Genomic DNA, 271,904 nt, shown 5'->3' on the forward strand with positions numbered 1-271,904 from the left:
TGATGTGGAACTCCTTCCTCACTCCTGCTTCTGCTCAGTTTCTCACTTTCTCTAATAATTCGGAAAGACTGTCTTTCATGGGAGTGAATAACTGCATCTGACTGACTACGCACTAAAAGTAATTTTTGATCCTACCCAGGAACAACCGTGCTGGATGACTTCGCTTGATTACAAGGAAATATTTTTTCTACACCTAGTTAAGCATGTCAGCACTTGTGTGTTTGTATGCCCTACCGTATCGGGGGAGAGGAGTAGCAAAGGAAAGTGTGTGTGAATTTTTTTTTTTTTTGAAAGCTGCTATCAGGAGGCAGCTGAACACCAAGCAGAGGAATAGGTTTGCAGGAAGAGAAAAAGGATTCGATTTAAGAAGCTTTATGAGCAAAGCTAAGAAACGCTGCTCGTTTAGCAGAGAGCAGCCATGCCCAGCAACTCGGGAGCAATGGGAAAATGCCGATCGACAGGGCTTGATGCTGTGTAGAGGAATAAGGAGAAAACTTTCCAAAACTCGTTCTGCCGAAGCGTGCTGAGGAGTGATGGCTGTGAGCACCTGGAGCAGCAGTCCTCCAGCTCCTGCGGTAACAGGCTTCTGCAAGAGACTTGGCTGACCTGGGCTGTGCCCTGGCAGCCAACTCCTGAGCTCTCATGACTGAGTGTTTGCTGTCCACAGCAGGGAAAGCAACTTGAAACACGCATGATTTTTTTTTTTTTTTTTCTCTCCCCTTCCCAAAAAGCTGGAGTGGAGACGCCAACCATTGTGTAACAAACTTGCAGCCAGTACAATAGCTCGCTGCTCTTGTTTATCTTGTGTGTTGCTATCGGAAGTAATAGAGGGTTACACAGGTTGGAAACTCCAGGTCTAGGAAAAAGCCTCTTTTCTACCTCCGAGATGGTACATGTCAGTGCCTCGCGCTCAGCTGTGGCCAGTCCATGCACCAGAGGAAGGTGGAGGGAGCTCCAGGTGTGCAAAAGCAAAGTCCCGAAGGAAAAGGATCCTTTCCTGGCCCACGAAGCCACTGCCTGAAGCCCTCAAACAGGAGGTTTGACTCATTTGCTCGTTAGAAACCTGTGTGGCTGTGATGCTACCAGGGCAGTGTGACGGCTGCTGAGCACAGGAGGGCTGGAGGGACCCGCACGGTGTTCAAATGCCAGCGTTTTACAAAGCCCCTCGGAACTGCACGCTGTGTCCCAGCTGCACTGGTGCAAACTAATGGCTTACACACCAAACGGTTCTTCATGCTGCTGCTGCAGTAGCAATTGCTCAGGCTGCACTTCTGAGGCCCAAAACCTGTAGATATTCATCATTACCTCCCTGCCCAGGAGGAGACTAACTGCACCCAGGAGAGTAAAACTGGTCCCACTTTCGTTATTCCTTACTCTGAGAATTACAGGCTTGTGCTCCTTGAAAACCACAGAGCTTCTCTCTGCTCACTGCCTTTTCAAACACGAGTGTCTCTTGGCTCAAGGAGGTTTGTTTTAGCTGAAGCTCCATGTTGGAGTGCGTCTCTGCCACGCTGGGCTGCCCGGTGGCTGGAGGAGAGCTGCCATAATGAAGTCATCCTTGGCAGAGCTGGTTCTGCCCTCGCCCTCCCTTCTGAAGTCTTTTCTCCCACCTCCATGCCCCGAGGTGCTGATTTTCTTTCCCATTTGCTTGTTGAGATTTAGAGATCTGCCCTCCTTTGATGCTCTTGTGGGAAGGGATTTTGTGTGTTCGGGGTTTGCTTTTATTTTCTGTCTCGCTGGGCGCTGCCCAACCGAGAGAGCAGGTGGGGAGGGGCAGCCCTTGCCAGCCCCACCTCAAACCATAAGATGTGAGCACCTGAAGCTATGTTTTAGTTGGATTGCTACTGTACTCTCTGTTTTATGAGAGTTATTTACTGAGACTTAGAAAAATAATAATAAAAAGCCTTCCCTGCCAAGGCTCTGGCCGTGCCAAGGCTTTGCTGATGACACAGCCGGCTCTGGCAGCGTGGAGGTGATTGCTTCAGCCGGCGTCCAGCCAGCCGGCACCTGCACATGCTCCTTTCCAGCTCTTCTTTATTGTAGGGGAGAAGCAGTTGTAGCTTCCCACGAAACCCCTCAAAAAGATAGAATCATAGAATGGTTTGGGTTGGAAGGGACCTCAATGATCATCCAGTTCCAACCCCCCTGCCATGGGCAGGGACACCTTCCACTACACCAGGTTGCCCAAAGCCTCATCCAACCTGGCCTTGAACACTTCCAGGGATGGGGCAGCCACAACTTCTCTGGGCAACCTGTGCCACTGCCTCACCACCCTCAATGTAAGGAATTTCTTCCTTAGATCTAATGGGTTTTGCAACATGCCCAGAAAGTTATCAAAGGGTATGGGCTGCTTGTTCCTGTGAAGTGTGTGACCCCAGGAAAGCCCGGAGTTGTTACCTCCAGAGAAAGAGAGAGATGCTTTTCAGCAGGACTCTCTAAGACTGTCAAACGTTAAATAAATCGCCGTTGAGGTGCAAGGCCTACAGAGGGGCTGTGAGGTCCCACAAAGTCTCCTCTTCCTTCTGGGGAGCGTTTGCACCAGCTTATTCGTGCATTGCTCTTATAGAGCAGTTTTCCATGCCCAAGCCTTGCTGTGCGCTGCCGTTCCTCTGACTGTTTATATTCCACTTCCTTCCTTTTGTTCTCAGCGAGAACCACGGACACCGATGACTTCCAATATTTAGTCTTTGTTTATTTGAAACGTATCTTTGGTTGGGGCTGGGCTCGTGCTTTTGGTTGCCAGTAAACAGCAAAGCACCAGGATTTCACAAGAAAAGGTTTTGCCTTTTCACATAGAAGGCGTCTGTCTGTCTGTCCTCTACCACGTTTGTATGATCCAGCGTTAGGGAAAAAAACAAGCCTCTCTTTGGTGCGGCGATAAAAGGTGAAGCTGCTGGGACTTTTAACCTCTTTCCTCTTTGTGTAGCTTCTTGTAGTGCCTGGAGACCACGACAGGTCACAGGCCACCTTCTCTCCCGGTTTGTGTTGGCTGGCTCCTCACGAGACTCGCCCACGCTGCCTGTCATCTTGCTTGGGGTCAGCCAACGCAAACTGGGAGGAAAGGTGGTCCATCTTGCTAAATCTTTTAAACATAACATCAGTGCGTTTTCAGCCCTTTGGCAGCTGGGCGAGGTGCTAATGCAACCCTGGAAGGGCCTGTTTTCTCTGGATGGGTGTTAGGATTGTGGTAGGCTGAAGTTTTATCCTGGATCCTTTATCAGCGTTTTCCTCTTGCGTTGTTTCAGTGGCCCGTTTACCCCGTGCTGCCGGATCATCCCGAGGGCAAACGGGCATCAGTGACGTCCAACAGAGACTTTCTTTTAGGTGCGTGTTTGTGACACGGAACGTCCATCGCAAAACAACGGACACACGTAGTTAATGCTGTCTTAGGGAAAAGGCTGCGGAAGACAACATGGGAGGATTTCATCCTGTACTTTTAATTACCTGGGTAATTATATGAAGCATAATTTAGAGCAATAAATTATGTGCACGTTAATAATACATTATTAAGCATTCCTTAAATTTACACCAGATAGCACGATAGTGTCAATGCAGTGTACAGTGCAGCTATGGGATCAAGTATTTATTTTTCTTTTAGCAGCGTGTGTTTTTACAGAATTCAAAAAGGGAATGGATGTGCTTCAGCAGCAGGATCTTGGCTGTACCCGCTCAACAAAGACCTAGAAAAAGCCCCAGAGCCGTCTCCGAGCACGCTGCAGTGGCAGGACAGAGAGAAGAAAGGTTCTGTACAAGCTGGTGTGGCATTAAAAAAGAAGAAAAGAATTAACCCTAAAACCACTTGTAATTGTCAGTAATTGGCACTCGGACAGGTATTCTCAGCAGAGAGAGCAATAATTTAGTGAGAGCTATAAAAAGGACTTGTTTTCACACCTAGAGCAAAAATTTTTAAGCTGCGTTGCCACAGCAGAAATTCACTCCTTTATAAATGTGAGGTCCACCACGTTATGCAGCTGTGGGCTTTGGTGGAGCCATCTGCAGCCAAATCTGCTGTCCCTCTCTGAAGTCCCTGTTCTCAGTTATTTAAACCAGCAGAGTTGCCCAGCAAAGCCTGATCCAGCAGCCAGCGAGTGTGAGATACTGAACAATGGCAAAGCTTGAACTCACCAGGTTTCTTCTCTGGGGAAAGCATTTTGGAGCAGTTGCCTGAAAGGCAACCCATGAAACAAAAATATGTTTGGTTTGTTTTGTGTTTTTTTTAAAAAAAGACAAGGTGAAGTGAAAATCTTTTAAATTCTTATGACTCTCTACTGAGAATTTATAATTCTTCTCTGCTTTAGTGCCTTATAGTTTAGTGGTGGAATTGTTTTGAGGTCAGAAAAGTGCCTTTTGTCAGTCCTGCAAATGTCTCCTTAAATGCAGCCCAGTAACAAACTTGTAGGAAAATTCATGCTCCGTTTGCTCAGAGATCTGTAAGGGACTCGGGGGGACACTTTTTGAAGAAAGGTGGAAAATTAACATCTCGGGCTCTTCTGGCACCACTCATGAGGGGCTCCTTCTCACAGCTGGAGGTGCTGAGCAGAGCCAGTCCTGGTCCTTACTCCTCCAAAATGCTGGAACGAAGGGGAGCGAGATAGTGTCAGGCAGTCCTGGGGCTGTCAGGACATCTGTAAAGTAAGACCAGAGGAAGGACCAGCAGAGGTGAGCAGACACATTTGTGAGCACCAGCACATGTTCCCCTCCTGCCTTGGGAACAGAGGCCCAGCTTTCCTCCATCTGCAATGTCCTGCATCATCTGCTGCCTCTGTGGCTGCCCAGGCAGAGCTGGTCCCTCTGCCTTCAGCCCCTCACCAGTAACGATCTGCTCTTCGCCAGCATCCGCTGCCGCAGCTCGAGCATCAGGGCCACGTGTCCCAGCTCTGATGTTGCAGAAAAAATGTCTTCTTGTGGTTAAAAAACCCAAACAGCAAAACCCCTTAATTTTCAGAATTTTTATCCAAATATAGGAAGTTGCTTCTCCAAAAGGGCCGGGGTAACATTGAGAGTACCAAGTCAAGTGCTCAGAAACTAGGAAATACCAGACTCAAACTGCCTGGGCTGTCTTCTGCTGCACCCCTGCCTGTTTCCCGTTTGCTGCAGTTTTTAATGGCATAAGCACGTCTTCCTTTTTCCTGGGGCTTAATCCATTTACACGTATTTACTTGAGTTTCCTATTTCTTGTAGTGAAAGGAATCCTGCTCCTCACTTCCGTTTGAATCAGTGCTCGGTCACCGTGGTTTGGGAGCCCTTCGGCAGCCTCCGTGATGCTGTATTGATAATGAAGAGACCAAAATTGCTCCGCTCGTATCTTTAATCTCCAAGGCAGGCAGGAAATATGCAACTTTTTCATCTGGCTGCTGCTATTGTTTGTGGTGAAGCTGAGGGGATGCAGTTCTTCTCGTGAGGATTTACCGGGAGCTAAAACGCAGCCTCTGCCGTCGCAGCTGCTCCGGTACGTGTGTGCTCTGCACCGTGGGAGGTGCGACCAGGTCTGAGCTGTGATAAACCCCAGACTCTAAAGCAAGAGGGTGCTGAGGAACTAAAAAACCCCTTGCCTGAGCTCCAAACCCTCCTCTGCTGTTCCTCTGATCGGGTTTCGGATCCAGCCCAGCAGAAGGGCTGGATGCAGTGGTGGGAATGCTGCTCCTTGAACCATGGTAGGATACAGGTAGGAGCAGGTGTGGATGGGTCCCATTTATGGTGCTACAAGGGGTTGCATTTGACCATGAGCTGGACTTGCTGCTGATGAGGAGTGGGCTGTCATGTGGGTGCCCTGGATAAAGTGGGACGTGGATCTGTCAGGCTCGGCAGCAGGTGCTGGCTGTCGCGGCAGGAACTTACCTGGTATTTCAGACGGGAGCTACGTGGGTGCTGGGGTGACACTCCCTGCTCGTGCCCATGGGAAATGTGGAGGAGAAACCCCCAGCAAGGTGGGTCGGGGAGTCCCCTTGGCTCTGCCCTGCACAGCTGACGCTGCCCATCGCCTGCAGCCCCCTCCACGCACCCTCGGCGTTGACGGCACCTTCCCACCACCCACTCAGCCCTTTTCCTGTGGGATGGTGCTTGTGCGGAGGGAGGGAGGGTCCAGGGCGGCTGTACGGGCTGTGCCTGCCCGGCCAGGTGTGCGAGGAAGGAATGCCAACCCCTGAGTCACGGGCACCCCCTCCTCCCTCCCCAGCTGGGATAAAGCTCGTCCTCACCTGGGATCCGATCTCATTATTGCGGCTCCCACCTTTTCTCCCCACCAGCCCCCCGGGAGGGAGCTCTGGGACGACGAGGGGAGCGAGAACAAAGTCGATATTTGACTGGAGGGTACAGAAACCAGCGGGGAGGTATGTGGGAGCGCGGTTTGCCGTCCCTCCCCGACGGAATGGAAGTTGACGTTTAACCGGAAAGAGAAAAGGGGCAGAAAATAGAGAAGAGGGAGGGGAAAAAAAAAAAAAAAAAAAGAAAGAAAGAAAGAAAAGGCCAAGGCTGGAAATCAAGTGGCGGCAGCGAAGCAGCGCGTTCCCCCTCTGCCTTCGGAAGAATTTCTTGGCTTGGTGTGTGGGTGCCTGTTATTCGGGCTGCGGCAGAGGATTTGGACACTGAGTCAGCCCCAGCGCTAATGAGGTTTGTGGAATTAACGCTCTGTGCTCTTTGGCGTCCAGCTTGCTTTAATTTCGCCGTGTTGATTAACCAGGGGTGAAATAAGCTGCGGGGCTTTTTGTGCCAGCAGGTGGACGCGGGGCGAGGGGGCTCAGCTCCTTGCCTGCTCTTTCCCCCTTTTTCCTCCGGTTTTGGCTGTTGGATGCCGTCTTGTGCCTCTCGGCCAGCTGGGGAGGGCAGAGCTCGTGACTGAGCAGAGCTTTGCAGGGCAGCACGGGGCAGGTTTTGTCTCTGAAGGTATTTGGGTGGGGGTACCGCAGCGTGCAAGGCAGGGCTGAGCCCTTCGGGGACCGTTTGTTGCAGGTTTCAGGGGCTGCCCTCTCCATCCGCCCCTCTTCCAGGGGAAACGGCGGTTGTGCCTTGGAGCTGGCACCCAGGGAAAGCTCTCACGGGTGAGAGCACCGTGGCTGACCGGGCTGCGGGTGCCTCCGACGCGCTGAACTCACGGAGGGTGTTTTGCAGAATGAGTGATGGTGGGAAAACCCCCTGTAAGGGGTGAGCGAGGGGAGGAGGGGCCCAGGAGGAAAAGGCCACGGGGGGAGTGGGGGTTCAGGGTGGGATTTGCTGAACCGCCAAGTTTTTGGGGTATTTGTGAGCTGGTGGATCTGAAATGGATGGGAAATAGGGAAATAGATGGATGGAAGGATTGATGCAACAGGGGCAGGTCGGGGGGAGAAAAGGGAGATGAGGAGCCCCCATGGAGGGGAAGGAGAGGAAAGGTGTCTTGTGGGGCCAGAGGAGCAGAGAATGTGCTGGGAGCAGCACGTGGAGGGGACGGGAGGGTCCGGGGCTGCACCGGTGTTCTGCAGCACCGCAGGCAGGGTCCCGACCTTCCTGACGGTTCTGCCCCTCGGGGTTCCCCCTGCCCAAGCCTGGGGGCAGAGACGGGAGATGCCACCGCAGCCACCAGCCCTTTGCTGGCTCGGGGTGGTGTCAGGGAGGTGCTGCTCAGCAGCCCCAGCAGCTCCGTGTGTGTCCCCGGGCTGGGTCCTGCTCCCTTTTGTCCTTTGCTGGAGGATGCCAGGGACCACATGTAGGGTCTGGAGCTCGACCTGGGAGCCAAGATCCCCCTTCCCACTGGAAACAACAACTGGTGACTGGCATGGAGCCTCCCAGCTGCAGAGGCTCACCTGGGAAAGAAGGGGAATGGACAGGGAAGACAAAGTAAATCAAAGACAAATATGGTTTCGTGTTTAAGTGATGCTTTGATTGCTGGTCAAGCTTTTGATAGTTTTCTGGAGGTCTGTCTTGGTATTTTCCAAGTGCCGGAGCATGGCCCGCGGGAGCTCTGTGCTGCCGCGTGTGCTGGAGAGGGAGAGAGCATGAGCTGTGGCCCCGATCCAGGCGCCTGCAGCCCTGCCCTGGCAGAGCTGAGCCTGCACAAGCTGCCGTGGCTGTCGCTGCGCTGGGGGGAAGCAGGACCGGGGTCCCTGGAGGACGCACTGCCGTTCTGCTTTGCCTCCATCACTATCAGCTTTCCCTCAGGACCCCCAGCCCCACGCTGCGGCTGGTCACGGTGACCAGCACCATCTGCCTGCCCCAGCACGCTGCAAGCACCGTGCTCCCCGGCACACGTGGGCAGGCAGATGCTCCTCCAGAAGCCTCCTACCTACCAGGGCGTTAGTCCCCTATGCACCCCCAGGGCACCCCTTGGCAGGACGTGGGTGTTGGCAGCCACAAAAAGTTGTGACACCCATCACAGAGGGAGGAAAGGCTGCGCCGGGGACCTCGAGCAGCTCCCTCACCTTCCCGCTCCCGTGTCCCCAACCTGCTGGGTGTCCCCGCATGACAGCTGGGACCAGGCTCCCACCACGCGCTCGTGGTTCATCAGAACTTACTCCTTGATCCCTCTCCCTCATCCACCCCGGGGCGATGCCCGGTGTCAGCCTTGTCCTTCCCAGCATGGAGCTGCTGGGACGGGGAGGGGGCAGAGTGACAAAGCTCTGACCCTTGTCTCATTGCTCCAGCGGTTTCTTTGGAGCACCCCCTGGTTTTTGAGGATGAGGTACCCAGTCCGGGATTCTCCAAGCTTGGATGTTCCCAGGGTCTTTCTGGATTTGTCAGCCATGCCAAGATGCAAGCAGAGGCTGGGGAGAGGGAGGAAATCAGGAGGAAAGGCTGGAGCAGTGGTCAGGGACGGAGTAGGATGTTTGTGTGCAGCCAGGAGCTGCTTTGCTTTGTTCCCTGGTTTTCCACAACTGAACAAGTTTTTTTTTTATTGTTGTCGTCATGAAAATCCAACCAAACCCCTGCAGCTTTTTCAAAGTGAAAGTGGTGTTTTCCCTTCCAGAGGATGCTTTGGACATGGAGGGATGGCCGCTCACACATTGTTGCACAAATATTACGGGTTGCGTTCCCGCGGCTGGCAGCGGCGATGCTCGGTGCCGCCAACGCCCCGCGCGCTGGCAACGGCACAGCCAACACCTCGGAGGTTGGCGGCTCACGGGGCAACAGGACGTTAATATCGTGCTGAGTTTTATGGCTTTTTATCTCAGCACTTGGAAAGATGTGACAGCGATTTATGTGCCTAAGGCTCAGGGTGTGTCCGTCCATCCCTTGGTGACTCTTTCCTGACTTGTGATTAAAGGAAGATAAATTAGCTTTGTGCTTTGAGGCTACCTTGGGTGTGTGAGCTGAGCAACCCGCTCCCCCGTACTCAGCCCTTTCCTCGTGGCCTTTGCCATGATGGGAGACGGGATCCGCCGAGTGCTTGGGGGATGTTTTCCCTGTGTTTTCCCTTGACAGGCTCAAAGGACTTCCCTACCCTTTCATCTCACCTCGAACTGGCATCTCCCCACGTCTCCGTAGGGCTGGTTGCTGCCACTGGCGTGGCTCGCTGGGGTGGAGCAAGGGGACAAAGGGAGTTTCCTGGCTTCAAAACCCGCCCGTCTCAGTGGTGAGGGACATGACGTTAGCCAGCAAGTGGTGGCACAGGGACCGTTGCTGAAGGAGGTCATGGGCATGTCCAGGAACACGGATAACTGCCGGCCTCAGAGCCCGTGCTGGGGCTTGGCCCGGGGGGGACTGCTCGAAGTCAAACCCGCGAAGAGCCTGAGCAGGGAATGGTCGGCGCTGCAGGGAGCTGTGCCTGGGGGCTGTGGGAGGGAAGTGGAGGGATTTCCTTGCTCAGCTGGGACCTTTACCCATAAAAATAACAGTTTATTGGCTACCAGGTCCTGACAAACAGCAAAGCTTCTCTGGGTATCCCTGGCAGAGATGCTGCTCCAAGGTTTCCATATTCCTCGTGTTTCAGCTCTGGGGCATTAATTACTGTGATAAAGCTCTCTGGGCACAGCTGATGAGATAAATGAGATATGAATGTCTTGTCATGTGTTACTGGTGTACCCAGTGACTGTCATGGAGAACAAAGTGTGAATGAACATCAAGGGATGTGTCCCCTGGTGTTGATGCCAGGCTGGTTGGAGCCCTGTGCTGCAATGACTTCTGTGAGTGCTCAGCTTCACGCGTTCAGTGTATCTCCAGCGGCCAACGCAGGTTCCAGAGGCCAAGCGAGATCCAACACTGTTGAGGCTAGAGAGGGTCTTCCCAGGGTTTTCTCTGGGCCCCTGGTCAGACTGTTAGTAGCTGAGTCACCAAGTGACTGGTCTGTGCTGGATGTCCCCCTAGGAACTCAGACATCTTCACTGCACGCAACAACTATTCCCATTTTCCTTCCCTGTTTTAAGTGGTTTTCATGTTGTCTTCGCTTACTTCGCAGTCAGGGCTCACACAGCAAGCAGCTCTAAGACAATCCATTTGAGTCTTCTATTTCATACTTGCATCTTCCAGCAAGGAGATGTTTTAAGGATGTCTTTACACTAGATTTTTTCCTCGACTGCTCTCTCTTGCCCTTCTGGGTGCTGGAGTCAGAGCTGCCCTCCGGTGCCGCAGCCGCAGAGCTCGAGTTCCAGCTTTGTCGCTTTTGTTTCCCACGTCCAAATGCTGACTTCTGTCACGTGTGGGTGCAGGGAGAATGGTTCACTCTGTTTAGGATTTGGCCTCTGGATCCGCCTGAGGGGTCCTGCTGCCCTGGATAGGACAGAGGGAGCTACCGGGCTCTTGACCACGGATTCATTCAGCAGCTTCTAAGTTTCAAGTCTGTCATTTCCCAAGGCCTCACCCTCTATTTATTGTTGGTTCAACCGTCTTGGAAACTTTTAGTGTGATAGGAAATAGCCAAAGGGAGGGGTCTATTTTGCTTTTGGGGAGGGATGTAGACAGTCGCTTTGTTTTCCTCCTCTCTTTTTTTCCCCAAACTCACCAGGAAAAGCAAGGTCTTGATATGGTTGGCGCTCACATGTGTGGACGGTGCTCCAGCCACCTGCACCGACCCCACTGCCCTGGGGAACCTGTCAAGCCTGGCACCGCAACTCCAGGGTGCTGTGGCGTGGCAGCTGCCCTGCCCCGGCATTCCTGGGGACTTTGAGCCTTTCACACATGCCAGAGCTTGGTTTTGCTTTTAGCCCTGCCCTGCGGAGATCAGAGATTGCTCCCAGGTGCCAGGTTCCCCAGGCAGGCAGGGCTGTCCCACCGCCGGGGCTGGCAGAGGCTCTGCCAGAGCTGCCTCCATTGTCTCTGGGACCGTTTCCACCTTTCGGCTCTCCTCAACGTGGCCATCTGTGTGTTTCAGGAGGAAGAGGATGGATGTGCTGCCGCGAGTGCGTGCCGGGCTGCTCCTCCTGTCCCTGCTCTGTGCCACTGGCCTCTGCCAAAGAAGCAAAAGTGAGTGCAGCCCTCGTGTGTCCGTCCGCTTGGTGCTGCCCCGCAGGGACTGTGCACATCCCTCCTGGGCTCCGGAAACACCCATCCTCATGTGGATAAGTCCCTTGGAGATCTATCCTGTGCCTTTCCTCCTGATTTCCATCTCCCCAGAATTTGGGGCTCCTCTCTTGCTACGCTGCTGCCGTTTTGTAGCCAGCTGCTGTTAACCACCCAGGGGAAATCTCCACCAACTCTCTGGGAACAGGATCAGCCTTTCTCATGCCCTCCCATGGCTCACCTGGTTTTCTCCATCCCTGATGCCCTGATCTTTCCCCATAGATAACCGCTGTGTGCTGTCCCGGGCAAAGAGCTGCACCGAATGCATCCGAGTAGACAAGGACTGCTCCTTCTGCACCGATGAGGTGAGACCTTGCAGAGCCCACAGCCCCATGTCCCGCCCTGCCAGCGGAGGGATCCCACCATCCCTGGTGGAAACCAGGAGAGGAAACCAGGAGCAGGGTCAGCTTCTGGCCCCAGCTTATCTCTGCAGAGCTGGTCTGGATGAGAAGCACCGAGGCGTGGGGTTCCTTTGGTGTGGATAAATGGGGGAGGAAGGGGTGTGCAGGTCAAACCTGCAGGAATTCAGGGGTTTATTGGAAAATGTCGGTGTGCCAGATCTGAAACAGTGTGTGCGAGGGATGGAGGGAGAGTCTCACCCCAGACAACCCAGTAACCCACTGGTGGTTGCGTTTCCCTGCTGCTGGGGGACTTTGGCTCTCTGCGAGAGACTTGTCCCCATCCCTCTGCCCCACTCCCGCTCCCAAAGGCTCGCTGATGGTCTCAGCAGAGGAACCCCCTTTCCTGACAAAAGCCTTTCCCCCTCACGCGGAGGATTTGCTGCTTTCTCTGCTCGTAACGTCGTTCTCGCCCCCCTTGCCAGAGCTTTGAAGAGTCTCGCTGCGACTTGCGGGAGAACTTGCTGCGGTACGGCTGCGGGGAGGCCAGCATCGTGTACACCCGCGGCGAGATGCGGACCCAGCAGGTGGGTGCTGGGGACACAACTGGGGGGAGTCTGGCTGCTTGGAGGGGTCCCACCTCCCCAGTGTCCTTCGTGTCCTTCATCCTCCTCTGGAGTCTTCAGCAGGAAAAAGGCAAAGTCCAGAGCTCTGTTTATGTAGGGTCTACTCAAAACCAATGCTCTGTGTTAGCTAGCTAATGAACCTGTTGGCAACCAGCCCTGGTCACTTAGAGCTGGGGTGGATTTTCACTCAAAATGGATATAAGCAAAATGCCAAGGTCTGGAGGAGGTGCCCAGCTGGGCACATGTAGACACAGGGGAGCTGCCTCTGTCCCCGGTTGTGCATGAGGGAAGGAAGCATGATCATCCCTGCCTTTCCACTCCCTGCATATCTCCCTGCTCCTTGCCTCCTCCTCGTTGCATCTACACAGGAGATGGAGTCCATCCCCTTCATGTTACTCTTTTTTTGCAGAATTTCAGTATCAACACGTCCCTGCAGAGGACCCAGGTGTCCCCCCAGGGCATGTTCATGCGGCTGCGAGCTGGGGAGGAGATGAGCTTCAACATGGATGTCTTCCAGCCCTTGGAGAGCCCTGTGGATCTCTACATCCTCATGGACTTCTCCTACTCTATGTCTGATGATCTAGACAACCTCAAAAGCATGGGCCAAAACCTAGGTGAGACCCAAGCTGGGAGAAAAGGGGAGCCAGCTCCTGTGCTGCTGGAGGCAGGCAGCTCATTCCTGCCTGCGGCTCTGAGCTCTCTGCCAGCATCGGAGAAAGGGATGCAACTGGCAAAGGGCTGGGAGGCGGCTGCTTTAATTAGAGTTTCTTATCATCGCTGCTTTGTGCAGCTTTGTTGGGGGATGCCTCTCCTGGCCCCGCAGGGATCATCAAGTCTGCTCTATCCTTTCATAGTGCAAGGCTGGTGCCCTGCAGAGTCCATATGGGTGGTGGCTTTGGCATCTTGAACCTACAGGTGTGGTGTGTGCTATTGCAGAAGCTCCAGTCTTGGAAAGGGGCTACCAAAAGTGGTACAGGTTTCTATTCCAACAAAGATAAACCCAAAGAGCTTAAAGCTGATGGTTTGGGAGTCTTATCTATGACCTGACCAGCAGAGAAGATGCCCAGGAAAGGACTTCTTACCCTGGAGCAGCAACCTTGCAGACATCTCTTTATTCACATCTCCGCTCCTCCCTCCCTTCCTCTCTTCCCAGCGGAGTTCCTGCAAGCCCTGACATCCAATTACACCATCGGATTTGGCAAGTTTGTGGACAAAGTCTCATCCCCTCAGACAGACATGAGACCTGAGAAGTGAGTGAGGCCAACGGGTCCCCAGGATGGGAGCAGAGAGGGGAGGGCAGGCACCTTCTGTTTCTCCATGGCTTTCCCGATCTTCTCCATCTGTGGTGTGAGAACCTCCGTCCAACTCTCTCCTTCTGGCCTCCCCACCCTGTCCTCAAGGCTCACTGTAGCACCGTACCAATGCCAGCAGTGTCCTCCTCTACCTTCCTGTCTTCCTGGTTCTGCCACAACGAATTGCATGGCTTGTCTTGTCCAGCTCTGCCCTCATCCCTTCTACCGCTCCCACCCCTCCTCTCAGTGCTGATGGCTTCCCAACTCAACTTCATGCCTTCCCTTGAGGGATTTCTCAGCCCCTGAGTGCTCTCCTCGCCCTTCCTCCCCTCGCACCCCAGCATCCCTTTGCTCCTTCCCCCGGCAAAAACACGTCTCTCCCCTTCTCTCCCAGACTACGTGAGCCCTGGAACAACGCCGACTCCCCCTTCTCCTTCAAGAACGTCATCCGCCTGACCAGCAACATCAACTACTTCAGCCAGGAGCTCAGGAAAGAGCGCATCTCCGGCAACCTGGATGCCCCCGAGGGTGGCTTTGATGCCATCCTGCAGACAGCTGTTTGCAAGGTGAGGGTGGCCAGGGGTGCAGGAGCCGTGTGGGCAGGGCTCTGTCTTTAATGAGTGGATCTTCTTGATACTGATGAGTGACAGAGCAGCATGCTGGGCAGCTGACGAGAGCCAGGGAGCACAGGTTACACGCTCAAATACAGTCAGTTCTTGCCCTCCCAGCCGCACGCTCCCGGCGACGAGTTGTTTTGCATTCCCAATTTTTCCTAGGTCTTATAGAATGGTTAAGGTTGGAAGGGACTTCAAAGATCATCCAGTTTCAAACCCCCTGCCACAGGCAGGGACACCTTCCACTAGATCAGGTTGCTCAAAGCCTCATCCAACCTGGCCTTGAACACTTCCAGGGACGGGACAGCCACAGCTTCTCTGGGCAACCTGTGCCAGTGCCTCACCACCCTCAATGTCAAAAATTTCTTCTTGCTTCTTTGAGCATCTGTGTGTGTGTCCCTGGTGTTTGAGCCCCAGCAGAGGAGCTGCTCGTAGGGCACCCCACGTGTGCTCTTTGCTCTGTCCCCCTTCCTGCCCGTGGCGGTGAAACTCTGCTCCCTGAAGAAGATCCTGCTTGGGCTGCGTTTGGCTGAGGGATAAGCACAGCTCCAAACACATCCCAAAAAGCGTGGGCTTGCCCCCATACACGTGTGTGCCTGGCACTGAGCTGCTGGGAGATGTCCTATGCGTTGAGGGCGCAGATGGGGGAAGCAGAGACCTGCTCAGGTTCACAGGGCCACGTAGCTGGTTGAGTTTGCTGCCAAGCAGAGGTGGTGTCTTGCCCCTTGGGTTTTCCAGCTCCTGCCAGTGCTGGCCTGCCCACAGCTGCAAGTGCTGTGCAGTGGTTTGGGACGCACGGAGGTAAAGGTTCCTTCTCACCCTCCCTGTCTGTAGGATAAGATTGGCTGGAGGAAGGACAGCACTCACCTGCTCGTGTTCTCCACTGAATCTGCCTTTCACTATGAAGCCGATGGTACCAACGTCCTGGCAGGGATCCTGGCAAGAAATGATGAGCAGTGTCACCTAGACACCGATGGCACCTACGTGTACGACACCAAGCAGGACTATCCCTCCGTGCCCACCCTGGTACGCCTGTTGGGCCAACACAACATCATCCCCATCTTTGCTGTCACCAACCACTCCTACAGCTACTATGAGGTGAGGAAACCACGGCGGTGGTGCCACGTGGGCTTACCTTTCCTTCAGGACTCTTGCTTCTCTGCCTGCAGCTTGGCTGTGAGGAGAAAGTGTTCTCCCATCTCTTGTCCCCAAGTGCTAAACCAACACCTTGATGCTTTGGGAGGGTGCGACAGTGCGTTGGGGGCTGCTTTGAATTACGGGAGTACTACTGGGTGCAGGAATCTGGACTGCTAGAGGTATCCCTGTGCTGGTGTCTGTTTCTTGTAAAGCAGTGAGAACCCAGAGCTGGAGTGTAATTTGGGTTGGAAGGGACCTTTGGAGGTCTCCGGTCCAAGCCCTGCACAAAGAAGAGCCCATTTCAGTGCTAGAGGAGTTTTCTCAAGGCCTTGGCTCAGGGGGCTCCTGTCTCTCTGCAGAAGCTGCACAAGTATTTCCCCATCTCTGAGATCGGGGTGCTACAGGAGGACTCTTCCAACATTGTGGAGCTGCTCCGCACAGCCTTTGAGGTAACGATGCTCTCTGGGGCTTTGTTCTCACTCCCAGGGAAGGCAGAAGGTGGGCACCTCCTGCCCAGGAGAGTGGGCAGGGGGCACGATGCGGCACCTCTGGGGCAGGTGGTGGGGTGATCACAGGTTTACTGCTGAAGATCAATGCTGTGCTTCTCTTCTGCCACCCAGCGCATCCGCTCCAAGATGGACATTCGGGCTGACTTCGTCCCCAAAGCCATGAAGACAGAGTTCACCTCCTTGATGTATGAAAAGACGGAATCTGGCTCCTTCCACATCACCCGTGGGGAAGTGGTAAGTCCTTGGATGGCCTTGCAGGGAAGGTGTGTGCGAGGGGCTGAGCCCTCTGTTGCCTCCCTCCTTCCTTCTTCATCTGAGATCGGTGTGGTCCAGCAGAGCTGGCTCACCCCTGCGGTGCGTCCCTTCCTTCCAGGGCAAGTTCAACGTGCGCGTGAAGGCGCTCGAGTACATTGGCGGGCAGCACGTCTGCAGCCTCCCTGAGAAGGACCGGCAGGGAGTTATCCAGGTGAAACCCACGTCCCTGAGCGACAGCCTCAAAGTCACGGCCTCTGTTGTCTGCGATGTGTGCCCTTGTGAGCAGGTATGCAGGGGATGTGTGTTGCAGAGAGATGACCTCCTCCTGGCCAGCCTGGGGTGGGAACACATCCGCTGGTGCATGTGGGTGCTGCTTGACTCCTCACCATTGCTCAGTGGAGGCTCAGCCTGGCCAAGATCTTCACCACTGCCTGTACCAAGCTGGGCATGTTGTCCTATGACTGAGCTTGGCCTGGTGGACAAAACCTTGCCCTAAGATCTGCCTTTCTGATTCCTGAAATGGCCCTGGGGACAGCTGAGCCCATGTGGTGACACGTCTTCTCTCTTCTCTTACAGCAACAAGAGTTTAACTCGCCCAAGTGCAGCTTCCATGGGGACTTCGTTTGTGGACAATGCATCTGCCACCCAGGCTGGTAAGGACTTTGTCCAGCTCTGTACCCCTCCCAGGGTTTCTGCTGGGTCTCGGGACCCCCAGCAACACACGCTCGTGCCCTGGGCATTCCACCCATGTGCGGTCCCCAGGCCAGGCCCCCGCTGTCCTGCTCTCTGCTCCCACCTCTCAGCACCATCTCCTTCTCACCAGGCGAGGGGACACGTGCGACTGCTCCCCGGCATCGTCCCCCAACAACGAAGCCTGCATCCGCCCCGGGGACACAGAGCCGTGCTCGGGCCGGGGTGAGTGCCTGTGTGGGAAGTGCCAGTGCTACTCCGAGGACCTGATGCAGCGCTTCGACGGGGCGTTCTGCCAGTACGACGTCCTGCAGTGCCCACGCACCTCTGGCTTCCTCTGCAATGGTGAGGGCAGCCCCATCCCCACGTCCCCCCACCGCGGGGTGCACCGTGCCCAGTGCCGCGTTGGTGGTACAGCCGGGGTGTCTCGGGGCTGGTGGCACTGGCACAGGAGGTTCAGTGACGGGCAATGGGCTGTGGGGACTCCGCACTTGCAAACTTGCAAGGAGGATACCGTGGAGGCTGTTTGCAGCCCCTTTGCACCCCAAAAACGCAGCGGACGGGGCTGGGGGAGCCACACAGCGCCAGTCCCTGGGTAATTCCTCCTCTCGTGTCGCAGACCGCGGTCGCTGCTCCAAGGGCGCGTGCGTGTGCGAGAGCGGCTGGGAAGGTCCGGGCTGTGAATGTCCCACGAGCAACGACACCTGCATCGACAGCCGAGGGGTAGGTCCTGCCCACGAGGGACAACTGGGCCGGGCAGGGCTGCAGCAAACCGCCCCGGTGCCCAAGGCTCTGGGCTGCCAGGAGCCAGTGCTTTGCCGGCTCCCAGCGCCGCTGCACGTCTACGATGGCTCTCAGATGCCAACTGTCACCTCTTCCCTCCCAGGGCATTTGCAATAACCATGGGAAGTGCGAGTGCGGCAGGTGCATCTGCGACAAGGCTTCGCTGTACACCAGCTCCACCTGCGAAATCAGCTACTCCCTGGTGAGGCTCAGCCTGGGGCTCCTCCGGGTTTATCGCTTCTTCCCGTGTAGATCCTCTGGGGAAAGAAAGCAAAGCAGAGATGAAGGCACATCTCAGCCAGGAGCAAAACCCTGAGCAAGGGGTTAGCCTTGCCTGTCCTGCCTTTGGTGTCCAGGAATGGTCTGGCATGGGAGCTGCTTTGCAGCCACGGGCTTGCTTTGCCCTCCAGTTGACCAGCAGCAACTGCTGAATGTCCATCTGTGTTTTTCTGTGCACTGGTGAAGGGCAGAGATTTGAGGCTCAGCTCCTGGCTCGTTCTGATCAGCCTCGAGACTGGAAAAAGCCACTTCATGGCCTGGTGCCTCAGTTTCCCCATTCACAAACATGAGCTAATCCCATCGTGGGAGTAGAGGAAGCTGGCTTGGTTGTATTTTGGGAAGGCCACCTGAAACCCTTGGAGAAGATCTAATTGCTGCCCAAATGCAGGCTGTTGGTGTAAGAGATTTTGGAGCTGCCTTCGTCAACTACTTCCTCTCTGTTATTCCTCTTTTTGACCTTGCCTGGGTGCCAGGATAAGGATATGGCATTGCCTCTCCAGCTCTGCCTTCTGGAGACGACGTCCTCCCTTGCTCCCCTTGGGCTGTCTCCTGACCGTCCCCCCCATTCCCTCTCTGCCCAGGGCTTCCAGGCTGTGTGCGAGAGCATCCGGGACTGCGTTCGCTGCCAGGCCTGGGGAACGGGCAACACGAAAGGGAACTGCGGCACGTGCCACCTCCAGATCCAGATGGTGGAAGAGCTGAAGAAAGGTACCAGGAGAGTCAGAGCTGGGTGCAGACACGTGCTGTGTCTCCCGTGGGCCCTGCCCATGCGCGTGTGCTTGCGTGGCTGCTCCCCAAGCTTGTCCTGGTCCTGATGGCTTTGTAATCGTGTCCCCTCTCTGTCTGCAGAGGAGGCCAGCGAGTACTGCTCCTTCCAGGACGAGGAGGACGATTGCACGTACCATTACACCCTGGAGGGAGACCCCTCCGTCCTCCCCAACACCACCGTCCGTGTGCAGAAGAAAAAAGGTGATCAGGGACTAGGAGGGGATGTCCAGCCTGGCCAGGGTCTGGACCAGCAGTGACCAGTGACTCTGGTCCTGCTCCGTCCCTTTGCTGCGACCCTGGGCAGGGTCAGCTGCAGGCAGTACTTCCCTGTCCACCCTCCTGTGGGTGATGCCCAGGGGTGACATTGCTGTTCCTTGCAGAGTGTCCACCTGGAAGCTTCCTCTGGCTCATCCCACTGCTCATCTTCCTCATCCTGCTCCTGGGGTTGCTGCTGCTGCTCTGCTGGAAGTTCTGCGCCTGCTGCAAGGTGAGTGCCTTGGCCAGCTGCCTCAAGAGGACCAGATAAAGACCAAAAATGTGACAAATTTCCAGAATCCAGCCAACCTCCATCATGGCCAGATTGTCAGGGGCCGGTCCCTGTGGTGACCATCACCTCCGCTGTCGCTGGCACAAGTCGCTCTGGGATTTCCCCCACTGAAGGGGTGTCTGTCTAAAATCAGCTTCCAGAGCCTCATCCATCTGCTGGTGTGAATCCTTCCAAGCTGGAGACGTAGGGGGGTTTTTTGACCTTGACCTCAAAGTGACCATGTCTTTGGCCATTTGTCTTCTAGGCTTGCCTGGCCCTGCTTCCCTGCTGCTCACGAGGTACGAGCCCTTTGAACTGGGGGGGAGAGGGCTCTGTGGGGTTCACTGCCTTCCTGGGTTGGGGGGCATGCTGGGGTAAGTGTCCCTCCTCATCCTCTCTGGATTGGGGAGGTGGATGAGGGGAGAAGCTCCTAGCAGAGAGCGTGAGCCACAGATCCCTTGAGCTGCTGCCCTTCCTCCCTGCACCGCACCCTGGTGTGTCCTGCTGGGAATCCTACTGCTGGATTTCCCCCGACCAGTGTCCCTCGTAAGGCCTAGCTGCTGTGATGTGCTCTCCCCCTTCGTGGACACCCCTTACCCTCTCCACCCCACTCCATTCCTGACACCTTTGGTGTGGTGGAAGCCCTAAAAATGTTCTCAGGACAAAGTCCCCAGTGTTGGGAAGTTGATGGCTGGTGTTGTCCCAGTCTGCCCAGACTTTGACGCTGCCCCTGATCTGCAGGTCGCACTGTTGGCTTCAAGGAGGACCACTACATGCTTCGCCACAGCCTCATGTCCTCAGACCACCTGGACACCCCCATGGTCCGCAGCGGGTCCCTCAAGGGTCGGGACACTGTCCGCTGGAAGATCAACAACAATGTTCACAAGCAAGGCTTCACCTCCCTCGCTGCCACCAACCCCAAAGATCTCAGTGAGTGCCATAGCTGAGGAACAGGGTGCAGAGGAGATGCTGTGGGTGCTGCAAAGGACATGAACCCTTGGTGGTGGCCCCCAACTCCAGCAGCCACGGCGTTACCTCCAAGCGCACTACAAGGGGGCCTGTTCCTTTATCTGCTTCCATCTCGGGGGAAGCTGAGCAGCATGTTCCTGCATCCAGCCCTGTAGCAGGATCAGGGGTAGCCTTGGAGAGACCTCCTGACAGCCTGGCCTCATGGTGGATGTAACCTGCATGTGTCTTAGTTTCGTTAGCTCAGTGACCCAGCCTTGGTTTCGCTTCCTCATCAATCCAAAGCCACCATTGGACATTGTTTCCTTTGTCGTTTTCTGGCTGGATCTGGCACAGAGCTTCCCAGTGAGCCCTCCTGATCTCAGAGGGTTTTCTCTGCTGCTGCTATGGGGTTTGGGTGCTAGTGCTATGGCATCTGGACACCAAGTGTCACGCCTGTCCCCGTGCTTCCAGCTCTTGGCTGGGTTATTTGCCCAACCAAGAAGGAAGGAGTTTGACTTGGGAATTTCTCTTTCCAGTTCCCTACGGGCTGTCTCTGAGGCTGAACCGGCTTTTCACGCAGAACCTGGTGAAGCCGGACACCCGGGAGTGCGAGCAGCTACGCAAGGAAGTGGAGGAGAATGTACGAGCCCGGGCACGAGGGGGGCTTGGGGTGGGATTGGGGGACACCTCGCTGAGGGAGTGTCTGCGATGAGGGGGAGTGTCCCATTCCCTGTGAACACAGACAGCTCTTGAAAGGAAGAAGGAATTTTTCCTCTTTCTGAAAGAAAGCACAAATTTTAAGATCACAGCTGTGAGAATTATCAGAGCATCACGTTGATGAGATCTGAGGTTCACTTCGGGGCATGTGGTCTGAAGCTCCTGTTTGGCTTCAGTTCGCAGCCTATTGCCATGTCCTGGGGAAAAACCATGTGGTGGCCTCTGCCTGGTGTGGCAGGGCGAGGGGGGAGGGCCCGGTGGTGGCCAGAGGGCTCGCGTGTTTGCTGGCAGCAGCGTCTGCTCGCTGAACACCCCTCTGTTCAGCCAGGGATGTGTTGTCAAAGTCCTTCTTGCCCCTTGCAGCTGAATGACGTTTTCAAGCACATCCCCGGCTGCCACAAGCCCCAGCAGACCAAGTTCAGGTGAGTCACTGGGGAAGAGTCCTCTTGTGGGGCAGGGTTGGACCAGGGTCCTCTTGATGGTGGTCCGGAGGTCTGGGGTGTGAAATCTGGGATGCTGGGAGGGAGCACGGTCTGTGAGCCATCCCCAGCAGCAGCTTCACCCACCGGGGCTGCGGAGCAGAGCCCAGACCATCTGGCTTTGGACCTGAGACTCCTACAGACAGGGACAAATCCTGGGGGCATCTTGCTGGGAAAATTCCCATCAACTTCAGAAGTTTCAGCCCTGTGCACAAGTGCCTGGTGCAGGATGGAGGAGTCTGGGGATGCCGGTGCTGAGCCTCCCCATGGCTCCAACTGGATGTGATCTCCCCCGTGGGCATGTTCCTCATGGTATTGGGAAACCCAGGGCTGGAGGGAGCAGCCAGGCAGGAAGGAACACGCGGTGAGGCCACGGGCTCCGCAGGACAGGTTGGCAGCCGCAGGGCACCTGCCACAGCTCAGACCTGCACAGGGCTGTGATTCATGCAGAACTTTGTCTCCCCAAGTGCCTTAGTCACTCTGATTTGGGTTTTTTTTCCCCCAGGTTACAGCCCAATTCTGGGAAAAGGTAAGAGGAACTCACAGCCCTCCCCGGTGCTGCCCCTCCCTCTTTGTACACCCGTGTGTGGGGTGTCTGAATGCCCCACGTGCTCATTAGCCCCTCCAGCTGCTATGTGAGATGAGCAGATCTGGCCTCGGCTCTTACCTGGCTGTTTCTTCCCACCGACCGCAGGCAGGACCACACCATTGTGGACACAGTGCTCACTGCCCCTCGCTCAGCCAAGTCAGACATCATCAAGGTGATGGAAAAGCATGTTTCTCACGAGGCTTTCAATGACCTGAAGGTTTCACCGGGTTATTACACTGTGACCTCAGACCAAGGTAGGGAGCAGAGCCCAGTGCTGCCTCCTGGCCCGGCAGAGGGGGTATTTCCCACCTCTCACCATTGCCCCTTCCCGCAGATGCTCATGGGATGGTAGAGTTCCAAGAGGCCGTGGAGCTGGTCGATGTCCGTGTGCCACTCTTCATCAGGGAGGATGATGATGATGAGAAGCAGCTGCAGGTGGAGGCCATTGATGTCCCCACTGGCATTGCAGAGATTGGACGCAGGCTTGTCAACATAACCATCATCAAAGAACAAGGTGAAGGGCAGCGACTATGGCATGAGATGAAGGATGTTTGTGTTTGTGTGTCCCATGTCCAGATGGACTAAGGAAGTGGTTTCTAAGGAAGGCTCAGCCTGCGTATCTGAGCTCCCGCAGACCACAGGCCAGAGGCTTGCTTGGTGACTTCTAAGTCACCTGGGTCTAAACTAGAGCGTCTGATAAAGCATCCAAGGGAGGCTTGTCATCCTGGTGATAGAGACCCAAACGTTTGACCACCACAAGTTTAGATGCTACCAGTTCTGTGGAACATCCAGGGTTGACCATATGCCTCAGCTCCAGTTCATAGGTTGCTGGAGTAAAGTAAACCCTTTTCGCTGTTATGTTGTGTTTGGGGCAGGTGAATGTCCTCAGCGATTTGCCTTTGTTCCCATCTTGTTTGTTTTGAGCAGGGAGCAAGAGTCAGGAGTGGTAGAGTCTCCCACCCAAGTAGTAATATTTCATACACAGTTCACACCCATGGGTGACAGGAATTCTGTTCAGGGAGGACACCTGCAAGTTTGTAATGTCATTCTTCACGTGTTTGCTCTACACATTCCTTCTCTCCCGTCCCTTACAGCCAGCAGCCTCATCACATTCCTGCAGCCAGCCTATTCCCACAGCCGCTTTGATAAGCTGGCCAAGATCCCTGTCCTCCGGGAGATCATAGACAATGGGAAATCCCAAATCACCTACAGAACTCGGGATCTCACCGCCAAGAACGGCAGGGTAAGGATGATGCTCCTGGCCTGTGCGGGCAGGAACAGGTGGGCACAGAGTGCTGGGAAGGGTCTGACGGTGGGGCTGCAGAAGAGTAGTTCATCAGGCTCAAAGGGGATGTGGCTGGAAGAGGGGAGTCCCAAGGCTTGAGGTTACCATAAGGGCAGATGCTCCTCTCCATCCCTTGCTCCTCATGCCTCAGGGACCTGAGAGGCTGCTTGTATCTGAAACAGAGGATGCTGGCTGCCCCCTGAGCTGTGGGCACTGGGAGGCAAGTGCAGATTCACTGGGAGAAAAGGGAAAGCTTTCTGGGAGCCTTCTCATGGATGCTGTGGGCTGTGACCATGCACCACTTCCTTCTCCTCCAGGATTACATCTTCACAGAGGGTGACCTGGTCTTCCAGCCTGGGGAGACCCGAAAGGAGGTGCAAGTCCCCTTGCTGGAGCTGACCGAAATAGATGTCCTCCTACACAACTACCAGCTCAAGCAGTTTGCCATCGACCTCCTCCACCCCAAGTATGGTGCCAAGATCGGCCGATACCCCCAGACCACGGTGACCATCGCCGACCCAGGTAGAGGCTGGCAGCGGGCGGTGGGGAATGGCAGCTGGGGGTGTGGGACCCCCACACCGGAGCGGCCCACCCCGAGGTGGTGTACAGAGCTCCAGCCCGGCTCCTCACCTGAAAAGCACCGATGAGGAGGTTCCTCCAGCTCCGACTGGTAGATTTGGGCCTCCCTCTAGAGGCGTTAGTGGGAATAGGCGGTAGGTGGGAAGGAGATGGATAATCGACGTCGCGAAAGGACATAGAGTGGATTCTTCATTCCTCTTCCTTGGGAATTTGACTAAAAAACTACAAAAATAGGGGAGAGGAGGGCCTTGCCATGAGCTGTGCTTGGTGGTTCCTGTGGCTGGATGGGCAGAGGCTGAGGGTGTGCCAGAGGCACCCCCAGAGCTGTAAGAGTTGTCATCAAGCGGGTCGATAATGTGAAGGTATTTATCACGGTACTGGCCAGGAACACTGGGGGTACAAGAAAGTCTCTTGTCATTGGACCAACTAGAACCACTTCAGGGGCAGGCACTGGGGCTGGAGAGGCTCCAGAGAGCTCCCAGATGGACTTGGTGGGTTTCCAGGAGAATGAACTGGGCGACTCGAGAAGGTTCTGCCCATCTCTGTCTTCTCTCGTGGCTGCACAGGGCAATCAATCAAGATGTTAAAGCATTATTAAATACATTCAGATAGAGCTAAAGATTTTCAGAGGCAAGAAGGTGATCTCTTCATTTCTTCCTGCCTGGGCAACCTGTGAGAAGCAGCAAGAGGTGCAGGACTCCAGGGGTCTGAGCCCAACTCTGGTGCCAGCTTGCTGTGTGGCTCTGGGGGATGTCATCACCAAGTGTCTCAGTTTCCCCTCCCTACGGTGGGCATCTAGCCTTCAGAAGTGCTTTGAGAGGCTCACTTGGGATGGCCGGGCAGTACTGGGCAGTAGCATGCTTCCTTCTCCTTCCCCATGGGGGACTAGCACTGACATGACCTTCCTTCCTCGTGTCTGCAGAGGTGGTGGATGGTGTCCCCTCAATGACTGGCATGAGCCAGGTCTCCCAGACGCCCAAAGGCCGCCTGAGTGCACCGCTTAATCCCAATGCCCATGCTCTCAGCTCCAGGGAAATCCGCTTCAGCTGGTTTCCTCCACCGGGAAAACCTCTGGGGTACAAGGTAAGGGGTGAGTGGATCTGAGGGAAGGGTGTGGGTCCCATCCTGCAGCTGTTTGATAAACACAGTTGCTTGTGACGAAGGGATGGTGAGAAGATTCCCATAGAGGGTGCAAGCTCACCCCTTCTGATCCCCTCCATCCCTTAGGGATCATTGATGGGTGGATTTGGGATTTGCAGGAAAGATTCCTGGTGGGTTCATCTCCCTTTCCATTGCTTATCATGAAATTCCCAGACTGCCCTGGCCTGCCGTTTCAGAGGAATGGCACAATACCTCAGTTTTCCCAGAGCAGACCTAATAAGAGATGGGATGAGGATCTGAAGGAATCATGGCTTGCTCTTGCTTTGTCAGGTGAAATACTGGATCCAAGGGGACCCTGAGTCAGAAGCTCATCTCATTGATGTCAAAGCACCATCAACAGAGCTGAGTAACCTCTACCCCTACTGCGACTACGAGATGCAAGTCTGTGCCTACAACGCCATGGGTGAAGGAGCTTACTCCGACATCATCCACTGCCGCACCCTTGAGGACGGTGAGCGGCTCTGCACCTTGCTTCCCACCACGTGGGACCAAGCTGGTGTCTGTGCACCAGGCATGTGGTCAGGGCTCCAACCCTGACCCCCTGATGGTCTTGGGAACAAGCACTGAGCAGTTCCTAGCTGCAATCCAGGGAGCTCTGGGCATCTGCGCGCTCTGGCTTGCGGTAACCTGGACCCTTCGCTCTTGCCTTTCTAGTCCCCAGCGAGCCCGGCCGCTTGGCTTTCAACGTCGTGTCTTCCACTGTGACACAGCTGAGCTGGGCTGAGCCTGCAGAAACCAACGGGGAGATCACAGCTTATGAAGTCAGTTATGGACTCGTCAATGAGGACAACGGTAAGAGCTCGTTTTCTGACCAGGGCAGTTGTGGCAGCTCAGCCAGGCTGAGGGGCTGGAGCACGCTTTCAGCAAGCTGGGCTGGACCCAAGCAGCGGCAGAACAAGAGCTCCAAGGGCATTTCTTGTGAAAACTGGGATCTGGAGGAGTCACTTCTTGAAAGCAGAACAGAAAATCACTGTTCAGTATTTATTCCTGCAAAGCCCGGAGCGCTCTCAGTTCTCATTCACTTCCATAGCATTTCGTGTTGGTGTTCTTTTTAAAAACTTAGTTCATAGGTCTGGACCTAGGGCTAGGGGACCAGAAAGATGCTATTTGGTGACACACCAGCAAGAGGAGACCTCCACTGCAGATTGACTTCAGCATTCAGTTTGGGAATTTCCCCGAGACAATGTCATGCCTGTCGTGAGCAGCCCAAATAGCTGCTGTGCCTTGTCCGAGGTGTCCTGACACCAAACCTCAGGGAGCCTGTTGGCCAAAGGAGGGGTGCTGTGGGGTCGTCTGTGTCTTGTGACCTCATGGGTGATATTTGCACCCGTATTTGCAGTACCCATTGGCCCAATGAAGAAGGTGCTGGTTGAAGACCCGAAGAAGCGCATGGTGCTGATAGAAAACCTGCGGGAGTCCCAGCCCTACCGCTACATGGTGAAGGCCAGAAATGGTGTCGGCTGGGGACCTGAGAGAGAAGCCACCATCAACCTTGCTACGCAGCCCAAGCGCCCCATGTCCAGTGAGTTACTGCCCTGCCTGGGTGGGGAGTGAGGGGGCAGGGGCAGTGCTGGGAAGTGCTCACCATCACTCCAGCTGCTTCTCCACATCCTGCTCGCTCTGCTGCACCAGCCACCCTGGTGAAAGCTGAAGGCCACCCTGAGTGTGGGAGCCCTGTGTGGTTTTAAGCTGCATGTCTAACAGCACTTTCCACATCTTCTCCAGTCCCCATCATCCCTGACGTCCCCATCATTGATGCTGAGGGAGGTGAGGACTATGACAGCTACCTGATGTACAGTGCAGATGTGCTTCGCTCCCCAGCCGGCAGCAAGCGTCCCAGTGTCTCTGATGATTCAGGTAGGTTGCTCCAAGTTTTGCAAAGTTCATTTTTAACATTGATTTTTCTTAACAGCTTTCAGCAATGAGCTTCATTGTTCCTTTCCTCCTCATGGAGATGGGGGGATCGAAGTCACCTAGCTGGTGACCATCAGCCTTTCCAAAGCACAGTAGCTGCATCCATGGGAAAGCCTGAGTAGTCACAATGTAAATAAGACCGGTGCCTCCTTGTCTTAGCCATGAGATAAAGAGAAAGCTCAGCGTAGGGTGGGAGAGGAGCTTTCCATGGCCCTTGCTGTTCATCTTCCCTTCCTGTTGGCATTTTACTGGACCGTGAGAGTTACTGTCAGCAAACAAAGGCTGGCAAGACACTGACCTCTGAGTCCCTTGGATGCTCAGGGTCTTGGCCAAGCCAACAGGAGGGAACTCACCAAGTGTTGGGGAGGCACTGGCCGCTCTTCCTCCATCATTTCACTCTAAGCAGGGTTGGATCCCTTGTCTTTTACTGGGACAATGAGGGGAAGATGGGCCATAAGTGAAGTGATGAGGCTTGTCAGGAGGATCTGGAGGGTCTTTCCTTGGGGGGTTCCCCAGGGCCTGCGATCCAGGATCGAAGTCCCTGGTCCTTGCAGGGAGCAGAGGTAATGGGAACGCCAAGAGTCCAACCGTCCCATGTGCACATCAAGGAGTGAGGAAACCTCTCCTGAGCAGAGGACAATTGTCACAGACTCTTCATGACAGGGACAGGCGTGTGGTGGGACTTCGACTCTTGCCTTTTGTTGTGATGGACACAGGGCTGGAAAACAGCCCTGAGGTTGAGAAACCCCATGCATATCACATTCTCTCCATCTACCAGTCAATGGTTTTACCACCTGAACTCATCAGCCAACACTTGGTGAGATGGGCTATGAACAGGTGTCATTTCCACCAGTGCCTGCCCCTTCCCCGCCCCAGCAAGCAGCATGAAGGTGGTGGGTAGCCCACTCTGTCCCCTGCAGATCATGCCAACACCAGTGCTTGCGTTGTCCCAAAAGGCTCCAGGTGGAAATATGTGCAGTTGCTGGGAGAAGACTTGGATCTTCGCCGCATCACCTGGAGGCTCCCACCTGAAACCATTCCCCGCCTCTCTGGCAGCAGCCGCCTCTCCTCGGACACCGAGGGTCTCCTCCGCGAGGAGGATGGTGACATGGCTACTGACAGCCTGACGAGGAGCGGGACCCCCCGGCCTCAAGCAGGTGAAGGACAGCTTCGTTACGGCACTGAGTGTCCTGTCTCGTCCTGCTCCAAGCCGAGGGGCTGGCAGCTGGGGTCTGCCCCAGTACATGTCCCCTTCCTCCCCTCCTGTGCCCATCCTCCTGTTGGCGTGACGCACTGTTCATGTGCTGTAGTTTGCTTGAGAACCTTGTCCTGGTGTGTCTGCTCACGAGAGTGTCAAGGTAACCCCCATCTCGGCATGGACTTGGGAGCCTGCTAGCAAGTTGCTTCAACAAAAGGCTGGACCTTCAAGGCAGGAGCAATCTCAAATGATACCTGCTAAGTGCCACCTCCAAGGGCAGCTCCTCACCTTAATTAAATGTCCTGAGCTTCTGGGCGGATCTGCTGGACTGTTAAACAGAAATCACTCTCTCATGGGTAGCTGATCTCTCCTGGCCTGCTGGGAAGGGATGGGGGTTTGCCAAGGACCAGAACAACGCAGCAGAGTTTGCTTTTCAGATCCAGCTGAGACGGGATCCAGAGTGAGATTTGGAGAAACCGCCTCCATAAAGGGCTGTTTTTCTTTCACCTTCTTTTGTAACCTGAAATTGTAAACCTGTGCTTGTGCCAAAGGAGAGATGTGAGAGAACATGGCGAGAACCACAAGGCAGTGCCCCAGTGAGGCCGAGGTCTGGAGTTACCTTGGGCACACGGGTGTCTCTGGTGCTGGGTGTAGAGCAACGTCTCTGTTTACCTGTTTGTTTCCCCGTTGGGTGGTTGTGGCTTGTTCTAGATGTAGTGCTCCAGAATGACCTTCCAGAATGGCTGAGGCTGGGATGCGGCCAAGGCAGGGCACAACGTGATGCCTCCTGCTTCCTCCCCATGGAAACTGGAACAGCAGCCCTGTCCACAGCCACGTTCCTCACAGTGTGCCCTCTTTCACAGAGCACTTGCTGAATGGCCGAGTGGACTTCTCCTTCCCTGGCAGTGCCAGTGGCACACTGACAAGGACAACAAACACCAGCTACCACCAGCTGAGCTCACACATGCAGCAGGAGCACAAGGTGATGGGGAGCTCCTCGCTGACGCGAGACTACTCAACGATGCTGATGGGGCACGGTGAGTACTGTGATGATGGGACCTGTCCTTCCCTTCCACCCCCATGACTGTCTTCAGACTCATGCCCTGCAAGTCCTGTTGCAGTGAGGACTGCGTTAACAGCTAAGGGGGCCTATGAACCAGACATCTGGAAGGTCTTATGCTCACCACTGATGTGTAAGTGCTTTGCTAAGGCCACCCTGCTTCCAGACCAGTTTGGAAAGTGTTCCCATCCCTCACATGCAGAGTGCTCGGGACAGGGAGCTACATCCTCATCCTCACGCCGCAAAGCACTCTGGGAAGAGCATGTGTCACTTCTCACTCTATCTAGCAGCACGTTTGCCTTTCAGCTCCATGTGTGTACATCAGCTGGTGCTGAGAGAAGGTTGTGAAAAGGCTCCTCAAATCTGAGCCTTAAAAAGTCATCTCTGCAGGAGCCAGCACCTAGGTTGAACCTACTCTGAAGTCTCCAATGGTGTTTTTCTCTCTTTCTCTTGCACCACTTCTGTAGATTACCCGGGGAGACTCCTCCCTCCCATTCATGAAGATGCTGGGAGGACAATCCCACGGCCACGGGATGTGGGTTTCAGGAGCAGGGCAAAGGTGAAGGGTTACTACCCCAGCACTGGCTTTCGGGACTCTATAATCATGACCGATGGGTCCGCGGGGATTTGCAAGTACATAGGTACAGCTTTGTCCAGCGTCTCCTCCCAGCCACGCATCCCATAACAGCCAAGCCACCGCCCGTCCATAAACTGTTGCCATCCACTGCTCACCCGAAACCCTCTCTCCATGGCTTGCAGTGTGCCACGCTGATCTTCCTCCTGATCCGGTCTGTGCCTCCATCACACACCTCCACCTTTCCATTCGCAGGTGACTTCAGCTGTGTTTCAACCCACCTGGGCTGATTAACACTCACCACCACTGCCACCGTGCTCTCACGAGCTGATCAGCTCATTGTCCCCATCCTCTTCTTTCCTAACAAGCTTGTTGTTCTCAGTCTTTCCCCACAGGCCTTTGGAGGACTCTTGGGGAGAATGTGTGCTCCGTGTGATATGTCCCTCTGCAAGCTCCTTGGCCAAAGCCCATGTCAATGAAGAGCTTCCCGGAGTGTCACCTGCCTGGGAGGCTGCTGTGGTCACCATGATCCTTGTGTCCCAGTGGGCTGAGTTGGAGAGGAGCCAGGAGCACCCAGTCCTGGTCTCATCTGCCTCCATCCAGCTGAACAGTTCCTGGAGGTGTTGGGCTGCTTTAGCTGTAGGCTAGGATTAGTCTTAACAGAGCCTCATCTAAGATGACCATGAAACATGAGACCTCAGGGTGCTTTGGGGTGAGCAAGATGGGCCACACAGCACCCAGGCCCCTGCTCTGGTCTGTACCACAGGAGCTTGAAGCTTACCTGGCCTTGTCCCACACATGGTTGGCACTCAAGGCCATGGGACATCACTGTAGGTGTGCACAGCCAGCCAGTCCCTCCCTGTGACTTGTCAGCTTGCAGAGATGACATCTCACCATGTTCTCTTCAAACCATCGAAACCATCCCACGCTTGCACGTGCCACTCCCTCCTCTCCCTCAGCCCTTAGCCCCCAGCTTCCAGATCTTCACCCTGATGTTCTCTTTTTGCCTCAGACTCCAGGCTGCCACTGGGCATCCCTGACACCCCCACGCGCCTGGTGTTCTCTGCCCTGGGACCCACCTCCCTGAAGGTGAGCTGGCAGGAGCCGCACTGCGAGAAGGAGGTGCAGGGCTACAGCGTGCAGTACCAGCTCCTCAATGGAGGTCAGTGAACAGGTGGACAGTGCCCACCAGGTAGTTGGTGTTGAGAGTTTCTGGTGGTGGAGAGTCTGGTCTGGGTCATCTCCTGAGCAATTGGCTCTGGATGACCCTGCTTGAGCAGGGGGCTTGGACCAGCTGACCTCCAGAGGTCCCTTCCAGTCTCAACCATTCTGCCATTCAGGGACTGATCCCAACTCTGCTTTTTGTGTAGCCTTGAGGAAGTGTCTCAGCTACCCCACAGCTCTCATTTCCCATTTCTGTTGGGGGAAAAATTCCTGGGGTTGCTTGTGGAGTCACCCTCCTTCAAAAAACCTTGGACTTGTTTGCCACCAGCTCCAACATCTTAGTTGAAATTTTTTTCATCACGTTGGACTTGGAGGAAGTACTGGAATGAAAATATCTTATTTTTACATGAAACTTGGTCAGTGTTAGTGAAAGTGTAATTCTCTTTGGCTGAAAATCCTTGAGTTTCCAAGAAGCTGTTGGTTGTCCCAAGCCTTTTGGAACAACATCTCGTCCTGTGCTACCAGTTGTTGGTGGCAAAGTGTGATGGAAGTGGCTGGGGAGGGGCCCTGGATGACTTCTTCAGGCAGTTCATTTGAGACAGAGTTTAGGTAAAAGCCATGGCTCTGTCTTTGTGCTTGCAACATGATCCTGAAGTTCCCTTTCCCTGTGTGTCCCAGGAGAGGTGCACCGACTCACCATCCCCAACCCCAGCCAGAACTCGGTGGTGGTGGAGGACCTGCTGCCCAACCACTCCTACATCTTCAAGGTGAAGGCGCAGAGTGAGGAGGGCTGGGGCCCTGAGAGGGAAGGAGTCATCACCATAGAGTCCCAGGTGGACCCGCAGAGCCCACTCAGCCCCGTACCAGGTGAGGTGGATGTGGGAAAAGAGAAAGGTGGCACTGATGTCTCTGCTGCTGTCTACAGTGCTGGCCTTGCTGTTTTCTCTCCCCTTACCACATCCTGAGCTCTCCTTTCCTTCCTTTCATTTAGAAACAGGACCTTCTTCCCCATGCACTCACCTTCTACTAGCTGTCTAGATAGCTGAGACCCTCCAGCTCATTCCCTCCCAGACTCCTCCTCACTACCTCTGTGACACTGACCTCTCACTCGTGCCACTGCAGGTTCACCCTTCACGCTGAGCACACCCAGCGCTCCTGGACCACTGGTTTTCACTGCCCTCACCCCTGACTCCCTGCAGCTCAGCTGGGAAAGACCCCGCAAACCCAATGGGTCCATCTTGGGCTACATGGTCACCTGCGAGATGCTGCATGGAGGAGGTACGGTATCAGGCTAAGGAAGCCCAATTCCCTGTGTAGAGCACAAGACACCTCCAGCAAAGGCAGCAACTTGCTGCGTTACTGCTGGGACCAACAACAAATTCGTCTGCTGACATTGGTGCAGACGAAGTGGGGACATGAGGCTCATTCCAGGCCTGGGAGCTGCTGCACTCTGATGTTTTGTGTCATTGAGTGGTCTGGTGTAACAAATGTGGAGGGAAGAAGAGGGATCTGTAACTTATCACAGGCCAAACCCAGTGGAGGTTGGTTGTTGAGGATCACCACCGTACTAAAATAGGGTTATATGAGCCCTCAGTAGAACTGGGTGTGATCAGACAGTTCGTGGTGGCACAAGGCTTAGGGAAAGCCAAGACAGCAGCCAGAGTTGGGAGGAGTGTGTTTGGAAGGACTGTCCCTCTGTCTTCACTGCTGGCATGTCTGTGTGGATTAGGGGAGCCCAGAAACATCTGTGTTGAAGGAGACAATCCGGAAACTACCCTGACTGTGCCCCACCTGAGTGAGAATGTCCCATACAAGTTCAAAGTGCAAGCCAAGACCACTCAAGGCTTTGGACCAGAGAGAGAAGGCATCATCACCATCGAGTCTCAGGATGGAGGTACAGTACCATGTCTTTGTGGAGATGCAAAGATAAGAAACCTCTCGGAGCAGGGAACACAACTCCTGAAGTCACCTTCCAGCTCTGGTGGTGACTCCATTTTCCATAAAAGACATGGCGACATTATCTTCCATGCAGACAATGCTGTGCCTTGTGAGCACTGTCTCAGTCCCGATGCACTAAATGACGGCGGATCATGAGAACCTGCCAGTGTTTAATTTATCATGAAATTTCTGGATTATGCCTGGTTGTACACGTACCTGGAGGCAGCTTCTTACACTGCACAGGTGTAAGACCTTCCCAGTCCTCCCAGTTCTTCCGAAACCTGGCTCTGACGTCAGCAATAAAAAACTCCTGAGCTGTTGGTGCTCAATACACAGGGTTGAGGGGTTGGAAGCCCCATGTTGTTTCCTGGCTGACTCATCCCTTTTCCTTCTCCCCAGGCACCTTCTCCCAGTTTGGAGGACAGCAGTACATGAGAGAAGAAGTCTACACCTTCCCCACTGAATACACCACCAAAACCAGCATCAACCATTCCTCTCTGGATCCCCGCTTCACAGGTAGGGACTCGCTGTCTGCTTCGAAACCCTCAGAAAGCAAAGGAGAACTCTGCTCGTCCAAAGGTCTGAGGGCACTTTTACCTTGAGTGTCAAAGGGAGGGAGGGAGGGTCCATCAGACGGGACTGATGAAGTGGGACCAGACTCTTTTCTACACCGTGTCCCTGCTCTGCCCCAGAGGCAGTTGCGGTCATTTCCCCACATGCTGCCCAGTCACAGAGGGAACGCTGCGTTTTCTAAGTCCCCAGGACTATCACTAGGGACCAAATCACAGCTCTTCCTGCAAGGTTAGACCTCTTCAGAGCAGGGAAAAACAGAGGAGTGTGACGACCATCTTTAATTACATCAGTGTAGTTGTCCCGTGTTGCCCCACTTGTGTTTGTGGACTCATGGGTTCATGCTGCAATGTGGAGAGTTTGGGAGCTGTAAGATCTGTCTTATTGAATGACATGGCAAAGTACCAAATCACTTGATCTGGAGAGGTTTTCCATATTTAAGGAGAAACCTCTGCCAGGAATCATCAGGTAGAGCAGATCCTATTCCCTGTGACCCGTACTTAGCACGGTGTCCTGACCACGGAGCCTCTCGTTGCAGACGGCATGCTGATGACGACCCAGCGAGTGGACAGCACCAGCAGCACCCTCACCAAACAGGTCACCAAAGAGTTCGTGAGCCGGACCGTGATGTCCAGCGGGACCCTCACCAAACAGATGGAGAGGCAGTTCTATGAGGCCTAAGCCAGGGCAGGCTGCCCGCCAGCGGGAGATTTGTGTTCAGATGGCAGGACTTTGTGGAACGATCCAAGGGTGCTTCATCCGGATGCTGCCGCAGTGCCTGGGCAGCTCCTCCTGTGGGCAGAGACCCTCCATGGCACTTCAAGCTCTGAGCATCCCCTTTGGAGCCCAGTGCACTCCAAGCTCTGGCATGGTTGGGTCACCAAGTGTGTGCTCATCCCTCAGGGCTTGTTCACCCTGTCCTGCTCTGCACATACTCTGCTCTGCAGAGTCCACAGGGATGGCTTCCATGAACAGTCACCGCTCGCTCCAATACCATTCTTCAGTGCCCATCCATCCAAATACACCTCCTGAAACTGGGGTGTCTCGATGGCTCCAGCCTCCCCACATAAACGGAACATGATGATTTATTCTCAGGTCCTCGGTTTTGAGAGGATCCCAGCTGGCAACATCCTGATTGGCAGAGGGGCACCGTTTCCATCTTTGCTCCAGGCTCTCTGGCAACTTGCCTGGCCACTGGAGACAGTTATTTTGTTCTGTTTGGGGTTTTTTTTTGTACAAGAGCTGCAAGGCAGGGATTCGGGGTAACCTGCGCTTTCTTACTGCACCTGTTTGTGTCTGTCCTTCACTGCCAACCTTTGGTACCACGACAGCAAAGTACAGCCTTTCCGTCGTGTAGCGTTGCTCGTGATGGCCTCTGATGCTTTTTTCTTTTTTTTTTTTTGCATACAATATTGTACAGTTTTGGTAGTATATATATAAAAATATATATAAATGTATTTTATTATTTTATAAAAAAAAAAGAGGTGGATGAGGTCTATGCTGAATGTGGAGACTATGCTGGGACTGTGGCTGCTGAGAAACATCAATTACTGGAAGAAATTAGTTAAGGGCTCGATTCAAAGGCCACTGAACCTTGTGGAAAGCCTGTTGATGAGCTGGTGGGCTCTGCCTTGGACCTTATATCCTCTGGCACCAGAGACTCCAGCAGAAGGTTGCAAGGGGCCAGAGCTGCCCGCTGCACAGCACCCACCAGCCGAGCGCTCTCCAGCTGCAGCACACGGACGCAGAAGGTCGGGGAGCTGTCCGGAGACGAGGGATGGGGCTGAACCAGGCAGCAGTGCCTGGAGATGGGAACAGTGCCTGGGATTCCTTACACAACTGATGCGCAGAGTGTGAGATTTTGGGGCAGAAGATGTTGGGTATCTTTTAAAAGCCCTTTTGCCCAACAGCAACATCCATAAAGGGACCTGTGATCTGCTCAGTAAAAGCAAGGGAAGAGGAAACCTGGGAATGGCAGCTCTCAACATCCTGAGCCTCCTTCAGCCCTCAGCTCCAGCTGTCCTTGCACAGGGCAGGGCTGAGCTGAGACCTCGCTGGGCCTCGTTTCCCGGCTCTGGGCACGGTGCCTGGCGTCTCACTGCCAAGCAGGACAATTGGGCTCCGTGTCTCGCTGAACAGCATGTTTCCCTGGCACGCTTCGGCTGCGCGGGAGCAGGCGAGGAGCCTGCGGAAAGCAAAGATCCTGCCCGGAGCAGCAGCTGCCACCAATCTGGATTAGAGCTTCCAACCAAAACAGCAGCTGTTGGGTCTCTCTGGCACCATCGCCTGCCTGATTTGATCTGACACTGGACCTTGGCTCTTTTCTTCTTTTTTTCTTCTTTTTTGGACTCAGAAGAAGACTTTCCAGCACTGACACCACCGAGAGCTCCTTCCCCTCTCCGGCCTGTTCATTTTCGTGGGAGGCGGGTCGTACATGTTTGAGCCAAAGATGCGCATGGATGAGTAAAGTCCACAGGAGTCTCCAGCACCGCAGCTGGAGCAAGGTCAGTTCTGAACTTGGGTCAAGAGCTACTTCACCAACCCTGTGGTTTTACTATGCCCTTGAGAAGCACTTGTTTTTCCTGAGCTAGTAGCAGCGGGGCCGCCTGCCCACCTCCCCATTCCTGTCTCACTTTTGTGGCTGGGGTTTCCTCTCCAGCTAACGTGTCTCTGCCTGAGCACAGACTTTGTGACCCTTTCCCTGTGCTTTGTGGTCCAGAGTAAAACGCTGAAAACTGCCTAAAAAGGGAGTCCCGCTTCCAAGCATTTTAACCAAAGACGGATAGTCTATCCAAGAGAAGAGCCGAGGCCATCAGCTGCTGCTCCCCAGGGCGTCATGCCGTCCCCACGCGCCGAACCGATGCCTCACGCTCAAACAGCATCACTTTTTGATCTTTGTCTGGTCGTTGGGGCTGGTGGTGTCTCAGCCTTTCCAAGGTGGATCCAGCAGCCTGCTCTGACAGCAGGTCTCAGATCAGATGGCTTCCTATTGCACTCAATAAATGTTTTCTCTACAGTCTGCCTCTTCCCTTTTTTAATAAATAAATAATAATAATTTTTTAAAAAATCATCCCCCCTCCAATACCCTCCATCTGCAGCAGATGAAGGACATGTGCCAGAAGCAGACACCCAAGCAGGGGCTTCTGCCAAGCATCAGTGCCTGCTGCTCCTCCACCGCCATCCCCCCTCCTGTGCCTGCAGCTCCAGAGGCACCACCAGACCCCTCGTCCCTGGGAACAGCTCGTTGCACCAGTGCAAACTGGACCTAAACCCATCTCCTCTGAGCAGAGGTCCCCAGTGACTTTGGTGTCAGAGCTCGGTTCAGGCGGGCGTAGAACGACTGTGCAAATGTTTATTGAGCAAACGATGCAGACAAACAAACAGATTCCCCTGCGAAGCCGCTCTCAGCGGGAGGTGATCCCAGCCCGGGTGGTCACAGGGGCAGCGCCTTTGCTCCTCCAGAGGGTTTGGTGAGGTAGAAGGTGGCCATGCCGCTGTATTTCTCCTAGGAGACAAGAGGAGCAGTGAGTGCGGGTGCTGGGGGATGCCTGAGCTGGGGGAGAAAGGCTCTGCCAGTCTGACCCAGCTGCTGCTCCAACAGCGGCCACACGAGATGCTTTCTGGGGCAGCATGCTGTCCCGGCCACTGCCCGCCATCCCTTGGTCCATGCACAGCACGGGGCAGGGAGCCACCAGCACACCCCCTAGCTGACCCTCAGAGACTGGTCTCCATGACGCTTTCCAGCCTGTTTTTGACCCTCCTGATGCTGCCGACCTCCGCAGCCCTGGCGACAGCAGAAAACTCACCGCCAGCTCCGCTCAGCTGTTTTCGTCCTCACTCATCCAGTGGTCACTGGTTCTTATGTTGGAGGATCCGAGGGTCAGTTCCACACTCACCCTGTCTGCCCCCTTCACTGTTTTGTGACTCTTAGTCACATTCCCTCTTGCTCAGCTTCTCATCAGATGGCAGAGGAATGGCTCTTTCCACCTCTCCTTGTTTCAGACACCTCCCTCTGCCCCTTCTTTATCCCCCTCAACTATTTTCAGGGTGCATCGTGATCTCATACAGCAGCAAAACGAGGCTCTGCTTCCTTCACAGCCCCCGTTTCCTGACACCTGCATTTTTTTGGCATTTTCAGCTACCAGTGCACACTGAGCTGCTGATTTAGAGAACACTGATGACGGCACTGAGATCCTTCCTGGGCTGTAATTGCCAGCATTAAGCTCCGCACTAAGCTCAGCTTGGATTACTTTTCCCTAGATAGATTTAGCCTTCCTGAAGCTCACCCGGCACCTTTCTGCTCACTTGCTCGATGCAGTAAGGCCCTCGGGCAGCGCTCTGCGACCAGCACGGTGCTGAACCGCCTGCGAGAGCTCAGCAGCATCAACAGATCCGGAGCCATCCCTGCACGGCGCTGGACGAGCTACCCCAGCCTCAGGAGCGCAGCTTCAACAACAGCCCCGGGCCGTGCCCCTGAGGGCTTCTTTGGGATCTCTAAGTCAATCTCCTGGTGCTTTCCTGCTGCATACCTGGATGTGGTGCTGGGCTCGCTCTGCAGCCTCAGCCTTCAGCAGCGTCACTGTGCAGCCTCCAAAGCCTCCCCCAGTCATCCTGCTGCCGTAAACCCCATCGACCTCCAGTGCTGCCGCAACCAGCTCATCCAGCTCCGGGCAGCTCACTTCATAGTCATCCCTGGAGAGAGGAGACCTGTGGTCAGCCCTGCCCTGCACCCCGGCCATAGCCCCTGCACCATGAACAGCTTAACGTACACGACCGGCTGTCACGTCCCAGCACCTGCTGGTGCAGAAGCCTGTGGGACTTCTTAAAACTCCCCAGTGGGCAGAGCCATGAGAGACACCGGGCAGGACACAGTTCTGGCTGCCCCCAGAGCTGCACCCACTGGCAAGGGAACCCCACCAGGGCTCGACGCCAGTGTCCCTGACACAGCCCGCCCTGTCCCAGGGTTGGTACATCCTCACCTGAGGGAGTTGTGACTCTCCACCATCAGCCTCCCGAACATCCCATAGTCCTTGTCCTGCAGTGCTTGCGCTGCCCGGGCCGTCCGTGCGATCTCGCTGACGACGTGCCTGGCCCGCCGGTACACCTCCTCGCCCAGCCGGCTCCTGGCCTCTGCGGAAACATACGTGCCCGTGCAGCAAAGCTGCTCAGGTCTGCAGGATGTTGCTGGTGGTGAGCACAGCCAAATCCTGCGACCGTCCTGTGCCAGAGCCTCTCTACTTGCAGCACACTCCCATCCCGGTGTGAGCACCCACCCACCTGTCCCAAGTGCTGCCCCACAGTCTCAGCCCGTGCCATGGGCACCAAGCTCCTGCTGCCCCGAGGAGCAGCCAGAGCCAAGGGAGGGACCATCCCCACCTTCCAGCTCAGCCATGGTGGCATCTCGCAGGCTGGCCTTGCCGAGTGCTGCCGCTGCCTCCTCGCACTGCCGCCGGCGCATGGGATACTCGCTGCCCGTCAGCGTGTGCCGCACATTGGAGTTGGTGATGAGGACAGCCAAGCTGGCATCGGTCAGCGGGACCAGGACGGTCTCCAGGGATCTGCAGTGAGAGCTCAGTGCAGGCCATGTGCCCAGCCCCCCTGCCCGTTCCAGCCCTCCGCCATCCAGGTGAGGCCACATGGCAGCAGCTCCTGCCTCCACAGAGGCAAAGTCCAAGTGGTTTAGGATTTTGCCTGAGCACGTCACTCCCTATTATTAGTCCCATATCAGACCCTAACAAGTCTGCAGGAAAGACAGCCCAGGCAAGGAGCAGAAAGGATGCAAGAGGAGGAATCAAGACACAGGAATTAAAGTGCAGGGACCTCCAGCCTGGGTTCAGGGGTCAACCCCTCCTTGCACTCGCACATTTATTCCATGGCCACGGGAGCAGCTCATCCCCACTTGCCCAAGGAGGCGGGCACAGCACAGCGAGCTCGGCTCTCGGCCCTGACCTGCAGTCGATGAGCAGCGCGTGGCCTTCCTTGCCCATCACGGATATGAACTGGTCCATGATCCCGCAGGGCATGCCAGCAAACGCGTGCTCCGCTTTCTGGCACGCCAGCGCCTTGGCTGCCAAATCACCATCATCTGTGCCAGAGCAGAGAGACGCAGGTCAGTGGCTCTGGGACCTTTGTCCCTTGCCCTGGAGCAGGGGGAGCAAACACAAAGGCAATGGGCTGCTTCCCCATGGAATAGGGTTTTGCTAAATCATCAGCTGCAGGTGCTTGCTCCCGCACCAGTGCACGGCATCTGTGCCAGCACAGGTCCCCGGATCCATCTGGATGTGATAACTTGACATTGGTGGCTCAGATATCTCCATTTTAGGGGACATGAGGGTGGGGAGAAGATGCTTCCAAGGGAACAACCTCTCGTGCCCCTGGCCAGCCCCAGGGGTGGTCCATGGGCTTTAGAGGCATGGACAGATCAGGCTGGGTGAGCCAGAGGAGCCCCACAGCAACAGCAACGCCAGCCCCGGCTGCGGAGGAGGGATGTGACCCACTTTAACAGCAGGGTTTCTCCAAGGGCTGCGGGACCTCGCTAAGGGCACCCGCCTCATCCCGGCTCCCACCTGGGAACAGAGGCACCAGGGGCCAGGACCAGCTGCTGCCTTACCAGGGCAGAGCTGCTGGAGGAAGGTGTAAGTAGCCACCTCCAGAGAGGCTGAGCTGGAGAGGCCCCCGCCCAGGGGGATGTCGCTGGCTATCACGGCGCTGAACCCCGGCACGGGACCACCTGTAGGAACAGAAGGGAGGTGGGGGGCTGTGATTCCCCGCAGAGCTGGGGACTGCCCTGCCACACAGCTCACAGGGAACTGACGGACAGGAGCCCCTGTCCGATATCCCACTAAAACACAGAGTAACCCACAACAGAATGTGACCCAGACATCCCCATCCCCATACACAGGAGTCTTCAGGGCTGAAAGTGTCTCTTCTGCAGCCTGGCCCCAGCAGCAGCTATGGGATTGCACTGGCACTGGAAGAGCCCATAGGGCATGCCAAAAGCCTAGTCCATGAGGAGGGCTCCAACCCACCCAGGTCTTACCCTCATAGTGCTGGATGACACCCTTGACATAGTTGGCCCAGCGAGGCTGCCCTGGGCTCAGGACGCTGCCTTGGCAGGGGGCCGGGAACTGCACCCTGTGGGGCTCATCTGCCTCTGGCGAGGTGGTGAGGATGGAGACAGTCCTGTCCTGCGTGGCGGATCCCACCAGCACCGTCCCCAGATGCAGGGCCTGGGGTGGAGGGAAGTGGCTGAGACCCCGCAGCACCCCTTGGAGCATCCCCACGGGTGGCAGGGGACAGCTGTGCCTGCTTCAGCACCCAACACGTGTCACCCTTGACTCGGTCCGCACGGAGCTGCCAGCCCCCACCACACACCCCGACTTGTCACAGCATTAAACGTGCTGGCTATTTCATGCCACTCAGAGTCGGTCTTAGCACCGAAATGTGACCGGCCACCCCAGCTCAGCGCCGGGGTGCTGGCTGCTGGGCTCTGGGGGAGTGGAAACCCCGGAGGAGGCTGGGAGAGGCTTCGGGAAGTTTTCTTGCCCGCAGGGGAATTCAGCTGACCTGCTCCCACGCTCCTCTGCCTCAAAATAATCAGCTGTAGGTTTGATGTGGGACTGAGCGGGGGCTTCCCCACCGAAGGAGGGCAGGAAACCCCAGCTGCTTCCAATCATCTCCGCCACCAAGACATCGCTCTCCAGGAACGGAAAATTGTCTGACGAGGGTGCAGAAAAGAGGCTTCAGCCCCTCGAAGGGGAGGTCGGGGGGGAGGAATCCCCTCCCCCCCGCAGTGGGTTAGGAGCCGGTCGCGGGGTGCTGCCCGCGGTGCTCCGGGTGCTGCTCCGAGCTCCGCCGGTCCCGGGCGTGGTTAGGGGGATCCCGCAGTGTCCTGGGCGGGGGATCCCGAGGGGACATCCTGGGGCAGGCGGGGGAAGACGGTGGCCCGGGGCTGCCGGAGGCCGCAGGGAAGACCCGGAAAAGTAACACCGAGAAATCCCGGGGCCGAGGCGGCGGAGCACGGCCCTTACCATGGGCAGCACGAAGCCGCCGTTGTAGTCGGTGTGCTCGCCGATGAGGTTCACCCGGCCGGGAGCCCACGCCGCCAGCACCGCCGCCCCCCCGAAAGCGGCTCGGTACGCCCGGCGGGCGGCCGCCAGCAGCGGGACCAGCCCGCGCTCCGCCGCCGCCTCCGCCATGATCGCTCCGCTCCGCCCCGGACCGGCCCCGCCCCCGGTCCCGGCCCCGGTCCCGCACCTGCACCGCCCCTCTCCGCCGCCGGGCTCGAACTCGAGGTCCTGCGGGGCCCCGGCGGAGGCGGGGGAGCCCTTCCCGGCCCGGGGAGCCCTTCCCGGCCCCGGCAGCCCAACGGCCCCGGTCCAACGGTCCGCGCGCGCCCCCGGCCGCGGGCTCGGAAACGCCGTTCGTGCGCGTGTTCTATAGGCAGGGCGGGAGCCCCACCTATACCGCACCCGTGTGTACCTATGGCGGTGCTGGTCCCCGCGATGTTTTAGTATATATATCTATATCCGCATCCATATCCCGGTGCCTGCGTTGTCCTACTACGTAGACAAATACATATGTATATATATGCACCGGTGTGTCTGTCATATATGCACTTTGTGCCAATGCATATGCCAATGTATGTATTTCATATATATGTACCGATATACACGTATATATGTGCCAATATCTGTGTTACACCTATATATGCCAGTGGCTGCCTGTGCTTTTTATGTATGGACAGGTATATATGTGTGTACATATATGTGTACATACACTTATATGTACATCTATACGTATATCTACCTATGCACATATGTATAGATATGCCGATGTGCTAGAACCGTATATGTATGCGGAAATGTATATATATATGTTTGTGCCCATATAGCCATGCCAGCCGGTGCGTGCCCGCAGGCAGCGGCGGGTGGGTGTGAGCCGGGAGGGTTCACACCCCCTCCCCCGAGGGGCCGGGCTGCATCCGCTCCCGGGGCGGGGCCCGTTCCCGGTTCCCTCCCGGCCGCAGCTGCTGCCGCGGGACCCCCCGGGCCGGAGGGACGCGCCCATGGCCGGGAAGGAGCCGCTGCTGAGCGCCCTTAAAGGTGAGCGTGGTACCCCGGGGCCGGTACCCACTTTCTCCGGTAGCCCCCTCCGGGGGTGCCCGGCCCCTCGCTGCACTAGTTTGGCTGGACCGACGGCGCCCGGCCGGGTGCTCGCACCCGCGCTGCCGGCCCTGGCCTCGGCTTTGGGGAAGTTTACCTGAATTTCTGCCCCGGTCCAGCTGGGGCGGGTCACATCCTTCCGGGGCGTCGGGCACCTCCTGCCGCACCAGTGACCCGCCCCTGGGGCTGTGCACCTGGCTGGGGCACCCATGGGTGCTGACGTTCCCCCACCTCTCTCCCCACCACAGGTGGGGTGCTGCGGCTGCGGGAGGGTGGGGGGCCCTGCACGGACACCTCGCCTCACCTCGCCTCCCTCTGCCAGCTGCTGGAGAGCATCCTGCGCAAGGGGCTCCGACGTGAGTGGCCCTTCGTGCCCGGGAGGTGGGTGGCAGCAGCCTGGTGCCCGCGGCGAGGGGCCTCGCACTTCCTTTCTCCTGCAGAGCCAGCCTGGCGCTTCAGGAGACGGGATTACTGGCACTGGCTGGAGGAGCTTCCCATGGAGATCGGCAGCAGGTGAGCAGCCCCGAGCTGGGCTGGAGATGAAAATCTGAGCCGTGGCAGTGCCCGTCACAACACGTTTGTCCCAAAGACCCCGGACGTGGTGAAGATGCTCCCGTGTGCCACCAAAGTTTCAGCCCCAAGCTGCTTCCCCTCTCCCCAAACAGGCTGACCCCTCTCTCCATCAGCATCCGGAATGCGTGCAGCTGTGAGAAGGTGCAGACGGTGCAGGGCCGTGGACGGTACTTCCTGCGCTCAGCTCTGCAGGGGAAGGTGCTGGCAGCGGCCGTGCGGCAGCTGGCACGGACCCCCCGGCTCCTGGAGGTGCAGCACATGGCGGGGAGCCGCTACCCACGGGCAACGGGCAGCGAAATGGCGGCATAATGGGGACGTTTCTCTGTGTTTCAGTTTTACGATCCGGTGAGCTCTATCCTTGGCAATGAAGACCTCCTGGGTAAGACGGTGGCTCCTCCGAGGTGGGATGTAACCTGCCATGGGGAGGCTGTCACAGGCTGCACTGCAGGGGGAAGGGAGGAAAATACTCCACTGAGATATTTTTTTTCTAAGCCAAACTCGGTGGTAAAATCTAAAGATGCTGCTGCAGTGCTGGAAAAAGAGGTGTAAATATTTAAACATGGTTTGAATCCATCTAAGGTTGGTTTTGTGTCATGGGATAGGAAAATTGCTTCTGAGGTGCCTTCCGTGTTATTTCTTTGTACCAAGGATGCTGGTTTAAGCAGACCCAGCAGCCTGGCTTCGAGGGGAACCCTTGGTGGCTGGGCCCAGGCTGCAGACCCATGCAAGGGGTCACACGGGGGGTTCGGTGCGGTAAAGGGACAGGCTGCACCACTCCATCCACAGCCACGCTCCTTGGGGGTCCAGGCCAGGGTGAAAGCCTTTAATCTTTTGATTATGATAAATAACTCCGTGTTAAACCTGTGCTTAGATGGCTTATAAATCACCACGCTGCTGGTGCATGAGCAGATCGCAGAGCTCCGTCAGTGTAATTGCGAGGCTCGTGCAGGAGAGCCCGGGCAGCTTTGCCCTGCCTTTAGGGGGAGAAATGGAGAGAAAGTTGCCCATCAGCAGCGTTTGCTGCCAGCCTTGGTCTGAATTTGGGGAAATTGGATGTTGACCTGCAGCGCTTCTCTCCCCATGCTGACAGCGGGAGCCCGGGATGAGCCTCCAGCAGCAGCCTGGGTGCCGCGGTGCTGGGATGCTTTCAGGGCCTCGCTCCCCAGGGCTCATTAGTTACACCAAAAATGGCTTTATTCAGACCTCTGCCGTGTCCCCACGAGGCTGTGGCTGCCAGGAACCTGGCGGTGACGCTGCCTCTCCATCTCCATCCTTCTGCAGAGCCTTTCCTCTCGCTGCTGCTGGTGCTGACAGAGATGGATTTCTCCCTGAACCTGCAGGTACGGTGACGGATCGGTGGTGTGGTGGCCAGCACATGGCTGCTGGCGCAGAGCCCCGGCCCCTTCCTCACCGGGACCCATGGCGCTGACGCTCCTTTGTTTGCAGAACTGCAGCTTCTTGGACGAAAGCTGGCTGCTGCCGGTAAGAGCTCGTCTCTCCCCGGAGCCGTCCTTCCACCGCCTGGCCCTCGCTGAAAAGTCAAATGAGGAAGCTGAGGAATGGTTTGGTGGGGAGGGATTGCCACGTAACTCTCTGCCGGGCCGTGGCTGGGGGTGAATTGGCTCAGGTTCACCAGCACCCGCGGAGCCGCCTCTGCCGCCGAGGTCGGATCCTGCCGGGTGCCTGCGCTGTCACCAGGAGCAGATCCCAGCAGTCCTGGGAGTAAAACCAAGCAAGAGCAATACCCAGGCCTAAATTGCGGACATAAATGAGGCTTCCCATGTTCCCTTCCCTGATTTCTTACCAAAAAATGCCCATTTCCCTGGGCTGACAGAGATTACGCATCAGATGGTTTTGCTCTTGGTTTTGCTCAGTGAAACAGTGGTGCATTTACTGAGAACAGCAGAGATGCCTTGGTGTCTTTTAAAACCGAAGAGCATCCCTCTGCTGCCTTTTTAACCTGAAAGAATCCCCCAAAAATCTCAAAGTGGCTTTGGGGCTGGTTATGGCATGCACCGAGCCACGGTGCTGCTGCAGAGGCTGAGATCCCACTGGCTTTTGGGCATCTCCAACAGCAAACTTTGGTCCTGGCCAAAGTGACCGCGTTTCGGGTCCCTGGCTAATGCGATGTGACAGTAAGTGCTGCTGCAAATGGCAGCAGCTTTGGGAGGGGTGGCAGTGCTCCCCGGGCTGCGTGGGGATGCGTGGGGCAAGGGAGAAGGGCTCATTGCTGAGTTAAAGGTTCACCTGCTGCTTCGGCATCCTGTCCATCTAGGAGGTTTGTCCCTGCAGGGTCTGGGCATAGTAAAATCCCAGGAGAGGACAGGGATGAGCAGCTGCTGATGGTCCCAGCCCAGCTTGGGGCACTGGGGCCCAGTCTGTCCCTGGGCTCCCCACACCCTGGTTCGGCATCAGTGCCAGAAATGATTCAGGGCAAGCAGTCTCCATCCTTCTCGTCCTGCTCATGGTCCTTGGGCATCCTGTGGCCATTGCCAGGGCCACTGTCACTGGCCACTCTCTTCCAGGTGTGCATCACTTACGAGACGGTCCCATGCCGAGTGCTGGGAATGGCGCTCAGGTAGGAGCCCTTGATCCTCCTCTCCACTCTCCAGTGGGATCTGGACACCACAGCACTCAAAACCCCCCAAAAAGGGGAGATAAATGCCCCGTTGAGAGCATCGGGGCTGTCTCGAGTGCTTTTCTCCCCATCAGCTCGGCCTCGCTGGTATCTGCTGTCTGTGGGGTGGCTTTTCCCTGCCTCCATGTATTGGTGAAACACCACTGGTGGTACAAAAGGGCTGGGGGAGCCAGGATGGGTCCCTGGGGCTGAGCTGGGCCTCGGCTGCACCTCCAGGTATGTGGACGGCCGAGTCTTCATCACCGAGGTGCTCCCTGAGAGCCAGGCGGAGGTGGACGAGGTGGTGCTGGCTGGTGACGTCCTCGATGAGATCAATGGCTTCTCGCTGCGAAATGCCTACGTTGGGCAGGTGGGTGGGCACGGAGGGCTGGCGTGTTCCCCCCCGTCTCCCCCTCTTCTGCTCCCCATCCTCCCCTCTGCTTCCCCCCTTCCCTCCAGGCTGGGGCTGTGCTGCAGAAGCTGAAGGGACAACCGCTCAGCTTCTGCCTGCTGCGGTGGCGGTGGAATGATGGGGGGGTCTACGAGCCACTGCTGCCCTACCTGAAGGTCTTGAAAGAGAAGGAACCCCACTTCCAGCTCCAGCACAGCCCCCGGCGCAGGGGCGAGGGGGAGCTGCGAAGGGTACAGGGGGGCAGGTAGGTCTGGCACCATCGGGAGCCCCTGGGCTGGGCTGGGGGTCCTGGCATCGGGGCAGCCCTGTGCCCACGCTATCCCCGGTCTCCACTCATGGCTGTGGGGCCAAAGCTGCCCTCGTGGCTTGGGGACAGTGAGGGGCTGCGAGCATCTTCCCCTGCCAAGAGCAGCAGGAGGATGCACTGGAGTCCTTGCTCTGATGCCCCCGAGCCCTTTTCTCCCCAGGCTGCTCTACAACCTGCGGTACCTGGGCCAGACCGGCGTTGGGCAGGTGGGGCAACCAGGCAGAGACCTGTCTGGGAGTAAACTGCCTCTTCTGGGTTTCTTTTCACGTGCCCCTGGGTTATTCCCTCCTTCCCGCTCTGTTGCAGTACGGTGGCAAAGAGGTGCTGGGCCGAGCCATCCCCACCGTGCTGGAGAGGCCCTCGGCAGCGCGGGTGAGTGATGGGGCCGAGGGCATCCCGGGAAGGGCTTAGTGAGGAAAACTGCAGGGAAATACGGTTGCTGCCCAGGGATATTTTTTTCCTGCTGGTTCCAGGTTCGCTTGGTCTGGCTGAGTGTTTGGCACCCCTCACCTCTGTGGGTTTGTCGTTTTGTTTTTTTTTCTCTGTTTAGAAGCATCTCTGCTGCCAGGGTAGGAAAGTCTATTAAGGACCAAAAAAAAAAATATAACCACCTGCAGGAAAGCACTTGGAAAACTTGTGGGGAGGCTGAGCCAGGTTCCAGGGGTGCTTTAGGGCTCGGGTCACTGTCGCTTGAGCAAGATTCAAGTGTGAGAGCACTGAGTGGTGGAAAAAAAGAGCAGCACCGAGAAAAATGCCTTGAAAAAGCTGTGCTTGACTGTGCTTCGTCACCTCTGCTTTTGCATAATCTCTCTCTTGTAAGTGTCTTATTAAAATAGAGCTCAGACGCTGTGATGATCGAGGCTTCTTCCCCCTCCAACCCCCCTCCAGGAGGTTTTATTTGACGTGAAGGAAGCAGAAGTCCTCGTACAGGAGAAGACTTCTTCCAAGGTAAACAGCAACACCCAAGGTCCGGGTGACTCCTGAGGCCGCCGATCTCGAGGTGGGGGGAGCCCGGCTGGTCGTGGAGCCACTTTACACCAGGGACAGGGGGGACAGGGACTGACTGCAGCCCCCAACGCCGTCTCCCTCCTGTCCCCTGTGCAGCTCCTGTGCCGCTACCCCTACCCCAGCATCTCCTGCGTGGGACGCTGCGTGGACAGAAGCAATTTATTTGCCTTCTGTGTGGCGTAAGTGCTGCCTGTGGGCCCTGGGAGGGGGGCTGTAGAGGAATGGGGGTCAGAAAATAAGCAAATGACGTGCAGAGCAGCCGCGGGGTCTCTGGAGCAGTTACAAGCCAGGGCTGGGCTTTCAGAGCCGCTCTCTCTGCCGGCTAATGTACGTGTTTCCATTTTTAGCGCTTCCCCGGAGAGCCCTGACAGGAGCACGTTCGACTGCCTGGTGTTTGCATCGAGTTCTGAGCAGGAATGCGAGGAAATCATCAGGAGAATCGGTAAGGGAAGGGTTTGTGTCTTCAAATATCATCACCGTGAGACTGTGGAATACCCAGAATTGCTATTCTGGTCCACCACATGCAAGATCTAACTTAATCTCTTTTTGTTGAGCTTACTAAGATGAACAGATACTTCGATACAGTTTTCTGGTTGGTTTTGCTTTTGTGTTGTGGTTGTATTTTGTTGTTTTTTTCCTTTAAGGACTGCTAGACAATGATTTTATTTTAAGAAACAGCTTCTAGGCATACCCGGATGGTTCATTGTTTCCACTAAGAACTTGGAGGAAACATTGTTTTCGAGGGATGTTATTTTAAAACATACTTTTCCTGCAGGAGCCCAGCCTGCTACTGTATGTAGTTCAGCCCCAAATCAAGCATTCATAAATCCCATCACTCGGAATTCTGATTTTTCAACCTGCCTAAATGCAAGCTGTGTGGTGCAGCCCAAATTACATGGCTCGGGGGCCACCGAGGACCCTCAGGTTTCTTGAGGGCACATCCCTGCCAGATGTTCCCTCGACATGCTGTACCCCCTGGGACAGACCTGCCCAGGTGATCCACCTGGGATCACTGAGCATCAGCTAAAGCTGGAGGCAGCGCTTAACTTTGATCCCGGCCTTTAGAGCAATTGAGTTTACAATTTGGGTGCAAGGAAGTCTTTTTCCCTACAGGTTTAGCAGTGAGAAAATACTTGTTTAAAACCTAATCTTGGATCATTCTAGAACATGTTTTTAGCAGCTCTGTGGCAGGTATGCTGATGGTATTAACTGGGAGCTGTGTTTGTTCTAAGCACATTTGGTGTAGGAAAGGGCTTTGAGGAAGTGGTGCAAGAGCCCCTGGTAAGGAGCGCCTGTTCCTCCAGCTGCAGGATTTAAGCACACGGAGTGGTTTGTGTGATAAGGGAGAGCCCTGGCCTGCGCCGCAGCCGTCCGGCAGCACCCGCGAGCAGGAGCCAGGATGGTTTTCAAGCTGCTTTCTGGCCGCCGTGGTGGAAGGAAGTGCTGTAAAGGCATCCGGTCTCCAAAGTCACGCAGGCAGCTGCTGCTGACGTTCTGCCCACTCTCTGGTACAAACCACTGCTCCTCTTCCTCCTGGAACACCCCTTCTGCCACAGCATGTCTAATTTCATTGAAATAAATCAAGACGAGCTAGCTCAGCTACCTCCCTGTGCTGCGTTTCTGCCCCAACTCTACCCTTACTGGTGCAGCCTGTTTTTAAGAGGCTGGCAATTCCATTTACATGTTAATTACCTGTGTTTCAGAGTAGTCTGAGCAGCTTTCCTCTACCACAACCTAACAAGGTAAGGCTGCTCCCAGAGGCACTGCGAGAAAGCCAGACCTGTCTCAGCAGAGAGCCCAAGTTATTCTGAATTGGAGGTTTGAGTATAATCCTGTTTCACCAGAAAAGCTTAGATGGGAAATGAGAATCCTATTGAGCACCCATTCCAGTTTGCAAACAGGTTGTATTATTAGCTTTTCCACTTGCATGCCATCCCAGGCTGCTACCAGTCATTAACTGGGACTTAGTCACAGGGCCAGAGCCCACAGAAACTCGTGGGCTGCAGCCGCACAGGCCCCACACCTCAGCCCTGCTCAGGGGATGAGCCAGTGGTTTTGCTTCAGGCAAACCAGTCACACAACCAAAATAAGCTTCCCCTGCATCTACTGGAAAGGAGGAGGGAGAAAAAAAGCAGCTTAGTGCTAGAGTTGTGCCTGAACAGCTGACACTAAAACAAGCAATTTTTATATTAAAAAAAAAAAATCACCACCCAAAAGCACTCCCAAAAGGCAGAAGGCTGCTGCCCAGCCCAGCGAGTCAGGCTATTCCTCCTCTACCCCACAGTGACAGGCTCAAGCTCTGCTCTCACAGGCCAACAGCAGTGAGTCAAGCTACAAAAAGCCTCCAAAAAAACCTCTCAAGGGGGCCAGGGTAAGCTCTGTTCTATTGACAGACAGCAAGTTGCCACAGCAGCAGTCCCAGCTTACAGACACCTACTGCTAACCTAGTGGAGCCAGGAGGAGGAAGCGTCTTCAAGCCCATTCAAACCAAATGACAAACACTCCTCACATGTGAATGTAAAACATTTAATTTAAAAATGTTGACACTACAATATATAAAATAGCTATTATAAATGCACATAGTGTATTCTATAGCTGCCAGGTTTACGTTTTTAGGAAACTGTAAGTTACACTGTGGTTAAGACTTGTAGTTCCACCCTCTGAAAAAGTCCACATTTGATCACAGTGATGTATGGTCAGACTAACAGCCCCAATTGTTAAACACTTGGATCAAGTCATAACCAGTTTTATTGCAAAAGGACCCTGTACACATTTATATCAATTCTAGTACCTTACAAGTTTAGCTACCCAACAAGTCATTAACATACAGAAACATGCATGAGAAGCAAGAAAGATCACCCATCCCTTCTGCATATTAGCAACTTGTCACTCCTGAGCAACAAGGCTCACATCACTGAGGTTTATGTGAACAGTCACTTTTAGCATTCATCCTGAGTGAAAGATGGAATGACTTAAGTACAAATGCAACATATTATAAACAATTTCTTACAAAAAAAGTCACAAATTAAAACCAAAGTATTTTACAGAATTTACTACAAAACACCATAAAAACAGCCTTCACTTAAGCCCTCTCTCCCCGTATCCTGCGAGCCAACTGGATATCTTTGGGCATGATGGTGACTCTCTTGGCATGGATGGCGCACAGGTTTGTATCTTCAAAGAGACCCACCAGATATGCTTCGCTGGCCTCCTGTTTCAAGGGCACAAGAAGAAATGTCGTTAGAAACCCTCAGCGAAGCACGCTCAGCGCCGCGAGCGCCAAGGCCCGGCAGGCCACCAGCAATACCTGCAGCGCACCGATGGCTGCACTCTGGAACCTCAAGTCTGTTTTGAAGTCTTGGGCGATTTCCCTGACCAGCCGCTGGAAGGGCAGCTTGCGGATCAGCAGCTCCGTCGACTTCTGGTAACGACGGATCTCACGAAGGGCGACGGTGCCCGGCCTGGTTGGAGGAAGGAGGGAGCGGGTGAGCCGGGGCCGGGGCTGCGGCAGCGCCGGGCCGTGCCGGGCCTTACCTGTAGCGGTGAGGCTTCTTGACGCCGCCAGTAGAGGGGGCGCTTTTCCGGGCCGCCTTGGTGGCCAGCTGCTTGCGCGGAGCCTTCCCCCCGGTGGACTTACGGGCGGTCTGCTTTGTACGGGCCATTTTTCTTCACTTACCTAAGGAGACAGCCACGCGTGACACGGGGCCCAGCGCTGCCCATCCCCGGCGGTAGCACAACCCTCCAGGCCCGGCGACGCGGTGTGTGCCGACCCCCCCCCCCGCTCCCGCCTCCACGTCCAATCCCCTCAAGCCCCAGTAGCGGCAGATGTCGGCGAGCTGCCCCCCTCCCCCGCCGCTGAGGCGGGCAGGCGGCCAGCGGCCTCCCCCGGGAGAGGGAGGAGGAGTCACGGTTCCCCCTCCACCCCCGCTTCGCGTCGTGGCCCGGCCGCTCCCCTCCTCGGGGGAAGCGCACTGAGTCACGCCGCCTCCTTCTTCCTCCCAGGCTGCCCCGGGGAAGGGGGGGGAGGGGGGGATGGGAAGCAGCCGTGACTCGGGGCACGTAGGCAAGGCCCAGCCTGCCCGCCAGGCTCCACGGAGAACCAAGGCCGCCACCGGCCGCACAGCACCGCCGCCCGCCGCGGACCGCGCCCGCCACTCACCGCTCTGAGAAAAAGGAAGCACCGGTGACCGGTAGCGCTGCGCACCGAAGCCCGCGCTGCTCCTTCCACCAGCCGCTCAGCAACCGACCAGCCCCTCACTGCGCCCTCCCCGCCGCGGGGACGCGCTTTTTATAGAGGGGGCGGCACACGGCGCGCTGACCTCACAATACCTGGCAGCAGCGCGCCGTACCATTGGCGGGGACCTCCGCCGGCGCCGTGGCGTCACCGCACACAAAGGCCGTGCTCCGGTTCCTCGCCGCTGATTGGGCGCGTGCCCGCCCGCTGATTGGCTCTTAAAGTAAGCGCCCGATTGGGTATTGTGAACCGAGAACGGGCCAATCGGCGACGGGCGGGCGCTCTGCGCCCTGATTGGACGAAACGGGGCAGGGTTTGGATCCTACCCTTTGTTGCAAAGCTCCACAATGGGAAGTCAATAGGAGAGGGGCGAGCGGCGGCGGGGCGCGGCGGGGCGGCGGGCTCCCCCGGGCACCCCCCGCCCGGCCCCGGCGGCCCCCGCCGCCTCCCGGCCCGCCCCCCCGCCCCTGCCAGCGAGCGCCTTTCCTGCCGTGAGCTGCGGAGGCGCCTGGCGGGGGGCTGCGAGCGGCGAGGGCCGGGCCGGGCCGCGGGGCCGCCCGGCGGGGCGGTGGCCCCCCCACTCCACCCCCCCGCCTCCGCCTCCGCCTCCCCCGGGAGCCGCAGCGCGCAGCCCGCCGGGCAAGGGACGGGAGCCTCCGGTGCGATGGACCGCTGGGGGACCGCGTCCCCACACCCCGTGTACGCGAGTGTCGGTGGGGAGGAATGAAGCCCCTCGCGAGGGAACAGGCTCTGGCAGCACCTCTGGCATTTCTTGCCTGGTTTTATCGTTGCGGCGGCTTAGGAACGCTTGTCGTGGGACTTGGTTTTGGACTGGGCTGCCCTCCTGGTCTGTGACCCCCCAAAAGTGGGGAAGAGTCTGGCCCTTGGCCCTGGGAAAGGGCCACTGTGGGCCATGCACCTGCTCCTGGAGCCAGCCTGGGGCACGCAGGGGTTGAGGCTGAGCCCCTCTGCACCTCCATTCCCCAAATCCCACTGATTTTGTTGGTCGCCTTCGACGCTAAGGTGAATAGCGAAGTTTCATTGCAAGTAGAAAGCCCAACTCCATGTTCTCTGTTGGTAGCATCTAGGAAGATAAATAGCAATTAAGTGAAAAGACTGTATTTTTGGCAAGGTCGCTGCCTTAAGAGTTACACCTTGCTATATATGACTATTTCATTATATTTGTTGTGATTCTTGGGAGCAGAGGCAGGTCCCTGCCCCCATGGGAAGGGCACCTCAATCAAGAAGAACAGGTCCCAAACGCCCAGCAGTTGTAGCACGCAGAATATATAGTGAACACAGGCAGACGCCTGCTTAACCGCCGTTCCCGAAGGTATCCCTGAGCTCCGCAAACTGGAGCGCAGCTGTAATCACGCAGACTTTGCATGAGGTTTTGCATCCTCCCTGAACGCGTGGGTCTCTCGGGCTGACACCCGGCGCGACGGGCAGAGCGAGGATCGCCGCGGCGCAGGAGCTCGGCACGTAGGGAGCGTGACTCCTGCTTCTCTGCCTGCTCGGGTAAGTCAAGCAGACGCCCGCCAATATGGTGCGACAGGACCGTCACGTGTGCCCAGGCCAGGGCTGCCAGAGGGAGGGATGTCATCTCTTGCGCATCTCCTCTGCCTCTGCTCCTCATTTCCAGGTTAATTTTCTTTCTTGTAAAAGAAAATGTTAATTATTTATCAGAGATAAAAAGCTGCGTATCAATGGAGTGACTTGGGAGGTGTAGGTAAACAATCATGTGCATTGTATGTGTTTTGGAAATTCCAAAGTAAAGCATTCTCCTTTCATCAGTTGTTCATGCTTAGGGAGAAGAAATCTAGAAACCTGTTCTGATGGTACCAGCATATACTTTAAATTCGTTATTTTGAAGAGCATACTCCACTGTCGCTCATGGCAGGAGACTGTGCTTAATGTTTGTTACAGGAGTTGAGAGGCTCCTTAGATATTTCCTTTCCCATGGTTTTGTAGCGGTGGCTGCTTACGCTTCTAATTTTAGAGATACTTTTAAATTTTTGTTCTCTTTAAGACAGGAGAAAAGCTGTGCATCCTCTTGGATGAAACAGGCTGAGGGACAGGCGCACACACCAAAGCTGGAGAGAGCAAACGAGCCCGCGTTAACAAGGACCTGCACAAAGGTGGAAGTGAACGCACCCCAGGCACGCGTACCCAGTGTGTCCCAAACGTTTCTCTGCGGCTTGGCAGAGCATGCCGTGAGTTGTCCCGACTGTGAAACGAGAGAACTGGAAGAGGAAACGGTGTCAGTACCAAATTGTCAATAAACATCAGCAAACAGGGATTCGAGTCCGTGGTTTCCAAATCCCTGTGCACAAAACGCACATTGATGGTGTTTTCAGTGTGATTCGTCGATGACGGAAGGTTTTTTCCACCGGTTCATCGCTGACAGTGGTTTTATGTTGGCTATAGAGGTGTGTATATGTAGATATGAACTGAAATACTTCCACACGTAGGGACTTACGAAATAAAGTTGTCCTACTTGCCCAAGAGCTGCGTAATTATGGTGCTCCAGCCTCCGTGGAGGGTTGTTAGGTGAATAAGGAGGTATCGATATCCTATGACTTATTATTCCAATTACCCCGGTAAAATCCTGCCTGCAATAGGTGCTGAATCAGAGCAAATGAGAATTTAAAAAGTTATTTCCCTCCCCAAAACAGCTGCGCAGGCAGCATGCAGACCAGGCCCGAAAGTTTATTATTAACGTCGCTCACACCGCACGCGCTGGCAGAGTCAAAAAAAAAAGGTGTTTGCCATATAAATCCTTGCTGCCCTTCACCACACAGCTGCAGGATCCCAGCGAGGGAAGCGGTTCCGTGTGGAGCCCAAGAGATCAAAGTCCTATTAAAAGAAGCTCGGATCATTTCCTCCCCTGGGAGAGAAGCTAATTTACGGAGGAAGCTCTTTGCATGGGAATTCAGCCGCTTCTTTGGACAAGGCTTCTTGCGGGGGGTGGGGTGGGATTTTCTCCTGGGGGAGGACAGGGAGCCTGGGAGATCCTCTGATGACCCATCAGCCAGGGGCTTTTGGTGTCACCTACTCGGAGGTAGGTCCTCCACGCGGCTTGCTGGGCCTTCCTCCTCCTTCTCCTCCTCCTCCTCGTCGGGACTGCAGTGCTATTCCCGGGCACTTCCTGGACGGCGCTGTCCCGTGGGTGGGGAAGGCCGTGGAGCGATGAGAGATGCCGGCACTAAAATAACCCTTTGGCAGGGACGCCGCACTCCCGCTCCACGCTCAGTCCCTGAGGCGGGAGGAAGGGGGGGGTGGGGAGGAAGCGAGGCCGCCCGCCACAAATAACGCCCCGTCCTCTCAGCGGTCTCCCGGCCCGGCCTCCCCCGCGCCCTTCTCCGCCTGGCGGGGCCGGGCTGAGCCGGGGCCGGGGCCTCGCAGCCGCCCCCGGACTACGAGTCCCGTCGCCCCCCGCGCGGCAGGAAGCGCGGGCCGCGAGGCCGCGGGCCGCCCCCGGGAGTTGTAGTGCCGCCGGCCGGAAGCCGCCGCCCCGCCGCGTCCCGGCTTGGCGGAGCGCGCGCGCGCGGCGGGACTACAAGTCCCACCCCGCTCCGCGCACCGGGGCGGCAATGGCGGCGGCGGCGCCTGCGCGCGGCGCCCTCCGTGCGGACCGCGCAGAGTGAATAATAAAGGTCTCCTCGGCGGTAGCGGCGGCGGCGGGAGCGGAAGGCAGGAGGCATGTCCAAGGGCCCGGTGGCGAGCGGCCCCGCCGCGGCCGGGCCGGCGAGCGCCGCCAGCGCGCTGCAGGCGCAGCCCGAGAAGCCGCAGCACTACACGTACGTAGCGAGAGCTCCCCGCCGCCGCCGCCCGCCCGCCCGCGCGCCAACACGCGCCTGACGTCAGCGGGCAGCGTGCGGCACGCGCGCACGGAGACCCGCCGCCCGCCCGCGCAGCACCGGCTGGAACCGGCCCCAGCCGGCGCGGGCCGGCGGGTCCCGCCTGCGGGGGGAGGGGAGGGGAAGGGGGGGGGGGGAGAGGTGGGGTGGGGAAGGGGGGGCGGGGCGGGGGATGAGCGACTACCCCTCCCCCCCCGCGGGTCGCGCCGACCGTGATGCACCGGGGCGGTGGGGGCACCGGTGGCGGCGGCCGCCCCCCGGGGCTCCGGCCCCTGCCAGGGGGCAGCCGGGGCGGCGGTCGTGGCTGTGCCCCGCGGCCCCCTCGGCGGGGTCTCCGTGTGCGTCCTCGTGCCGCAGCGGCGGCCCCTTCTCCCCCGGCCCGCGGTTGTGTCACCTCGGACGTGGAACCGGCACCCGTGGTCGTGGCACGTTGGGGTGTCGGGCTCCTCATGTCCCGCTGCCCGCGGCTGTCACCCTGGTCCTGCACCCCCCGAGGGGTTCCGGGGGGGCTCCTCGGGCAGGTGTGGTGGGAAGCGGCATGAGGAGACAGGCAGTGCGCTGCGTGGCAGCCCCCGAGGACTGAAACCCCACTGGTCTGTGCCCCGTGTGCCACCCTGTGAGGGATGGCTGTGGGGGGTCCCTCCTCAGGGCGGGCGTCCTCAAGGAGTTGCCCACGGGTGGGCTACGGGAGTGTTTTACACATGCACGTGGGAAATGTACCCTGTAGGAAATGGTCCATGAAAACCACACAATGTCCCATTCCCACCTTTTCGTACAATGTCCCGTTCCCACCTTTTCGTACACCGCCCGGGAGCAGTTCCTCTGCGAAGGAAACACGGTCGGTGTGTGTTGCCTCTTGGTGTGTATCACCTCCATCGCTGGAGACGGTGCCTCAGCGCAGGACGTGTCTTCCCTGAGCAAAACATACCATTTCACCGCGTTGTCTCAGGGATATACGACCTCCTGGAGCTTGTGCTGTGCAAAGTTGGCCTGTGATAAGTTGTCTGGATTGGAAGTTGTGGCAATGATATTCAGTTCTCCTTTTGCAACAGGGGTAGTGGGGTGGATGGAGAGTGAGCAGTGTCGTTGTGAGGGTGGATTAGTGATGGATGTGTAATGGGTGGTAATAGGTGAGGTGTTCCCTGTCCTCCTTAAAAGAAAAAAATTTGGGACTGTTGTTTGTGAACCAAACACGTGTGCTGAACTGTCTGCCCTTATCACTTTAGGGTGTTGTCCGCATACAGAAAAAAGGTTGTACGAATTACCCGTATCTCTCACTTGTGCTGATGCCCCCACCCACAATGAGAAGGGCAGGTTCAGAGCATGGTCTGTATTCTTTACGAAAACACGAACTAAAAGTTGGTGATGGACTTCTTCCCAGTATGCGCACTGTGATACACGGGATGAAAAGAGCTGCAGGAATGCCGAGGCATGGTTCCGTACAACCTGTATGCCTGCTGCAAGGATCACAGGCTATTCCACGTCCTCTTCCTTCAGGCTGTTGAGAATACTGAGTCTGTGGCAGAATGAGGGCTTCTAGGCTTTATGTCTGTCGTGAAGATCCTGTCGTGATCTTCAGGGAGCTGGGAAGTCACAAGTTACTTTATTTCTGGTGATGTCTCCAGTTGGAGTTTGGCCGCCTTATAGGAGCAGCTGGAATGAAGGAGTCTGGTAGGACTGTGGCTGTAGTGGTGAAAGAGGGTGCAGGTGGGGTGACAGCAATGACAGGGAAGCAATTGGTTAAAAGCAAGAGGTGAGGAAAAAACCCAGGTGGCAAGGAGATGAGGTAGAGGGATTGTAAGTACGCTAGGTAGAGGAAGATGAAGGTGATAACATGGCTAAGCATGACCATCGAAACAAGGATATCAAAGACTAGGAAAGAAACAGTGGAAGAAAGAGTTCAAGAAACGTGAGGAGAAGAAGGAATGCCGGAATCCAGTAACTGAAAAGGACAGAGGAGGAAAGTAGGACAGTATGGACCAAAGGTGATGGTGCAATTAGCTTCTTTCCAGAGGGCAAAACTTGTATTTTCAGATGGATGCTAAAAATACTTAAGTGAAAATGGTTGCGGAGAAGCTGTATAACCATAAGTGAAGGATGAGTTTGGAGGCTGCAGAGTGCTGACAGCGGGATGTGAGCCATACTTTGAAAGTCTTGGATTAGTACACTAGGTCACATCATACTGTAAACCTCCTTCTGATAACATATGGGAACTTATTTGGTGGTCGTTCATGTGCACAAGTTGTATCTTGTCAAAATGTAAATATTTTCTTCCTTTTTTTTCCCTTAAATATAGTTTGTTTCCATAAAATGACATGAAGGTTACAAGTTGTAAACTCAAGAAAGCTTAATTATCTGCATGCTTTGCTGTTCCCTGGGGACAGGCAATCTGGTGCTGGGGATCTCTGTCTTGGAAAGTTTTGGTTGCATTTGTTAGGAAATGTTCCGATATCGATGTTAGTGTTGATTTTTTAAACTCTTGGTATTATTTGCATGACATTTTTGGGTACTTTGAACTGCAGTTCTAGATCCTGTCAGGAAGCCTTTATATTTGTTCTAGATGTACAGCAAAAGAAAATCTGGAAAAAAAAAAAAGAATTATCGATGTTATCTCACACCTTTGGCACTGTTTGCTAGCGGAAGAAGAGCCTCCTAAAACCCTTTGATTGTGTCCTTGAAGCAGTGGTAGCACGCAGCTGGATAGTCCTGGAGACCAAGTCGTTCTGGTATAGGCAAAACTTTAGTATTTAATTATGCATAACGTGTTGCTTATCTGGGCACCTGGTATTCCGCTTGTGGAATTCAAGGGAGTAAGGAGGTACTCAGCAACTGCTGTTGTGTTCTCTCTGGGTTGCTGGATTAGAGGTTCCTGCGCGTGGCTGTTCCTTGCGATCCCGCAGCTCCCGTGGCAGGATGAGGTCAGTGTATTCCGCAGAACAAAGGGGTGAGAGGGGCTCGTTTCCGGGGTACCTGCGGGCCGGCGTGGCTTTGATCTGCTTCGGGTGATGCGCTGTGCCGGGGTTGGTTGATCGCTCCTGGTGGGGAGTGGATTTGGTTTGGGTGCTGCTGTCAAACCTCAGCTACGTATCCACTTTGCGCCGTTTCTTACCGCAGCTGGCGCGGTTGTTTTTGTGTGTATCTGTCTGCCTTTCATGTGTTGTCTGCCAGTGTGGATGGAGGCTGAGCTCAAAGAAACCGAAAGCAAGCGATCGGTCGCTTGGAGCTGTAGATACCGATACCGAGTACTACGGTGCAGTTTTTGGTTTGGTGCAGTCTATCCATTCGGCTGTCGCTGAAGAAACCCATGTCTTCATTGGTTTTCAGTCAGACTGGACTTTTTAATTGTGAGTTGTAAAGATTGTATCCACTGCTTGGGTGTTTGTTGATCCGGCAGAATTTAGATAAGTGAAAGTGGAGCAGTTCTTTGTTCGCTGTGCATTCACCTGAAAGTCAGACAGTTTAATAACTCTGCAGGAAAGCAAACGTTCGGGTGAAGATAAATTAACCCATTTAAGAAAAAAACAAAGAGTGTATTCATTCTAGTTTATTCAAAATACACACGCCCAAAAGCAGTGTTGAAAACATTCCGATTTAGGTGATAAACTCTTTGGGGCGCAGATTTGTTGGGCATAACCCAGATCATCGCTACTCAGGATAATTCTCTTGAGTGTGCCTGGCTTAAATATGATCAGCCATCCTGTAAATAAAGTTCAGGTTTCCGTGTCCCCTTGGGCTGTACCCTCACTTGAGTTCTGGACTGAGACGCCTGGGAGCGCATCCTGTCCCCCTTTGTACTACGGCAAGATAAGCTTTGTGGTGTAAAAGACAAAAAACTTGTCTTTCCTTTAGCACGAGGGAAGGAATTGTGGGAAATTCCTGAAAGATTAGTTCCCTGTAAGTAGTGCTAGAACTATCAACCATCCACATGGTTGATTGTGCTGTCATGTTAGCGACTGCTGGCGTGCGCTTGCCCAAGCTTTATCTTGCAACCATTTTGATGCCAGCCGTTTGGAGGTAGGACGACGAGTGCACTTAAGGGAAGGACATTTTAAGTGGAGATGAAAACCAGGTTGGCGCGATGCTATTGTTATAGCTCAAAACAAAGGCATTTTTGTATCCACATGTTTTTGAGTAGTGCCTCGTCTGGTGGTTTCTCAGCCTTAAATAGGAACTCTGATTAGGAATGGAAATATGGGTGAAGAAAAAATAAAAATAGCAACATCATAGGTGGACTTGGATTTCAGTGAAGAGCTTGCACGCACAGTTTTACTTATCTCAAAATCTTATGTTTAAATTCTTACTCAAAACCAATGGCACACAAAAACGCACCTCGAAGCGTTTGCAGTAGCAGAGAGTAATTCTTATCTTCTTGTCAGTGGATAGTGTCTTATCACTGGCAGGGCGAGCACAGCGTGTCTGATCTCGCATGTGCAGACCGACTGTCTGTGGAAAGAAAACCAAAAACCAGATGTCTCGCTAACACGTTTTCAGAGTTGTTGCTTTTCTTTGTAAGCGGCTTGCTGTTCCAGGACCTTTAGGATTTGTCTGCATGGTCTGTTAGAGTATACTTTTGATGTGCTTGAACTGGGTGGTCTTCACAACCCAGCAAATACATTCAGGCTTTTGAAATTGTTTTTGAAACCTTTTCTGTTCTTTTTAAACCAGTTCATCTTTAAAGTTCATCAGAACTCTTAAAATAGTAAACTGTTGCCCTAATTCTGCTTTGGTTTTACTGATGGCAACTCTTAGATCAATAAGCTGATAGGGACTTACACAAAAATAGAAACTAACTCTGTTGTTTAAACGAAACCAAAACAAACAAAACCCCCCACAAATAACGCAGAAGACAAAAACAACAACAAAAACCCTCGTGTGTTTTTAGGTTTCAGATGTGGTAATAACCTTGGGGATAGTTAGGAGAGCACAGAATAAGTCAGTACTAAACCTGGGACTTACCAGCAGTCTACTCCATCCTTACCTGTAAATGTCAGTTTATCAGGCAAGCATAAGCTGGTTATTATTGCTATTTTTTAAGTCTGTGTGAACTGTTATTAGGAAGTGTGAATAGTTACAGGAAGTTGGGAATAAAAAGTACTGGAGTGTGAACAGGAAAGGCTGCATTCACAGTACGTACCTACTACCCCCGAACACGTGCACTGAAGCAGCCTGGGAAATAACGCTCTAGATTTTATGGTTCTTCAAAGGATGAGCGTTGAGAGCCTGCAGCGTGAGCGATGGGCTAGTGGGCTGTGTGGGTCGCTTGCCCTGGTTGGTACAGGCTCCGTGCAGGACTGTGCTGTCGTGCTGATTAATGCACACATCAAGGCCATGAAGTATTTCTCCCTTGTGTTGAAGTGAGACTGGAGCTGCGGTTTGCTCACTACGTTTACACTTAAGTGAGTATTTTGGGATATCAAAAGTGGCAGGGAGTTCGCATACAGATAACTTTTGTATAGCTGGGCGTGTAAATATTTTGCAGAGTGAAAAGCTTCATGTAACGCTTTGACGTTTTCAGAATTAGTTTTGGTCTGACTAGGCTGGATACTTCAAAAATCCCAAATTCTGTGAAAGAGAGGAGGTCAGTCATGCAGAATTGTTCCAACTTGGAAAATGGTTCTTTCAATTTTTTGATTTAAAAAATAATAATAATAAAAAGTTGATGCTTATATTCTGCTTACAGTGGCATATATGATAATTTTATGTGGCATGGGAGACAAAATTAAAATTAATAATTGTTTTAGAAAACTTCAGAGCTTAAGGGTTTCCCATTATACCAATTATTCTCATTTTGTATTGTCTAATATATTTTATATTGTGTGGCTTTATTTTAGGGAAAATTCTGTTGGAACTCAGTATTTTATTTTCTTTAGAACTATTTCTTCCACCAGAATAAAGTTTCTTCTCACCTCTATGAGCAACTGAAATGTACAGCCTTCTTGTTACGAAGGATCTGACCAATGTCCTCTGGAAACTCTTCCTGCAGTGCTTCACGGCGTTTCTGCCCCGCCGTTTGCTGGATGTTACTGCCCCTGGAACAACGTGGCAGGAGGGAATGTGTCAGTACATCAGTTAATCATGCTTGTTGTGTAGCATATTAGCACGAGCTGACTGTCACTGGTAGGCTGTATTAATATACCAGGCTGTGAACTGGGGCAGCTGGGGAGCAGGCACACGTTCCCTTCTGTTAACACTCTTGTAAGGAGCTGTAATTTCTGAGAGAGGAGCAAAATAAAGAGCTGGAGCAATAATGTCTTCAATTGCTTCGTCGAGGCTCGTGAGAACCTGCTTGTCAGGACCGTAAGAGCTGTGTTCGTGTTCAGAGAATGCCGAGGTGGCGTTTTGTTCCTTCCATTATTTTTTTGCTTTTTGCTTTTGAAAAGCTTTATAAAGCTTTTTGAAAACACAAGAGACAGGGCTGAAAGAGATGGTGAGAAGCTACCTGGTCCATCCCTTTGCCTAATGGAATCACCTATATCTAAACTGTCTCTTGAGAATTTTTTTGTCTAATTGTCGTTTCTTTTTTAATAGTGTATCAGTTAGTTTCCTCCTTAAAAACTCCTTAAACTAGATTTTGGTGAAATTGTGGGCTACAAGAGGGAGACAATCACAGAGGTTTCTATTATATACTCTGTAAACTTTTTGTAACATTCAGCACATCACTTGCAAATCAGGTACAAAGCTGTTAGTGAAAGCTGTGCCCTGGGCAGCAATTCCCCTACTGTCCTAAATTAATAAGTGGTCACGTGCCAGCACGCTGTAGAGCAAGTGCAATTTCTTAGCTACCTTTTTTCTTTACTTTATTGAGAGATAGTTTGCCTTTTGTATCAGGGCAGTCAAAAATACAAAGCCTCACCAGAAGGGTATGTAGGGAGATGCTGAAGGCTTGTGCTTTCTCAAACTCCACCTAGTGATGACAGCCAATTTAGATGCTTGTGATAATTTTCGCAGCAATCTCTGTCTTGTGTATTTTGATCAGTGCTTGATGCAGTTAATACCAGTTTGACATTTGAAATATCAGTTGGAATGAATGTTCCCTTAAAATGAAAACCAACAATTTCTTCTCTTCTTAGCTTTGCTGCAAGCTGTCTTCTGACTCATACACCCTCAGCCTGCTGTAGTGTTCATTCAGGTTTAGAAGGTTATTGTTACGGCAAGAGAAGTTCTAGGTTTTCTTTGAAAGAAATATTTCAATTTTAAGTGCTAAAGTGCAATGACGGCAATAAAAGTGCCAGCTCACTGAAATGCTTGAAACTGGCCTGATTCTTATCTCTTATTGAAAGTAAAGAGACATTTAATTGAATATAGATGTCAGAACACTGGCAAAAGAGAAACTTAGACCAAGTTTGTGGTCAGAGGAGAAACATCCTAGGCCATCCCTAGCTATCTGTTGATCAAAAATTGCAAATACATTTTAGTAGAGCGTGCTGACTTATTAAGAACGATTGCACTGTTAATTACAGTTAAGGAATTCAGGCTGGATTGTTTTTTATCATTGTATGCCTAGAATTTCTTTAGATTAACAAGCAGTCATGTGCATATGGAAAGAGAAATAGTTTCTTGAAACTATACCTGATGAATATCTGCAAAAATCTGAATTAATTAAAGTCAATATTGTTTTACTTGTTAGTCTTCATCTTCAGCATGTCACCATAGTTCAAAAAAGCTGTCAGTCCATGCCCAAGATGCTCAGAGGTGATTTTTCTCCTCTAATTTTCAACAGACTGTAAGCTTTCATTAATAGCACTTGAATGTTACCATCATAGCAGAAATAAAACCAGCAGATGCCTCAAGGCAGTTGTGCAGCTTTACAGCAACAAGAGCAACAAACATTGTTTGCACGTTTAAAAGATCTTGAGAGTGCCACCAGATTTATCCGTGTATTGATTAGTCAAAATGGAGAAGGAGAAGTCGTGGTGTAGCCTGGGATTTGACTGCTTTCTCCTTGGTGGAGAGCTGGTGTACATCTCGAGGTCAGCCTACCTGTTGGAAAAGCAGTCTGGTGTGGGGTTGTATAATGGTGCTTCTTTGGACCGGTGTGTTTAGGGCTTTTATCATGAGATGTGCCTGCCTTATGGAGTGTCAAGAGTCCACTGGGCTGTAGCAGACACGGGTGAAGTCTGATTTGAGCGCTGAACAGAAAAGAAAATTGATTGAATGGCTAACATTGATCAACCAGTAAGAGTTGGCTTTTATCTTTGTGTTGGCACGTGTTATGGGATGCAGGTTCATGCTTGTTAGATAATCACTGTGTTTTGTTTCAAATTCACAGCAGAAAATGTCTGTGCACAAATGGAAGCCTTTCCAAAGAGGCTGCTGCAAATCTGGTTGGCATTTAACCTGAGAAGAAGCAGATGCCATTTCATTTTCAAATGTAGATTGGTCTGGATGAGAGCGCTATAGATCCGTCATTTCTTAGGGAGTTTTGGTTTTCTGGTTTTGGTCCAGTGTATGTATAGACCTTCAAACAGTTTGTGTACTGTCTTAGAACTGTTGTGAGTTTGGGGTTGAAATTATCTACAAGCTGTTTGTTAAATCCTGCGGGTTCTTTGGAGGGTCAGGAGAAGGAAGGGTGCTGTGCTCTGTTTCTGAAGCATCTCTTGGTGAGACAAGATGTTGAAGGTCAGCTGCTTAAAAATGCTCATAAAAATCTCTAACTGAAGCCCTGAGCTATGTAACGGCTTGTATGGAAATGATATTTTTCTGAATTAGCCTTTACAAATTCTTGCATGTGGGATGTTTTGGTTTGGGGAACTAGCAGAGTGAGTAACACAGGTTTTAAAGCAGCCCAGCCCTGTTCCCAGCCTTCACTACTGTTTCTACAGTTGCTGGCCCTGGGTTGGCTTTGTTAGTGACTGAATGGATGGCGAGAGGAAAAGCTTTACTGGAAGCTGGAACTTTGATTTTTACAGCACAGAACATCAGTGTATCATTCAGACCTTAGTTCATTGTAGTCTGGTGCAGCAAACCTGATGTGTGTTAGCTCCGTTTGAACTCCACCTTTCTGCTGACATCCTCCGTGTGTCGGAGGCTACAAACACTGACGCTGGGATAAAGAAGCATCATCTGTCCGATTCGGTTAATAAAAGATAGAAAATTTTTCTGGATGTAAGCTGAATAAATATCCATAATAGACAAGTCTGTGGATGGATGTTTTTGTGAAGTAATTAGTAGTAAAATGTTGAACTACTCATATTTAAGCACATGTTTATATATTGTGCTGACAATTAAACCAGGTATAAACCTTGAGCAGCGTGCAGCTGTCTGGATGCTGTAAGCTCCAGTATTTTCACTGAAACAGTTAGGCTCAACCCACGTGTTACTGAAGAATAATTATTTCAATATGACCCTGTTTTCATAGACTCAGCACTTACACAGGTGCTGTAGGGAAGGATCAACGGCAGCTAAATAGTTTTTGAGCAGAAACCAACCCACAAAGTGATGAGGGTTATCTCAATTGGGGATGATCCATCTTTGGAAACAGGGAGGTGTACTTAAGACACAGCTGTGTTGTTTACATAAACTCGCAGTGTCAAATTGAAAATACGTCATTTAAACTTGGAGAATATTGGCTGTGTTTTTAAAACATTGCATGAACCATCTAAATGCTTAGTTAATTTTGAGGTCATGTCAAGTAATACATATTCATGGCCAACTATCTGGGAAAAAAGAGATCAAACTCAAGGAAATGTAAATGTAAACTCAAGGCTTTATGTGGAGTTCTGCATCTTGCTGAATGGCTTTTAAGGAAGCATCTCTGAAATGTAGTGCAGTTAAATGCATGTGCCTGCACTTGGATTGTTTTAATTAAAAAGGTGAAAGCTCTGTGTAAACAAACACTTGTGTTTCAGATGGATTTTATTGGTATGGCTTGGTCATAGACATTTCATGGTCCACTGACTCAACAAGTTTATGCTTTTTAAAGAGAGTGCACCACCAAAAAAATGACTCAAATTGGTTTATTTGTTGGGTTTGAATGACAACAACTTGATGGATGCCAAGCCAAAGGGGTGCACAGCTGGAGGGAAGTCTGAACAAGCACCTCTTTCCCCTGACAGCCGCAGACTGTAACACAATTGTGAGTGGGGCTTGTGTCCTGGCTGTTCACAAATGTGATAAATGCTCACTTTATTGAGTTAACTCCAAGTTGAAAGCCTTGATTTTCTTTCCTCATCAAGACAGAGCGTTGGTGAGCTACTTAGCTACGACATGGTATTTCTCAAAACAAAGCCATTTTTGCTACAACTGTGGAAACCAAACAATGTTCTGCCTGAAACTGGTGCAAGGCTGCCTTCCTGTGATGGGCTGGCACCACGCTGTAGTGTCTCTTTTTTGTTTTTCCTTAGTTTTCAGTGTAGACAAGACACAACTGTTCGTGTCTGACGTTTTTCTTTTCATTGAAAAATGTCCTGATCGTTTCTGATAGTTGCCAACACGTGTTATTTTTAGCATGGACTTTTGCAGTCACTCAGTTTAAGTTCTTCTCTAGAAAGTATGGGTAGTATATAGTTCTTTCCTCGCAGCTAAATCAAATTAGTTGCATTGTTGTCCACCCCGTGATCTGCTTTGAACGGAAATAGAGTTACAGAAGCGATCAGGCTACCGTTGACTATGACTGTTGTACTTGTTGGTGCGTTATCCTTAGTTTTCTGTAATTTAGGAGTTTTTGCTTTAGTTTCTGCATTACATGCTATCCTTTAGCTTGGGCTTCCAGTTCAACTTGTTAAATCAATCAGATGCCTCGAAAATGCAAAGCTTGGGAGTGCTGCCTACCTGTTTCTGTAGTGAAAAGTGGGAGAGCCGTGGGCTATGGATGTGAGGAGTTGTCTTTTTGATCACTAAGGTACACAATGGGTTACATGAACTCTTAAAATAAAAAAAACCTCCACAACCAAACAAGCCCAACTCCATGCATCTGTAATAAGTCTCTCCAACTCTCACTTTCTTTATTTGCCCTTAGACTGACATTATTGTCAAGCTCTAATGGAGAAGGGGAGATCTAACAGCTTTAAAATCACACAGTCCTGTCTGCTATGTGACCTTTTTCCAGTTGATGGTTCAATTTATTTAGGTGATAAAGAAAACACTGAGGCATGTGAAGTCTATCTTCTTGACAGATGTGAGCTTACTGAAACTTTTTCCTCATCCTTTTCTCCTTTCTCACATTCATAGTCAGCCTTTTGTTTTTATAAAGTGATCCATATATTTTTCTTTGAGGTTTAAATGTTTTCTAATCTTTTCAAGGTTTACAGAACTGCACCTGGCTGTTGAGGGTATGGAAAGGCAAACAGACTGATAGTTGTTGAGATGAAAGAAGGACGTTTGCATCTTGGGTCGTGATGTATGGTATATGCAAAAGCCGAAGTGTGAAACGTGAGGGTTTGGTCAGGTCTGTGAGGTTATTTAGGAAAAAAATACCATTAAAGATGGAAAAGAGGAAATATCCAATAGTGGTGAGCCACAGTAACTGATAAAGATTACTGGAAGAACCAGGTCAGAGCTTTTCCTGAAGTCATTATGAAAACCTTCAATGTTGCTGCTGAAAGTGTTTGTTATTGTTCGATGTTCAGCAGTGATTTGTGTGAGGCTCTGTTTCAATATTAGATTACATCTGCCAGTAAGTAAAAATCATTCTGTATTGAAACAGACTTGGTTTAACTACTGCTCTTTTTTAGAAGGATGCTAACCTTTTCCATGCAGAGATTTAGGCAGGCTGTAAACCAGGCTACTGGGAGTTTGCAGACGTCATTTGGGGGATTCAGGTGCCTTGTGCCCACCTCTGGGAACAAGGAACTACAACTGCTGTGAAGCTAGATTGTTCGTTGTACTTTTTTCACCCAAAATCCAAGAAATCTTGCGAGTCAAAGGCTATGTTCCCGGTAAGGAAGCTTGCTTTGCTTTGAAATGCCACCATTTTATAAGATGCCATGGGAATGCTGGTTACTCAGCCCTTTCTCTGAAAGGGTTTGGACCCCGTGGTGACTGGAAGCAATAAAATCCCCAGGGTAGGCAACCTGCCGAAATCCTTGCTACACTGAGGGATTCCTTAACAAGCCAAGCCTTCTAGGAGCCCTGTTGATTTGCCAGGAGATGTGTAAGGATGCTATAGGGAATTACCAATGCAGAGAAATTCAGTAGCTGTTCCAGAATATCCATTCTGGACTAATTATTTTGGAACAACACTATTCTTTAAATTGCCATTTTTTTCTCTTGCTCTGGAATATCTTCTTTGCCCTTAGAGCAAAAACTCCTGAGCAATGTCAGAGCTGCCTGTCATGGGTTTTCTCTGTCAGTAATGATATGTTAAGTGAAAGGTGCATTAGTAGGTTTTTTTATTGAGTATCCTGTTGGAATAAGTAGATTCTGTCATGCACCACTGACTCATTTCAATTGGAATACCACAGTTCAGTAAAAGAAAATAATTGAGTCATGGGTTTCTTACTTAAAATGTGTCTGATATCATCTTTTGTAATAAAATTTTATGAGGGTGAAATGAATTGAGAGCACTGATTAAATATGGACAGCTCTTTTCCTCCTGTGTTGGGGAGGCTCTTTGAGCTTAAGAAGAAAATAGCAGTTTTGGAAATATTTACAATAGATAAGCATTAATGAATTAAAAACATCTATATCTACAGTTAGATATTTTTCTCCTGGGTTTTGCAGTGCTGCCTGGTTTGCAGGCAGTCTGTTGAGTAAGCATACCCTGGTTTACTTCAGATAAAATTACCTGTGTTAGCTTCAACCACTAATTTAAACTTTAAAGCTAAGCTGGTGATTTTTATTTTTTTTATTTTATTTTTTTGCCTAAACTGAATTAGGAAGACTTTCTTCAGCCTGCTGTCTGGACAGACCGGTGCCAATAGGAGCTTCTAGCAAAGGGAAGCTGATGAGCAGCTGAGAGCAGTGATCTCTTGTCATTCAGACTGCAATATCTGGGAAGGATGCCTGTCTACAAGTGAGGTGAACTGGGACCACCTGAGACTTTCCAAAGAGGTCTATGGCCTCATGCAGTCCTGTCTGAAACAGCAGGACATGACTGATATAAAAGTGCCAGCAAAAGTCCCCTGCATTCCCATGTGCTTTTGTGCCGATGAAATTATATCTTTGCCACTGTGACCCCCTGTTGAGAGAAGGCAGACAGGACTAAAATAAATGGTAATGGCAGAAGAGCATTTTCTTCCTAACATCTGAAATCTTTTCAGGAACCCAAGCCTTGTTTTTTTTTAAAAAAAATAAAAAAGCATACAACCAAACCCTGTTTTACACTGGTCTAACACCAGATAATCAGCACTGGTACCAGTCACTTAATGTGGTCCTTTACTGAGGGTGCTGTAGCGTGGTTTCACGGGTGTGAACACACACCCACAAGCACACGATATCTAGGTGAGAGTGGTGTTGGATCTCACGATTGTCCTACATTTACAGACAGTCTCTTAGTCTGGATGAGCCAAACAATTATCTAATGGTTTTCTCCCTGATGTCGTACTGCTGCAGAAGATTCAGAGCCTGTTTATGAGCCTCCGCGCTCTCTTTGGGCCCGGAAGGAATTTTGGCAGAAAGGAGATTGACTGGGAGGAGCAAGGAGGGCTGCAAAGGAGAGGAGCTCCTCTTGGCACCTACGGAAAGATTTCAAATAGCGCAGGGGGTGTCGGAAGCAAAGGAGGGCCCGGCTCTGTGTTATGGGAGCAGCAAGGGTTTGGAAGAGTCGGTTTTAATCCGTTCATTTCCATGCTCCTCGGTACTGTTTCTCTCCCCAGTCTTCTTGATCCCTCTGTTACAAAGCAGAGACTTCTCTTTTGGCATCAGTGTGCATCTTCCAGTGATTTCGGGGAGCTTTGGGTAAGGCTTTTCATAAGGAATTTAGAGCTCAGCTGTTTTCGCACATTACCAGCTGCGTTTTCCTGAGTGGAGCTCCTGCCATCGCACGTGTGACTTATGTCAAGTCTGGCGGGAAGCTTCCGGCCCTGGAACATGGTGTGGGATGCAGGTATTCTCCCGTACTGAGCCACTGGAGTGCACTGGGTGTGGACAGAGCCAAACTGGCAAAGCTGCAGCAGAGCGAGAGATCCCCGCGGCAGCGGGCGATGAATGTGACCCGGACAAGGCTGCAGTTGTTGAGTTTAAAAATGAAGCTTCTAGGTTAGAGTTTCTTCTTGGTTTCTTTTTGTCTTTCCCTCCTTCTTTCCAGGTTTGATACCTTTTTTTTGGTGGTCATGTTTGGAAGTACAACTTTTTTTTTTTTTTCCTCATCCTGCTTGTCTGTCTGCCTGCAGCTCCCAAAGCAGGTTGCTGCTCAGTTCCTCCAGGGCAGAGGGGAAACTAGCTGCAATTACTAGCTGCAGATGTAAACACTTGCTGCCCTGCCCTAGAGAGTCGAGCTGCTGCTAGCAATTAAAGACAGTTACTAGTTCCCCCACTAGTGTAAATTCTTGCAGAGAGTAATTACTGACCCTTCCCACATCCCACCCCAGAGGAAGTGGAACCTTGGTGAAATAGCATTTTATTTTTCTAATACTTCGCAGCTCTTGTCAGTCTCTGGGAGTCCTCAGAGCTAGCCTAAGAACCTCTCCTCCTGTCTTCCTAGTGAAATAAGCTTTCATGTCCAGTAGTGCCCATCCTGCTCAGCAGCAAGTTCAATTCGTCCTGGGGACTTTGATCTGCATTGTTCTGGCCGGTCTTGTCCTATTTGTTTAGAATTGCAATTGTCTTTGTTTAGTAGGACTCAAATTATAACATTTCCTCCAGGAACGCTGGTGTTGATGTTAATGTAGAATCAGAAGATGACCATGCTATGTGCTTTCCTCTTTTTAAAAAATTATATGGATTTGAAAATATGATATATACACACATACAAAAGAAAGTGCATGTAAAGTAGACCAACACAGAACTGATTAGTTTCACATCTGTTTTTTTTTTTGTTGTTTTTTTTTTAAATAAAGAAAGAAATAACTCCTCTATAAAATAGGGGTAATAATTCTTCTGCCCCTCATGTGGGGGCTGTAGAGTTTCCTGAAATCTTTAGAGAGGAGTTGAGAAATGCAGGTTATCATTGCTGGATTTCCTCTTCCTGTACAGACACAGCGTTTGGCTGACATGCTGTGAAACGCGTACCAGTTATCAACATGTTTTCAGTTTCAAGGGTCGTTCAAAAATTCCTGTTCTCAGCTATTCTGGGAAAAATTTATAGAGACCATTGACACCAGAAGGATCTGTCATGACAGTGTTTTCTGTGTTTTCTGTTTAGAGCCTTTGCAAAAAGGCTACTGAAATATTGATAGCCTCTGCTTTGTGAGCCATCATGTTGCAGTAGTGCAGTCTGTGTGTCCTTTCTATGTTCCCAAAACACATGTGGCTTAGATGCCTTTCATATATTTTAATACAAAGTGGCTGGTTGAGTGGTCCATGTTCTCCCAGAGGAGCCAAAACTCACTTCATGGATCAAGAAAATATAGGGCTATAAGGCAATTTACCATTCAGGCTATTGAGGAGGAGGGTGATTTAAAATGTTGTAGTGGCTTGAAAAAAAAGAAAAAACCCAAAGCAGCGATTGAAAGGCTTGAAATAACTGAGTTAATGTGACAACTGTCCTTTTCCTCTCTTGGGTCTGTTGCAGAGGTGATCATGCACAGTTAATGTGTTGTGCAGAGCTCAACGGTACCTGTTTGCAGGACTTGCTTTGAAATTAAGAGTGAGAGATCATTTATTTAATAGACAGCATTAAAGAATGAGTGTCTGATGGAGCGAGTTAGGTGTTAAACACTTTTCAGGTGAACCATTTACTTATGTAATTATCTCTCATTTACATTATAATAAATGTTTCTCCAGGGAGTTTAGCCAATCATGAAATGCAATTAATTTTCAAATGCTCTTCAGCAACAATTGACACTCCAGAGACTGAACTCTCTAGTCAGTGTGTATGTTTTTAAATCCTGCTGAAGAGAGGCTTATTCAGCTCGGTTGATCATGCAGTTGTTAAATTTTGGGGTTTTTAACAGTGTTTCCTACATGGCTATCACTACAAGTCTGGGGTGCTGGGTTTGATGCCAAAATTGTGTAGGCCTGATATCTCCCCTTAGTTTCCAGAGTATTGAAGAGGTTCAGGATGCTGTTCTTCAAATTAAGCCGAGGACTCACTTCGGTGAAGATGCAGTTTGAATGCTTATGGTTTCTGTTGCCGACTGATTGCTGTATGATACTGGCCAAGGCACGTAGCCAGCTGTTTTGCAGTTTCTCCATCTGTAAAATGAGAGTAACGTAAACCTCATGTCTCTAAGGTGTACGTGGAGATGTATGGGTGGAAGGAACTGGTTGGTGACTGGGTAGTATCTCTGGAGAGCAGTCTAAGTATCATGCTGCTTAAGTTTACTTAATTCACTTTCTAAACTGAATGTTGTTACGGTCACCTTTGTTCTAAGTCTTACTAGTGCACTGATAAGATAAAATAATCTGTGCAATTCCACCTTTTACAACTGTACTTGGTCCAACAGTTTAGAAAGCTTTTCAAGAATGGATTAATTTTATTGCAACATTCAGTTTTCAGATTAATTGCTGCTGTGGTTGGAGTAAGTATCTGCATTTGAATGGTGCCAGCTTTTAAAAAGTCAGAAGGAACAAAGTGATGTTGTTGGCCCTCACCTGCTCCAAACAGACCGGTTTCTGCACGCTGGCTCTGGTTTTTCTGATGTTAAGCCTTGGGCCCCAATGCAGATACTGTTGCAGCCGCGCTGGTTTGCTCGGGACAGATGGGTTTGGGTTGAAAAGGGCTCCCAGCCGCTGCCCAGGCTCTCCAGCCCCGAGCATCTGCAGATCTGAAGCAGTGAAACCTGCAAGTCTCACATATTTGGAGGTTGAAAAGGAGGAAGAGCTTTTATCCTTTCATGCTTGCAAAATCCATGCAGGAAAGCTTTTGCCAGTGATATTCTCTCTTCACTGCAAACAAATAAAACCATTTTGGTTGAATTTGTGCGTTTTCCTGAGGCTTTCTCTTCAGCCGGGGGTAAAAAGGAGAGGAGGCTTTATTTACAGACATTGCTTTCAGGATGAATCTAGCCTGATGATGTCATCTGTAAATACATCTTTCGGCATTAGACATCTTTCCATTTATTTAGAAACACGGTAGAAAGATCGTCTTATATGGGAGTAAATACTTGACAAATTCCTATACTCCCATTTTGTTGCCCTGGAGTACATATGCAGTTTAAAATGGGTCCGTATCTTCTGTTACATCATCCTGCTGCTTCCAGCAGAATACTGGCACTTTTGACCAACAGATTTTGTTACTTGCTGTTGAAAGTGATCTCTAAACATAAGAGACCAGAATGTGACTTGTTGTGGGAGGCAGTTGCCCCACGTCTGCCTCCTCTGGGACTTCTGTGTTGTTCTACAAGGTGTCTCTGAGACCGAACCCGGTGGGATTCGGGTCTGAGCTGCTTGGAGCTGTTCATACGTTCCCTATAAATACAGGGCAGCTAGTGGGTTTCAGGCAGCGTGGATTTTGTAAGCACCTACACACAGATCACAGTCAGATCATTATGCTGATCTAAACCATTTTGTAATCCTCTACAATCTGGGTTTAGAGACTGTTATTAGTGTCACAAATAAAAGCTGGTGACTTTAGTTCTCGGGATAAAAGACGACACGTACTTTCAGAGAATTACATATTAAAAATAAAGCAACATAAACATGCAGGAGGTTGAGGATAGTTATCCCACTTTTCAAGACTGAGTCCTGAATTCACAAGATTGCGAGAGAGAAGTTGATTAATTTTAATTTCATAGTCCACCATGTACTGAAGAAGCCGAGTTAAACCAGGAGAACAAGGCATGAAAGAGTCTTTTAAAAATCTTTCTCTCTCAGTAACTGAAGCTTTAAACGTGGCTACAAGGAAGTAAGTGTATTTTAATTGTTGGGTTTTTTTAAAACTGAACATGTATCTTTTAGGAAGGAAACCCCTTTTTGCCCAGAGAGGTCTCAGATTTAGAGACAGAAATGGATAGAAAGGTACTTAAGAGTTCTATGTTTCTCTCAAACTATTTTTGAAGCTCATGAAAAGCCTCTTCACTTTCTGTTGTGCCTTTGGTATCATTTGGATTTCAGCTGTCGTTAGCACTGGTGTTTGTCTTAACTGGCCTGGTAACTCCTGTCTTCCCAGTACAGACAAGCAGCAGCTTCCAGCCTCCCTTATTGGGAGCGAAAGCAGGGGAGGGTGTGGGAGGGACAACAGGCATCTCTGTGGTGGATGCGGCTGGGTTTGGACTCTGCGTTGATGAGATATTGCCTCTGACCAGCATCCTGGTCCTGATCTCCTGCTGTTGGATTTCTGCCTGCAGTTACCTGAAGGAGTTCCGCACGGAGCAGTGCCCTCTCTTTGTGCAGCACAAGTGCACTCAGCACCGGCCCTACACTTGCTTCCACTGGCACTTTGTCAACCAGCGTCGTCGCAGATCTATCCGCCGCCGGGATGGTACATTTAACTACAGCCCTGACATTTACTGTACCAAGTATGACGAGACCACAGGAATCTGCCCAGAAGGAGATGAGTAAGTAAAGACTGCATCCTGCTTTTCAGGCATTAGGCTTTTGGGATCAGTCCAGGTGATGATTCCAGCCAGTTCTTGTAGAGATGAGACAAGTCAGCAGTAAAGCAGCTTTGTAACATACGTAACATGAGAACAGATGTAAAACTGTAACAGCAGCCCCTGTGCTCCAGGCCTGCTGCAGAGATGATACTAAGGATGACTTAGATGGGAATTCAGCTCTTGCATCGTTCACTGTCCTCATGAGCCATGGCATCTTCAGCAAAGTTGAGGTGTGAAAAACAGCTTGCTGATGAATGGACTGAGAGACTCTCTTCCTGTAAGTCCCTGACTGTCAAATAATAGCTCTTGCTCACTAGCTGGTTAGCTCAGTTTTTAATGGATTGCTGAAAGAGGAGGAGCTTTGTCCTTTAGTCTGTTCCCTGAATTACCAGTCCCCAGCTTTTGAAAACATATGGGTTGCTTGCCAGTTTATTTTGTCTTCCTGACCTTTTAAGAAGCCTGTAGGGAAATGACAGGTACCCAGAATAAGGCAACATGAGAAAGAGTTTGTTGTACTGGGGCTCTCTCTCCATGACTGTGGTAAGTTTGACTGGAGCAGAGATGCAAGTGCTTCTGCTGTGCATGTGACAGGCTTCAGCAATTAAGGAGTTAACACAGTAAGGTAACTTTAGCCATGTGAAAGATATGGAAGAATAAATATCATAGCCAAACTGTGGTCAAATATAGGGAGTGTTTTATAGAGAGATGCTATAGAAAGATGGGATTTCAGTTCCTTTATGTGGTGCCAGTATAAACACATACAAAAAAATGCTATTTATTGGGAAAACAATGTTTTTTTTACCTGTTTAAGTAAAGATCTTGTGACTACAGCAGAATAGAATAATCCCTCAGCCTGAGGCCTCAGTTTCAATAGTTTCTTCCCTGTTAGAAGAGAACTGGAAGGGACTGGGAATAAGATATTTGGGGGCTTTGGCTTCTAGATCACTGGTTCATATCTGGCTCAAACTCAGTGAATGAAAGCTTGTAATCTCAGAACTCTTTGCTGGTTTGTATTTATAGCTTGATGCTGCAATGTATAAACTTTACCTATTCCATGTTGTTGTTTGTCTTTTGTTGGGTTTTTTTTTCATTTCTCAGTATATGTTGTTGTTTTTCTGCCTAAGAGGGGAAACAAAACATCAGTTAAAATGGTAGTATTGTAATTCTCCTTTCTGTCCCACGCTTTGCATAAAGGATACATCTGGCTATAGATAGACTGTCGCAGCCCTGTAGGAGTACATCAGCAGGAAACAGTAACAGCACAAAGTCTAGATAGGCTGTTGAGGAATTGGTATGTGCCATGTGATGTCCCTTCAATCATGACTAGTGTATCAGAATGCCTCGACAGTGTCCTTGCTCTTTTCCAGATCCCTGGCAGTCACTAGGCTAGAATAATAAGCTACTGCTGGCTTAATAATCCAGTTGGTTTTCTGGGAGAGAAACTATTATATACTGTGTAGCGACAGGTGTAGGGGTTCTCTGTAGCTTTGGAAGACACAACATGAGAGAAGGGGCAGAGTTAGCAAAGGCATTGTCAACTGCAGCATCCTGTATTGGCGATATGTCTTCTGGTACTGTTGGGTCCGTCACCTGTGTGACTAAACTTGGGCTGTTCTTCCCCTCCTTCTGTACCTCAGGTGTCCCTTCTTGCATAGAACTACTGGAGACACAGAGAGGAGGTATCACTTGCGCTACTACAAAACTGGAATCTGCATTCATGAGACAGACTCCAAGGGAAACTGCACGAAGAACGGAGTCCACTGCGCGTTTGCTCACGGGCCCCATGACCTACGCTCTCCGGTGTACGACATCAGGTTGGTAGAGGTTGGGGCTCTGGGTGAAAAGCATAATTTCTGGACCCAGATGAAAAGTCAGATGATTGAAGGACAGTACCACTTTGGTGTGAAATGCTTAGTGTTGGAATGATGATGATCTATTCATTCCTAATAAGGCAAATCTACAAAATCTCCAGGGAGGATACTTAAAATGGGGGAAGAGAGCACACTTTGAGCTAGTTGTGCTGTGGTTTGGATTCTGATGGGAGCGTCAAAATAATGCATCTGGAATTTCCAGGGAATGAAGAACATGTATTGCAGTTGCTGTTTGACTAAAGATGTTCTGACAAAAAAATGCATGAATGAAATGCACCCACTTAGGAATTGTTACCATGCTCCTGTATGTCAGTTTTTATACACATTTATCTGTCTCTCCATCTGCTCAGTCTGTATATTAATTTAACTGTGTCCTCAAAGGGAGCTTCAGGCGATGGAGGCTTTGCAGAATGGTCAGACTACATCAGAAGGTGGCATAGAGGGTCAGTCTGCAGTCGCTGCTAGCCATGCTATGATAGAGAAAATACTCAGTGAGGAGCCAAGGTGGCAAGGTGAGTGTCACAAGGTCTGTGGGGGCTGGGAAAGTCTGGCGTTTGTGAAGTACATGCTTCTGTCAAAAACTTCTGTGTAGTAAACGCAGATCATGGTCATCTCCCACTAACTGGTTGCTTCTTTTGCAGATACAACATATGTGTTGGGAAACTACAAGACAGAGCAATGTAAGAAACCCCCCCGTCTCTGTCGCCAGGGTTATGCCTGTCCCTACTACCACAATAGCAAAGACAGAAGAAGAAGCCCAAGAAAACACAAATACAGGTACTACTGTGGTATTGGATATTCTGTTTCCCAGCTGAGTGGTGAGATGCAGTAGAAATCTGTAATGAAGGATCTAGAATTTTGACCATGTGGTGGGTTTACCCTGGCTGGACACCAGGTGCCCACCAAAGCCGCTCTATCAGTCCCCTCCTCAGCTGAACAGGGGAGAGAGAATAAAATGAAAGGCTCGTGGGTTGAGATGAGGACAGGGAGAGATCACTCACCAATTATCATCACAGGCAAAACACACTTGACTTGGGAAATTAGTTTAATTTATTACAATCAAATCAGAGTAGGATAATGAGAAATAAAACTAAATCTTAAAACACCTTCCCTCCACCCCTCCCCTCTTCCTGGGCTCAACTTTACTCCTGACTTTCTTTACCTCCTCCTCCTGAGCAGCACAGAGGGATGGGGAATGGGGATTGTGGTCAGTTCGTCATACTTTCTCTGCCACTCCTTCCTCAGGGGAAGGACTCCTTACTCTCCCTCTGCTCCAGCATGGAGTCTCTTCCACGGGAGACAGTCCTCCATGAACTTCTCCTATGGGCTGCAGTTCTTCACGAACTGCTCCAGTGTAGGTACCTCCCCTGGGATGCAGTCCTTCAGGAACACACTGCTCCAGCGTGGGTCCCCATGGGGTCACAAGTCCTGCCAGCAAACCTGCTCCAGCGTGGGCTCCTCTCTCTGCAGGACCACAGGTCCTGCCAGGAGCCTCCTCCAGCATGGGCTTCGCACAGGGTCACAGCCTTCTTTGGACATCCACCTGCTCCAGCGTGGGGTCCTCCAGGGGCTGCAAGTGGATCTCTTCTCCACCACTAACCTCCATGGGCTGCAGGACACAGCCTGTGTCACCATGGTCTTCACCACAGGCTGCAGGGGAATCTCTGCTCCAGCATCTGAAGCACCTTCGCCCCCTCCTTCACTGACCTTGGGGTCTGCAGGGTTGTTTCTCTCACATACTCTCTCTCTCCAGCTGCAATTGCTGTTGCACAGGATTTTTCCCACCTTCTTAAATATATTATCCCAGAGGTGCCACCACCGTTGCTGAGGGACTTGGCCTTGGCCAGGTCTGTCTTGCAGCCAGCTGACGTTAGCTCTATTGGACATAGAGGAAACTTTTAGCAGCTTCTCACAGAAGCCACCCCTGTAGCCCCCCTGCTACCAAAACCTTGCCACGCAAACCTAATACAATCCGCTAGGTAGATTTTTTAGTGCGTCTCCAAGGCCCGTAATGACAGATGTGATGGACAGTTATTTCTGCCTAGGAGACAGGATAACAAACTAAAGGAATTTTGCTGTATATAGGAACCAGTATCTCTAATACGTGACCGTTGCTAAATCACGTTACAACTCTGGTTTTATGGCAAACAGAACCTGTGTCTGGCTGCCTCTTAGCATATAAACTCCTGCTGTGGAAAGCAGTACAGGAAAAAGAAAAGAAAATCAAGTTTTAATCCCATCTAGAAACAGACTCGCAGAGCAGTGTTTTCATGGTAAAGGGTTCGGAATCATCAAGCTGCTTGTTGTGTGTGCCTGGTGGTGGGGATTGTGAGGCACAGTGTGAGCAGTGCTGTAGCTGGACATGCATCCCTACCCAGCTGCTAAAGTCTGCGCTGCTGAGGCACCCGGGTGTTCTCGTCACTCAGCTGTCACTGGATTTTTCAGCGTGCCGTGTCTCCCTGAACGCGTTTCATCCAAGTTATTGACCCTCATTTCCTCCAACACAACAGAGCTTTTGTTGTGGTCTCAGTGGGGCTTTTCCGTAGTTCCTTTTTGAAAAACGTAAGAGCAGCCCAGAAAGCCAGGAGAGAAAATACCATGGATGTTCTCACTTCCCTTCCCCAGCCCCAGCATTCACAGAAATTTTTGAATCAGCACCGAAATCCCGTATTAAAAAAAAAAAAAAAAAAAAGAAAAAGAATCAAAGGAATATTAATCCTGACACCTCCGGGAGAAACAGAAACACTAAGGCAATCTTCAGGCAGCAGCCATGTGCTTTCTGCCCCTGCCTGGGCCCTTCGGGAAGGGAAGAGGTGAAAGCTTCTCCACTGGCTTCTGCTGTTGCTTTCCCCACCCCCAGCTGCTGCGGCTGCTGCTGTCTGCTTCCCTCTGCTGTTGTTTGAGGGAATGGTGAAGAGCATAAAGAGCAGAGGAAGTAGGTCACAGCAAAAATTCAGAAGTGGAAAAAAGAACTGTTTCTGGCTGGGAGAAAGCAAATGGACTTGCCTTTTCCCCAGTGACCTGACTCTTTTCCGCATGGCCATGCTATAACCCTGGAAACACACCCCTGTAAGGGTATGATGTGTTTTTGCGTTAGCCAATTAACTCATTAGCTTTCTATGAATGTACAGTTCCAAAACAGAAACCAGACCCACCATCTCTGACACTAATCACATCGGCTGCTCATATTGTTAAGTTATGTTGGTTCAGGTAGCATTCATTTTCAGATGGAAAGCTAAGCCATGTTTCTTTTCTTTGGGAAATTGGAAGAGGGAGAAGAAGATGCAGTAGCAGCAGGATGGGGGCTGGGGAAGCAGCAGCCAGGCAAACAGATTGTACAGCTGAGGGTGGGCAGCTGAACAGTTGAGGAAAGCAAAGCTCAAAGCCTATTTGTGGGTCTGATGTGTTCTCTGGCTACCTTATTTACACAGATCTTCACCGTGTCCCAGTGTGAAACATGGAGACGAGTGGGGAGATCCCAGTAAGTGTGAAAATGGAGACTCATGCCAATACTGCCACACTCGCACAGAACAGCAGTTCCATCCAGAGGTACAGTAGCTTGCTTGATCTGTTTGGCAGCTGACTAGAGAAGCAAAAGCATTCCAGGTTTATGAAGTACACTAGTGTGCCAGCTGGGAGAGTATGAGGGCTGCTTGCGGCGTGGTCCTGGGATACAGAGAAAACTGCATGTTGGAAGTAAGCTGGAATTCAGCTGCTGGACAGGGGTGCCTGTTCATTGGGTAGACCATACGGGAGAAGGTAGGAAAAGTAGGGGAAAACTCAGTGTAAGAGCAGTCTCATGTGTGGGGGTCCTTTTGAAAGCCTGGTGTGGGTGTGCAGGTAAGCATACAGCATCTGTTTCCTTGAGGAAAAATTCTTGGTTGATGACAATCCTGCTAAACCGTAGATACCCATGACCCGGTGCTAAAAACCACCAAGTTCTTAGTTGTGAGCATGCTCAGAGCATTCCAGTGTCCTTACACCAAGTGTAATTAAGACCTTGTCCTAGTCTGCTTCATGTTACAGTGTTGAAAAGCTTTGTTGGGCCTGTATCGGCAAAGTAACCATTGTCACCGCCTGTCAAACTGGGGGGAAGGGGAATAATCCATTTCCCACAATCATTGTCAACGGTTTGTTATTTTCCTTGCAAACGTGTGGCTGTAGCTTTCTGTGCTGTCATCTGTCAACTGTTTCCTGCCTTTTACTGTTTGTAATATCCATGGAGCTCCCAGTGAGACTGAGGGACTTTGTGGAAAGTGGTGGCCTTTGGGTGAGCTGACATGTGATGGGTTGATCTTTGGGTGAGCTTAGCTGTGATGGGCATATTTTGGTGTTTCTGTTACTACAGTGGGTTTTCCTTTCTTTGAAGCAAAGCACTGAAATGGTCACCCTGAGCTCTTGCTGGCCTTTGTGCCTTTTATCTGTGTTTCTATCTTGCTGTTGAGTCTCTTCGTAGTACTTTTGTACCTGGGCTGCTGCTCACAGTTTTTTCCTATTCATGTCTGTTTTGTTTTGTTTTGTTTTCTATCCTTAGATCTACAGATCCACCAAGTGCAATGATATGCAGCAGTCTGGCAGCTGTCCCCGAGGACCCTTCTGTGCCTTTGCACATGTAGAACGTACGTGGGCTACTTCTCTATATTTCATAGATATTTGAGCTGTGGGGAGCTTCTGGCCAAAATAGTTTAAAATAAAAGGCCACTAAACTAGAACTTCAGTGAAGCATTTTCAAAAACAAAGTATTAACTTTTGATAATTCCTTGTAAAACCTTGCTAGTATGGGAGGTGTTGGCAGAGCTGAAGACAGTAGGTAGTCTGTAGGACTCAGCCCTTAGCTCTCCCTGCGTTATCTCTTGAAGTGTCTCCCTCTCACTCACTCAGTTCTCTGTGTGTCAGTTTAGGAGGACTGGAACAGAGAGAGCTGCTTCTCTTCTGTGCATGGATGAACTGTACCTAGCTAAGTTGCAAAGTGTTGTATTTTAAAAAGCTGAGGGTAAAATTGCTAATAATAGATAATGTATTGATCTGTTTTAAAAATTAAATACTATTTTACTATTTATGAAGTTTTACTTAGAGTTTAAATCTTTAAGTCAGGTTGGAGAAGAAAAACATGCAGCTTTTTCGTCCGTGTTTCCTCAAATCCTCTTTTCTCACTAACTCCCTGATTTATAGGGCATTATTTCAATCCTTGCTTTCATCATCTGTAAACTAATGATGCTGTTTTGGTTGTGGGAATTCTATATTCAGGTGGGTACTAACGTTCCTAGAGAAATGGTTAGCTCCTGGTCCTATGGCTCCTACTCAGTTTTTGCACTCCAGTCTCACTGGTGAATTTGCAGCAATTAGAGCAGGTTACTCAAAAGTCAGTAGATTGGCTCTGATACTGACTCACTACATGACCTTGAGCAAATCTCTTTGTTATTTGATTATCCTTTGTAAATGGTGGAATTAGTAATTGCTGCCTTTGTCAAGGAATGGTGGGAGTAAATTCCCTACAGGTTATGCAGTGCCTTTTATAGGAAACCTTGTCGACAAGCAGTAATTATAGCTAAAGCTTTGGGCTATAATGGCCCAAAACCCAGTAGTGCAACTACACAGTATGATCCAGCAAGCTTAAGAGAGAATGAAGTCTTGGTAAAGAATCAGTGTTTAGCAAACTCACTCGTGTATAACATAGTATTTTTGTTTGGGAGATGCCTTGTTCCTAAGGAGATGACTGCACTTGAGACTATACTACTTTAAAGCCAGAGTAACATTCTGTGGCACTGAGGTCGTTCCAACCTGGTCATTACTTGTGCTGACTTTGGAATTGTATCTTTCAGTCCGTTCTTAGCAAGGTGAACACTGAGAGCCTGATTCAATTAAAATAATAGGAATCCATTTATTATATCTGCTCTTAGCATGAGCTTTGCTGATTATTATCAATAAATGTGTTGAAACCAGTGCTTTAAAGCTATTGCAATACAGGCATAGTGTCAGTTATATAATCTTTGTAAAGATGCTGAGTTGTGTTAGATGTAAATACTAAAAGTCTACAGCATCTCTACTTTACCTTCCAAGCCAATGACACTTTCTTTTTGTGTATGCCTTTCTACATACATTACTTTTTTTTGTTAATGGTTTGTACTGAGCACAGATGGAAACTTGTCTCTCAGCTAATTGTAGCACACGCATCAGCTTTGTGTCTAGCAATGAAGGAAGCTCTGCTTAGTTCAAGACAGCTGAATGAATAACGCACAATTCATGCAGGGAAGCTAATTTTGGAGCAGTGTTAATGGACTAAAGAGCAGCACAGTGTACAAGTGATGACAGTAATAATGTAAGGAATATTAGATAAGTAGTAGCCGTTTGCCAGATGAGATTTCTCCTTGCTTCTATACTTATAAGTAGATGCTTGTGGAATGTATCTTCTCTCAAGAATATCTATGTGTTCTTGTTCCTGAACATCTTTTTGCATTTATGCAGCTTGGAGTAACATTCCATGTGCTCTTATTTCTTTCAGAGCCTGCGCTCAGTGAAGATTTACAGCAGTCCTCAGCTGTGTCTAGCCCAACACAGACAGGCCCTGTGATGTATATGCCATCAGCAGCTGGTGATTCTGTTCCAGTCAGCCCTTCCAGTCCGCATGCCCCAGACCTTAGCAATGTATGTAGCACTATGGGGAAGCCTTGTCCATGTTTTATAGATCTGGGTTTCTCTGAATCGCTGTACTTCTTTCTCCCAAGCAGAGAAATCTCAAGTATCCAAAAGCCCAAAGGTTATGACATTTTTCTTTGACATCTCAGCTCCATGCTTTTTAGAGGGATCTGTTTGTTTGGAACATATGGTTCAGTGGTTTTATTATTGTCCTTCCACCTATAAAATTTCTAAGCCTTCCTTTCTGTGCAAAGTTTGTTGATGTACTTTCAGGGAAGTGGAATACATCCGCACATGAAGTCCAACTCCTTCCTGTCTGGAGGTACATATTGGCTTAGTTTCCAAGTACTCTAATTAGAGGCTGTGAGCCAATAACGTCTAAAGTACATAACTACAATCAAGTTTGTTTACATATGTAATCTCAGAGGCTTAGCCTGTGCATATTTTGTGTTGCATTATAGGATATCCTTGATTCCCTCCCTCTCCTACTTCTAGAGATAGCTAAACTCTGGAATATGTTTAAGAAATGCCCCACATTGTTTGTAGTGCTTTATTTTAGTTGTACGTACAAGGAGGGAGATCTTTAAATGCTGAACAGATACACACAGACAGATAAGAAGCCCATGGAATGCTAGACCACTTCATTTTTACTGAGGTTTTGGTGTTGGTTTTTTTTTGTTCGTGAAGTCTTTCCTGTTTGCACTACTGTTGATAAGGTATGTAACCTTTTCAAATGGTTGGTCAAGGTTTTGAGAAGGTAAAATGACATGAGTTAACTCATTTGAAACTGGTCAGAATTAGGTGAACTCTTTTAGGACCTCTATTTTATCTTATTCCCTCTCTTTGAAAGCAGAAGCTGATAGTTTGGTTTTTATTAGTGCCAAAGCCAGCCTAACAGTTCATAGTTCTCCTGAATTTGATTGCGGCTAGAATTCCAGACAGATCTTGGAAAGTCTGGACATAATATTTTCTCTCACTAAATAACACTGGAAAGTACTAAAAAACAAAACCCCTTCATCTTTTGAATGTATCATCTAAATTCTCTGACAACTGCAATGAAATTGAAGATATCTTCCACTTAATAGACCATTTAGGTCTTTTCTGTCTCAAGCTCTTAGTCTTTTAAACAGTCTTTCCTAATCCTTGGATATATGCCAAATGGCAACACATGTCTTTCAGTGACTTCATCACTCCACAGGGCATCTGCATGTAGCTTGCAAACAAATATGGCTTTGCTGGCGATCATTTTACATGATGAATTAATCAGAGAAGAAAGTCCCTGTAGCAGCCAGCCTCACGTGGCCTGTTCTGTTTTGTATTTGTACTGTAGGTGTGGAATAAATCAGGAACTCTGCCAACTAGCCCCACCTCCACCACAGTGAGTAGTATCTTTGCAACTGTAGGGAAGCATGGACAGCAGAATGTCTGTATAAAAATAAAATCAAAACATTGTAGGATGCTCCTTCTTTCTAATATGAGCCCAGACTGTGCCACATTTGAATCTGTGGTAGCAGTGACTGTCTAAATGTTGTCTGAAGCACAGTCATGCTTGCCAGCACAGGCAAATAATTTCTTGTCCCAGAAAAATGGGATATCTGCTTTGATCCAAGTAGGCACTTTCTGTAAAACTCATCTTAATCTCCTTTGCTGCTGTCTGTGGCTTCATCTACAGTGCAAAACTAGCCTTGTTGCATGTGGTTGTGATCCCTGGTTATAGTCCAAAGAACGGAACTGTTGGAAATCCTCGGGGTTTTTTAATGCAGCTTTTGCTACTTGGCTTATGCCTGCATTAAAATGTTCAGATTTCCAACTGGAAAGCGAAAGATACAGTCTTACATGTAGCTCAGATATGCTTGGTTGTTGTGACTGCCGTAGCACCTTTCCAGGTTTCACACTACTACGCAGAGTGCAGACAGGACCCACTGTAGCCTGAGGAAAGCAAAGAGAGTTTTGGGCAGGTGTGGAAACTTGATCAGTCACATCCGAGGCCTCAAAAAGAATAAATGTCACTAGAGCTGTAGGTTGGTTTTTATAAGGCTGCACTCCAGTACAAAGTAATGACAATACAACCATAATTGTGGGACTGTATAAATCCAGTATCTACTGGAGCTTTTTCTTGGTCTTTAATTACTGTTTACGGTAAGCTTGTATGCTTGTGTTGACTGTCAGTATAATCAATGCACAAACAGTGAAGTGAATGAGCTCTTCTGTGGGATGCCTCTCCTCTTCGAGTCGTTGCTACTGGCTGGCTGTACTTTCCTGACACTTGTTCCTTCTGTTAGATTCTTTGTAGGAACAGCAGTCTCGGAAGCCCATCTAATATATGTGGGTCTCCTCCTGGTGCCATTGGAAAGCCACACAGCTTGGAGACCATTGGTTTTCCTCCAGACTCAGTAACAGCAGCCAGCAGCTACAAGAAAGCACCGGGGTTTGAGCGAGAAGATCAGGTGGGGGCCGAGTATTTGAAGAGTTTCAAATGCCAGGTTAGTAGGGAATATTGGCTGGAAGAGTTGGGGGGATGAGGAAGAATGAGAAATTGCCCAGTCTAGCTTGAATGTATTTTTATTTTTCAAGGAAGAAAAATGAGAAGGCACTAATCTCATTAGCAGTTCTCAGATCTATGCTGTTGTTTTCAGCCTCCCTTCCAGTCTCCTCCATCTTACATCTGTTCTTGTCTGCCTAGCTGCCATCACACAAGTTGAATCTGCTGCTTGTTTTCCTAATCTCTCGCAACTTCTGTCCTGCGTTGACCCTGGGTAGCTTCCCACATATCACTTCTTGCTCCTTCTTTTTTCTCATTTAGGTCTTTGCCAAGAGTTGCTCTTTCTTTTGCTGTATTGTCTCATGGAAACTCATCCTTCCTTCTCTGTTCTTACTCCGAACTCTTACCTTGATCTCTGTTACTTAGTTTGTCTTCTGTTTTCACCATTCATTTCTCCGATGTATTAAAAATGTCACGTTAGTTGTGTCTTTCTTCTCTGGCTGTATCACTCTGGTCCTTGACTCTCTCCTGTGACTTCTGTATTAAATTTGAATTCCTCATTCTCATTTGAAGAACCCTCTGCAATCTTACCCAACCCACATCTCCGACATTCCCTCTTATCCCTTTTGGACATCCCAGTCTTGCCTTGCTGCTTCCTCAGTCTTCTCCTTCTTGGTGTTGTGCCTTATTAAGATTGCTCCTTAAGCCTAGAACAGTCTCTTCCATCTCTTTTTGCCACATGTGAGCCTTTCTACAGTCAACTTCTTATTGTGAATTTCCTTTCTTGATCTTACAATTAATAGTTTCTCTGCACCATCCCATCCAAATCAGCTGAGTCAAACCCAGAGCTTAGATCTCAGTTTTTATTCCTCACTGGGTTTGTAAATGTAATAGAAAAACATCTCCATTTAGGAGAAGGACTAGCTACTTTCATGAAGAGATGCCTGCAAAAATATTTCCTACAAGGTTGTTTGTTTTTTTTTTTTTTAAATCCAAAAAGGAATAAAAATACCTGGTCTACGTTGCTTGAAAACAGATGTCAAGAAATGCTGCTTTCAACTGTCTGTAATATTAAAGAAGCTAGCCTTAATAAGCTAATACTGCTGCATTAGTATTGCACTGCTGTGAGAAAACAGTGGAAATATCCCATCCAGACAAGATCTTGCATAAAGTAGTTGGATTCAGAAGCAGACTCCGTGGGTTTTGTTTTATTTATTTTTACAACTTTGGGAAAATATGAGCAAACTTTGCAGTAGAACCAGTCTTGAACACTGTTCAGTCTAAAATGATTTAGTGACAAATACAGATTAACCTATGTGCACGTACGCTCTCTTATAAATGCTTTCATTGTCTTGCCGAACGTGGATGTGGCTTAGGAAATTGGGAATTGATGCAACACATCTTTGAGGGTAAAGAGCAGACCGTGCTGTGATCCTGGCACTTCTTGCAGGCACAGCAGCTTGTAGCAGTTGTTTAGAGACAAAAGAAAAAACATGTGCTCGTTCTCTATTGCCTCTGCTGCAAAGGAGGAGTGAACCCAAAGCCGAAGGACCGAGAGAACCCCTGTTTCCTGCCAGCAGAGGCAGGGTGCCAGGGAGGCCCTGCCTTGGAGAAAATGGGCAGCAAGCCTAAGCCAAGGAGAAAGGGGATGGAGCATGAATAGGACTTTTAAAAGGAGGGCCAGATGATGAGCATTTGTCTGAAGTCCAGGCTGTGCTACAAAGATACTGTATTCAGGTAGCATCTTACGTAATTAAGTAAAAACCTGTGTTAAATGACTGAAATCAATAGCTATTAAGATATAGACAGAAGTAATCACAGTTGCCTTGTGCTAGGCTTCTGCAGACAAAATTAGGTGTCTCGTAAGTGTCCTGATTTAACTTTCTTTTGATCTATAATTACTTACTCTTTAAAATCGTCTGTAATTCCCTTTGGCTGCAGTGGGCACCAGAGATTCTCACATACCCTATAAATTAGACCAATAATTAGGCATTTGACTTTGTTCATTCATATTTGAAAACTTAAGAGACGCTCTGGCTCAGCTCTGCCATAGGTTTGTCATTTCTACTCTGTAGAATTAGTACAAATAGTTTCTGTCTTATTAGAATGAAAAATGCACCTTCTGTGTTAATAGGTTCCACATAGTTTGTGGTAAGGCTGAGCCAGCAGTGAAAGCTAAAAATACTTTTCCTGAGTCCCAAAAGGTTTAACAAGCTGGAAAAATGCTGGCTGTACTGGAAGGACTTGAGTGCCACAACCAGGAGGTGTTCCCAAGTCCTGACACACAGACAGTAGGTTTGTTCCATGCTGGTCAGAAAACATTTGGTTTCACTCGTAATTTATGTCCCGTTTTCTTCCCTGACTGCAGCAGAGTGAGCTGGAGAATTTCAGCCTGCCCTTTGAATTTCTGTCTTGATGTATGCCCTTTTTAATGTTACTCAGAGCTAAAGGAGACTGTCTTAGTGGTGGCAATGGGTTTGCTCCATTTTTCGCTGATGTGACGTGAATCCAGGGCCATGGAAATCGAAACTAGCTTAGAAATGAGTTCATTTTTTCTCCTCCTTAAAGAAAAAAAAAAACCCTTCCAGTAAGACTTAACTGCACCAGAGCCAGCTAGCTCCATTGGCAGGAAGCCTCTGGGGGGGGGTGGGGGCGGGCATGGCTGCGTATGTGCCTTCACTTTAGCTGCTGACGTCTGTTGATGGCACATTTTGTGTTCAGATGAGTGTCACACAGGGTCGGGATGTGTTGGATAATCGAGCGGGCGTGTTATCAGACACACGCAGATGCGCTAACGTAATGCATCTGTTGCATGCAAAGGAAAACAAGCTTGTGATCGGTTCAGGGGAGTTTTGCCGTATGTAAACGCACTGCATGTTGCTCAGGGAGGCGTGAGAGAGTGGTACCCACTGCAGAAGGATCTTTGTGTCCGTATCTTAACTACCCCTGTGCCAGACTTTGACCTCCCCACCTGCCCATAGGCATGCAGCTGAGCAGAGAAAACTATTTCATTAAATAAAACCAAGAGATGAATTCTTCTGCTGCTTTTTCACCTGTCTGGTTATGTCATCCTTCTCCAGCAATCATTTATCTTTTTTCATAAGACTGTTTAAGCCAAAAAGTCAAGGCATATCACTGCAGATAGTGTGTTGTCTCATGAGCTGCTGTTGTACAGCATGCTCGAATCTCCCTTGCAGAGATGGTGACTGCCTGCATTTGGGATAAGAAGGATCGAGCGGACTTCGTGTCTGGAATATGTCTCTGATTCAGACTTGGGGGGTCAGAGAGCGAGTAAACAAGCAGCCCTGGCTCTCAGCACTTTTTTGCTCCCTCTCTGTGCCTGGAGGGTGTGATTGATCTCCCTGTGCCTTACGCAAGTAGCAGCAGGAGAGGAGCAGAGCAAGGCCTGCAGAACAGACCATCACACACTGACAAGCTCAAGAGGCCACTTCCTTCCCACCTCTGGTTATTGCAGCTCAGAATTGACTGATGTTGTGAGGCAAGAGGGTTGATATCTGTTAAGGATATAGTCCTGGAAGGTCCTTAAGCTGAATTTTTAGGCTGGATAGTGGAATTCTAAATGTATGTTGGCATTCATGCAATTTTGCAATTCCAGACAGCCTTGACCTCGCTTATGTTCTATAGCTTTGAGCCCTCGATATTAACAGATGGGGTAACAATTTTTTTGTTTAAATCAGTTTTGATGATGTTGCCTTTAAAATTGATTAGTTATCGCTTTATTTTACTTGGCAATCGTAGCTGGGAGCTGGAAAAGTTTGAGGGAGAACATAATCTACATGCTTTATTTTCCCAAAGCTGAAAAATGTTTACATAATTTAAAAATACAGTGTGCCTCCCACCGTTTCTGGCCCTTTTTTTAGATACTGGTAGGCTGATGAGTTATTTATAGCAAGGCAAAATAATTCATTTTTGGTCTTGATTCTTAAGATGTCCTTTGTGTTAGCAGAGGACTTATAGCAGCATTGAAGGCAAATGTAATTGTGACAAGTCTTTGCATAACTATAGGAGTGATGTCTCGGTATATAGAAAGCAAATTTCTTGGGGTGTTTTCGGTTTGCTATGCTTTCCTGCTCTCCAAATTCTCTAGTGCCTGGAGCAGGCTATAAGAGAGGAGGGGACTGTGTTTCCCATGGCCTCTCCAAAGCCAGCAGTCAGTCATTTTTAATTTTGCTGCTAATCCCTCTGCTTATCTTTTGTTCTGTTTCTTTACTGCAGCAAGCAAAACTGAAGTCCCATTCCCTGGAACACAGGAGCCAGGAGCAACCTTTGTTACAGCCCAAACAGGTATGGTACAGCTAGCAGGGCTCTGAACATATCTCAGTGCTCACACTACCACAGACAAGGACATGAGAAATCTCTGTAGATCCAGACAACTCTGCAGGGAGTAAATGGCAGCCCAGACACTGTTAGGGATGCTCAGCTTGAGGGATTACTTTATGAAGATGGGATGATTTGCTGGAAGGGTTATTTGTGAATGGCTAGACCTGTGTGAGTTCAGGATAGATTCATAGGCCTGGACTGTGCTGGAGAGAGTCTCCAAATTACAGAAAATTGAGCTGGAATGGATCTCTGGAGTCATCTAAGTTCAAGGATTTGGCAAAGAGAATTTAATATCAGGTCCTATGTCATGTGCTGAACTAAGGCGGAGTGAGTGATTGTGTGACCCATGCCTATGATTGCATGCAACCTGTGGGTCACAGGAGTTAATTCTGGGGCAGCCTGAGGGATGTTTGTAATACAGGAGGCAGGGAGGAGGGGGGAAGGAGAACAGTCGGCAGAAATTAAAGAAAAGCTGTTAATCTCTCCCCCACCCCCAGCCTAGTAGTAGCACCAGCCATCTGTCAGGTTGGAAGCAGGCAGGAACAGGTTTGCTGCTGATCTTTGGCTCATTCCTGCATGTTTCTGAAGGGATTCTTCTATAAAGGTGTTTTATTTCCTACCTCTTTCCCTTTTAAACCTCTTGTTTCAGGACATACTGGGTATTCTCCCAGTGGGGAGCCCACTGACATCCAGCATCTCCTCTAGTATCACCTCCAGTCTGGCTGCAACGCCACCAAGCCCTGCCGGCACCAGCAGCATACCAGGCATGAATGCCAATGCCCTTCCTTTCTACCCAACCAGTGACACCGTTGAGTCTGTCATAGGTAACTTTGCCTTTTTAACTTACACTAATAGGGCTTCTTCCCCAGACGTGGATCACCAGGTATGCGAATTGGAATAACACGGGTGTTCCAGTGAACTCCAGTTTTTCATCTCTGTCAGTGCTGGCAGACTCCCGAGGCTGTAAGCTTTTTCTGTGACTGTGACACATCTGATGTTTTCTGCAGGTCATTACGGATGAAATTCACCCACAGGACCAACAGAAGGCCTCTGAGCCACTTTATTCAGAATGTCAGATGGTGTAAAGGGCCTTAGTTTTAGGTTTGTCAAAGTGACAAAGAGGTCTTGGAGCAGGCAGGAAGTCACAGGGGTGTTTTCCACAGCTACAACTCCTTACATTTTAAATGACAATTTTATAGCAAAGGCTACCACCAGGTAGATTGGAAGGACTTGCCCTTCAGAGAGTGTAGGACAGAGGCTATAAGAAAAAGGAGAACGGGAGAGTCCAGAGGGTGGAATCACTCCTCTTAGATAGGTTCAGGTTTTTTGGTCACCTGTGGGGTTTTTTTGGTGTGTTTTTTTTTAATCTAACATTTCTGAGGTGATCTCACTAATTTATTAAAAATAATAATAGAAATGAGTAGACATGTGTGGGATGGAATTATATTGATCATGATTAGTGATGAGGCATATTCAAATAGATAATAACATTTGCACGCATTCATAAGCTTTCTTTATTTTACACTATCTTTGAACCTCAGAGATATTTTTCAAGTGTTCCCTTCCTCTGATATTCCTTTTCTGAGTGGCTCTTCAGCACAGTAGGGACAAAGCACAAGCCAGACCCAGACATGTCATAAGCCAGTGTTACTGCATATTATGAACAGACTTGAAAGAGCAGTTTGGGGAAGACTTATGGGAACTGCTGTTATTTCATCAAATTTTTATTCTTGTATAACGTTTGGGAATACTTCGAGACAAAAAGAAATTGGATCAGGCAAAAGAGCCTGAACTGAAAAGCTGCCCATGACACTTCTGCCAAACCATTTAAGAACAGCTTTGCACAGGGCGGAGAGTAGGGCTGTGCAGGCTGACAAATAGAGAGCGAAGGCTCCTCTGCATGTAGGCTCTTTGGGCCATCCTATCTCTTGAAGTTGTTGGTCCTTTATAACATAATTGGTACCTCTGTGTCTGGCAGAGTCTGCCTTGGATGACCTGGACCTGAATGAATTCGGAGTGGCTGCCCTGGAGAAGACATTTGACAGCAGCACAGTGCCCCACACGAGTGGCATCATGATAGGTACATGAAAGCAACAGAGCTTTCTTTATCTTCTGCCAAGCAGTGTTGCCCAGTCACCTCAGTGGAGCCAGCCCAACAAAGCTCTAAAACCAGTCCCCAAGTAACATTGGTTAAAACAGCAATTATAACAAACTGGCAACCGCTGAGCACCTTTGAAGTGAAAGCTTGCCCTTACTGACCAGCAGAGCTGAGTTCTTGCCATTGGGCCCAGGTGTCTTGGGGATGTTTCTTGAGACTGAATGGGACTTGTGTGATTTTTTTTTTTTTTTTTTTTTTTTTTTTAAGTATGCAAGTAGACTCTAGAAGGCATCTGATACCTTTTAAAACAGGCCAAAGTGTAACGATTTGCATCTTAGGCAGAAAACTCTCCCTAGCAGTAACAGGAAACTCACTGACCTGGTAATGCTATCCATCTGTCACAGAGTGTCATCGTGGTCTGCTGATTTGATTCCTGTAATGTCTGTCTCATTTTAATACGTGGAGGTAGGCTAAGGCTGCTTCTACCTGTCTCTAATGAGTGTTCAGGGAAAAATGAAATGTCTCATAGCTTTTTTGGAAGTGGTTGTAGTTTTTGGCTACCCTTGCTGTGTAAGACAGGTTTTGAATGAGAGTTAACTTTGGTGGTCTGAAAGTTTCCAGGGGAACTACACTGCCTGGAGCTGTATCGAGGTAGGAAGGGGCCTGTGGAAGGAACCCTAAAGAATGTCACTTCCACTTCCCTGCCAAAGATAAGAGCCTGGTCGGAGAGTTTACTGTGCACGTCTGCTGATAGCCCTGCTTCTGCCACCACCCATGTGCAGTGGCTTAGAGACCCCCACACTGCTTTTCCCTCCGTTCGCCTCAGGTCTGGGTGTTACCTGGTGATCTTCTAGGAAGGGAGATCAGGAGGGAGTGGGGAGCAGGGCTGAGATCTCCCTCAATCTGTGTGTGGCAGGCAGAATGACCACTTGGGTAAGAGGAGTGTGATGTCTTTGGAGCATGGGCTTTTGTTTATTTTGGAGGTTTTTGTTCCTGATAGATCCAGGCACTCAAGTATTTCTAAAATGATTAAAGCTAGTCACTGAGTTTTAGTGGCCAAGATCATGACCTGACCCAGCTCGATAGTCTTCTCACTACAGGTTGTTTGGAAGTATTAAAGGCAGAGGTGCATGTTTGAGAAGTGAATTTTTCAATACAAAATATTTCACCAGATACCCAATTCATCTTCTCTTGGCTGGTAGGGACCGAACTCTGCTCAGAAAACCTTTTGTTGCTTTGGCCGATGAAAGAGTAGTCCTTTGAACTCTGGAGGGTCTTCACCTACGTGGTTCATGGGACAGCAGCTTCAGTGCTCCTCTGAAAGGCTGAGAGGGGAATGAAACGTGTTGAGAAGCGGAGGGAATCCCGCGGGGCGTAGGAAGGAGAGAGGGAAGCTAACGCCTTCTGCTCTGAGCTCCTGCACTGTGCTCTGGCCCATACTTCATGGTCATACATAGCCATCTTCTCTGTGTGTTCTTTGTCCAGGTGGGAGTTTGCTGCAAAGTTCTGCTCCTGTAAATATCCCCGGGTCCCTTGGAAGCTCTGCCTCCTTTCACTCTGCCTCTCCTTCTCCACCGGTCAGCCTCTCATCGCATTTCCTCCATCAGCCCCAGGGACACTTAAGCCAATCAGAAAACACATTCCTGGGGACATCAGCTTCTCATGGATCATTAGGTAAATGCACAGTGTGTGTGTCCCATGTACATGCCTGTCTGTGCTATGTAAGTATTTTCTTTTACGTTAGCTTTGATTTTAATGTATTATTTCACTGCTGCCATTTGTATCTCTTCTTCCTATGAGAACTGCAACAGCATTAGAAGCTGCTTTACTGAAAATCAGCTAATACCTTGTGAACAAGAGAGGAATTCCCTCTACTTCCCAAGTTTCTAGGTTGAGAAAAAGGGACAGATGGGTTAAGTGACTTGCTCTGATGATACCTTTCAGGGAAAAGAGCTCTGCCTTTTCCTGCCAACGATGCTGTGCTGAGACTTCCCTTTACATAAAGCCCAGAGTTGGATCCTCAGCTTTACTTGTTTAAGATGGGGGTTGCAGTTTTCCCGTGGGACTGCTTGTAGGTCAGATTGGTTTCTGGAACCTGTAGAGCAAGCTTGGGTCATTGTACTTTTTTCTCCTGTTTGGCATTCTGCATGCAGTTTTGCAGTATGGACTTAGCAAAAAGTTACGATGTTCCAGCTTTGTCCTCTTTGTTCCGTTTTCTGTTTTGTTTTGTTTTAATTTCTTGCCTCTTGAGGGTCTGTTTCCTGTATGAGGGTCTGTGAAGGGAAGACAAATTGCTTTGGAGCTTCAGCTGTATTGAACAGAACTGGGAACTGAGGGGCTCAATCTGTTTTATTATCAAGATGCAGGGTTACCTTGAGAAATAAAACTGTTGGGGCTCAAGGCTACAGTGACACTGACTCTGCTCGTTTCTGTTAGTAACAGCAAATATTAGTTCTCTCTATTGATACTAGATGTAAATGCTTCTTCAAAGTTGAGATGCGCTTTAATCTTTAATATTCAGTTTAATTAATAAAATGATTACATGCTTTTGTAATCTATTTCTGCTTGCACTTATCTGTGTAACTGCTTCCTTTGTTTGTGAAGGCCAAACCCATGCTTTCATGCCTTGCAATTGCTATTTGTTTGGCTTTAACAGCTTTTACGAGTACTGTAATAAGAAAAGAGACATGAGAGGGCATCTCTGCTATTATTAAGTCTTGAGGCTGGCTTTTCTTCCCAGTTTCAGTAAGAAAAGGAAAACTTGTTGATAAGGCCTGCTTTTAATTTCAGAAGAAACAAGTTAAGCAGTTATATTTGTCTTGACTATGTAGCTCTACAAAGAAAAGACCAAAGAAATGCAGGAAGTTCACAAATGCATTTAAATACTTGATTTTTAAGAAGAAAAGTTGGGCATTTTCCTGTAATACAACAAAACACGTTTTTGCTGAGGTTTTGATAAGGTATTTAAATAGTAACCTAGCAGTTGAGAATCTGGAATCTGTCTGTTCCATGTGACTTGCTGAATACACAATAAGTTAGTGCATATTTATTACTTATTTGTATTGCAATTGTATTAAAAATACCTAGTGCTGGGCTAGTTCCCACTGTGCTAGATGCACAATGTGCAGAGAAGGCATTCCTGACCAAAGGGGCTTGCTACTTCAAATGTGAAATGAGAACAGCAGGTGGAAAGAGGGAGTGAAAAGAAACAAGATGATAAGCTTGGTCAGCATTATGGCAGAATTTGTGGCTTGCCAGCATCTTGCTTAGATTCCCTTTCAAGTAAACTGGAGCTTTAAAAACAAAATGTGAGCTGAGGTTCCATTAAAATTTCTTACTCTCAACTGAGCATGCTTCAGAGCAGCTGAAATGGATCTATGGTAAGTGGCCTGAGCCAGTGAAGAGCCCTTTTTACTCTGCTGAATGACTTGTTAATGCACCTAAGCCCTTAGTGAAGACAAGTTACTATTTTTCAGCTGTACATTTGTAGCTGTGTCTTGGCTGGTACTAAATGGGAAGTAAGTGGTGTTGGGTTAGCCCTTGCTCGGTGGCTGTTGAGCCCAGGGCTTGCTTGCAAATAGTCAGTTCGGCTGCAGTAAGATCAGAATTATCAACTGCAACTAGATTTAGGAATGTCCATAGTTAGTGGTGAGCACCACTAACGAAGATGACTGCTACATCGAACTGGTGCATGTTTGGGTGCACAAGAGTCCACATCACTCAGTAGCTCTGTCTTGATAGTGAACTTGATAGTTCTCCCCTGACTGCAAAGTGTGGATGCTTATTTTAAATAAAACTATTGTCATTATTAAAAGAGCACAAACCTTGGAGTTTGTGAAAAATAGCCAGTTTTGTTTACAACTGGTTTTCTACTGCTTTGTCTCCTAAGCCTTGAATTTCTTCCTGAGAAGATAAATTATTTGAACAAGCTAATATAGGGAAGTGATTAGTTAGTTTTCTCTGTTGCCTGTCACTAGCTTTACGCTAGAACTCTGCAGGGGATGAAGCTGGTGTCTATACTATCGCCTCCACTTGTTTATAAACAGGGTTCTCCAGTTAGTGCTGTTTCTTGTATATGCAAACAGAAGTGATGTTGGTGCATTTTGGTCTCACTGCTTGGGAAGTGAGACTGCTTTTCTAAGCACCAAGCTGAGGAGACAAAACCAGCAGTTTTCTTAGGGTATAGTGTGAGAGAAAGCACCACCTGAGATTCAAGCTGGTAGTCAGCTCTGCTTTAAAATCGATGCTTCTAAAACCAGCCTGGTTCAAAAGTTGCTTCCACTCAGTTTCTTGGGTCCTCCCTGTGTCATTAAAGTTGAGGCCTAATGGCGTGAAACTTGCCCTATAAAGTCCATCTATGACCAACTCCTGGGTCCTGGGGATGAACGCAGTTCTTAAGATGATCGTCGGTTTCCTATGTACACATTTTGGAATCTTAGATTTCACAGGGGTAGGGAGGAAGTGGGGAAAATGCCAGCACCTGTGACATAACCCTCTCTATTTCCCTGTGAAACAGGTTTAAATGGGATGAACAGCAGCATATGGGAACACTTTGCTTCGGGGAGTTTTTCGCCCAGTACCTCACCTGCATTTCTGTCAGGTCCAGGTGCTGCGGAGCTGGCACGGCTACGACAAGAACTGGATGAAGCCAACGGCACAATAAAGCAGTGGGAAGAGTCTTGGAAACAAGCCAAACAGGTACTCGAGCAACTCCTGGGAAGAGGGATTAGGGGGTGTAAAGGAGTAGGAGGGTGGCAGCCTTTAATGAGAAGCTTTCCAGATGTTGAGGTGATGGGAAGAGCTGTAGGTTTTACAAAGCATTCTTATTCTTTCTTCTGCCTGGGCAAGGGGGACTGGATCACTGCACCTGATGTGTTCAGATGCTGGACACACAAAGCCACGTGTCATAACAGATGCACTGAGGTGCTTTGCTTGACAGTCTTTTAGACCTGGCAGTTGACTTAGATCCATGACAATTTGCCAATTTGCAAAGTTCATCCTCTTAACAGTGTGAGCCAAACATGTAGAACCACAGCCCGACCAGATGGGGTGTGTGGAATGAGCAGCACTTTCAAGCGAAGCTCCAAGGGTGTTTAGGAAGTTGGGAACGGGGCAGATTGAGCAGAACACGCTCCTGGTGAGGAGCGTATGCGAGTGGATAGTTTTGCCGGGGACTCTGTGTTGGAGGCTGACTGAGTTTTCAGGCTGCTTCTTTTACCCTCTTTGTTGGAACCTGCAGGCTTGTGATGCTTGGAAAAAGGAGGCAGAGGAAGCAAATGATCGCGCCAACACAGCTAACATGGAATGTGAACTGGCCCGTGAGCAGAGGGAAGCCTTGGAGCTGCAAGTGAAGAAACTGCAGGAGGAGCTGGAGAGGATCCACACGGGCCAGGACCCTCAGTTTCTGCGCTCCTTCTCTGACCTGGAAACCCTCTCGCTCTCTTCGCTTTACACGCTTCAGAAACAGCTGCGGGCAAACCTGGAGAAGGTCGATAAGGTGAGTGCCTGGGATGTGCAGGGCAGAGCCTTGCTCTCCCTGCTCCCACAGATCCCTGCTTTTTTCCCTTTTCTTTAGTACTGCAGAAATCAGCAGCCTATCAAAGCAATTCCAGGTGGATGTAGCCCAAGTGAGTTTTAGCCAGCTTACAGGAAAATACTTACCTCTTTTTTGTGCCTAAAGTACAGAGTTTAAGCCAATCAAAGCTGCTCTGTTGATCCTAAAAGTCCTAAAAGACAACGTGCTGTGCTGCTTTGCTTTCGCTTCAGAAGGTGAATGGGTGGACAGCTGCAGGTCCCTCCCCTGCTGCCTCCTTGCTGCTCCCCGAACTGCACGGCACAGGATGCAGGACGGGAGCCCTTTGGCTTTGTGGCTTTGCTCATGTTTTGCCCTGTCCCCCTCTCTTGCAGGCGGTATTTCAGATGCAGTCAGTGAAATGCCTTAAGTGTCAGAAGGAGAACCGGGTGGTGTTACCGTGCCAACACGCAGTGCTGTGTGAAACGTGCGCCGAGGAGGCCGAGTGCCCCATCTGCCATCCCAACAGGCCCCACTCTCTCCAGTCGTGACCTTCCAAGGACACTTGTTCTAATCATATCGTATAGAACTTTTTAACTTTATACATACGTACATATATATGTATGTGTACATATATATATGTATGTGTATATATATATATGTATATGTGTGTGTGTATGTGCATGTCTGTGTATGTGTGTATATATATGCACACACAAGCACATACACACACAAAACAAAAATTAGTTGCAGAGCACTTTTTAATATTTTACATCCCGTATCTAAACTGCCCCTCACCCGTGCCCCACTAATTCTAACTCTTGAGGAACTTTGAGAGCTGTTTTTAATACAGATCAAAGGGCCGTTTGCAAAGAGTCTGTGTTTCTCCTCTTTTTCTATTTAGGTGATAACAAATTTTTGACTATTTCCAGAAGGATTTAGAGTGGGCAAGAGGGGCTTCCACGTGCTTTCCAGAGGAAGAGTTGAGATCACAGGGAGGATCGAGGTGGATTGAAATGACTTGTTGATGTCTTCAGCCTCCCTGCTCTTTCACTGACCCAGCTTGGTTAAAGCCGTCCTCCCTGATGGAAGCTCCGCTGGGTGCCTGCCTGGTGGGCCTCACGTTGCCGATCTCTGAATGTGCAGGAACTTTGTCTGTCATTTAATCAGCAAAGTTCGCTTTTTAAATTTTTTTTACACTCTTTGTATATTTCTATGAAAAGAAGAAAAGAGGGAAAAAAAAAAAGTATTGGACCTAGAGCAAGCCAAACCCCAAAATTCAGTGACTAGTGTTCATTGCTGATACAGCTAACGTGTTCCAGGTCTGAGCAGCCTTAGAAGTACTGCCCTTGTGTGAGCTAAAGCCCTTTATGAAAGAAATATGGATGCAGAGGTTAGTTCTCTCCAGGCCACCTTTGTCTGGTGGTTGTCTCGAGACTTTCTACTGTTTCAGACCAGATTAATTTTGTTTTAGCCACAGGGACCTGATTCATAGTCACTGCTGAAATGCACGAAACAATTCCAGGTCACCTGAGGACACTCGTGATGAACAGAGTCGATGTTTCCTGTGTCAGCAGCTCAAGGATGGGTTGTGGACTACTGGGTCCAGAAGCCCTCATGCTAGAGATCACGTATGGTGTCTGGTGACAGAGAAAGTCCAACGTGACAGAGAAATGCCACCAGCTTAGGCCTGTCCAGTAGCTGAGCTTTCCTGTGACTTTCTTGACCAGTGTGTCCATTGGGTTTTTATATCAGGTGGATTGCAGTAACCTGCTGGGATCTCAACCAAAAGGCCGCTCAGTTGACTAAACATTTTTATTTTGCACAGGGATGCTGCCTGTGCTACCCCTCCCTGACCTGGAAAAGCACTGGAACCTCCAGCAGCCCACTGTGTAGGAAAACTGAATTTTTACTGGAGCCTCTCAGAAAGCTTCATATTTAATGCAAAGACATAATTAGGTTTGCTTCCATAATTCCACCTTTCCTTTACATGGAAGGGGTTAATATGCATTCCCAGATGATCTCTTAAGTGCAGCTCTGTGTAGTTCTTTTTTTATGTTTTTCCCATTAACTTGTTTTTGGGTTTTTTGGTAAAAATGCTTTTTTTTTTTTCCATGTGTATTTTCTTGTAACTAGCATCAGTTTTTTTTAATTTTTTTTTTTTTATGGAGAGACACTGTTGAGTGATTATTGTGGCTATGTTGTTTGGTTATAGCCTTTGAATGTCTGTGCCATGGGGCAGTGCATCTGCCTTGGTCTGATCTTAAGGAAAGACCTTTTATTAAAATACATGAACGTTTCTTTTTTTAGGAAAAAAAAAATAGAAAAAAAAAAAGTGGGGGGAGGAGGAAAAAGCCCAATTAAGATAAAAATTTACTAAAAAGTTTTTGTAACTAACTTAAATCATAGGAAATAAAGTCTTGAATCAGGTCTTTAATATTTATAAGAACCAGAGCTGATCAGCCTGTTTTGGCTGTTGGTTTGTAACACTTTTTATGAGCGTGGTGGTTTATCTGCTCTCCTGCCTCCCCGTGGGACTGCTCAGGGTGGTGCTGCCTTTGGCCAACCCTCTTTTTTCCAGAACTGCCCAGCACCTGGCTGCAAGACTGCATCTGATTGCCACAGGGGCTCTTCACTTGGTCCCTTCTCTTCAGATGGCACTTGTCCCCTGATGGCAGCTTTAGCTGTCTCCGTGGGACTCAGTCGCGGTGTGACGCAGGGCTGTCAGGGCGGAAGAGAGATTTTGCCCCCCGTTTCCGTGTGGGTGCATTGCGTAGGCAGGGGGTTGCAAGGAAAATTCCAGGGCAGAGAAAGCACGTTTTTTTCCCTTTTGAGCAAAACAGTTTCTCTGTTTTAAAACTTATACTGAAGGACCAAAGAATTCAAAACTTCCCCCGTTTGTGGCCCTTAAATTTTAACTTTCCGTTGCCACACTGCACTCATGGCAGAACAGCCTGAAGGAATTAGCACTAGCCCCTTCCCTTGCCCTCCCCCCCGACGTGTCTCAGCACTCTCTTTGCACAAGCACATAGACTATGTCTCGCTTTCCTCTGGTTCTTTAAGAAACACTTCCTAAATTTAGCTTTCTGTTAATTTGTTTGCTGCTTTAAAAGAAAGTAAAATATCTGAAATGTGAATTATTTTCTTAAGCATCAGATGGAAAAAGAGAACTTCATCTTTGACTATTTTGTGAATATTTGGGGGGGCCACTTACAGGACAATTTCATAAGCGAGTGAGGTGAGAGCAGGGGAAGGGGCAGCGTTTCTGATCCACTCCAGCAGTTATTACCGCCTGCCCCAGGCAGGAAGGATGAACCGTAATCACAGCGCTGCGTTTAAGGCTTAAGAGTCTGTGGTCAGCTTCTGTATGGTGTAAAAAGAGTCTTGTTGAAATAAACCTGGTGCTAATATGTACGGCCCCTGTAATGTACTGTCACGCTTCCTTCTGGAGTGGGAACTCCCTTTTACATGACATGCAGTAACACATCAGAACTAAAGGGGCTTTTTTGGCCCAGTCACACTTCAAAACCAAGTTTTTGGTCCTTGAGGCTTCTTGCTGAGCAGCCCAGCTGGCTGCTGTGAGCACGCCTGGGTCCTGCCTCTTCACACCGACTCCTTATTGGATAATGACATTTTCCTCCCCACATTTTTGGGAGCTTTGGAAGCGTTGACCTCGGTGACTAATTGTGCAGTTTAGACGCTTCTGAGCTGAGAGCTGAGCAAAAGGAGTCTTAATTGTGTTGTGAAACCGTGGTATCTTAAAGGTCAAGAAACTTTTACATTATTATGGAAAAACAATATAGAAGCAGATGGCTCAAGACAGCACTGTCCTGGGTAGATAGATACAAAAAAGCAAGGCTAGAGCTGTAGCCGAGAGCCAGGAGCTGAAGAGTTTTGGCATCGCTTTGGGCTAACAGGACCACTTTTAGATCGCCTCCGGCCTTAGATGCCGTAGCCGCCCGCCAACTGTGGCAAAGACACGATGGCGCAGGAGGGACCGGGGGAAAGTCTCAGAGCTGGAGCACAGCATTTTCCTTAAGCAGATTCCACCCTCCGAAGGGGAGTCGCTGCAGCTGATCCCCTGCCGAAGGGTTTTATATTTTTCCGTACATCTCTGAAGCTGAACCTGAGCCACTTGCAAGGCTTGTGCAGCTGAGACAATGAAGAGAAGTTCTTACCCTGTGGGGAAGCCCGTTACACTGAACGGACTCACTAATTCATTGCTGTTCCACCAGCCTCCGAATCTCCTCTCTTTCTGCTTTTCCCCCATCTGAGAAGGAAGAATATAACCAGTGTTTTCCTCCAGAATTATAACAATCCTTGGAGTGATGGCCAACAGCAAAATAGATGTTACTGATGTAAAACCTAGTGTTTTAAAGGTGAAGTGTTCCTGCAAACTAGTGACTGCAGCGGAGAGATTTCTGGGGCTTCCCCACTCCGTAGCTTCCAATGTTAAAACAAATACCGTATACGTTTTAAAAATAATAATACACACTGCAGTATTTCTGGTGGTAATTCTTGACCAGTCTCTTCCCTGCTTTCCCCAGGAGGAAGGGCACTGGGCAGAAGTGCCCCTAGTCCGTGTAGAAGTTGGCAGAATGGTGATCAGTGGTGTGTAAACCGTGTTGTTGATTCCATGTATAGAACTGTGATTTCAGCTGTCGTTCTCTCGTACTCTGTAAATATGTGTTTTGGCTGTCGGAAACCTGGTTTAGACTCTTTTCTTGGCAGAGTGAATTTGCATGTGGGGCTGGAAAGAACTCAATCTGTGTCACAGTTTCCAAGGGCAGGATGGATTTTTTTTTTTTTTAGAGGACAATAAATTTTTATTTTTTTGCTAAGAAAAAAAAATTATAATAAAGCAGTGTGTGCGTGTGTGTGTGCGCGTGCATGCCCGGGGTGGATGTGCAGCCCCGTGCCCTGCTCTGGGGCTCAGGGAGGTGGGAGAAATCTGTGCGGTGGAGCCCTTGAACAACAGATCGAACACATCTCTGCCTTTCACACGGCCAGTAATTTATTCCTTTTTCAGGTGGTTTTGCTCTTCACTATATGATCGAGATGCAATGGAAGAGGGAGAGAGTCAATGCAGTGGGGTTAGATGGGGCTGAGATGCCTTTGGAAAGGGTAAAACCACAGAGCAAAGAGCATTTTGTCACCCACGTTATTGGTCTTGGACAAGAATTTATCTCTTGAGTGTCTTAATTAATGCTTCGAAAATGCGTCAACCACTTACCCTCAGTCCAATCACAACAATAGTCCAACTCACCCAATTTATATTCCAGATTATTAGTAATGCAATAAAATCAGTAGCTGTAAGTGCCTGCCCCCTTCCCTCTTGTTTTGCAGCAATACCTGCCTGTGTCAGGGTTCTTCACCAGGGTGATGATGATGGGGATTTCTACCTCCTCAGTCTTGGATTTGCTAGGAGCTGTTTTTTTGTGTGCTTCAAGCCATATTTTTTAATACTTTAGGCTGTTCTCCTAGTCCATGGGCTTAGTTACGCTCTGATCATTTAAGGCTTATTAGCCCTTCTCTGTTAGGGCTAGGATTTCTTTTGGAGTGGGAAAAGGCCCATGAAACTGCCTGGGGCTGAGCAAAAACTCAGCTAAAACACTTTGGATATAAGTGCAAACCGCCTCAAAACAGAGGTCAGCCTGTGCCACCTGCTCAGGGCACACGTGTCTGCTGCAGCAAGGACAGCCTGGGAGATGCTCAGCCCAGAGCACCTTAAAGCACAACAATTTTGAAACATACAGCTAAAAAAAGCTAAAACTGTTCAAACCTGTAGCCTCATGTAGCAAAGCCTTGCAATGGAGCGTGAGGCCGGTCGCTAGCAGGTGCCAGCACCAAATTGGCTGCAGTGTGCAGGCGTGGGGCTTCCTCTCTCTGGGGAAGGGACCCTTCTCCGGAATCTTATTTCTCTGCAGAGCTACGAGGGGGGACGGGAATGAAACGAGGGATTTAAGCCAGCAAATGGCTTCCTTGTGAGCCAGCAGCGCCTTAATCCCTCCTGCTGCGGGTTTGGTTGAGCCTGGCCATGTCGCACAGATACCAAGGAAGCTTTTTTTTAATTTATTTTTTCCCCCACCCCCGCATGGAGGGCTTGACCTGAATCGACCCAGCGGTTGCTCTGCCCACCGAGAAAGCAGCTGGTGCTCAGGCACCCGGGCGGGTGATGCTTTTAATTCCCTGGGACACAGCAGCTCCCAGGGACCCACTGCAGCTCAGCCACCCCCTTGCAGGGTCGGGGCAGAGGAAGCTCCAGATTTTTATGTACTAATAATCGCAGCTAAAAGGAGCTCAAAAATACCCACAAATCGTTGGCAGCCACCTGCCTGCTGGGCATTTTTGCTGGTACACCGGGGCCACCCTACATGCCACGCACCCTGCGGAGCTCCTTCTCACCGCTGTCCCTGTGTGCCATAGCAGAGGGACACGGGTCCCTGGCACAGACTGGGGGCAACACCGGGGACGTGCTGGCTGCATCCAGGCTCTCAGCAGCCCAAAGCACTGCAAGGTTTGGCTCCGGGGGCTGCGATGCTCTTTATTGCTGCCCAGGCTCCAGCAAGTTCCCAGGCTGCCTCAGCTCCGGCACGGTCCTTGAGGTCAATCCAATCGGTGGTAAAACACAAAAACACACAAGGGAACTGTGCACATTTTTTTTTTAAAAAAGAAGAAAAAAACCAAAGCAACCTGCAAATACAAACCTGACGGGCTGCACAGGGATGGCTCCTGCTCCAGGCCCTTCTTGTCCAGCACCGTGCAGTGCCGAGGGCATGCACATCTGCCTGGGGCCCTGTAATCATCGCCAAACCACCACGACCAGCCTATCCTAGAAGCCTTTTGCCGAGCCTGAGCCAGACCTGAGCTTTACATACCTCATCAGGCTCCTTCCCAGGCCAGACCCCAGCTCCGTTGGCTCCGTGGGCAGGTCGCTGGGCACTCGCTGTGCTCGTGCTCAGCCCTGCCTGCCCCCAGCACCACTGGGCAGCGGCAGCTTTCCCAGCCCTTTGATTTATACCTCTGTGTAGGTGAGATTTTCTGCAACATCCCGTAACTCCAAACAGCGTTACCCAATTCCCTGCGGAGGAAGCCATCCAGAGATTCAGCATGGCCAAGCCCTCGGCTGTTGCCCCAAAGCACCCGTCACACACAGACTAAGCCCACGCATCAGCTTTATTGCTTTTAATTTAAAATAAGAGGCTTATCCACAAGAAACAAAAGAAAAAAAAGGCAGATTGGCCAGGGGGGGGTTGTCCCCGCGCCAAATCAACGCTGCTGCGTTCACGTTGCCATGCCGCAGCGGTGCAGAGCAGAGGGTTGGGGATGGGGACGGGCGGTGCGGCACCAGCAGGGACACGCTAACGGGGACGGCTGGGACAGCCGCGCGCTTTGACACCCCCCGTGTAGTGTTGCTAGTCCGGACAGGCGAAGGAATCCCCTGAAATACCGTGTGCCCCCCTCCCCAGCCACACGGGAGCATTGCCACCTGAAGGTGGGGGTGAGACGGGCACTGGGAGGTGGTGGGGGGGCAAAGGGACCCCCTCTGTGCCCCTGGCCCCTGTGGATGGCAATGGCTCCAGCACCGGCAAAACTCCCGGGGTCCCACTGGCCAGACCCCCTCATTTCGGGACCCTGTTCCTCCACCTCCCTCATGCCGTCTCCTTGGACTGCTTGGCTCGTTGCTTGCGGAGCTTAACGAAGGCCTGAGCCTCTTTGTCCCCCTTCCTGGACTCCAGCAGCCGAAGGATCTCATCTCCTGCCAGAGAGGAGGGGAGGGATGGTGGGAAACGCTTGCTGCGACCCTCCCCCCCCCCCGACCCCACGGGACCAGCGGGGGCTCGGCAGGGCTCAGCCACGTACCGCTGGGTTTGGGGTGGCTGAGGGGGAGTCGGGTCTGGGGCACCCGTCCCGCATCAGCCTGGTCCTCGTCGGCGTCGAGGCCAGGCAGGTGGCAGAGGGGGAAGAAGGCTTCGCCCTCCAGGTCGTTGGCCCCCAGCGTGTCATAGTCGAACACGGTCAGCAGCAGGCAGGCCCCCTCCTGCCGGCATTTTTCAGGGGGGATCAAGCTGTGGGGGAGACGGGACACAGGGAACTGTCACATCCCATCCCCTCCATCCCGAAATTCAACCTTCCCTCCAGGGACCAAACAGGCTTCCCCAGGGTGACACTCCATGGGAAGCCAACCCACCCCCACCACAATGACCCCAAACCCTTCAAAGCACAAGACCCTGGCACAGCCCCTGCGGGACCCAGGTGTTCGGGGGTGCCTCTACCCCAGCTCCCCCCGTGGGACACCATGGCTGAGCCACCAGCAGGGTGCAGGGGGTGAAATCCCAGGGCAGGACCCAGTTCTCCATCGCAGAAGCTCGGTTGAAGCATGGGGGGGCTGTGGGGATTGGGGGGTGCCCAGTGGGTGTCAGCCCCTACGTACAAGTCAAAGGCTTCATCGAAGAGAGGGTGCAGCTCGTTCCTCTTGCACTGGGTGGTCCGAGCCACCACCTCGGGGAACTCGTGCCGGGGCTCCAGGGTGAGCTGGACAAAGGGGTCACTCGAGCCTGGTGGGATGCAGACATCAGCCCCCTCCCCACTCTGCCCCGGTGCAGCCGGACACACCGGGGTGACTGGTGGGGGGGGGTTGTCCAGGGGACCCTCACCACCACCACCCCCAGCCCACGCTCCTGGGAGGGTACTGGAGCATCCCCAGCCCTGCCCACGCGTGGATCAGCCACGGGTGCCTGCAATAGGAGTGACCTCTCCTGGAGACCTCCCGAAACGACAGCCAAGAGGAGACACTGCACCTTGTCATCCCCGCATATTTTTTTGTCTGATCTGTAGTTTGCACAATGGAAAACAGCCGCCAGCCGGGGCTGCTGGCTTGTGCTGCAACGTGAAGGCAGCGGGATGTGGGCAGTGTCCTGCCACAGCCCACTGGACCACCCTGGCCCAGCCCAATAACCGCCCTTCTTCCCCAAATCCCCCTCCTTGGATGCAAAAGCAAACCAAGACAGAGCCCCGTTACTGTGAGCACTACCCAGGGGTGGATCGAGGACCAAGGACGGGGGGTCCCGGGGGCAGCGGGACTCACCAGCCCACCCATGGGCTCCCAGGGAGCCCACCTCCACCCACCATTGGAGTCCAGCGGGATGAGGTTGACGGCGTTGAGCACTTCCACGCGGAGTTTCTGCTCCGAAGGGCGGTAAAGCGCTTTGATGGTCACGGCCCCGTACTTCTCCGAGCTGGTGCCCAGCTGGGCAGTGGGGTACAAAAACAAGGGCACTGCCATTTGGCACACTCATGGAGGGGATGCCCGGGGGCCGGTGGGGGCTGAGTGGCCGTTTTAGGGTACTGGGGGGGCGATGGGCGTCCTCTTGGATGCAATGGAAGCCCCTCTTGCCCACCGCTGCAGCAGAACTAGCCCCAATAGCCCCAGGACTGGGAGGGTGGTGGGGAAATCCCGCGTTCCCACAGGCTGGCTGTGCTGGGCAGCCTCACATGTGCGAGGGGTGCAGGAAGGGGCTGGGGTCACCCTCCTGACTCTCACCTGCTCTTGGATCCTGTTGCTGAAGTATTTCTGGATGAGCTTGCGGCTGGTGGCGGAGCAGAGGGCCAGGTGGGTCTCCAGCGACTGCAGGGAGAACGAGAAGTGACAGTCAAGCACACGGAGAGGTCCACAGCCCGGGGATGCTCTCCCTGCAGAGCACCCAAAGGAAACCCTGGGCCCCCCCCAGCCCCCCGTACCAGGAAGGCTGTGGAGTGGAGGGTCTCCAGCGGCAGCCCGCAGCCCTCGGCATGGAAGCACAGCTCCAGGCTCTGGGGAGGAGGACGCTGTCAGCTGGCACCCAAACGCTCATCCCTGCTGGGCACACCTCCCCGACCCCCCCAGTACCTTCAGGGCACAATGCAGCTTCTTGTAGCGCTGGGTCGTGGCAACCTGCTGCCCCGCAGCCGCCGACAGCACGGCCAAGGTGTGATGCCAGAGGAGAGCGAGGAGGCTAGTGGGGGGAGGAAGGCTGTCAGTGGGGGTCCAGGGGGCTTCAGGCCTCAGCCAAGGGGCTTTGCAAAGCCTCATGAGCCTCAAAACTGGTTCATCCCATGGGGCTGGGCAGCCAGCCCCAAAGCAGGATGTCCCCAAGCCTTGTGGGGCTGGGGGGGACGTTCCTGCCAAGGAACAGTGACACCACTTCCCCCTGCTGTGGTGCACCCCCAGGGTCCGGGGCACCTTTTGAAGTTCTCCTGGACCAGATGCTCGTTGAGATACTGCAGCTCCGACTCCAGGAACTTCATGAGCGGGATGATGGACTGCAGAGAGAGGAGAGGGGCGTTGGGGAGGGCACGGAGGGGGTCGTACCCAGCAGGGCACAGTGGGCAGAGAGTCAGAGCACAGCTGGCTGGAGCCAGCAGGGCCGGGAAGGGTCCCAAGGGGCTCCCTCCTGCAGCGAGGACACGCGCAGGCTGTGCCCGTTCTGGTCCTGCTGCTGACATGGGTGTCAAACAAAGCATAAGGAGGTCTGGGCCCCATCGCTGGTGTGTCCTGTGCCCCAGGCATGGGGCAAGGAGAGTTGGGGAAGGGTGATGGGGGCCTCCACCAAGCAGGTATGGGTTATTCACAGCTGCCCAAAAAAGATGGCCCTGGTACTTACATCTTCAGGCTCCCGAGTGTCATTGGAAGATGAGAGCTCCTGGATGTGCCTGGCAATGCCCTTTTCCAGCTGCCAGGGAGAAATGCACAGAGGCACTTGGCATTTGCCCTCTGCACCAGCGTCCTCGTGCCCAGGTCCACCTTGTCTCCATCCCAGGAGCACTGTGGGCTCCAGGACCCCTTAGGTGAAACCTCTCCGCCTTGGGCCAGGGGACAAGGCAGGTCAGTGGCAGGTGGTCACCTTGGTGGCCAGGGCTTGCACCACATCCCGGACCTCATGGTCCAGGCAGGAGACAGCACTGTCCAGCTGGTTGTGCAGCGTGTGCTGGATCTGCTGCTGGTCGATGATGGCCCCCGTGCGCTGCTCCAGCTGGGCCCAGTCCAGCTGTGATGGCAGCTTCAGGATCAGCAGTCGCAGCTGCTTGATGTTGTTCACCACGATGCAGAGCTGGGAGAGGTGGGTCTGCTTCAGCGTGTCCCACATCCCCACCAGCTCCATTCCCATCCCCATCCCCATCCTCATTCCCACCCTAGTCCCCCTACTCAGGGGTCAACTGGTCCCCATGAAAGCCAGGCTCGGGACGTCAGCTGGGTGCTCAGCAGCTCATCTCCCTCTCTTCCCCAAAACCATGGCCAAATCCTGCCTCTCCCTCAGCAGTGGACCCTGCCCTGACACCCACCCTGTTGGCTGCTTCGCCCTCGTTCTGCTCGCTCAGCGACAGAGCCTCAGCCCTCTCCTTGATGAGCCGGCAGTACATCAGGGCGATTTTGCACATGTCCTGCAGGAGAGAGGAGAAGCCAACGGGACTCAGCAGGGCAGCACGGGGGCCACTGTGGTGCCAGGTGACCCCACCACATCAGCATGAGACGCTGGCCTCATGGAGGCCATTCATGGAGATTCTCCTCATGGCCATTCTCCTTATTCATGGAGAGATGGCTCCAAGAGCAGGAGAGGAAACTCCAGCTGCTTCTCATGAACATGGCATCCGATGGCAGGGCCCGGTGTACAAACCTCCACGAGCTTCACCATGATCATAAAGGCTTCCTCAGGGTCCGGCCAGTTGAGCTGCTGCCAGGTCTTCACGATCTGGGCGTAGCAGGTGGACAGGTCGACGGTGGACGTGCTGTGCTTGTTGTGCTCCCCAAAGGGTGTCAGCTGGGAGGGTGGAGAAAGCAAATGCGACTTGGCTTGTACGGAAAGGAGCCATCCCAGACAGGAGAGCTGCTCCTTTACTTTGGTGCACTCTGACCCATCACCAGCTCCATACATCCCAATGTCATCACCCAGTCACTTTGGAGAGTGGAGATGAGGATGGATGGAGTGTCCTGAGCTCCCCACATCAGGCTGTGCCCCATCGTACCCTAACCCAGTGCTGCTCGACCATACTGAAGAAGGGGGTCAAGGAGTTCACGGCCCCGTGACTGTCTTCCCTGCCCTCTTCCTAAAGGTTATAAGTGAAGGAGATGCCCTCAGAATGGTCCAAGCATGGGCTCATCAGCTCGCTCAGGCTGCCAGAGAGCAGCAAGGGAAGGGGCAGGGGCATGTGGTGTGGGGCCAGGGTGGGATCAACTGGTTCAGGAGACCACATCCTTTGTTATGCATTTGGGAGAAGAACTAGCCTGCTCCTGGGCTGCAAGAAGCACCTACGTGGTGGTCTCAACACTGTGAGCCAGACACAGCAGCAAGGCATGGAGGGAGTCGGAGTGTCCCCAAAGGACAGAGGGAGATGTTCCCCTCCCTGGGTTACCTGGTCCATCTGGACGGCTCTCTGTGCCCTCTCCAGCGCGATGGTGTATGCCTTCTGCAGCCACTGAGGCACAGCTTCCTTGAACCACTGGTGGAAACTGCTCAGAGCCAGAGGTCCATCCCTGTGGACGAGAGCATCAGCTTCTCCAACTGCACAGCGATGGCATGGGGCCATCACCCCTCCTTGCTGTCACAGACAAGAAACTCTGCCTCAAGGCAGAGGCAGCCTGTAGCAACACGCTAAGGAGAAACCTCCACTTGTCTGGAAATTGAGGTCTCCATCAGCGCCTCTCAGAGATGAGCCTGAAACCCGCTGGTGGTGCTCACATCACCACCAGACACCAACAGCCTGCTCTGCCTGCCGTGGGTGTAATTAGTGATGGAGGTGAATGGGAAGGGTCTGGAGTTCCTCTGAATTGACCTCTCGTTCCCCTGTCTGGCATCTCCCCTCTCTCCGGGTCGGTACCTCTTTGGGAGGAAGTCCTTCATCCGGTAGAGCTCCTGCAGGTTCAGGTAGAGCTGGAAAAGGCTCTCAGCCGTGGGCTTGGACATGCTGCTGTCGACCTCGCGCAGCTGCTCCTGGACGTGCTCTGCGACCTGGCGGTGACCAAGGGAAGGAGGGACAGCTGTCAGCGAGGGTCTGGCTGGGACGGCTTGGTCTGCTGGGGGGGCTCTGCAGCCACAGGGTAAGGGTCAGCTGAGGGGATTCCTCTTCCTTTTGGGTGGCATTTCAGGAGATTCATTGGGTCAAGTCAACAGATGACAGCCACTTTATGGGCATACAGGGAAAGACAGACAGTTTCCATGGCTTGCTCACTTTCCAGGCTTGCAACAACCACTTGACACCTGAAGGGTGGCCAAAAATCTCAGCCTGGCTTCAGACATTAGTCCCACCAGTGCAGAGCAGCCCGGGCTTGCTCACCAGGCTCTCCAGCTCCAGGTAGGCGATGGAGAAGATATCCAACTTCAAGGCGCTGCAAGAGAGGAACAGGGAGTCAGGACCCTGATAGCAAGCCCTCCCAGGCCACGACCTCATCATAAGGCTGAGGACAACACAGCTCTAAGAGGCAGAGATTGGACCACAGGGGCTCTGCTGGATCCCAAGAGTTAAGGAATGAGGCACCAAAGCGCCCTGTTGCTCTAGGCCCAGGGAAGGTGAATGAGGAGAGATCAAGGTCCAAAACCTACTTCATGAAGAATTTATTCCAGATTTTCTGGCACTGCTGAAGATCTCCTATCACCTCCACAAGCAGTCTGGACAAGGCTTTACCATTCTCCTCCATGGTCTGCAAAGGAAGGAACAGCTCATTTTGGATGCTCAGTGATTTTGAGATGACCTGGGCTCCGTTTTGATCTGATTTATTTCTATGATTTGTTTTTGTGGGGCAGTAATCTATTATTAGATCCACGTTAGGAGCACCAAGAAGTTGTCAGTAACATCCATTGTCACCATGTGCTTGCGTGGCTGGGGACCACCTCCTGTTCTCCTGAGCATCGCATCAAGGCCTTAAGCTTCAATGCAACTCAGCAGCTGCAGGTAACATGGCTCATGGTGTTTTAAGCTGGAAACCCAAATGCCTTAACTGTATCAGAAAACTGGAGAAGTCTTATCTCAGCCTTGTCTTCCCACCACCTCGGGCCTCCCACCCCAAGTCCAGCAAATTGATTCCTATAACGTCAGAGTCAGAGATGGGAACTGACCTTCACCATGGGCTTGAGGTGCTGCTTCTTCATGTGAAACCACTCTGTCGTGCCTGACTGCAAGAGAGGAGTCCTGGTGTGACAGCAGGGAAGCAGGAGGAGCAAAGCCAGCTCTGTCACCCCTTCACTCTCCCTGTCCCCTGGGAGTGGTCAGGACCCGGCTCCATGTGGTGGGAATCATAGGCTGGGATCACCAGGTTGAAGAGGGGTAGGTATTTCCCCCCACACCATGGTGGTCCGTGTGGCTTTGCTGAGGTGTGGGCATTGGGCAGGGGATGGAGGGGAAGGGAGAGCCACAGGGTTGCACCTCCCTAGGGCTGGGAAGGGCAAGACCCCTCCCCAGTTCCAGTACCTTGAGCGCTGTGGAGACCATCTGGGGGAGGTCGGGGCTGAGCGTGCACAGCTCATGGAACGCTTTCATTTTGCACATCTGGACCAGGACCCTGCAAAGTGAGAACCACTGGTGAAACCCGGCACCAGCTGGGCAGAAACAGCTGCTCTTTCCCCAGAGACCCTACCCAAACAGATCTTCCCTTCACAGAATCACAGAATGTCAGGTATTGGAAGGGTCCTCAAAGGATCATCTAGTCCAATCCCCCTGCCGGAGCAGGACCACCTAGATCAGATCACACAAGAACGCGTCCAGGCGGGTTTTGAACATGTCCAGAGAAGGAGACTCCACAACCTCTCTGGGCAGCCTGTTCCAGTGTTCTGTTACCCTTACTGGGAAGAACTTCTTCCTCATGTTTAAGCGGAACCTCCTATGTTCCAGCTTATATCCATTTCCCCTTGTCCTATCATTGGATGCCACTGAGAAGAGCCTGGCTCCATCCTCATGACAGTCACCCTTTACATATTTATAAACATTAATGAGGTCCCCCCTCAGTCTCCTCCAAGCTAAAGAGACCCAGCTCCCTCAGCCTTTCCTCATAAGGGAGATGCTCCACTCCCTTCATCATCTTTGTGGCCCTGCGCTGGACTCTCTCAAGCAGTTCCTTGTCCTTCCCAACAACGTCCATCCCCCATGGGGAGCCCAGGACGAGGGACAGGACAGGACAAGTGTCACAGCAGCCTAGAAGGGGGCAGAAAGGGCTCACGCGGGTTTTTGTCAAGCGTACAGGCTTTTCCGTCATGGTGGCCAAGCCATAGGACCCCGGTGCTCGACTCACCGGAGCAGAGACTGGAGCCTCTCCGTGGACCTTGGGACAGAGAGGGGGAAAATGATGCGGTACCTCCGGACGAGGGAGATCCCATAAATCAGCAAGGACTGGAAGGACTCGGCCAGCTCTGCTTTCTGGGCACAAGGAAGGAAACACATGCGGTCGTCCTCAGCGGCAGCCAGAGCTGCCGGCAGGACCACGGCACCGTGGTGGAGGGAGCCCGTGGCCCCTGATCCTTTCCAGGGACGGGAAAAACCCCTGATGCCTCTGGTAGCATCTCCGCGGAGGGGCTGAACTGAGCTTTGTGCTTCAGCCTCATTTCTATGCGTGAAAAAATTCGGAGTCCCAGCAGGGTGCTGGAGTGCTCTGGGAAATGAGGCAGGGAAGAGCAGGAATTGGGTCATATTCAATATTTGCAGGGGGTTGTGATTGACTCGATGGCAGCGATGGAGGAGAGGGACGTCAGTGCAAAGGGTAAAGGCTTCTCTGCGGAGAGGGGGAGCAACGCTGCGGGGTGAAGGGGCTCCCTGACCCATGGGGTGTCCTGGTCCCTGTGGCTGCTTGCTCCCCAGAAACACCCTGCAGCCACCCTGGCACCCCTGTACCCCACAAGCTCCTGCCCTTCCTGGAGTACCGGGAGGGAAACGGCCCCAGGAGCCGGGAGGAGGCTCCGGGTTGGATGCATGAGATGTTTCCCCAGTCTCTGCCCACTACGTGGTGCTGGAGCCCCCTCACCTGCTCTGGCCTCAGGCGCTCCTGCACCCACTGGTACTCGATGCTGGTGATCTGGTGGAGCAGGCAGCTACTGTTGAACTCGAGGCTCTGGTAGAGCTTGCTGTACGCCAGCCACTGCCTGGAGAGGAGGGGGAGGCTGGGCTGAGCCCCTGGGGACAGGGGAGGGCACCCAGGGACCAGCGTGGGAGTGTCTCACCCATGGCCACACTTGGGATGGCAGGGGCAGGACTTGGGTGTCCTGGTGCTGAGTGGGGCAGGGGACAACACCAGCCACGCTGAGCTTGTGGGAGAGACCGGCCACGAGCTCGTGGGAGAGACCGGCCACGGTCAGACGGCCGCGGGGAAGGCACTTGACCCCCACCCCCCAATACCGTGTCGTGGTTCCCCAGGCATAGAGTACTCACGCCATGACCTGGTGGAAGTCGGAGAGGTCCTTCTGTGTGGCGTGCAGGTACAGCACGGTGCTGGCATGCCTGCTCAGCTCCCCGTCCCAGGTGATGCTGCCGGCCTGCGAGGACACGAAAGGAGGGTGATGCATCCTGGAGCAAGCTGGGCTGAGCATGGAGGGGCACAGGCACTGGGCAGGGGTGTGATTTTATGACAGCAGGGGAAATGGGTGCCCTGCAAGGGGGCCAGATGTGGGCAGTCATCACCACCACCCTCCTCCCCATCACGCCGCAGCAACATTTCAGGCGTGGTGGGCTCCAAAGGAAGCCCCCAGCCCAGCCCGGCTGCTGGAGAGCTGCTTCTGCCCCTCGGTACCTGGTGCTGAAGGATCTCGTAAAACACCAGCTGCTGCAGGAGGTGGCGATGGACGGTGTAGCTCGGCTGTGTCCGGCTGCTATTGGTGGCCCTCTGAAAAGAGGCGAAGCAGAGAAGAAACAACCGTAACTTGCCTGAACACAACCAGTGAGGAGGGACCCAGGAACCCAAAAAGCGTGGGTTCAGCCAGCCCTGTCTGAAGCCACGCCAAGGGGTGCAGGTGCAGCAGGGGTGAGGGCCCCCCATGCTGGTGTGGAGTTCAGCAGAGGGTCAAGCAGGTTTCCAGCACGTGCAAACCCTGGTGCTGGCACCTCTGGTTCTGGAGCAGGGATCTGTGAGGAGACGGGCAGCTATCCTGTCCTGCCAAGGCAATGGAAAGGGACCCCCTTGGCCACCCACTCCCACCTTCTTGTGAGTCAGCAGAAACTGCAGGTGACACTGTCCCCGGTTGGGGTACGTCTCTGTCCGTGGCTCCAGCTGGTACCACTGGTCGTCGCAGCAGTGCAGGTCCTGCATGCACAGAGACAAGGGCGAAGCCCTGGGCAGCCTTCAGGGGTGAAGGATCCCGCTCAGGGACCAGGTCCCGCTGCGTTAACGGGGCAGGAACATGCTGTATTGAGTAACCATAATATTTGATTAAAAAAAGAGATGTTTGACCACCAAGTGAGTGTGTTGGACTGCCCGGAGCACCTGCCACCGAGCTGGAGTCCGTGGCACTAATTCACAGCTCTGAGCAGGGATCCTGGGTGAGCTCGGTGCTGCCACGGGGCTGGGGTCCTGCCCGGAGCCCGTGAGATTTAACCAGTGCCTGGGGAGTCACTTGGAGGAGATGGGGGCACCGTGGCACTCACCTTCAGGCGAAGGACCACGTTCCCCAGGAAATCATCCTGCCCTTTGTCTTTGCGAGCATCTTTAAAGATCCTGAAAGCGTGAAGGCGGAGGTGAGGAAGTTTCCTCCAGCCATGACCCAGCCATGGTCGGAGTGAAGAAGGGCAACACAGACCTGCTGCCCGCTCTCCCTTCCTCCCTCCCTCCTTCCAAAGGCAATTTTTAAAATCCAGCAGGCAAATTAGCATTTTCCAGCCCCTCTTTCCTCAGCAGTCATTGGGGCCATGCCAGCACCTACCGTTTGAGGCCGTGGAGGTCCGTCAGCTCCCCCAGCTTGTGCCGCACGGACTCTACCATGTCCGAGTCCCTGCGCGCGGTGAAACCCACCGCGGGGGAGAAAGGAGGAAATTCAGGTGATGGCAAAATAGCCCAGGGAGCCGCAAGGGCAGCAGAGAAGGAGGGAAAACATGTTGGGACTGAGGCCACCCCTAAAACCATCTGTCCAGCCAAAATCCACAAGCACATGGCTCTTTTTGCCATAAATAACAGAGGCAAAGCCAGCCTGGGCTCGCTCTGCTCACACCGGTCGCATCCTGCACTGTGCACTGCTCCCGCAGAAAGCAGTGGGGAAAGGGGTCCCCAGTCAGTTTCCGGGGCTTTTTAAAGGGTGCACGTTGAAGGACCACCCCAGGGACCCTCCCAGGAGGCAGGACCCCGCTCAGGGCCGGGGGTTGGGGTCGCTGGCCAGGGGTGCTGTCGCTCACCACATGTCCAGGTGGAAGCTGGCCGTCTCCACGTCTTCAAACTCCCTGCAAGGCACCAGCGGGACGCCGTTACTGGAGCAGCGCCCGAGGGACTGGCCGCGAATGGGCAGGACAGCCGGGGCGGAAAGGTGGGTGGTCCCTCCCTGGGGACAGCCCAAACCCCCTGCACAGCGTGGGGAAGCGGTGGGGGAGCCCCGAGGGAGGGATTTTTGCCACGCTTTTGTTTTTCACCTCCCTGGACCTGCTGAATGGGTCAGAACAGAAGCATGGCAAGACCCAGGGGGCATTGCCAGAGCAGAGCCCCAGCTCTGGGTTGGGCCGAGCAGTGAACCCCCCCCATCCACCCCCGTGAGCCCTGGGCACCCCTCCAACAAGCAAAGCCAAGGGGTGGCATATTACAGGATGAACGTCTCATCCCACACCGGGTTGAGGGTCTGGCTTATGACTTGTGTGCGATGGATTTGGTCTTCAGGGATGAGGTCTTTGACCACGGCCTTCATCCGCTTCTTGTGGTCGGGGTGGGCTGGTTCCCGGCTCTTGGCCTCGATGCCCAGCAGGCAGTACGGGTCACTGAACCCTGCGAGAGCGGAGGCGTGCAAGTCCCTGTCGGGAGCAGCAGTTGTCCCCTCTCCGACCGGGATACCCACCCATCTCCACTTACCGCTGACGTCTTTCCCCAGAATCCCCTTGGCTTCCTTCACGGTTGCTTTCAGGCAAAAAATTGGTCTCTAGAAGAAAGAAAAAAAATTAATAAATGCTTAATGTGACGTCTCTGACCCCATAAGGAAGGATGGGGTTCGAGAAGTATTTCGTTGCCGGCTGCTGCTCAGGCCAACAAACAGCTCCTGAGCAACATTTCCAACACATCCCCTGTACCCCAAAGCCCAAACAGAGGGGCTGCGAGGCACCGCAGCCCCCCCGGCACCACCCCGGTGTGGGGACCCTCCTGGGCAGCAGCAGCACACCGGGGAGACGCCGCCTTGCTGCCGTACCTCCAGTTCCTTGACCCGCTGCAGGATGACGCTGTGCTCCTCCGCGTCCACGCCGAAAGCCTGTTGTAGGTACCAGGGCTTGTGAAGGGTGGCTGGAGAGCAGCAAGGGCCTCCCCTCCACTCCCCAGGAGCCAGCCGCAGCTCGAGGGGAGAGGAGAGGAGCAAAGAGCCCAGCAGAAGGGCTGAGAACCAGCTGGAAGCTCTTGAGGAGGAGCCTTCTTCCCACCAGCCCGAGCTCGAGATAACTATTTCTCCCCATTTCCACCCCAGCCTCCTTCGAGCACTCCCCACCTCCTTTAGCCGCGACGGAGGACACGTCAGGGGACGGGTTTCGGGGACCCCGTGGAGCAGGCGGGGAGCCCACCTTTTGCACGTAGGTGTAGAGCTCCTGGGCGTCGGCGACGTGGTGGTGCTCGGGCTTGCCCAGGCGGTGCAGGATGGTGTAGAGGACCTCCTCGTAGAGCAGGGCCAGCTGCCAATGCCAGCACCTCGCCAGGGGCCGGGCCAGCATGGACTTGGCTCCGTGACCCCCCCGGGGTCAGCAGGGTGTCCCTTCCCACCAGACTCCCCCCGCCCCCAGCTTCTCTCCTGTCCCTGCCACCCCCGCCCCAACATCCAGCCCTGCCAGGCCACCACCAGCTGTCCCTGGGGAGCATCTCCAGGAGCTGAGCCCCAAGCCCTGGCAGCTCTGCCACTCCCTCTGGTGCCACAAAGAGAGCCATGGAGGGGTCATGCTCGTACCTCTCGCTTGGAGAACCGGTGGGACAGATCCATCTAGAGAAAGAAGAGAGGCAAAGAGGGTTCCCGTCAGGTTGTGTGATCGAGGGTGGTTTTAGGAGGAAACCACGGCAGGGCTGGGCCGGGATGCCCCAAAGGACGCTGTGACACCCCACAGACGCCCCATGGCCGAGGGACCGCTTCCTCCATCACCCATCAGCGAGGTAGCACAGGGCCTTCACCGTCAAGCCCCGTTAATGGAGGAGGGGGTGATGGGGATGGCAACAGCAATTTGGGGTGACCCATAGGGGGGTTTAAAAGCCAACCACCCGCCTCTCGCCCCACAGAGCTGCTCGCTGGTCTGGCCAGGTCCGGGCTGCAGAGCACCAAGGGACAGGGCAAGTGGCCAAAGCGCAGAGGATCTGCAGGACAGTCGGGTCAGATGTGGGCAAGGAGACATCAAAGCCACGGGGATTCGTGACTTGAGTCTCCCCTGCCAGAAGGCAGCACGAGTGCTGCTGTGATGGTGCATCGCTCAGTGTTGAGCTGGAGGTCCGGTCCCCACTCGAAGGACAACCAGCAACAGCAGTTACTTTCCAAAACACGATTAAATTAAACCAGCGCCACGTGCTGAGGCACAGCCCGGCTCCTACAGTGCTCGGTCCCAGGGGATCCCACTGCCCATGCAGCCCCATCATCCCCTTCCTCAAAAGTCACCTCCTGCTCATCCCAGCTCCGTACAGCTGCAGCCAGGAAATCAAACCACCTCTGCTAAAAATACCCTTTTCCCTGGCAAATCCCAGGTCTCAGCCTGTCCTCACTCCCTGTTCCCCCCGCACTGTAAAGGCTGAGTCCATCCTGCATCTGCTCCCGTAACCACGGGCTGGATTCGGCCACCACCACGGCTGAGCAACATGTTCCTGCCACGGCGCCTGGGAGGGTGATGGTGACTTTGCCACCACCACATGCTGGGTGACGCAGCCAGAGGGAAGAGGACCCGTGTCCCTGCGCCATCCTGACAGCTCCCGGTGCTGGAGCCTCTTGGGAACTCAACGTGACAACGCCAAAACAATTAATAGATATTTTTTGAAATTAGTTTGGCCCTTTCTGTGCTGAGGGGCGTACGCTGAGCACGGCCCCAGCTCCCTGCTCAGCCAGGCTGGCAGGGACGGACAGACAGACCAGCCCTACCTGTGGGTCAGCCCAGGCCCTGCAATGACCTTAGGATCCTCCTAATAGGAAAAAACTCCACAACCCCGAGCTGGAACATTAACATTTGCTTATGGCAAATCTAGGGCTGCCCTAATCTCCTGGCCATCTGGACTAAACTCAACTCTTCCACCCCCGTCGAGTTTAACCCTTGAGCTGCTTCTCTCCCACCTGTCTCCATCTCCTTCCTTTTAACATCTGGTGGGTGCTGGGGGCTGGAGGGGGCCTGGGGCTGCGGTGGCTCAGCAGCCCCTGTGAACGGGGGACCCGTTGCACCCAGGAGGGTCCCTGCCTGCCCCTGCCTGCCTCTGCCAGTGGGATCCTCCACCTTCCCCCACTCCCAGCACTGTCCTGGCTGCACCGGGGCACAGCATGCAGAGCACCATCCCGAATCCTTCTGCCCACCCCCCCCACTGGCAGCCCCACGGCAGGGCCGCAAGAACAAGGGTGAGAAAAAGGACTTTTTCCTCTGATGTCACTTATCAGCAAAGCAGAATCATCTGCTCCTTGCCCTGCGGCAGGGCCGTGTGGGACAGCACGAGGAGGAATCGCTGTTGGTTTTTTTTGGAGGGGGGCGGGCTGCTCTCTGTTCCTCCCTTCTGCCATAGGGGACGGTGGCTGCCGGATCTGCCTTGTGCTCGCCCATATGCACACGGGACCGGTTAAGCTAAAGCTGAGCTGAGCCCCCAGGATGTGTTTACTGCTGTTAATCCCCACACCAAGAGCCCAGCTCAAATCCAGGTGCTTAAATCCAGGACTGGATACAGCTGCCAGCATCGCCCTCCCATTAGCTGTGGCAGCGTCACCAGCGTGGGGGGCCAGCGTGACTGCAGGGATGGTGACACTTAGGAGAGAGGACAAGTCCCTGGGGACACACACCACCAGGATGGATCATCCCGGGACTCCAGCACAGGCGATTGTGTCCCCATGCTCCCAGCAGTGCTGGGCAGAGCCATGCAGAGCTGCAGGTCCCATCTCCATGGGGACAGCCACAGGGATATCATCCGTCCGGCCATGGCTGAGGAAGTCGGTTGGGTTGGGTTGGCCAAGAGCAGGGCTTTGGGGGCTCTGCTGGCAGCGGGGAGCCCCGAGGGGCCGGGAGGCTCTAACTGAGCTATGAGGGGACCCCCTGTGCTGGTGCATTGCTGCAGCTGCCTTCACGTCCCACAGCCCTTGGGGACAGGTCTGCTTGGGTACGGTCCCCTCCTGCATCCCCACGCCCACTCCTTGCTCACCCTTACAAAGCATCCCAGTCAGGACAGGGACTCGTCCGTGTTTCTCTCATTCCCCTTTTACAGCCTCAGCACCCAGCTCTGCACCCCGTGGACCCTCAGGCACACCCGCCCCGACCCCCTCCCTGGGGCCATGGCACCCAAACCTGCTCCCCAGTCCCGTGGCGTCAAGGCCACCTACCTCGGGGCTCTCCTCCCCGGGGAGGGTCCCCACGGGGGTCCCGCCGCGGGCATCCATCTCGGGGGGAGGCTCAGCACCAGGCAGGGGAGCGGCTGCAGCTCTGGCTGCCGCTGCTGCCTCTGCCCCTTGCCCGCCTGCTTGGAGGAAACCACAGCCCTTATCTCGCCACGGCCATTTTAACAAGCGGAAACGCGCACAGGCCTCCTTCGAGAGCAGCGCAGGCGCCCCGGCCCCGCTTCCCACCACCCCATCCTGCACGGGCAGCCCCTCGGCAACGGGGACTTCATGGCACAGACGAGACGGGGCAAAGGGAAGGTGTCACATCTAGTCCCTGCTGTTATTTATGAGCGAGGAATTGGGAGCAAGTGGACAGAAACAGTCCTGAGTAGGCAAAGCCCATCAGGGAAAGGGGGTGGTGGGGAGGATGGGTGGGGGATCTAGGCGCCGGTGTGTGTTTGGGATCCATTGTGCCCTGCGATCACAGACGGGCACCCTGCAGAAAGCAGAAGTCGTCTTCAGCCCCGAGGGATGGAGAGGATTTGAAACCTGGTGCCGAAGCTGGGTGGGAAATCCCTGTGGCACTCGGGTGAGTTGGCCAAGGTTGGGCTGAGAACTGATGCAGTTAGTGCACGTGCCGGGAGTGGCACTGGGAAAGGGCACATGGGCATTGTCCTGGGCGGGCTGTCCTGGCAGAGCTGATTACTGAGAAAAAAAGCAGCAGGAAACAGAGTTAAAAACCTTGTGCTTTACTGTCAGCGTTCGTTCCTGTAAACACTTTATCTGATCGCAACTCGCAAGCGGTCGCCTGTCATGGACAGGCCGCAGCACCCTCCCCTTGGAGATCCCTATCGAAGCGGGGGGAGGCGCGGGTGGGTGCCAGGAAGGTGCAGGAGATGCCCAAAGGAGGAGCTGGTTTGCTCCTGGCTGTCTAACGACTTACACCCACAGCCCAGAGCCGGGCTCAGGGGGGCTGCTGAGCTGCTCGGGCGTTCGCAGCTCCATGGACGGACCCACCGCCCGGGGAGGGACACCCGCCTGCGCCCGGCACTCGCGCACCACTGCGGCGGTGGCTGAGTGCCATGGGCTGGTAGAGCTGGTGCTGCACTCTCCATCGAGGGGAATTTTTGGCTTTCCATCCTTCCTGTTTCTGACCCCAGGCACTCCTGGCAGCCCTAAGGAAGATGCTTCAGATGCAACGTGGGGGACAGCGGATCCACATCGGGTTCAGCGGTGCCGTGTATCCTGCCAGGAATTTCTGCTTAATCCAAACAGGAAACCATGACCATGGAAACTGCACTGGAAAGTTTGTCCCTTTAACTATTCTGAAGATATAGAGAAACATTGTGGAGATGACTCCAACAGTGTGGAGGTACCTGCTGGAGGTACACACGCTCCCTCGAACCAGGACTGCAAAGAGGTGCAGGAGGACGCTGGCAGCAGCATCGCTCCGAGAGGGTCGGGGGGAGGCAGGTAGCCAGTCCCTTTCATCCTTACAATCATCTTAATTAAGGCCCGTTGCACCATTTTAGCTACTTTAGGAGAGACATAACTTCCCTTTGCCTTGAAACCCTGTTAGCACGGGTTACATTGGTGAAAGGGGATCCCTGAAGCTGGGGGACCAGGAGATGGAAAAAGGGCTGCCAGCGGCGGTTTGGTGCTGGAGTCACCTTCTTGCCCCCGACCCGTGTCCCCTTTGCTGGCAGCGATGCTTGGAGGTCCTTACCCAGCCCTGTCTTTATCCAGCCTAGCATTTGCTTCACCTTGGGCAAACAATTAAAAGCATCTCGTCCCTCGCTGATGGAGGGGGGACATGGCGAAGGGGTTTGATTTCTACTCTGCATCCCTCTCTCTTGGCACAAATGCTGCTTATTGATCCAGGGCATCAGTGCAGTTCCACTGTAAAATGTTGTCAGTGGGAGGTAAAGTGCACTATGGCATTTGAAAATTATTGCTGTTGTCTTTGCTTTTAGCTTTGACTGCATAAGAAAAATCTGGCCTAGCAAAGACCAACCACAGAGATAAAGGTGGGATGCGGACACAGCATCTCTGAGCTGCTCACACCTTTCCCTACTTCTTGCCAACAAAAAATAGCAAAGGTCAAAGAAACGTCTCTGACCTCAACCAGCACAGAGAGAACAACCGGTGAGAATTTAGTTAAACCTCAAAACCACCTCCCTTCTCCTTGTAAGGCTGAAGAAATAAAATCCACTGCCATCATAAATATCACTTAAGCATCAGGCAAATATTCTCCAGCCAGGAGCTGGTGGCTGCGCTGCGGTTTTGCAGCTTTTAGAGAGGAAAACTTCAGTTTCAGTATGAAAGTGTCTGTTAAAAAGCACTTTCTGCAAAAGATCGCCAGCTGGTCACTGCATTGCTCAGGGCTGGTTTGCAACAGCAGCTGGAAAGGCTGGAGGCACAGCCCAGCAGAGTGGGCAGCAGCCGTGCCCCGGCAGAGGCCAGCGTGGTCCTTATGGAGGTCTCTGCGCAGGACTCGCACGGTTCTGAACCTCTGCATGTGCAAGAGGAGAGTCATTTGGTGATCCTCTTCCAAGAGCAGCAAATACCCTTTTTTTTCCCCCCTGGGGAAAAAACCCTACTGGGTTTTACCAGTAGCCACCTGCTCCACAAAATACCAGTGGCAAAAATCACTGAACTCACATATCTCATCATATTTGTACCTCAAATTAATCCTTGTCCAGGAAATAATAAGAAAAGCCCCATAAAGCAGCTTCAGAAGGAGCACAGACTCCCAGTGAGTAGACGCAATCCCAATAAACTCCATGCTCCAAACCTTGCAGGACAACTAGCCAGGACCTCACAAAACATCCCAGACACCCCGAAAGGGACTTTGTGTTCCAAAGGGAAAGCGTCAATGTTTCCAAAAACAGCCCTCCCTCCCCACAACATCAATCTGCCCCCAAAAATAACTATGAGTGAACATAATAAAGAATGAACTCTTCCATTCCTCTTAAAAACAACTTATTCGAAAGGAAAACCCTTTTCCTTACGGGCTATAGGGCCATGATCCTTGGGGAGTTACACTTATCCCCACTGGCATAAGTGAGGTCCACAGGGTTATAGGTCTTGTAGGGAAAACAGATCTCCAAAGAACAAGCATTGTTACTCTCTTTAAAGGGTATATTCCTAAGCATAAGGTATATATAATACAAAGGGTATAAAGGTATATTCCCTTTAAAGAAAAACCTGGAATGAAAGGACCCCCCACAAGCATTAACAGCAGTTTATCTCCCTACCTCTTGGCTTGCTAATCCTGAGCCGCAGCCTGCCCTCGCCCTTATCTCAGTCTCTCGGCTGGAAATGGGCAAATAGTAAAAAAATTGATTTCGACACGTCCTTCCCGCACTTCTCCTTTTAAACACGGGGCCAAATGACTCTGCAAAAGCGGTGGAGGCTGCCGGCGTTGCGCAAGGTGCGCAGGAAAAGCACAGTCGGAGGAAAGGACGGTGGTTTCGAACCGAGAGCAGGGACAGTCCTGCTCCCCCTCCTCAGGGCTGCCTGGCCAGGTCATCCCCCAGGGACCCATGGGCGATGCCTGCCCTGGGACCAGTGATTCCATACTCAGGGGCGATGTCTATCCATTCCCTTCCTTGTCTATTATGGGGCGTTTCAGTTATTTTTGCCCTAACCCCACATCTTTCCTTCCACAGACTTTGAGTGCACCCACCAAAAAGCGATGGTACCTGGGAAGAAGGAGGAGGAGGGAAACACACAGCACCCCCTCCCCAATCCATTTGGGACATCTTAGAAGGACGTAAGGCAAACCTCATCCTCCTAGGAAGAGCAAAGGGGACTTAGAACCATAGGACCATAGAATGGTTTGGGTTGGAAGGGACCTTCAAGGTCATCTCATTGCAATCCCCCTGCCATGGGCAGAGACACCTTCCCCTACACCAGGTTGCTCAAAGCCTCATCCAACCTGGCCTTGAACACTTCCAGGGATGGGGCAGCCACAGCTTCTCTGGGCAACCTGTTCCAGTGCCTCACCACTCTCATAGGGGAGAACTTCTTCCTTATCTCCAATGGAAATCTCCCCTCGTTCAGTTTAAAGCCATTGCCCCTTGTCCTGTCACTACATGTCCTTGCAAAAAGCCCCTCTTCCAGCTGCCCATGCAGGGCAGGGTGGTTGTGAAAGCTGTATTTCCTCAGGAAGTCTCAGGCAGGAGCACAGGTTTAGCATGAGACCCACCAGCTCCACAGCGGGCATGTGCGAGGATGACTCTGGCCACGCTGCTCACAAGGCCGTCAGCACCCCACTCACCCTGGGGGCTTCACCAGACCAGTTCCTCTGGAGAAAACGCCACTGTGACACCAGGCTCTGCTGGGAGCTGCTCCAGCTCCCCAGGGACCTGCCTGGACACCATCCCAGCTCAAACGCTGCGTCTGGCTCCATGCATGGCAGCACAAGGCGGGGGGGAGCACAGCCTCCCCGGGCAGCAGCCTGCCTTGTCTTTTAGGAGGTCGCAAACTTCATGTATTGACCTGGACGCCATTTGTTTGGCTCAGGGGGCCCCACGACAGCTTCAAAACATTTTCTCCATCACTGCTGTGCCACACACACATAGCACAAATATTTCATCCCCCTCCCTCTCCCAGAGAGATGGATTCAGTGTCGGCCACCGGATTGATCATCCCCTTGCCATGGGGCCAGGGCAGCGGCGGCTCTCACTGGAGGGACAGGAAAGTGGGGGGACAAATGTCAAGGTCATTGAGCTGCTGGTTTGGGGTGCTGAGTTCAGAGCAGCAGGACCTACAGAACATGCGTGAGCCCTGGAAGGACCAGGGTGGATGTCTGTGAAGGTGGAAGAACCTGACAGCCAGGTCCCAGGCATGCCCCAAGGTGTGTATTAAACACCTTCGTGCCTACCCTGAAGCAAACGCGCCAGATTATTGAGCCGCTTCAGCACCAAAACAGTCCCTCGCTGGCTTTTCCACCACCACCTCTCCCCACACTCATGTCAAACCCCCTGAGGAGCCCACCAAGCCCCACAGAGCTGTACGCTTGGATGATGGGAGGAGGCTCCAGGGTCGAACCACCCCCCGGCCCCCACATCCCAGACAGGCACACCAAAACACGGAATATTATCAGAGCCGATCTGTGCTGCAGGGAGAGTGACCATGTCCCAGCCAGAGCCCAGCCCTTACGGAGCAAAGTACATGGAGGAGGAGGGGCTGGACTTGAGCAAGGGAAAGGAAAAGTTTAGAAAGACAGGATTTGCTGAACCGACTTTGCAAACCGGGTCCAAGCTGATACCTTTTGCTCCAGTATCCAGAGATCGCGCCCAGCTGTGCTGGAAACAGCGGGCGGGCGGCGGGGAGGACGCAGCAGAGGGAGGTCTCGGTCCGTTCGCACCCCGAGGCGTGAGACGGCGGCGGGTGTGAGTCCCCGCTCCTGCTCGCCGTTACGTGGGTCTCCTCACATCCCGCTGGGGCCTCTCCTGGCAGCACAGTGACGGCCCTTGAGCAAGGCGGGTGCTGAAATACCGGTTTCCAGTTCAGTCTCATGATGGCAGCTCTTTGAGCTGATTCATGCAGAGCAGATGGGTGAGCAATACCCGGCACGGCTGCAAAGAAAACCCTTACCTAAAAGGAAAATCTCTGCCCTGCATGTCCCAGCATTTCATAGAAACCCACAAAAATACCCAAATTTGTCACTTGGCCTTACTAGTACAGCTTTAAACCTGAAACCACCTCTTGGTCAGAGCCCGTCTTAGCAAAACCCATCTTCTAATACCCACCTGGCAGCTGTTCGTGGCTGGAGGTGCCCGTGACGTGACCGCATCGGTCAACACGAGCCGCTCGCCGCCGAGGGCTGGCCCCGCTCCCGCCCGCTCCGCCAACGGCCGGGTCCAAACTGGAGGAGGGAGCCAGCACTGCGAGCCGTAGCTCTTCAATCACGGCGTCCATCACGTGGCGGAGACGCAATTCGACCGTCTACTGCTCGGAGAGTGGTGGGGAATCCTCACGGTCCCTGAAGTTTACCGTCCCTACAGCCACTCAGTGCATCTCCCCAGCTATTAATGCAAAATAATTTTTTTTTTTTTTTTTTAATAGGTTGTATGGAGCAGGAGTGCTCAAGGTAAAATCTGGGCAGGATGGTGTGAAGGAGGAGGAGGAGGAGGAGGAGGAAGACGACTCAGTCTCTTCCTTAGGCTGGAGGCATTCCTGGGCAAGCAGGTACAAGCCTCGTCCTTCCATGGTAAAGACCTTCCCCAGCCCCCAGGGACATCAGCAGGAGTTTCAGGGCTAATAGTAGGAAATCTGTAAGTGGCACCTGCAGTTCCTGCAGTAACAGGTTTTTGCACAAGATCTCAAAGCACTTTAGAAATACCCAGTTATGCCACAGTCCCGTGAAGGAGGGAAGTAGCTGCATACTGGGAGTGGGGACGCAGGCACAAGGTGCAGTGAGCGGCTTCTCAAACGAAGAGCCTAAGTCACATCAAGGAGACAGAACTGCCCACGGGGGGAGAAAATCTGTCTGCGCCAAAAGATTAACTGGATCCGACACTAACTGTTCCCTGTGCCCTCTCTTTTTCTTCAATAATATAACACCATCCAAATATTGGATTTTAATGGTACCAGTCTAGTGTTCACATGACAGCCTTTCTGCTGCAGAGCTGATTAATCATCCAAGCAGAGCCCAGCTCTGGAGATGTATTAATGCACAACACTTCCTCCTGCCCTACTCCCACCCCACTTCCAGAGCAGAAGCAGACTTTCAATTGCACTTCCCTGCTTTAATACTTAAAATCTTCTACATGGGCAGAAGGACCCGTTGACCCTTCCACTCTCTCTAAGCCCTCTCCAAAGCACAGCACAGCTCACGGTTCCCATCAGGGAGATGGCAGCAAGTGCTCACCTAAGCCAAACCTTGAGTTTTCAGGTTTTAATGAGCAAGGCAGGGATTCTCATTGGCATCTACCTGGCCAAAATATGCACCCTCCTCAATCGTGCTGCTCCACTCAACCTACTACCTGCATGAGCCTTGCTGTGTGACTTGCCTTTTGGCCCCACAGCTTCAGCAATCCCAAAACATGCCTCACTTCCCATCAGTGTGCTCCGAAGGCACCGGGAAGGCCACGATCAATCATCTGTATTTTGGCTTGCTCCTACTCACCTCCCCATAGACCATGCCAAGCTCTAGCCTGGAAGAAGAGGGACATTCACCAACAAACCCTTGTAAAAAGATCACGGCTCAAAAGCCGCTGATGTAGCTCTCTAATACCCATAGTGAGGAAAGGAATATTTCATTTATTCCAGCCTGACTCATCCTCTCAACATATTTTCCTTTTTCCAGGCAGCAAAACTCATGGTCTCTCTGCAGGTCTTACCACTCATCCACACTAGCGGAAGACACACTCAGCTTGAACCATGGAGCCGAGTTCTCATCCAAGCAGATATCTAAATGTTTCTTCTCCCAAGCACAGTTGAGGAAAGATTTTAAAAAAAAAAAAACAAAAACAAAACCAAGAAAACACAAACAAACAAACAACAACCCACCAACTGCATGGGTTTGTGCCAATTGTTGGCATGAGCTGCACAGTGAGTGGTGCTGGGCATGAGACCTAGAAACTTCGTGCAACCCATGTTTTCTAGGATTATCTGTCTGGGAGCAGAGGGTAACTGGGAGAGAGCCATTTTAAAACAGGACAGTACAGAGAGGCTTCTGCAGCATGCTACAGTTGGACTAATGTGATTTAAGACAACTTCATTTTAAGTAATTTAATTCACAGAACAGGATTTATTAAGTTTCTACTGGGCTGTCATGTTTTATCTCTCAATGCTTCCCCTTCTCCATCCACCTCTTGCTATAGAAAACACACCCAAGTGGCTCAGCCAGCCTTAAAATGCAGTTAAACAGCCAGATGGGGGGACGTGAGAGCCAGAAGTGATGCAGGAGAGCAGAATCTGGAAGGGGTCCACCTCAGTTGATCAGGGAGTTCAAGAGAATTAAGGTGGATAGTGGCAGCTGGGAAGAGGAATGAAGCCAAGCAAGGTTTGGATGTTACCTGTAGAGCAGCTTCCGAGTAACTGCTTTTTGGCACGCCAGTGCGAACTGGTGGGACTCACCTGATTTCAGTGACTGCAGGACCAGGTCCCACGTGGAACGCCTCCTCCCTGCCCTGCCAAACTACACCAACAGGCCAAATCCCGCTCATGAAAAAGGAGAAACAGGCCTTGTGCTACTGCTGGAGCACACCCAGCAGGAGCGCTTCATGCTGCCGGAGTAACAACTCCCCGCTTTTCCAGGGAGAAGAGCTACTAGGTGGACCGCACCACCTTAAGAGAGTTCAGACCTAAGTGAGCAGAACTACCCAGGCATCTCAGCACACTTACAGAAAAAAAAAAAAAGCATAAAATTACAGATTGCTTCTAAATAGAGACATATTTTAGAAGCAACAACTATGCTGCGTCTCTCACTACTACCTCTAGCAGTAGATTACAACCCTAACAAGGACATCTGGTCTGGAAAAACCACCTGGGTAACACGCCTGGGTAAAGCATTAAGCAGCTGCCACACTGGTTTACAACAGGAATTGCGAAATGGGTGTTTCTTAAAAGATTTTCACATCTTACTTTCATTTCACAAAGTCAGTCAAGAGAAATCAAGTGACTACTGTCACCAACAAGTAGCTGAGAATAAAATCCAAGTGATTTTGCTGCTGTTTAATTCTCCCTCTCCCCATCCAAAGCTGCTAAATCACCATGGAGTTTGCCCACTCACACAAATGCACAAACACCGTAAGTTTTGAGCTGATTTCTCTTTACTTCACAGTCTTGGCAAAACAAATCTGCATTCAAAAGTCATTTCACATTAATATATTAATCAAACATTTTCAAAATAAATATTTCTTTTTAAAATAACAATTTCTTTACCTCACTGCAGTAGCAATTCTAGAAAAGTCAGTGCACAGACAGTAGCAATTTGATCAATTAGCTAGACTCAAAAAGAAAACAAGAGGTGGACCTTTTTTCTCTTCAAGCAGGCTGCATGCAGCAAGTCTCAGCGGTCTCCCAACACACCATCTTTCTTCACACTTGCTGGGAAGGATTTTGTGTCTCACAGACACCATCAGAAGTCAGTGAAGTCTGATTTGTGCGAAGCTTTGTACAACACAAAGTTTTACAGCCGGGTTACTGATCAGTCCTGCAGAGGTTCTGCTATACTCGAGCCGGTGCTCATGAGATCAGTGAAGGAATACTATGGAAGGAAAATGCTTGAACCCTCAGTCCAAGGAGCCCACGTTCAAGTTACTGGGAAGTAAATTCCCAGCTGATCCAGGAACACTAATAACATCCAACAACATTCAAATGAGCAGCTCAGTTAAACATAACAGCTTATTCCAACATTTTGCATATTCTCTCAAGTGCTTCCAGGGCAGAACTAAACTATTTTCTCCCCATTAGCTATTAATTCACCAGTTAAATCACAGCAGTAAGACGCTTCACTGGCCAAAAAGGTGTAACTTGTGTTATAGCAGAGAAAAAAAAAAAAGTGCATTATAGACTATAAAGAGAATATTCAGGACTCAGTGATCTCAAGCTCACATATCTAACTGGAAAAAAAGAGACAACAGAAAGTCAGTGTTCCCATACGGTCTATAACTAGTTAGATGCTACTAATCAACCCTGTAGAGAGTAGTACGTTTTCTGAAGAAGGGAAGCGTGTCAGCAGCATCACACACAGTGCACAGCAGGGAAATTCGGAGGGCTACCAGATTATTTGCTATGATTGTCAGGAATGACTTAGCTAAAAAACTCAAGAAAGTTAATAGATATCTGAAAAATGTAATAGATACCTATTTCCTTAGAGATCTCAAAGGTTCCCTTTGAAGCCCTTTCTCAGTAGCAGAGGGAAAAGTTGGATGTGATACTCTGAGCTGAGAGGAATACCCAGAGATGCTCTTGGCTGCACACTAAGGTAAGATCAAGACACTCCCCACTCCCCCAATAGCCTTGTTTCCATGGTACGAGCATGTTAATTATCAGTTTGGAGCAGTTACTTCAGTTATACCTCTTTAGAGTAAGCATCAAAAGAAACAGACGTAAGGAAAACAATCACAGATGAAAGGAACTTCTAGTGCTAGCGATGCAGTGCACAGGGAGAAGGGAATACTGCGGTAGGACAGCAAACCCTCAGAGCTCTGCGAGGTAACCCAGGCTGCTGGACTCTCTCCCCTTGCTCTGCACATATCTACCACTAGAGTTCATGAAAGCTGCGTGCCTTGGGGGAAGGCTCCACTCTTCAGCGCTATGGGCCACGCCCCAGGATTCTGCCAAAATGGGAAGTACGAAAGCAATGAGTTGCGGAGTTCTCGGTTAGTTTATTGGTTTTTCTTGTCCTCTGGTGGGAAGTAAGGAGGAGGGGGTGGCTGGTCCTGAAATAAAGACAACAAATATCAATTCAAGGTTAAGGAAAAAAAAAAAACACAATAAAAAACCAGAATCAATTCAGACAAACTTTGTTGTGTTACTGAGAAAAAAAATCTGCTAAATACACACTTGGGCTCACATTGCAACACGGGAACGATACAGGAACTTACCGTGGGCATATAGACGTTATGTGGGTTGACTGGGCTGTAGTAAGCACTGGCAGCGGCTTCGGCAGCCTTCGCTTCAGCTGTCACAGAGGGAGAAGTTACAGATTTGGTGGCACACAGAGAACTTTTACAATCAAACAAAAACTCTGCATATTCTTGGCCATCAAGTGTTACTAACAGAGCACTATTCAAGCAATGCCTGAGTTGCGAAACAGCTACAACACAACAATTGAACATTATCTCTTCCAATTACTAAAGATTCGGTTGCCACAGTTTTCTCAAGTCACAAGTGAAACAGTCCCAAGACTCAGTTTGGAAATGTCACCTGGGACTTGCCTGTTAGCCAACAAGTAAGTGCTAACAGCTGTTTCGCCTAAATACAGACAATACTCCTTAAAAAGGCAGTCAACAAATCATCCTTCTTGGGAACGAGAACACAAGACAAAACAAAAATCAGCACAAGTTTACAGCAGCTCAGGGAATTCATAGTTTAAAGATGGTAATTTATGAAGATAATCCAGATTCTCTATTTCTGCAGAATACGAAAATCTTGTACAACCATCTGGATCAGCGTCGCTTTCCAAATAATAGTTCAAAGATGATTAGTTGTTTATTCAAACAAAAGAGAGAAGTTAGGGATGTTTGGGTAAGAATTTATCTGTGAGCGATCTACGGTTGTGTCCAACCACAAAAGCTCATTTTTTGGTTTTTGTTTGTTGGTTGTATTTTTTTGATTTGTTGTTTGTTTTTCACCCTCCTCCCCACGCAGACCTTTAAAGACTATGTTCAAAATAATTTTGATAAATCCCATATGAGTGAAAACGAGACTGATGTTTCCCCAGCTCCTTTCCATTATCTATTCCTCTGTTCCATATTCTTTAAGCAAAGGGTACTAGATCGGAGTGAAATGAGGCAAGTGGGAGCAAATATCAGCAAAGCCACATTTGCTAACTGAAATGGACAAGAAACATATTTCACCATCAATTTCTTTCTATTCATCTAACAGAGCCAGATTACCACAATAGGAGAATCACAGACTGTATTTTTTCTGCCACAAGAAGAATAAATGCAGCTGCAAAATATCGACTAATGGTTTCCACCCTGGAGAGAATCAGGCTGGCCTCCAGACGGAGCTGGATATACAAGGCTGGAGATCAGGGGAGTTCCCTAAGCTCTCTCCTAAACAATTTTAACTTCTAAGCAGAGCTTCTAAGTCGACTTCAAGTTCCCCAAGAGATAACAGAGAAGAAATGATGCCTGTTTCATGCGTAACAAAACCGTTGTGAGCTAATCCACCTGAACACGCTTCTTACCTGCGGGAGTGGCCGGCAGATCTGGTCCGCTGACGGGGGGTTCCATGGGCCCTGGGTATGGTGGGGGTGGCAGCTGCATGTAACCTGTGTTGCCATCCACCACAGGGGGGCCAGGATAAAACTCTGTCAGGAAAGGAATTAACACAAGACTTCACTCCTTTGGGCGGGTCACAGCATACAGCCAAAACAAGCCAAAGGCAAATATAATTAAGCTCAGAAAGAAAAATTGCACAAGCCACCAGATCCAATGTAAAAGATGATGTACAATTTGTGTTTCTTCCCCATTTTACCTCTTGCTAACTAGAATAATCCCCATCCTCAATTCCCACACTTACCAGGAGGAGGTGGTGGGTATGGATAGCCCCCATTAGCTGCAGCTGGTGCGAAAGCATAGGATCCATTTGGCATATAGGAATAGCCATAAGCTCCGTTGGGTATTTCACCTCTGGAGACTGGAAAAGTAAACATAAAGTTGACCTCATCCAAACACAAAGCCTGCATCAAATGCAGGTGGAAGCCCTCCACTAAAGTTAAAGAATCCTTATCTGAAAACCAAACAAGCTTCATCCCAATAAATCTGCTGTTCACTGGATGTGAAAAAAAGTATTTTTTAAAGCAAGCAAGTTCCAGATACAGCCTGAAACTCTCATGCATTTGAATCCGACCCGTTGCAACCTAAAACAGTCCTTGCTGCGAGACAAAGGCAAGGCCTCCTGAAAGCACAAAACTGCCTGGCAGACACCACCAGACTCCCATACCTTGAGATGCTACCTGCAGCATGCGCTGCCCAAACTCGATGGCTCCCCCAGCTGAAAAGGTCATCTTGAACGTGGCAGATCCCTCCCAGCCACCTGCAGGGAAGAAAGGCAGAATTCAGAAAGAAGGAGAGGATGTTTTGATGCTATTTAGCTTCCATGCTTTACCTACAGATGCCCTGTATACAATTATTTAAAGAGCTTATCCCAAATATCCAAGGAAAAAAAAAATGCAGATAACATGGCAGAATTTCCCTATTATCAGAAAAATTCACATTGGGCAGTACTTTCAGGTCTAGTGACACCTGAAGAAGAAACATCAGTGAGGGAGACATTCAAAGGCTTACTAAAGTTGTGCCTGTTTCCACACCAGCTGCTGACAGATCAAGCTATCAGGAGCGCTGGATTTGCTCTAGCTTTGTGTCAGATCAGTGCAGAAGACAGGGATTTTGTTAATCGCGTTTGCTAAAAAGCCTTTGCAACTACACCTCACTGTCAGCTATAAATTAGTTTGGGAGTTTGAGTGCCCAATGAAGCAAAGAGCTGAATGACAAACATGGTGCTCATAAACCCATTAGAGTCCATGGAAGATATTTCAAGTCAGGATAATAATAAAAAAAAAAATTAGTGACATTTCACATTACGGACTAAAAAAGCAAAACGTGCACAGCCTAGAGTCCCAACGATGCATCAAAGCAGAAGCTGTGTCAGAGCTGAAACAGGGACACGAAGATTAAAGAGTCTTTCGAGCTAAACCAGACTCACATGGCTGTTAAAACAACATCCTCATTAAAGGAGCCAGCCTCTGGGGAAAGCTCGCAAAGATTTCGCTGAAGCCGTTTGCCTTTCACACAGTTTAGAGTTTGTCATTACTGCTCCAGCTTCCTCTCACGCTGGAGAGTCCCAGTTTGCTCTCACACAGAGCTGATTTCAAGATGGCAGACTGAAGTCTCCTAAGCACCGTGCTGTCATTTCAGTGCCACAACTAATACACTAAATCAGGCTGGGGATGAAAGAGTTTACTGAACTATGTGCCTCTGGTAAAAGGGAAGCATAAAACAGTGATTAAAAAAAATTATTCTTCAAAACATCTACCACGACCTTCTTGTTGAACACAACATGAAACCGCCAGTCCTGGTTTTGGCCGGGACAGAGTTAGTTTTTAGCAGCTGGAAGAGCTCTGTGTTTTGGTTTTACTCTGAGATTCGTTATGAGAAGAATGTTGATACTGCACTGATGTTTACAGTTGATACTGAGACGTCAAGGACTTTGCAGATTCCCATGATTTTGCCAGTGTGCAGGAGCACAACAGGCTGGGGGGAGCATGGCCGGGACAAAAGGGCCACAGCTCCCCTTAGGATTTGAACTTAGATTTAGGATTGAGACTTACCTGTTTGGGACCATTTGCTGGGATGGGACAGGCGTTGACCACCGCGTGGTGAGCAATTATACTGTGCTTCACTTGTTTGTATATATTATCATTTTTTAAATAAATATTGCTATATAATTATTATTATATAATTATTACATTTAATTGATATTATTGTTATTATTAAATTGTATTTATCTCAACCCACAAGTCTCCTTCCCTTTTCCCCTTTAATTCTCTTCCCCATTCCCCAGGAGTGGGGGAGGGTGACCGAGCAGTTGTGTGGCATTTAGTTGCTGCCTGGGCTAAACCACAACACTGCCCCTTGAAGATTCCCTAATTTCAAGGCAGTCCAGTCTCTTCCAAGTGTCATTTTACTGCTACAAGGCACTACAGCAATAGCATGCCTCTCCTTGAATTGCACAAGAAACTGATGATGGAGAACAGTGCTCTGGAGATCTGCACCTGAAAATCCAAACAGATCCAGAAAGGATCACGAGTCTTTGGCACAGGAGGACCTGGATGCAGAATTAACAGGTAACCCCAACTGACCAAAGCAAGACGGCATCATCATCCTCACTGACTCTGCTCTGATGTTTACTCAGTGGGATCACTTGGCTGACTGAACTCAGTATTTTGCATAGAGGGCAGGAACAAGATCAGTTGCAGAAGAGATCTGCTCATTGTAACTGTACGGAGAGCAGAGAAGGGGAATATTTTTAGCTGCTGGTTTCAAAGAAACACACACATTTTAGCAGTACTGTAAAACCCCATTTGGCCAGTATCCAGTTTCATTACACCAAATACTTACTTTGCTATGAACTGTGCAGTGGAACTAAGAAATTGTACTACACATACCTCCTGCCTCTGCTTTCACTGTACCCTTGATGTAATTTGCTCCAAAGACAGGCTGCTTAATCTCACAATCTTTCAACAAATAAAAGGGCATCACAAACGACTGCATAGCATCCTTTCCCTTCGACACAAAGATAACCTGGAAAGAAAATCACATTACAAAGGGTATTTAAACCAAACAGGAAACACAGCCCCGATTTATTATCTGAAGAGACTTTTTGATGGACTGAAACTCCCTTCCACATAGGAAGTTTCTCATCGGTTCTGCAAGCCAAAAGCTACACAGAGCAGTCACAAGGGTAAACTGAAGCCTCAAGGCAATAAAGCCTTCCAGGAAGACTACCCTTGCTCAGTCAATACTCCTCCCAGCTTCCAGAGAACTCACTGCTCCACACAGTTATGACTTAGTATCTGTGCTGTTGCATTCAGCATTTCCAGGCCATTGCTAATTTCCAATCTTGAAGATGCCTGATGGACTAAACAGCTGTGTGTATAAGAATTAATCAGATTTATTATCTTTTGACAAATAGATAGGATATGCAATGAATTCATAATGCTCCCTGGAGGGAGAGGATGAGCCATACTTCAAGGGGTAACAGATTATCCTGACTTTCATGTTGAGGACATTTAAATACCGAAGCACAAAGAGCCCTTATCTCCTTACACAAGATAAAGCCTTTTACAACTTACTCGGTAGGGAGTCAAGAAAACGCTCCCTTTCTTGGTCCCTTTGAAGGCATCTGGCATAGGTTCTATATCACTGAAGGTAATTTCTATGTGATCATAGGTCATCAAAACGCTGCAAAGGAGACGAGAAGAGACACAGTGTTAAGGCAGACACTCTGTCAAGGCAGAAGCACAATATGCCTTTAAGTTTACTGACCTGCCAAAACTGCCTTTAACCTCGGGCCAGTGCTCAGCAGACAAAATCAGTCTGACTTGCTTTTTTTTTTTTTTTTTTTTCTCTTGCTGGCTGTGGCAACTTAAGTAGTGCTGGCTGCTTGTTCTCAGCCTTGTGTTCCTTCCTCAGTGTGCTGGCACAGCTACCGCTGGCTGCGTAGCCAGGCAGTGAGTTTAGTCAATTGAACTGATCAAGGTCTCCAGACTTTTTTTTAATTTTATTTTTTTAAATTGTATTGCATTTCTGCTGGATCATTTTGCTAATTTTGTTCACAAGCAACACAACAAAGGAAGGACTGCTGAAGCAGGAACTGCTCAGGCTGCCTTATGCAACACGGCTGTTGAAGGTCTAACAACAGCTTAACCGTCTCTGTCACAAAAACATGATCAAGAGGAAACTCCCCTTTCTTGTCATTAGGCTTTGTTAACCCGTGTTGTCTGCACTGACTCCTTAATCCTCAATTAGAAACTGACCTGATTAAAACCAGTGCAGTATCCTTGCATGGATGCAGCGGGTAACTTGTATTAACATAACAGCACCCACATTAGGGACTCTAATCCCTAAAGCTGGAGAAGCGTCTGCCACCTTTATCTTTGGCAGCTTACGTGTCACCATCCTCAGTCATTCACCTTTCTCTTCTGCCAGCAAGTACTGGTCCCTCCAGCAAAAGCTCCAGAAGGGCACGGGGGCCAGCAGCTCTGCTCCCGCTACAGCGTATCAGCTGAATCACCCACCGCCAGCAGCCCGGGCTGCAGCGTGAGAGGGAACCCCGGGAACCCCTGATCCAAGGCAGGCTGACAACTGGGAACACCTCTGGCTGCTGCAGTTGTTTGTTTCAGCAAACACAGAGTTCATCTTACTAAAAGGCAGGCGCAGAATTCCTACACCAATGCTTCACCGGCCTCATGGAAAGAAGCCCTGAACCACGACCTACTGCTCTGTCCCAGAAGCAGGCGACTGCCACGTCAGAGCCGAAGCAGGCTGGCAGACACAGAGGGCGAGGACAGCCCTCTGTGCAGACAGAGGCGGCTTTGTGGAGGCCTTCTGTTTCCATGGTTATATCCCAGCACCTTTTTCCAACACTGTCGCTGCTTCCCAAACGCACGGAGGGGGTGTGCGCGCAAGGAGCCCAGCAAAGCTCACCGGGCAGGCGGGCTGGTGCTTCCCGAGCCGGCAGCTCCGGGCCGGGAGCACACTGCGGGTGCAGCACCCGCCTCTCCAGCAGCGCCGGGCGGCCAGAAGCAGGACGAGGCCTGGGCCCGGGCCAGAACCGCCGGGCCGAGCGCTGAGCCCCCTGAGCGCTCGGGGAGAGGCGGGGGCCGGCAGTTCGCGGCGGCAGCAGGCGGGGGGCGGGCGGGCTGCGCGGGGGAGGCCGGCGGTGAGGCAGAGCTCCCGCCGAGGAGACCCAGGGGCGGTGGGAGACGTAGAGCCCCGATCCCCGCGGGGTGAAGAGGGGAGGTCGAGCGCAGCCACGCCGGCACCGAGCGGGTTAATTCACTCTCCCCTCATCCCCTTCGAGCCCCTCGGCAGCACGCGACCCCCAGCGCCCCACACGACCGCTCCCCCTGAGGGGAAAGGAAGGGAGAGGCGCAGCTCCCCGCTGTGCTCCGGCCGGAGGAGGGGAGAGGGCAACGGCGCCTCACCTCTCGCTGTTGTTAACGATGACGCCGCCGCCCTCCGAGTGGTTCCTGTTCAGCGCCATGGCCGCCACCGCCTCCCAGCGACGAGCCCGCTCTGCGCCTGCGCAGGAGAGAGGCGGGCGCGCGGCGCGAGGGGCGGGTCGCGCGGGGCATGCTGGGAGTTGTAGTTCCCGCGCCCGCCGCCATGACAGCGCCTTCCCCGCCTCCAGGGCACGTGCGGCGACACGTGCTGCGGGGACATGAAGCCAGTAGCACCTCTGGGATGAGTGGGAAGACGAGAAATTCCGAGGGGAATCCCGGGGACAGCCAGGAGGGGCCCGGGCATCCGGGGAGCATCCCCTGTGGCATGTCCCGAAGAGCTGCCCTGTGGAAATTCTGCTCCCCCGGTGGATCTTCTCCCAAAATGGGGAGGAGAGCCCCCAAATTACCCCCCACAGTGGCAAACTCCGTCCTTGCCCACCCCATTGCAGTCCCCAAGCACCTCAGTCCCCCAACAGCCACTCCCCCGAGGACAATTTCCCTGATGGGTTTGGTTTTTCCGAGGAAAAATGGGTGTTAAAACCCCACTTTGGGAGCACCCAGATGGATCCAGCAGGATCTGGCGTCCCCCAGTGCCACCTCCGGTGGGATAACTGGGAGCACTCAGAGACAACGAGCCAGCACCAGGGTAGGGGCAGCAAAGGGCCGTCCGGCAGCCCCCGGGGGTGCTGCCCCCAGCACAGGTTCTTTCACCCAGGCTGCAGAGAGAACCACACAACAGAGTCAAAATACTGGCAGAAAAACCTCGCACACCTTTGCAAGAGTACAGAGAATATTTGTACTCTTAAAGTCGTGCAATTAATGCACTATTCATACTTAGTATCCTCGATACTGATTATCCTACTAATGCCCTGCTTCCTTGGTCCCAGGTGGGCAGGGGGCTGCTTCTCCCCGGGAGGTGTGGTTTGACCATGTTAATGAGTAACAGCTCAGTGTAAATTCAACCTTGGCTAACTGATCTTTATTTACATTCTGTTTGCTGCTGACCTTCACATAAATTACATTCTTGTGATTCCTTGTCCTTCACATTCTAAGATTCAGTGTTCTTCCTTATCTACTTGGAACAGTAAAACACTCTATTTCAACATCAATTAGCACAGAAGCACTGCTTCCACATCACACCATCCCTCAGGGGATGCCACCTCCTCAGCCTGACAGACGTGAAGTATTGTAGGGTGCCTTCTTCAGGTTCTCCAGGAAGAACTGCTCATCCTCCAAGAAATCATGGTCCTGAGAAGAGAGGAAGGATGGACACCAGAGTGCCACAGAAACAGAGTAACAGTCCAGGGTGTCACTCATGAGCAAGGGAAGTATCCCAAACCCTCCTTCATGCAGGGAGCAGCAGGCAGGTACCCATCTGTGGTACCCCCTGGGGTGTACAGGCTTTCCCCCAGAGCCCATAACCTGTGAGACCCACAGAGGAAGAAGCTCCAAAGAGCATCCCTGCCTGGGGAAGGACCTAGCAGGGGGCGGACGGGAAAGGCTAGGGGACATCATGAAGCCAGAATACTGCAGAGCTGGCTTCTCCCACTCAGGGATGGGGTGAGGAGAGGGGCAGCACCACTGAGCCAAGGACAATGTCCATCTCCAGCTGGGCATCAAGCCAACCTGAGACAAGCTGTGAGGATCCTCGCCCTTGCCTTTGGTATCACTCCTCCAGGTGCCCACGGCTTCTGCAAGCCCAGCCAAGCCCAGCCCAGCCCTGTGGCTCTGTAATGATCTTAGCCATAGGACTGGGGTCAAATCAGGCCCAAATCAGGCTTCACCCAGCCCTGCTCCCACCCAGCTAGTTCTACGTCCCTTCCAGCTCCAGTCTCCCCAACACCTCACCTGCTGAGCCTGGTGTTTCAGCAGCAGCAGTTTGGCATAGAGCTCGGTGGAGTTGGCCATGGCCAGGGTCTCCCTGCTACTCTCCAGGACGTGCTGAGACAGCACCCTGACGGAAGGTGGAAACCCTGAAACAAGAGTCCAACATGTGGTGCTGCCACCATTAGAGGAACTGCAGACACAGACAACAGAGCACCCCTTTTTTTTGCTGCCTGCATGTCCCTGCAGCAGGCTCCTCCCCAACCTCAGTGCAAACTGGCTTTAACCCACCTACCTCTCTCTTCTTGCCCCCTCTACCCCCTCCTAGCACTGCCCTGGCTCAGAGAGCTCCACTGAGCTCCTTCAGAGGACAAGGAGGCCAACACCAAGTCACGCTGAGCTTTAGAAACAGGGGAACAAAAGCAGCCCCAGGACCATGCCAAGTCTCCCAAGAAGTGCCATACAAGTGCAGCTGCCACCCCAGCATGTCCCTTCCCATCAGCAGCACGCAAGGAGCCTTACACGGGGTGCTGGAGAGGCCTTCTGTAGGGGCACTGAGGTCCACATCTGTGGTCAGCAGCGTCATAGTATTGGTGTGCAGCATCTCACGTTGCTGTTGAAGCTGAGCACGGCTCATGAGAGGAGGCAGCTTGTCCTGCCCCATTCCCAGGAGATAGAGAAAGAAGCTTTTGGCAAAGGTTCAGGTCCTTGGCACCAGAAGGGGGTATGTACCTGGTGCAGACACAGTTCCTGCTGCTTCAGCTGCTCCAGGTTCTGCTGTATGACCTGCAGCCTGCTCCGGTGCTCAGAATCCATCCTGTATAGCTCCCACAGGGCTTGCTCCCCTCCCTCGTACTTCTGGGATGAGAGCTGCAAGGCAGAGCAGCTGGGGAGGCTGGGGACAGGGACGCTCACTGCCCTGGGGCAGGGCTCCTTTCTGCATTCCCTTATTTCCCTCCCAGGACAGGATCAGGACTCATGATTTCAGGAGGGGTGTGGAACCCTGGCTTTGCTGCCAGCCCATGTACAGCCATGAGCTGCAGCACAGACGCTCCACTTACCTTGGTCTTGCTTTTCATCTGCTCCTCCTGCTGCTGGATGCGCAGCGCAGCTGTGTTCACCTTCTTCTTCTCCAGCCGCAGCTCCTGACAAGCCTCGTCCAGCAGCTCCGTGACCCTCGTCAGCCGCTCCTCCTTGGCTTTCAGCTTGTGGGCCTGGATCTTCAGCTCTGCCTGCTCCTAGGATGAGCACGAGGGAAACTGATGCATTACCTGCCCTGCCCTGGACACTATCTCCTGTCTTCCCTAGCACCAGGAGAGATCTGCCCCTGTTGAGCTCCTCGTGTGTGCCAGGTTGGGGTGCAGAGCAACACCTCCAGGTCCTCAAGCAGTGCCCTCATCACCCACCCTTGGGGACCAGGGCTGGCAGAGCTGGGATTGTACAGACACAGACAGACACGCTCCTTCCCCCAGAAGTGACAGAGCCCCTCACCATGTTGCAGGTCCTCAAACATGCTCAAGGCACAGCAGTTTGCCACCAGTGGAAATATCCAGCCTGAATGGTTATTTCCCACTCCAGCAGCCCTTAAAAATGTAGCTCTGTTGCACTGTCTCTGCCACACATTCCCTCTGGACAGCCCCAGCGGGGAGCAGAACTGGCTCTGGACAAGTCCCCATGGCACAGGGGGGTTTTGCCTAAGCCACCACGGGGGTTTCCTCTCACCAGAATTACCAGCTGGGCCTGGTCTGGCTGCCCAAACTCCCGACAGGTAAAGGGCAGAGACAGGGGACAGATGCTTCAGTCAACATCTAAAACAGGCTGGTGGAGGCTGTTCCTGGAACAGCCTGATTCTCACCACCTCAAGTGATGTCTCTGTCTTAAACACCCGAAGGCAGCTCTGAACATCTTCCCTGTGGGCAGGACCCATCCATGAGCCTGCCAGGCAGTGCTGCAGGCCACAGGAAGAGGCTCCGCTGTGGTACCTTGCCCAGGCTCATAATGGTGCTCTCTCTCTGGCAGTCTATCTGCAGGGTTCGGTCCATGTCGTGGCCCATCTGCTCCTTGTTCAGCTGCTTCCAGGTGTGAAGCTCAGCCCACTCAGCCGCCAGCTTCCGTTGCTCCTCCAAGCACTTCTGCATCACTGACTTCTGCTCCTCCAGCAAAGTGCTCTGGAGAGTGTACCAAAAGAGGGAGAGAGAAAACACTAAGACCCATTTGCCGTAGGATCCTTCTCCTTTAACCCATCTCTGCCACTAATGCCCACGCAACACGTAGAGGCTGGTTCAAGCCCACGGCACCTGGTGCAAAACCCCCTGCATGGAGAGCTCTGGCCCCACACTCCTGGGGAGTGTGCATCGCACATGCACAGCAGCCTCTTGGGTCTGAGTGCCAGAGGGCTGGTCTGATGGCGATTCACCGTGCGACTGGCTGTGGGATCAAGGAGGCAGAGGAAGGATGCTGCAGCCCAGCACCCAGCTCTTTCCTCCACCATACACCGTGGTGCAGCCTCGGTCAGACTCATGGGACACGTGAAAAGCACCCGCAGATGTCCACCCCGCCTCACCTTCGCCCTATCCAGCTCTGCTTGCTCCGTAGTGAGCTGCTGGGTCATGACTCGCCGCTGCTCCTCCACCGAGTGCTGCAGTGATTCCACTTTGGATTGCTCCGCCGTCACCCTCCACCGCTTCTGGGTTCAGACACAGAGGAGAGACGCCATTCACAGGCTCCAGGCCAGGGACCTCCAGTGGGCAAGACGAATGCCCCATACCCGGACAGGATGGCTGACCCAGGCAGAGGACACAGTGTGGGCTCACCTGCTCCAGCAGCTGAGCCTGCTCATCCAGCCTGGCCTCCATTTTAGCGATCACCTCCTGGAATCGCCTCCGCTCCTCCTCCATGTTCCTCTGCTGCTGCAACAGGTTGTCCTGGAGCACTGGGAGAGACAGCAGCAGAGCCACGAGCAGCATGAGTTGGGAAGCCCCTCTCCGTCCACAGTACATTCATGGAAAAACTGCCACTGTTTGTGCACATCACCTTCTGCATGTCCTCAGGACAGTGTTTTGTAAAGGGGAGACCCTGAGATGCCCAGTGACCACAGCAGGCAACTTCTGCCTGTTTTCTGGGTGTCCCCAGCTGTGGCAGGGACCCCGCAACCGTTCCAGCACAGGGGATGGCAGACGTACCCTTGAACTGCTTGTCCCACTGCTGTGCCCCCACGGCCAGCTCCTGGGAGGTGGTGCGGCACGTGGCCTCCATTCTGTGCGAGAGCTCATGCAGGTTGCTGGAGAACTTCTCCACCTGCTCCATGATGCCGTTCAGAGACCTGCGGAGAGGAGCAAGGGGAAGGTCACCTGCGGGACGTGCTTCATCTCACAGCAATGGAGAGGGGGACATGTGGTGGGCCAAAGGCCTGGGCAGTGCTGTCCCAAACCTCTCTGGGTCACGGCAGAGAAGTAGGAAGGTATAGCTGCTGCTTAGGGCAGCACTGACGGACATTAAACAGCTCAGCATTCCTGGAGGCAGTGGGTGGGAGAGGGAATGGCTCCCGTTGCCATGGTCCGAGGCTGGTTCCCCATAGGACAGGGAATGCCATGGCCAGGGACCAATGCCGGGATACACCGCCGGCCATTGGTACCTGGTGGGCGAAACGATGCTGGTCATGGCATCGATCTCCTGGTCTTTCAGCCGCTTCAGCCGCTGGAGCTGCTCTTCGTGGTCTTTGCACATCTCCTGGACAGACACTCTGCGGGACATGGGGAAGGAGCCCACCGTGAGCTGTTACAAACCAGTGCTCCCTGTGATGGGCACCATAGAAGAGGCCTGGTCGTGGGGCTGAGAATCACGGCCCAGGAGCTGAGCTGGCACAGTGGTCCGTCATGGGGCATCCCACTGACAGGCATCCACGTTTCAGACAGATCATATTTGGTGGTTACAGGCTTCTCCACCAAAACCTGATTTCTCATTGACCCAAACAATGTGGACATCAGTGACTCACTGACCCGAATAAAAGGGATGTGGGGGAGATAAAACACCGGTTCGGCATCTTTCACAATACAACACATTCACTTTGAAATGATGCCTCCAGCCAGATCTCCCTGTGTCCACCTACAAAACAAATGACCATTCCAAAAGCCTCCCAGCTGACCCAAACCCAGTGCTTCTGGAGTCTGATTTCTCCTTTCACTGTGTCCCCGTTCCCTGGTTCCTTTGCCAAAAAAAGGGGAACTAGCCACGGGTGTGTGCCACTCATGCCGCTCTCACCTCTGCAGCTCCCGCAGCCGCTCGATCTCCAGCGTGTTCTGCTGCTCCAGTGCGGCCAGGCGCTGCTGGTGCTGTGCCAGCAGCTCTGCCCGTGCCTGCTCCGCATCCTGTCTCTGTGACAGCAGCTGAGCTGCCAGCTGCTCCTTCTCCTGCTGCAGCCTTTCCTCCTGCTGCCTGTAGGTCTCCTCCATCATGTTCATCTGGCTCCTGCCCGGAGAGGTCATGGCAATGAAGAAGTGTTGCTTTGATGGCAATACCTGGCACTCTCCACCCAAACCGCACATGGGGATTTGGGAGCAGATCGGTGTTGCAGTGTGCAGGGGGAAACTGAGGCACAGCGGTGCTTCACTCTTCGCAGTCTGAGCCCTGAACCCTCCTGCTGCTGCCCACTGTGGTGCCCTGGGTGGGAACATGCTGGCAGTGGGACTGCCCCTTCCTCCTTCTCACCTGGGGGATAATTTTGACAAGAGCAGACCCCCACCTTGGCTCACCTGTGGGGCTGCTCTCTGCCTCCACCAGGTCCACATGGACGTTGCTCTGTGCCTGCCCACTCCAGGGATGGACTTGGGAAGTGCCCCAGTACTCTCACCCCAGGGCAGATGGACAGGGCTGTGGACAAGGACTTGACAGAGGAGGGGAGCACAGGCAAGAGCCTGGTACCTGTAGGTGCTCTCGAGACGATTCAGGTCCTCCTGGTGCTGCTGCTGGAGACTCTCCAGCAACAGTTTGTGCTGCGTCCGCTCCAGCTCCAGCACCCACACCTGCCAGGCACCCAAGAAGGTCCGTGTGCCACCCCAGGGACAGAGCTCCCACAGCAGCACTTGGTGGCCATAGGCTGGACAGGGAGGTTTCTCCTCTCTCATCCATCACCCTGATGCTACTGGGAGCGGATGCAGCCCCTTCTCCTCCCCCAGGGTCACCTGTGACCCCCCACCCAGCAGGCGATGGGGCTCACCTGGCTCTCCAGCTCTGCCACACGGGCCTGGGCACTGCGCAGCGCTGCCTCACAGCTCGATGTGTCCTCATAGAGCTGGGCTGCGGGAGTCCCCAGCCTCCTCTCGTGCAGAGAGACCGGGGCTGCGGACTCTGCCTATTGGGGTGGAGAGAGAAGATGGAGACCTTTCAGGATCAGTGCCTTTGTGCTGTGGCCATCAGCCCCCAGAGGAAGCCACATGTGTCACCTGCAGCTGTGGGGCAGCCTGGAGACGGGCCCTGGGTATGGTAACCTGCAGAGACACAGGGATGCTCTCAGGAAGCTAAAGCCCTGGGGAGAACATCTCCTCCTGGCCTGGGAATGGCCATCCATCCCCAGTCACCTGCACTCCCTCCTCTACCCTTCTCCAGCCCAGCCCCATTGCTGCCCTGGGTCCTCTGTCCCCAGGTGACATCCAGCAGCCCCTACCCAGACACAAGCGTGCTGGGCTCTTCCTTCTCTAGGGAGAGACTCAAGGACAAAATTACAAGTCCTCTGGGAGACAGCGTGTGTCCTGTCACCAGGGCAGGGCGAGGAGGCGCAGCTGGATGGGAAATGGAGGCTTCCAAGACCAAGTAAGAGTTGCCCTTTGTGTCAAAGGCTCCAATTCCCCTTCAACTGTCTAGAAACAATCTGAGCATCTTCACCACCATGCTAGGGAAAAGCAGCTGAAGAATAAGTCCTTTATCAACTGGAGCCTCTGTTGTCTAATTAACATAATATCTATATGCCCGAGGAACTATGTAAACGCTGCGCAGGCAAGGCAAGGCTGTAAATGCACGTGATTTACGAAGCATCCACAGCACACACGCTTTGGCCTGAGAAATACAACTCGAGGCATCTCAGGGCTCTCCAAACTCCTCGCCTCCATGAACACGGGCTCCCAGAGACGCGCAGCGTCTACCTCCTGCCAAGGGAGCATGGACAGAGCTGGACAACAGCAAGTTGGCACGAGGGCTCATGATCACCACCCTGGTCCCGCACCTCTTGGGGCACAGGTCCAGCAGACTTACCTGGGCGAGCGGGGCAGGGTTCTGTGTCTCCTGCTCTCCCAGCAACATGGCTGTGGGGACTGAAAATTGAATAAGTCCATGACTCAGCCATGGCAACGAGAACCATCCCCACCCAGAAGGACGAGGGCCTGGGTCTCCTGGGCAGAACAACAAGGGTGCTGCTCTGCTCCAGCAGCTGGTGATGGGGATGGAGGGTCAGACAGGCTTGTCTGCACCCGCACCCCAGGTCGAAGCCTGGGCAGCATTCACATGGCCCAGGGTGATGCTGTGGCTCCTGCCTTTTTGGGGACCCTCTCTGCATACTGTTGCCCAAATTGTACAACCACACAAAACACACCCGGGGCGCTGGTGTCCCTGGAGGGATCCCCCTTCGCAGACTCCGCCGCGGGAGCTGAGGCTTCCTTCATCGTGCTGAGCCTGGGGACTGGCCACCTGCGTGAGCACAGAGACACGAGCGATGCACAGCGGTGTCACAGCTCAGGGAGAGGGGCACAGACATTATCCCACTCTGCATTTCTTTAAGCGTAAAGCTCGGCTGTCCCACTGCCATCAAACACGCGAGGGCCCGACAGCCCTTCAGAGCTGCCTTCTCGCCCGGTCACAGAGGTCCCAAAGTGGTCTCTGCCGGCTACCAGCCCTCCCCGTTCCCCCAGCTCACACACGCAGCCACTTTCTGCAGAACACCTCTCCCATGGAGGATGCCCAAAAGGCAAAGGAGGCCTTACCCAGAGCCGTCACCGCTCGCTGCCTTGTCCCGCAGGGCAGCTGCCTGCCGAGGTGCTCCTGCAGAGTTGGCTGCCTGGCTGCAAGGAATCATAGAATGGTTTGGGTTAGAAGGGACCTTCCAGACCGTCTTGCTCCAACCCCCCTGCGGGGACACCCTGCCCAACACTACACCAAGTTGCTCAAAGCCTCATCCAACCTGGCCTTGAACACTTCCACGGATGGGGCATCTACAACGTTAAAAAAAAAAAAAAAAAACAAACAAAAAGCATCCGATGCGAGAGAGCCGAGGAGACGACGAAAGATAAGACCTTTTCCCCCCAACCCCAGCTCCTGCCTCACAGGGCAAAACCTCCATCCCGCTCAGCTGTGGCAGGATTCCACCTTTTGGCTGCAGAGGGAGCAATGCCGCCCCAAATCCTCCATCGCCGTGTTGCTCCCTGCTGCGCCCACCCCATGCCCAGCTAACGAACCCTGCCCGGCACGCGGCTGCGTGTGCCATTCGCTCGTGAGCCCCGTTCCAACGGCTCGAGTCTGAACCCGTGTCCGTGCAAACTCGACTGGAGGAGGCGGTTTGCCTGGAACTAGAAGGAATGAAGGCAGGAATGAGGGGCACGGCAGGGAGCTCATGGGGGTGTGCTGCTCCAGGACAGTTCCGCGGGTCCCGGGGCAGCATGTGTGTTTGGGCGGGGGGGGCGGGGGGGGGGGGCGGGTGTTCTGGTGGCAGGAAAGGGGATTTGCTCCCTGTGACTTCCCTGGTTTTGGAACCCGGTTCTGGCCACCAGATCGGACTTCCATCCCCTCCCCCCGCCCCGAGGTTGAGCCAGTCGGTGCCTCTGAACTGCCCTATTTAAGTTGGGACAAAGGAACTGGAAAAGGTGCTTTGCCCAGGAGCGAGGAGAGGGGAGGAGGGCACTGCCCTCGCTGCCTGGCTCCTGGTCGGGGGCTGCCCGCGCCGGGCGGCGCCATCCGCTGATGATGGCCGCGGCAGAGCCAGCTGGGGAACTTGGGGAGTGCCCCGCTCCCGGGGTGCCCGCTGGGCCGAGTTCACCCAGAGAGGACTGGGATCTGAGAGAAACGGCCACACCGACACTGGGTCAGTGTCCATCAGAAGATAGAACGGGACGAGGTGCCGGAGCTGAGTTTCCTCTGCTGAGTTTCCCAGGCGAGAAAGAAGGTGGCCTCCCTGCAGCCAGGACAGACTCAGTGGAGCAGAGAGCCGCCTGCAGCCCATGGAGAAGCCCACGTTTGAGAAGAGATGCCCGAGCCTGAGGATGGTTGTGGAGCACGGGACACATGACAAGGAAGAGGCTCATCTAGAGTCCGTGTGACGACCCATGCCGGATCGAGTGGCAACAACTCCCTAAGAATCCGAGACTGTGGTAAAGTCCGCACTGGAGCAAACCGATGGGGAAGGATTGCATCCTGCGGGTAGGACTCACTCTGGAGAAGTCTGTGGATTTTTCCTTGTGAGTAGGAGATCCACTGGAGCAAGGGAAAAAGGGTGTAAGGACTCCTCCTCCTTTAAGAAAAGGAGCAGCAGTAACAACATGGATGAACTGACCTGCACTGCCCCATTCCCTGTCCCCCTGCGCCGCTGGGGGGAGGAGGTAGAGCCGGGAAGAAAAGGAAAGGGCGGGGGGAGGTGTTGTTTTTAAGATCTGGCTTTGTTTCTTTTTATCCTCTCAAGTAACTGGTTTTGTTTCCCTTTGTCCTTTTAAGTAACTCTTAATAAAACTGTTTTGCTTTAAGAAAGCTGAGTCTGTTTTGCCCAGGACCATGGTTGGTGGGTGCTCCTTCTCTGTTCTTGTCTCGACCCTCAGTCCTTTTATTATTTTTTTTCTCCTCTCCACTTCACTGGGGAAGGAGTGAGAGAGCCGCTGTGTGGAGTTTAGTTGCCGGATCAGCCTAAACCATGACACTGTGCCATCCTGGCCACAACGGGAAGCAGAGCCCAGAGGTGTGATGGGACCGTGGGCCAGATCAGGGGGAGAAAGCACCGTGTCATTACCCCAACCTGAAACAAGATAGCCTTTAAAACTAATTTCTTAAATCTGAGCCAAGGGTTTTGGAGAGGTCCTGCTGGAGCACCGGAACGCGGAGCAGACGGGAGCACCGCGGCCATCAGCCGGGTGTTTACCTGGGAGGAGAGCGGGGATCCAGCCCCTCGCCAGGGGCCTCCGAGGGCTTCACGCTTCTCTCCTGGGCCTTCGCCCGGGCTTGGGCCTTCTTGCGAGCCAAGGCAGAGCTCAGCCAGTTCTCCTCCTCCAGTGGGTCGCGTTTGGCCGCTGCCTCCTCCGTGGCCAGGAGCTGGCAGGCAGTGCCGGGCCGCCCGGCTGTGCCAGAGGGACTGGGCTTCTCCGGAGACAGCGGCTCCGAATCCATAAAGTCTTCATCTTTCAAACCCAGCCAGTTGCCTCCACCCCTGTTGCTCCGCACAGGGCTCCCGCTCGCTGGCAGAGGAGGTTTGGAGCATGGCTCTGGTTTCGGTCCACTGCTGTTCTCATTCGAAAGCCTGCTGCAAGGAGAAGCAGTTGCCTACCTGCCGGTGAGAGGACCCCGGGGACCCTGTTGGAGAGGGGACCCCGGGGACCCTGCCTGCTCCGCCGCAGGGGCGGCAGGGCCGGTGGCTGGAGTGACAGACACACGCAGAACACAATACCTCGCTGACGGCCGTCTCGACAGCCGGCTCTTGGCTGTGGAGGCCACTGTGGGCCGGTACGCTCCAAAGACAAAATCCTCCTTGTCCGAACCCTCTTCCTTCTCTGTTCAGACAAGCAGCCTTGAGTCAGCGCCCGGAGGAGCAGCCGGCTGCAGAGACACCAACCCTCCTCCTCCCCTGCAATTCCCCCTGGCATCGCTGCCTCTGCGAAAGCACAGCTGGAAAGATCTTCCCTGGAAACCCAGGAGCAACGTGCCTCCCCAGCATGGCTGAGAAAAGCGCCTTTGCTGGGCATCAGCCCATGTCCAAAGGCAACTGGGTCACGGCCGCTGTGCAAACGCTCCCAGGCTGCCGTGAGGGCAGAGTACAACATTTCGGCATCCGCCACCTTCCCCCCAAACTCAGACTAACAGCCCATTAGCAGAAAGGTGATTTCTAAAGCCCTTGCAGGGGAAATACACCTTGTGCTCCCAAGCCAATGCTGTCACCTCTGCAGACCTTCCCAGCACCCCGGCTGTGCTCACCCGGCTGCTTTTGGTACTTCTTATCCAGCTGAAACTCCTTGCGCTCTCCCATGCCTGGCTGTTCGAGGATTTTGGCCACAGAGCCTCGTCCCAGCAACTCATCCATCTTGGAACGGGCGGGCCGGAGCTCCTCTCTGTTGGGAACACAGCAGTAGGTGGGTTTCTCCAAGAGGCAGGGCTCTCCCTCCACACACAGCCTTGCCAGGGTGCTCTGGCTCTTCTCTGCCAAGCAAGGCTGCTCTTGCCCCTTTCTGGCACCCACAGGCAGAAGCCACAAAGTCCTCCACCCACCTACCACCCAGCGTGGTGGTACCATCTCACACACAAGCCACCCCCTGCTTTATTCCCACTGCCTTTTCATTGCCCAGCAAGCCTTACTCTTCTGCCTTCTTCCCCTGCTTCTCATCTCCTTTCAGGCCACTGCCAAGTCCCAGGGCATCCATCAGGTCATCATCATCACCTTCAAAGATGAGCTTCTCTTCCCTCCGGACCGGGACCACGGTGTGCTGGGGCGTCTGGGGTGAGGGGGGCTCTGTGGATGGGATCACACACAGTAGGAAGTTGGATCAGGGCTTTTATTTTTGTAAACAACAAGAGACCAAAGCAACCCTGCCTGCTCTTTTTTGTTCACTGATGGGACATTCCTGGGTGTCACTAACACTGGGGTTTCCAGCTCTGCCTAACACCAGGAGCTTTTTTAGCTTTGTAAGTTTCCAATCGGATAATTCCTGCCCTCCTTCCCCCAAAGACCCCACTCTACCACTGCACCTTACTCCTTGCCTTAACCCACCAGCTGCTACTTGTGTCCAGAGTGGATTTATCAGGGTGGAAGGTAATTTTAGGTGACTATCAGACCCACTAGCCTCCTCACTGCAGGAACAAGAGGGACGACTGCCTGTAACAGCCACAGTGCAGCTGGATCCTATCCAGAGGTGTCCCAGCTGCAGTTTGACATGGACCAGTGATGCTCTCAGCCACCCAAATCCTGACCCAGAACACCTGTTCTCATTTGGCAACATGTAAAACAGGCTGGATGAGCTCAAAGGTAAGATCGGAGCCTCCCTTCCCAGAAAGGAAAAGTCAGTTCTGTAACCTGTGGCACAGTGGAAACACTGAGCACTCGGTCACAATTAACCCCACTACCAGGTTGCTCTATCAATGACCACACTGGTTAATAAGAGATGGGACTAGGTGGCTTTCAACTTCACATTGGGACATGGCACAAACTAATCCAGGTTGCTGATTAATTTAAGACAAAGAGGATGCATCGAGCAACTCTGTTTCCCTTTCTCTTTGCTCCATTCTGGTTTTTAGTCAGAGCTGCTTTTAGTGCCTGTTGGAGCTGGCTTCTTGGGTGCATCCTGCTACTCATCAGATAAAAGCCCTGCCGAAAGATCAGCTAAATCTGGGAATTATCCCATAAGGGCAGAAAAGTAGAATAATAATAACACCAAACAAAACAACAAAACCAATGTTATTTAGAAGAACAGTTCTGTGCTAAGCCAAACACTACTCCCCACTATGTGCACACGGGAACAGGAGATGATATCTGCCCAAAGCCACCAACGCAGATTCTGCAGGGACCTGGGATGCTTTTGAGCCTCCCTGAACTCAACAGCTACATTTCTGTTCGTTTTTTCTGTGTTTTCTTTCTCCTAGAAGGAAATAACTCAAAATTTGGGTGGTTTAATGCTTGGCCACTGCTTAGGCAATAAAAAAGAGGAGAAGAAAGCCCACCTAAATCAGCTAAAGCCAATGAATGATTTTAACAGATGCTGATCTTGGTTAAAGCACAGGCTTTGACAACCAGATCTCAACTGTGCCAGGAAACCAGCCTCCCTCTTTGGAGGGGAGAAACCTCTCCCCAGTACAAGGGTCTCCAAATGCTACAGACAGTCATTAAAAACCAAAGCACAGGTGAAAAAGCAAATGCCCTCAGGAATCATCTCCCAGCTCTGTCCTGGGGAGGGCCTGAAACACTGAGCAGTCTTTTTTTTTCTCCTTTGTCATGTCTAAGGGATCAGATTTGCACTGGCACTGCAGGGGTGAAGGACTCTATCTCATCAACCAGCCAAGCCTTTGGTTAATGGAAGAGAAAGACACGGGCAAAGAGCAAGGACGATGTCCTCAGCTGCCCCCATGCATCTATTGTGCTAAAGTGACGTGAGATCCTACCTTCAGACTTAAATTTCTTGTACTGTGGGGAAGCAGCAGGAGATGAGAGGGGCTTCTCCATCACAGGTACAGACTCTCCTAGAAAGAGAGGCCACAGCTCTCAGAGACAAGGTACTGCAGAAATGTCCCTGTCCCACCCTGGCTGAAGGTCACTTTCCTGATGGCAGCCCCCTAAAAGCACATATTGTGACACAGTCCCACCCCCAGCCCTACCAGGTGGGTATCTCTCTGGAGGGGCCTCCCTGAAAGCAGAGAAGAAGAAAAGGGTTGGGGGACTGGCATATCTTAAATACCAGCCCTCTGCTGTCCCTCCACCCAGACCAGGCACATCCCACTAGAAACACTTAGCCCTGCACCAGGCAACAGCCAAATGGGGTTTGGTGGGAGGTGGCAGCGTGGCCACTGCGGCTGTTGACGTTAGTGATGTTATCACAGCACGACAAGACACCAGGCCAGGGACCTCCCAAGGAACAACACATGGCCAGAATAACACTGTCTCAAAAAGGACCAGGAAAAAGATTTTAGGAAACAAATCTGCTTTTTTTTTTTTCTCCCCATCCCAGATGAAAATACTCCTTGCTCGTTTGCTGTGAAAAGAAGAGTAAAGTCTCCTTGTCACCTTTCTCAGGAGTGAGCAGCTTCCCCATGGTTTTTACTCCTCCTCCCAAGGAGTCGTGTTTCCCAGGACCTTTCATGGTTGTCTTCCCTGTCCCAGAACTGGGATTCAATATTCCCAGCTCAGCATCCAGGTCATCCATGTCCTGGAAAGCAAGAGGAGACGGGCACAGGGTAAGCGCTGCTCATGCCCCAGTGCCACTTCCCCCTTGGGAGGCTGGTGCTGGAGGCCATGGGCTGCAGCGCACGTGGGGCTGAGATGGAAGGGATTTAGGTACCCACCTTCAGGGTCTGCAGCAGAGCTTCTGGGCCTATGTTGGAGGCACTGGACACCTGCGTGTGGCAGGGAGGGGAGAGATCAGATAGACAAGCAGATTTTGGAAACGCCTCACCCCTTGCTCCAGTCCCTGGTTTTCCTCATTTTATTGGATGGAAGAATACATGCCCAACGCCTCCTGGTGTCCCCCTCATTGGGAATGCCCTGTGCTCCAATTCCTTTGCTGAGCTCCTGCTGCCTCTGGGAGAAGCGTCAGAAACACCCAAGGCCATTGCTTTGGGTGAGGGTTCTTCCTGCAACACTTTGTCCGAAGCGCAGCCAGGAAGGCTGGGCTGCAGCAGCATGTGTCCCCTGGCTTTGCTCCATCTCATCTAGGACACATGGAAGCCCTTCTCCCACCATCCACGCACTCTCTTGGCCTCTCTTCCCCACCCCACAGCGATGCCGGACACGGGTCACCTCTTCAGGAAACTTCGCAGTTCATCCCTGACATCCCACGGTTGACTTGCGCAGGGTGACACCAAGGACAAGCCTGGCCTGGCTCAGCCCCAGCCCTCAGGACACCCCGCCTCTCTCCCAAAAGTTGGGCTCACCTCTTCATCTCCCCTGTCCTCTGCAGAGAGCTGGCTGAAGAAATCATCATCTAGGAAGGACCTGTGACACGAGGTCGGGGGTCAGCAGCACCACTCGTGAGCTTGGCAAGGGGGAAGGGAGACGCGTGGTGGGAAGAGGAGGGGACCACGCAGGGACACCGCAGCAGCCATGTCGTACAACACAGAGAACGAGGCCAAAACAGCACAGGGATAAAAGATGGTAAGGTGTGGGACTGCTACATTTGAGCAAGCAACTGTTCTAAGGGAGATTTACAGAAGATGCACAGGGCTGGAGGCACCCAGCTCTTGCTGGAAACCCTCAGGCTCTGGGTTCCCAGTTCCCGAAGGCATCGCAGATAACTCGCCTTCCCAGGCAATCGCTACCAGGGCAGGGAGCGAGGTGGAGAAGCTAAGGATGGGGCAGGTCAGAGAACTTGGGGAGCACAGAGAGATCTCAAAGCGGGAGAGGCTGCGTCTGAAGGACACTCACTTCTTGCTGGCCTGCAGGCTGGTGCCCCTCGCTCTCCCGCCACTGCTCCTGGCCATCTGGGAAGCTCTGGCAGGTTTAACGGAGGTTTCATCTGGAATCAAGACGGGAGAGATTAGGATGATGGACACAGACATATTCCTGGCCTAGGCACTCCAAAAGCAGATTTGCTGTCTTCACATGGACCACAGGCTTTTAATCGGTCAAACTCCACTCCACCTCCCCAAACTGATGTCCAACCTATTCAATGGCCTCTGACTCTGGGAAACCCTGCTCTCCCCTCTGCTCCCTCCTTCATGTCCCCTCACAACTGGAGCCCCTTGGAGATCCATGGCTGTTCCACCAGCACCTCCTGCTCCCAGGAAGGGAGTCAGAATACCAAGATGCTCCCATTTCAGCTGCAAAGAAGGTTTGTTTTACCATCGCATCCCAGGAGGTCATCAAGCAGGTCACTGAAGGAGTCTAAAACAAGACAAAGCAGAGATGTTGAGGCAGCTGAGCTCACCAAGCTGGTGTAGAAAAGCTCCCAATTTCAATATGAAATATCTCTTTTGAGATCCCCCAAGAATAAAGGTTTGCTTTCAAGCATCACCAGCATTAAGGCCTTCCTTGCCCATCTAGAGAGAGCGGCCAGGGCCAGGACTTGAGCCAATATTTTAGGGATGTAAGATTCAGCTTCACTTAGCCAGAAACAGGATTTCTTTATCAAGCGAGCCAGCTGTTTTCCATGCAGTTAGTTGCTGGCCATAAGCAGCACCTGATCTGTGAATTCTCACCCTACGCTATCTCAGAGCCCCTGGCCAATCCCAAAAACATTGCTTCAGTGTCAGGGGCTGCAAGAGGCCTCTAAACAAGCAGTTAGGGAGTAGGTGAGGGGAAGAACTGAAAGAAATACATATATTCTCCCCTGGATTTGGGAAAGCCCTCAAGAAAGTAACATAGGACCCCAATAAGAAAATGCACCTCATGTGCGAGGCACATGAATACCTCTGCTTCAGGAATGACACGACACACTCAGCTGCAGCTTTCAGACAAAGATTGTGAACGTTTCGGCAGCCAGGACTGCCACCTGATCCCAGTGTCCCCCCTCCTCCGTCCCACGCATTCCCAGCAGATCAAAGCAGCTACAGACAGTGAACGGAAAGCACACAACTGTACGTACCTCTAAAACCTTTACTGGGTTTTGTAGCCTATGGAGAAAGACAAATTCCCTCATTAGAAAAAAAACCAAGTCTGACCTAGACTTTCTCAAAACACTAAAGTCAGAGGAAGGTTTCTCCAGAGAATCCCACAGGCAACAGCGAAGCCCTTCTCCCACCCACAGCTTGGGAAATGGTACATGAAAGCAGGGGAATCACAGAGGTATTTACAACTTTAGAAACACCGGTGAGCACAGCCCCTCCGGACCGCCAGCCAGGCAGAAGCCTCCAGCCCTTGGATCACACCTGCCTCCAAACTGAGGTGCCAGAGCATCAAATTTGGATTTCCCAGGCCTGCCTTAGTACCACATCACACTCACCATCGCAGGACTCCAGTCCTCCCTTGCTCCAGTGAGTCCGTTTACAGATTCTTCCGATCTCCACCTCTACGTTGGGGGGGGATCTAACACTGTTGATCACATCCACACCAACCTCCTGCTGCGGGGAGAGGAGAATTTCCCCACTTGCCTTTAAACAGGCTTCCTTCTCCTGCTCGGGCCCCTCTGCAGCCTGCCAGGCTGGCTCTGTGCTGCTCAGACCTCCCCAAACCACTCCAGGCAAGGCTCAGTCTGAGTTTTAGAAACAACCCCCTATTCCCCAGAGGAGCCTTGAGCTCCCGCAGCAGTTTGCGTGGGGAAGGTCCCCCTGGCACCGAGGAACCGCTCCGCAAAACAACCCGAGAGGGAGCAAGCACCCCCGCGCTGCTCCCCGCACGCTGCCCAGGCAGAACGCCCCAGGGGCGGCTCCTGCCCTGCCCAGAGCCCGGTCAGCCCCCGGGGGGCCGGGAGGGAAGAGGGGAAGGAGGGAAGGACATCACCCCTTCGGGCTCGGAGCACCCAGGGGATCCCAAACAAGCGGGAAAGCCGCTGCCGTGCAGCGAACGAAGCGGTGCTGGCGGCGAGGGGCGCAGCTCCCGGGATTCGAACCCTTGACACGTCCCGTTGCCATGGCACCCGCTGCCCCGATACGCCCCGTGCCGTTCCGCTGCAGCCCCGAACGCTCCCCGCAGCGCCCGGCCCGCAGCACGCCGGGCCGGTGAGGCCGCGGGCCCCGGGCCCCGTCCGCTAAGAAAGGCCCGGCCCGGCCCTTCCGTCCGCGGGGCGATGGGAAATGTAGTCCCCGCCGGGCTCGGGGAGGGCCGGGACCTGCATCGTTCCAAGCGGGCTGTTCCGGTGCTCTTACAGGGGTCGTACCGGGCACTGAACCCGCTGGGGCTCGGGCAGAAGCAGCGCTGGGAACGGAGCCCCCTGTGCCACATCCTGAGCAGGCGGCTCCGGCCAGCAGCAGCGAAGGGCGATGGGCAGCCAAGGGCCTGGGTGGCCCGAGCAGGGCATCCGTGGGTCGGGATCTTCCCATCGTGCACAAGGAGGGCCGGCAGCATCGCTCGTTCTGCGGCCACGAGTCACCGGAGGAGCCGAAAACAGCCCCGGTCCACTCCCCTTGCAGGGTCTGTTGCTGGTCCCGTGCTGCCGCGCTCCTCCTGACACCCCCGGCCTCCGTGAGCCCTGTTTGGCCCCGATGGCCCCAGCCAGGGGGGGCCTGTGACCCCAAAGAGAGTCTGGGGGAGCCAGGCAGCACAGCAGGAGGAAGATGATGGTCAGCTGCTGCTGAAGGCGGCAGGAGATGGGCACCTCGGTGGGAAGGGCGACAGCAGGGCATGGTTTAGTGCCAGAAGCAAATCCCACCCCAAGGCCACTGCTGTGCTGTTGCTTATCCCCAGGGATACGCATCACGGAGCTGGTTTCCTTATCTCCTAATGGGAAACCGCCTTTGCCACCCCCTCTGACACTGCCATCAGTGGAAAGACGAAGGCAGTGACCCCGCTGCTGCCCAGCTTGGGGCAGCTGATGCTTCCCACCTCCAGAGCAAAGCATCAGAACCCCTTGTCTGCCCCCATCCCTGGGGGGACACACCCCCTTCTTTCCCTTCTGCCACCCCCATGGCTTGGGGCTGCTTTTCCCCAGCCCCCTTCTGCCACCCGTCCCCTCACCGTCAGCTGGGAGGAAGCCGTGCTGAGACCTGGCACAAGTTGTGTCATGAGTGGTGAGGTACCAGGCAGGGGAACCACCAGTCCTCGAGAGCAGCGAGAGGGGGATCTGGGGGTGTCATGGCTGGGGACACATGGCTACGTGCATGGGGAGCCGGGGCTGTCCCCAGCGACTTGGCTGCTGAGGAGGGGAGGAGGTGGAAGGTGGGCCAGGGTCTGCCCGGTTCGAGGGGTGCTTCCAACCCCTCTCTGCACCAAACCGGGTCCCCAACTCTCACTCACCACCTCCGTCACCACTCCGAAGCCCAGGGGCACAGGCCCACCCGCTGCTGGGAGCTGCTGTCCCCAGCCTGGCCATCCCTGAGGACACCTGCAGCCTCCAGCCCTCCACTCCTGCCACGATTTATAATCAATATTAATTTACTGAGCTCAAAACAGCTTAGGTTTTATTAAGCTTCCTCAGTTTTCTAATAAGTAAGAGTTGGGGTAAGGCAAAGAGCCAGTCTGCTTTTTGGGAGGGCTCTCTAGCATGTTGTAAACCCATTAATCATCCCATTACACATCCCACTGACCATATATAACAACAATTACTTCAGTTATTTAGAGCCCACCTGATCTTGGCAGTAGTTGTTCTGGCTTTTCTGCTCGCTTCGCAGGTGGGAGTTCATAGAACACCCCGACGGCGTTTAAATCCACATTTTGTTTTAAAACATTGTATTTCACTGCGGTTTGCACCTCATTTTTTATCCTGAAGACATTTCCTGGCTGGCTCACTAGTGGGTAAAACATTTTCCCTAGGAGCCTGTCCAGTTTTACATGCAAGGAGGGGCTGTTTGCACATCCCATGCAACCACAAGTGATTTTAACGCTGTTTGGCAGGATCTCCCCAGGAAAAGCCCAGAATTAAGTGAAATGGAGACAAAAGGGCAGAATTCAGACCTTTGGTAGAGCAGAATAAAAATCATCCAACATACCTGGTGGTGCTGCACACAAACCGAGGCTTCACCCCGAAGACGCTTGCTCCATTTCCAACCATTTTTTTTTCATGTTTGATGCACGTTTCGTGTTTCACCCACTTGCAAACGGAATTTTTGGCCTGATATTGGCTGCTTTCCACGCTGGAATCAATCACATCCTAAAAGTACCCTTTATATTGGAGAGCATGAAACTGGAAACCCTATAAACAGGTCAGGACCCTGTCTGTCTGTTGGGAGAGAATCTGGGAACAGGGAAATAGGTGCGGCGTTTGCAGAACTGCAGTAGGGTAGTTCTCCAGGTGAGCACGCAGGAGGAACTCCTAAAAGATTAACGACTGCATAATTTAATTAAAAATAGGAGCCCTGCAAAACTAATCAACTGTTTCGTAGGGCTCTTTATATCAACAACTGACAAGTCTATATCAATAATATAAACATATATTAAGAGCGTGTATTATCCTAAATTATATATATATATGTTTTACCCTGAATTATATCTTTTTATATGGATTCGAGCTTTTCCTCGCAGTGTTTGCAGCCCAGCCCTGTCTGAGTGCCTGACAACCAGATGGGGTGCGGGGGGGGGGGAAGCAGAAAAGCTACATAATGGAAAACTGATTGAAATAAAAGCAGTGACATAATCTGCACGGTTCTTGGCGAGAAGAGAGCAAGTCTGTGCTCTTCGTGTCCGCTTTTTCAATCAGCCGTAAGTTTCCCTTTTAAGAGACGGTTCTGACAAACAGTCCTGATTCCTCTCCTATTAAAGTCAGCAGCAGGCAGCCGCTCGGCCATCGCCCTGCATGAACTAAGACTTGCCCAATAATGGTTTTTTCCTAGATCCAGCTGATATTTGGTATTAAGAAACTCAGTCTTCATTTAAAAAAAACATGCTGGTGTGAGTGGGAAGCTCTAGATCTCCTCATCACGTAGAAAACCTTGGAAATTTATACTCTAAAAGCTGAAAAAATTAAGGAAAAAAGTGCCTAATCTGGTCATCTTTGTTATTTCTAAGCTGAGGACCGGGATATAAAAGAGAACTGAGACAATTCATTGTTTTGAATTGCCCAGGACCGATAATATTGTTATTGGATTTTAGGATTCTTCCGCTCCTTTGGCAGTCAAGCAGTAAAAATGTGTATTTGGCACAATTCCCTTAGACACACTTGGAAAATAAAATCTGTGTTATTTTATGCCAGATGTACAGGACGCAGAAAAATAAACATGAATGAGATAATGGGACAACTCTTAACAGTTTGGTATTTAAAGGAAAGACAACCCAGAGTGATGTCTGTCTAATATTTAATGGCAAATCAGAGTCTCTAACACAATTATATTATTGTTACAGTTTTTTCACACACTGTAAAATACTCTAACTATATTTTTAAAAATCCTAATTAAAAAGAGGAACACTGTGACAGCAGAAATAACTCAAGGGCACAGGGAGAGGCTGTTTAAATTGCCATCTGCCCATCTAAACTCATCCCACAGCGCGTTTAGCCCTTGGTTTGCAGCAAAATCAGCGATCCGGAGCTGGCATAGCACGCGTTTCCTCATCATTCCAGTTTACACCCCAAATTATCGGCAACAAACTCTGATCCAACGCCCCGGGGGGGACTGCTCCCATTTTAAATTGGTCGGAATTTGCTTTCTGCCCTAAACCATGATTATAGAGCTTCCAACCAGGATAAAAGCAGGCAGGAGGAAGGAGAGGGTTGGGGAGCATTTCCCAACGGCATCGCATCTGCAGGAGCCCTCGAAACCTGCCGTAAAGCTGCACCCCAGCTCGCGGGGCAGGAGTGAATCAAGTAAAAGCAGCGGCACCACCAGAAGCAAAGCCCAAAAATCAGACATCTCCTCCTGGGCTGGAAAGGGAAAGACGTAGGATCCCACCAAACCACCCCATACCCAGGTGGAGTTCAGAGACTCGCATCCGTGCATCGGGCAGCGCGGAGAAGGGAGGACCTGTGGCTCCAGCACGGGTTTGCCCACGGAGCAGTGGATCTGCTGGTGGCGAAACGAAATGGGGCGAAGGCCCAGATCCGCTGGGCTCACTCTGGCAAAACTCGCTGCAAATGGTGGGAGTTTTGCTGGAATAAATGAGATTTAGGGCCCAAACAGAGCCCAGCTGGAAGCCCGCATGTGAGAGCTCTTCCTGCTGGCGTGCAGCAGAGGTGAAGGCTACCTTCCTCTTCTTCTCGGGACATGACCAGGCATGGGCTGTTGCACGTCTCTCCCTTTGTTATCTGGGAAGGCATTTCTGATACCACGTCCTCCCGGCATTCGCACAACAGCGGCGACGCCTGCACTATGTCACCGCTGACATCTCGTGCAAAGGCTGAGTTCTGCAGGACAGGGACCGGCGCGAGTGAAACAAAGCGGTTTTTGAGGAAGGAGCTCAGGACATGGAGAGCGAATTCCCATCGGGACAGAAGTCTGGGCAGCATTTCCGCCAGCCGGGAAAGACCAAGATTTCACGCAAAGATTTCACTCTAGAAGCTCGATCTCCTCTTTTTCCACCACTTGCAGCGGTTTGGGAGTTGCCGCACGCGGAGGAGGAGGAAGAAGAAGGATTTGCAGGCACATCCCAGCGGTCCCCCTCCCAGATCAACCCACCAGCCCTGCCCTGGGGAGGGGGCAGCTGCAGTGGGACCCTTTGGCCCCTCCAACAAGAGCCCACAGCGGCGGCCGTTTGCTGGGGACTGGCACCTCTTCCCGCGCCAGCAGGAAGCGGCAGCGCTGGCAGACGAGTGACGGTGAAGGAGCTCTTTAAGCCTCAGTGTTTATGTAAATGTGGCTTTAACTTTAAACCTCTCGGCTTTGTGGCTGCCTTTTTATTCACATTCACTTTTTTCCCTTGGCTCCCTTTGAATATACCACTATGATTTCCAGCTTATCCTTTGGGGAATATATATATATTTTTTTTCATATATTTAGCTAAATGGGCCATTTTCCATCCCTGTTGACCATTGATGCGTCATCACTGACTCACTGATGCCAGCAAAGAACCTGACCCTATATATTTTCTCTCTAAGTATATATTACACAGCACTACGATTCCGTAAAGCAAGCTCTGGGAGGTAGGTAGCAAACTAATCCTTGAAAAAATAAACTTGTGGAAAGGCACACTGCCCGAGACAGGGGCTCCACTGTGCCGCCCTTACAGGCGGAATTTCTGTATTTTTCTTCTGGAAAAAACTCCTTTAGGACACGTGAACTGGCATTTTTGGCTCCCAGCCTCAAGTTTCCACCTTTCTCAGAGGGGACACTGGCTTGAGAGTATTTTTTGTTAATTGTTACTTATTGCCAGAGTCTAAAGTGTCATTTAATAACTGACCGATGCCGCACCTTTTATCGATGCACTCACCGCTGTCCCTAAAACAGACCATCCGCCCTGGGACATATTCACGGCACCTCTTTGTCACTTAGAAAACTCTCTAAGCTAAGGGGAACGTTCACAGCTCACGTGTGCCCAGGGTACTTGAAGAGTTGGGAGTTTAACAGTATGAAAATCCCCTAAAATAGCAGGATCATCAAAAATGTGGGGGAAATTTGGCTGTAAAGCTTCTGTAAGCAGTTCCTGAGGAGCGTGTTTACTAAAAGCAGATTTTGTGCTGCTCACTTCCCCATCTCAAAGGCAGGAACGGTGCTGCTGCTTCTCGGCAGGGAGTTTCTCCCTGCTCCCAGCTGGGATTTTTGGCTGCAGTGGGGAACAGCCGCACGGCCACGGGGCTCTGACCACAGCTTTTCCCAAACGAGCCCGGCCACAGACCGTGTTCAAAACACCCACTGGCCGCAGCGCGAGGGAGGGCACAGCTCCTTGTTTCACGTTTGCGGCACTAACGGGGGGTCAGCCCTGCGGGGCATCACCCCCGCACCCAGCTGGGCTCCTCCGCATGCCACCCGCCCCGCAGCACCCTGCTCACTCACCCACGCCACGGCGCAACGGTGACACCGGCACCGGGCAGGCGACCATGTCCACTTTGGGGCTTCGCCCGGTCCGTGCTGGGTTTGCGACTCCAAAGGCACTTTGTAAGGAGCACACGGAAGGCGTGGATGAGCCAGCGCTTCCAAAAGCAGCAGCAGCAACAGAGACGGAGACGAGGCACAAAGCAGAGCATCCGCACAGGTCGCCAGGGCGGTGCAAGCAGACAGTAAGGAGAGGGACCGGGCAGCCCGGCAGGTGGCCAAATACAGCTCCGAATCTACACGGCACTTCTCCTGAGCAACGTGCTTTACCAAGAAAGGCTGGATCATGGTCCCCGACATCCAAGGGAAGCCGAGGGGCAGGGAAGAGCACAGAGACTCACCCGAGTTCACTCAGCAGCCCAGCGGCGGAGCCAGCACTTGGATCCAGCTCCTTCCTGGCTCCCAGCCTGTGGCTCTGCCCGCCCGACGCCTTCGGCCAGCCCCGGGTCACCGACGGCCCGGAGCGAGGAAGGAGGACTGCCACAGAGAAATACAACGCTACCAAACAGAAGCCGCGACAGCAGCGATACGCCGCAGGAGAGACTTTTTTGGGGTCTTCCCGTGCTCCGGCTCTCCGGGCGGTTACCTACGCTTTAGCACCGAAACGCAATCTTTCTTCAGCGGCCCAATCTGCAGGTGGGCATCGACGCTCTCCAGGAAGAAGGCTGGTTTCAGCTTGCACAAGAAAAGAGAGGCGAATTGGTGGTTGATCTTGTTCTGGAAGGGGTCTAACTGACCCTTGGTGAAATGAGAGACCTTGAGCTGCTGCAGGCAGGTCATCTTGGAGTCCTTGACTCCGTAGAATGTCAGAGCCTTCTCCGAATACTCCAGGAAGACCCCAATTGTGTGGAAAAACGGCTGCTGGATGACAGACTCAAAGCCACCAAACCAGGCCACGTAGTTCTGTCCGTTCCACTGCAGGCAGCAGGACTTCTCGTTCCGCCCCAGGCGCCCGCGGTTGTAGGACTCCTGAGGGTCGAAGTCCTCAGCAATGACGCCGATGCTGACCCAGCCGTCGATGAGCTCCACCTCCCAGTAGTAGTTGCCCCGGTTCATGAGGTTCACACCCAGCACCTGCTCACAGTTGATGAAGCGGGTCGGGCTCTCCGGGTAGGGGATGGGGCACAGCACCCGCTTGGCCCCTTTGGTGCCAAACAGCTGGATGAACTTGTCAGCCGTGTCACTGTCCAGGTCAATGATGAAGGCAACTGTGTGGGGCAAGAAGGAGACATGAGGATGAGGAGGGAAACGGGAGGAAATCCCCCCAGCCCACCTCACACTGATCCCCTGCTCCAGCCTTTGGCGATTAGCACAATCCTTTCTGACTTCCACCATCATCACCCTGTCCCCTTGCTCTCAAATGCCACGGCCAATTTCAGCCAATGAGGATAAGGGGTTGAAAGAGGTGATAAGCAGGATGAATACAGGTAACCGGGCAGAGCAGAGAACAGAGGGGCTGCTTGATGAGCTCAACCATGATACCAGACATTGGAGAATCCACATGACAGAGTGGTAGTAGGAACATCCCCTATAAAAGCGGGTTTCAGGCAATCCCAGGCAAACACAGCAGGGAGGGACCCCAAGAAGGCAGGAGAAGGGCCAGGCACGTCACAGCTACAAACCTCAGCTGCCAGGGAAGCAGAGGCAGCCCCAGCGTGTGGGGCCACGAGAGAACCACCACTGGATCCCGAACGGAGGGGATATCCAGCAGGAACAGCCCTGGACACGTATCGCTGCCGTTTGCACTGCAGGTCTGGACCCATGGCATGTCCAAACCCTATGGCATGGGCACAGCACACTCCACTTGAGCCTGGGCTTCGCTGCGCAGCTCCCAGCGGGATGCACGGTGCTGCCGAGGCAGATCTTGTCCCCTGTGGATATCTCAGTGGGTAGCCCCACGTGCCCTGTACAGCCAGGGAGGGATGCGCGGGGTGCTGGAGCCCAAGCCCAGCCCTGCACCCTCCAGCCTCCACCCCTTCCACCACGCTGTCTCTGCTCAGCCGCTGAATTATCCCTCCACTCCACTCGCTGCTGGTGGAGCTGACCCTCGCCAGGCTGCTGCTCTGCAGCAAACAGGGCAGACACACAAACTCTGATCTAATTTAACGGAAGATCCAATTCGTCAAGGGCTGGAAGGCAGCAGAAATTGCACGGTACGCCCGCAGTCCTCCTGGCAGCTGGTCCGGCAGAGCCAGAGACAAGGGGAAAAAAAAAGTCACCTAAACAGATGAGGGCCGTTGTCAGGAAAGCCAGGAGCCTTCCTTGTTGGCTGAGCAATATTTCCTCCGGTGGCGGCAGCTCCTGCCAGCCGTCGGCGCGGGACCAGCGCTGGCCGGGCATGCGGGAAGGAGCCGGTGGGAGAGAGGAAAGGGAAGATGGACCTTAGCAACAACTGTCAAAGCAACAGTCCCTCACTTACATTTCAGGAAGTAATCACGGCTCTCCAGGCAGGCGGGATTGTTTGACTTCTCTGGAAATCGGGACTCGGCCAAGGCTGCAGAGACAGGGACAGAAGGGTTTGCCAGCAGCCAAGAAACCGAAGCTACAAAGAAGGGTGTTACTGAGCATCGCCCCCGCCCGATGCCCCGATGGTACCCAGGTGCTGCGGCCCCCAAGTGCCAGCCGGCATCCCCAGCTCCCCCTGCACATCCCTGCCAGCTCGGACACGAGAAAGGACGGATGCCACCTCTGCCATCTCAGGGAGGTGGGAAGGCGGGGCAAGGAACAGGCTGCAATTCCCATGGGCATCCAAGAACATGAGAGAGAGGAGAGAACTCAGGCTAAACGAGAGAGCGCGGGAGAAAGCTGCCACGGTGGCTTTTGAACCCTGGCAGGTTTGGGAGACCCATGAAGAGAACGGTCTATCCTGCGAAGAAAGAGTCCCCTTTCACGGGAGGCCACTTTGGCCACTTGCCCCCTCCCACAGAGCCCTGCCTAGCTCCCAGGCTGTTTGTTGCCTCTCCAGCCTCCGGTCTCCGTGGAAAAATTCATAAAACCTCAAGGACGAGGCGTAAGCCCAGACAGGGATTGTGCAACGTGCAGTGCGACCGCGCCGGCAGCTTCCAGGGCTGGTGGGACAGGGGCCAGTGCTTGCTGAAGCCATCGAGCCTCGCAGGCATCTCCCACCTACGCAGGAAGGATGGAGGGGGACGGGGTGAGCGCCGGGCAGAGGGGCTGGGTGGACACAAACCTTCCTCCGTCTTCTGGAAACACAGCCCATCCATTCCTTTCCCCTGCAAGTGGTCCCACTGGTTTTTGCAGGCAGCGGACAGCATGTCCTTCACGGCACCCACGGCTTGGGTGCAGTTGGTGAAGTTGAGGTCATTCTGGAAGCTCAGAGCCGGGGAGAAGTTTTCTTCCATGGCTACTTTTAAGGCCTGAAATTCCTGAGCCAAAAAGGCAGAGTTTCAGGAGGTTTCAAACAAGCTGAAGTTGTCTCGTGTTCCACAACCCCACCCTGCCCCAGAGGATTTGGGAACTGGCAGCGCGTAGGACTTGGCCCAAAGACAGCCCAGCGTAAGGGAGGAGCGTGCTTTCCCAGCCACGCGTTCCTGGTGCCTTCTCTTCACTCCCTTTCAAACCTGGACCCAGACCATGCCCACCTCGCATGGGGCAGCATCTCCTCCCTAAAAGGTTCCCTCTTGCTGGGCTGCTGCGGAGGTGGGGTTGCTGGATGGGGGACAGTGGGGCGCCCCAACCTCTCGCTCTCTGCCCCCCACGCCCAGGTACCCATCCTGGGCAGCACATCAGCTTCTCCTGAGTCATGGCCAGAATTGAGGTAGAGGTGATGGAGGAGAAGGTCCTGGCTGCCCGGTGTCCCCAGTAGTGGGGAGGGGAGAAGACTGTGCCAACAGAAGTGGGACTCTGCAGCCCTCATGTCCCAGGGCTCCTGGCACCCACCATGGGAAACGGGACAAAACCCCAAAAGACAACGTCATCGGCTCCTTCTCCTCGCCCCATCCCACCCGGGCACCTGGAGGAAGTAGATGGTGTCGGTGCTGGGGACGTTCTCCAGGTTTTGCTTGCACTGGGCCAGCTTGGCTCGCCTCTCCTCCTTCCAGCGGAGATCGGCCTCGGCCTCCCCCAGCATGGAGCGCTCCCCGTCCTCGATGAAAGCGGCCACCTCCTTGTGGAAGGTCGCCAGCACCTCGGAGGCTTCTGCAAAGAGCTTCTCCACTCTTTCCCTCTCCTTCGTGGCGGCACCCTGGGCGCAGGGAGAGAGGGGTTGGGGTCACCTCCTGCACACGAGGGTAGGGGCAAGCGCCCTTGTCCCCTGCCCAGCACCCAGTTCTCAGCTCTGCAGAGTCCCCCTGACACCCCGTAACCCCCTTCACCCGAGAGCTCAGAGCACGTTACAACCCAGGCGTCAAGAGACCTGGTCGGGCACAGCTGCTTACTGCTCCACCACGTCTCATGTCCCCAGGTGGTGAAGAGACGTGTTTGCACCAGGGCCAAAGGGGACCAAAACCCCTGTGAGCCTGGGCAGAGAAGGCGCAAGAGCCAGCGGACGCCCTGGTATGGTCCTTGCCCTGTTCCTCCTTCCAGGTTGCAAACAAAAGCAACCAGAGATGCCGTGAGGGTGAGCAGAGACAAGGAGCAAGAACCCTCAGGGATCCTCTCCAGGGTCACCACCATTTACGGAGCACTTGCTCCCCTGTGAGCATCACCTCTACACCCCACGTGCCCCAAAACCTCACGGCCTCTTCGCCTCTGCTCGCCAGCCCAGCAGCGCTGCGCTAATGGAGCGAAGCCTTCGCAGAGTCACCTTAATGAGCTCCACCATCTTCTTGGCCTGCGCGATGGTGACTGCCAGCTCCTCCAGCTCATTCTCCGCAGCACTGAGGAATTTGGCTTGTTGGGTCTGGGGAAGCAAAGGACAAATGCTGAGCTGTGCATCCCAATCCCGGCAGCAGGGAGGCGCAGGGGAATCCAGCCTCTCCCTAAATTCAGCCCACAGCCCCATCTCTGATGGTGACCTTGCCATCGGGGTGACCTTTGGGTGAAGGGTACAAGGGGAATCACGAGTTGTTTGCCTGTTTTCCTCCCCTGCAACATCCAACCTGCAAAAATCCCTTCTCACCCGGTTGGAAAACTAAAGGAGCAGCCGGGCTGCACAGAGCCATGCCCAGCTCCATGCTCCACACCCTGCTCCCAGCGGAAACCAAATAAAATAGGAATTTGAAAATAAAACTATCGGGCAGTGATTGCAGCAAGCACAGCTGAGCCCCGTGCTCTTAGTGTGTATCCCAAAGCTGGGGAAAATCCGCCTGGGATGGGTGCGGAAGCTGACAGGCAGACCCAGAGCACTCGGAAACGCAGCGCTGAGTCTCCTGGGCATTTGTCGTTGGGAGCAAAGCAAAGCAGCTCGGGAGCACGGCGTGCTGCGCGGCTGCAAAGGAAGCATCGTCCAATGGCGGCGTTTCCTGACACGCTATTGTTAGCGCCAGCCATTGCCCGTCACGAGGACGGGTCCCTGGGGAGCCAGGAGGGCACTGCACTCCCCAATCCAGGCAGCTCCCCGCCTGATGCTCGGCCCTGGCCCAGCTCCTGGTGCCCGGCGAGGGGACACAGGCACTCTCCCGTCCATCCTTCCCACCCACAGCGCGCGGGCGGTGGCAGAGGGCAGCGCAGAGGCCGTGCAGGCGACATCGAGCAGCGCCTGCCAGGGCCCAACAGCTCCTCGGGGCTGGGATCACACGCGCCTTCTATTTTAAGGCTCCAGATGACTAATAACGCCGGCAAAAGGGTTTTCCCGCAGTCCTAAGAACCCATGAGGGAGCGGGAGGTGGCTCAGGGTGCTGCTGTCCTCCCTGCCAGCGTGTCCACAGCCCCCAGGCCCTCCCCTGGAAAAATGAAACCCCCACAAGGTCCCCAAATGCCCTGTGCCAACACCAGGATGCCATCACACAGGGAGCCTCGCAGAGGCCCCACGCACTCGAGGCAGCAGTGCCCAGGAAGGCAGCACTGCACTGGGCTGGGAGCCCCGGCTCCTGGGGAGGCTCGTGGGTAGGAATTTGGAAGGTGACTCAACCGCATTTGGGAATCTGGGAACAGGAGTGACGGAAAAAACCCGGCTGCCAAAACGCCAGGACACAAAGGGCTGGTGGAGCGGGAGCGGCAGCCGGGCAGGTTGCCAGCGCGGGGAGAAAAACCGCCTTGATGAAGTTATGGGAACGAGACGGAGAAGACGGGTGCCCTGTGACCATGGGGGCGGCCAAGACGGGGTGTCCCAGGTGCCCTCGCCCCCAGCCCTACACCCATGGGGATTGTGAGTTCAGCCCTGCAGTGGAACCAAACCTCACGGGCTGGCTGGCAGTAGGTCTGCCCCTAATGCCTGTGCCCACCCCACAGGGTGCCCTGATCGCACAGCACCCTGTCTCCTCATGCCGGGGTGGGGTCCCATGTGGAGACAGGGCTGCAGCACCCACCTGGCACAGGGCGTCCACCAGTGCCACCCGCACACCACCCACGCAGGGATAGGTCCCCCATGGGCATGTGGGTGCCACACGAACCCCTCCCAGAGGTGCTGCACCTCACCCCACCCAGGACACCCGCTGGCACCGCGCCCCACACGGACACCCCCACACCAGGGTTAGGTCCCACGTGAGGATACGGGTGCAGCGCCCATCCCACCCAGCGCATCCCACCAGCACAGCGCCCGCCGGGGCGATCCCCACCTGGGGACCCCCACGCACCCCCAATCTCCCCCGCCCCACGCACCTCCTTGTGCTCGCGCTCCTGCTCGAGGGGCACCACGTCGTGGGCGCGATGCTCGTGGGCGCGGCAGCGGGCGCAGACGCAGGTTTGCTCGGCGCGGCAGAAGCCGTCGAGGGGCTGGAGGTGGCGGGGGCAGAGCCCCTCCTCCAGCCGCCGCAGCGGGGCTACCAGGCGGTGGGCGCGGAAGGCGGGGGCGCGGCGGTGGGGCTCCAGGTGGGCTCCGCAGAAGGAGGCCAGGCAGACCAGGCACGACCGCGCCGCCGCCGCCCGCGACCCCGCCGGGCACACGTCGCACAGCACCGCCGCTCCTTCCTCCCCCGCCGCATCCTCTTCCTCGGCTCCCGGTGCCATCGGGGACTCGGTGGCTGGGGACGGGGGGGACGAACCGGCGGAGGCGGCGGCGGCGGCCGCCAGCAGCGGCAGCACCTCGCAGAGGGCGCGGTTCTTGCGGAGCCGCAAGGCTGCGGGGACGGGCTCCTGGCAAAGCGGGCAGCGGGCGGCCCCGCCCGCCCCGCCGCTGCCGTCGGGGGGGCCCGGCCGCTGGCGGAGCGCCCCCAGGCAGCCCTGGCAGAAGTTGTGCCCGCACGGCACCGTCACCGGGTCCTTCAGGAGGTCGAGGCAGATGGGGCAGCCGAAGGGGCCGTCGGGCAGCCCCGGAGCCGCCAGCGCCAGCCGCAACGCCGCGGCGGAGGACGGCGGGGCGCTCCCGGGCGCGGTCTCCATCCCTGAGCGACCCGACCAGCCGACCCCGCTGCCCGCCCCGGCCCCGGCCCCGGCCCCGGCCCCCGCCCCGGCGGGAGGCGGGCGGCCGCCGCGCCCCGCCCGCCCGCCCGCTCCGCCTCCCCGCGCCCGGAGCTGCTGCTGCCGCCACCCTGGGGCTCCGCTTCCCCCTGTTGCTGGGGTTCTGCTGCCTCCCGGGGGTCTGACCCCCCCCAACACCCCCCGGGACCTGATCCCCGTCACCTCCCTCCCTGGGGGTGGTCTCAGTCCAGAAAGCTGCTCTCCCCGTCGGGCATCTGGTCTCTCTCCCGGGCATCTGCTGCCTTCTGGGAGACCTGCCCCCCCGGGGCAATGCCACCCTGCTGAGGATGCACTGTCTCCCACCCAGGGTCTACTGCCTCCTAAAGGATCGGCCCCACTGGGATCTGGACCCCCCCGGGGTTCTGCTGCCCCCAAATCTCCCGCCCAGGGAAGACGTTGTCAGCCTATGCCAATCCCCCTCCCAGGGGTCTGCTGACCCCCCTGAGCATTCCCTGCCCCCCCCGGGATCCACTGCCTCTAAACGTGTTGCCACCCAACTGCCCCCCAGGAGCTGCTCCCCATCCTGGGGCCACATGGAGGGTCCCTGAGCCCCCCAGTACCTCGGTGCAGGTGTTTTCCTGCCAGCCCTTGAGCCCATGAACCCATGTCAGCCATTCCCATGGGCAAAACGGGCTGTGGTGCCCAGGTCCTGGCCCAGTCCCTCTTCCCTCTTCTTCCAGGGCTCAGCCGGAGCTGGCAGGCACCAGGCAGGGATGGGGCTGGGGAGACACCAAATTGCTTTTGATATGAGGATCTGCCTGGTAACGTGGGATCTGCAGATGCCTCCTGTGCAGGGTACACAGACAATTTTTTAGCTTGGGTAAGTTTCCAGGTCCCCGCTGGCCCAAGGTCCCACCCAAGGACAGGGCTGAGGGGAGCAGGGAGGTGTGGAGGGAAGGAGGAAGCACAGCAAAACAAATCACATCTGTCCCCGAAGAAAGGAATTGATCCTTTTAAGTCTTTTTTCTCCAAAGGAAACAAGCTGATGTGATTCATTCCCTGCATGTTCGCCTGCACATCCCCAGCACCTTTGAACCCAGTGCCCAGTTTCACCCCGTTAGCTCTCACCAGCATCCCCGCGGGAGCCAGGGGAAGATGCCAGATCCGCAGTCTTGCCCTTGGAAAAGCTTCAATCAAAGCTTCGGATTTTCTTCTGTGCCGGATCAACCTTGGGGCAGAGCTGTAGGAAACCAGGTTTCCTTATTGCAGCGTTACTGTAAATAAAACACCTTCCATTTCTGCCGCTGGCTGGTCCCCGCTGCCAGCCTCGTGAGGACATGGAGGGGCAGGATGGGGCCCTGCAGGGATGGGTGCGGGAGCAGGGCCACCCAGCTCACCCACCCCCAGTGCCGCTTGGTCCCACAGCTCCCACCAGCACTGAGGTCAAACCAGTAGGAAAATAAAGCTTTATTGGGGAAAGCAGCTTCGTACAAAGAGCAACAGCAGGATGGCACCCCAAAAAGTTGCTCTGCCACATCTGAGAGTGGCAAGAGGGGACCGGGAGGGGCTGGGGGAGCAGGACCTGCCTATCTGTGGGGCTGGGGGAGCACAGGGCTCCCTCCACGTTGCTCCACAGCACCCGTGGCTGCAGCACTCCCCTCCAGGGTCCCCTTCACCCCAAATCTCCTCCAGGCTTGGGAGGTTTGGCCGGGATGGGAGGGAGAGGAAAAAAATCTACTTTTTTCCCCCCTCCCTCTCCCCTTCCCTCGCCCAGTCTGCATGGACGGGCACCCGCATGCGTCCCTGCGCTCCGCGAGGGCTCAGCCCTCAGCCCCGCACCCTTTCCCCTGCCCTAACTCGTGTCACCAGCGTGGCATTTGCGTATATAAATCAGACAAGGTAATTTGCACATCCTAGCGGAGCAGCGCGGCGGCTCCGGCTCAGTCCCTCTGGCACAGCGTCACCGCTCGCCCCTCGCACAGCCAAAAGACGGGGTAGAGGGGCTCGGTGAAGACATTGTGGAAGGAATGGATGAGCCGCGTCGTCTGCCCGAGGCCGTAGAAGGAGAGGAGCCCCTTGCCGTAATCCAGGCTGACCCCCAGGTTCTTATACAGCCGCTCCTGGATTTTCTCCGCCCGGCCCTGGTGCCAGCCCAGGTAGCAATCCTCCCGCACCTGCAGCCCCCACGAGCCCCCATCCAGCCCGATGGTGAACTTGTGGCCCTGCTGCCGCTGCCGGGGGAGGCTGCGGTAGGTCACCCCCAGGATGACGGAGTGGCTGGAGATCTTCACCTCCCAGTAGTGGCGGCCGTGGCCGTAGCCCTGCGTGCACAGCACCTGCCAGGGCTCGAAGCGGGGGCCCCCGTCCTGCTGCTCACAGACGGTGCCAGTACCGTGCTTGGCTTTCCGGTTACCTTTCAACAGCTCCAGGTACTTGTTGGCCGTCTCGGGATCGAAGGTCAGGTTGCGGTGGTCTGGGAAGAGCAATGGCATGGATGGGGTTGAAATGCTTCATCGGACCTTCATGTCCTTGGCATGAGCCCCCCCAACAGTGACGCAGTTTAAGCTGCGTAGGGCTGGCTCCCAGAACAGAAGGGAATAAGTTGGAGCACGTTTGGAGGGGAGGAGGAGCGGGTGAGGTGGGATACCTGCCCGCTCGCCTGCCAGAAGGAATGGAAACCACCCAGAAAGAGCCGTGGAAGCACCAAAACGCGATGCCTCACGCAGCCCAGCTCACAGCCCGCGTGGAGGGGCTCCTGCCTGCTGCCCATAAATCACAGTTTTCTTCCTATTAATAACCCTGAGAATGTTTTGTGCAGCCTGATGGAAGGAACCCTTACAGCTCCCATAGGCATCCATTGCCTCCCTGGCAAGAGCGACACTGCAAACATGCCCTAAACGTCACCCAACACTCTTCCCAGCAGGGAGGAGATGAGAAAAGGAGCGTTAAGGAAATCCCTAAGGAACTGGAGTGGGATGGGCCCAGGGAGAGAAGGAGACATGAAGGACTGGGAGTGCTGGGGTCAGATCCCTGGATAGAGAGTAACGACTGCAGGCAGGGGGTCTGCAGGCAGGCGGTCTGTGGGCAGGGGGTCCGCGGGCAGAGGGTCTGCACTGGTGCTGTGCCATACGAGGCAGCTGGGGCAGCCCATGGCACATCCCTGTGGGTGCTGGCTCGCTGGCTGCTGACGTTGTCTGCCCGCCTGCGGGAAAGCGCTGTGTCTAAATATGGGTCGTTGGGAACAGGCACGTCGCTCCTGCCCGGGCGAGATGCCCAAGGCGGGTGAAAAGGAGAGGATGGAGACGGAGCAAGGTCTGGGGCAGCAACCGACCCAGTGCCAAGCACTGGCAGCCCCAGTTTCCACAGAAAAGTGTTCCCCAGTGCCGCTAATGCTCCTGACGAACCCCTTTCCAGCCACGCAGTGTCCCCCAGCCCATTCACCCCGGCCCTGCAACACCATTCTCCACATTCAGGGAGAAGGGTTGGAAGAGGCAGGGAAGGAGCCCCTGTCACTGCAACCACGCCACCCTCCTCCCAGGGAAGAGCTCGGCTTGGCAAAACCTCTGCCTGCTGGGTGCCCTGGTGGGGTGCTGTCCCTCCAGACCCGCCCTGTGCTCCTCACCCTTCAGAAGCTCAGCTCGGAGCTCACACTCGGGGAGAGGGGCCACCACCTTCATCACCGTCTCCTGGGGATGCACCGGACCTGTGGAGGACGAGGACAGGCATGTTGAGTGATGCCACCCAAAAACTTGTCCCTTCCTGGCTTCGATGGGAGGAGGAGGAATTCCATCGTATCCAAGCCTGAGAGCGGGCACGTGCTACCGCAGCTTGGCATTGCCAGCAAGGAGGGGCCACAGGGAAGCCACCCAGCTCATTCCACACCATTGACGCCCATCTGCTGAATGGTAGATCCATGTCCCCATCCCAACCCCCTGCCCCTGGCAGCTGTGTCCCAAGCACAGTGACACAGGCCAGGCTGTGGTTCAGGATGACTTGGAGCCCTTTGAGCAGAAGGGTTGTTACCTTGTCCAATGGGATCAGGGGCTTTGGGAGCCACAGAGCCGGGCGGGTTCTCCAGCAGGAGCCTGGAGATGTTGGTGAGGATCTCAGTGATGGGCTTCATCACACCGGCCACATCAAACTCCCCAGGGAGCAGCACCTCTGGGCTCTCTGGAGAGGGGAGCAGGGGGAACTCCTGCAGACAGACACACAGACACCCATGCAGTGGCCTGGGGAGGATCGGCAGCTCTGAATCCCATCCATACATGTCCCATCTCCCCAGTGGGTGACGGGGCCATCCCTAAAATGTCCGCCGTGAGCTGTGGCTGGAGCACAGGACAGGGGACAGCCGCAGGGTGACCGTGAGGCTGCAGGGAGCAGAGGAGCTGCAGCACAAGATCTCATATCTTGCTTGTGGTGGAAGAGCCTTGCTGAGAGGTTTGGGGGTGGGAGATGCTTCCCATGGCCCTGTGGGCAACACCATCGGCTCCGATCCTGCATCACCTCCCAAACTTTTCAGGGATCCCCTCGAAAGCAGCTCTTCCCCGCAGCCCCAGCACACCCCGTAGCTGGGCTGAGGATGCGCCCATCCCCCCTGGGGAAGGGGTGGACCATGTCTCTGCCTTCACCAAAAGGGTGCGGGGCCGGGACGGTACCTGGAGGAAGGTCCTGTGGTCAGTGCAGGTGAGCAGGCGCTGAGCCCTCTCCCTGTGCTGGCCCAGCACATCCAGCCGGTCCTTCAGGAGGCTCCAGTCCTCCCCTACGCGCTCCAGCGCTGCCAACTGCTCTTGCTCAATCCTGGCCACCGTCCGCCACTGGAAATCCTCCAGGGCTTCCCGCAGGAGGGTGAATTTGCTCAGAATCACTGATTTGAGCCCCTCGGAGGAGTCCTGGGCAGGGAAGAGCCGTGAGAGCCAGCACGCTCCCACCCACACGCCCGGCACGGAGATGGCCGCAACGTTACCTTGATGCTGCGTGTTTGCTCCTCCAGCTCCTGTATCGCCCGCTCGATCCTCTCCGATTCCTCCTCGGCTTTTTCCAGGGACTCCTTCAGAAGTGCCTGCAAAGGGACCACCAACATCCCGCAGTACTGCACGCTGCTGCCCACCCAGCCCCGGGCGCCCGCACAGGGCCGCAGGATGAGGCTTGCAGGGAAGGAGCAGGCTTGGGAAGGGGAGAGGCTGTGTCCAGGGTCACGGAGAAGTGAAACCCTGTGCTGCCTTTCACCCCTTCATTAGCCATTTCCTCTGGATCAGGGGGTGCCATGGTTTAACCCCAACCAGCAACTAAACACCACGCAGCTGCTCACTCGCTCCTTCCCCCACAGTGGGATGGGGAAGAGAGTTGGAAAAAACTTGTTGAGTTGAGATAAAGACACTTTAATAGGACAGCAAAGGAAGAGAAAAAAATAAAACTAGAATATACAAGGCAAGTAATGCACAGTGCGGTTGCTCACCACCCACTGCCCGATGCCCAGCTCGTCCCCGAACAGCGATCCCACCCCCTGGACAACTGTCCCCCAGTTTATATACTGAGCATGACGCCATATGGTATGAAACATCCCTTTGGCCAGTTTGGAGCAGCTGTCCTGGCTCTGCTCCCTCCCAGCTTCTTGTGCACTTCCTCGCTGGCAGAGCACGGGAAGCTGAAAAGCCCCTGACTTGGCACAGGCATTACTTAGCACAACAAAACCATCAGTGTGGTGTGGCACTATTCTCACCCTAAATCCCAAACGCAGCACCGTGCCAGCTACTTGGAAGAAAATTAACTCTATCCCAGCTGAAATGAGGACAAGGGGGTCACAAACACACGTGGCACCGTTCACCTGGTGCTGCTGGATTTACCCAGCTCTGCTGCTCCCCACAGCCACCACTTTCTCAGGGAGCCACTGGGTGCTGGTGGCATCTCTCCAGCCAGAGTCCGTGCCAGCCCCCTGTTCAGCTGAGGCCGGGCACAGCTCGGCATATGGAGGCACATCACATCCCCACAGCATGGGGGCTGGAACTAGATGATCTTTGAGGTCCCTTCCAACCCAAACCATTCTACGATTCTGATTCTATGTCGTGCCGTGCCCGAGCTGCTGCATCTCCCCCTACACCCCCACCACCACCCCGGTTCTGCCACCCATCATCCCCACCTCCTTTTTAGAGCGCTCCTCCTCGAAGAGCACCCTCCGGTGCCACTGGCACTGCCGGATGGTGCAGACGCAGCAGATGCATCGCCGCTCGTCCTCGCAGTAGAGCTCCAGCAGGCGCCCGTGCTGCGGGCAAAGCTCACCACAGGCCACCTCGCCCCTCTCGCTGCCTGGGACCCGCACCTCACCCTCCCGTGCCAGCTCCACCACGCTGCACAGGGTGACGTTCTTCTCCAGCTGCGGGCGCCGCTCGAAGCCCCTGCGGCACTCGGGGCACACGTAGCCCTTCTTGGCCTCAGTGGGCACCTGCTCTTGCTTGTGCCAATGGTCGTTGATGCAACGCTTGCAGAAGTTGTGCCCACAGGGCAAGGTGACAGGCACCCTGAACAGCTCCAGGCAGATGGAACACACCAGCGTCTCCTCCAGCTTCTGCGACGCCATCCTGCCTGCGCCAAGATCAGGGCGACACGGGGAAAGGAACCGCGGAAAAAGAAACTCAGCTGTGCAGAGGAGGAAGAGATGGTGACGCTGAGCCCAGAGGCGGGTCAGGGCTCCGAGCCAGGCGTGCTTTTAAAGATACACCCAGTGGGTGCCCCCTTGGCCACATCGGCTGTGCCACACGCTGAGGAAATGACAGGGAGGGTTGGAGCTGCCCCCCCCCGGGGATGGGGAGGGCTGTGAAGCACAGCGGGAGGCTCCGGAGAGGATGGAACTCGGCAGCGACAGCACAGGGAGACGCACACCAGAGGCTGCCGAGGTTCAGCGCAACGTGTGTTTCCGTGGGGGTGTTTGCACGGGCGCGCGTACGATGCGTAATTGGATTTCACTCCTTTTGTGTCCTGAGAGAACTTCCCGGCACCCTCACCTCTGCCAGGGCTGGGTCCCCAGACAGAGCATGCCAGCCGTCCCTGGCAGAGAGACCTCAGGCTGCGCTCCTGGCATCTGCCAGCCTGGGCACCAGCAGAAGAAAGGGGTCCCCACCGCCGCTGCAGCCACGGGCCACCCCCTCCACAGTGACAAGAGCTGACATGTGCCAGCAGCCAGCCGGGGCCGCATCCCACCCTTGCACCTTTCACTTTTAAACTACAGCCCCTGCTGCTTCCACCTGTGCCCGTGCACACCCACCACTCCTTTTCCTACAAAATTCCTTGCAACACCCATGCACATCAGTACTCCAGAATGCAAGAAAGGCATCAGCCGGGCAGTCAGCCCCTGCTCCGGTGGCAGCTGGTCTTCTGCCTGGAGGTGATTGCGTGCACCACGTACCTTCACCTTGTCTTCATGCAGTTCAGTTTCAGGAGAAAAAGCTCCCAACCTCCCAGCCCAAATCTTATCTCCTGACCTTTGCAGACGTGCTATCGGTCGGGCACACGCTCCCTGTGGAGCTGGTGGGACAGCCCCGCTTGGCAGCGGTTCCACAGCCTCCCGCGCCGTACGGTTCTGCAGGGTGAGCAGGGAGGAGGTCCGTGCTGCACCCGAGGTGCTCACCGGTGGGCTGCTGTGGGGTCGGAGGAGTTTCTGCATCACAGGCAGGCTCAGAGCCACCCCCCAGACCACCCTTGGACACAGGAGGCGCCCTGGGATGTGTCATAACTCCCTGCGTGTCCCAGCACAGCTTCAGCCCTAAAAACAATACTTTGTGCTGAATCTACAAATTCTCACCCAGTATTCAAAGCTCAGAGAGGAGGATAATAAGACCTGTGTGTCTGTCTGGAACCCCAGGACACCTGCACTCCCACAGCCATCACCTCACCAGCTAAGTCAGCCCAGTTTAAACCAGACCATGGAAGCCTTCGGGGCGGGAGGAGAGTTCAGGGAGCTCAGGCATAGCTGGTAACGGCAGCGATCAGGCATTCCAGCACAATCTCATTCTTGCTGGAGAGTCTTATTTCTTGAGGAAAGTGGGAACCTCAGACAAAGTTACAGGGAACCAGAGCTGGGAAGAGGCAGTTGCAATGGCAGGAACATGTTGGTATTTGGAGGTTGCATGAAAATCTCTGCAGAGCAGAGCAGAGAGCAGTCTCTCCACAGCTGGGGACAGGAGCAGCAGCAGCAGGGTGCCAAGCCACCACCACGTCTCTACCCCAATCCCAGCAGCTCTGCAGATCTGCTTTTGCTCCACATATCCACAACGGGCATGTGCTGCCTGAGGAGTGAGGGGAAGGTGACTGAGGTCCACATGCTTGGGTAGCTGTCAACTTTGTGCAGGTTTATCATGTGCATAGCCACACTCTTCCCACCGGACAACATCCAAGAGGGAAAGGAAATCCTGGCCAGAGGAAGGGCTGCCCTTCTCCCCTGCACGCTGCTGTGGTGCACAGTAGCCCAGAACTGTGCCAGCTGGCCAGGATACCAAGTTCTTCCCAAGAAAGACAAGGCAGTGCCACCAGCATCGCTCAGTGTGTTTAATCAGACCCATCTCTTTAAGAGGACTGCAACTGAAAGCTGACGTAGTCCTGAACCGCAGCGCTGTAAGAGGAAATCCAGGCAGGCCTGGCTCTGTTTGCTCCAGAAACAGGCAAAAGGAGAACTGTGAACCTTGCAGAGAAGCAAGGCAGGGTGTCCCTGGGGGACTCTGCCCTGCAACGCTTACCGATCAGCTCTGCTTCAGACTCAGTGGAAGATTTCAGCCTGGCCACGGGCTTGTTTTCATCTGTGAATGTCCTCTTTAAGTGGCCTTTTGAGCACACGGCTGCCAGCACTGCCAACGTCTGTGGCCCTCAGCTGCGCGGTTCCCGGCGCTGCCAGCACAGGAGGACTGGGAGCCGAGGGGCTGAGGCTTTGCCGTCTCCCTCCAGAGGTGCAGGCAGCTCCCGGCTGCACAGCTGTGAGCGCAGGGAAGCCGGCGGCCCCATCTGCCCGGCTGCCATCCCGGAGCGGCTCGAGAGGAGGCCAGGCCCCTAGTAAATGCCGTAGGTGGGCTCCTCCGTGTCTCGGTATCTGTCCAGGTACCTCAGGGGCTGGTGGCGTGGGAACTTGACCTGTGGAGGGTGGTAAACGGGCGGCCGCACAAACTCAAACACGGGCTCTCGCATATCTGCAAAGGGGCGATGCAGGAGGTTAGCACGACGGCCCAGATTCAGACCCCAGGCCCTCCATGCGCACACCAGACCAGGGCTGGCCCCAGGGAAGGTTCTGTCGTGAGGATGGAGCCAGGTTCTTCTCAGTGGCATCCAATGATAGGACAAGGGGAAATGGATATAAGCTGGAACATAGGAGGTTCCTCTTAAACATGAGGAAGAAGTTCTTCCCATTAAGGGTAACAGAACACTGAACAGGCTGCCCAGAGAGGTTGTGGAGTCTCCTTCTCTGGAGATGTTCAAAACCCGCCTGGACGCGTTCTTGTGTGATCTGATCTAGGTGGTCCTGCTCCGGCAGGGGGATTGGACTCGATGATCCTTTGAGGTCCCTTCCAATCCCTGACATTCTGTGATTCTGTGTGATTCTAGAGGCTGTTTCCTCACATTGCTGTTTGTTTGGCGGAGGATGGCTCCATAAGCACCCGGTCCGTGCTGTAACGGATCCAGGCAAGTGGCAGGACCAAGCAAGAGCCTACAGCCACAGCTCCCTGACCCTGTGCCTTACCCGCAGGGCCATGCCCCAGCCCACAAACAGGCCCCCTTCAGCACCCCTGCACGGTGCATTTCTTACTGAGAAGCTGATGGAAGACCCAAGTAACGGAGCTGTCCCACTGACACTGGAAAAACGCCAGCCCTGCCGGGGTCATCGCATCCTCGTGCTTTCTGTAGAAGTCAAACGTGCTAAAGGTTCGCATCTTGAGGCTGTGGCTGGAAACAAGACATAAGCACAAGAGTTGAGGTGAACCTCTTTTCCTGCAGCACCCTGGTAGGCAACTACTCCCCCACATCATCCCAGAGGCTATAAAATAGAGGTGGAAAAGGAAGTCACTAATCTTCCCAGCTCCTCCAGCTCTCTGCATATTTCTGCCCAGGCAGGAAAGAACACTCTTAGCAGCCTGGTTTAAAGAAACAGGACTCCACAGTGCTTGCAGGGCCAGCATTGTGGCTTCAGGTGACACACAAACACAAAGCAGCCCTGAACAACCCTGCAGATTAAAGAAACTGCTCTCCTATAGCAGTAACAAACATGTCATCACAGCAAGCAGTAACAGCCTCGCCAAGCGAGGGTGAAACTGCCCAGTGAAAGCCTGAATTACCATGGCATCGGCCGAACATCCTCACTGAAATCTATGGGGCAGTCTTGCTTGAAGAGGAGGAAGATGAAGCGATGGTAGCCAGTTCCCCTGGCAGGGAACGGGGGCAAGTAATGGCAGATCTCCTTACCCGACTTGATGTCGTTGCCTGGGATGTTTGTCCTGAACACAAACAAGTTTAACTCACAATATACCCACTTATTTCCCGCAATTAGGACCAGCAAATTCACCCAGGATTATGAATCACTGTGCTACGTTTTGACATGACTTATGCCCTGCTTGACGAGTGAACAGACAGTAGAGGCTGCTTTCACTGGAAGAAAAATCACCCCCAGTGTTTTGAATGCCAACCAGCAGCAACACCCGGAACTACTGCGTCTTTGGCAGGACCCAGAACGCAGGGGTAAAGCAGCTAACAGCAGGAGCATCACAGAAAAACATGGAGCTGTCGGAGCAAATACTTGTTGCCAAGCTCTGCTGCAGGAGTTTCTGCCCACTCCGCCTGGGCGTTCCCTGAGCCAAGCAGCACGCGGCTCCGACGTGCTGTACTCACACCAGCCAGTGCAGGTACTCCGAGTCCGTGTCTCTTAAATGTCCATCTGCAAACGCACACAACAGAGAAAGGTGACTCAGTGACAACCTGGCATCTGCACCAAGCCCAAAGTGACAAAACCCAGACCCCTCTGAACGGAGGGGGCAGCTTGAGACCTCTCAGCATTCCTCTCCTAGCAGAAAAGTAACTCATCCTTATAGGACTGAGCTTAAAATGAGGAGTAAAGAACTCTATGGAAGTAATTCCAAGATTAAAAGGATTTCTTGGTCAGCTGCTTCACTTCACTGTGCCTTAGCTTCTCAGGGCAAACAGTGTCAGCTAACCTACCTCCCAGGCAGATTGCTGAGGGAGAGAAGAGCTTGAGGGCAAACAGAAGACGGGCATCAGGGAACTGCTTCTGCTACACTGCAACACACGCCCTGCTGCGTCACTGTCCCGTCTCCCAGCTGCTAAAGATTCGGGAAGGCTACAATCCTCCCTGCATATGTAATACATCCCTACACAAGAAGGACATGGAGCTGCTGGAGCGAGTCCAGAGGAGGCCACGGAGATGATCCAAGGGCTGGAGCACCTCTGCTATGAAGAGAGGCTGAGAGAGTTGGGGCTGTTCAGCCTGGAGAAGAGAAGGCTCTGGGGTGATCTTATAGCAGCCTTCCAGTACCTAAAGGGGGCCTACAGGAAAGCTGGAGAGGGACTTTTTACAAGGGCGTGTAGTGACAGGACAAGGGGCAACGGCTTTAAACTGAAAGAGGGCAGATATAGATTAGATATAAGGAAGAAATTTTTCACTCTGAGGGTGGTGAGGCACTGGCCAGGGCACAGGTTGCCCAGAGAAGTTGTGGATGCCCCAACCCTGGCAGTGTTCAAGGCCAGGTCGGATGAGGCTTTGGGCAACCTGGTGTAGTGGAGGATTTCTCTGCCCATGGCAGGGGGGTTGGAACCAGATGATCTTTGAGGTCCCTTCCAACCCTAATCATTCCATGATTCTACTTAGAAGATACTGTGCAGCCAAAAGAAACAGGAGCTAACCAAAAGCAGAGTGAAACAACCCCGTTGAAACAAGTTCTTTTAAAGAACCTGCTACTCACCTGGATTTGTGAGCAACAGAGTCCAGAGGGAGCCTTCATCTGCCTCGTATGACACTTCAGGGGGACCGGAAGCCTAAATGAGCAACATAAAGACAACGTAAATAGCTCAAACAGCAGCTGCCATTAAGACAAGGTCATAACAATGTTGAAAGCTTATGGGTAAAGAATCAGAGACCGAGGCAACAACGGGAACCTTGCCGCTGGTGTCCACTACAGGCCGCCCCACCAAGAGGAGCCTATTGACAAAGTTTCCTGCCTCCAACTACAGGAGGCATCGTGCTCGCAGGCTCTGGTCCTGCTGGGGGACTTCAACCACCCCAACAGCTTCTGGAAAAGTAGCACAGCGAGGTGTAGGCAATCCAGGAGACTCCGCGAATACACTGAGGACAACTTCTGAAGCCAGGTGATGGAGAGCCCTACCAGAGGGGGTGTCATATTGGACCTGGTGGGCACCAAGACAGGTGAGCTAATCGGTGATGTCAAGATTGGAGGCAGCCTGGGCCGCAGTGATCATGCACCAGCAGAGCTGGCAGTTCTGAGGGACGTGGGTCAGGCAAAGAGTAAACTCAGGACTCTGAATTTAGGAAGGGAAACTCCCAGCTGTTCAAGGAATTAGTCAAAAGGACCCCATGGGAAACTGCCCTCAGGGACAAGGGAGAAGAACAGAACAGGCAGATATTTAAAGACACTTTCCATAGAGCACAAGAGCTCTCGGTGCCCAGGTGTACGAAATCAGGCAAGAGACCAGCATGGCTGAGTCAAGACCTGCTGATCAAACTAAAGGGCACGAAGGAAGCGCACAGGCAGTGGAAGCACGGACAGACATCCCAGGAGTATAGGGATGGGGTCAGGAAGGCCAAGGCATGGATGGAGCTGAACTTGGCAAGGGATGCAAAGAGTAAGATTGTTGGATAACACTGTGTTCTGCTCTGGGGTCCTCAGCACAGGAAAGACATGGACCTGTTGGAGCGAGTCCAGAGGAGGGCCACAAAAATTATCAAAGGGCTGGAACTATGAAGGCAGCTCCTGTGAAGACAGGCTGAGAGAGGTGGGGTTGTGCAGCCTGCAGAAGAGAAGGCTCCAGGGAGACCTTCCAGCAGCCTCCCAGTACCTAAAGGGGACACATAAGAAAGATGGGGACGAACTTTTCAGCAGGGCCTGTTGCGACAGGCCAAGGGCAATGGTTTTACAGTAAAAGAGGGCAGGACTTAGACTAGATACAGGGAAGAAATTTTTTATGATGAGGGTGGTGAAACACTGGCCCAAGTTGCCCAGAGAGGTGGTAGATGCCCCATCCCTGTAAACGTTCAAGGTCAGGTTGGACGGGGCTCTGAGCAACCTGATCTAGCTGAAGACGTCCCTGCTCGTGGCAGGGGGTTGGACTGGGTGACCTTTAAAGGACTCTTCCAACCCAAATCATTCTAGGATTTCCATAGCAAAGCATACCAACTTGTCACAGGCAAGGCCTTGCCACTGAGTAATCCAGCTCCACCAGAAGAGCTTCCAGAGCGTTAATAAACATCAACTTGTCAATACCCAACAATCCTGTTGCAAAGCTCTGTCCTCATGACATCCAAGAAACACATTTCCTTCATCACAGAGGAAATACCCTTGTAAAAGAAATCCCTGGAACGGACAATGCCCATTACAAGCACCTGACAAAACCACACAGGCTTCCCATGGGGTCAAGGTTGTTCCCAGCTCCCCTCACGCACCTCTGAGGGAGTCACCATGTTCCCATAGTAGACCGGCACGAGGTGCTCGTCTGCTTGGTGGTACTCCACCCTCAGGGTAACCCAGGGGGTGAAGGTGGCTCCCAAGAACAAGTCACGAAATACCCCACAGCGCTCCGCCACACGCTGCTTGTGGAACGGGCCGCTGGTCTTCTCCCACTCGGCTCTGACCTCATCGAGGGGGATGAGCACTGCAAAGAGAGAGGAACACTGCAGGAGGCAGCCAGGCACCCGGAGCAGCTGGGGCAGGGAGAGGGGCGGCGGGGCACAGACCAGTCCGGAGCCGCGCTGCTCGTTCCAGCTCAGTGTTCTGGCGGTTCTCCCGCAGGATCTTTTTTCTTTCCTTGATTTCCTTTGCCCGCAGCAGCTTATCACGGGGTAGGCTGATGTCAGTCTTTGGCTCTTCAGAGAGGGGTGAAAAAGTCATGTGTGGGAAAAAATCTGAACACCGAAACACCCAAATGCAAAACCCCTGTAAAGTGATACAGTGCGTGTGAAAGGGACATGAGCTTCAGGACATTAGAGGCTCAATTCTACCACCTCTGCCTTCCCTCTGCACCTCCACACTTCTGTTCCCTCTTCCTTCCCTGCATTCATCACAACTCCAGACCCAGGGGTTTGCCAGCTGGCGAGCAGGTCTGGTGTTATTTGCTGCAGGTCTAAAGCTCTGGTTATGCTCTCCGCTCTCTGACAGTACTGGGGTTCCAAGGAATCACTTCTTTACTTTGCTCCGTGTCGTTTGGCAGGTTCTGGTCAGCCTCCCTCCTTCCAGAAAACTGCCATCCGTTTCCCTGAAGACCTCTGTACTCTGCAAACCTACATCAGAGAAGGGCCAACCTCGTGCCAAAGCACCTCATCAGCAATTTACAGGGCAGGTTTTGGAGGCAAAATCGTAGCCCCAACAACAGGTTCCCGGACCTTGAGCAGCAAAATCCCGCGGCGCGCTGCTGCTTCCACGAGCACCTACCTGGCGGGGGGGTGGTGTGCTGCCGGTACGTCCTCCACCAGCGGGGCTTCCTGCTCTCCTGCTCGGCCAGCCTGAAGTAGCGAGCGAAGCTGCGGTATTTCTCTAGCGCTTCCAAGTTGCTGACGTCAATATGCTCGTTGGGCATCGGCCCCAGCGGGGCTGCCCGCTTGCAGAGCGCAGCTGGGAGCGGAGAGAATTCCCGTTTTATGCAAAAAGCAAGAAACGAGGCCGAGGGCGCCCGGGAAGAGCGGGAGCGCGCTCCCAGGCCGCAGCCACCCCCGCCAGGCACGCCGGGAGAACCCACGCGTCCAGCAGCTTTCCTCCCCAGCCGCAAACCGGCCTCCGCTGCCCACCCGCGGGGGAACCGGGGCTCCCCAGACCCGCGTCTCACCAGCCGTGCCGAAGGCCCGCCCGCCCCGGACACCGCACAGGGCCGCACTCAGCAGGGGCGCCGCCATGGTGTGCGCCGGCCGCAGTGGAAGGCCCCCATTACCATAGCGACAGGGCCCGCGCCGCTCAGGGCCTGGCGCGGAAGGCCCCCCGCTGCCATAGCAACAGGGCTGTCTCGCGCAGGGCCTGACTAGAAACGTTCCCGCAGCCCCAGCGGGACGGGCTATTCCGTCGCCTTTGTGGAGCGACCGCCCGGCACCCACCTCCGCGCAGACATGAAACAAACCCACATCTCAGTTTTAATGGCTTTAAACTGAAAGAGGGGAGATTTAGATTAGGTGTAAGGAAGAAATTCTTCCCTCAGAGGGTAGTGAGGCACTGGAACACGTTGCCCAGAGAAGCTGTGGCTGCCCCGCCCCTGGAAGCGTTCAAGGCCAGGCTAGATGGGGCTTTGAGCAACGGGGTAGCGGAGGGTGTCCCTGCCTATGGCAGGGGAGTTGGAACTGGATGATCTTTGAGGTCCCTTCCAACCCAAACCATGCTGTGATTCTACGATTCTCTCTCGACTCCGTGTGCCCATCGGCTCTTCGCACACCGGGTGAAGAACCGCCATTTGGGACGGCACCGGGCCGCCTCGAGGCAAACAGACACTCCCTGGCTCCCGGGGATGGATTTCACACTCCGGCCCCTCCGAGGCTGTTTTCAAACAGAAGGGCGGTTTCATTCCTCGATGCTATGCTCCCATTTAAAGGGATAGTACACAAAGATTTTACCCCACACCCTCAGAGAGGGCTGGTCCCAGTTGAGCAGGGGATTTTCTCCACGAAAGTGTGGTTCGACCAAACAATTTTAAGGAAATAGCTTACATGAATTAAAGCTTCTTCTGCCAAATGCTATTGTCAAATCATAGAATCGTCTGGTTGGAAGAGACCCTCAAGATCATCGAGTCCAACCGTTCACCCTGCACTGTCAGAGTCCCTAAACCATGTTCCTCAACACCAAATCCACACGGTTTTTAAACACCTCCAAGGATGGGGACTCCACCACCTCCCTGGGCAGCACATTCCAATACTTCACAACACTCTCTGTAAAGACATTTTTCCTGATATCCAACCTAAATCTTTGCTGTTGGCAGCAATGAGCTTTTGCTGGCCTACGAGCCACAATAACATCGAGCAGTGTGCCACAGGCAGCTTTGCTCTCTGCCAGTTTTAGTGTTTCTGTGGTGGTGAGCGGCACCAGCTGCCCTGGAACACTGCAGAGCAAAGCCAGAAAAGGTCAGGCTAGAAATAAGGCAAAATCCAACTCATTTAAGGACTTTTTGAATGCTTCATTCTACTTCACCTACTGCTTTTAAATGATATCTACTGAAGGCAATGCATGAAAGAAAGACATTTTGTCTGAAAACACATCTTTGTAATTTATTAAATCTGTACATACAGCTAGTATTGTTCTCAGTAACACATTTTTAACCTGCTCCTCCATCATCCCTCCCCAGGTCAGCAGTCTGCCCTACTGAATAAATTGGTATCCTGAACAGCAGTGGTTCTATTCAACCTGAAAGACTCAGCAGCCAAAAGGCACATTTGATTATTTTATTTAAAATTAAATATTTGTCTCTCATGTGAAGCCAAACATTGTGTGTGATCATCGTCAGTGCCAGGAAAAACTCCTCCACGAAAACCAATCCAAAATCGGAGACTTTAACAGATACCAAAGCTGTCAGAGAACCAGCTTCTCAGATGATGCCTCGGAACTGCAGGATTTGGGTTTATGCTGAAGCTTTTTAGCATTTTAAGCTCAAAGTTGCTCTTATTTCTTGTGAAGAAAGGTTTTATTGTTACTGGACAGAGTTATTGGTGTTGGAAAACAGCAATGATTTTGCTTAGTTGTAGTTGCACTGATTTCACTGGGCACCAGGAGGTTCTGTTAAAAGGTAAATCTTTCATCTGTTAATCCACACAGCACCATGCAAGTCTCAAGTCAATATAAAAACAAAATTAAGTAAATCAGAGAAAGCTCCTTGGAAATGCATGTGTAGGAAAAAAAAAATCTGGACGCTTCACTTGGGATTGTCATTTTCTTGAAGAATGCCTTTAAAAAAACAGAAGAACATCGCAGAACTATTTGAAGACCCAAGGACCTCAGTCAACTGATTTCCACCCTCAAATACTTCATCATTCCAAGTCAAATTTGCAGTTTCTACCACTACTCGTGGTTTTTCACATCAAATCATCATAATTAACATTTGTAAAGTGCTTTGAGATAGTGCTATGAAAATATTAACAGTTCAAAAAAGGGCAGGTTACCTATTATCAGCATCTAGCTGATTATTACAACTTGTTTTTTTTTCCCCCCCTCAGAGCAGTATCACTATATTCTCCTTTGATTTCCTAGGAACAAAGAGTAAGGTGCCAGAGCTGGAGATGGCACACAGGCAAATGGAGTTTCTGCAGGGCAGTGAAAGAAGGATGTGGTAGAAAACACAAAAATGTCTTCTGGAAAGACGAGTGAAGCAGAGCTCCAGAGAAGGATGGGTATTTACTGCCCAGTTACATCAGGAAAGTAGTGCCACATGCAGACTCATGTGCACAAAACTATGCAGGAGGCTTTCTATCTAAACCATAAATACTTGCCAAACAAGGAGAAAGGTGGTGCTAATCTTTAAAAAAAAAATAAATTAAAAAAATCGAGACATTGATGCTTTCTAGAGGGAGGACATAACTACTCATTAGAAACTATTGCCTGAGGGCTGTTAACTACTTAGTAGTAAAATTCTGCTACCTTTCCAGTTGACAGTAGTAAAATTCTGCTACCTTTCCTCTCTCTAGTTAGCAGCTTCACAAAAGCAATCCTTGTATGAATCCATAAAGCTTTCCCAGATTTTTAAAAGGTTAATTTTACCATTATAATTGCACTTTAAAAACAGGCATCAATCCCTATGCACTCTCTCCAAACACCTCGATTTATAAAAGTGGAAAGAAAGGCTACAATTATTCACTGTCCTACAGCTACCAGGATTCAAAAGGTTTGATTTAAGTGTCTGAAGAAAGGATGCAAACACCCAATTTTCAGGTCAGGAAAAGTGTGCATTTAAAAAAAACCCAGCAGGCTTCACAGCTTGGCTTGCATGGGCTTCAGGTGTTTGTGGAAAGACTCATGAACCTGTAAAGAAGACAAGACAGTGGTTACAACAAGGTCAGGCCTGAGCTTTAAAACAGTTTTAGCTCTTTACATCTTGCAGTGTGTTTTTATACTAAGGAAATTTGAATCAGAGGTGCTCTGGAGATTCAAGAACAGCCAGCTAAGTCCTGTATTTGAGTGTCTGTATGACACAAAGGATGAGAACATGAGCCAAAACAAATAGCCTCCCCACTACCCTTCTTGTAAGAAACAAAAAGATGCAAGACATCTTCTATCCATACAGACAGTTCTTTGGCATTTAATTGAAATAAAACTGGCAGAGGTCTCCTAAGGGGACTGTAATGAAGTTCCTAAACCCCAATGACTTCAGAAGCACAAAAAATTGAGCAAGTTCTGGTGGGATTTAACTACAATCACAGTCTCTGCCAGCCCATCATAGGAGATAAGTCTGTCCAAATCAAACAAAGGCGGTAAAGGCCACCGAGACAGGATTTAGAGTTGTTTTGGCTGATGGAAGAGGGACACCGACTCCCCTCAGCTCAGTGTCTTCTATTAGCTCAGCTGTAGCTACAGCCTTAGGGCACATACGCAACACCTGACACTTAAGTGCTACATGAAAGGGATTTATTTTCTTCTCCAGTCACTACTACTGCCTGATGGCACCGCAAGATGCCAGAAAACAGGTAAGGCTTTCACAGCTACTGTCATTAAGCAGAATTAACAGCAAGTGATAATTTCTTTTAAATTCAATGAGATTATTGAATCATCTCTAGGGAGAGTATGATTTCCTCCCTCAGCTGAGAAACTTAAAAGTATCCCACAGGGATGCATGTGAGGTACACATGGGAGAGTAACTGAAGAAGGTATGCTGAAAGCAGAGGAGCAGAAGTAGGTTGCTAGTTTTGGTCCATTATCACTAGTGACTTTTTTCCTCCCCCTTCATCAATTACATGCTGAGATCACTGGATGAAAATTAAAAACCGCTGAATTGGGTTATTTCTCCGGACAAGTGTGACCTAAAGATGAAGAAATAAAGTTTCTTTACCTCTGTTTTGTTGAGTGGGGATTTCTTTGCCCACTCAAACATGTTCTCATAGATGTTGCCATCGTATCGGCCGAGCACAGATCCAAGATGAACGTCATGAAAGTCAAAGGAGTCTACCAGTGCTACTGCATTGGGACGAATTACAGCCAAGAGCTCTTTCACACACTGGTTCACTTGAGTGATTTGGGAATCGTTTAGAATACCCGCCTTGGAAAAAAAAGAAGAAAAAAAAAAAGAGATAATCAGAAGAGTATGCAAGTTGCAAGAACCTTCCCTTCCCCTATGGTCTAACATAGGTCAGCTTTCCCTCCCACAAAAATGCAGCAGTTCACAAGATGCTTTTTTGGTTTGTTTTTTTAAATGCTAAATAATCAAACTGGCAATTTGCCATAGTGAAGAAGCAAAAGGAGATGCCTAGCACAACCCACCATAGTGCCCAACTATTTAATCTTTGATGGGAGACTCATTTTTTACAGAGTGACTGTATGTTAAATTCAGTAGCAAGTTTTCTTGAAGAATGTCTATATGCGTATATGAAATTCTTCCTAGTTTCAGAAAACTTTTGGTAAGCAGCAAAGAGAAAAATGGGAAGACAAAACATACATCTGCCTGAAGACAAAATAAAACACTGCTGCACTAATACCTTTTCAAACTGAAAGAATAAAGAAAAGTAACGCCTGACAATTTAAACCCATTCACTGAAGTACGGGTTAAGATTTGGAGTAAACTATGCCTCTCTTGTGCACTAATTTACAGATGCACACAGCTCTTAGAGCATGTTTAACACACATTTCCTTTATTAACTCCTTGCGTTTTAACTTACAACACCTGGTCACCAACTGGAAAACATTTAAGCCAGCCTAGACAGATGCCATGTTCCCATTTATCATCCAACTCTGCTTCTAGCAGATCACCAGGGAAACTTGACAAGAGCCTTCCATCAGACCTACACTGCTAACGGCCTTCTGGAAGTCAGCAGTCAAGATCTTACACCTAAGCATTCATGCAACTTTGCATTTAAAGCATCTTTGCAAACAGCAACTCTGGCTATAGAGATTTGAAGTGCTGGAGAAAGACACCAACCTGCAAGAAATCCCCTGTGTTCTTACTGATTCCATACAGTGCATACAGGAGACATAGGTCAGTCAGGACAGCACGGACAGCTGCATTACCGATCTCAGAGAGCTTTGCTGTGAAAAGCTTCACTATCACATAGTGACAGTGTGCCTACAAGAAATGAAAGGAAAGTGACTCAGGTTCACGAAGAAATGAAGAGCCTTTGTAGCACATTTCTGTATCAGGCACATCACTGACCTCAGATGCTCGCACAAGATCAACAGAAGTTCTGTTCCATGCATCCTCCTTGCTGTTTCTCTGGTTTAGTTCAGCTTGCAAATTCTTTGCTGCAGCTTCTACAAGTCTATTTCATAAAAGGAAGAAAAACAGATTACACCATAGCACCACATGAAAAGGATTACGTACACTGAATTTATACGGATTTCAGTCTAACACATCAGAAGAACTCAGAGGTCATGTGTCACGACTGAATACATTGCCTGGAGTGAGAAGCTGTGGCTCTAAAATATGTATCATCACTGCTGCAGCTAGAACATAGCTACAGAGGGGTAATACAACATTTGAGAGCACATATGTGGTGCTCACCTACATCTGAGTAGGTATTCATCTCTTCTACTCTCAACACTTCCTTTACAACAGACTTTAATATCAGGATTCTTTCTCTCCAGATAGATCTCTGAGCAGTTTGAGCAATGTTGGTATTTGCATGCTCAAATGTACTTTACACGTAAATGAGAAGAAGATATTTCAAATTGGAACAGAGAGCAGAGTTAACTAGGCTATGCATAGGCTGTACGTAGCCTCTTGTAACCTCAAAGCACTTAACACTGACCCCAATCTAGTAAAGCATGTCACTTCCTGAAAGCACCACAGAGCAAAGCTTTGCAAACCACAACTTGAGAATCCGACATCAACAGGACAGCGCATTACCACCATCTCCCAACAAACACAATTTTCTTGGTGCTTGGCTCAGCCTAGCAGGTGTGAGCTCACCGGGCAGCACGTGCTTTGTAGGCCTCCACCAAGCTGGCTGGATCATTGAGCCGCACAGTCACAGATCTGGCAGCCACATGCTGTGGCTGAATGCGTTGCCTGGAGAGATCGTTAAGGTAGGACACCATGCCAGTAACCCGCTGTCCAGAGCTAACTTGGGTGTAGCTTTTGACAAGGAATCTGAAAATAGAGACAACGAATAGCAACTCTTACGAGTTATTTGAAGAGAGAGAAGTCATCTTACCTAGGGTCAGACTAGCAAAGAACCGTTGATAGGCATATATTGTCTGTCAAAAATAGGGCAAGGGACAGAAACACGAGAAATCAGTTTCATGGTAATACGGGATACTCTTCTGCTCATCACTTCAGCCACAGAGGCAGTAATGCCAAGGCAAGAATGTCTCTAGACAGAAGCTACCGTACCTAGCTGTTTGCAGCATCATGACAGTGTTTTCTCCCTCATAGGTGCAGGATGGGGTGAATGTGACATAGATGTCAGGAATGCCACTGCAGCGAGAGTAGCCATGCCCACCACATGCCATCCGACATTCCTCAATGCCAGCATTGACAGCCCAGGAAGTGAACGCCTTCAGGCCTGCTGTCAGCGCATGGAGCTGATGGACAAAAGCAAAGCCAGTTTAGATTTTTTTTATTTTCCATTCTTACTTTGCACACGTACATGCCAAGTACTGCAGCTCCCAGGAAAGAGTAGTGTCAACACCATCCTTCCAGTGTCCCACAGCATCTTGTTTTTCTTGTAAGGATGCTTTCCTACCCCATCCTTTCTGTCTCTACCTATCACGTCCAAGACTGTTTTCAATTGCCTATTATCACATTAGGTTCTCAGACAGAACCTCTAAATGAAAATTGATGTTTTACAGCGCTAACCCCTCAGTATGGTACTGATACCTTTCATCAACACACCAGTTCTATCCTAGTGACTTGGAAGAACAATCAAGAAGCTACAGCACAAGCATAAGACCAGTCTTAACTCCACTCCCAAGCAATATGCTTCATTCCCAGAAAGTCAACCACTTTTTTTTTTAAAAAAAAAGTATATTCACAGTAGCTTTCTCACTGTGCATTACTCCCTATTTCTTTGTAAAGGGCTGTTAAATGAATAGTGCAAATAAAGAAATAAAAGTCACTAGCACATACTGGGCTCGGGATCTCTGAATCTAAAGAATTACAAGATGTCTCATGGGTGAAAGCCAAAAAGGCTTGAAACCTTTTCTCCCACACTGTAAAGAAACCTTACATAAAATCAACAGAGGACACAGTACCTCTGGCAGCTCGCTCAGATCCCCTTCATTGATGTCTCCACTAATACGATGATAGGTGTCTTTTATGTAGGCTCCCACAAAGTGAAAAGCATATGCTGCTGCCAGGAGAGGAAAGAGTTTGTATTGTTGGGTCTGATAATCCAAAATCTGGGGTTCTGGTTCCCTGGAGCAAAATGCAGATGAGTTAGTATGCCAGTGGCTAGCACACTGCTGTGAAGTCCTATTCAACTCCAAGTAGCTTCTCCACTTGCACAGTGCAAGCTGCACCTGTATCAAGCCAGACTATCTAAGACCATACAGCAAAAGCCTCTGGCAGGGTGAAGGCATTTTGGCAGTTAAGAATGAAAGAATGATCACTTCCTGGGATGAAACGGTGTTTTGAAACTGTCGAGTGCCAAAGCAAACAACAGCAGCCACAGCCCCTCTTCCTTCCAGTATTTGCAAGTTTTCCTTCAGCACTTAAGGCTACTCTTTTACCTCACTGCACTTACCCTGGCTTTAGCTCGGACTGGTGTCTCACTGCGCTGTAGCGGATGGCGATGGTACAAGCCCGGGACAGGCAGCGAGCTGCATCACCTACAATGAAAGATCGGATGAACACCATGGTCCCGTAGGTTAGCTTGTCACTGAGGGGTTTCACATAGGTGCCATCTGGTTCAACCTACAAAAAAAAAAAAATTGCAGTCTGTTGATTTTTAAAAAGTTTCCTTCCTTTTACATATTCACATGTCAAGCTCTAAACTCATCAGGTAGCACTTAAAAGCAACCTACAATCCTTTTGGTACACTATTCAAACACATGAGCGCGCTTGAAGTGTCTGTTTCTAAGAGCATATGCTGAAATTCACTGCTTTACCTGGGCATGTTTCATCAGCATGTTTTCCCGAGGAATTCTGAAGTTTTCCATTTTCAGGTAGCCATTATCCATTTCATCATAACCAAATTTTGGTCCAATGTCACCCACTGTAATACCTGCCACAGACAAAACTGCTTGCATTAAGAAACGGGAACTAAACACCACATGAGAGGTTCAAGTCTTCTCCAATAAAGAGACTGTTTAGTTTTCTAGCAAGTCCTGGCATTGTTAGGAGTAACAGCCAACTAGAATCTTAATCTCTTTGATGGAAAAGTGGACATCAAAACATGGGGATCTTCATAATTTACATGCAGTCCTACTATTCAGTCACTGGGGAGCTGTCTCTAAAGATCGTCCAGCTCACTTCTAGCTAGAGAATGATGAAAGAAAGGCATTCTTTCCCTTTCAGAAAGCAAAAGGACATGCTGCCTCACAGAATGCACAGCTGGGAAACAGAGAGAATCAAATCCCAAACTAACCTTCACATTGAAAGCGTGACACAAAAGACGACTTAGTGGTAGTTCAGTCATAAGAAAGATTCCTTTAAGGCCTGGGATCTACGATCTACTCATTGAAATCAGCTAGTGAAACAAGCCATGGACATTAACAAGACACATTCAGCTCTATATAGCTGGAGAGAAACAGATCTAACATATTCCACGAGTGCTAAACCCTTAACATTGATTTTTACCTGGCAAAGGTTCATGGGTGTCCAGGTGCCGTATGGGAACAATGAAGGCATGCAGTCCTTTGCACTGGCCCTGAGTGTAGAGCTGAGCCAGAACAATGGCATGGTTCGACGTCTTTCCAACTGCAAAAGGAGTGAGGGTCAGAAGGAAAAAAAACAGTTAACATACTTATATACATAGAGTCTCCTTCCTTAAAGCAGGATCTGAGACTACCTCAACCACATCATGTGTTAGAAAACCAGATTTACAACACTGGTTATCATCCGAATTCTACAGCTAGACAAACAATGTTGCTCAAGTCAGTGAAAGTTGCACAACACGATTCTCTTGACTATGCAATACCAAGTCCTTGGCAAACCTGCAAGTGGAGCTGAAGGAAGTGTAAAGATTTTGATACAATTGACCAAAAAATTACATGAAATCCATACAGTGTGAATGATTCTGGGAAACTGAATTCAGAGCACACAGATAATCCAAAGTTTTAGTAGGCTTTGAGAAACCTGTTACTTGTTGTGCAAGAGTAACTGCCTTTCTGCTAACTCTGTGGATCAACCTTCAATCATCGTTCCATAGATATAACACGTATGACATGAGCTCCTTAAGTTTTCCCATACATCTTCCAGACTTAGACACACAGTGATGCACTTACGTCCACCTGGCCACCACTTAATGGAGGTCACAGTGGGGCTGTTGAGGATGAATTCCTGAGTAGCAGGGTCATAAGTAGCTGTAGTTTCTAGACCCCGAAGATGGGTTCCTGAAAATAAGCAAAATGCACTGTTTTGGCAGAAAGTCAGTCACAAAATTGAAACAAGGACAGAAGTGGACAATGGAAAGTTGAACTCCAGTAGTAATGTACAAATTTTAACTTTGCTTTTAGGCTGAAGTACTAAATATCAACCAATTAAGGAAGAACAAGCGAGAGTCGGATCATATTCTGGGACGTGAAGCCAATTCTCTGAAAACAAGGGGCTTTTTTTCCCAGTGGTCTAAGACTAGTTTTCCAAGCACCTCCAATCTGACACCTTTTTGCTATTACACACCAGAAGCCCCTTCTTGGTTAAAAAGGTACACAAAACCACGCTCGCTTGGATTTCACTAAAACTGAAGTCTGATTAATTGCAAAATAAAAATCATATACTCTTCAGCCAAGAGGTGGAATAAGTAGTGTCCGTCATCTCTTTATTCCCTCATCAGGCCAAATGAGGGAATGAGTTTCTCCCAAATGAGATCATCCATAGCTCCAAGACAGCAAGTAATGGCATGCATATGCCAGGGTACCAATGCAGGTAGATGAAGAGACTGCAAAAAGATCACGGTAAGAATTCCAGGAACAATCTTTGTCTTCTGCCCCCAGCTCTTTACTTCACACGCACCTGCCTCAGCAGTGGCTCCGTCCCTGCATTTGTTTAAAAAAAAAGTAATCACTGGGCCTACTTGCTTCAACTAGACAAGCTGCAAACACTCCTGATAGTCTGAACTGACAAAGCAAGATAGAGCCAGTGACTCTACACAAAAGCTTCAACATGAAAAAGGATATCACCTTGATGCATCCACATTTCCAAAGCATGGAGCTTAATGGCAGACTTCCACAGGCAGTTTAACACAGACTTACTTTGCTGGTAAAGGATCTTCAAACCTCACTAGTTGCAAGAGATTCTCCACAGACTTGCAGTTACTTTACGCTTCGTATAGTCTCTACATTTCACTTCAGCACAAAGGTGAATCCTGCTCATTTTTAGAAATTTTCATACGCAACTCTCAGATGCCAAAATTAAGGTTTCCCAAGACATAATATCCTCCCTTTGAAACTTGGATTAAAAGTCTTGCAATCACAATACTGCTGGAGTTATCAAGATCCATTTCAAAGCTTGAAAGCAAAGGAACAGTGACAAAGAACAAGGTCTACTTGAGGCAGATAATGAAAAAAACCACATTTCATGGTCCAGTAAAAAGAACACACGGGAGCAAACTAAAGAACTAGAGGAGTAAAGCTCCCCAGAAAACATGAGCATTGGAACCACGTCATCCACATGTTCTCTGATCCAAGGTCAGTATTGCTGATTCAGTTGCTTCAGTCCAATGAAGCAACTCTTACTTTTTTTGACACCTCTTTCAGTACTTTAAAGCTCTGTCCTTTTGTCTTCACACTGAACGTTAAGTAGAGCAAAGCAGAAATCCCACTGGAAAGAATGGTAAGTGTAGAAATGAACAGATGTCATCAAACTGACATCACCATAGCCACATGAAATAACCTACACTGGTTTGAATGGCACAAGAGGAGCACTCAGCATGCTCGCATGTAGAACTACAGACATCCAACTCTCCCACAGGAGAGAAAAAAGGGCGAGCAGCACATGGCGTAACGATCTATGAAAAATTTGAGAGGCATTCCGCTTTTCCCTATAGCCACAAGGGCATGCAGAAAGGCTGCGGGGTAAACACACACCATTTTTCCCAGGCAGGGGAATCCATTCTTAGAAATAGCATTTAGTGAGGGTACTGTACCATGGCCCATCTCAGTCTGGGCATAAGTGCCAATGATCTCCAGGTTCCAGGCAGGCATGAAGAAGCGATCCTGCTGCTCTGGGGTTGCCTGGGTGACAAGGGTGGGGAGGAACATGCCCAGATGAAGGTCCAGAGGCTCAGGCCGTCCACGATGAACAGAACTGTGAAGAAGTGTCATGGGATGGGAATGCGAAGGGAATGTTATGGGAGGGAAGCAAGCATGAGGATTCATGGTGGAGATTCAGGAAGAGACAAAAAGAAAAAAAATGATTCGTGTGTAAATCAGAATTCAGCAAGTGTATTTTAGAAAGCCAGAGCACTGTCCTTTTCTCAGGCCTGAATAATAAGAAAATACAGTTACTCTGAAATAAACATGCTGCAATGTATTTCTTTCTAATCATTCATAAAATGCATTTGCAACATTCCTATATTTTTGTGTGCCACAATTGATAAAAAAAGGATGAATCCAAACCAAAAGAAAGACCAGACCTTCACTATGGTTTGGAAACCGGAGCATCCCTAAGTTAAACAGGCTGAGTCAGAACGTCAGTTTGTTGAAGATGTGATCCGGCTGGCTGAAGCAAGCCTTCATCCAGAGATATGAAGTCCATTTCTTTTTTTCCCCCATGGTTTGAGGGTAGAACCTGGTAGAAGTCCCAGTTTTTCCAGCTGAATGAGCTAGGTTTTCACTGAACTTTTTTTTTTTTAAAAAAATCCTAACTGTCTGTACTATCTACTTCACTTTTTTTAAATTACAGATCAGACACAACTAGTGTATACTACATAGCAACTCAACTCCCTTCAACTTGTGCTGTTTTTAAAAGCTCTCAAAAGGACAGTGCTCTGCATGTTAAAGTCAAAGTTGTGAACATAAACAACTTGGCAAGAAAGCCAACATTTTTCAACTTGTAAATCACCAGCACAAAGTCTCTCCAACTAAAACATGTTTCATTAGAACTACTCTTTGTCCAAGTTCTATCAAACACCACTATTGGGTAATCAAGTGGTCTACTAAGTTTTTTGATATAAAGAATTACATGCTCACTAAATCTTTAAGTCTTGGTAGCTTTGAGTATTAAAATAGTGGGGACATAGATTGAGGATCAGTACCTTCTGTACAAAGGTTGTCCATCTGGCACATTTACATATGAAACAATGTAATTGGTCTTTAACAGGAATACATATATATTTCCATGAGATATGCATTATGAGAAGAGTGCTGATCTGAGCTCAGCTCAAACTCAGCTGGTATTCTTACCAAAATGTTACCTCCAAACACATTAACACGAACTGGCTCTAGCCCTAGAGCTTTCTAACAACTCTACTTCTATTCTTTGATATTCTCAGGCACCTACAAACAAATTCAGCCAGCCAATAAACCCAGCAGCAATGCTTTCTAAGCTTTTTGACTGAACAGGGACCAAACTCGACAAGGGCCTAACAGGTTACCAGGAATACTAGATTTTAAGTGGGTTCAGTACTGGTGAGAGGTACACAGCTGACAGTCAAAGACAGGAAGAAAATCCTCATTGACTAGCATTAGCTAGAAACTAGGTAGAACAGTAGAGTATTTTCATTACTCCTTCATGTTTCCTTTTCAGCCCTGTGCTATTTGTGTTTTTTTTTTTTATTTTATTTTTTTCGAGAGACTAATTCTCTATGGAATAGGTTAAAATCAACACATGCTATCAAGTAGGTACTTACTAAGATAAAACTGAGTAACAACTCATTCAAGCTAGGATTTGATTCAATAATCCAGAGACCTGTTTGCCCATCACCAGTTTCTAAACATCAGGATTCAATTAAGCAGAGCTCAGTAACAATTATTGCAGAAGCTTTACCAATGAAGTCGTTAGATTCTCAACATTCACGGCAGGAATGCCAAACAGCTGCATTTTAACTGTTCAGCACAGAACAGTTAAAAGTATATTTACTTTACCATACTATCACCATATTAGTTCTTACTAATTTTACCATCAAACAACATTAGAACTAAAAGGAAACCAGACCATCACCAGCCAAGAAAGTGCAATGATCTCATGTGAAACAGCAAGTCAAACAAATCACTTTGGTGTGGATGTGCATCTAATTTAAAGCAGCTGGTGCGAAAAAGCAAACAAGGTCAGCAGGCTCTTATTGTTGCCATCCAGTTGTCTCTCAGCTTCTGGTGTTGAGGTTTGCTCACTCCACCTCTCCCAAGCAGAACAGATGACAGGATTTCCTCCACTGCATCTTCTACAAACGTTTCAGCTGCCATGAGCAGCTGCAACTGAACAGCCAGGCAACTGGCTTTACCATTTAACTTTTGCAGTTGTCCAGACTTGTACGTATCATGCTTGCCAAGTTTAGATGCCAGCACAAGCATTGGAGTCTTTGGTTTGTTAAACTATTCTTGCCAGTACTTAACAGCCATAATTCCAGATTTCGGGCTAAAAAACTGATTTCTGATCCATTAAATGTTCTTCCATTTGAAGAAGTGACAGTCATTTTCAACAATAGTAGGAATAAGACATTTTTCTTCTTTGAAACCACGATCTTTGCATGAAGTTGTACAGCTGCAATGGAATATCATCTGGAAGAGAAGTGCTTGGGGCAAAAGCATACCTTACTTTCAAAAACAAGAAGGCACAACCTCGCCACGCTATGTTGCATCTAAAGGTATACTTCTGACCTGTTCACGCAGGCCAGCCATGTGCTAAGAACTCGTAAGTACACATGCTCCCAATTCAGGCAAAAATAAAACCTGCAGTACTGCTGACTGACATGTTCCAACCAGTTTACGTGAAATTCAGACTCCCGGGCCTTAGAACCACCTCCTCATCTTAAACCAAAGGTAAACAACTACAAAATCAGTGATCAGCTAAGAGGTGCATTCTGGAAAAGACCAAAACTAACTCTGTGATTGTTAGGATGTGAAGAAATGAAGCAGCTGACTGGCTACAGGGCAGGAAACATCAACAGTTAACCAAACTATTTCACCTCTCCCCTTGTAGAATTACCTAGGGAACATCATCAATTTACAAACTGGAGTTACAGAAAAAAGGTTACCCATTGATCCCTGAAGGGAACTAACCATGTCCCAATTCGGTTTGGGCGTAGGTGCCAATTATCTTGACTCCATGGACCAGAGGCAGCCATTTCTCCTTCTGAGCATCAGTCGTTTGGATCTCTAAGGTTTTTTGAAACATGCTGAAGTGGAGACCGAAAGGTTCAGGAAAATTGCCCAAGCATGTTCTACAGGAGAGAAATAGAGGGATCTGGATCTCAGTCTTACTGTTTCTGTGATCCTGAAAGGCTTTTCTCCAACTGTAGCATAAGATAAATAATGTCTTTACCTATTTCAACCTTTTTTTATCATACAAGCAATCTCCAAACGCGGAGGCATCACAAGCAATGCTAATGGGGAGATAAATGTTTCTTTCAGGCATTTTCTTCACCCCACAAATTGTGCTGTTGCTATGTAAACGGAAAAAAAATATTATTCTACAAAGATTCATGGGGAACTTAAAAGTGAGGACATGAAAACCAAATTATTTTCTCCCCCATCTCCCACGGTTGGTAGGAATAAATCCCACTGCTGCTGGTAGCCTAGAACTAGGTCGTTATTAGCTTGAAGCACTATGTACTGAAAAGGAAAAGGCTTCTTGATTCTTGAAAAGGTGACCAAAGGCTTTTCAGAAAAGCTCTGTATTACCTGTAGCTGCTTCTATCAGTTGTGAGATCAGGAACTCACCTTCAATTAAAATTACTGTTACAGGCTAGCGCTGGAGGGAATGGAAGGAAAAAATCAGACATTTTAGGTGTGCTTCATCAAAACATAAGTTATTTCACGAGAGAAAGCTCTGTTAATTTAGCAGCCACAATGGCGGGCAAAGTACATTCTCAATTAAAACAAGCTCCATAACGCAAACGTGCTAGAAAGTTTCATGGTGTAAAAGCTACGTAGTAAATGACAGCATCTTCCCTTCAACATGCTGCAGCCTGAACAGTTTTTTAATCTTCAATCTACTGTGCATGAATGCTTATTCCACCAAAACCCTAAGATGGAGGAAGAAAAAATGAGCGCTCTGCATGAATACCTACATGCAAGATCTCTCCCACCTGCTCAAGACACCTTCAAGGGAAATACATCCTTCCATCGAGGTATTAACACCTGCCCAGGGAGCACATTTGAGAGTTTGTTGCCAACAAAGATCCACACTGCATAGCAGATGTTATGCACGTAGTTTGTAAAATTACAGCAGCATTTGTGATTGGCATTTTACACCATGCCTGGAATGACCGCTTGGGAACAGAGGATAATTACCTCTGAAACTCAGCCTTACGGTGAGAGAAAGCAGGGCAAAGCTGCTTCAGCACCAGCAAACTGCGTGTTGAAGACACTTATTTTAAACGGAACAGTTTTTAAATGGACAAGACTGAATGATCCATGGATTTTTCCAGAAGCAAAACTATTGTAATTAAGTAATCTAATGCTGGTGATTAATGCATTAACTGTGCTTGAAGCTGGTGTAAGTGCAGGGACAGCATCTGGAGTTCTTGAGGCAGACAGTTCTTTTGCCTGACAGTATTCCATTGACTACAGTAGCACGTGTTCACAAAGCCAAAGTTATCAGGGTGACCAAGGGCTCAAAAAAACGCTACAGGGACAGCAAGACAGAATATTTTTCAGCATTCCTGTGGTTTCCTACATTTAGTCCAGGACCCATATAGCAATAGGAGCACTCACTGCCTACAGCACAATTACTGTGCATCTATTCCTTGGGCCCAAAAAGGACAAACCTACAGGGAGAAAATGAGTGCTGACTTTGAAAATACACCACTTCAGGGCAGCTTGGGAAGAGTTTCTTCTCTCATAGTTCTATGTGTATTTTCAGAAGCCATTGAAAGAACTTGTGAAAAAGGTGCAGCACTTGCTTTGCTATCAGAAAAATCAGGTCAGACACTGCTTCTTTGAAGGTAACGCTCCAGGAAAAAGAAAAAAATCTTCTTAAAGGTACATCAGTAACTTTCTCTGCCTATCACCAAGTTTAATCGCAAGTGCCAGATATTTCATGCTTAACTAGCACCTTCTCTGATAGGAGTACAAAGGATGACATTTTGTAAGCAGATACTTTAACATCCCTGTGTCAGAAGGTCATACTATTTCACTGACTAAACACGCAGCACTTCAACAGCTTCTTGCATTAACGAAGCTGAAAGCAGAACTGGAAGCTAGCTAATTTACAGCAGAAGCTTTTCTTCTTTGCGTACTCCACACTGAATGATTAGGTTTTTCTTAACACGTCTTTTTAACTTGAATGACGGCGAGAGAGAAGCCTGTTTTCCTCACAACACAGAGCATACAGGAGATGTATTAGCTGTGAAGGGAAGAACAACAAGTTTTCTTTCCTTCTTTTTCCTTCTCTGAACTCTTACTCCTTCCCCTCCCAATTTCCACGTTTCCACTATCTATACAGCTTGTTCTCTAAAGGCTGCATTGTGCAACTGTTCCAGTACTGTGCTATATTGAGACAGAATGTGGCTAGCTGCATCTAGCACTAGCCCTTTGATCAGTGACCAACAATCACCTTGTTGGTCTGAAGTCAGACTTGCTATGAGTCAGTGAGTCAAGAGGAGGGCTGCAGTTCCAAATCCACTTACAGGAGAAGGATGTGCAATAATACGCTACTTTGGCAATATAGATCTTCCCAGATTTCACAGCAACCAATGCCACTCACAGAGTAAAAGGCACTTGTATTTGACAGATGAGTTTGATGGCATATCTACCAGTGAAGAGAGTACAACAGAAGCAAAGTCTATGTTTCCAGAGACTCCAAAGCTAAACGAACAATTGCAAAGACATTCTCAGGCTGCAGAACTGGGTCACAGAACAGGGTCATTTAGTTTTAAGCAAAATCTGCAAGCAAACTTTTCTAGCTTTTTGCAGTTCTTGAGGTAACTCCCTCAAGGAAAAGCATGAAAGGTTGCTTCAGTAGAGAAGGGGCAGGAGATATGTCTGACCTGCACTTAGTGGGCTTCAGAGTTAACAAATGCCACAGTAATAAACTCCTTTTCTAGCTGTATCAAAAAAACCAAGTCAGACTCCAGCAGTGGCTAGTAGGGCCCCTACAACAGTTTTTCTGGTGTGATTTGACAAAAGCTACTCCAGGCCCTAACTTTAGTGTCAAAATGAGAAGTAAGGACAAATTCTCACAGGAAAAGCACACATTCACGCAATACTTATGAACACACGAATTATCTGTTGACTTGCAGCTCTCAGATCTTCTCTTCTTCTGTGACCCAGTTTCTCCCAACTGTTTTCCACTTCTTCATTTAATCTCATTTTCTTCAATGGAGGTTATTTAAACTTGAAGGTGAATTAAAACTGTCCAGATTGCTCTCTTCAAAGAGCCATGCAGCATTACACATCAGAACAATTTCCCATTTTTCATGCTGACTTACATTTTACTGCATCTAGACTGTAAAAGAAATCTCAAATATTGGCACTTTAAGGCTACTGGTCTTCAAAAACTGTAGTCACAGCAGCAACTGCAGTGTTGACACATGTTAAGACACTGGAAGAATTCAATAGATGAGAAGCAATTAAAATGGCTTCTAAATATACTTAATAGATCCTCTTATGTATTGGGACCCAACAAAGCCCTTGTGAGAATAGGGAAGAGGAGCTGAATGCTCAACATGTCACAGCAGCATCAACTGTTTAAGCGTATCTCCGGGGCAGCTGAAGGAAGAAGCGTTTCTGATTGCCTACTCATAAATCAAGCTATAAAGTTGGTCACTCAGGGTACAAAGGTACCTAGTGAAGTTCTCGTAGTATATAAAAGCTACAGGAAAACAACTAGGTCAAAATTCTCAAAAATTGCATATGTAAATAAATCTGTCCCTGCTGTTTGGGGATAATCACAAGGCATGGGGCATTACTGGCAAAATATCTTAAGCTTCCATATGTAGAAATCTGATGGTCAAACACAATAAATACAACTTGACATCTGAATCAAGGACTTCAATCTATTTCATAAACTTAATTCAAGGTATGTCACAACAGCATATCCATTCAATTTTCCAGTTTCTCCAGGTTAGCTTTTACAGAAATTAAGTCCCTTCTAGTTAGAACCAATTAGCACGTTTGGATACGTGACAGAAATAAACTCGATTTTGCAAGTTGGGTGGAGTTCACCAAGTTTAAAAAACATTTGACACAGCAGGTGAGAAAGCAGGGGCAGATGTTAAAATGCAAATGAAATCAAAGGATGAAATAATAATCCTTTCATTTCTTCCATTTATTAAGCAGCAGTAAGCCAACATCCTCCCTTGCAAACACCAGTAAAGAATTCAAATCAAGAATATTAATAGTATGCAGTTCTTAGAGCAAACAAGCTTCACTTGTAGGTAAGAAGTATATGTACTGCTCTTCATTCTTCTACATGTTATCACAGAAGACACTGGAAACATACAGTCAGTCTACAGTAATTGCAATTATCTTCTGAAATCCTGAATGTCTGCAATTAGAATTGACTCTGGGAAAAATGTAAGCCTTCCTCATTATTTCAGTTGATATTAGATCATGAATTCTGGCTAGTCATACCTGACTATTAGTATCACATAAGAAATGTATGTGTTATTTGGTACCTATATGAAATATTAAGCTTTCATCCATTTAAAGTCAAGATATGCTGACTCTCAAGTAAGTTTATGGAAAGACAAAACTAGAGTTTATCATTTGACTACTTCAGAAAAGTCCTATTTTCATAAAATACTGTCAGTAATGCTATGAAAAGACAGCATTTACACTGCAGATGTCATTGAAATTTGCCGGCTGGTATACTGGATAGACTTCTCTGAATTTTCTCCACAAAAATAACTGAAGAAACTTCCCTATCACCTCCGATAATCCTTGTGCAGGAAAAATTAATGATTAACTTTTGCGATGCAGTACCTGAATAATCTAATACAGTCGTTGAACTTTTTCTTGTTATCATTGTCCAATGACGATAATTTTCAAAAGAACGTTTACCTTACTCCCACAAAAACTTTCATGACACAGGTCAGCATAGACCAATTTCTACAGCAGACAAGATGACTTCAACTATCTAGTCCCAATATTCATGCCCTGAGGCCAAGGACAGCTTTTCTACAAATCCAGTCAGAGGGGGCTTCCAATTCTACTGCTGCATTACTTAACGTAAACTGTTAATTTAATGTGCCAGAGGATATATTCATGGTATTATACCTGGATTTCTAGAGCTGTACAACGTCTCTGTTATGCAGTTTCTGTTTGATTTTATCAGAGTGAGTTTAATACAACTAAGCGGAGAAATATGTTAAAGGCAGGAACTAAGTTCCCTGCAAGCTGGAAGGAATGTAAAGGCCGTTTTATTTTTATTAACTTAACCCAAGGCTAATACTCTCATATAAACAAAAGGTCAGATACAAAAAAAGGCCTCTAGGTCAAAGGGAACCACTACAGCACCAGGAGCTTGGAGGAGGGAGATAGCACAGATAGTTATATATATATATAACTAACTACATATAACCAGATATAAGTTTATATATAACTTATAAGCTATCTTGGAATGTTTTCAGAGCGCCTGTAATGCAACTTTATTAGGTCTAAGTTCGAAGTGAAGTAATCAGCTTTAAGGTATCTCATTAGAAGCTGCAACCTCATCAGATCTATTCAGATTCAAAATATTTCAGTATATTTTTTATTCCTTTTGGAAAAAAACATATCGGACCACAAGTCCCATTTTTTACTTTCTGCACCATATGTAATAAAAAGGGTGTAACTATTAATGGTGCATTTCTGGTAAAAAAAATAATCTAAGAACACACAATATTCAGGAAATCGGGTTTCATCTGAAATTCACTGAAGCTGAGACTTCGGTGATCTTTCCTTCAGGTCTTTAGTTTCCTTTCGACAGCAAACATAGGAAAAAAGCACAACTCTAATGTCCTTGGTGATGATCAAAGCATACAGAAGAAGCAAACTCTACACCTAAGTACCTTTTAAACCAGAAGATCTCCTCTGGATCTGCAATTCCATATTCTCTTAACTTCATCACCATCAGAGAGCTCTTCCTGATGGCTTGCTCATAGCGTTGGCTACGGGACAGGAAGTTCAAATCCTCATGCTGGAAGTCAGGGTCATTAATAACTAAGGCCTCTGGGGACAGAACAGAAGAGGAAAACAAACTCAATTTCTACAAACCTAAACAGACAGTGTGCAAGAAATGATTCCGCATTTCACTTGCTGTATCTCAAGGTACAGATATGAGAAAATTAAAAATAAAAGTTAATGAAATGAGAAAGAAGTCAAAGCTCTTGGAGAGAGGGACTCTAGCAACAGGGCACTCTCCCATTACACACATAAACCACATTTTAAGTTTGGAGCACTCTGGAGTTAGCAAGTGGTTAATTCACTGACCTGCAGGCCCCTCAATAACAATCTCAAAGCCTCAAATATTCATCATTACTGCTGGATCAGACTGCCTCAAGATCCCCATACAACTCCTTGCAGAAAGGCACAGATACTATTCCCACTATGCCAACTGGAATCCAAGGTACTCAGAGGCGCAGACTTTCTCTGTCCCCTTTGGCACACAAGTTACACAACACCAGCCTCTGACAGTTCCACCCCAGCGCGTGCCGGGAAAATAAAGAGAATTGAGGTATTTCATTAATCTTGCGTATCCTGGAAGTGGTGAGCGGCAATCAGGTCATATTCATGCTGTTGGGCAAGAGTGTTCTAGGAAGGAAAAAGGAGGTGAGAAGGCCCAAGAGAAACGCCCCTGGGAAGCTGCCTCTCACCCTCTGGAAGAAGAGGAAAGAAAGAGGCCAAGGGGTCATTGCCCTATCAGGGCCACTCCAAACCCTTTCTGGGAAGAGGAGAAGGAGGAGACCAGGGACGTGACACTGCCGCCGCCCCCCTCTAACCCATTAGACAAAACCCCTTCCTTCGGGCAGCCCCCGCTCCACAAAAACCTCCTCCCCACGCCCTCCCGCCTCCACCCCCCGCCTCTCTCTCCACAACTTCCTCCTTCGGGTCTTCCTACCCTCAACAGCGGCTGCCCCGCCACCGTCACCCCGGTCTCCCTCTCCTCAGAGCCCTCCTCTTGGCTCTCCCCCTCTCCCCGCAGCCTCTTCCCTCCCCACACCCCCCCCATTAAACCCTTCTCCTCCCGCACAGCCTCCCCCAGGCCGCCTCCCCTCCTCACAGCCCCCCAGCCCGGACAGGCTCCGCTCCCCTCAGCTGGGGGCAGCGGGCCGGGAGAGGCGGCGACCCGCCCGGGGCCTCCCTCACCGATCTCCTTGCGGCGGCGAGTGCGCTCGGCGCCGCCGTCCAGGAGGTGGGTGATCAGCTCGGGCTGGAAGGTGGCGGCAGCGCGCTCCCTCCGCAGGTCCGGGTTCATCTTCATCATCGCGGCGGCGGCAGCTCCGATCGCTCCCGGTGCCGGCCCCGCCACCGGCCTCCGCTCCGCCGCTGGCCACGCCCCCGCGTGACGTCACGCTCACGCGACCCCGCGCCCGGCCACGTGAGCACCGAGGCGGCGGCGAGGCGGTAAGCAGCTCGCGGGGCCGCGCCGCTGTTACGTCATGCTTTAAACGCGCGTGCAGCGGGCGCGTATGACGTCATGCTTAAACTGGGCGTGCAGCGAGCTGCGTGTGCCTTAAAGCGTGCGCTAATTGCACGCGTGACGTGCTGCAGCTGGGGCCGGGAATGCCGCGCGAGTTAGGAATGCGTACGGCGTTTGGCGTTAATCGGCGCGCGAAGCGGTGCTCTGAGCGGGCATATGACGTGCTGCAGCTGGGGCCGGGCGGGCATTACATAGCGCATGGAGGGTGCGCAGGCTGCACGTTAAGTAGCGCACCGAGGACGCACGCAGCGTGCTGCGTCTGCAGCCAGGCGTTTAGTAGTGCACTCATTAAATGTCCGTGTAGCATGCTGCGTTTGGGGCTGAGCTTGCGTCATATACTGCGTTAGTGCACTGAATGTGCAAGTAACGCGCTGTGCTTAGGGCCAAGTGTGCATGTAATATGCTGCAGTTGAGGTTGCACATGCATCGAGTAGTGCACTGAGTGGGCACGCAGCACGCCACGGTGGTGTCACATTAAACCGCGTTAAAGGCACATTTAGCATCTTGCATTCCCGGCTGAGCCCGTCCTGCTGCACAGTGCGATTCAAGAGCAAGACTGGAGCGACGCAGGACGGCCTTTTCCCAACTCGGGAGGTGCAGAGCTGGACCTGCTTTTTATCTGGGTTAGGTGAGGCAGAGATGCCGGGAGCTGCAGAGTGCACGGAGCTGGATTTCTGCCTCTGTCGTGGCTGGTTGGGACCCTGCCTGAGGGGTTTCACAGCCCGCCGTGTGTGTGCCCCTTGCATGGGGCCACGGGTCAGCCAGACATGGAGATCAGGCATGTGCGGAGCAGAGGTGAGCCAGGATTGGCCTGGTTTCACTGGCTCCCACGGCAGTCCTCCGTGGGATGGCAGGAGGGCATTTTGCAAGCTTGCAACCCCCCGAGCAATGCATGAAGCAGGCAAGGGACACCAAGCGTTGAAGCCACAGGGTTGCAGCTCAGCACGTTCCCACTGCTGTACAATCAGGATTGGGCTTCCCTGAACCCGTTGTGTTGGCTCCACGTGTCTGATTTACAGGAGTTTCTGCCCGGGCCATTGTGCAGCTCTTGGGGGGCCTCCCCTACACGGGGCAAGAAACCAGAGAGAAAAGCAGTAAACGGAGCGCCGAACACAGGCACCCTGCAAGGGAAGTTGGAGGGGAAAAGTTGCCAAAAGAAACCACTCTGGGGCAGAGCCAGCGGCCTGGCTGTGGCACTGGCTGGGTGGAATTAGAATCTTGCCAAAGCTGCTCTGCATTCCTGCCTTGCTGTGTGCTTTGCGCTGTGGCTGGCTTGCTTATGCCAGCTCTGCTCCACGGCTGGAGCTTCCACGTTGTCCCACCCGAGTCTTTTCTTGGGGTGAATCATTCTTGCTCATCACTGTCTTCTAAACCCTGCTAGACTGCTGATGAAACCAGGCTGGCTTGTGTCCAAGTAATTGTTCTCCAGCTGCAGAATCAGACACTGCCAGAATTTCTTATCCTGCAGCATGAGAACAGACTCAGGATCATACCTTAAACCTCGCAGCATGGTACCCCGTCACCCCAGCAGCTGGGTCTGTTCCTGCCTCTCAGTTGCTCAGACTCTTTGAACTTCTCAGTCACCATTTTCTCCACTTCCTTAACCTTTCTCAACCCATCCATAGCCTGGGCGAAACCTGGAGGATCTGGTGGGCTGCTTGTTGCTGTTTATGTTGGATTGCAGAGGGGGAATGTAGCCCCTCTTTATGCCAGGATATCCAGGGCTTGGCATGTGCACTGAACTGCAAACCGGACTCAGCAGGGAAGCTATGAAGCTCCTGCAGCCCCCTGGGTGGGGAGCCCTGGGCAAGGAAGGAGTTTTGGGGCAGCGTCACCTGGTACCTGGGTCAGGTACTGGGGAGGCATGAGCTCAGATATTTTGCTTCACTGCAGACCCAACGGCAGTTGTGTGAGATGCTGCCAAGTGCTGGTGTCTATTACTTCCCATGGGAGATCAACAGCTCAGTCCCAGAGGGGCAGGCACTGAGGACGTTTGGCAGGTGAGAAGGGTGCCCCGTGCTCCTTGCAGGCCTTTCCTTCACTGGCTGACCTCCCTCACATTGTTTGTAATTGTATCTCTGCACCACTGAGCTTCCCAAATCCATTGCTCCCAGGTTATGTTCTTACGACCTGGCCCGATCTGAAGCCATCCTCACCGCTCAGCACAGCTCAGCTCAGTACCAAGTCTGTGTCGACACCAAGTTTGTGGAGCCATTCCAAGTCCAGCTGGGATCTCGCTACATGGTCCTAGGAGAGGCTGAACACAGGGAAGGTAAATGCTCCAGGAACCCGTGTCCTCTGCTGCTGTTCATGGTTCATCAGCTCCTCTGTGGCTCTCTGGGTGCCTGGTGAGACCCACTGTCACTGAGGTTAGTGTTCTCCAAGGCACCCTCATCTCATGCAGCTGCCTCTGGTCACACGAGCGTGTGATTCAGGGCAGGAGCCGCCTGTCTCTCCCTGTCGACCACGAGAAGAGCAGCCTTTATCTTGGTGAAAATCTGGCACAGATTTCATTAGAAAAAAGAAGTGCCTCAGCAGCATTGCTGAGCTTGTGAAACCTGTGCTAAAGCCTTCTGGCATTGTTGCCAGCCACCACCATTGTCTTCGCTCCAAACGTGGCTGATTGCAGCACTACCTCGTCGCGAGCTGGCTGGGCTGGTCTTTGCCATCTTTGAAAGGCTCTAATTATATTCCTGCCCTCAGACACAGGGCGTGAGGAATACAGGCAGGCTCTGTCACGCAGGGCACCCTGTTGTCCTTTCTTGGGGTGCCCTGAGCATTGCTCCAGCTGCACGGTGCTCTGCGTGGGGGGCAGAGCTCTGGGCTGGGCCGTGGGGTTGTGAAGCAAATCCCAAGTGTTGTCTCGGCCACACCTGATAACAAGCATTCGTGTTTGTGCCATTGAGATCCTCGGTGGCATATGGAAAGCCACGCTGCACGTGGCATCTAGTGAGTGACCTGATAAGCCACCGCAGCAAAATTCCTTTAGAAAGACATGTTAGTCTTCATAGCTTAGGAGTGAGTTGGCCTCATTTTGCAGTGGTGGAAGGGGAGCAGGCGGAGATAGTAGCTGTGTCACCAAGGTTTGGCCCCTTTTGTACGGCTCCATGTTACCATTTGAGTGCCATCAATGAACTGTTGGCTGTAGTCAGCATTGAGCCTCTTCTAAGCCCAGCTTTGTTCTGTCCTCTTCTTGTCTGCACAGGGGCACTGAGAAATGAGCTTAGACCCATCCGTGATGCTTATTAGACAGGGAAAACCAAACTTCATCCAGCCATGAAGTAGACAGATGCTGCATGGCAGCACTGGCACTGACATGTTGTCGGCTCAGTGTTCCCCAGTGCAAGGAGAGCGCAGTGTCAGTCACCAGCATTTTGTAGCCAACAGAGCAGAGGCAGAGCGCATCACTGAATTAACCTGCTCCCGGGCCTGCTGCTCACATCAGTGGAGGCACACGGCCGGTCCGGTCTTCTGCAAGTTCTCAGGCTATGGATATTTGGCCACTGGAGCCATATGCTGCCTGAGGGAACCTCTGTGTTTGCCTCCGAGCTGCTCCGTCTGTTTTCCTTTCTACAGAAATTTCCTTTTTCTATTCCCAGGTGAGGGTCCCGTGGTAAAGGCACGAATATTGACCTGCGTGGAAGGAATGAACGTGCCCTTGCTGGAACAAGCCATACAGGAGCAGAGAAAATACTTCAAAGAGAGGCAGGAGCAGATGAGAAACTGCACGTCCTGACAGCAGTTCTGAGACCAGCCATGCACTGCTCCTTGCACTGCCATTTGCAACAAGTATGTTAAAAGTAAATTTAGGAGGTGGATTTGCAACATACTGCTTTTTGCTGCGGCAAATAGCAAAGTAAAGTCATAAGCAAGGAGACACTCAAAGACTGAGTCAGGATGTAACTGTGGGCTGTCCGTTCATGCCAGGTGTCATCACTGAAAAGAGCTCTGGGAAGCAGGTGTTTTTGTTTGTTTAAAGGGGTGGTTAAGCAAAGAGAGTGCCTGAGTTACATGGGTCCTTTTGTAAGGCAAGACTTGGAGACCTCAGAAAAAGAAGTCTCCCATCTGGAGTTCAGCAGCCTGCACCCACCTACACTGCCAAAGCACAGTGGATTGCTGCCTCTTGGCAGATGGGAGGTAAAGGGCATTAGCACAAAGTTCATTAAGCCCTGTGTGGCTGCTGGTCCATGAGTTCATGTCTTTGGTTACTGTGACTCAGCTGCCACATAGGAGCTCCTGGCAAAACATTCACATATTTGGCCTGACCTACAAAAGAACAAGAAGAAAAAAGAGTCACTATTTTCAATAGCACCTGCCTCTTTGGGTTTTCAGGAGCTGGTGTCCAAGGGGGGGATTGACTTTAGCTCTACAATAAATATTTGCAGTGCCTTGAGAACCACCACCTGACTTTCTTCCTTGACACAACTAAGTTTAGGAGACCTTAAACCACTTTTTTTTTTTTAAGCATCTAAAGGTTTTGATTGATATTTTCCTAAATAAAGATGAAAAGAGAAAGCAGCCTGTCTTTTATTGACTAAAAACCTCTTTCTTGCTTAGGCAAATCCATTAGGCCCTGCAGAAACCCCGTGGATGATGTAAGAAATTTTAGCGAAATGCAGTTCTCCTCCTCCTCAGGACTGAGTGTGTAAGGAAGGGCTTGGCTTTGAAAAAGTTGCAAGAGGAGGAGATGAAGTTACATCAGAGTCATCTGGTTTAAGAACATGGTGCCAGGCACACCTAGGAGAATCACACCATCAACAAAAAGAAACAAAATCACTAACGTGAGATGACAATAAAATGTTAGTGCAAGAGAGAGAAGATTCTCCTGTGCCATAGGAATCCCTCGCCCTGGAGCGAGCTGGGACTGTGGTTTGCAGGAGAATTCAGCCACTTGCTGCCTTTTCTGCTTTTTGCTCAGTTTCTCTGGTGAAATGTTCAGAAAATAAGGACTGAAGCCATACAATGCACAGCAGCAGATCAAAATGCAGCAGGTATTGGCAAAGTCCCCTGTTGCCAGCAGGCTTGATTCAAGGGCCTGAGATGGCTCAGTAATTACAGTGCTTGGTGTAATCTTTAATCATAGTTTAGCCATATTTTTTTCTTCATGCGGTTACAGAGATCCAAAAGCTCTGCCTCAGCACGCTCTGTTCAGCACAAGTCCAAAAACGTGATCTCAAGAGGCAAGATATTAACCTGGTTTTGTAAGAGACAATGATGAGTCTGTCATGATGTGTTTATGTTTACACCTCATCTCCTGTCTATTCTCCTACCTTTCTCCTCGTGCTTAAATTTTATGCAAATGGCCAGGTTTGCTGGAGAGCTGGGAATATCCAGGATGCCAGGGCTGGGATTATGCAAAATACCAGGTTCTTACAAGTGTTATGAAAAAAAGTCCCACAAACCCAACCAGCCAGGAAGAGGAGAGCAAATTTGGTAATGACTGGAGGGAGACATGACTGCAAACTCAACCATCACAAGCCACTGGAGAACCCACACAGGAGTTTGCCGTGACCGTGTGAATCCCTCTTCAGCCACAGAGCAACCATGCTTTGGTTCTTTCAAATCTGCAAAATGAAGATCAATTTAAAAAAAAAAAAAGATTTTGAGCTGGTGGCTCGGGAATGGGCTAAATCAGTCCTTTTTAGGTCATCTAAAAGTTGGGGTCTGTGCTGTGAACCCACACAGCCAGCGGGTTGCTGTGTCCTGCTGTGCCCACCCAGAAGCCCTCCAGAAGACAGTCCCTGTGGCTCTGCCTTCCCTGGTGCCATGATGCGTAATATTTTTTTAATCTTGCCTTCTGTCAGCTGTCAAGTCAATGATTAATCCCACCCCAAGGACACCTTCCAAAATGCTGACCGAGGGGCACAGCCCACGGTGGGAAGCTTGAAGGGACAATTGTGCAAGACAAAAAAAAACCCCACGACACCGAAACAAATAAAAAACCCCAAACGAACAAACAAAAATCCCATTTCTGCTGCGTGTTTGACCTGAGCATGCTGCAGGGAGCCCTAATTATGCGCCGCATCCCCTTCCCCATGCAAACGGAGCTGTGGAGCTTCCATCGGGCCCGCGCCGGCCCGGCTGCCTTTCCCGCAGGCCCGAAGCACCAATTTACATCCGTTCTGCTCCATTTTTCGCTTCAGCCAACACTCCCCACCACCTCGGTCTCAAGCAGCCGCTCCTGGACAGTTTGTGCCCATTTGGGTCTGCCCAGAAGACCCTCAGACACCCCCCAGGCAGACCCCCCTGTCGCTGCCGCCGCTCAAGGCAGGTCCCTGTGCTGAGGGAGCAGCAAAGGGGGACCCAGACCCCAAAAGCAGCTCGAGGGACACACAGGGAGGGCAAACACCTTCCGCACATTTGAGGGGGTTTTATCACCTTTTTTCTTTTTTTTTTTTACCTCAGAAAGTCGTGCCAGCCGCCCCCGCTGCCTTCGCAAGGCTGAGGCGGTGCCATGGACACCTTCCAGGAGGTGTTCCAGAAGGTGGATAAGATTGGGGAGGGCACCTACGGCGTGGTGTACAAGGCTCGCAACAGGCGCACGGGGCAAGTGGTGGCCCTCAAGAAGATCCGCTTGGACTCGTGAGTAGGGCGCAGCTCTGGCCCCAGGGGCTGCCATGGCGTGGCCCAGCCCGATGCCCACCCAGCTCGCCATGGCGCTAGGCCGGCTGCCTCCTCAGTGCAGCGGCAACAGGGTGCTGAATAGAGAGGGGGGTGAGGAAGACAAATGGCTCTTCTGGCACCGGCAGTGCCATCTGGGGGGAGATGGCCACGAGCTGAGCCCAGCAGTGCCCCAGCACCACCATGGGAGTGAGCAGGGGGCCCTGAGCCCAGCCTGGTGTCCAAAACAGCACGAGAGGCTCAAGAAAGCCTGACATGAGGGAAAACAGTGTCTCTGTCGGCTCAGGCAAGGAGCTGGAGCCTGACCCGGCCCCACCTGGCCCTGGCACCACGGCCCAGGACAGGAGGGAAGAGCCGCCATTTTGGGAGGTGGCCGCTCCCTCAGGGGTGCGGTGCTGGCAAGGCTCAGCCTCCCGGCTGGGCTGGCTTCAACCCCTTCAGGGTGGAGATAAACTGTTATTACTGTTCCCCTGGGTCAGCCCTGGGCTGTCTCCATGATGAGGGGTGTCAGTGTGGACCAGGGCCGCACGCCATGGCAGCCCCTCAGGACAGTGGAGGCGGCTGCCTGAGGGACAAAGAGCCTTCATCTCCCCCCACCTCTGAAAAGCAAGGCTTGGGCATTTAAACTGTTGCTGCAAATGGGTCCCCAGGTGCTGCCAAACCAGCTCTACCCCACAGCTTGCGCTGCCTAGTTCACCCCCCCCTCTTCCTCCCCTTCCCCATGGCTCCATTTTCCCCTGCCTCGCTCCAGCCTGCCCCACACACAACTGCATCCCAAACCCAGGGCACCCGGTGTGATAGACCCTCCCCTGGGCAGGCAATGGAACGCAATGGAAGGGAGAAGGGACACGGGGCTCCGATGGGCTGTGGGATCCCGCTGGGGGACGGGGTGCCATACAGCCCATCTCTGCCACAGGGAGACAGAGGGCGTTCCCAGCACCGCAATCCGAGAAATCTCACTGCTGAGGGAGCTGAAGCACCCCAACATAGTCAGGTAAGACTGGGAGGAACCCTCCCCACCAGCATATTGATGAGGTCCTGTTCATCCTCACGGGGAGCTCTGGGTACAGGCAGCAAGAGAGACCTTCCAGTCCTTCCCTGACTTGCACAGGAAGGAGCAAAATAAACAGGAAAATGCAGGAATTACTTGCACTTCCCTGGTTTGCAGCAATAGCCCACAGCACTGCCACTTTACTCCAGCAACACAGACTGGTCCAAGCTGTTGCTGCCCTATATTAGATGCTGATTTTATATCTGTCTCTCTCTGCTTCAAAGGACTCACAGAGCAGAAGCATCTGTGAGAGGAGGGATGTTGGGTATGTTTGTGCAGAGGTCTGGAGAAGATCTTCCCACACACTCTGTAATAGACTAAGACTTCTGCATAGCATGGATTCCCATACAAAGGTACTGAAGGAAGTGCTTGCTCTTTTACAGGCTCCTGGATGTCATACACAGCCGTAAGAAGCTCTATCTGGTGTTTGAGTATCTCAATCAGGACCTGAAGAAGTACATGGACTCAACTCAAACCAGAGAGCTTCCTTTAAGCTTAGCCAAGGTACAGTGTGGAAGGAGTGCTAACAGGCAGGGCATAAAGCATGTGTCCTTGCTGCCTTCCGCTGGGCAGAGCCAGCACTGAGCTGCTCTTAGCCAGACTGCATCTGAAAGAGATTCATCCTTGGATGGAGGCATTCAGTCTCCCAGATCTCAAACATTTCAGCTGCAAAAACCTCCCAGCACTATTGCTCAGCACATTTGTTTTCCAGCTGTTCCTAGGGTCTCTAGCCCATCTCAATGCAGAACAAACTGCTGTTAAGAGGACCACTGAGGGTTGCATTGCTAATTGCCGTTATACAGAGTAATGGAAAGGTGGAAGAGACTGCCACTGCTGAGACTGGAGTCTCTCTGTCCCCATGTAGGATGGGAACCGTTTGTGTACATCTCTGACTAGTGGCCCGCAAGCCTGGTGTTGCATGATAGCAAGTTCTTTTTTCCCATTCAGGTCTGTAAATCATAGAATCACAGAATGGTTAGGGTTGGAAGGGACCTCAAAGATCATCTAGTTCCAACCCCCCTGCCGTGGGCAGGGACACCAAATGATCCAAAGTGCGTTGGTTCATACGATTCTAGCCCTCAAAGTGATTTCATTGTGGCCTTGTCTGAAATCTCTTTTTTCCTTAGAGCTACCTGTTCCAGCTGCTGCAGGGTGTGAGCTTCTGCCACTCGCACAGAGTCATCCACAGGGACTTGAAGCCACAGAATTTGCTCATTAATGAAGCAGGAGCAATCAAACTGGCTGATTTTGGACTGGCAAGAGCTTTCGGAGTCCCCCTGCGCACATACACTCATGAGGTATTGCTGTGGTTCCCTACCACCCGAGAGTGGGGTATGCAATCCATAGTGGGTGAAAAACGGCAGCATCACAAGTTATTAATCCATAATGGAGGTGCAGCTGTGCTCAGGCGTGTGCTTTTAACCTAACTCACAGCTAAGGGGTTGCCTCATGTCCCCACAAAGCGTACTGACTGAATCTACCCTAGCCTGCCTGCAAGCTGCATTCCCACTTTCTCTGCATAGGGTATATTTATTCATTCCAGCGTGTCTGTTGAAGAACGATCTGTTAATCCCAATCTTGCTCTCACTAAGGTGTCTGTTAATTCAGCATGGCCTTGTCACAGTCTGGTTTGTACAGTCACTGCATTACAGCTGAGAAGAGAGGAGCCCACGCTTCTAGTTTCACCCAGGGAAACGAGACAAGGCTTGTTTGTTGGTTCCTTACCAGGTGGTGACTCTGTGGTACCGAGCCCCTGAAATACTGCTGGGATGCAAATATTATTCAACTTCTGTGGATATCTGGAGCATCGGCTGCATCTTTGCAGAAATGGTAGAATGGGTTTAACCAGTCTCTTTAAAGAGCCGGGAGGACACAACTGCAATGGGAAGTGGGGGAGGAGGGACAAGACACAGATCATCTATGATACTGTGGTCCTACCCAGGGCTGGGGTGTATATTATGGAAAGTCCACCCTCAGGTTAGCTGATCCCTAGCTGTGGGCTCAGAAGGAAATTTGCCACCCTCAGGGGCCTGGCAGGAGGCAAAGAAGCCTCTGTAGTCCGGGTGCAGTTCCAAGTATGTGGGAATGTGATGCCTGTTCTTGCAGAAGGGATAACTTCAGTGTTGCTGTTGCAGCATTTTGATCCTGGGAGAAGATGATTCTCTTGCAAATGTGTCTGCAGTGGGCTGCAGAGAAGTAGCGCTTCATAGCATGGCAGAGTGGATCTCCTAGGGGTCCATACTCCACTTTGAAGAGCTTTTGTTGTCCCTGCAGTGTAATAGCACTACCCTTAGCTCCCAAATCCCCCCAAGCTGCAGATCAGCAGAGCCTGGGTACGTAGGCGGGCAGGGAGCTAGCCTGCAAGTGTGGATGTTAGGAAACTGGAGACAAAGAGGGAAAAGGCTGAAAGAGGCTGGCTCGGGGGAGCGCAGATCCATGGAAAGGAGCTGGAAACAAGTAGTCAGACACTCATGACTTTCCCAGCCACTCCCTCGCAGAATTGCTGCATTGTAACTGCCCCAATCTGTGCAGTTGTTTGCATCTGCTGGGACAAAGGGTTGCTTGCAGCTGGAGATAGGGCACACAGCTGATGGAAAGGTGGGAACTGGCTTTTTTTTTATTTTTCTCAGGTGACTGGGAAGGCCCTGTTTCCAGGGGACTCTGAGATCGATCAGATCTTCCGGATCTTTCGCACCCTGGGCACTCCCACCGAGGGGACCTGGCCTGGGGTGATGCAGCTGCCTGACTACAAGGAAGATTTTCCCCAGTGGCCAAGGAAGGAGATGAAGGAAGTTATTCCCAACTTACATCGAGATGGTAGAGACTTACTGGTGGTGAGTGAGGGCTCAGAACAAGACCCAGAGACAGACATGACCTTTTCAAACTAGGCAGAGAATAGGGATATTTGGGACTGATCTACCAGAAGTGCATTAGCTGGTCTGGCTCTAATGCTCACCTCTGCCCTTGCAGAAATACTGAATCATCAAATAGGGCTCAATCCTGGCTCTGAAGTGGAGCTGTCAGTGCAAGTTCCTCTAGGAAACCACTGGATTACCTCTAGCGTAATCCACGCAGTAACTTCAGCGGTGGGTTACTCCTGAAGCTCAGAGAGGGGAAAAGACAGGATCAACATCTGCATCTGCACCTAGCTGTGTGCAGGTGCAATCGATGATTTATTTTTTACAAGCCTAAATCTGCTGGGTTTTTCTGTTGGCAGCAATTGCTCCTGTATGATCCCAGCAGACGCATCTCAGCCAAGGCAGCCCTCGATCACCAATACTTCTGGAGAAGCTCTCGGAGCCCTGAAGAACGACGTGCACTGCAGAAACGCTGCAAATGAGAAGACACAGCTCTCCCCCTGCACTTGCACCTCCAGGTAGCAGTGCAGATCTGCTTGGGGGCACTTAGCAGGGGGCTGGCTTCTTCTGAGAGCCTGGACAGGGATGTTCTTGCGTTTAGAGACTCATGGCCTGTTGCTGGGGAAAGTTTGTCTGCGTTACAGCTAGCAGAGCTGTTTTGAAAAGGTCGTGTGCAAAAGAGTGGGGGCTGTTTATCAGCCTAAAACACTGAAACGTAGACAGGAGAGTGTCTTTCGGAAGGTTGTCTTATCATTAGCCAGCGAACTAAGGTGACACAGAGGGATTTCTGTCTCCCCAGCACATCCTCAGGTCTGTCGATGGCAGTTTCTGACACCAGGGTGTGCTGGAGCTCCACCTCGGGTAGGGGAGAGCTTCTCTGCTCTGCCCCGTGCTGCTGTTACCAAAGGCCGGGCTTGTCAGCACTGCACGAGTCGTTTCAGCTGAGCTGTTTAACAGAGCTGACGTTCTGCTGTTTCACAAGCTGAAGAGCACTGTCGGGTGTCTTAATTTGTGCCTTAGCTGGGACCAAGAAGCCAGAAAATCCACGCGTTGCACATGACTGGAAACAGTAACAGCTTTCAGCTTTCCATCATCTCTCCAGAGGCACAACTGTTTCCTTCACTTTATTGTCTTGGAAATGTTTTTGCTGTTCAAATGTTTGGAGAATTGTCACTAACTTTTGGTGTGCTGTGGACATCTTCATTTTTTTTCTTTCAGTACAGAAAAAAATAAAGGCTTGTCATTTGTTGGGAAACCTCGGTGTTTATGGTTTGGCACGGCCCATCGGGCTAGTGACGCAGGACAGCCTGGCTGGTCCTTTTTTCCACAGAGCTCTTCTCTCTTCATCATCTCTCGCACTCTTTCTTTTATCCTTTCCAGCCCAAATCCCAGACAGGTGCAGAACGTACTCCCAATTCTGTTGTGGAACGAGGGGCTGATGGTTGTGTAGCTCAGTGCTATTTTGGTATGGTAAGGTGGGCTTGCTTTCCATCAGAGGTCGTGACAAACCAGTCCAGAGTTACGTTCTACTTATTTAAATATCCAAAAGAAAGATTTTTAACTTAATGAAGTGAAACTTCTGTACTCCTGTTTTTCGAACACATGTGCCCTCCTAAGAACTGATTTCAGCACAACCTGACAGCTCTCAAAAGCTATCACATTCCTTGAGTCTCATCACAGATAAATGATGCAGTAAAGGAGAGAGGCATCTGCAAACATGGCCGTAGTGCAAACCTCTCTCCCCACCTGCTAGGGACCAGAGAGTTTGCACAGGGAAGAGAAACCTTTAGAATTTCCCCCTGAAAAAGCCCCTCTCAGCCCAAGACCTGTCTAAAGCCATACTCTGTTGTCCTTTGGCTTCCTTCTCACCCAGCAAAAGGTGGCAGGTGGTTCTGCTGAATTCCTGTCATCAAAAAGACTTTTGTCATCCCTATTGTAACAGCTGTGCCTCCTGCCAGATCCCTGACAGCGAAACCCTGGCACCTGTTTCTCACTTCCCCCCGAGCCCTGCCACGCCGCCTGCCTGTACTTCCTCTGCAGGTTTAGAAGCCACCAGGGGACCTGGGGAGCTCACGTGCCTCTGCAATTTGCACAAATTAGGGTTTTTGGGGGGCAGGTGGGGGTTGCTTTGCTTTTAAAGCTGTTGTTAGGAGTGATGCTGGAGTGGAGGCCTGGAAAAAGCTGGCCTGCACATGTTCAAGAGGGATAGTTTTCTGGCTGAGCAGGGAGCTGGGCTCATGCAGCAGCCTGGAGAGCCATGTGGCAGGAAAACTGAAGCCCTGCTGTTCTCCTGCAGCATCTCACGGCCTCTGTATGATAACACCCAGCTCACAGGGGGACGTTTGGGAGACATGGACGAATTCTGCTGTAGGAATCATTTCCCTGCCTTTGCATACATGTTTTAAAGTCCATTCATGTTGTACAGACAATGCTCCATTGTTTCCTCTATGCAAACAAATGCTCGTGTTGTACCAGACAAGCTGTTTGCAGAAGCATTTGTTGGTTTGTTGGTTTGTGGGGTTTTTTTTAAGTCTTGCATTAAGAAATAAATACCAAGGACATTCATCCACTCCAGAAACATGAATAAAAATACTACAGCTCATCTAGCCCGACAAAGTGAAGCAACAGGCTGAACTTCAAACATTTATGACCCAACCCCATTGCCAGCAAAGGGAACCAGCACCAGCTGTGTCGAAGTAACCGCTCTGGGAAAGCCACGATGCAGCCCCATCATCCTGTACCCAGAAGGGAGGAAAACCACTGCCTGGCTCCTCCTGAGCAACTCACCACCCTGCAGGGCGGCTGGGCTCTGGGGAAGCCCCATGGCCACGTGGTGCTTCCTATGGACACATCAAGCGGACACAATAGGAGCTGCTTTCTGCAGATGAGGACCACTTGATAGCAAAGAAAAAGATGGTGGTTTTTTGTTCCAGAACCAAAAGGCAGGGCTGGCCTTCAAGGGGGACTGCTCAGCCACCTGATCGTCTCTTAACCCCTTCACCCAGCCCTGAGTAAATTCCTCCCACCACACAGTTAGGGAGCGCTTTATCCAACATGATTAATTGGCTGCCTAATTACCAGAACTCCAAGCGCCTTAGTTACACAGCATTCCTCAGAACTATTTAATCAGCACTTTAGGAAAGAGTCACCACGTGAACATCACACCACTTTAAAAACAAGCGCCGTTTTATCTTGTTTGCAAGGGGAGCAGCTGGGAGGAGGGCAGCCCAAGAGCCAGCAAACTCACCCATCACATAGATCCCAGCTGCAGGAAAGGCAGAAGCCCTGTTGCTGGTGGATCCTCCCTGATTTCAGTCAGCAAGAGGAGCAAAGCCAAAGCACAGCAAGGCTGCACCCAGCAGCTTTAAAGAGCTGGGACCTGAGGACTGCTGGGAACCACACTGATCCAGAGCTGATCCTCACCTGGCTGTGTTTCTGTGCTCCGAGGGCTGCTGGGCTTGCCCTGGCAGGAGGCCAGGCCAGAGTTTCTCTCCTGCTGTGTCCCCTGGTCCATCACAGCCCAGCTCCAGCCCTTGCTGCTGGTCCAGACCAGCCAGGAGCAGGATGCAGTGCCCCGTGTGCCAGCAGTACTCTACCAAGAGGAAACAGGCTGGGAACGGGTGTTCTGGGGTATTTGCAGCAGTTTTCCCTGTTGTAAACCAACAAATTGCCCCGTATTGATCACGGCAGCTGAGATGGCCACAGACACCAGCCACAGGCCTGACAACAAACACAGACCCTGCAGAGCACGGGACAGAGCCTGGGCAGATCTTGGACTGGAAGCTTGGTGTTTCCATAGGTGGACTCGGATTGTTAATGCTGAGCACTACGTACCAGCAGGAAAGTAACGGGACCTGTGACTGTTACGAGGGCCCTGAGCAATCTGATCTAGTTGGAGATATCCCTGTTCCTTGCAGGGGGGTTGGACTAGATGACCTTTGAATGTCCCTTCCAGCCCTAACCATTCTATGATTCTATGATTCTATGTCTGTGCTGAGCTTGCCAGCATGGGAACAATTTCTTGGAGCCCAGACTTCAAACCAGGCTATGGTGCCTCTGCTGGGGGAAGGAAGGGGAGAAAACCTCTACCCTTATGGATTATTTTGGATGTGCTGGAGTTCCCAAACAGCATCAGCTAAAAGAGCTCTCGGGAGAGGGGGGAAAAGCAGCTCATGTCAATAGAAAGTCATTTTTCTCATCCCAAAAAGCCAGGGGATGCTCCACAGAGGGGTAGATGCAGGGGAGAACATTTGGGAGATGAGACTTGCACGTTTCAGCAAGGGCTGAGCAGTGGCAGCTACACAGAGGAGTGAAAGCTCACCTAAAGAAATAGCAAATGCAGATTTTCCAGTACTGCTGGGCGGATCCTGCAGCCAAGGCCAAGGGCTGTAGAAAGCAGTTTCACATCACAGTTGACCACAAGCATCACCAGTCTGCTGTTGAAGGTCATCCCTTCCCTTGCAACACATCTGCCTCTGTTTAGGTACAGGACAAGCCCCCGAAATCATCTGCTTCAGTAGGGTTTGGATTTGCTTGGGGCTTGGCTTCCTCTGCCAGCAGCTCAGTGAAGCGTCCCAAGTCATTGTGCAGCCACCACCGTCACTGGTCTGCAGCCCAAGAGGCACCAGGGACAGGCAGCTGGAGAGGACAGGGGACTGCTCCATTCGGTAGCTGCCTGCACTTGGATCAAATGCAACATGGAACGGCATCCTTTGGTGACCAAGTCCCTCTTTCAGAGGTGTCCAATTGCCCAGGGAGCAAAGTCCCGTTGGTTGTCAGTTTTAAAGACAAATATAACAAATTCTTTAAAAATACGGACTTGCGTGCAGAAAGAAATTTAGGGGGTTCAGTGCTGTGAGATCAGAGGGAGCAAGAGTCTGCAAACCCTTTGTAGATCGGGCTGCAAGGCACAGGATTGCACGGGGGGAGGACTAGCCATGCCCTCAGCCGACAGAGACGACACAGCCACGGAGACACACTTTCTACGTTTATTGCATGCAGAAGAACGACCCAACTGGAAAACCCTCTGGCTCTCCCCCATTCTGGACATAACCACGTTTAACCTACTGCCAGCGGAGCTCTCGCAGTCAACCCCCCTTTGCTGTCACAGCAGCACCCTGGGGACTGCGGGGACCGCTGTGTGCCCGGCCCTTACACACTCATGGTCACACTTTCTTCCTCACATGGCCAAGCTGCGTTGGGAAGCAGGTAGCTAAGACAGAAGAGTATGCAGACCTAAATGCTAGACGCTCCGTCCCCGTGATCGCTGCTGCCTCCGTGGGGAGAGGTGTTTTGAAGGGATGAACTCCTGAAGGAACCACGTCTAGTACATGCCTGAATCCATTCAATGCCTGAACCGGGAGAGCTTGGGGGAACGGCTTGCCTGGTGGTACCGCTGATACCCCTCCGACGCGGCTGGGAGCAGCAGGAGGCTGCTCAGTGAATCCTTCTGGCAGAGGGCCATGGCCTCCTTGTAATTTATCTTCTCTTTAGTGACAGGGTCAATGAGATCTTTCTCATAGTTGGACTCATCCTGGAGCCTGTTGGCCAAGTCAGCTGTTATCATCCCTGTCTGGGCAGCTTCCAGCACGGGGATGCGACCAGTTTTCTTAGGATCGATGAGCCCTCCAGTTAGATGCTGGACCTCCAGGTAGGGGAAAGCACTGTCCTTGGTCATCCATCCCTTCTGAACTGCTTCCCCCACAGACAGCCTTCGCTTGGTCACTGGGTCCTCAATCCCTGTGAAAGCTTTCTGGGCATTGAGCAGCCTCTGCATGTAGGTCCTGTCGATTAGGCCCCTCTCGATTGCTTTGTGGACAGAGAACCGGTCCCTAGAAATGAGGTCTATGATGCCTCCTGTGGCAGCCTGGGCTTCCAGGAGCTTCTGAGCTGTCATGGGATCAAGCAGCTTCTTCGCAACAGCAGTCTTGATGTTGTACTTGGTGTCGGTGGTGGTATCATACACCCCAGCGATGGGGGATGTGTCATCACAAAAGCCTTTCTGCGAGGGTGGGGGGAAGAAGTTTTGGGTTTGGTGGGTGGTGGGTGATGAAAGTGGGGATTTGGAGATGATGGAGCCAATAGAGAGGGATAGAGGAGGCTTGGATTCCCCAGCCACCAGCAAGGCGAATTCAGAGATGGGAATCTTGCCATCCCGATACAGCTGGTACTCTTCCTTTGTGATCCTCCTCAGCCTTAGCGCATCATCGATGGAATACTGCTTCCCACTTTTCTTGTCAAGGAGAACAGAGACTTCTCCATTTGGGCCCAGGGTGGTGACCTCCTCCCAGTCACACTCCAGTTCTTGCAGCTGGATGTACTGTCCTCTGTCTATGATACCTCTCTTATAGGCCTCATAAGGGGACATATCCTTCCCTGTCTCAGGGTCCAAGATAGAGATCTTGGTGGAGAGGTTCGTCTCTCTCATCTGGGTCTCGTGATTGATTTCTTCCCGGTTGACCCTTGACTGGAGATCTCGAATGACCCTCTCCTTGTTATAGATCTGGTCCTTCTCCCTGAGGATGTCTGCCTCCAGCAGGGAAAACTCGTGTTCCAGCTGCTTCTTCTTCTGCCTGTCATTCTCAGTCCGTTGGTTGAGCAGTTTGGACTCCTCCCGAAGGAAGAGGACTTTCTGCTGCTTCTGCCTCTCCAGTTCCCGCAGTTCACTCTCCAAGTTGGCCCTCTCCTGGATGGCCAGATTCCTGGCTTTCTGCAGCTCTGTCTCTTCACGAGCCCATGTCCTCTTCATGCCTTCAGCTCTCTCGATCTTCTCCCTGAGCCGCCGTACCTCCTCTTCTGCCTTTTGCTTGGCTCCTCTCTCTCTGTTCAGCAGCTCCCAGATGCGTGCACGTTCACTCTCCAATGCTCTGTCCTTTTCCACTCGAATCACCTCCTTGTAGATGGTCTTCTCCTGGGATTTTGTTTTCTGTAGGACATCAACTTGCATCTGCAGGTTCTTGCATTCTCTCTGCAAGTTTAGCACCTCCATCTTCTCACGGTCCAGCTCCAAGCGCAGGTTGCTGGCAGACTGTTCGAGGACTGGATCCTTCTCCAACTTGACCACTTCTTCCATAATGATCTTTTCTTGCACTGGGGCTGGGCTTTCCTCCAGCTCCTTTATTCTCAATGTAATTTGTCTCATCTCCTTCTCCAATGCAAGCCTCTTGCTTCGATCCTCCTGGAAGTTGAGCAACTTCTCTTGCTCTTCCACCAGCGCACGAACCTGTTGCACGTCACGTTCCAGACGACGCCTGTTGCTCACCTCCTCATCCAGGCTCCGGCTCAGCCTGTTGTGCTCATCTCGGAGCTTTGGATCCTTTTGAGTCAGTATCACCTCTTGAACAACTACCTTTTCCTCTGGCTTTCGCCTCTCCAGTAGCATGTATTTATTCTGCAAGTCATAGATTGCATCCTCTGCAGCTCTCCTCTTTTGAGACATGTTACGCACCTCTTGACGGAGGCGATCAGCTTCTTTTTCCAAGAGTGGATCATTCTCATATCGGATGACTTCCTTGTTGACCAGCTTGGTTTCCACCTTGGATCTCTCCCTCTTCCATTCATCCCTTTCACCCTGAAGCCTAATGAGCTGCTCTTGGGTCCTGCCATTGGTGTTCACTAGTTCATTGAGCTGTTGTTTCAGTCTATCAATTTCTCTAAGAATCTCTGGACTCTTTTCATGTTTCACCACCTCCTCTATAACCTCCTTAAGCTCCACCACTGGTTTCTGTGACCTGAGGACATTGAGCTCTGCTAAGGCCTCTTCCACTTCACTGTCAATCTTTGTTCTTTTCAGAGTAACTTCCTGCAGCTCCCTTTTCAGGTGTGCAATTTGCCGCTCCGTTTCAGGATCCACCAGGAAAATCTCATTGACCCTCTCTTTAATCTCTACCCTTGGTTTTTGCTTCTCTGCGATACTGTACTGGCTCTGCAGCTCTCCCAGCTCACCTGTAAGCATCAAGTTCTTGCTCCTCTCTTCTTCAATCAGAGTTTTAAGCTTGGAAGACTCTCTCAATAACTCTGGGTCCTGCTCTACCTGCTTCACCTCCTTGACAATAATTTTGGGTTCTGCTGTTTCAATTAGTCTTTCCACCTCCTCAATCTTGTTCTTCACCTTCACTATTGCTTCTTCTGCAGACTTCCTCTTGAAGGATTCCTCATCAATTTGTATCTGCAGGGTCCTAACAGACTTCAGCATTTCTGGGTTTTTCTCCAGTTTGATCAACTCCTTCACCACCACTTTCTCTCGGATGTTGGGCTGCTTTCGCTCCAGCATGTGGAGCTCTCTCTTAAGCTGCTCAAGTTCAGAAGCAGCAGCCAAGCTTTCCTCCTGAAGATGTTTGATCTCCTGACGAAGACTGGTTGCTTGACTATCCAGGCTTGGATCTTTCTCAATTTTTGTGATCTCCTTGGTGAGGAGCTGGGCAGGAATGACCTTCTTCTCACTCTCCATCTGGGCAAGATTCCGGCTCATCACTTCAATGTCTTCTTGCAGGCTCTGTCTCTTTTTGCCTTCCTCTTCAATCTGCTGTGCCATCTTAGACAGGCTGCTCTCCACTTGTGGGTCTCTGTAATATTCTATCACCTCCTTTTCTTCCACTCTTTCAACGGGCTTCTGAGTCTTCAACATCAGCAGCTTGTTTCTGTGTTCCTCCAGGTCTTCTTCAGTCTTCACCACTTTCCTTCTTTCCTCCTCCAGCTGCAATTTCAACCCCTCAGATTCCCTGCTTGTTGTGCCTTTGTTTTCAGATTGCTGGGTTTGCTCACGTACAACCTCAATGTCCTCATGAACTTCCTTCTGCAAGGGAAAACAAAAAAAGAATTAAAAAACCAAACAGCAGGGAAACCAAGTTTCCCAACCAGACTCTTTGAATCTGGTGCAGAGGCCCTCTCCATCATAAGGCACAGTAGGAGACAGAACAGGTACAGAAACCCCAGGGAGCCTCCAAATAAGGCTGTTTGTAAATGGCAAACGAGGACACATTCCCACCCTCTCAAGCAACTGACTTGGTGTGTCTTCCCCTTGTTATGGAGGAGCAGCAGCAGCACACAAAGGTGCTTTGTGCTACCTTGTTGTACCTGCAGCTGAGGGAGGGTAACATGGCCAGACCCCACTGTGCAGCTGGTTATGGGACTGAGCACCTCAGTTTTATCTCTTGTCCTTCCTGAGCACACTGAAAGCTGTTCAAACCAGAGACCTTTCCTACAGGTGAAGCAAGCCGTAGGAAGGCATAGAAGTCCTATTGTCCTATTGCTTTGAAGTGGCTCCAGAAGGTTGTAAGCACTAAATGGCAAGATGGGGGTACTCTAGATTGGGGGTTGAAATATCTTTCCAAAGCTGTCAGCAATCTGCTGTGTACCTTCTCAACGATCTTCTTGGCAAACTCCAACCGGCTGAGCTGCTGTTTATTTTCTGCTGCCAGCTCCATGTAGAGCTTGGTTACATCATTTTCCTGAAAAAGAAACAGTGGTGAGAGCTTGTCCCCCCAACCCTGACACAGCCCTGTTGGATGGCACACTCTCCCACCCCTCCTTTCACCTGGATGCACTTTGTGTACTGGACTATTCCAGGGATTAGTGTCTTCATATCTGACTTGCTAGAGAGACTAGAGTCTAAGGACTCATGCAGGAGGTCCTGTCCCCTTTATTTGAATGCCTGTTAGCCTACACAGGGTCCAGACTTCCAAATTCACCTTGGGCCACACGTGGATGGCAGTCGGCAAATAGCCCACAGTGATGCAGGAGCACTGGGGTGTCATCGAGAAGAGCACATAGGAGCACTGGCTCAGTCCTGTCCCCACACACCTACGCTGTTAAGGTTTATGTTCACACACAATATGGTAAGGAGGCATCATCAGCAATCTCAACCAAAGGTACCAGACGCACCCTTAATTCTGGATCTTGTGTGCTGCTTTGCCTCACAGAGAGATCCCTGATGACACTTGTCCTTGGGATTAGGACCATGATCAGCTCTGGCTGTAAGAGTGGATTAAGGCCTTGCAGAGGACATGAGGCTTGGGTCAGGAGCTAGACAATGGTTTCCATGCCTTCATCTTAACATTTTACCTGGGCCTGGATGCTTTCTTGCAGGGGGGTCACACGCAGCCTCTTTGCAGCAAAGTCGGTCAGGGTAGGGTCCAGAGAAGAGCTGTATTTGCCTGCTTGGAGTTCATAGTCCTGTTCAGAGCAGAAATGGAAGAATCAGTTGGGATCTCTGGGGTGAGACACAAAGGGAGTGCTACATGGGAAAACCCAGCCGTACATTGAGAGTGGACTGCACGTTCCGGGATAGTCTGACCACTGCGTTCTTCTCCGGCTCCTTGCTTTTGATCTCCTCCACCAGCCTCTGCAGGAGACACACACGATGTTAAGGACAGGTTGAAATACAGCAACCCAGTAATACTCCTGCAGCCAAGAGCAGCAGCTCAGTCTAGTACTGGAGGGAATGGTGGGAACAGGAAGATATTTAAGAAGAGTCTCCAGGGCTTTAGAGGATCTCAGCAGCACTTTCACTTGCCCAGGACCTGCCACACTGATTTATCATGTATGAGATCAATAGCAGTCAATACAGAGACCTCCACATCTCGTCATCTGAGCTAGTCAGCTTAAGATCTGTTCAAGGAGAGAAAGATGCAGGACCCAGATGCACCATCTCAGCCCAAGTTGCAAACTTTCAAGATCTGGGTGTGTCCTCTCCATGGAGAAGACATCAACCTGGATGTGACTAGCACAGGTGAGGACACCAGCGCTCTAGATGAACACAGTGGGGCAAGATACGTCATCTGTGGGCTGCAATCCGTTGTCTCCTTCTAGTTCATTCACTGTGGCAGGTGGAAGGCACAACTAGGAGCTGGTTGGAACTATTTTGCATACTGCTCACAAGCAAATTCCCCATCCCTGTAACAATGCTTGCCCTGGAACACACCTTCTGTGCCTGCATCTTATAATTGATCTGGCTTGGCCCGTCGGTGGTCTTCACTTGGTGCTTGGGTAGGTTGTTCATCCAGAACATCAGGTTCTCATTGGAGTTTTGGAACTGCTGGTAAGTGAGGCTGATGTTTCTGAGGGTCTTCTCCCTGCACAGCACAAAGGTGAAGAGAAACATTAAGGGGAAGGGCTAAGATTCGCGTGCAAGTTCCTAAAAAGACACTATGGTGAAAATGTCACCACAACAAACACCAAGATAACAAAAATAAGTGGGTGACAACTGGTCTCTCAGCAGAGAGCACAACTCTGTGCACATTAGGTTTGCTACTGCAGCATGAACACAGCATGGCAGATGAGAGAAGGAAGAAGGCAGGCATCAGGCAGAAATGCCTGGGAGAAGCACCAGGGTCTCTGGGTAGGTCACCAGGTCAGGCAGAGGCCAGCAGTCAGCTACCTAAGACTGCCTTCTCATAGCTATCTGGGAGCTCAAAGCCTGTGCTGTGCACAGGAAGGTGGCAACGACACAGCAGGACAGATCTGGTCCTCACTATTGCACAATAGTCATCAGAATCAGGGTCCTGCAGTGATGAACTCTTGGGACTGACTAATGCTGGTCCATGTTAGCTAAGAGGAGCAGAGTTGATGCCATCATTCCTCACCGCTGATCCAGCTGGTCCGCAACGGCATGGTAGCGATCATTGAGGAGCTGCACCTCCCGCTTCTGCCGGGGCAGGTCAGGGCAGTACTCCTGGAAGTTGTTCTGCACGGCGCTGCAGCTGTGCTCAGCATCCTTGAGCCCCCGGTTCAGCTTCAACACACAGTCCTCTTGGGCCACCAGGTCCCGCTTCATCTTCTGCAGGTGAGCAAGATACCTCCAGGTCAGCACCAGTGGATGCATCAACCAGAAATACTCTCCTTAACACTGTTAATAACTGCTCTGCACCTGGGGGCTAGTCAGGGTCTCCAAGATAGACACGGAAGAGATGGAGCAGGGGGACTTATTCAGTAAAGAAGGTGGGAAGCAAGGTGGGTTGGATGGTGCATGGAGCAGAAGGCAGATGTTTTGTGGAAGGCAAAAAAGGGTCACTGTGAGTCAAGGGTGAGAGCTAATGATGGGGCAGGGAGAATGGGAGCAGGAAAGAATAGGGATGGGTGTGTGGCAGAGCAACAGAGGGTGGATGCTAAGAGGTTCTTTGTATATTTTAGGGACCCCAAAGGCACCCTGGGAGGGACAGAGCTTTCTGCTAGGTCGTGAGTGCAAGTCAGCCTGCAACACCAACATAAAGCCTTCAAGGAACAAGTCCTTAGAAAGGCTTCATCGCTGGTGCCTCAGAGTGCTCAAATAAGCAAAGTCCACCTGTCCCCACCATCACTACCTGAGCTCAGACATCTCCCTTCCCTAACACAGCACCTGATGTTCCCCTACCTGCAGATCGTTGGCTCGATCCTGCAGCGCATTGGGGGACGCAGGAATGATGCTATCCTGAGCCAGCTTGGCCTCAAACGTGCTGATGATCTTGTCTGCGTTCTCAATCTGAGTCTCCAAGTTCAGGGCAGCCTTAGCCCTGGGAAGGGAGAAACAACAGGACAAGGTTAGCTACAGAAGACCCCATTCTTCTCCTTTTCTCTCTGATTTTGCCTGTGTTGGGGTTTAACCCAGTCTGCAACTAAACACCACATGGCTGCTCACTCACCCTCCTCCCCCCAGCCCTTGGGGAAGGGGGAAAAGAATTAAATCTTATTGTCTAAGCTTATTTAACATCGGAGCTTCTACAGCAAGGCAGAGAACAAGCAATATGCTCTCACTACACTGTCCTGCTGCCCAGAAATCAGATGTGTTGCATTTCACTGCACACAGCTTAGCTGGGACACACACCCATCGTGGCGGACTTTTCACAGTGAGGGGATCTGACCACAGATTCCATACAGGAAGTCCTTCAGAGGTGCCTTTGATGATGGATGGAAGGTTTCCAACCTGCCCTGGGCTAGATAGACCTCAACCAATGCCCACGTAGACCAAACACATTTTCTCTCATGCTTTTGTATTGATGCCTCTGTGCAAGGACTTCTACCCCTCACCCCCATCAGGCCTTGCCATCACCACTCACTTCTCGTTGTACAGGCTGGAGAGCATATTGACATCGTTGTATTTGCTCCTGAGGGCGTTCAATGAGACAGGGAGCTGGGAAGCCGAGGTGCTGGTGGGCTTCTTAGAAAGGTAGGTCTCACACTCCTTCTGCAAGGCATCCTTGGCTGCCCCCAGGTTCTCCAGTTTCTTTGTTGTTTCCTGGCACATCAGATGGGAGCAGAGTCACCGAACACAGTCATAACAGTGCTGTTGCGAAAACGTGTCTCCCTCAGGGGCGGATTTGGCTGTGGGGCTGAGGGTGCGGTAGCCCTCTCATAAGGTGCTGGCCCTTGGGGCACGGTCCCATCCAGACTACGGCTGTCTGGCATCGGCAGGGTGTGGGAAAGAGATCAAAACAGACAAAGATGGAAGAAACCTACCTGCCTGAGTCCATCCTTCTGCCAGGGCCAGATAAATACCCACAGATGAAGATGTAACAAGCTGAACTACTACAGACCCGGACCTTATCCCAGAGAAAAGGAGGGGGGTCCAGGGTGCTGCCTCTTTTCCTGTCCCACTCACATCTACCAGTCTGTACTCCCCATCAGGTGAACCAGAGCTGATCCTTGGATTAATTCCCTCTATATTCTTATCTTTTATGCTACAGAGTTGAGAGTGAAGGGCGACAGCATCCCCACAACACGGCTGAGGATTCCTCAAAACTGGCATCTGGTCCAATGCTCCGAAACGAATGGACCATTTTGCTACAGAGCTGAGCCACGGGAAGTACCTCCATTTCTCTAGGGTTTGGCTTAACCAGCCTGAAACCCTTCCGACTGCTGCACAGGCTTCTCCTTCGAAGCACCAGCTGTCGTCTCCTGTGTAATTCCTACATCAGTTCTGTTTTGGGCCAAGGACACAGCGCTACCAAACTCATCCTGCTCCAACCCACCCACAGCAGCACCCACCTTCTGGTGTTTGATCCTCCTGGCAAGGTCATCTGTGGGGTCGCTGTAGTTCACTGGAGACCTCACTCGGTTCAAGACCTCCTTCTCTACCTGAACCAGGTCCTTGCCAACACGATCCAGGCTACTGAGAAGCTGGTCAGCTTGGGGATCATCCTGGACTGCAGGGAGGGTCTCGGACAGAGCTGCAGCAAGACACAGCTTAGGTTAATTCCCATTTCTCATCTGCCATCCCAGGCTTGGTGCACGGCCCTTTCCCCGAGCTCTCCCATACATGGTCCCTAAAGCTCCATCTCCCTCCCATGACAGCCCTGCTGCAAAGCTCTGCCCTTTGTGTTTTGCAGCTCTGAAGGACAACGGCTTCTCCTGAGCATGGGGCTTTGATGCAACCATTAATGGGTCAGTTAACATTTCTAATTCACAGAGCATCGTGTGCACGTGTGTGCCTACCCATGGCAAAAGCTTAGGAAAAGGATTTTAGCTGTGCCCCAGCCAGGCAGAGCTCAAGTCCAAAGGAAGGACAGACACATCCATGTGATGCTACACAGACACATCCTTGCTCAGCTTCTCTGGAAGCTTTTGAACTACAGCTGTGGGAGTAACACAGCTAGCCAGGGGTCGGGATTCAGCCATGGCTGCCTGCTTAATCCACAGCCTCCAGCCAGGGAAGAGAACTGCGAGGGACCCAGATCTCAAAGAAGGTTTAATTAAGGCTTAATGGAGAGGATGGAGAGGCACATCCACCTGCAACTCTAAATACTCTGCAACTGTTGATGGAGCTGGAGGTCCATCTCAGAGGCTTGAGAAGGCCAAGAAAGATTTTAAGTGAATTGCCCGAGACACGCAGTGAGTCCTTGGCAGTGCCAGGAGTCCGGTTATCCCATCGGCTGCTCTTTCCCATAGCGCAGATGACATCCTCACGCCCACCCACAGGCACCTCTGCCTGCCCGGACACCTGCTCTGCTTCTAGCCAGCTTTGGGAACTCTGCAAAGGAGGTGCAAGGGCTCGCTTTGGAGAAGGCATCACCAGCTGCCGTACCTCGCTGGCTGGGCTGAACCTGCTCCTTGTGGCTGCGTCTCAGGGTGCTCTGAACCGCTGCCTGCTTCTGCTTCACCGTGTTCAGCTCCCCTTCCAGCCTGCGGGCAGAGAGGAGCATCGTCAGCCGGCAGGATGGGAAGGTGCCCGCGCAGAGCCCAGCCCGGGACCTGCTTTGTACCTCTGCCAGGGCAGGTATTCCCACAGGCAGGGGCAGGCTGGGAGCCTGCAGCCTGCTGCAGCGCAGAGATGTCCCTTAGGGGCGGGGGACAGCAGCAAGAGCAGCCAGTTGGTGAGAACAGTTGATTTCTCCCAACGGAGGCAGTGTTTCCAACTCTCAGCAGAAGCTATCAAAGCTGGATATTTATGTCATATCGCTGCAGTGATTTGCAGCTTCACAGGAAGCGAGTACAAGTAGCTGCTTCTGTGGCTGCTGCGCTAGAACTGCCAACTCTCATTTATATGGCTGGTTCCCTTCCAATGAAACTAGAGCTGGGACCAGCAGGAGCTGGAAGGACTAAAATACCAAAACCTCTGGGTGAGAAAAGACTGATGGAAACAGGAGGAGCAGCCTTTGAAGGACCAGACTAGCTCACATCCCTGCTATGGAGTGCTCCAACTAACCACCACGCTCTAAAACCAGCAAGTCCCAGCTTGCCTGGCTGTTGCCAGACCAGGGTTGTCCCTCTGCAGCACCAGGGCATCAATACACGCAGAGGGACCGAACGGTGGAGTAGGCTGGGAAAGACAGACAAATATTTTGCTTGAAGGAAGGCAAGTAAGTACCAGGAAATGAAACAAGTTGTCAGATGTGGCCTGAAAAGAAAGAAAGTTTTCTAGGCAACACCTGCAAAGCTGTTATCCAGGAGGATGTTGCAAACTTCTCCTTTTCTGTTCTGAAACACACATGAAACCCATAAATCCAAAGGATTCACTGATGTGGGAGGTGTGAAGAGGGACACGCACTCAGGAAGAGCAACACAACGAAGCAATCGTGCCCGTGTGACTGGGGAACCAAACTCCCGTCATGGACATGCCCTAGTACCTCTGGATCTGGGCTGTGGGCCTTTCCAAGCACCCGGGGACATGATTAAAAAGGTAATGCCAAAGCCACCTGCACTCCCACCCCATCCTGCAGGAACCACAGGACCCGAATGAGCAACCAGGCAGTAGACTACACGGTTGTTCAAGAAACATTTCTCAGACTCAAGCTGGGGCTGGCTGAGAGGAGATACCACAGATAACACCATCCTGTTTGGCAAGTCCCAAGCTCCAGACTGATTCTGCAATGAATTTAGTCAAACCTATGCAAGTCACATGGCTGGGTGAAGAAATCAAGCCTGACTGCCAGAAAACTCTTTGACAGCAAGGTCCGTGCAGCACGCAGTGCTGTCGAGGAACGGCAGGAACATGGGCAAGATACTTGGGTGCAAGGAACAATCCCTCTCCAGATGGTATTTCGTACTAGACAGCCAAGTGGGCTGTTCCCAGCTGCCCTTTCTCTGCAGTGGAGGCAGGCAGGCTGGCTACTACCTAAGAGCAAGTCTGAATGGCTCTCTGGGTCAGGCTCTTCACTGCAGACTCACCCATTGACCTTGTCTATGGACTCAGGGTCTGGTGGAGGGATGGAGAAGCAAGCAGAAGGTGCCTCCTGGACCACACCAGTGCTGCTCTGCACCACCCACATCTCCGGGTTGCTGTTGTCCTTCAGAGTGTACTTGTCACCTCTCGTCAGCTGCACCTGGGACAAAGACACAAAACCCAGTGAAAGGCTTGGCTTTCAGGCACCAGGCCAGTTCCTCCCACCACAGAGCCAAGATCTGGATCAGCCAAAGAAGGATCCAGTTGCCTGACTTGTCTAAGGGTTCTGCTAGTTAAACTCTTACCTCCCCAGCATCCCAGTCACAGAGGGTGTCCAAGGTGAGGGTCTGGGAGGGACGCATCCTGCGCAGTTTCAGTGGGCTGATCTCTTTGCTCCTTCTCTTCAGGTCAGTGATACTCTTCTCCACCTGCTTCACCGCCTTCTCCTCATTCTAGACAAAACAGGGAACACAGTGGTTGTGATCAGGCTTGGAGGAGAAGGAAGGGGGGGAGGGTCACACTACAGTGGGTATGCTGGGGCCAGTTGTCCATCCTTGTGTGGTCGTTGCTGGGGCAGAGTCAGAAGTGTCTCCATTCTTGACCCCTCCATGTCCCTTTCTCCCCCTTTCATTACCAACGCTCTCCTCAGTTTCCTTCGCTCACAGCAGATCTGCCCTTGAAGGCACAGCCTGAGTTAACCTTAGGTGATCCCACACTGTCATACTAAATCCCCTGGAGAAGTTTTTCTCCTCGGAAGAGGAACAGAGACCTGCCAAGTGGTGGCCACATTCCAGTGTCAGAAGGTACCGAGATCCTGGCACTTCTTGAGAGCAAAAAGCATTGCACACATGGGAAGATACCGCGTTGAACGTGTCCCCTCCCTCTCTCCCAGGCAAACCTTCCTTTTCTATCTGCACCTCACACCCCTGAGGTCAGAATTCTTTATTCCCTCCCTTGCCCTTGGCTTGTGAGAGTGCTGAGGAAATGGGAGGACCTTTCCCCGCTGCCTGGATGCCAGCACCTCACGCTCTCTGCAGGCCCTCTAATCCAACTGTTTCATCTTTAGGACAACATGCAGCTCATCCCTGTGCTTCTCCTTTACTCTGATGGTGACCTGGGGCCTGTCTGTGTCTCACCGATGGGGACCAGCACCTTTCCAGGGGTCACTGCTGCGCAGGGTGGACTTTCTGGAGATACATGGACTCGGCATCCAGAGCACAGTATTGCCATGTCCTTCCCCCTCCGTAGCACTGAGCTGGGATGAGTTGTCCTGGTAGGGTCGTTTACCCACCTCTTCCCTTTCCCCGCTGTTGTTTATGGGGGAGGTTGTAATGTTTGCTCTGCCCCTTAGGTCTGGCAGTACCACCAGCCCTGAAGACCTCACCTCCAGCTGAAGCAGCAGATCTGACACCACCCCAGGGCTGTCTTTGTTGAACTTGCTGTATTTGGTGTCCAGGTCGGAGTTCATCTTCTTCAGGGAGCGGCTCACAGTCTCAGTGTCGTCCTGGAACTGGACGTATGGGCAGGAAAACAGTCAGGGATGGGAGGACATCACTGTTTCCAAGTCCAGCTCACAATACCCTACAGACCACCCTCAGCGTGTGTGCTTGGACAAGGACTCTTCATCGTCTGAGCCACAGGCAAATAATCCAGATCAACAGACATGTCCCGGGTAAGGACAGGCATGTCCCTGCCCCTCTTCTCCAGGCTGGCACACCCACCGATGCCTGCAACAGGGCTCATCAGACAAGCTGAGGGCCAGTCCTTCACCACAGCACTAAAGGACTGTGTTTTGAGTGGTATTTCCCCAAAATACCCTGACTAGGTGCAAGCAAAAGATCTCCCATCCTCATTCCTTTGCTAGCCCTGTTTCCAGAGCCCAGCCTGCCCACCCTGGCCTGACCCACGGCGCCTGTTCTGCTCGTTGCTTTTTACCTTCTTATAGCTCTCCACGCTTTTCAGTTGACTCTCCTGGCAAATGCAGAGATTCAGGAAATTCTGCCACTCGTTCTTCAAGGCTTCCTGGTGAGCCTGTGGTGGGACAGAGCACAACTCAGTGAGCTCCAGCCTGTCCTACCTCCCTCACCACCTTTCTCCAGAAGTCTCAGAGATCAGACGAAGGGTAAAGACCACTGTTGAGCAGAGGCAAAGCTATTCCCAGGCATTGCCTGATGCTCAGCCTGAGCAATCATACCACTCCACAAGGACCTGGCTCATGCAGAGCAGCCACCATTTCTCAAGGGGTCTCAGCTTCAGTGGTGTGGGTGGCTGTGAGCCCACCTTGGCTTGCCACTGCATCTGCAGGATTGGAAATACAACCTTGGAGGTTGGGAGCTGTTTTCATCTGGGAGAGGTCATGCTGTGTCATAGATGGAGTTTCACAGCAGCATGAACATGGCTGCATTGACCACACTGGTCCCAGCACACAGATGTTAGCCACCATCTCCTGGAGATTTCTGAAGCGGTGAAGACCCTGCTCTGCCCCCAGCCTCCCCACAGGGCTGGAGCAGCCAGAAAGATGCTGCAGTACAGTTGGCACAGTGTGACAGCAAAGAATAACACGGCAGCTCTACAGAAGAGGTGAAGAGGTCTCTTCCAGCCTGTCTCCTGGCTCTTGATCCACTAATTATGGATCTCTCATTCTCTTACAGGGTTTGGGAGGAGAGCTCCTTTCCCTACCTGGATAGTTTTGACAGCTGGGTGCTTTAGCTCAATCATCCTATCCCCATCATCCTGGAGATGGTTCACAAACTCCTCCTGGCTGAGCAGCTCACTGGACTTGAAGTCCTGAAGGAGAAGAGAAACTTCATGACAGAGGGAGCACAGAGTGGTCTCCTGGGGCACCAAACCCCATGTAGCAGAGAAAAGGCTCCCAAAGCATAGACATCCTTGTTTGTTTGTTTTTTAAAAAAGAAGGGGCTAGGCAAAGCTAAAACAAATGAGACACGCTCGGGCCTCACAGAGCATCAGAGTATTCGTTCAAAGAGCATTTTCCTAAGCAATTATCCCTCTTCTTCCTGGTCCCAGCACGTAGCAGTCACTGGGTGTTGTACTTTAGACGTTGAGGTTGACATGACGCTGAGCCCTTCCCTCCCCTCTGACCGTGGACAGCCTCACCGACAGCTCTCTAATGTATGGTCCCATGTGCCAGCTCAGGGGACAGGAGAGGACACACAGAGTGGCTCATCCTTAACTCCAGCATGGGCCCAGTGTGTCTCTTCTGCCTCTGTTTCTGTGCCCAGCACTATCGAACTGCCCTGGGAATGCACCAGGCTCAGGGCTGGTGGTGGATGTCTGGGAGCTTGGGATCCACCCTGCAAATCTTCCACGCTGGGCTTGGCCAGCCGCCAACGGCCAGGACGCACTGCCATCCCCCAAAAGCTCACCTCGTACTCCCGACGCACGCTCTGGACGTCCATCATTTGGTCGCTCCAGTCCTGTTTCAGGATCCTGGTCTGCTGGTCCGTCAGGTAGCCCAGCTCCTTGGTGCAGCCCTGGAGGTGGTGGTACAGGCTGCCCAGGCTCTGCCCTCGCCAGATGGAGGCTTTCTGCTCGTGCACACAGGAGAGAGACAGCGTTGGTGCTCAGCCTGAGGAGCCCCTTTCCCCTCCTCCTCCTCCTCCCCAGGACCCTGCTTGTGTTGCACATTCACCAGGAGATTCCCAGAGACCTTGGTGAGACATCTGCCACCGCTTGCTCTTATCTGATGGGGCTGCCGTTCCCTTTCCCTCCTTCACAGACAGGATATGTTTGTCTAACCAGAATCTCAGGTGCGGGCTGGTGCCTCGGGCAGTCTGAGAGCTGGCCCAGCTCTGCTGGGTTTCTCACTAATGCCGTTCTTCGGCATTAACCTTTATGGGCTCAGCTGGCTAAACCCAGGACCATCTTCCTGGCCACCACCTTTGGTGTGGCTGCTCCTTTCCTCTCTGGAGCCCTTATTAGGGATGGGCTCAAGCCTCAGCATTTGCAATCCTGATTTGGAACAGCCCGTGGGCCAGGACACGGTTTCCTGCTGCCACATCCGTAACCCCTGCGCTCACGGACACATAGGCAGCTCCAGATCAATGATCCATGGAGAGGAGAGACACAGATTTCACCCACAGCAGTCCCCTGAGGGTAGTGAGTGTGCTCTCAATTTACACCCGTTCCAAAGTGGAGGAGAAATGGGGGAAGAAAACGAGAGACACTACTTCACTGTGCAAGACCAGAGATAGCTCCTGCCCTGAGCTGGGCATTCCCTGTCCATCGGGGAAGGTGTTACTCTCATGTATGACCCCATCTGTCCAGAAAATCACCGAGAAGCTTACCAACAAGTCCTTGTACTGGCTCTTTAAATCTGCCACGTCCTGGGTTACAACATGGCCAAGACCAAGAGGAAAAAAAAAGAGAGAAAAAAGACATTACCAAAACACCATCGGTGGTAGATGCTGATGAGCTGATTTATGGAAGATGCTTTAGAAACCATTCAGGAACCCCTCCCTGGCCCCTGCATGGCTTGATCTGCCCAAGCTCAAGTGTCCCCATGCCCTCTGCAGAACAGGGATGGGTATCCACTGTGAGGAGGAACAGATGGGACACGCAGCCAGACTGCGAGCAGAGCCCACGGGGTCCTGACCAAAGTCAACAGGAGCACGGAGAGGACGGAGGGTGCCTTACCCCGGAGCGGAGGTTCTTGATCTGGAGGCCATAAGCTTCAATCTCCTTCTGGAGGATGTTGTGCTCAGCTATTTGCTTTTCCAGCTCTGACATGCCGGGGCCGTATTGTCCTGCGTCGACTTGTTTCTGTGTAAAAGGAGTTAGGCAGAAACTAAAGCAAAAGACTTTAATTCAGGGAGAAACCTCAGTGAGTGCTGGCAGGGCATGGAAAGATCTGGTATGTGATACCAGTCCAGGAGGAAGGGACGAAACCTTGTTTTTGTTTACCACGATTGCTGTTGGTTGCCGTTTCCCCAGCCGTACAAAGGGGCAAAGATAACCAGGTCATATAACCCTGGTGTACAAACCTAAGCTGAACCAGCCACCCTTCCCATGGCGACATGCACTGGATGCACATAGTTACCATCCAGCTTTCAAGGGAACCCAAGTTGACTCCAAACTGGGCAATCCATGTATTCAAGACCCTGCAGCGTGAAACCCTAGAATGTAGGGCTGTATAGTCCTTGAAGACATCACCATCTCCATCCTTTCACCCCAGCAGGTCACCTCTGCCAGATCCCCCTTCTCTTAATCTGAAGGGGTTAATCAAGAGGGTCCTCCAGATGGTGTAAAGAAGTGGGAAGAGAGTCCTTCTAGCCAGAGTTACTTCCACCACCCTGACGTCCCTGCAGGATGCTGAGCACACAATGACTGGCAGAGCCCTACAGGCAATAGCGGACATCATCTGGCCTTGTAGGAGTTGGGAAATACATCTAAAACCAGCTGCTGTTACCATCTTTTGGTCCAGAATCTTGGCCCAGTCAACCCGGGGCCCCACATCAGGGATGTTCAGTTGTTCGTAGAGGGCCCGGTACTCTGCACACAGCTGTGTCACGCGGTCATGGAGCTGCTGGATGCTGCCAAGGAGAAAAGGCACATGTCTCTGTGTCAGTTTGGAAAGGGAACACCAAGGTGGGGTTTGTGGAGCCCAGATTTTTACTCGTAAGAGTAAAACTTTGTTGTCCCTTTGTGACACTGGCCTCCTTCAGCAGTGGAGGCATTTGTCCTGGTGCTCTCCATCTCCAGGGTTGTCTCAGGAATTAAAACCCAGTAGGAAGCTGCAAGATCAGGGCTGTCTCTTCCCAGCTAGGAAACAACTTCTCCCTCCTGATTTCCACCTAGAAGGGCTGGAGAGTGAAGGGAAGCAAAGCGCCAGAGGCCAGCTGAAGCTCTTCTCCCATTTGAACACCCACCTCTGCTTGCCTGAACGAAAGGCGTTCATTTTAAGAAAGGCAGAGGAAAAGGGGATTTGCCCTGGGAGCAGAGCCATGTTTTAGCTCTGCATTTTTCTGGTACCTTTTACAAGGGCTCACAAACAAGACTGGGCGATCGCTCTGGCAGCCACTCGACGCACCACTATCTTTACAGGATGTTGGTGGAAGCCCTGGTTTTAAGGCTAAAGTCTACAGGAAGAAGGGTGAAACTCTGCCTCTCCTGGCAATTGCTGGAGCTCAGTGTAGGTCCTAGTGGGGTTCCCAGCTGCTTGGTGCCCCCATCACACCAGTTGTCCCTCCCCACCCCACACTCACTCTTTCTCTATCTCAGTAGCCTGAGGGTGTTTCAGCCGCTTGGCACGGTCCACATCCAGAAAGAGGTCCTTCAGTAGGGTCTCCGCTTCCTTCAGATTCCTGGCGTTCTCTAGCTGGAACTCGAAAGCCTTGTTCTTCTGGTGATTGCTGGAGTCCTGGAGACCAGGGAAGACACAAACAAAAAGCCTGGCTGGACCACACAGACCTTACAAAGCTCTCCTTGGCCAACGCAGAGGGGCCTGGATGCTCAACACACTGACCACAGAGGAACCCTGGTGCGAGGATGAAGCTGGGGAGCATCTGCCCAGCCAAGCTGCCAACTTCGGCATCTCTCCCACCCAGGGGACTGGTGTGGGTCAGGCTGGCTGCCTGCCTCTGGGGTTGCTGGGAGCACAGCGCTGTGCTGCTGTAGGTCAGACAGCCTTGGCTGCAGGAAGCATGAGGCACTGAGCAGAAAGCACAGAGGCTGGAATTTGGGAGGCCCTGGAATGCAGCCCCAGGGGCTGGGAGGCTCAGCGGGGTGCTCTGTTCCTCCCCAGCCTCGAGTCAGCCCCCAAACCTGCACCAGCAAGCTGATGCACAGTGCAGACACCTGACCTGCTATCATAGTCACTGCATTTCTAGGCAAAGCCTTTCACCTTCCCACCACAACTCACCTGCTTGAGCCTGGACTGCGTCTCCAGGATGTCCTTCTCCACCTGGTCAGCATTTGTCTGCATGCGGGAGATGAGCACAGCCAGCTCATTTGTTGAGGACCTGAGAGAGGGAGCAGCAAAGCAGATGGGTGGATGAAGGCAATTCTCACCCTCTTCATTGCTTCCCAGGACCTGACACAGGTGTAGTTCTTCAGGCCTTTCCCCCATGTCCTCCTGATCTCCAAAGAAAGAGTTTAAGCTGTGGCCAAGGGCATGGATGCTTACAAGTGGTGGATGCCTGGCTGTTGCCTTCAGCCAAGTGAAAGCAAGAGGTGGTGTGTTCAGAGTGAGCAGGAGGTGGCTTTTTGTGCACCACACAGCTCATCTGCACAACTCCTTGCCACAGGACACCACAGATGCTCAAAAGCTCATGTGGATTCAAAAAGCATTGGAAGGAAAAAAAAAAAAAGAGGGGAAAAAAAATTGCTGTAGGACTCTCAAATGCACTGACACCACGTCTAGGTTGGGAAGACTCAAAGCCACAGATGGCTGGAGGCCAGGAGAGCACCCTGCAGAGGCAGCACAACATGCTTGCCCTGTTTGGAGGCGCTTCCCTGGGTATCTGCCCTTGGCTGCTGGTAGAGGTGGGCAAGATGGCCCTTCACCCTGGCCCAGAACTCCCTTCCTGTGGTCTTGTTTCATGCAAAGTGCTCTGCGGTTCAGGTGCTGGAGAGCCCAGTGCCACACCAGGACCAGGCAGCAGTGGGCGAGGACTTGCTACGCAGAGTACAAGTCCCTCCAGGCACTGCGTGGGCTGTTGCAGTCGTGCTGCTTGCTGGGCTTGGGGACAAATTTCTCAAGGCCATAGCGCGACTACAGCCCTCCTCGCTCCAGTGAAGATCCACTGGACGTCCCCATCAGACCATATTGTCTCTCACCTCAGTGCCATCACATTAGCGACAGGTACCATCGTGGCCCATATTTTGTTACCGTTATTGTGATTGAGCACCCAAAGCCCTGCCGAAACAGCTGGACCCAGAGCCCACCACAAGGCACGGGGTGGTTCCTGCAGCTGCAGCCCCAAAGCTCCCCGTGGACAAGGAAGCACAAGCCTCAATGCCACCTTTGTCCTCATGTCCTGTGGCTTCTAATAGCATCTTCCCCTGGGGACGGTGCCGGCCCTACCCTCGAAGCAGGGCAAGTGCAGCGCTGCCAGGATGTGGGTGAGCAGAGGTGGAAGGGTGGGGACCGATAGCATTGTCCAGGGCCTGGAGCCCTTGGGTGGCTGTTGAGGGGACAAAGTTCAGCAGAGGCTCAGCTCAGTTACCTGCTCACTCTGGGGTCCGAGACCAGCAGGGAAAAGTTTGAGCAGTGACAATGGGACATTGAACAGGGTCAGTTGGTAGAACCTGCCCCGTGCCTTTGGCGGAGGAGGAAGGTAGGAGAAAGGTGCTGTCCTGCAGCAGAGCCACCCGCATCTGCCCTCCAGCCACGTGGTCTCCTTCCTAGCCCCTGAATCCAGCAAAGGACAGGGGGAAGCAGTTCCCTTAATGGCTCTGTCGTCGCTCCAGCAATTCCATGGTTCACACCAAAGTCTAGAGGTGTTCATTTATTACAGCCCCAAGTGACTGCAAAGTGCCAGGGAGTGTTACAACGGTCACTCCAAGCCAAGCACCGGAATGCCGCAGATGGAGCTCGTGTTTTGAGTCAGCCCAGCCCATGCTGACCGTTGCCGAGCCTGCGTAACTCCGGAGGAGGTGCAGCCCCAGAGCTCCTGCTCACAGCACCCTCCTGTCCCCTTGCTCCTGCTCCTCCTTTGGTTTTGATTTCCCAAGAGGGCTGCGGGGGCCTGCGACACAGCAGCTCCCAGCTGCCTCGTGGGGGCCTTTGGGTTGGCAGCATCTCCTAGCCATGCCTCAGCTTCCCTGCTTGCAAAGTGCACCTCAGAGAAGTAAACGGGGAACCACTGCATTCTGGCAGCGCCCTCTTCTACAGGGTCTAATTCCAGGGATCACAGAGCCAGAGAGCTCAAGCAGGACATTCATCTTCATCATCACGCCCTCTGGTTGCCCAGAGAAGTTGTGGCTGCCCCATCCCTGGAAGTGTTCAAGGCCAGGTTGGATGAGGCTTTGAGCAACCTGATCTAGTGGAAGGTGTCCCTGCCCATGGCAGGGGGGTTGGAACGAGATGACCTTGAAGGTCCCTTCCAACCCAAACCATTCTATGGTTCTATGATCATCATCATCAAAGCCTTGAAGTCTGCTGCAACCTGCCTTTAATATGCTGTTAAACATCCCTCCCACCCCTTCTGTGCCCCATGGATGGCTTCCCTGGGGTAAGCTGCAGCACTCAGGGAGACAAAGGGTGGTCCCTGTGAGCCTGAGCCTGCAGCAGGCTGGAAGCCCTAGGAGGTCCCCCCTCCCCAGGAGGTTACACAATCTCCCACTCATCCCCGACACGCCTGGAATGAGGTGGTGTCCCATGAGCAAATACTTGAGCACCACCCAAATTTCCTGCCCAGGCTCTCTGCACAGGGAGGAGAGGGTGAGTCAAGGGCTGGCCGCCTTCCCAGGGGATGGACGCCTCTCCCCATATGCGGGGAGAGCACCAGCCACCCGACAGCTCAGGCTGAATTCAGCTCCTGCCTGGGAAGAGCCTGAATGGGGTGCCCAGTTTGAGCCCCGTTGTGATGTGACCACAGATACCTCTGTGCAGCTCCAAGAGGGAAGCAGTGAGGATCCAGCCTTCCCAGGGAAGGCAGATTTCCAATAAAACCCTGCTTATTCCTGGTGGCACCCCCTTCCTGGCTGAAGGAAACTCTGGGACACCCCATCTCTTGGCTCACAAGGCTGGATACACGAATCAGCTTCATTTAGGCCAAGCCACAACAAAACCATGGAGTGAAAAGCCCTCAACAACCTCATGGTTGCAGAGGCTCAGCCGTGCCCACCCCCAGCCTGCGCTGCCTTGGCACTGCCTGCGGTTAGAAACCAGGACGCTGTTGGAAACACCCTGATCTTCAGGAAGACGTGATGGTTCCTGGAGAACATCGTTTCAGGAGCAGAAGGGGTCTCTCCCCTTTGTGTCCTGGAGTGCAGAGACAGGAGGTCTCCCTGCCAGCCAAGGGAGGAAGCCTGGCAGAGGAGGAGACTGAGACCCTGTAGCCAGCAGCCAGGCTGGAAGGGGCTCTCCAGCCCTGCAAGCAGCCGAATCACTTCAAGGTCTGCAAGAGTAGTCTGGATGCTTGAGGAGCCCTGAAGCCAGGTCCTGGGAGGAGAGGGGTGTCCGCATGCTGTCCTGAGGACCAGAGTAAGGCCTGATACACAAGTGGAGAAGCCAGCTGTCCTCAGCTTGAGCCTCCCACCCTTGCCGTGCTCCTCAATCAAGGTGGGAGCAATGTTGAGGAACCCACTTGGTCCATGCATGCTTAGAGAAGTGCCCAAACCACCACAGACCCTCCTATCGCAATCACGGACCATGCTGAGAGGAGTGCAACCTTCTCCTGTCCATGCCAACTCCCATCCACATGGCCTGCGGTGACATGGATGCATCACCACCCTTCCTCGGGGTTGTCTCTCCTGTCCCATCCCCACTGCCCCCAGGAGAAGCCCTCGCTGAATGGGAGCTGAACACAGCCGGGCTCCAAGTCTCAGGGTGAAGATGCTGACACTTAGGCTGCAGAGAGGCAGCCTGGCATCGGGTGGGATACAAGGAGCCACAGTCTTGCCCGTGCTGACATTGGGCATCCATCCCTCGGCCTCCCGGGGCTCGGGTCCGACTCCGCTCATGGTGCACGTGTACAGCTGCAGCCCCAAGCTGGCCACGGGCAAGGCTGGGCAGAGCTCCTCCTGCTCCAGCACCAGGGCAGAGCTCCTCCCTAGGGCTACCTCATGCCTAGAAGACGCAGAGCACTATTATTATCATTATTAATTGGTTCATTTCTCGTTCCACTTTCTGCCTCCTGGACAGTCCAACTGCACGCAAGGGCCTGTGTCTCTCAGCAGGAGCAGGACTGTCCCCTGCTCCCGGCCACTCCTGCCACAGCACGTTTGGGCAGGACCGCAGCACCCACCCCTTTCAGTCCCCGACCCGCTCCGTCCCTTCCTTCCAGGGGACTTTGCTTTCTGGCCGCAAGGGAGACCCAAAGCTGGGTCTGTTCTCCCCAACACTCCGAAGTCCAGGCACGCTCTGATCCACCAGCCTGAGCCACTCACACCATGCCACCGACAATCCCCCACCAGCACTGGGTTAGTCCCCTGAGCCCGTGCCTGTGCCCCAGGGACCACACTGCTCTAAACTGATCAGGGAGAAGCAGAGGGAGGTGGTGGCAGAAGCAGCAATCCCAGGAGACCATTAAACCTGGAGATGACTTGCCATCCACCTCCAAAACCACCCACGGCCTTTTGTCAAGATCGCACCCGGGCAGCCAGTCCAGCCAGATCTGATTCAATTCCACCTTCTCAGGAGTCTTCCCTTCCAGCCCCGCACTGTGCCTCCTCCCAGAGCAAGGCACAGCAAGGATGCTCCTTGGGGATAAACCTGCACTTCTTACCACCCGCCTGGGATGCATCCCCCAAGCGCAGACCTGGGATATGGATGCTCAACACCACGGTTCCTAGGACCACAATGAGGTACCTCTCTAGGGGTCCGTGCCAGGATGGGCACCCACTCCATGCCCTGGAGGCATGGAACCTCAACTGCTGCTGATGTTCTGGCCTCAGGGCCACCAGGAGCAGCTATGGGCCACCAACATTTTCTCAGGGCCATCTGCAGAGCGTGTGCTGGCAGCTGGTCCTGAGAGAACTCATTCGCCTTCATTTTCTCAGCTAATACGGGCGCTGACCGAGCCCCGGGCCATGGCCAAACCAATTAGTCTTTGTCTGATGGTTGGTGCCTTCTGAAACAAGCACAACTAGCTCAGTAACCGCCGTGCTTCTGGCTCCAGCCTTCATCCTGCACAGGGAAGAGATGTGAGGTCTCGCCGGGATGCCATGCGACTCCAGTTATCCCGGAGAAGCTGGCCCAAACCCTCCCGCAGCACCGCGGGGGCTGCAGCGAGCTGCCCCAGGAAGCCTCACGTGAAATCCCCAGCCTGGGTTTGGAAGGTAGCACAGGCTGGAGAGGTGCACAGGTTGCATTAGCAAGGCTAAAAACAGAGGCTGACGCAGCTCCAGGGCTTCTGGGGAGGTGTCTCCCTGCAGTCAGGACCCGACAAAGGCTTGACGTTCAGAGAGGCCCCAAATCTGCTTGAGAGGAGTTTGGGAGCGCTCAGCTCCTCTGAGGCAGAAGCTTCCCAGAGCAGGGCAGAGGGTCAGCTCCCCATGTCCACTCTGGGAAACCTTGTCCTTCACCGGAGTGCCCCTGTCCCAGGTGCCGTTGCCCAGCCCGGCAGCACCGGGCCACCACCCTCCTCGGTGGCTGTTTGCCGACAGTGGGTTTGGCCCCTGTAAACGGCGCAGCTGGGTGCCAGCACCGCGCTGTGTCCACCCAGGTGTCTGCACGCACGCCGTCCCAGGCTGCGGCTGCTGGTGGCCCAGGTGATGGACCAGCACCCCCTTCTCCCTGCAGGTCCCCTCCTCTGCTAAACAAACCCCTTTGCGATTTGCTCAGCCTCTAACGCTGGCTGGGGATGGGGATTCCAGCGGAATCAGCCCATTCACACTAGGAAACGCAAAACTGCCGAGGGAAGGTGGAAAATAACCCTGAGTTCGCAGCTGCCGCTGACGGGCAGGATGGGTGCTCCCTCTGCAGCAGCACCCCCTCCCAGAGGACATGCGGCTCCCAGGGAAGCATCCTGGCCCCATCACAAATCTCGGTCCCCAGCACTTAGGAAATGTCTTCAGAGCAGGACATGGCTGTCAGATCCCTTTGGTGCTGCCTTATGTAGGCTTGAAAGAGGCAACCTCAGCTACTTGACCTGCAGAGACCCAGCCCGTCACCAGGAGGGATTAGAGCAGCCACCAGCCAACCCACTCCTCATCCATCTTCACCACCTGAGCAGCATCAAGCTGAGCATCCTTCTCCAGGGACCCCAGGTCGCAGGGCAGCATCACGCCAATCTCACACAACCAGCAAGTCCTGAGATCTCAAATCCAGGCCGGTATCTGCTTCACCATCAAGCAGATCTTGCTCCACCCAAGCAAAGAGGCTGCGTTTATTCTCCCAAATCCTACCTGCCCAAAAGGGGCTTTGCACCACCCTGCTCCATTAACACAGGCAGGCACTGCACATCCCAGGGGCTGCACGGATACTTCCGGGCTAGAACACAAAGCCCACCAAAGACAGGACAATAGCTGGGGCAGCATGTTTTGGCATCAGCTCCCAGCAAGCCCCAACTTTCTGGCTGCTCCACAAAGAGGGATGGTTCTTAGGGTGGCTTAGGAGGCATTGAGCGCTCTTCCCTCATCTTCCCCTGGGGTCCACAGGACAGCTTAGAGAGAGGAGAAGAGTCACACTTACTTGCTAGGCTTGACAGGGGAACCTCTGTTGGGGGAACTTCTTCTTGGGGAGCCTTTGCCCACTCCCTTGAACATGTTGGTGAGGTCCCAGCTGGTATCCCAGAGTCTGCGAAGTCGTCGTGGGTGCTGGCTCCCTGCTCCGGTCTGTCGGGATGGAATGACAAGACTCAGCGAGGGAAGGTCGGCAGCGTGCTAAAGAGCAGTTTCTGGGAGGCTCCTCCCCAAACGCAGGTGAGCAGCAGCAGAGATGGAGGCACATATGAAAAAATGACTTGAAAAACCAGTTTAGGGTGGAAAGAGCAGAGCCCCAGAGGGAGAATGGGAGACCCCGCCCTGGCTTGGAGAGCGTTTTGGCACACACAGCCACAATCACGCAGCAGTTTCCCAGCGGAGGGGCAGAGAGCACAGCCTTGGCAGGGAGTACGAGTCTGGAAACGTGACTTAAAGGGAGTGCGCTGCGACTACTGAAGCATGTTTTAAAGCATCTTCTTGCATTAGCTGTTCAAAATGCAAGAAAAGCAACAGAAGCCCCACGGACGATGCCAACCAAGAGTTTTCCAAAGCAGCAGCTTTGGTTTGGGAACCACCAATTCACAGAATATGTTATTTTGCAGTTTGGTACAAGTTTGACCCAGGCTCAGCACAAGCTGGCCCCAGCTCCCAGCAGAACACCAAGGGCTCGTGGCAGAAGGAAGGTCAGCAGCTCTAGTACAGCATCACGGGAGCCCCAGCCAGCGGGATTCAGGCTGTGGGACTAACTCAGGTACCAAAGCCCCAAAGATCTGGGTCTGAGGTTCTACCTTGTCTACACAAGACCTTAGAGCAGGTTTTGTCTCTGAGCAGATCTTTTTTCCTATGGAGCAAAAGGTTCAGCATCCCAACTGGTTCCCAGTACTGCCCAACAACACCCTGGCATCTCCATGGCTCCTGGGGATGCACATCCAGGCCATGCTGCCCGGTGGGGCTGCCCAGCCCCATGACTCTCTGAAACCACAGCGAGGGCCGGCTGCTGTCTACATCCTGTTGGTTTCAGATGAAGCAAAGTTCAAAGTTCCCCACCAACCAGAAGCCCTGGTGTTTCAGGCCGCTCCAGCACAGATCCCACAGGGATATGGGATCTTTATCCAGTGCAGGACCAGGGAGGGAGGGCAGAGGATCGAGGAGGAAAGGGACAGCCCTGATGTAAGCACCAGCTACCCACGATGCTACCACAGGTTTGTGGCTGTTCTTCCCCATTTCCTGTAGCCGAAGGACAACCCAAGGCCAGAGGCAAAGTCCTGGGGTCCCTCCTCACTTCCTGCGTGACCTCTTTGTCCTCTTTAAATCAGCACAAAACAAATCACACTTGTCTCAGAAGAGAGGGAAAGACATGAGTGGGATGAGGCTCCTTTGCAAGGGGTTTGCTTTCTGCTAGGGCTTTGCCCTTCTACAGGCTGCAAAGCCCTGCCTTTCCCTGGTGGTATCATTGCCTGGGCCCTGATTCTCACACCAGGATCTCAGAAGTATGAAGACAGGAGGTCCTCCCAGCTCGAAGTGCTGGTGTGGACCTTAAGAGGAGGGGTGACATCCCCTCCAAGGAGTCTGGATTTAATGGAGACCTACATCAGGGCCTGTCATTACTGTGTAGAGCTCTACAGACAGGATGGAAAGTAGTTGCTGAGAGATCAGCCCTTTGCCATTGACATCCAGGTGACCAAAAATAATGATGCTCTTTGTCCGGAGCTGCTGGAGGGCCCCAGGGAGGAGGAACCAGCGCAGCACATAACCTGTCGCCCACAGGGACCAGACCCTGCTGCATTTGCATCCAAAGCAAGCTGAAGCCTTGCCAGGGACAAGAGCTGGGAGCATTTAAGGCCAAGCAGACCTCAGTTTGTACCCACGCAAAACAGGAGCACGCAGGAGCCCATGGCTGCACGGGATGATAACCCCTCCTCTGCAGGGCTGTTTGCAGGAGCCGGGAGGGGATCAATCCCCCACGAATTCAAAGGAAAATACATTGAACAGATCAACCGGCAGCGACCCATGGGAAGACAGCACGCTTGCACGTGGAGGAAGTTCTAAGAATTAACACTAAAAGCAAACGAGGCACATAACCCACACGCCCCTGGACAACCTGCTTCCCCCGAGCCATCCATCACCCACAGCCTGGAGCTGAGGGCTGGAGCCCGGCACCTGCACTGCTTTCCAACGGCACCTTCCACTCCGCTGTTGACCAAGGCAGAGGTGTGATCCTTCCCCTGGCCAGGATCCCTCGGAAAGACCGAGCGGTTTAAAAGCTGATCCTCTTTGATCTCAGCCCTGTGCACACACGGACACGCGCCTGGGCAGGCAGCCATGCCCGACGCAGACAGGGCAGACAAACGCTGGGCAAGCTCAGGGCCAGCGCGAGGAGCGGCATCGTGCTCGGTTGTGGAGCACCATCCGCTTGCAGAGGGGGTGAGACACAAGCTGGAAGCTGGGCTGTGTCCTGCCTGCTTTCGAGCCCCCAGTCCGGCAGGGATGCTGAGCGCCCGGCCCACCATGCCGCAGGGAGCTGTCACCTCCCCACTCAGGCAGATGCAGCGGGAGAAGTGGCAGAGCCTCTCATCCCACACGGAGCCCGGGTGAGGAGCAGCTCCCGGCCACCCGTTCACCCATCCGAGGGGCAGGGGCTCACCCAGCCCTCGGCAGGGCCCCGAGGGGTCCGTCACCACCCCAGTCTCAGGAAACAAGGACAGCTCCAGGGTGCAAGTCCTGCCAGCCCAACACAAGCTCCTGCTGCAGCCCAATGCCCACTGCAAGCCGGGGATGCTCTGCCAGCCGCCAGCCCAGCCTGCCCCATGCTGCCATGACCACCACTGGTGAACGGGATGCTGCTGCAAGGATCCTGGGGGGAAGATTTGCAACAGGCACTGCTTGTTTCAGCCCCGGTCATTTCCAGATCCGCAGTGGGTTTTGTTCAGACCAGCCCCAGCTGAGCCAGGGCAGAGTACGATGGTTAACCCAGGCCCTGCAAGAAGCAACAGGCAAGGAGACCAGTTCAACCAGTTCTCCACCATAGCCACCCACACAGCTGTGTCTGGCAGCGGGACCTGAGCCCAAAAACCCTGGGCAGGACTGCCCACCATGTACTTGCTCCTCTGCAGCTGAAAGCCCGAGGATTGTCTCCAAGACAACCATCCAAAATGGCATTATCAAGAGCCTCCCACCTCCTGACCACCCCCCACCCCAGACTGGCAGCCCCCTATCCAGCTGCATTTCCAATGGGATCATTCTGCACTGCTACAGGGACTGAGCTCCCTGCTGCCGCAGCTGGCAGAGCTGCCTTGCCCAGATGAGATCATCCATGGGGAGATGGGTCAGGAGTGAGCAGCCTTCCTCTCATTCCAGGTGGACCAGCCTTGAAACGCAGCCGTTGATCTACAAAGCCAATCCAAGAGGAGGTTGTGTCTTGCCCAGGCAGGTCCCCAGCAAGGCTACAGCTCATTTTGGGGGCTGAGACGTATCTCCTGGGGGTATAGACCTGGGGCTGGCTGCTCTGGCAGGGCTCCAGACACACCAGGAGATGGAATGGGAAGCCACATCATAATCATTTTATTTGCTTTCCAGAACAGGATCTGGGGATTCATCCCAGTAGCCTGGAGCTATGCCAGGATGCAGATGCCTGGTTTTATGGAGTAGTCATATAACCAGATGCCTCCTGCCACTCACACAGATGAGCGGGTAGCCTGCAGGGATAGATAGCAGGCACAGCTGCATAGAGGACCTTGGTGACCAGGTAACATTTCAGGGAAGGAAGATTTCAGGAACAGTGCTGAACTCATCTTTCACACAGATCTTCCCAAGAATTGGCCAGAGGAGGAGCTTAGATCAGGCAGGTCTCTCAAGTTTTTTTTGTTGATGCAGGAGGGTGGTGGGTGTTCACTCTTCAATACACCTCGGAACAGCCTTGATTTGTTCATAAAGCACCACCTACGGAAGAACAGTTAATGCATCTCCTCACCCTTGTAAAGCTCCTACTAATGATCACCCAGGTCTACACCAAGCAAAACCAAAGACTCGTTTCACCAACCGCCCTGTCCAGCAGCACCCACTACCACGTCCCCAAGGACAAATTTAGGAAGAGTTTCATGGCCACGTGGTCAGACAGGCAGCAAAACATTTCCTACTCTGTCATCTCACCTCTCATCTTCACTCCATACAAAAGCAGAGGCAAGTCGCAGCCGCTCCTGCCTGCGTTCAGCACCTGATATTTATTTCTGATGGTTTTGGAGAGATGCACAAGGCTGCAGAGGCAGGAGCCCTCTGTAAGAGTGACAGAGGCTTTGCTACGCAGAGATGCTGCTTGTTTGGCAACAGGACCAGCAGCTACAGCCAGCCCAGACCAAGACTTATTGCGAAGGATATATGGTCTTTGCAACTGCAGACAGAGGGTATAAGACTTGAGCTGTCCTCAGCAAGAGGGAAACCCTCCTAAGAGTCTCCAAAGCCATGGAGAACAGGGGAGCATGAAGAGCAGCCACGGGAGTCAGGAGCCCTGGGCCCCCAGGACATCACCATCTCGGGAGGTATCAGAGCCTGCTCCCACCATGCACAAGTCAGCCTCCTTCTTCCTCGCAGACACCAGGCACGGCATCTTTTTGTATAGTTTTTATCCCAGCCCTTTTTCCTCCTTGTGGACCAATTTTCAGACCAGCCAACGTGAAACTACAGAGCCTCAGTTTAAATTAATTTTTCAGAATTTAAATTGTAATTTTAAAAAATGGCTGCCCCACTGGGAAAACAGGACACTTGATTTTCTCAAGTCTAAAATTACTCAGTTAAATTACTCAGTCCTCAAACCTTGTTTTGCTTTGCTTTGTCTTTACCAATTGGTAAGCGGAGGGGAAGCGCAAAGGCCCCCGCAATTCTCCCTGCAGGTCTGATCAAGACCCATTAAAAAGCTTCTGGGCCGGGGCTGGGCTCAGCACCCTGCCAGGCTCGGCAGAGGTAAGCAGGCTCTGGCTTCCGAGCCGGCTCAGCACCAAGGGACCTTTCCCTAGAAGACCAGAGGAGGCTGAATCCAGCACAGCTGCCCCGGCACGAATGGGAAATCCCAGTCCTGCACCTTTGTGTCCCTCTAAATACAGAGGACATTTGCACCACGCCACCTTGTTAACAGCTCGGTCCCAGGGCTTTTATGGACTACTCATCCCTAGACCCTTCAGACATCAAAAGGACCTGCCTGCTTCCCACCTCATCACCTCTCCAGTCTCATTACAGCATCCTGCACCTTCTTCTTCTTCTGAGTTTAAGCCCTAGAGCAAACGGAGCAGGACATGACGGCAATTCCCTACAGCAGCGAATGCGTTAGCCTCATTTTCCCCTCCCCAGACGATTAGCAAGGCTGTAATAGCACCATATAAATTCACTAATGGCAGATTCTCAAGACACTTTGTCTGGAAAACTTGTTTATAACTCACAGGATGCAGCCTGTAAATTTGGCTTCATGATCCAGTGCCACTGCTGAAGGGAGCTGCTCCCCAAACAGTGATTGGATCTGAACACACTGTGTCCTAGATCATTAACCAGGCAATGAGAGGTAATTAAACACCTGCCTGGAAAGGCAACCTTCGGACATGCAGCACAGCTGGAGAGGCACCTCAGGAAATCAGGGTGGGAGATCAGAGCTTTTGGGGTAGGTTTCTTTCACAGCTCCCAAAAAAAGCTGTTTTGCTCACCCAGCAGTGCCCTGGAGAAGGGACTGTCCTGAGCAAAGGCTGGGCTGAAACACCTGCAATCAGCCCGTGTCAGGATGATGGAAAGTTAAATGCAAGGACAGGTTTGCTCTCCTCTGTGCCTCCACGCAAGTGCAACACAAAGGCCCTGTAATGTGCAAAAATACCTGTAGGATGTTGTGTTGTAGGTGGTGGCCAGCTGAAACACGTACACCTGGAACAGCTCAAAGGCGTACCCTGCTTGGGAGAGAAACTTCTGGCCCCAATACAAAGAGCTGACTGCAGGAGAAGGCGTTCGGAAGAGAGGGATCCGGGCTAGAGCTCCCCATTTGGCAAGACCTGGAGAGCATTGGGAAGGAGGATGCTTGCACACCAGCTAGGAAGGATCACACTTTCAGACTCCCTCCAAACCAAACCATGTCCGTGGGAGGGCTCTGCTTGCAGCTCAGGGCTAGCAGGGACAGGAGATAAATCCCTCCTGGGCAACCAAGGCAGGGAGCAGGAGGCAGGGAGCAGTGACAGCCCCCTGCAAACCACCTCCCAGGAGGGAGGGCAGCACTGCAGCTCACCCATCTTTGTGGGCAGAGGGTGCAGCAGCCAGGAGCATCGCTGGGCTCGGGGGGCTCACCCCCAAACCGCAGCCTGCCAGCCCAGAAGCCCCAAGTGCTTTTCAATCGGACGTGAATCTCCTGCAAAGCTCCGTTTTTGAGCTGCTACTGCCTGATTCAGTGGTGAGTCCTTCTGAGTCACAGGCAGGGACTGGAGCGCGATGAATCCACCCGCCACAACTAATTCTGCGTGACCAGACTTCGCCTTCCCCAGGTTAATTTGATGCTCTGAGAAAATTAGACCTTCTCCCGCTTCTGTGGAAAAAGGCAAGCACGGAAAGTAATTCCGAGGCTTTGATGCTGCTCTTTAGTCATTCGGGCACCACAGCCACGGCATCGCTCCCCGGACTGACCACGGGCTGGGGATGAGAGTCGCTCGTCCTCTCGCACAGCGTGTGAGCCTCAGGCAAAGCCTCGTCTGTGCATGGACACCACCGGCCCTCGGCTCAGCACGGGAGGGGCAAAAACACTAATTCCAGGGCAAAAATTTTAGCTTTAATAACTCCACCGCCGTGAGTGCCCAGCAGTGGAGGAGTTTGCCAAAGATCACAGTACGGCAGTGCCTGGAAATGCTCAGTACGCGCTAGGACTTGGGTCCGAATTTGAATTTGATGGCACTGGAGAACATGAAAGCTGCGCCCAAGGCCACGTGCGCACAAGAGACGTGCAAACTCTACCCCTTTGAGAGTGGTTTTAAATCTCCCCCCCGAGACATTACTGCTTTTTAGGCCACAGGTGGGAAGGTTTTCAGCCCAGGTTACTCACAGCAGCCCAGTAAGGGCTGGGGACACGGTGTGGGGACGGAAACAGCTGCCTCCCTCCCACACAGGAATGTGCACTTGGGCTTAGCTCTAACCCAAACACCGACATCTGGCGCTCAGCACAGAGCGAGGCACTAATCGCCCACTCCTCGGTGCACAAAGTAAAGCCTCGATGCAAACAAAAATGAACAGTCAGGACGTTCCAGGGATTTTAGGCTGGATGCTCCAGAGCAAGGACTCCCCAGCTCTGTCCCCACCCGAATCCCGCCCTGATCCACTTCCACAAGAGATGGGAATTTTGCAGCAACAGCAGCAGTTACTTGATCGGCAGTTCAGGTGACTTTGTAGCAGGATAGCAAAGGACCAACCTCTCCTCCTCGGACACAAAGCAGCTCGCTCAGGCCAGGAGACCTCACCCAAAGGGAGAGGGTCAGGGAGCGGCCGCGTTTCACAAACCTGCTCACCCTCGGCGCGGTTCGGGCGAGCCCGAGAAGCGAGAGCCCAGCACCAACCTTTGCTGTAGGTGTGTCCCTCTGGATCGCTGCGTGATCAATTCCTGGAGCACGGAGTTCTTCCACACCAAACCCTCCAAGTGCCAGGGCCAAAGGGGTGGCCGGGGCAGGTCCCAGGAAGCAGAGGGACTTGAGCAGTGCCTCAGAGCTGCCCACCTCTGCCGAGCAGCTTTCAGGATCATTGCTTCCTATTCTATTATATCCGTCCTCTTGGAGCTTCCTATTATTTACTGGGGGCACCCACCACGCATTCCTCCCACCCAGATCAGAAAGAGCTCTTCTTTGGCAGGCAAACCTACCTCCAGCTGTTCTTACGCTTGAAAACAGCAACCAGTTCTGAAGAAAAAGAGGAGCAGCCATATACAGTGCAGATCACATCAAATCACTCCTTTAAGGGTGCAAACTCCCAGTTTACATCCCCAGCTGAACTCCATGGCGTATTTGTGCGTGTAGCTCTAACGGGGCAGGTGACAAGAGCTACGTGGGAGCACACACATCTCTCAGCAGACACATCTTCTCCCAAGAACTAGCTCTACTCACTCCCACTGTAGTTGGAGGAGGACTTCCCACGCTTGAATTCCAGGGTCCATAGCCCTTTACTGCCAGGGCACGTGCCAGGCTGCCATCCCAACCTGCAACAACCCATCAAATAATGCAGCCACAAAGCCCCAGAGCTGGCTCCAGCACTCACCTGGGGGGCCATCCATCTGGAGCAGCTTGGATTAGGCAGCAATGATTTTTCTCTAATAACACAATACCTTCTGTTTAAAATATCCTAAATCCCTTCTTTTAAAGGAGGCAGACACTGTTATTTAGGAGTTCCCAGGTCAGACTATTGCTATCCCACCTCTCACCTCTCATTTTAAATGCCTGGTCTGTCTCACACTTCTCATTTCTCCTAACAATATGGCCCACTAGTCCCTCAAGACCTCCCTGTTGTCACCGGGCCCCTCGGAGCACACAACCAGAAGTCAGCATCGCCCCAGACACAGGTGTATCACCGACGGTGGGGCTGAGGGCCATCACGTACATCTCATTTCTGTTTTAATTGATGTAATTGTACCAGGCACAGCTACCTCAGCTTGTAATTAAAATTCCATTGCTAAGCCCACAGATACAGCACTCCACGGGAAAAGCTGATTGAAGAAGCTTGACCGTTCTGCTGGAGCTTCCTGTCTGAGGGCCATCATGTGGCCTACTCGCCAATTAATTCATAGAAAGAGAGCAAACACTTTAAAGCAAACAGTGCAGCCTAATGAAAGAACAGAGCAATAAGGAAGCAGGTTTCCAAGCTCTGCATCCTGCTCCGGCTGTTTCAGGCACAACCAACGCTTGGCAGTTGCAGGGGAATCGCTGTCTCTGTACGCCACGTCAGACTGCACTGTTGCCTTGTAACTGCTGCTGTCCAAGCCTCACCTTTGCCATTCCAAGCTCCACTGCAAGGCAAAGAGCCTCAATAAGCTTTGTGACTCTTGTTTTCATCATACGTGTGACTTGAGTAACAGTATTACTTCTTCCCTCCACCTTTTTTTACATTTTTACATCTTTTCCCAGTGCCTATCAGTGCCTGCCATGTTATTTAAGTCACAACACGGATTACAAACCCCACTCCACTCGCTTCCCATCAACATTACATCAAAACAAATAAGCCAAGTTACCTCTGAGGGTGGTGTGTGTTGTTATCTGAGCCTTCAGGCAGAAGATCCTCCTCCAGAACTAAGTGGCCATTCTCCAGGGGTTAAGTAGCCCCAGGTGATGGTGTGACCTTGATCCTCTGAATACTTCGGAGGCAGAGTCCTCGGTGTTCTCAATGCTCAACATAAACTACACGCCTCAGAGGTCAGGAATAAAACTTTATTGTTTTCAGATTTCTTATCTGGGTTCAACTAATCCATTATCTGTCAAAAGACGTTTGACATAAAGAGGCAAATTGCTCTCAGCTTTTTGTAACAGTAACCAATTAGAAAGTGGCCGCAGCACAAGTTTCACTGGAATCAATCCAGGCACCACATGGATTTGTGGTAGGAAAGCAGAAAGGAGTTTGGTTTGCAAACCAAACAGGAGAACACTTCTCAAAGTGTTTTGATACAAAAGCTGAAAAGGAGAGAGAAGCTCGGATTAACGTACACGGAAAGAGGCACCATGAAGCAGATCAACCAGCTGATGCCTGCGCCGGTTACTGCATGACCCTTCCTTGTCTGAAAGGAAACGGCTTTTTGAGGAAGAGAAATCTGCCACTCAAGACCACGTTTTCTAGAAATTGTCATGTGATGAACAAATAGCCTTCCACGTTTCTTTCAGCTCTACACTATCCCCTTCTCTTCTCTCCTGGCATCCAGAAGCAAATGGAGTTAGCTACAATACCAGAAACTTTCACTTTGTTCCCCTGTTGCAAAAATTAAACGCGGAAAATCTGTTTTTCCTCCTTCTCTTACCTCTTTCCGAGCACAGAGTTCTTTTGAAAGCTGCTTGGTACTTTGAGAACTCACAAATCAAAACAACTTGGAACAAAGAAGCAAACATTCATATTAAAATAATGGGAATTGGTTAATTCCCCTCATTCACCTGACACACACCTTGCATGGAAAATTCCCATGACAACAACAATCTGACCATTTTAAAAAGTTCTTTTGTTTCCACTCCCATTAACTCCAATGCCTAAAAATGGAGAAACAACGCAAAGTCCAGACAACTGGTGCAGAAGAGTTAAGGCAGCCAGAACAAACTGCTGTTTCACCTTCAGCTACAGACTGAGTGAAAACCCAAACATTGCTGGTGGAAACTTCCGAACGCTTTATTTAGGAACAGTTCTGCCCATGTGCTGTATTTTTTTCCCTATTTAAATGATCACAATTATGAAACTACCTGCATTTTGAAAGTGCCTATCACCATAGCACCTGGGCCCTTTATAAAAAAAGCTGTCTGGCATGACAGAGAAGATCTATCACTCAAGAATCTACTGGTCTCCTGTTGCTTAATCCTTATTTCAGGTGTATCTACTGACTGAGGAAGAGAAAAAAAAGCTACAGATGAACTCCAGAAAAAGATCACCTTGTTTTCAGGCAAGGTTTAAATCAGAGACAATACAAACTTCGAGAGACCCACCTTCCCATGAAGAGCAAGTAGCAAATTCTAAAGCCACCCATGAAGCTAGTTTCCCAGGAAAAGCCTTATAGGAATAGGTTCTATACTGTATTTAGGTATTTAACAAAAGGTCTATCAATAAAGAAGGATCCTGTTGGCCCAGAGTACAAATTCAGGTTATACTCCACCACAACTGGGGTAACCATTAACATTTGGAAAGGTATTTGCCATCCTTATCGATAAGGAAAGGGGCTGTATTTTGACATTCTTAAATGTTACATTTTTTTAAAAATACAAACTTCTGGGAGTTGAAAGGGAAGTTAGCCCACTTGGCTACTGTTTCATAGCCCTCCTGTAGGCAGCCTCACCTTGCTGGTTTAGTTCTGCATCTGCTTTTGCCTCTGTTTCCCCATCACATCCAGATTTCTAGACCAAAATACCAAATCATAGTGTCCAATAATGAGGTGGAAGGAGGAATCAAATTATACCTGTGCCCTGGTCCATGGTAAGTAGATGTGTACTAGCCCTGAACAGGCCACTGGTCACAAAGCAAGCTCCAACTTTTCCAAGCAGAATGGAATTTTTCTCTGTGCTCCAGATTATTTTCAGCTATTTATAGTGTACATATGTTTCTGAACATTGTTTGTCTTTAATACACTGGGAGACGAAGTGCACAGACATATACACAGAAGATAGGAAAGAAGATGGTAAAATTCCCTCTGTTGGTTTCAGGTGCAGATATTTGTGTCCTAGAACCTCCCGGAGCTTTTCCTTCAATACAGAATAAAACCTCTGTTCCTCAGGGCGTCCTGGTTAACTTTTGAATCCAAAGATGCCTTTTATATATCCTGTGAGGCCACTCTTGGCCTTCTGCTCCACCTTGTCCTCCAGAGGTGGGAAAGCAACATGATTAAGGGCCAGGTCAAAGAACAAGGGTTTGCACGGAATGGGCTGGAAGCCCGGAGGGAAGTGCACGAGGCTGACTTGCTTGCTGACAAGAGAAGGATCCAGACAGAAAGTCTCAAACCGTTCTGAGAGTGGCTGAAAGAGACCAATGCAGAAACAGAAATTAAACACATATCAAATCAAAGCTGACAAGGATCAAACGAGCAAAGAGGATCACGAAGCAACTGAGATAACAGAAGCTGGCCTTCCCTTGTGTGACACCTTGGGCCCTTGAGTGCAGGAAGAAAGCCAAATTAAAAAAAAAAACCACACCCCCACAAAAAAACACACACAAACAAAAAGACGTCACATCAGAAGCTGCAAGCAGCTGCCTAGTTCCTACCCAAGCAATCCAACTCTGTCAGCCACCTTCAGGATGTGCAGAAGGAAAACAAGACTAATAAAATCTCTTAAATACACTAGTCATGACCAAACTCCAATCAGCATGACATTTCTTGAGTTGTGAGAGACACTTAGGTAACAGGTGACAAGTAATGTTCATTAAGAACACCACTGGAATCTGCCCGAGCTCTCAGCTCTTACCTTGCCATCCTTGACCTGAGACGGAGACTCAGTCTCATGAGCATCATTTGCATCTGCAAAATTGAAGAAAGAATAACAGGTCAGATCCTGGCGTAAAGTCAGACTGTCCCAGGAGTCAGCTTAGCTATGAACCTTGCATTCTGGGATACGCAAGACTATTTTCAGTAGAAACAACTTGCTTTCCAGGCTAAGAGGATCACACATACTCCTCTGCAGCCAAAACAGCTCTCCAGTAACAGAGAGCTTCTCCTTCCCATTGTTACAAGAAGCTCCTGAAAGACACACAGATTTTGAGTTAAGCACAAAGCAGCAGATGATGAGAAGACCCCAGTGGGGTCTGCTAAAGCAACATTAAAACAACAAAAGAGAAGGCAATCCACAACTTCTCTTGGGTTTCCAGCACCTGATACAGCAAAAACAGCAGCTCAAGAAATCACAGAGTTCACTCATTCCCAAAAAGTTCCCCTAACCTGGTTGACATCAACAGAAAGCAGAACATCCCTGTCCAATCCCTCCTCAGTAGTCGTCCCCGCTAGGCAAAACTGGGACGAGTAAGGCTAACTTGTTTGCAGCAAAAAAATTAAACACTAAACAAAGCATTCTGGGCAGGTTACCAAAACAAGCGCACGTCCTCACAAAGGCATTTTGGCATCTCTGGGCAGGGAGCAAGATGCCAAACTTCAAGTCATTGGCTGCCTCGCTGCACTAGGCACAGCTAGAAGCAACTTGAACTGGGGCGGGGGGGGTAAAAAACATTTTCCAGAGCCTACATAGATCAAAGTGAAGTGGAAAAACATCTGGAACTCCAGAAATTAAATAAAAGGAATGAAATAGCTGCAGTGGCACTATTCAAGACACACAGCATAATTTTGCAACTCACCTAATATAGCTGCTGCTTGCAAGGAGTATTTCTCTGCATTGACTTGAGTGATCAGATCCTGAACATCTGGCAGCTCCTAGGTCATTAAACAAAATTATTTGACAGCCTGAAACGTGACACTTTAAGAGTGAGGGCAAAGGTAAAACCTGACAAAGAACGAACTAGGAAATTAAGTCCTAGTGCTGATAAGCCTTCCCAGAAGAGGAAAAGCTACAGTACAGTCCTTCAGGCACTACAGAAATTGTACAACACAAAACACAAATGTGAGAAAAAGTGGTAAATCGTTCTGGAGTTGTTACAGCAAGTCTCCTCCTGTCCAGAGCAAGCGGCCAGTTGAAGGGTTTCCACATCCCTAGAAAGTCTCTACTATAACAAATGAAGAAGTCACACTTGTATCATTCTTCTCCCTACTTAAAGATCAGTCTTCAATTGTAATGGCCTGGCACCTAATGGACAGTAAATACCAGGACAGAGCTTCTTCTTAAACCTCAGCTCCCTTCTACACGCAGGATGGGGTTCCTACCTTCAAACTGTTCGTATAAGCTCCAGCTCCTGACTGAACTTCACGGGCATATTTCAGCACTCTTTCATATAAAACAAGAGCTTCACTCCATTTCTTGACCAGGACATAGGACTGTGCAATGAAGAAACACCTGCAACAGTAAAGAGTCAATCCTTGACGTTTGTTATCCAGACCTTTTGCCAACTCAAATGACTGATAACAAGAGATATTACTAAGTAGCACTGGCCAGTTTCCCCTTAGCATCCAGTCTATGTTTTATAAAAGGGCAGAGCAAACCACATCAAAGTCCTGCACGGCACATAGAGCTTTGGAATAATAACCTTTGAAGATGTAACACCTGCTAAAGAAAACCTGGCCATTTCTCAGTCACCTGTAAGCCTTGTACACAAGTGTCTTTAATCCAATCTCTTTTTGGAAGTTCTTGTCCTCTTCTAGGCCAGGAAGCTGTGTCAGTTCCACAAGGTTCTGCACAAAAGAGAGTCAGAGTAACAAGTGCTGGCATTGTTTTCCTCTGGAATCTGCTCTTGTAAGAGAAACCTGCCCCTTTTAACAAGTCAACAGTAAACTCCCATGGAAATAGTTTCCAGTTTTCTAATTATCAGTATGCTAATCTTGTGAAGGACACTCACTGAAACTTGTGCAAGTTTGCCCTCAGGACAGATTTCCTGACACAAACAGAAATTAGGACAGACTCCTCAGATTTCACTGATGTAATTCTTTCATAAGGCCTTTCCCATTCACCCCTGCTTCAGCCACAGGCTCCCACAGTTAATAGAAAATTTATGTGAGAAATTGAGAAACTTCTTATGAAGAACATGTACATTTTAAGTATTTTTAGCTGCTACTTTCTCTGGCCAGCAGAAACTAAGGCATAAAATAGTCAGAAAAACTATTTTAAAACTGCATTAGAGTGTACAACCAAGGGCACCCATTCCAGCAGCATTTTGTGTTCATAACTAGAAGGCGGTTTTGTGTTTCATGGAGATGTTGAACATTTTCAACAAGGTAACTGTAGGTACTCAGTTGCTCTTCAGACTTCACAGGCAGTTCACTTGCACTGCTATACTTTTTACAATAGCTTTTTGTACCAAAGTTCTCCAGTTAGCATGAAGAATTAGATTCGTTTTCCCAGCACTACCTGCAAAATGATATCATAAAGACGGATCAGGTCCTGAGGCCGTGGCGTGCGCTTGCCATCCTCTTCTGACCGCTGCTGCTGCAGCAGTGCCTTCTGCAGAGACTTTGCCATGCTCTCATTGCGCTTGATGGCTGTTGACAGCTTGATGTAAGTCAAATAACTAAGAAGATAAAAATAAAATACCATTAGCAGAATGTCAGAACTACTCAGACATCACTCCTTGTTCTGAAAAAACTCACCCCAGTCTAAGCTGATACTAGTACGGGAAAAACACACCTGAAAGGTCAACATGAGAGTCTTAAGTAAAACGTTTTCAAAGCTACACGAACCAGATCCTTATCCGTACAGTCATCCTTTGAGATCTGAGAGGCCCAGAACAAAAATGCCATAAACCAAAACCAAACAAAAATAAAATCTTAACATAAGAGCATGACTTCAACACTAATAAAGGCAGCAATGTTTGCCTACTACCTGTGTAAGTACTGGATGTTGGACACCTTCCCAGAATCATTTTCCAGAGAGTGTTCCCGCTGCTTCTGCAGAAATTGGGGACAAAACACTGCATGATTTACTTAAAACTAGCAGCCGAGGTAAGAAAACATTAGGAACAACTCAAGGGTTTGGTAAACCAGGGTAGTTATAACAGACTTCTAGGCAAAGGAATGAGGGCTTCTACGTTGCTATGCACCCTCACAGTTCTGAAGAGAATAAAATTAAACGTTGATAGACTCTTTCGCAGCTTTTTATTAAAGAAATCTCGGCCACTTTTACTTTTAAGCAAGTTTAACAATAACAAATCAGGCCCAAAGAAAAACTATGTTGTTGAAAGTAGAAACACTGATGTTTGGTACCTACCTGGTCCGGTTTCAGATCTTCCCGAACAGCCTGAATGGCATCTCTACACTCACTGAGTAAAGACTCAAACAAACGTTCCTTTGTCTCCTCATTGTCTGCCTAAGAGCAAAGGAAAGTTAAGACAGATTTTTATTAGAAATTTTTGTATTTTTCATCCCATGATGCAAGAAGAGTCAACTGAGGAGATTAAACAAAGTTTCTCCCAAATTATGGCTTTAAAACCAATGGGTAGCTAGAACCCCAATCTGTACTTGTCGGCAGGTAGGGGGCAAACTGTTCTAGGGGCAAACCGCCAGAAATCACACGGAAAATGGTCAGCGCTGAGAATTTAGCAGCACTGAAGGCCCGGCACACACAGCTCTGACAGCCTCATCCCTGCAACAGCTGCCTTCCCAGCAACTCCCTTCCCTTCCGGGATGGCACCCACGCTGCTCTGAGAACCGCTGAGGCTGGGCTGCGCTGTGGGAAAGGCTCAGCAACAGCAGAGCTGAGCATTACTGAACTGGCAAACTACCAACCTAGACTGGTCCTGTTATGATGATTAAACTTTTCTCATGTGGTAAGAGCATGTAGATGATTATCTTTTCTACACTCCCACTCTAGTAATGCTCACAGTGGCAATAATTTGCTTGTTTGAAGCATTTTTTAAAGTAACCCTGTATTTTAGTAGCAGCAGTGACTGAGTGTTTTTCTGCTGTCACCACAAGTTTTGTCAAAAAATGAAGCAGCTTTTGGCCTTCTGCCCCAAAACTAAAATTTAAAACAACTTTTAAAAAACAAGTTGAAGCCTGATCTTTGCCTAATGGGACTGGCATGTCGTGTACCCAATTAAACAATGCACCCAAAACCAAACTCAACTTCCACTCAGGGGCTGAGAAGGTAACCAGATGGTGACTGCAAGACTCTTGCTGATTGAGCAAGAGAAAACTGCCCAGAAACAAACCCCAACCTTAGCAATCGAAGGACGGATTCAAATGTATCAGCACTGTGTCATACCACTTCCACGTCATGTAATAGCGTAAGATGAACTTTGCTGCAACAAATCTGCAATTGTCCAAATAAATAAAAAACTGTCTAAAAACATGCTCGCTTCCGTAGAGGTCTACAGTCTCTGCCTCTCATCTTCTCAGGTTTGCAAACCCATTAAGGAATGTTATTTTTACTCCCTCGCAAAGCCTCAGGTATCTTGACCTGAGATGAAGGCATTTTTTTGGGGCTGGGTTGGTTTTTTTTTTTTTTGAGATTTGCTGCAAGAATTTTTAAGGTGGGACTAGCTACTGAGAATAACCAGAGACGAGTCTGACAGCATTCTCAACCTCACCCAGAGGAGCACAGCAATTTCACTGTATGCACAAAAATGAAAACAGACATAGCTAGATCATCAGTCAAGCACAAACAGGGAAAGGGCTGGGCCGTGCAGTGAAACAAAGCATTTCCTCTCTAGGCAAAAACTCCCAAGGTTAAACTGATCCCATGCATATGTTCTGACTTGGGAGATACCGGACCGTCAAACTGAGATGTTAAGTGCTACGGCTGGTGATTCAAGTGCCCTCATAGAGCAGCACAGGCTCATCTTACAGCAATCCAGGGAACCAAACCTCTTCCGAAGGTCTAGGAGTGCTCACTTCTAATTTTCCCTTTTTTTTCTAAAATATGGTGTATCATCTCTGAAAGTTACCACCACCCATTTTTGCTGCAGTCCTAGTCACCAGAGATGAACACAGAATCCTTGAGGCAATACCAGATGGGAGTACACTTCCATTGCTCTGCTCTTTAGCCTTCTCATTTCTACCTGGTCAGAATCCATGGGCCCTTGAAGTCATGCATTCAAGTCTACAAAAGGGCTGACAGAAGTAATTCTAAACATGGATTTGTATTTCAGTTTGGCTTATTTGTTCTGTTTCTCCCATTACCAACAAGACATTGAAGGTAATGGTAAAATTGCGCTGAGAATCTCCATTTTTACACAAAACACACATTCATGTTTGCTTCTATCAAAGCCTGAAAAGCACTGCTGTTATGTTAGGGTTTCAACTTAGTGGAGACTAGCACAAAGGTGCCAAAGGTCCCAGGAACCTCAATGCACTTGGCTGGAGCTGGACTGCCCATCACAGCGGACGCAGCAACTGCAGAACTGCTTTCAAAACGCCACGTTTTAGCCCCCTGGGAATGTAAACACTGCTTGTGAGCACTCAGCTCTCACCATTACCAGTTGTGATTCGGTACCACAAAACTCCTCTGTTTAGTCAGAGCTTCCAAGGAACACAAAGTAAGATAAAACCAAATTCGGATCACTCTTCTGCCACGGCTTTACGGAACAAAGAGGGCAACTAATGTGGAAAGGTCCAACTGCTAGTCTGGCAGGATGGAAATTAAATGAGGAAACATTGAACTTTAAGCTGCACTTCCACCTGCTGGCCATACTAACGTACGGCCTATGAGAAAATAAACTCAGCAACATAAAATTCCTAACATTATGACAAGACTGGATAACACTAATATTTCCTACCCAGCCATATCCTGTTTAGTCTATTCATGCTATCTTCTTAACACTATCTCTGCTCTTGCCTGCTTGCCTTACACCTTGGCAGGGTTTCCATTTTATCATTTAAATTGCTATTTATCCTCACTATTCTTCTGGTGATAAATGGGTTTTGATGTTGCACAAAAAAAACCCCACCTTTGGCGGCAACAACTATTACTAAGATTCCTCCACTGCCTTTTGAAACAGCAAGCCACTGGGAAGCAGAATACACCATCTGCACACCATTTCCAAGGACAAAGTCCCATGTGGAAAACTTGGCTGCACTACTAAAGACATGCACAGTATGTGCAAGTGTTTCAGAACTGCTACATTTGAAATTGATTCACATCCTGACATTTAGTAACCCTCTTCCTGCTTTTGAGAATTTGCTAAACCAAGAAGAGAATGACACAAATCTCATCGTACCTGCTTCACCTGGCAAACTGCTTTTTGTTGCTGAAAAACCATTATCGATAGATATCTTTTTTCTTTTGGTTGTTCTGAAGTTGAAGCGTTTGAGTAAGATACTTAAAGAAATTAGAACTGTAATTCAAAACCAGTTACTCTTGAAATTGTAACCTTTGTTTCCAAATGACTTACAAATAATAACGGTTATCACCCTGCCACCGAAAGGTAGCGCTTCTGGGCAGCACAGAGCGTTCAAAAGAGCAGCAATACTCAGAATAGATCTCCCAGACTACCACTTAGTAGATTCTGGGAGCTATCCCCAACTGACACTTCAGCTTTGGGTTATAGCCAATATTCCCACTTTTAATTTTAACCTTCCAACCCTAAGTTTGAGAAAAAGATTATTCAAAAACTTTTAGACCAGGTATCATGTATTACCCGCACACTGAAGGAAAGAGGACAGCCAGAACACGAGCATGGGAGATGGCTTCTGGGTTACCTGAGCAATCGCTGCTTCGTTGTCAGCCAGCCCCAGCAAGAAGATCCTCACTTTGTCTATCTTCACCGGAACAGTTCTTCCTCTCCACTCCACCTCACTCATCGTGGCTGCCTGCTTTGCTCGAGTTTGGGTAATCAGTGCCTGTAGAGAACAGACTGAACTTATCAGCTTGAACTTTAAGGTATCCAAAACTGAACCTTTCAAATCCACATTAGACTTGACTCTTTTGAAACCAAAGGGCTTTTTAGTAAAGTGTGTTTCCCATAGAGCCCTGGCTTGCCTGCTCTCTTCTGATATGTTTGGGCTCTTGAATAGTGTGCTGTAGCAATATTTATGCTCAATAGAGCGATAATGAATGTTTCAACATGAAGCACGAAATTCGTTACCTCCAGTTTTTCTGCAAGAAGACCTTCAGTGCCACCAGACCTCAGTCGCATCTGCATCAACTCATTCATAGCAGACTGGTCACCTGAGAGAATTAACAAATCAAGACCACGTTTCTATCCGAGTTCAGAAATTATTTTAATATAGAAAAGCTCATCAATAGATTTTAGATTGGCAATTTGAGGACAAAGGGGATAAATTTGCAATTTCATTCTGACTTCATCAGCAAACTGGTATTTTGTCTTTTTACACAAAACCACACGCACTGTTGCAAAATGAGTGTATTTCTCAACCACTAAACTGACTCAGAACACGTGCAGAATTTACCCAAAATATTACAGACTCACTGCAATGTCACTCAGACCAGTATTTAACTATCAAGTCAATATTCCTTTCCTGTGAACAGGCATTGCTCTTTGTTGGAGACTAGGTACCCTCTCTTTCCTTACCAATATTATAGGCACAGTAGCGAATGTTGGGCGAGATCTCTTCCACACGCTGGTTATACAGCACAGCTTGTTCTTCTGTGAAAGCATTGGCCAGTTTTTCATATATGGTCCTGCAGTAGAAGAACAGATATTAACACCACAGTATGCATCGCTTTGTGAGACGCTATCTTAAGGGAGGAATTTATGTCTCTGCTCTGGAGGACACCATTTTTTCAGTAGTGCCTCCCAATTATCACAGAATGGTTTGGGTTGGAAGGGATCTCAAAGTTCCAACCCCCCTGCCACTGGCAGCAATACAATTAACTAAAAAACTCAGAGTTGCTGTACATACAGTATACAACTTACTAGACTGATCCAACACCATATACTAAACAAAGCTGGTGAAGTGGAGGAACTCACTTGCATTTGTTGAAAGCCTCCATCGCTGCCTTCCACTCCTGGTGTTCAAAGCGAAGCATTCCTGTGAGGTAAGCCATGTACGCCTGCAGACAGCACAAGGGCAAGTGAATTTCCCCCAGCTCGACAGCCTCGTTTCTACAGCCTTTAGCACGAGGGCTGCTGCGACGCCTGCAGTACGTGACTCAGCCTTGCCCTTTTCATCTGGTCCTCCCACAGACGACAACTGATTCGGATTAGGGGTTACCAGCCACCTTCCTTTTTTTCTTTTAACCGACATTACTAAGGGGGCGAAAGCAAAGATGTTTCTTGCTTGTTATGCAACCAACATGGCCCACTGATGTCACAAAACTTTTCTTTTTTTGCAGCAATAAGCTACAAAACGGCAGTTTTAATTAACTAAGTACCACTGCAGTGCCTCCAAGAGGCTGGTGTCACAACACAGTTGCTTTCTGCGTTCCAGGAACCAAAGCCACACGGCTTGTGTTCTAGGTGGCTACTTTAGGGCATTTAACGAATAGGTAACTCGACAGATAAGCACAGTTTCTTAGGTTGTGTTAGATCATCTTAGACTCTCTCAATTCTTTTTACTTTTATTAAACATACTGCTCTTCAAAGCAAGGACAGTCATTTGATAACACTTAATCCACTTCTAAACCCCATGTCCTCATCTCAGCTGGTGCCACTGGTTATTTCTGCAATTCCAGCAGCTGCGCTAGTTAACAGTGAGTCCACGCTATTCAAAGGGAGACATTACCAGTTTGAGAATCGGTCAGTTTTGATTATCTATTGCTAGATGAGAACAAATCTTTTCACCCAAACCCCAGAGGATTCTTGTTCAGATTTTTCTGTAAAACAGGATTAAAGTACCAGTGGTTACCTGAGCTTCCAGCTTTGTTTTGGCATCCACTCGGTTACTTTCACACAGTCGCTCCAGCTCCTCGGCATGTTTCACAGCTTTGCGCAGGCGGGACAGCAGGTGAAATCGTTTGCGAGGCTCCGTGTTTGCTTCCTGTTTCAGCTGCATGGCATAACTCCAGGCTCTCTCTGCATCCATCAGAATCAACAGCAGATACCTACAGGGCAGAGGAAGATGAACGAAAAAATGATGACATTCAAACAAGTATGACCACAGCACCACCAGCTCTTTGCCACGTGATCTGCAAAGTTTGCTAACAAAAATTCACCGTGGTTACTAAGAGGCAGCAGATGCTTTTATTCTTAACATTCTAAGCACACAAAGTTATATTATTCTTAACTGTTTTCTACTGTGTTTCCCACTACAGAAATGTAATTACCCAACTGAGGAAGAGAATTTGGTATCATCATTCTGTAGCACCACAGACAGTGCAAAGACAAAGGATTTATGATTTTAGGTTCAATATGGGTAAACGAGTCTGTTTTCCCACCAGCTAATACTATAATGCATCTGGCTTCTTAACAATGCAGGTGAAGACAGTATTATGTTTTCTTTTCCCCACAAGAAAAGATGAGACACTACACATTTCAAGCATTTCTAAAAGATGGGAAATGAGCCTAAGATCCTGGCTATTCTCCACATATTCTATCAGACAAGTGTTCTGCTAAATTTTGAAAATCTAAGTAAAGCTTGCAATCCAGTGTTTCTCTTCAAAGGGAAGGGATTACGTCTCCAACCACAACCTTGCTGGCTACACTGTTTACATTATCAACATTCACCTGGCTACCTTGCCACAGATCTGAATAAGCATTTCCTCTTTAACATCAAAGTAATTTACTGATTACGAAAACAACCTATTTTAGCAACTATCAGGGAAGAGAAGGACCTGGCTGTTGCTGCTTCCTCTTCTCCCACTTGTTCACACGATGAAGCAGGACCTGAGCAGTGCCTCCTCCCCCTGCACTGCAGCCTGAACTTTCACCTTTTATTAATAGCAACAACACACATCTCTGAAAAGAAACATTTCTGAGTATATTGCACAGAACAGTTTTCCACCACACTCACATGAAAATAAATTATTGAAATTAAAGGAACTACTCACTGATATACTGAATGATCAATTCCATCCAGCTACTGTACCTGTTGTCTGAAAGAATCTCTTCAGTTACTTTCTTCCCAGTGAACTTGTGCCTGTTACCCATCTTGAAGTTGAGAGTTTTTCGGAGGCGCCTTAGCCTACGGGAGCAATAACCCCTAAAGAAAAGACGACCACGGTCAGTTTGGCCAAAGAACAACTTTTTTTCTGTTTACTCTCCGGAAAAAGGACTGAAGGCCATTACAACAGGCAAGGTTTTAACAACTAAAAACTCCATATATGACACACAGTAAGAGGCAGTTCAGAAACTACCTGTAAACCCGTGGTTAATAGAATACAACAAAGGTAAGAAAACATGGAACAATTCCTGATCTGGAAAAATCAGAATTATGTTCTAATTGCTGTCTAATTGCTTTATGTATGCTTATTGAACACTCAGTTCTGGAAGAGCATAGTGATTATCAGTGTTAACAGAACAGCTCTTAAAGGGCAATGGAGAAACAGGAGCCAGTCTGTATCCTCCTAAATGGAACAGTCACAGCACATTCCCTCTAATTGTTTTACATGAAGTAACCTGCCAAGGGGTATTTACTTGGCAGATCGTTTCTGTTGCATGCCGCAGCAGGTTTACATTTTAAACGCAGTAAGCCAGGCCACCCCAGTACCTCCAAGACATCCACACTGTTTACTAACCTGTACCTCTGGAAGTCTCCGTGTCGTAAACCGTGCTGCTGCTGAGACTCCTTCACAATCTGAAGGACTGCGATTTGCGTTAAGGCAGATGGACAGGTAGAGTCTGCTACCAGTTCTTCATTCTACCCCAAAATAACAGAAAGGAGCTCTACAGGTTTGATTAAGCAAGTGCACTTTGAACAGAGGCACCCAAAAACTTCCTAAAAACACACGGCTGAGAGAACTGATAGTCCTAAAAGACCTCATGACTCCACTGCTTACTTCAGAGCTTCATGACTGTCCTCAAGGCCAGGACTAGGATGTACCATGAGCACCTCCTCTTACAGACATCCACGAGAGTCCTGCTGTTACTAGAGCTTGTTTCAGGATAATAAGCCTTAAAAAAAACCCCACAAAACCAAAACCAGACTATACAATGACCCCACCAAAAGAAATGCTATTACTGCAGCTAGAGAAAAAGGAACTACCAGACTTTTAAAGTTTAAAATGGCAGATGCCTACCAAAGTGTTTTCTTGGAATTACACCTAAAAGAAAGCCTCTGAAGTATTAAAAACCTGCCTAAGAGTTAGTACACTGAATTAGTTTGCATTTGTAGAACAAATAAGTCAAACTGCAATGTCTCAACAAAGCACTTCTCATCCTTGCTGTCCACCTAAGACTTTCTTTCAGGCAGTTACTCGCTGAATTAATATCCCCTACCTGATTTACTTTTTCATTGACTTAGATATTCCTAACATTATCCGGGCAAGTACTATGTCCGTATCTTACTCAATGGTTACCACCTTTACAACACCTGCTGTAGGCTAAGTGGAAAACTGCAACTTTATTTCACGTGGCTTTTCCTCTTACCCAGAAGATAAAACTCAGCTCTATCACAGCTGTGCAGCTGGGCTAGTCTCACATGAAAGTTTCACATACAAAAACGCCACGAGGTTTACATGCCACATCAGATTTTGGACGCACCAAATCTGGAGGAGCTGGTTTGCCACCTCAGCATATCTGCTGAGATTTATTTTACCCCCTACCGCCCGCTTCAAGCATCAATATTACCGCCAGAAGATTACTGACAACCTGCTTTCACCTAAAGCACGCAGACCTAGCGCAGAGCTCTGCTCTGAAGGCTGGCCACGACTGTCACGCGGTTCGGAGGACGAAGCTTCAAAGGCTCCGGCCCCTCCGGGGCTCCCGTCCGACTCCCGCCCGAGGCGCGGCTCGGCTCGGCGCGGCCTGCCCGGGCCCGCCGCCCTCAGCGCCGCCTCCGCCCAGCAGGCAGAGGCGGGCCGTGCCCGCGGGGCAGCAGAGCGGGCCGCGCCCGCCTGCCCGGGCCCTGCGAGCCCCCGCGCTCCCCGCGGCGGCCGCCACGTCCCCCCGCCGCGCCGCAGGATGCTCTCCAGGCCCAGGCTGTCGCCGAGGCTGCCGGCCTGCGGCCCCGCCGGTCTCTCATTCTCCTTGTTCTCCTCCGCGGCGCCGCCGCTTCCTCCTCCTCCGCCGCCGCCGCCTCCCGCGCCGCCGCGACCGCCGCCGCCACCTCCCTGCCGCTCCGCCGCCATCTTGCGCCCGGACCGCCGCCGCTATGCATCATGGGCCGGGGGAGGAGAGGCGCGCGCGGCCGCCGCGGGGGCAGCCGGGATCGGGGAGGACCCGGGGAGGTGGGGGCGGGGAGCCGCGGCGGTGGGCGAGCGCTCGGGGTTTGGCGGCTCCCGCAGCGTTTGGGTACGCTCCCCCGGCTGGATCGGGCCCTCCTGCACTTGCCCCAACCCCCAAATCCATCCCGGGGCTGACTTCACCCCAGCCCCCCGGATTGGGGCCGCCAGCCCCGTCCCGCTCCTCTGCCCCAGCGCAGATCCCCGGCCCCAGGGTCACCCCCCAGCCCCGGGATCAGCCCCCCCCATCTTATCCCTCTCATCCACCCCGGGACTGATCCCCCAGCCCCCAATCAGGCCCCAGGAACAGGCCCCCAGCCCTGACCCCACTCCTCTGCCCCAGGATTGATGCCCCAGGGTCACCCCCCACAGCCCCAGGGTCCCTCCCAGCAGCGGATCAGCCCCCTCAACCTTATCCCCCTCATCCACCCCGGGACTGATCCCTCAGCCCCCAAAACAGCCCCCAGGATTAGCCCCCCCAGCCCTGACCCTGCCACCCACTGCAGGGCTGGTGCCCCAGGCCCTCCCCCCCCCCATTCCTGCTCACCCCCTGGCTCTGCCCTGCTCAGCACCAGCCTGGCAGCTGAAACTCCATGAAACCATGTCTTTCCTAGTAAAGCAAATGGGATTTGGGGCTGTAGGTTCGGAGACCCTAACGAAAAGCAGCTCTGCAGGGCTGGCTCTGTGTGCAGCTCCGTGAGCTGGCTGGGCCGACC

At 51.6% G+C, this 271,904-nt stretch overlaps 16 protein-coding genes and 1 long non-coding RNA gene across 35 annotated transcripts; 5 read left to right on the forward strand and 12 right to left on the reverse strand.

Moving 5' to 3' along the window:
- Window positions 1-11,270: 11,270 nt before the first annotated feature.
- ITGB4 (integrin subunit beta 4) lies at window positions 11,271-34,137 on the forward strand. Of its 3 annotated transcripts, none has more exons than XM_086624341.1 (40): window positions 11,271-11,367; window positions 11,686-11,768; window positions 12,287-12,388; window positions 12,837-13,041; window positions 13,581-13,677; window positions 14,114-14,285; window positions 15,168-15,431; window positions 15,830-15,919; window positions 16,091-16,213; window positions 16,353-16,520; window positions 16,811-16,887; window positions 17,058-17,269; window positions 17,544-17,647; window positions 17,811-17,909; window positions 18,568-18,694; window positions 18,836-18,955; window positions 19,135-19,241; window positions 19,546-19,579; window positions 20,022-20,210; window positions 20,765-20,868; window positions 21,309-21,367; window positions 21,930-21,953; window positions 22,119-22,267; window positions 22,348-22,527; window positions 23,108-23,256; window positions 23,616-23,820; window positions 24,800-24,960; window positions 25,309-25,489; window positions 25,693-25,830; window positions 26,378-26,560; window positions 26,764-26,895; window positions 27,909-28,109; window positions 29,014-29,187; window positions 29,678-29,851; window positions 30,797-30,946; window positions 31,627-31,815; window positions 32,071-32,226; window positions 32,678-32,842; window positions 33,286-33,402; window positions 33,995-34,137. In XM_086624341.1, the coding sequence occupies exons 1-40, from the start codon at window positions 11,286-11,288 to the stop codon at window positions 34,135-34,137; spliced, it is 5,589 nt and encodes a 1,862-aa protein (XP_086480467.1). In that variant the 5' UTR covers window positions 11,271-11,285. The 3 variants fall into 3 exon arrangements, with proteins under 3 accessions (XP_086480467.1, XP_086480468.1, XP_086480466.1); XM_086624340.1 differs by having other exon boundaries at window positions 11,280-11,382; XM_086624342.1 differs by lacking the exons at window positions 27,909-28,109; window positions 29,678-29,851.
- Window positions 34,138-36,889: 2,752 nt separating this feature from the next.
- On the reverse strand, window positions 36,890-41,654 carry GALK1 (galactokinase 1). Its single transcript, XM_086624106.1, has 8 exons — window positions 41,487-41,654; window positions 40,496-40,685; window positions 40,067-40,186; window positions 39,406-39,541; window positions 38,833-39,014; window positions 38,436-38,586; window positions 37,986-38,148; window positions 36,890-36,961 (listed from the first exon to the last, which is right to left on the reverse strand). Exons 1-8 carry the CDS (start codon window positions 41,652-41,654, stop codon window positions 36,890-36,892), a joined length of 1,182 nt encoding a protein of 393 aa, XP_086480232.1.
- Window positions 41,655-42,523: 869 nt separating this feature from the next.
- LOC147527355 (uncharacterized) lies at window positions 42,524-48,876 on the forward strand. Its single transcript, XM_086624210.1, has 16 exons — window positions 42,524-42,560; window positions 42,869-42,976; window positions 43,061-43,133; window positions 43,286-43,442; window positions 43,527-43,572; window positions 44,475-44,533; window positions 44,640-44,675; window positions 45,719-45,771; window positions 46,048-46,180; window positions 46,270-46,466; window positions 46,690-46,735; window positions 46,836-46,901; window positions 47,418-47,477; window positions 47,634-47,716; window positions 47,885-47,979; window positions 48,842-48,876. Exons 1-16 carry the CDS (start codon window positions 42,524-42,526, stop codon window positions 48,874-48,876), a joined length of 1,284 nt encoding a protein of 427 aa, XP_086480336.1.
- A 1,698-nt stretch (window positions 48,877-50,574) lies between these two features.
- Window positions 50,575-51,799, reverse strand: H3-3B (H3.3 histone B). Its single transcript, XM_086623943.1, has 4 exons — window positions 51,697-51,799; window positions 51,072-51,213; window positions 50,845-50,998; window positions 50,575-50,748 (listed from the first exon to the last, which is right to left on the reverse strand). The coding sequence occupies exons 2-4, from the start codon at window positions 51,197-51,199 to the stop codon at window positions 50,620-50,622; spliced, it is 411 nt and encodes a 136-aa protein (XP_086480069.1). The 5' UTR covers window positions 51,200-51,213; window positions 51,697-51,799; the 3' UTR covers window positions 50,575-50,619.
- A 3,674-nt stretch (window positions 51,800-55,473) lies between these two features.
- On the forward strand, window positions 55,474-102,001 carry UNK (unk zinc finger). 8 transcript variants are annotated; one of them, XM_086624244.1, is made up of 17 exons: window positions 55,474-55,571; window positions 73,958-74,167; window positions 75,844-76,020; window positions 76,459-76,589; window positions 76,719-76,854; window positions 79,509-79,626; window positions 80,612-80,696; window positions 82,580-82,722; window positions 84,044-84,091; window positions 84,996-85,196; window positions 89,432-89,500; window positions 90,186-90,360; window positions 91,515-91,616; window positions 93,120-93,308; window positions 96,151-96,332; window positions 96,874-97,131; window positions 97,542-102,001. In XM_086624244.1, exons 1-17 carry the CDS (start codon window positions 55,474-55,476, stop codon window positions 97,695-97,697), a joined length of 2,478 nt encoding a protein of 825 aa, XP_086480370.1. In that variant the 3' UTR covers window positions 97,698-102,001. The 8 variants fall into 8 exon arrangements, with proteins under 8 accessions (XP_086480370.1, XP_086480371.1, XP_086480373.1 ...); XM_086624247.1 differs by lacking the exon at window positions 55,474-55,571 and adding an exon at window positions 58,201-58,549; XM_086624246.1 differs by lacking the exon at window positions 55,474-55,571 and adding an exon at window positions 68,458-68,583.
- Window positions 102,002-104,570: 2,569 nt separating this feature from the next.
- On the reverse strand, window positions 104,571-119,873 carry UNC13D (unc-13 homolog D). The gene is made up of 32 exons (XM_086623962.1): window positions 119,817-119,873; window positions 117,219-117,251; window positions 116,842-116,949; window positions 116,478-116,537; window positions 116,147-116,213; window positions 115,885-116,062; window positions 115,486-115,530; window positions 115,020-115,088; window positions 114,745-114,814; window positions 114,299-114,403; window positions 113,894-113,986; window positions 113,536-113,639; window positions 113,132-113,249; window positions 112,406-112,530; window positions 111,589-111,679; window positions 111,237-111,293; window positions 110,724-110,821; window positions 110,458-110,509; window positions 110,002-110,132; window positions 109,537-109,657; window positions 108,801-108,944; window positions 108,469-108,567; window positions 108,030-108,236; window positions 107,790-107,858; window positions 107,369-107,448; window positions 107,036-107,141; window positions 106,888-106,959; window positions 106,691-106,774; window positions 106,276-106,396; window positions 105,581-105,704; window positions 105,010-105,215; window positions 104,571-104,905 (listed from the first exon to the last, which is right to left on the reverse strand). Exons 1-32 carry the CDS (start codon window positions 119,871-119,873, stop codon window positions 104,799-104,801), a joined length of 3,201 nt encoding a protein of 1,066 aa, XP_086480088.1. The 3' UTR covers window positions 104,571-104,798.
- An 8,720-nt stretch (window positions 119,874-128,593) lies between these two features.
- Window positions 128,594-137,290, reverse strand: WBP2 (WW domain binding protein 2). 2 transcript variants are annotated; one of them, XM_086624087.1, is made up of 8 exons: window positions 137,212-137,290; window positions 135,358-135,466; window positions 134,671-134,806; window positions 132,447-132,539; window positions 132,024-132,140; window positions 131,689-131,811; window positions 130,379-130,455; window positions 128,594-130,213 (listed from the first exon to the last, which is right to left on the reverse strand). In XM_086624087.1, the coding sequence occupies exons 1-8, from the start codon at window positions 137,268-137,270 to the stop codon at window positions 130,160-130,162; spliced, it is 768 nt and encodes a 255-aa protein (XP_086480213.1). In that variant the 5' UTR covers window positions 137,271-137,290; the 3' UTR covers window positions 128,594-130,159. The 2 variants fall into 2 exon arrangements, with proteins under 2 accessions (XP_086480213.1, XP_086480214.1); XM_086624088.1 differs by lacking the exon at window positions 132,024-132,140.
- Window positions 137,291-138,198: 908 nt separating this feature from the next.
- FBF1 (Fas binding factor 1) lies at window positions 138,199-155,479 on the reverse strand. Its single transcript, XM_086623956.1, has 30 exons — window positions 155,372-155,479; window positions 154,875-154,992; window positions 154,518-154,545; window positions 153,776-153,817; window positions 153,359-153,449; window positions 152,869-152,929; window positions 152,281-152,331; window positions 152,003-152,144; window positions 151,384-151,461; window positions 149,587-149,740; window positions 149,209-149,342; window positions 148,685-148,787; window positions 148,163-148,540; window positions 146,025-146,102; window positions 145,628-145,731; window positions 145,300-145,349; window positions 144,495-144,539; window positions 144,269-144,403; window positions 143,974-144,074; window positions 143,314-143,520; window positions 142,688-142,795; window positions 142,236-142,375; window positions 141,867-141,985; window positions 141,617-141,739; window positions 141,036-141,221; window positions 140,115-140,291; window positions 139,786-139,923; window positions 139,576-139,675; window positions 139,078-139,202; window positions 138,199-138,477 (listed from the first exon to the last, which is right to left on the reverse strand). The coding sequence occupies exons 2-30, from the start codon at window positions 154,875-154,877 to the stop codon at window positions 138,394-138,396; spliced, it is 3,285 nt and encodes a 1,094-aa protein (XP_086480082.1). The 5' UTR covers window positions 154,878-154,992; window positions 155,372-155,479; the 3' UTR covers window positions 138,199-138,393.
- Window positions 155,480-161,829: 6,350 nt separating this feature from the next.
- TRIM47 (tripartite motif containing 47) lies at window positions 161,830-168,924 on the reverse strand. Its single transcript, XM_086624051.1, has 6 exons — window positions 168,205-168,924; window positions 166,250-166,345; window positions 165,458-165,688; window positions 164,675-164,870; window positions 163,904-163,978; window positions 161,830-162,692 (listed from the first exon to the last, which is right to left on the reverse strand). Exons 1-6 carry the CDS (start codon window positions 168,922-168,924, stop codon window positions 162,067-162,069), a joined length of 1,944 nt encoding a protein of 647 aa, XP_086480177.1. The 3' UTR covers window positions 161,830-162,066.
- A 1,496-nt stretch (window positions 168,925-170,420) lies between these two features.
- On the reverse strand, window positions 170,421-175,565 carry TRIM65 (tripartite motif containing 65). Its single transcript, XM_009980754.2, has 6 exons — window positions 175,079-175,565; window positions 173,906-174,001; window positions 173,598-173,831; window positions 172,966-173,137; window positions 172,565-172,645; window positions 170,421-171,415 (listed from the first exon to the last, which is right to left on the reverse strand). The coding sequence occupies exons 1-6, from the start codon at window positions 175,514-175,516 to the stop codon at window positions 170,883-170,885; spliced, it is 1,554 nt and encodes a 517-aa protein (XP_009979056.2). The 5' UTR covers window positions 175,517-175,565; the 3' UTR covers window positions 170,421-170,882.
- A 2,276-nt stretch (window positions 175,566-177,841) lies between these two features.
- On the reverse strand, window positions 177,842-184,048 carry MRPL38 (mitochondrial ribosomal protein L38). The gene is made up of 9 exons (XM_086623982.1): window positions 183,982-184,048; window positions 183,591-183,770; window positions 182,897-183,025; window positions 182,606-182,814; window positions 180,891-180,963; window positions 179,803-179,848; window positions 179,253-179,411; window positions 178,727-178,863; window positions 177,842-178,112 (listed from the first exon to the last, which is right to left on the reverse strand). Exons 1-9 carry the CDS (start codon window positions 184,046-184,048, stop codon window positions 177,976-177,978), a joined length of 1,137 nt encoding a protein of 378 aa, XP_086480108.1. The 3' UTR covers window positions 177,842-177,975.
- Window positions 184,049-186,806: 2,758 nt separating this feature from the next.
- ACOX1 (acyl-CoA oxidase 1) lies at window positions 186,807-206,002 on the reverse strand. Of its 5 annotated transcripts, none has more exons than XM_086624266.1 (14): window positions 205,878-206,002; window positions 204,581-204,740; window positions 195,575-195,735; window positions 193,716-193,823; window positions 193,069-193,188; window positions 192,378-192,493; window positions 192,014-192,183; window positions 191,523-191,685; window positions 190,663-190,853; window positions 190,240-190,419; window positions 189,484-189,589; window positions 189,253-189,396; window positions 188,170-188,376; window positions 186,807-187,145 (listed from the first exon to the last, which is right to left on the reverse strand). In XM_086624266.1, the coding sequence occupies exons 1-14, from the start codon at window positions 205,993-205,995 to the stop codon at window positions 187,095-187,097; spliced, it is 1,995 nt and encodes a 664-aa protein (XP_086480392.1). In that variant the 5' UTR covers window positions 205,996-206,002; the 3' UTR covers window positions 186,807-187,094. The 5 variants fall into 5 exon arrangements, with proteins under 5 accessions (XP_086480392.1, XP_086480393.1, XP_086480395.1 ...); XM_086624267.1 differs by lacking the exon at window positions 195,575-195,735 and adding an exon at window positions 198,648-198,808; XM_086624269.1 differs by lacking the exons at window positions 195,575-195,735; window positions 204,581-204,740; window positions 205,878-206,002 and adding exons at window positions 198,648-198,808; window positions 198,910-203,206; window positions 203,460-204,571.
- A 114-nt stretch (window positions 206,003-206,116) lies between these two features.
- TEN1 (TEN1 subunit of CST complex) lies at window positions 206,117-210,808 on the forward strand. Of its 3 annotated transcripts, none has more exons than XM_086624055.1 (4): window positions 206,117-206,135; window positions 208,105-208,211; window positions 208,326-208,483; window positions 209,811-210,660. In XM_086624055.1, the coding sequence occupies exons 2-4, from the start codon at window positions 208,126-208,128 to the stop codon at window positions 209,945-209,947; spliced, it is 381 nt and encodes a 126-aa protein (XP_086480181.1). In that variant the 5' UTR covers window positions 206,117-206,135; window positions 208,105-208,125; the 3' UTR covers window positions 209,948-210,660. The 3 variants fall into 3 exon arrangements, 2 of the variants coding, with proteins under 2 accessions (XP_086480181.1, XP_086480182.1); XR_015222738.1 differs by lacking the exon at window positions 206,117-206,135 and adding an exon at window positions 210,769-210,808 and having other exon boundaries at window positions 208,007-208,211; window positions 209,811-210,000; XM_086624056.1 differs by lacking the exon at window positions 206,117-206,135 and adding an exon at window positions 209,562-209,569 and having other exon boundaries at window positions 208,007-208,211; window positions 209,816-210,660.
- Window positions 210,809-212,665: 1,857 nt separating this feature from the next.
- On the forward strand, window positions 212,666-217,223 carry CDK3 (cyclin dependent kinase 3). Its single transcript, XM_009984463.2, has 7 exons — window positions 212,666-212,793; window positions 213,749-213,826; window positions 214,267-214,387; window positions 215,011-215,181; window positions 215,612-215,713; window positions 216,514-216,717; window positions 217,101-217,223. Exons 1-7 carry the CDS (start codon window positions 212,666-212,668, stop codon window positions 217,221-217,223), a joined length of 927 nt encoding a protein of 308 aa, XP_009982765.2.
- Window positions 217,224-222,085: 4,862 nt separating this feature from the next.
- On the reverse strand, window positions 222,086-246,706 carry EVPL (envoplakin). The gene is made up of 22 exons (XM_086624124.1): window positions 246,633-246,706; window positions 240,195-240,294; window positions 239,539-239,693; window positions 238,743-238,866; window positions 237,971-238,096; window positions 237,622-237,660; window positions 236,701-236,862; window positions 235,994-236,101; window positions 235,250-235,345; window positions 234,699-234,824; window positions 233,620-233,766; window positions 233,320-233,474; window positions 231,737-231,834; window positions 230,701-230,882; window positions 229,773-229,951; window positions 229,091-229,229; window positions 228,324-228,517; window positions 227,663-227,813; window positions 227,000-227,083; window positions 226,804-226,914; window positions 226,098-226,190; window positions 222,086-225,535 (listed from the first exon to the last, which is right to left on the reverse strand). The coding sequence occupies exons 1-22, from the start codon at window positions 246,704-246,706 to the stop codon at window positions 222,086-222,088; spliced, it is 6,093 nt and encodes a 2,030-aa protein (XP_086480250.1).
- Window positions 246,707-250,181: 3,475 nt separating this feature from the next.
- LOC147527356 (uncharacterized) lies at window positions 250,182-253,188 on the reverse strand. Its single transcript, XR_015222742.1, has 2 exons — window positions 252,331-253,188; window positions 250,182-250,582 (listed from the first exon to the last, which is right to left on the reverse strand). It is a non-coding gene; the product is annotated as an uncharacterized LOC147527356 (long non-coding RNA).
- A 2,820-nt stretch (window positions 253,189-256,008) lies between these two features.
- On the reverse strand, window positions 256,009-271,095 carry SRP68 (signal recognition particle 68). Of its 3 annotated transcripts, XM_086624099.1 has the most exons (17): window positions 271,074-271,095; window positions 270,933-271,022; window positions 269,545-269,611; window positions 268,896-269,009; window positions 267,717-267,912; window positions 266,840-266,922; window positions 266,441-266,550; window positions 265,994-266,076; window positions 265,608-265,748; window positions 262,177-262,275; window positions 261,793-261,857; window positions 261,322-261,481; window positions 260,554-260,648; window positions 260,184-260,313; window positions 259,661-259,736; window positions 258,781-258,833; window positions 256,009-258,333 (listed from the first exon to the last, which is right to left on the reverse strand). In XM_086624099.1, the coding sequence occupies exons 1-17, from the start codon at window positions 271,093-271,095 to the stop codon at window positions 258,106-258,108; spliced, it is 1,812 nt and encodes a 603-aa protein (XP_086480225.1). In that variant the 3' UTR covers window positions 256,009-258,105. The 3 variants fall into 3 exon arrangements, with proteins under 3 accessions (XP_086480225.1, XP_086480224.1, XP_086480226.1); XM_086624098.1 differs by having other exon boundaries at window positions 270,933-271,095; XM_086624100.1 differs by lacking the exon at window positions 268,896-269,009 and having other exon boundaries at window positions 270,933-271,095.
- Between the last annotated feature and the right edge of the window lie 809 nt (window positions 271,096-271,904).

The sequence above is a fragment of the Tauraco erythrolophus genome, chromosome 20, assembly GCF_009769465.1.
Source record: "Tauraco erythrolophus isolate bTauEry1 chromosome 20, bTauEry1.pri, whole genome shotgun sequence".
NCBI lineage: Eukaryota > Metazoa > Chordata > Aves > Musophagiformes > Musophagidae > Tauraco > Tauraco erythrolophus.

Coding starts and splice junctions, on each gene's coding strand:
- H3-3B (XM_086623943.1), bottom strand. CDS start 51,199: ATGGCCCGTACAAAGCAGACCGCCCGTAAGTCCACCGGGGGGAAGGCT. Junction 50,999..51,071: donor AAGAAGCCTCACCGCTACAG/GTAAGGCCCGGC, acceptor TCCTCCAACCAG/GCCGGGCACCGTCGCCCTTC. Junction 50,749..50,844: donor CAGCCATCGGTGCGCTGCAG/GTATTGCTGGTG, acceptor CCCTTGAAACAG/GAGGCCAGCGAAGCATATCT.
- SRP68 (XM_086624098.1), bottom strand. CDS start 271,095: ATGGCGGCGGAGCGGCAGGGAGGTGGCGGCGGCGGTCGCGGCGGCGCG. Junction 269,010..269,544: donor GGAGACTTCCAGAGGTACAG/GTTAGTAAACAG, acceptor TCTTTTCTTTAG/GGGTTATTGCTCCCGTAGGC. Junction 261,482..261,792: donor AACATCCAGTACTTACACAG/GTAGTAGGCAAA, acceptor TTATCTTCTTAG/TTATTTGACTTACATCAAGC.
- GALK1 (XM_086624106.1), bottom strand. CDS start 41,654: ATGGCGGAGGCGGCGGCGGAGCGCGGGCTGGTCCCGCTGCTGGCGGCC. Junction 40,187..40,495: donor TGTCATCCAGCACTATGAGG/GTAAGACCTGGG, acceptor CTGTTCCTACAG/GTGGTCCCGTGCCGGGGTTC. Junction 36,962..37,985: donor GAGCCCAGCACCACATCCAG/GTATGCAGCAGG, acceptor CTTGTCTCCTAG/GAGAAATACAGCGGCATGGC.
- WBP2 (XM_086624087.1), bottom strand. CDS start 137,270: ATGGCGCTGAACAGGAACCACTCGGAGGGCGGCGGCGTCATCGTTAAC. Junction 132,141..132,446: donor GCTGCAGGTAGCATCTCAAG/GTATGGGAGTCT, acceptor TTACTTTTCCAG/TCTCCAGAGGTGAAATACCC. Junction 130,456..131,688: donor TCTGCCGGCCACTCCCGCAG/GTAAGAAGCGTG, acceptor CCTCTGTGACAG/CTGAAGCGAAGGCTGCCGAA.
- MRPL38 (XM_086623982.1), bottom strand. CDS start 184,048: ATGGCGGCGCCCCTGCTGAGTGCGGCCCTGTGCGGTGTCCGGGGCGGG. Junction 183,771..183,981: donor GCGGGCCTTCGGCACGGCTG/GTGAGACGCGGG, acceptor CTCCGCTCCCAG/CTGCGCTCTGCAAGCGGGCA. Junction 182,815..182,896: donor AGCAGCGCGGCTCCGGACTG/GTCTGTGCCCCG, acceptor CTCTCTTTGCAG/TGCTCATCCCCCTCGATGAG.
- TEN1 (XM_086624056.1), top strand. CDS start 208,126: ATGCTGCCAAGTGCTGGTGTCTATTACTTCCCATGGGAGATCAACAGC. Junction 208,212..208,325: donor GCACTGAGGACGTTTGGCAG/GTGAGAAGGGTG, acceptor CATTGCTCCCAG/GTTATGTTCTTACGACCTGG.
- FBF1 (XM_086623956.1), bottom strand. Junction 152,332..152,868: donor AGGACAGGGGAGATGAAGAG/GTGAGCCCAACT, acceptor TGCCACACGCAG/GTGTCCAGTGCCTCCAACAT. Junction 144,540..145,299: donor ACCCTGCCCCGCTCGCCCAG/GTAAGTCTGCTG, acceptor GTGTCTCTGCAG/GTTACCATACCCAGGGCCCG.
- TRIM47 (XM_086624051.1), bottom strand. CDS start 168,924: ATGGAGACCGCGCCCGGGAGCGCCCCGCCGTCCTCCGCCGCGGCGTTG. Junction 166,346..168,204: donor AGGAGCGCGAGCACAAGGAG/GTGCGTGGGGCG, acceptor TTGCTTCCCCAG/ACCCAACAAGCCAAATTCCT. Junction 163,979..164,674: donor TTTCCAGAAGACGGAGGAAG/GTTTGTGTCCAC, acceptor CTGTCTCTGCAG/CCTTGGCCGAGTCCCGATTT.
- EVPL (XM_086624124.1), bottom strand. CDS start 246,706: ATGTTCAAGGGAGTGGGCAAAGGCTCCCCAAGAAGAAGTTCCCCCAAC. Junction 231,835..233,319: donor TCCATAGACAAGGTCAATGG/GTGAGTCTGCAG, acceptor CTCTGCCCGCAG/GCTGGAAGGGGAGCTGAACA. Junction 229,952..230,700: donor GGAGGATCAAACACCAGAAG/GTGGGTGCTGCT, acceptor CTGATGTGCCAG/GAAACAACAAAGAAACTGGA.
- UNC13D (XM_086623962.1), bottom strand. CDS start 119,873: ATGGATGCCCGCGGCGGGACCCCCGTGGGGACCCTCCCCGGGGAGGAG. Junction 112,531..113,131: donor AGCGCCTGAGGCCAGAGCAG/GTGAGGGGGCTC, acceptor CCTTGTGCCCAG/AAAGCAGAGCTGGCCGAGTC. Junction 107,859..108,029: donor TGCAAGCCCTGGCCACCAAG/GTGACCACCTGC, acceptor TCTCCCTGGCAG/CTGGAAAAGGGCATTGCCAG.
- TRIM65 (XM_009980754.2), bottom strand. CDS start 175,516: ATGGCGTCGCAGAAGCTGGAGGAGACGCTGGTGTGTTCCATCTGCCTG. Junction 173,138..173,597: donor ACCACAGGACCTTCCTCCAG/GTACCGTCCCGG, acceptor GTCTGTCTGCAG/GAGTTCCCCCTGCTCCCCTC. Junction 172,646..172,965: donor CCCTGATCCCATTGGACAAG/GTAACAACCCTT, acceptor CGTCCTCCACAG/GTCCGGTGCATCCCCAGGAG.
- CDK3 (XM_009984463.2), top strand. CDS start 212,666: ATGGACACCTTCCAGGAGGTGTTCCAGAAGGTGGATAAGATTGGGGAG. Junction 213,827..214,266: donor AAGCACCCCAACATAGTCAG/GTAAGACTGGGA, acceptor GCTCTTTTACAG/GCTCCTGGATGTCATACACA. Junction 215,182..215,611: donor TGCGCACATACACTCATGAG/GTATTGCTGTGG, acceptor GTTCCTTACCAG/GTGGTGACTCTGTGGTACCG.
- ACOX1 (XM_086624266.1), bottom strand. CDS start 205,995: ATGATGAAGATGAACCCGGACCTGCGGAGGGAGCGCGCTGCCGCCACC. Junction 190,420..190,662: donor ATGATGCTGCAAACAGCTAG/GTACGGTAGCTT, acceptor CTCTATTTTCAG/ATTCCTTGTCAAAAGCTACA. Junction 187,146..188,169: donor CCCCACTCAACAAAACAGAG/GTAAAGAAACTT, acceptor TCTTCTTTACAG/GTTCATGAGTCTTTCCACAA.
- LOC147527355 (XM_086624210.1), top strand. CDS start 42,524: ATGGCCGGGAAGGAGCCGCTGCTGAGCGCCCTTAAAG. Junction 42,977..43,060: donor CCTGCGCAAGGGGCTCCGAC/GTGAGTGGCCCT, acceptor TTTCTCCTGCAG/AGCCAGCCTGGCGCTTCAGG. Junction 43,134..43,285: donor CCCATGGAGATCGGCAGCAG/GTGAGCAGCCCC, acceptor CTCCCCAAACAG/GCTGACCCCTCTCTCCATCA.
- ITGB4 (XM_086624340.1), top strand. CDS start 11,286: ATGGATGTGCTGCCGCGAGTGCGTGCCGGGCTGCTCCTCCTGTCCCTG. Junction 18,956..19,134: donor CCGTGTGCAGAAGAAAAAAG/GTGATCAGGGAC, acceptor TGTTCCTTGCAG/AGTGTCCACCTGGAAGCTTC. Junction 25,490..25,692: donor CTGCCGCACCCTTGAGGACG/GTGAGCGGCTCT, acceptor TTGCCTTTCTAG/TCCCCAGCGAGCCCGGCCGC.
- UNK (XM_086624244.1), top strand. CDS start 55,474: ATGTCCAAGGGCCCGGTGGCGAGCGGCCCCGCCGCGGCCGGGCCGGCG. Junction 85,197..89,431: donor TGAAGAGTTTCAAATGCCAG/GTTAGTAGGGAA, acceptor TCTTTACTGCAG/CAAGCAAAACTGAAGTCCCA. Junction 93,309..96,150: donor AGCTTCTCATGGATCATTAG/GTAAATGCACAG, acceptor CCTGTGAAACAG/GTTTAAATGGGATGAACAGC.